Raw genomic sequence first — 288,358 nt, 5'->3', positions numbered from 1 at the left:
TGAGAGGGGTGGACGTTGTCTACCCATTTTTCCCCTCAATGGCGGCCTATGTCCGTCAAGGCCAGGTGGTCTCCCACATCATAGGCTGGACCTTCGGGGAAGAAGGCCAGGAGGAGAGAGGGCGTCTCCGCTACGACAGCCGGCCAATCTACGCCCGGAGGCGACGGTAGGGATTGTCGAGACCAGCCGCCGATCGTTTACCGTCCCTCCGGTGCTCCACGAGGTGGCAAATCCCGAGCGGCTCGTGGCAGGCGTCGCTAAGACCCAGTGACTTTTTCCCCCTGTGGTCCCCTGTTTCCCTTCCCGGCCCCACCATGATATGATTTTGTTCGAAAATAAAGAGTCCCCTCTAAAGGGGGACTGTATTTTTTGTTAACAAACTGTGTGTTTATTCACCAAACATATGATGGGGTTGCAACGTGTGAATCTTCACTAGTATGGGTTGATAGGAGGGTTACGTTCATGTTAGAGCTTAAGCAAGGCCTGCAGCCTGCACTCGGTTGAAAAAGGGTTTTTTCTGCCTCGGCCTGAATCTCCACATAAAGGTAGAGGCTAGTTGTGTGTTCTGTTGCTTACACAGTGATATTGAGCTACAACACTGTTGTGTTGGGTTTGCAGTAATGCTCGTATGAAAACGTACCACGGCTCAGCCGTTCTCTCTCTCTCTATCAGTGTTTTTTCTGTGTTACAACATGGATGCGGGTGTAGGATTCACACACACACGCGACTTGGTCTTGTTATAAACCCTGTTCACAGATTGTCTGTGGTTAGCGTGCATTGTATTAGCTTGCGCCATTCATTAGCATTGCTACTAAAGGTATCATATGGCTAAGTTGTTGTTGTATGCAAGGGTTGGGCTTGTGAGGGGGTACCGGATAAACCCCTCCTTCCCTCTTCTGATTGGTCAGGGGGTTTATTTCCTCTCTTGTTAGTCCAGTCAGGGCCAAGCTGTTAGGCGGCTTGGCAGGGGGGGGGGGTTTCCCAGACTCTGCACCTATTAACAGGCGTTGAGTCTTGGTTTCCCCCCATCATAGCACACGTCACTACGCACGTTGCTATTTGACGATGGCTTCCGTGAGTTAGACCCGTATGTAAGGTCTGTTATTGTCAAAGTGTCGGGATAGAGCGTAGGAATTACGGTTCCACTACGCTCGATATATGCGTAACTTGAGTCGGTTGGTCACATGACTCAAGGTTACCATGGCTTTTTCAATCTATGGCTCACGTGGGAAGTCTCTCTGGGGAGTTCCGTCTATCCTCTGTGGTAGGGATGACGGGATATAAAAATGTAAACAGTTTTTTATCCTCGGCTGCGTCAAGTGGGATTCATGTCAGTCGGTGTTTCTTTCTTTTTTAATAAAAGAGTGTGGAGTATATGAAGCACCACACCCTTCTTGTCGTTCTCCCAGGCGCCTTGAGGGATCAATGTGGGGTCTGGTTAGACTGTTCATTGATGTGTTTTGTGTCCCGACGCATGCATAGTGCTAGCTCGGGGTGTTTCTGATAAGAATCATGCGGGTGGCTAGTACGCCTTGGTTGCTTGTTATTAAAACAGCGTTTTTATAAAGCAACTGGGATGGGTTTTTTTTCCTCTTCCGAGGGCCTGTTACTGGGTCTCGACGGATTCTCGTTCATATCTGCGGGATGTTAACGGAATAGATCAGAACATAGGTGGAGGGGTCTCACGCCCTTGGGGTGGGCCACCGAGCACGGTTCAAACCGGCCCGTCTGGGTGGCGCCCTCTTTTCATGTTTTAGATCAACACGCATATCTGCCCCTTCTCCTGGAGTAGGCATGTCGGCGTGGTTAGGGCACGGGACTGGTTCTGGTCACGCTGGTCCAGGTCAGTTAACCCGTTGTCCGCCGGGGATGCAGATCTGCTGTTCTTCTGTTCGGCCCGGGTGTCACAGGGTTAGGCGTTTTGGAGACCCTTTGTTGGGTACTCTTTTGTACCTGGCACTATCATAAGGGGCTGGTTCTCCTTTCTTTCGCTCCTCTCTCATGCATGGCGAAGAGGGGGCTGTTGGGGTGGTCTTCTGGACCTCCTCTGGTAACCCTGTGTGCTTCCCGAGCCGCCGGGCCCGGTCCGAAGTAAAGTTTCGTTGATACCGTAGGCCTGGGATAACCCTTTTTTGGAAACACTTGTACTGCGGTATAGCTGGTGTATACCCGCAGGTGTGTTTTGGGTTTTTTTCTTGAGGGGTTATAGGAACAACCACCGTCTGTACCGAGAGGGTAGTTGATTCCCTGGTATGTTGGAGCAGTGTCAACTCCCGGGTTGCCCGGTTGAGTGTGCCCCTGCACGTTCATGACGTCTGCCAATCATGTCAGCCTTCTCTGCCTCGACCCCTCTGGGTGGTTTTTTTTTAATAGAGGCTTTGTCATGGTGATCAACAACGCCAGCATACGCCCCTTCCACCGGGGGGGCTGTTTTCAGCTGACTCCTTTGGCGCCTGTCTCGTCTGCAGTGCTCCAGGCTCAGTATACAGCCTGCTGCCTGGTTTCCCCGGTGCGCTGCCTGCTTCCGTTGGTTAACCTTTTGAGTGCTTATGGCCATGCTGACTGCCTGTTCTGCAGGGTCAGTGTGCCAGGCGGTGTGCTATTGGGGGGAAAGGGCCCGCTCTTGGAGGGGCCTTATCCGAATACGCTGGCGATGTGGGGGGCGGTGTCACTAAGTGACGGCCTGGTGGGGTCTTGATGCCTGGCGTCATTGACCTCTCCGGGCCCCCTTTTTCCAGGGGATCCAGTCCCTTCAGTGGGTCTGGGTCTTCCTTAGCGCTCCGCTGCTACAGCCTTGCCGCGGGGTTGGGTTTGCTCTTGACCCCGTGATTTTGGGGGCAGTAACGAGGTTGTTCCTTCCGTTCGTTCCCTGGTGGCATGCGGGTTGTGCGTGTGTGTAGTCGTGGGGTCAAGCCACAGTCTGCTCACCCTGTGCGTTGAGTTGCTTGAGTTCCTCTTCGCACGGTCGGATCCGTCTCCCTCCCGTAAGCCTCCAATAGGGGGGGTATCCTCCATTAGGGAGGGTCGGGGGGCTCGGTCCTCCCCGGTCTGATGGTTGTGGGGGGCCTCAGCGGGGTACATTTGTCGGGCTATGGCTCCCGCTCAGCCTCCCTTGTGCAAGATGATGCTGAGCGAAAGCCATAATGAAATAGAACGTAAGGTTATGTATATAACCAAGTTCGATGAATTATGGCGACGCTCAGCATCAGACGCCGCTGCGGCCCTTGATCTCGCCTTGTGGTGAACGTTTGGGAAGGAGGCGAGTAGGTGACCACACACCTGCTTATGAAGGTAAGCGGATGGGGGTGTGGCCAGACGAATGTTGGGATGTAAAGGTACATGGTGGAATTTCTTATTCAGTGCACATGCACGAAGTGAAGTACAGTGCAAGATGATGCTGAGCGTCGCCATAATTCATAGAACTTGGTTATATACATAACCTTACGTTAGACGTCGTTTTGTCTCGTCTACTATATACATGTAGTACAATGCCAAAGCAGTAGGTACATGAAGGCCATTTTCAACCAATCAGAAAGGTTGAATGAGACACTCCACATCCTGCTCAAAATCTCAAAAGCCACCATCTTTATACCTCGCATGAGCCATTTAGCCACATAGCATTTATTTTTCAGCAAGAAATAATGTGAAATAAACAAAAACGGATACATTCACTGTGTGTTCTGCCTCATTTGTTGATGATTTGTTGATTAAACAAAACTAACATCAACACAATTGACCACCAAGAGCGGAGTTTAGTCTCACAAAAATAGCTTACGTGCTAACGTGATTGGGATATGCCATTATAACAGTATAGCATTGTGGCTAGCAGCTTGGTAACGTTAATGCTAGCAGAATGAATGGATGTAAACTTTATTTAACAGATTGCAGAATGGGTACAATACAATACGGCTCAATACAAACAATTGTTAAGGGAATGCAGACTGTTGTAGCTTGGACTGGGCTCCTTATAACAATAACTTGACAACACATGGTAGCCGCAGCATACTTGGGACAGCTCTGCTGTAAACACTGGAAATAACCGTGCAGGTCTCTACTGCGCATGGGCATTGGGCAGAACGGCTCCGTATCGGGCTCGTGCAGATTACATGGCACCATTGTCGGCGAGTTTCCAAAACGAAAACACCCTTTCAGCGTTCCCGCTAGGGGAACGCGTTATCCTGCCAAAACGGCGTTTCTTTTTAACTTGGACATAACGTAATCATTCAGCAACAAAAACAAAAACCCCAGTGTAACCATGGCCTCAGTTGTGTTTCAGTTAGCTTGTCCAGACAGACGCTTGGCCCCTTTAATGTTGAAATAGTTTGTGGATAACTAGCCAGAGTTCCAATATGAAGAACAGCATAGACCGTGTTGAGAGAGGAAATAGGACTACAGTTAAAAAGAATTGTGAACTATGCCTTTAAAGCAGTGCTTCTCAAACTTTTTCTGTCGGGCCCCCCCTTTGGTGGACCAAAATATTTTGCCCCCCCCCCCCACCCCCCCCCCCCCCCTCGCCCCAACAAAATAGTCATGAAATGGGCCATGTTTAAATGTATTGAAATAACACCAATATCGTGACCTTTCAAATTGGCCCTATATTTTGTTTTCAGAGCTGTCATGGATGAAAAGCCAGCTTCACACAGATACTGTATGTGGTGCTGAATGGTATCAACACCTTAACTGCTGCATCATGAGATACTTGGTGGGCCATGAGATGAGATACTTGGTATTCAGGACCACACTCTGAAACTAGCTCTCTAGGTGGTATCAGATGAGATTGGAGTTTGGATGGAGATGCGTCAGGAAGATTTGTCTCAATGTTGTCTGTAAAGGTTTTTTTTATCCAGAGTAACTTGGTGATCCTTTTCTGTGTTTTATTAAATAATGATTTTCAGATTTTGAGAAATGGTATTTTCATGGAGAACAGTGCAGCTGCAACAGATAGCACTTTAGTGATAATTTTCTGTAATATTTTTTTTTTTTTTTTATAAATCTCAAGGCCCCCCCCTGTCATGCCTCTGCGCCCCCCCTGGGGGGCTCGCCCCCCACTTTGAGAAACACTGCTTTAAAGTAAGGTATTTAGTTACCTTACCAAAGTAATTCACGGTTACAGTATCTGTGGACCATTATCAGTCTATCACTGTCAAATATTGAGCATAAATAAAGTAAACAGCATGATCTCATTTAATAATAATAATTCATTACATTTATATAGCGCTTGATCTCATTGTAAACTGATGAATTCTGCAACACTGGACAGATGTTTCTTTGTAAGTGAGATTTTTTATTAAGTTTAATTTAAGCCGGTCACCTGTACAAACAATGAAGTAAGCGCCTGTGTGTGTGTACTTGTTTAGTTATACTTGTGTGTGTGTGGTCTGAGAGAGAGAAAGGGGGAGAAAGGGACCACAAGGAAGATACTGTAACAAGATTCCGTTTTTGCTATAATAGATACTCTAGTCTATACGATACTCTACAATATCTTACCTTAAAAGTCGATAAACCCCTTAAGTCGAATAAACCCTTTTGAATCTCTCGGATACTTTAAGCTCATGTATAACTCTGTGTGTGTGTGTGCGTGAGTGAGAGAGAGAGAGAGAGAGAGAGAGAGAGAGGAGAGAGAGAGAGAGAGAGAGAGAGAGAGAGAGAGAGAGAGAGAGAGAGAGAGAGAAATATTATAATATTATATTTTTTAATTTTTATTTCTGAGAAATAAATTTTAGTCTGAGAAAGGCGCTTCTCTCTTAAAATCCAATCTATTATTATTATTATTATTATATTAGAAAGACAGAGAGAAGACAGAGAGAGAGAGAGAAAGACAGAGAGTGAGAGAGAGAGAGAGAGAGAGAGAGAGAGAGAGAGAGAGAGAGAGAAAGACAGAGAGCGAGAGAGACAGGGAGAGAGAAAGACAGAGAGAGAGAGAGAGAGAGAAAGACAGAGAGTGAGAGAGAGAGAGAGAGAGAAAGACAGAGAGAGAGAGAGAGAGAGAAAGACAGAGAGTGAGAGAGAGAGAAAGACAGAGAGCGAGAGAGACAGGGAGAGAAAGACAGAGAGAGAGAGAGAGAGAGAGAGAGAGAGAGAGAGAGAGAGAGAGAGAGAGAGAGAGAAAGACAGAGAGAGAGTGAGAGAGAGAGAAAGACAGAGAGCGAGAGAGACAGGGAGAGAGAAAGACAGAGAGAGAGAGAGAGAGAGAGAGAGAGAGAGAGAGAGAGAGAGAGAGAGAGAGAGAGAGAGAGAGAGAGACAGAGAGCGAGAGAGACAGAGAGCGAGAGAGACAGGGAGAGAGAAAGACAGAGGGAGAGAGAGAGAGAGAGAGAGACCATGTCCGTCGACCCCCTCCAGGGTCCTGATGTTGCTCCTGGCCCGGTCCAGCATAGCGTGGGCGTTCCTCAGCTGGCTCCTCAGCCTCAGCACCACGCCCTCACGCTCCTCACTCTGACTGATGTGGAGCTCCTGACACTCCGTGTGCACCTCTGGAAAAACACACCCACAAAATGGTATCCACATACACAACGCAGCACAGACAGTGTGAGCACACACAGTCAAAAGGGCTTGGTTGACAATGAAAACATACTGTACATGCTTCATTATTTTCTCAACGGATCATTATTCTTCAAGTCAAGTCAAGTCAAGAGTTTTATTTGTCACGGCATACGGATATACAATGAAATGCGGGTGGTCTTGCCCGCAACGATGTGCAATTGGTACAACATATAATAGAATCCAATACAAAAAAAATTGTGCAATAAAATTGTGCAATAACAGGTAGCAGGTAACAATAAATTTGTGCAATAACGGGTAACAGTTAACAGTTAACAGTAGTAGTAATAGTAGTGCAATACACTGTTACTGTTGCTAATACTAATTTAAAGTGGCCTTTCCTTTTGGCAATAAGTGAGGGTGCGTGCGGCCTGAGTGTGTGCCCGCTCATGCTAAAGTGTTACAGTGGTACTCAATGTTCATTGTTCAGGCTCTGATGGCCTGGGGAAGAAGCTGAGCCTAAGCCGCTCTGTCCTAGTAGCTGGGGTTCGCAGGCGTCTGCCTGACCTCAGCAGCTGGAACAGGCTGTTATTGGGGTGGTGAGGGTCTTTCATTATCCTGCAGGCTCTGGATTTGCACCTCTTGTTGTATAGAACCTGCAGGGGAGGTAGTGCAATACCCGTGGTACGCTCGGCTGAGCGCACCACTCTCTGTAGGGCCTTCTTGTCTTGTGCCGTGCTGTTTCCATACCAGGCAGTGATGTTTCCGGTCAAGATGCTCTCTACAGCTCCTGAGTAGAAGGACTGGAGTATCTTCCCCGATACTCTGAACTTCCTTAACTGTCTCAGGTGGTAGAGGCGCTGTTTCGCCTTCTTTACTACTGTGTCTATGTGTGTTGACCATGTCAGATCCTCTGAGATGTGGACCCCCAGGTACTTAAAGCTGCTCACCCTGTCCACGGTAGCCCCGTTAATCATCAGTGGTGTGTGTGTCTCCTGCTGTCCTCTCCTATAATCCACGATCAGCTCCTTGGTTTTACCAATGTTCAGGAGCAGGCTGTTGTCCTGGCACCAGCGTTCCAGTACCTCAACCTCCTCCCGGTAGGCCTTCTCGTCGTTGTCCGAGATCAGCCCCACCACCACCATGTCGTCTGCGAACTTCACTATGGAGTTGGAGCTGAACTTGGCCACACAGTCGTGTGTGTAGAGTGAGTACAGCAGGGGGCTTAGAACACAGCCCTGGGGGACCCGATGCTCAGGGTGATGGTGTTGGAGGTCTGACCCCCCACCCTGACCGCCTGGGGTCTTTCACTTCTTTGCAAAAGCCATGAAAGACCTGCATGAAGGACATGGCCGACTAGCTGTAGGTTATATATCTAGTTATGGAAAAGCATTGCGCTGTTTATAGTGCTAGAAACCGGTTTGATTTCAGAATAATCCACACATGGACAAAATAGATAGAATTTCATTCATTAAATCTTTATTTTGACTCAAAATTTACATTGAGGGGCAACCCTCATTTACAGTGTCTGTAACTGAGGGGTACAATTCCCTGACTGTATTGATAAGTATGGTATCATTAAACCACTACCGTCTTATGTACATTCCTACTGGCCATACAGTACACAGGTATCTAATGATGAACACTTCCCACAATGACTCGGTTCCACACAAAACTGGATTTAAGTATTTATTAGCAGCAAATGGTACATAATATACTTTACTTTACTTTACTTTACTTTGGATGCGCTTATAAGGCAAAGGAATGTGCGTAGGCAAATCAATAACGAATGTCCATTCTCATATTACGCAGGAGATAATAATACAACCTGAATCTTAGGAATTATATCTATGGTACTCTGGTAATATAGCGGGAGATACTGGTAGGGTCCCCCCGGTTGTAAGCCAGCAAGGGTAGAGGATTTGTCGGTAGTAGAGTCTGGGTCAACGATGATAAGGAGACTCCAAGTACAGGAGACGGTGCAATAAGATCTTGATCCGCAGACGAATACAGCTGTTCTCCGTAGCATGCAGCTCCACATGGAAGAAAGCTAGCCGGCCTCAGGCTTCTGAGAGGCAGACTCGACGTGGCTCCTCACAGGGTAAATCCCACACAATTGTGGGTGTCGGCGATTCTCCGCTCCATTAATTACAGGACCAAAAGCAAATATAATCCAGCCGAAAAGGGCTATGCAGTCGTCGGTAGGTTATCCAGTGTACATAATCCACACGGTCCTCGTCTAGGGCCCCTCGGGTGAAAGCGCCATGGTAAGCAGCCCAGCCTGGATAAGCACTCTAGCTGGTACGAGGAAACGTTGGTGATGCTGGTCACTGTAGAACTTTAGCCGCACGATACACTATACACAAATAGACTATTACTGACTTAATAGAATAGGTCGAACTCGACGGTACAGCGTTAAACTCTGACACTTCAGTTATTAATTCGCACGCGGTCTCAATGCTCTATTTGGGGCCAAACAGGCCATACTTCACCGCACGTCGTATCGTGGGTGAGGCTTCAACTTTTAGTTACTAAGTGCTTCTGTATTCACCTGCGCCGTATTTATACGCTACGTGAACAAACTAGTACCAGCTTTATTCCTGTCTCATATCCTTGCGCAGAACCGTTCATGTCCAGGCAAGTCCCCGGCGGTGACTTTGAACCAGACCTTGAAGGTATGGCCATGGCGCCTGTGGACCGCTGTCCAATAGGAGAATGAAATATTATGGTCTGTACTAGGCTAAAGGGATATTCCGTGTATATGTACAAGGAATATACAAGGGATATCAAACGATATACAAATATTATGCAATATATATCAATCAATAAATATATATATTCGGTTTAATCTGATCCTTCGTAACAGTGTCATTGAGCATTACATAGTCATCATCATCAGTTCCGTGACTATTCTCTGGCTAACATGTTTGGATGATTGATTTGACATCTATAGACCTTTTATAAAAGAAATTACTGGAATGCAGCCCTCTTGGATTTCTGGGTCAAAATTATGTCATAAGGTGAAACTGATGTCAGAATTGGAATCCTCATGGTCGACTTGACACGAAAAGGTGTCTTCATGCATGATTCTAGATGCTCCGGTTTAAAAGATTTTTGGAAGGGGTGTGGGGGAATTTATTTTTCTTCTTTTAATTATTATAAATTTTTTTATATAAAAAATAACTATAGATTTAAAACAAATCATCAAAACATGTTAGCCAGAGAACGGTCATGTTATTGAGGATCTGGACCCTCAAGAAAGAGAAAAGAAAAGAATAGTAATAAAAATAAATAAAACTGTACTATAAGAATAGAAAAATAGATTCCTTTACAACATTATAATATAGACATTATAATATAGACTAATATAGGTGTCAAGAGAACAGCCTCTCCCTGAACGTCAGCAAAACAAAGGAGATGATTGTGGACTTTAGGAGGTCGGGGGTCAGGGACTACAGCCCCCTCAGCATCGACGGGGCACCGGTTGAGAGAGTGAACAGTTTTAAGTACCTCGGAGTCCACATATCCGAGGACTTGACATGAACCACACACATTGACAGTGTAGTCAAGAAGGCACGGCAACGCCTCTAATTCCTAAGGCGCCTAAGGAAGTTCAAAGTGAGTCAGAAGATCATTAAGAACTTCAACTCATGCACAATAGAGAGCATCCTGACTGGTAACATCACTTCCTGGTTTGGGAATAGCACCGCACAAGACCGTAGCAGACTACAGAGAGTGGCCCGTTCAGCCGAACGCACAATTGGAGGGGGGCTTCCCACTCTCCAGAACATTTACAACAAGCGGTGCATGGGTAAGGCTAAGATAATTATCAAAGACTCCGGCCACCCAAACAACTGCCTCTTTGAACTGCTGCGGTCAGGCAAGCGATACCGGAGTCTCATGGCAAGCACAGAAAGACTCAGAAGAAGGCCATCAGGATGCTCAACGAACAATAACACTATGTAACAACCATCAAATGCACTCACAGCACACACATCCACACGCACACACTCACTTTAAACAAACAACTCACTGCAGCACCCACTTACACACTTTAGAACACCTAAACACACTTTATATTTATTGGTAAAGAATTTGCACTACAACCCATACCTCATTACACCTTACTGTAAATTGTACCTAAATTGTACCTCATCCCATTTCTGCTTTGCACTATATAGTATATTGTATATTAGTATATTGTATAGTATTGTGGCGATAAGAAAGTAGCGAGCCAGAGACGTGGTTCGAGTTGAGGTACTTTACTTCTCACTCACATAGCATTTACAAATGACAACAAAGTTAACCCGGAACCGGAAGTGGTATTTAACCTGTCCCCTAAACAGTACAACCCACACTCTTAAAGGCACAAGCCCACCTTGGTGAATGTCTCTTAATATAGGTCACCACACAGGCCCCCCCAGAATTCACCAATACAAAAACTGCAACTAATTAATAGCCAGTGAACAGTCCATCAGTGAACAGATCACAGCATGAAATAGTCAACGTGGAGGGGGACGGATCAAGCGGCCGAACCGACTGCGCTTAACCAGAGGGGGACTAAGGGAGATAAGTGGAACCAGCGGCCGGGCCACGGAAGGGGCCAAGGCCGGAACAGAGGATAGGGCAGGGGTCTGAGCCGAAACCGGGGGGCGCCCCCGCCGCGGGGGTAGGGCCAACTTAACTGGTTCGTCCTTGTCCAAGTGAGCAGGCTTAAGACGGTCTATAGTGACCCGCTCTGGCCTGCCTCCCATGTCCACAACAAAGTTTTTAGTGCCTGCCTCCAAGACACGGAAAGGCCCGTCATAAGGGGGCTGCAGCGGGGTCCGATGGCTGTCGTGCCGGATGAAAACATATTTGGCCAATGGCAGGTCCCTGGGGACGTAGGACTGGGGAAGGCAGTGGCGGGATGTTGGAATGGGAATAAGGGCATCGGCAACACCCCGGGACACTGTTCGATGGGAGGCGACGGACCAGGACGCTGTGGCCCCCGGAAGAAACTCCCCAGGGACCCGCAGCGGCTGGCCGTACACCAGCTCGGCGGACGAGGCCTGGAGGTCCTCCTTGGGGGCAGAACGAAGACCAAGCAAGACCCACGGGAGGCGGTCAACCCAGGCGCCATCCGTAAGGGCAGCCCGAAGAGCGGCCTTCATGTCCCTATGGAACCGCTCGCAAAGTCCGTTGCCCTGCGGGTTGTATGCCGTAGTGCGGTGGATCTTCACCCCCAGGTGCTCCGCAACTGCAGTCCAGAGCTCCGAAGTGAACTGGGGGCCCCTGTCGCTTGTGATGTCCCCCGGTGTGCCAAAACGGGCCACCCAGCAGCCGATGAACGCCCGGGCCACCTCCGCTGCCGTAGTGGAGGACAGTGGAACAGCCTCCGGCCACCTGGTGGTCCTGTCCACCATGGTGAGGAGGTGAGTATATCCATGGGAGGGGGGCAGGGGGCCCACCAGGTCCACATTCACATGGTCGAACCGCCTCTCCGGCACTATAAACGGTGCCAAAGGGGCTTTGGTATGGCGGTGCACCTTGGCACGCTGGCACGCCACACATGAGCTAGCCCAGGTCCTAACATCCTTCCGGAGGCCAGGCCACACAAACTTGACCCCCACCAGCTTAGTCGAGGCCTTCACACCTGGGTGGGAAAGGCTGTGGATCATGTTAAAAACCCGGCGCCGCCAGGCTGTAGGCACCATAGGGCGCGGTTGGCCAGTTGAGACGTCGCAGAGGAGAGTGGCGTTAGCTGTGTCGAACACCACATCCTCCAGCTGCAGTGCGGTAGGACCCGTCCGATAGGCCTGAATGTCCGAGTCCGTGGCTTGGTCTGCCGCCATGGCGGCATAATCGAGTCCCAAGTGGACGGACCCGATGACCGCCCGAGAGAGGCAGTCGGCGACAAAGTTGTCCTTGCCCGCCACGTGCTGAATGTCCGTGGTTAACTCGGAGATCGCCGATAGCTGCCGCTGCTGACGTCCCGACCACGGCTCCGAGGTCTTGGCCATGGAGAACGTTAGCGGCTTGTGGTCCACAAAGGCAGTGAACTGGCGGCCTTCCAACAGGAATCTAAAGTGCCTGGTGGCGAGGAACAGACCCAGCAGTTCCCTGTCGAAAGTACTGTACTTACGCTCGTTGTCGCTGAGCTGTTTGCTAAAAAAGGCCAGTGGCTGCCAGGCACCGCCCACCCACTACTCGCACACCGCCCCCACTGCATAGTCAGAGGCGTCTGTCGTGAGGGCGACCGGGGCAGTGGGAGAGGGGTGCGCCAGCAGAGCAGCGTTGGCTAGCGCGTTCTTGGCAGCCCCAAAAGCGCTGTCCATCCCCGAGGACCAGTCTAACTCGTCCTTGGGCACTTTGCCCCGCAGGGCCTCATACAAGGGCCGCATGAGGTGGGCAGCATGGGGAAGGAACCGGTTGTAAAAGTTCACCATGCCCAGGAACTCCTGTAGAGCCCGTACGGTGCGGGGACGAGGAAAACTGGCCACGGCCTCCACCCTGGCGGGGAGTGGGGTGGCTCCCTGTGGAGCGACATGGTGTCCGAGGAAAGTGATGGAGGACTGCCCGAACTGGCACTTGGTTGGGTTTACGATGAGGCCGTGTTTACTGAGCCGCTCAAACAGCTGCTGGAGGTGTGTCATGTGCTCCTCTATGGACGTACTGGCTATAAGAATGTCATCCAAGTACACAAACAAAAATGGCATGTCCTGGAGCACAGAGTCCATCAGGCGCTGAAACGTCTGCGCCGCCCCCATGAGCCCGAAAGGCATTCTTAGGAATTCGAAAAGCCCAAAGGGTGTAATGACAGCTGTCTTTGGCACATCCCGTGGATGGACCGGCACCTGGTGGTAACCGCGCACCAGGTCCACCTTGGAGAAGATGACAGCCCCTGCCAGGTGGGTAGAGAAGTCCTGTATGTGCGGAACAGGGTACCGGTCGGGGGTTGTGGCGTTATTAAGGCGACGGAAATCGCCGCATGGGCGCCAACCTCCGCCAGCCTTTGTAACCATGTGTAATGGAGAAGCCCACGGGCTGTTCGAGCGGCGCACAATGCCAAGTCGCTCCATGGTGGAAAACTCCCCCCTGGCGATTGCCAGCTTGGCTGAGTCGAGGCGCCGGGCCCGGGCATAGACTGGGGGGCCCTCTGTGGTAATATGGTGTTCCACACCGTGTTTGGCCACTGCCGATGAGAACGTGGGTGTGGTGAGGTCAGGGAAACCGGCGAGCAGGCGTTCATACGGGTCCCCGGTGGCAAGTGTGTTCAACAGGCAGAGAGCTCCGCCCCCCCCAACCGCCCCAAGTGTGCAGGGGTAAGAGGAAAAAGAGAGGGCATCGATCAAGCGACAGTTTTTAACATCTACCAGTAAGCTGAAAGCACAGAGGAAGTCTGCTCCCAGGAGCGGCGTGGACACCGCAGCCATCACAAAACCCCAGCCGAAACGGCGCCCCCCAAAACACACCGTAGGTACGTATGGGCGTACCGTTCGCTGCGTCCATCTGGGGCCCGTGTCTGCCGTCCATGGTGTCCACGCCCTGTGCCGGCAGGATGCTGCGTTGCGCGCCCGAGTCCACCAGCAGCCGCCGGCCAGACAAGGAGTCGGTGATAAACAATAGCTTGCAGTCATGGCCGGCACCCACAGCCACTAATGAGCGCCGGCCCTGGCGTTTCCCTGCCCCTTGAAACTGCATGGCTTGCGACACTGCTTGGCCCTGTCCCCAAACCTGGCATGGTAATAGCAGAGCCCATCGTCGGGTTGGCGTCGGGCTGTCACCGCAGCCGCGGTGTCTGTATAGGCCTCCAGTGGTGGGGCAGAGGTGCCCTGGTGGGGCAGCAGCGCATGGACAAACTGCTGCTGCCTGTTGGCCAGGAAAACCCTGTCCGCTTCTGCAGCCAGGCCGCGATAGTCCTTGGTGGAGGAGAGGAGGGAACTCGCCAGTGCTGTGCGCACAGGCACTGGAAGCTGTCGCAAGAAAATGTGTGTAAATAGAAAAGAGGGATCAGCTGATCCCAGTACAGCCAGCATTTTTTCCATCAACTCCGACGGTTTGCCATCGCCGAGGCCGTTGAGGGACAGCAGGCGGTCCGCTTTCTCCAGTTCTGACAGTTCATATAGCTTCAGAAGGAATGTCTTTAGCGCATTGTACTTGTCAGCTGCCGGCGGATCCTCCAACAGCATCATCGCCCGTGCCGTCGTTGAAGCATCCAACGCCGCCACAACATGGAAGTACTTAGTTATATCCTGTGTTATTCCTCTCAGCTGGAATTGGGCTTCGATGTGTTGAAACCACGGCCGGGGATTATGCTGCCAAAAGTCGGGCAACTTGACGGTCGCAGCGTAAATGTTCGCTTGTAGCATGTTAGCATCGTTAGCATTCGGTGCGGGTGCTTGCGGTTGCGCGACGCCGTTGTCTTGCAACATAACGCTAAATGCTGTTAACGTTACAAATGTTCTTCACAGGGTCACCAATGTGGCGATAAGAAAGTAGCGAGCCAGAGACGTGGTTCGAGTTGAGGTACTTTACTTCTCACTCACATAGCATTTACAAATGACAACAAAGTTAACCCAGAACCGGAAGTGGTATTTAACCTGTCCCCTAAACAGTACAACCCACACTCTTAAAGGCACAAGCCCACCTTGGTGAATGTCTCTTAATATAGGTCACCACAGTATATTGTTTTTTTTTATCAAATTTTTTATTATTATTCACATAAAACAAGACAACACATTAACCACAATCACAGTACATAGAACTTCACAAGAAAATAACAAAACAATAATAATAATACAGACTAACAATTATACAGACAAGAGAAAAGAAAACAGAGTTCAACCTTCTAAATTTTAGTTCCAAGGGGTACTATCTAATAAATGGTCTTTCCCAGTGTTCAGCCCCGATTCTCGGCCGTGTGACCCTATATTAATAAAACGTACATCTCCAATCCACCACAAGGACCATTTTTTGAGAACACGACCCGAAAACAGAGCAATGAACCTTCATGAAAAAACAAAAACCTGTAGAGGTGTTCCATAGACTCACAGAGACCGTGTAAAAGTGGCCAAACAGTGAAGAAATAGTTAAATAGCTGCCCCCCCATAATATCCCCAGCTAAACTCAAGATGACAAGACAAAAGACAAGACAGACAAAGCATTTCCTCCTCCCCCTCCCAAGAGACCGCCGGACTCACCCGAACACGCACCTCAACCCCGCTCAGCCGCACACTGCGGTCTTTACCTTCTCAGCTGCTGCGAACCATAGGTCAATTCCAGCCTGCCCCACCCCAATCACCCGGGCTGTGGATATCTCAAGATAAATCACATCCAATAGAGTTAGGGACCAGTTAATCATTGTAAGCTTCTCAGGCTCCTTCCATCTCATTGCTATTAGCTTCTTCGCTGCTGTGACGCCCGCTAGGACAACCCTTTTCAGTTGTACGGACGCGGGTAGTGTCGTTATATCGTTCAGGAGTAGCGTAACAGCTGTGAATGGGATAGTTAAGCCACACAGATCTGAAAGTTTGTCCGTTATTGACCTCCAGAAGCGGGCCACTGGTGGGCAATCCCAATACATATGCATATAAGTGCCAGTGGCCTTTTGAGAGCACAAAGTGCACCGAGAGTCGGTTATCAGTCCCATAGCATATAGCTTCCTAGGTGTAAGATAGGTCCTATGAATATAATTAAAATTAATTTGCTGGTGATTGGGGTTGCGGGAAGATAATGCCACATTTGCCCAAACATCATCCCAGTCAAACTCGGGGTCCAACTCCGGGATATCCACACGCCAGATTGTATCCAATGATAATTTTTTATACGTGGATTGAATTAAGAGCGTATAAAAGTCGGAGACAAACCCTCTGGATGTCGTCCTGTCCACTATGAGCCTGAGGAAGGGGTGTGGGTGCAAGGCCTGAGCCCACGGTACGCCATGCGCCCTCAGTGCTGACCTTAGTTGAAGGTAAAGAAAGAAGGACTCGCCGGGAAGATCATAAAATTCTCTTAAGTCCTGAAACGCACAGAGGCCGTTCTTATCATAAATATCCTCCAGAGTATGCACTCCCCTCCTTTGCCATTGAGGAATATTAACCGGCTTGTGTCCAACAAGTAATTGCTGGTTATTAAAAATTGGAGAGTCCAGGTGCCAAGGGCATTTAACCCCACACGACCTCTGTACATTACGCCACGTTTGGATCACGTGAGTTATGATCGGTCCATACCTCAGCCGGCATTTCGAAATAGAGACAGTGGAGTACACTACATCCTGCAATCTTAGCGGAGATACCGCCGCTGCTTCTAAGGAGCGCCACGATACAGCCTCTACAGGGTCTAGCCAGCACATCAGAGGTCTCAGTGAAAAGGACCAGAAATAAAGTTTAAAATCAGGGATTGCGAGGCCCCCATCTTGTTTTCTACGTTGAGTAGTAGCCCTTTTGATTCTCTGGCGTTTGTTATTCCAGATAAACTTAGATACCATCGATTGTACCGCCTTGGCCAGTTCATTAAGAGGTAGGCAGGCTGATTTGTTCCAGTTAATCTTAAAACCTGACAATTTACCAAAGTCGTCGATTATCCTCAATAATTTTGTGGCCGACCGGGAGGGGTCGTCCATGAAAATCAGCAGGTCATCCGCATAGAGAGCAATTTTGTGTGGAGTATTGTTGACCATTATGGGGACGATGTCCTCCGATTGCCTAATAAATTGGGCCAAAGGTTCGAGGGAAAGCGCGAACAGTCCCGGGCTCAGAGGGCAACCCTGTCTAGAAGACCTGGAGACTGGAAAGAGTGTGGAACAGTTTTTGCCTGTCAGTATCATCGCAGACGGCGAGGCATACAGGACTTTAATCATATGAATAAAACTCTTTCCAAGACCCATGACCTCAAGTACCTTCCACAGGTATGACCACTCAAGTCTGTCAAACGCCTTCATGGCATCCAAAGACAGAACTGTGGATGGAGTTGTATTGTCTTTACTGTTATCGATTACATGCAACAGCCTCCTAAGATTATCTGCAGCCAGACGCCCCGGGATAAAACCAGTTTGATCGCAGTGTACCAATACAGACATAAATCTCTGCAGGCGACGGGCCAGCACCTTGGCAAACACCTTTAAATCGGCCCCGAGAAGACTCAAGGGTCTATAGCTACCACAATCATTGGGATCTTTGTCCTTCTTGAGAAGTAAAGAAATCAACGCCATATTGACATCTCTTGAGAACTCCCCTTGTTCGATAGCGTAATTGATCATATCGAGCATCAATGGACCCAGTTGGTCCCAGAAAGCTAAATACACTTCGGGTGGAATACCATCCCAGCCTGGTGCCTTACCCCTCTGCATTTCAACAATCGTCTCCCTCAATTCTACGAGAGTAATCGGTCTCCCCAATTCCTTGGCCTCTTCCTCAGAAATGTGGGGTATCTCAAGCCCGCCAATGAACGATTCAAATTTAGAGTCATCAAGATTACCCTCTGAGCTATATAACTGTGAGTAAAACTCTTTAAAAGTGTCATTGATCTTTTTCGAATCAGTAGTGACTGCACCCTGGCTCGTCCTAATCGAGGGGATATCCGAGAAATGATCATTTGAGCGTATTTTCATTGCCAATAGATGGCTAGGTCTGGAGCCGTGAAAATAGTAATTTTGTCTTGTCCTATGTATCAAGAACTCAGACTGTTGTTTAAGTATGGAGTTTATTTCTTTTTTGACTATCTTACGTTGTGTGTTTAGTCGTTCATTATAGTTAGTTTGCAAGGATGCGTATAGGTCCGCATATAATGATTCCAGTCCTTCTATCTTTTTTGACCGGGATTTTCGCAAATTGGAGGCAAATAGTGTGACATGACCCCTGATGAATCCTTTCAATGCGTTCCACAGGACCCTAGGGTCTTCTACTGTGCCAACGTTGATCTGCAAAAATTCAGCTAGTTTACTCCTGAACTCAGAACAGAAGTCATCGTTCTTTAGCAAGGTCGAATTAAAACGCCATCTGGGAGCTCTTGCGGAGAGCCTGCCAAAGGTTGCCGTAAGGAAAATCCCCTTGTGGTCTGAGAGAGCCAAGGGAACCAATGAGACATCGAAACTATCAAACATATTAGGGGACGCGAATGCATAGTCAATTCGAGAGAAGCTTTTGTGTCTGGCTGACAGGTGAGAGTAATCTTTGAGGGTGGGGTTGCATAAGCGCCAAAGGTCTGTGAGCCCTGTGTCTTTGGCCCACATCCTAAGGGCCTTAGAGGCCCGTTTTTGGTCGCTCGTTTCAGAGGGCCCGGACCTATCCATCTCCGCATCCCAGCACGCATTAAAATCGCCACCCACAATGAGAGCGTATCCATTAAGTTCCAACATATTCTTCGTGATTGTATTATAGAACGCTGAATCAAATGTGTTAGGAGCATACAATGCTATTATAGCTATCTTCCTATGCAAGAATTCAACTTTTGCTATAGTAATCCTTCCCTCCGTGTCCGACCATACATCCAAGATTTTGATATCAAGGTTACGTCTTGTAACTATGACTACTCCTTTCGTCTTATCATCGGCTGAGGATGAGGAGATAACGTGATATTGCCGATTTGCCAGTCTTGACACGTCACCTACCAATAAATGCGTCTCACTAAGGAGAGCAAGGTCAATATTTCTCCTCTTCAATAGCCAAAGGACACTGGCACGCTTGTGTGGGGCGTTAAGCCCTCCTGCGTTCCAAATTAAAATATTCAATTTAGCCATGGTCGAGCTTGTATAAATGCGTAGAGAACATACCAGTGCAGCCAGGCTGAGTACAGAGGTGCTGATCCCGGCGGGCCCGGACGGTCAATCCCAGGAGTTCAGAGGAGGAACAATTACACACATATAAGACAACAGTACATAAAACACATAAAAATACCACCCCAGCTACAACCCCCCCTCCTTCTACTCTAAACCCTAACCCCCCCGTCCTATTATAAGGCCCCCTATACCCACTCTCCAATCCCCACCTTATGCCCCATCCACTGAGGATGGTCATCTTCCTATCACTTCCCACTAGAGACATGGATCAATAAGACGCTCCCCACTCCAACCCCCCTCTAGATAAACCCCTGAGTAAACCCCCACTAGTCCAATAAACACAAATAATAATAAAAATAAAATTCAATAAAGATATCGGGCGAAACCCACCTGAGCCCTGGCCCCAACATGAGACAACCATAATGGTAAAAATAGCCATTATTAAATAATAACTCCACATCAACCTGCAGCCAACTATTTCCGAATCTGCGCTTCAACGTCGCATTGTTATAGCCTAAAAGGGTATAGGAAAATTCAAAACAAAATTAAATTAAAGCATCCCAGCCGATAGTCTAAGGCAGGATCGGGTCACAGGTTAATTGTGCAAAATTGTATGAACAATGTCAATTAAACAATGACAAAAAAAGGAAGGGGAAAAAAAAGGGTTATGGTCAAAGTGCACCCCTTTAGCTGTCTCTCTGATCAGGCACAACGGCTGAAATGACATAACCTATGTAAGAATAGAATTAAACACATTCATTAATTAATCAATCCGGGGATGGTAATAAGCAACACCTGACACCACCTGTTATCATACATTGTTTCAATAAAGATATCGGTCGGAGCAGTTAGTCCAAGGTAGGATCGAATCACAGTTAAATTGCTCACTCAAATGCCATTAAAACAGCGACAATAATTATTATATAATTACTCAGCATCAACCCTGTAACCATCTACCTTGGAGTCTGCATATTAATGTCGCAACGTTATAGCATAAATGGATCACGGAAAATTCAAAACAAAATTAAGGCAATTCAGCAGTTAGTCCAAGGTAGAATCGGATCACATTTAAATCGCGCATACAGATGACATAAAAACAGCGACAATAAGAAAGAAAAAAGAAAGGAAAAGAGGGTCATGGCTAAAGTGCAGGCCATATAACCATATAGCCATGAAGTGCAAGCCATACCCGACCCAACCTGTCATCATATATTGTATATGCATATTCAACCGACCTTGACTTCTATTATAGATCCCAAAGCTCAAAACAACCTGGATATAAAAATAAAAGCATACCAGAAGTTAGTTAGGGATTCGATCACTCTTGAATTGTGCAAACCAATGTCCCTTTGAACAGCCACAGCAACCAAAATACGTAACCATTAACGGGTCTCGAATGTCTCAGCGCAGACTATAGACGAAGCCCGCTTGCTAGCGCGTAAGCTAGTGATGAATCCGGATAGCACGTTAGCCTATTATGTACATTGTTCAGCTAGCTCGTTAGCTTCCAAAGAGGCGATACACAAGTGTGACCATGAGCCGAGGTCAGCTTTAGCAAGTAACAGAAGTCATTGGGAAGCCCCGCTAGTTGGATGGGCATTGGGCAGTTAGCATGTCTGGGCATGACAGCAAGTATTTGTGAATAGTCGGCCTAATCAATGTATATAGGCCCAAACCGCCAAGTCACTCACCCGCCATAGATATCAAGCAACAGACTCGGGTATCGCCGCGAGATATTCCTTCGCTTTAGCCAACGACCAAAACAAACACTGACCACCGACCTTCTCCAACACAGATAATTTCGCGGGAGCGAATAACGTGGGCCTCAGGCCTAGTTTCCATAGCTTAGTCAGGACCACCTTGTATTCGCCTCTCTGTGCTTGAACCTCCGGTGTAAAGTCTTCGAAAATGGCCACTTTGTGATCGCCAAGCCTCAGATTACCCCTTCTGGTACGAGCCGACCGCATGATGAGTTCTCTTTGCTGGAGTCTGTTCAGCTTGACTATGATGGGCCTCGGTTCTTTGTTCACGCCGGGAGAAAACCTGCCCGCTCTGTAGGCCGACTCACAGATAGGGGGCGAAGGGAGGACGTCCGTCCCTAGTATTTTCTGCAGCAGTTCGGGCACGGTCTCAGAGAGACGGCCTTCACCGCTGGTCTCCGGTACTCCAACAATCCTGACGTTGTGGCGTCTATCCCGGGACTGCATCTCCTCCATTGCCGACTGTAGTTTGTTGACTTCAGCCTGCCTAGCCAGCAGGGCGGATTCGAGACCCGCCATCTTCTCGCACTGTAATGATACCTCCGTCGTTAGCGTGGCTAGTTCGTTAGCATTAGCCGAGGAGACAGCGTGTATCGTCTCCATCTTGTCTGTCAGCGGTACTACCGCCAGCCGTATTTCTTCTGATATCTCACGACGGAGGCTGACACAAAAATCCGCCAACACTTTCTTCTGTGCTTCAGCGATGCGTGTCTCAGAGTCTGCGTGTAGCTTGGTCATGACCAAGAGCACCGCTTCGCTTAACTCCCCGACAACGGGCGACGGTGCTGCCAGGCCCGGCGGTGATGGTCTGCTGGTTGTGGCGCATGGTTTCATGGCTCTGGTTTCCACCCCCGTCATCGTAGAAAGTTGAAAAAAGTCGATGAATGTATACTAAACACGACGACCTAGCAAACAGATAAAAAACAAATAAAAATAAAATAACGGTAGAAGGGAGCTCATGTGAAACACGTCTACTCCATGATCGCTCAGCTCCGCCCCCCATTGTATAGTATATTGTATGGTAACTCAGTTACTTCTACTCTGCATTGAACATTGTACATATGTACATACTGAACACTTGTGCCTATGTACGTGACTTCTATTTAATACTTGCTATACTTATTTTATTTTATTTTATTTTATACTTATCTATCTTGTCTAGCACAGTCTCTGGAGCGTAACAGAAAGAAGCATTTTGTATAAAAGTATTCTGTACTTCTGTATGACAACTAATAAAGAAACTTGAAATTTGAAACTTGAAACTCAAACACAAGTTAAAAACAATTACAGATTGTGGTGACCTGCTTGGTCACCAGTGCTCTAAAGTGACCCATGCCATGGACATTAATGTACCTAATTTCAATGTCCCCTGCAGGGCGTTCTACCAGAACAGAAGGCAAAGACAGATCTACCAAGTTCAGTACAAACAACTAGGCACTTTAAGTGTGAGCCAGTTGACGGGGCACCAGTCGAGAGAGTGAACAGTTTTAAGTACCTTGGAGTTCACATATCCGAGGACTTGACATGGACCACACACATTGACAGTGTAGTCAAGAAGGCACGGCAACGCCTCTACTTCCTAAGGCGCCTAAGGAAGTTCAAAGTGAGTCAGAAGATCATTAAGAACTTCTACTCATGCACAATAGAGAGCATCCTGACTGGTTTGGGAATAGCACCGCACAAGACCGTAGCAGACTACAGAGAGTGGCCCTTTCAGCCGAATGCACAATTGGAGGTGGGCTTCCCACTCTCCAAGACATTTACAACAAGCGTTGCAGGGGTAAGGCTAAGAGAATAATCAAAGACTTTAGTCACCCAAACAACTGCCTCTTTGAACTGCTGCGGTCAGGCAAGCGATACCAGAGTCTCATGGCCAGTACAGAGAGACTCAGAAGGAGCTTCTATCCCCAGGCCATCAGGATGCTCAACGACAATAACACTATGTAACAAATCATCAAATACACTCACAGCACACACATCCACACGACACACGTACACACTCACTTTAAATAAATAACTCACTGTAGCACCCACTTTACTTTACTCACTTTAACACACTTTATATTTATTGGTAAAGAGATTTGCACTACAATCCATACCTCATTGCACCTTACCCTAAGTTGTACCTCATCCCATTTCTGCATTGTACTGTATACTGTATTGTATTGTAACTCAGTTAAAAAAAAATCCTACTCTGTATTGTATATATGTATATTGATGAACCCTTTTGTTTACACTTTGTTTACGTACTTTTAACTTTCTATTTTATACTTTATCTATTTTTATCTAGCACACTCTCAGGAGCAAAACAGAAAAAAGCATTTCATATAAAAGTATTCTGTATTTCTGTATGACAACTAATAAAGAAACTTGAAACTCATTAGTTTTTGTACCATAGGGCCCAGAGGCCTCATTGTTGGCCTAATTCCAACAATGAGGTAATGCAGTTTGGACAATCTCCAATTATGGCTTTATATAGACACAAATGCAAATTAGGGTGTGATAATGTGTCAACTTCGATGTGTTACTCTGTCAACAGTAATAGTAGTAATCAATTAAATTGTTTTAATTTGAGGTTTATTAAAAGAAAATATTATAACCTAATGTAATTGTGCCTTTGGAGAAACAACAGTTTTGTGAATGGTAACGTCTCCATCAGTTCACCGCCCAAAAACCTTCCTGTCCATCAAAACGGACACAATTCTGGTGGCGATTAACATGACATTAATTAACGCTGTTCAACAACTGGATAATAGTCATTGAAAAGGAATTAAAAACAGAATCTAGCTGCATGCTGTTATACAGAACACAACAGAGAATGAACATCCATCTAACAGAGAATGAACATCCATCTCTGAGCAATTGTGGCACTGAGAGGACAGCGCAGACATGTCTATTGGAATGGCAGTGATGGAAAAAACATATTCATATCTGATATGGGAAAATAAATAGGCCTATCTGGGAAAATAACCTCACATTGAGATACGTTTTGTGGTGAATTAAGTCATATAACATAGTGTGTTTTCCAAGTTGATAGGTCTAAGTCAGAATCTAAAAAAACACACAAAAACGAGATATACTGTATACCTCCGACACGTCACATCTCTACCCTAGTGCAAATCTCTGCCAAAGAGGACCACCCAACCTTATTGTACAGGACACAATGGTGAGTACTATAACCATCACCAGTGATACATCTAATGGCTGAATGATATACAGAATTTAAGGGCTTACGAGTGGAAATCGCTGCATGTCTATAAATCACATCTCCGTAATGCAACCCAGACAGGAAAACTGCTTCAACAACTCTTTGTCTGCTAATCATTGGAAAGCTAGCTCTATTTCTGTACAGAAATCCAATCTTTTGCCGCAATTTACTGACAAGAACGTTCACATGGCATTTAAATATAAATCTCTCATCAAGCCAAATACCAAGGTATTTGTATTCTGTGACTCAATGTCAGACCCATTCACAGTAGATAGACAGTAGGTCATTGTAAACTAACATAACATACATTTGGTTTTACTAGTCCTTCAGAGTTGAAACAATATTAATAATATAAATGGTAAATAAGATAAGGCCCAAAATGTATCCCTACAGGACACCTTTTGCAATGGATAGAAACGCTAACTGGGCATGTTTTGTACACATTGGAATCTCTCAGATAGGTAGCTCTGAAACCAAATGCAAACATTTGAATCAAAGCCAATACTGTGTCGTTTTTGAAGAAGAGAATGGTCAACCGTGTCAAATGCCTTTGACAAATCTACAAACAGGGCCGCACAATGTTCTCTTTTGTCAAGGGCGGACACTAGCCTATATAATTGGTAACACTTTACAATAACACTCTGTTATAAGACATTTATAAGGTATTTGTAGATAATGAACTACTAATCATGAACAGTCAAACATTCATAAATAACATTATTTAATGATGAACAAATCAAGTACAAACAATGTTGATAGAGTTATAAATAATGTATAAATAATTTGTAAATGTTATACAAATAGTTATAAATGATTTAATAATAATTTATGAATGTATATAAATGGTTTGTTCATGATTAGTTCATTATCTATAAATACCTTATAAATGTCTTATAACAGAGTGTTATTATAAAGTGTTACCATATAAGGTATAACTATGTGACTGAGATTGTGTCATGTTTTTCTCTAAAACCCGATTGGTGTGGGCTTAACGCAGAATGCCATTTTAAGAACTCACAAATGTTATTCCTGTGCCCCAGGACCGTTCAGTCAATGTGAGTGAACATGCACCATTCTCTTCTAAAGCAAGCAATCGGAGAGAATCCTCATATTTGCCATTTCACCTGGAGGTCAAATCTGGGACCACTCCCTACACAATGAATGAGACACAGACTGGCCCAGAAAATGTTAAAAAAAAAATGGAATATAGTTTTTGATGGCATTGTAATAAAAGCATTCAGCATTCCTTGGTGCTGAGCCAAACTGTAAAAACAGTAGTACATGAAACAAAGCGGCGCTCGCAACTCACTTTTGATGCTCCAAGGTGTTTTAATTGTGACAAATAATAGCAGCAGATACAACGTTTCGACCTTCCGGTCTTTTTCAAGTATGAACACAACACAAAATTACATCTTTTTTATACAGGAAATGAAATTAATAGATTAGCTATCAGCCCCACCTGGTGATCAGGGGCGGTACCAAGACTTGCATGATTTTCTTATACATAGAATACTTAACCACAACGAAATATTAACTTCAATAGATGCAGCACTATCGTCATCATCAGTATCATCAATTGTAAAAAAGCATACCATGGATCCATGATGGTATAAGGATAAGGTATACCTTCCAGTCCTACTGGCATGTAGTACATAAAGCTTATCTTTTTTTCTGTATTTTTCACCCATCCCAATTTAGCCGTTATGCCAATTCCCTTCCTGGTTGTTGCGCGCATTGCCCCACTGTCAGCCTGGGCAGGGTGTAGAACTACCACATGCCTCCTCCGATACATGTGGAGTCGCCAGCCGCTTCTTTTCACCCGACAGCGAGGACTCTCACTGGGGGAACGTAACGCGTGCGTTGGTTCACGCTATTTCCCCCCAGATCCCCTCCCTGCTGAACAGGCGCCCCGACCGACCAGGACACATACCCCACCGGCTTCCCACCCGCTAACACTGCCAATTGTGTTAGTAGGGACGACTGACCAAGCCGGGGGTACCGCTGACAGCTGGATTCGATCCCAGAGTCTCTGCGGTGTATGAGGCACAGATTGGGACAAAAGCCTGTCGAATACAAGACACCGCCTATCCAGTTGGTCCGTGCGCCGACAAGTTTTGGTCCACGAGAGAGGCCCAAGATGGGTCCGCGGGCCACCCAGACAGCAGACACCTGTGTCAATTCGTATACGTGACATGTGTCCAACTTCCTCCTCTACTGTTCTTGTAATGTTAGTTGATGCTACTGATGATGACGATAGTTAATATTTCGTTGTCAATCAAAGGAATATCTTATCTTATCCTTCACTTCCGCAATCAGATCAGTCAGCCTTTGCGCATGTTCAATGATTCTTTCCCGCCTTCCCACACAGACAGAATGTCGGGAAGAATAGTTGATAGAATTCTTAACAACAACAAAATATTAACTTCAATAGATGCAGCACTATCGTCATCATCAGTATCATCAACTAACATTACAAGAACAGTAGAGGAGGAAGTTGGACACATGTCAAGTATACAAGTGACACAGGTGTCTGCTGTCTGGGTGGCCCGCGGACCAAAACTGGGCGACCAACTGGATAGGCGGTGTCTTGTATTCGACAGGCTTTTGTCCCAATCGGCCCCTCATACGGTGGTGGGCGCATAGAGCTTATCTTACCGGTGAGTTGGAGCAGCTGTACGCTCTGCCGCTCCACCTAAGTGGCGAGCTGCTGCTTCTCCAGAGTCAGCTTGATTGATTGATTGATTGATTGAAAACTTTATTAACAGATTGCAGAATGGGTACAATACAGTACAGCTCAATACACACAATTGTTAAGGGGATGCAGACCAGAGAAAGACTTTCGTCTTGTTTACATCAGGGTCCCCCATTTTCAATTCATCAGGACATATATGACATACATGACATACAGATAGTCAGTACTGCTACATCTATACATTTATGACATACCAGATTTGCAAATACAGTACTGTTTGTGATACAGAAGGAGTCAGGAAAAGGGAGTATATACATTTGACGTAGAAACTGTACATTGGAGGAGGTTGGGTGGGGGGGGTTGGGTACACTGGGATATTGACAACCATACTGGGTAATCTACATTGGAGGTGGTTGGGGGGGGGGGGCACACTGTATAAACAAGCAAAACTGTACATTGAGGGGGGGGGGGGGGGGAGACACTGTACAAACAAACAAAATTGTACATTGGACTATTGACAAAACCATACTAGGTAAATGACTGTACATTGGAGGGGGTTGGACACCTGCAGCCTCTGCTTCTCCTTCTCCATAGATGTCAGGCCCACCTCCTGCTGGCCCACCTCCACCTGATCAGTCACGGCAAGCACGGAAGGGGAAGAGAGAAGATGCTTGTTGATGATGATGAAGTACAACAGCTGGGGACATGGGGGGTAAATATAAAGAGGTCAAAGGTCAAAGAAGAAGCAGAGGCTACAGTGCCAGACTTTTCCATTTTCAATATATCCCAGGGCAGTGGTTCTCCTTTTTCATGTCAAGGACCTCCAGATTGATGCACATCAGGCCGTGGATCCAAGCCCAGAAGTCCATCGCTGTCTCTATACTGTTGGTGGGCAGGTAACAGTGAAGAGACCGAAACCTATGATCAGAATAGTTATTCTTATACATGCTCTCATTGGGCTGACCCCTAGTCTGGGTCCAGGTCCCACGTTGAGAACCACTTTCCTGGGGTATTTATATTGACACAGAAGCAAGCAGAGGGGTAACTGTGTTCACTAACCCCACCTCAAAATGTATGCTCAAGAAATTACGTTGACCAACTGATCCAGGTGCTGGGATGTTGTTTCATTTACCAAGCAATCAGACCACCTAACTGGTGCCGTGTCAGCAAGACGACGTCACATCACAACAAATCGATCGATATTAAACATCCACGTGGCTGTACAGACCAGGAGATGGCGGAGCTGGTTGGTGAGGTGGTTGTTCCTCTGCTGGAGGGTGTCGATAGTGCAGCCGTGCTGCACGGTGTCCCGACTGCTGCTCTCCACCTGCCATGTCAGGACTTCCACCAGCTTCTCGCTCTCTCCCAATTTTACCCTCAGCTCCTCTGCCTCTGCCCACAGGGCCTGGCACCGGCCAAGCGCCTCCACCAGCCTGCCGTGGCCCTGGTCAAACTGAAAAGTCAAATGTAAATTGATCAACGGAGGGCAGAGGGGGACAATTTCCACTTGTATCGATATTAAAAAGGGGATGTCACCATTTGAAGAAGGCCGGATGGCTGAAAACGTTTTGTGCGTATACAACTTGTGCATATTAAAATAAAAACAACGACTTTCCTCAAGTGCGGTCCCTACTCCATTTTTTGTAACTTAATTAATGTTGGACTACGCACATGTCTGAGCGCAGTGGTTACCCCTTTTTCTACTTACAATTGACCATTTGAAGAATTCACATATGTTATCCCTGTGCCCCAGGACAGTTCAGTCAGTATTTGTGAACATGCATAAAGCTCATAAAGCCAAGAATCAAAGAGAGAATCGATGATGTAACTGAGATGTAAAATCTGGGGCAGCTCCATTGACAATGAACGGGGCTCTGGCTTTGTGAGACCATGTTTGTGTGAGTTTTAATTCAGATCTTCTAGCAATGGATTCAATATATACCTCACACAGACATTGTATGGCCTCACAAAGTCCGAGCCCCATTCATTGTAAGTAGAGACAGAGTGCAAAGAGTAATACTCTGAAAACCACACCCTCAGGAGGGGAAACAATGCTAACAAAATGCCTGTAGTTAGCTAAAAACATGAAATATCAGCATGTCAAAGGGTTATTGTAGCACCCTGTGTCTACCGGAGAGCAAGGTATATTGACAAACAATATACTGTCAATATATGCAGGTTAGGAGGGAGGAGGGAGGAAAGGTAGTGTTTATGGCAAAAATAGTTTGGAACTAAAATGAAGATGAGACAAGTTAGCGGTTAGAAAGTTTATGTGTTATATGTGTTAGCAAGCTAGTTAACTAAGAAACTTGCAAACATAATACTGTAAGCTACTGTATGGCTTTCTGGTTTATCTTTTAATGTTTACCATGACTTGCTGCACTGTGGCATAGACTATTGAGTGTCAAGGTCCCACTGTTTTCCTAGTCTTGCTGCTGACGCCTCACAACCTATTGCCTAGATCCACTAGGCTCAGTTTTTTGGTTTGGAAGCTCATGAAAACTTAGTTGGTAGTGTATCCCACCACACAGCAGATTCTAGGTATTTTACAAAGGCGAGCGACAGGATGTTTTCCCCTCTGTGTGAACAGGATGTTTTCCCTTTGCACTCGGTCTCTATGGAGCAGCCCCATATTTTACATCCCAGTGAGTGGAAATGACTGATTGGAGGGTTTTCTCTCCCTCTTCTGACGTCTAGCTTTAGGGGAGGGTGGTTAGTGTTCACAGATACTGGCTGCAGTGTCCCGGGGCACAGGAAGAACATCATGTGAATTCTTAAAATCGGCGAACTTCCCCTTTCAAAGTAGGGTCCTGAGACATCAACACGATTCTTGAGGAGGTTCTAGTTGTTCCCCGGCAAGAGATTTATAATCAGTCATTACTGCTGCACCTCTCTTTTTAAATGTTTTATTTTTTTAATATATTTGTTTATTGAATTTTCAGTGCGACCAACATTTACAAATTATATGTACTTGAAAGTTATCCATTAGGAACACAGAACGGAATACCAAGGATGACAAACATCAAAACAAAATGACAAGCACACAAACATTTTCCAAAATAAAAATAGACATAAAGATAAGGAAATACAAAAAGTGAATAGTTATTCCTGGGTCAACCAACTCTGGTATCAATTTCAGATGTCGTGCTCGTACCGAGCCTCTTACATTGGCAGGAGCTTCAAGGGAGAACGTTTAAAGGGGAGGAAGGAGTGAAGAATGTACCACAAATATTATGTGGGTAAATATCAGTCTGGGACTACGGGGAGATGGATCCTCTCAGCGTAGAAAAGAAAGGAAATGGCGGGGCAGATCAAGCATCACAGGGGGGCTTCACGCCCGATGGTGGGCCACCGTGAGCTGTTCTTTTACAGTCCATGCCGGTGGCGCCTCCTGTGGGTCTTTTGATCAAAACGTGTACCTCCCCCACCGGTAACTGGTTTTTTGAAGAGGCGCGGCAGCGTTGGGGACCCGAGACTCATCCTGGTTGCACGGGACCGGATCAGTTCAACCCGGTGTCCGCCGGGTCACAGGCGAGCGCTGCTCGTACAAAATATTCTGTTAACCCGAAGGGCCCTGTGCGTTTCCGGGGGGAAATGCCAGGGCGGACCGGACGCCGCGGCCATCGAGGTACTGTTTTTTAGCAGTCAGCCCCTCTAAGCGCCCCTGTATAGCTTATGGTCCTCCAGGCACAGGTCGAGCCATGCTCTTGCTACCTGTCGGCCTGGGTTAAGGGAGCAACCTTCTGTTTTGGGGTGGTTGTCTCCCCGGGTATGCCGGTGGCAGAGTCAACTCACTGGCAGAGTCCGGGTTCAACCCCGACCCCACGAGAGTATGCCCCAGCATGTTTTATGACGTCTGCCAATTGTGTCAAACTCTTTCTCTGAACCCCGACCCCGCGAGATACAGGTTTACTGGCAGGGTCAGGGTTCGTGGCAGAGTCAGTTCACCCCGACCGTGAGTTTGTGACCCCACGAGATTATGACATTGTACACAGCGTGCTGGATGCCCTCCCCTCCCCCCCCCCCGCTCAGCGGGTGGGCCGTCGGGGTACTGTTTTAGCAGTCAGCCCCTCTAAACGCTTATGTGTAGTTCACGGTCCTCCAGGCACGGGTCGAGCCATGCTCTTGCTAAGGAACCTGTCGGCCTGGGTTAAAGGATCAACCCCCTTTTTGGAGTGGTTGTCTCCCCGGGAATGCCAGCTGACCCCACAGGATTATGGGGGAGAGCCTCCTCAGAGAGCTTCAGAGCCTCCTCCTCAGGGAGTTTTGGGAGCCTCCCCCTCAGTGAGAGAGCCTCCTCAGGGAGTTTTTCAGAGCCTCCTCCTCAGAGAGTTTTCAGAGCCTCCTCCTCAGAGAGAGAGCCTCCTCACAGAGCCTCCTCCTCAGAGAGTTTTCAGAGCCTCCTCCTCAGGGGGTCCTCGTGGCATACCAGGCGGAGAAGGGCCTTCACCTGTTGGTCCTGTCCGTGCGCTGGCGGTGTAAAGGGTGGTGTCACGAGTAAACGCCTGAAGAGGTCTCGATGCCACAGCCTCGTTGACCTCACCAGGTCCCTTTGGTCAGGTCCTAGCTCCTGGACTCGGCGGCAGGCCTGCCTTTGAGTGGTCCATGGGGCTGGGACCTCCTCCACACTGCTAAGGCTTCGCTGGCGGAGTCAGGGTTCGGAACCCCGACCCCACGAGACGCCTCGCGGGCAGAGTCGGGGTTCAACGACCCCAACCCCACGAGGTGTGGGAGCGGTAACACAAGCTTATGCTTCGCGTATGTTTTTCCTAGTAGCGAGCGGGATGCGCGGTGGGGTAGACGCAGGTCCTTTTTTCCCGCGGTCTACTCACCTTGTGCATTTTTTGGGTGCGGTTACCTTTTTTCGCACAGTCGGTGTCCTGTCCCCCCCCCCAACCCGCACTAGGAAGGGTGGGGGGGCCCGGACCCTCCCCAGTGTTCTGATGGTTGTAAAGGGGACCTCAGCGGGTACATTTGTCGGGCTCCACGTCCTGCTCCGCTCATGTGTCCCAGCAGAGTAGAACGTAAGCAAAAACTAAATGTAACGAAGGTTATCCTATAACCCTAGTTACATGAGTTTTTGTGAGAGTTCTGCTCTCACTCACTGAGGATCCCTGACTGTCTTCCAAATGAAGGTCAAGACTTGGGAAGGAAGAAGTACGGTCACGCCCCTCGCTTATATTCATAACCGGAAATGGGCGTGGCCGGGCAAATGAAGGTGCATGTAGCGAAAGCTTTCAGTGTTACAATAAGTAACGATGAGATTATCCCAGCAGAGCAGAACGCTCACAAAAACTCATGTAACTAGGGTTATAGGATAACCTTAATTTTTATTACAGAATTCTACACTGTATCTGTACTGTAAATAGGGGAGATAACAGAGGAGAGAGTAAAACCTATGACCAGGTCATTGCGTTCCTTATGGATGACACTAACGCAGGAGATGCTGGGTTCGAGCCCAGCTCTCTGCGTTGCTACCGGTTTGGCCAGTCGTCATACTAACACAATTGGCAGTGTTAGAGGGTGGGAAAGCCGGTGGGTGGGGATTGGACGTTGTGGACAGCGACTCCTACCGGTCGGTTGGTGCGCCTGTACAGCAGAATCAGGAAGTATCGGGGGCAGCGTGAGCCTCCCACGCGTTACTCCTCGCCATTGAGAGATCGCACCGTTCAGGTGAAAAGATGCGACAGCTGCCTCCTCGTGTACCGGAGGGGACACGTGATGCAAGGCTTGGTCCTCACTGCAGCCGACCAGTGGGAGGCATAGTCTAGCAAAGTTCGAGACAGGGGAGGGGAGAATTGAGGGGAGAATTGGCGAGGCGAAATTGGGATGGGAGAAAAATAGAAAATAAGAAAAAGAAAAAAAATATATATATATATTTAGCTGTGGATCCTTGAAACCCATCGAGGAGCCCCGGGCCAACCACGTATATATAGCACCATAAATGTATATATTCGTTTTTAGATCGTTTTTTCTTTTATTCGATCTTAATATCAATATTACAGTCACTCACCTGCAGCTGGCTGTTCTGAGTCTTCTCCTGAGTCAGCTCCACCTGCAGCTGGCTGTTCTGAGTCTTCTCCTGAGTCAGCTCCACCTGCAGCTGCATGTTCTGAGTCTTCTCCTGAGTCAGCTCCACCTGCAGCTGCATGTTCTGAGTCTTCTCCTGAGTCTTCTCCTGAAGCTGCATGTTCTGAGTCTTCTCCTGAGTCAGCTCCACCTGCAGCTGCATGTTCTGAGTCTTCTCCTGAGTCTTCTCCTGAAGCTGCATGTTCTGAGCCTTCTCCTGAGTCAGCTTCACCTGTAGCTGCATGTTCTGAGTCTTCTCCTGAGCCAGCTCCATCTGATACATGAATAACACCCATCAATCACATTATCTCAACACAGCCAATTATCTATGTACATAACTCTGCTTATATCTGTAGATATCTGTCTATGTTGATACCTGTATATATAATGTAGTGAATATGTATGTGAATAGAAATATGCTGCTTGTGCGGTCTTGATGCACATAACTTCTGACATCTGAAGAGACATCTAGGTTATCGTGCGTGTTAACAGGGGAATTCCAATCTGTATTAATATTAGAATTAGAATGAGAATGTCTTTATCTTGCCAAGCACAATTTATTTTTCTTGTTGCATAGAACAGGAATTTCTATTTAGCAGCAGTGTGGGCGTCTATAGTCAGGTGCCCATGGACCAACTCCAGTTGTCATGAAAGGGCAATGGCAGGAATGCGTAGCATCATGCGTGTCTTTTAGGAGGACGCCCACGAGAACGCGGGGGGAGAACATAGCGCTGCTGGCGGGACAAAACCTCATAACTCCATTTTAATTATTTTTTTTATATAAATCAACTCCGTAGATCATCCTCCATATGTGTGTGTGGGTTTTACAAAGTTTAAACAATGGGAAAGCATTAAACCGATCATCTGTCTAAACCTCCTAACTCTATTCGCCCTCAAATCTGTGTTCGTTTTTTTCATCTGCTGAAAAGTTGGGTTTTTGGAGTTATGAGGTTTTGTCCCGCCAGCAGCGATAGGCATCACTCTGCACATCGACAGATAGACATTCTGGCGTGCAAAGGATTGGCTGTGTTACCATGAGCTGGCGGTACTGAGAGTCCAGCTCCTCTGCCTGCAGTAGAGATCTCCCTCTCTGGGCCTCGTCCACCTGAGACCGAAGGTTATCCTATAACCCTAGTTATACGAGTTCTGGCGAGCGTTCTGCTCGCTACTGGACAGCTCGTTCATACTCTAACGCAGCGGTTCTCAAACTATGGGTCGCGACCCAAATTGGGGTCGCAGGTAGGTGACAGTGACGTTGCGCAATTTGCAAAAAAAAAAGAAAAAGATCAAGCGAAAATCCGCGAGCCCAACTCAAATAGAGTTTTCCACCTGGCCGCTGTGTGTATTTGCCATGTCTCGCCCCTGCATCAACGGAGGCACAGTATTTCAATACACATCTCATACATCCTGGGCAGGTATAATCACTGAGGCCACGTCTGGTCTTTTGCGAGTCAGAGGAGTGCAAAGTTCTGCGACGTGCATGAGCGTGCATGACAGCCCTTTTGTGAGTCAATGTGTACTCAGATATTTGGGGGGGGGGGGGCTTTCCAGGCCAAGCATATGAAGCTGATTTGATTAATTTAACCTGGACACTCGCAATGGATAGGTTTGTTGTCAGAAGCGGTGCGATACCTGGGCCCTGTTCCTCGTACCTGGCTAACTGAGTTAGCCGGATAATTTTCAGCATAGCTTGACTTAAGCTAGACCTTTCCGTTCCCCGACGTCGGATTGTCTAAATCACTATGGCAACATATCAAAAAGTTTGAACCTGCTCCAGCGCAGGGTTTAGTTCATTTAGCTCGATAACCTGCATGGCCACGCCCTCGCAAAGAAATGCAGCTCGCTTCCTGAAATAATTCTCACAGTCTAGATCCCATTATACCATTCTGAATTATGTTTTTGTGCTTCGTTCTTCTAGAAGGGGCTTTTGAAATGTAAAATAATAGACCTAAAATGCTGATAATAAATCATATTCAGCCTATAGATTTACTTTGTCCTAAATAATGCACGTCATATTTATATTACGGATACGGCGGTCGCGCGTCGCGATACACACTGTGGTTATTTTAATAAGGGAGCATTGCAAATGTGAATCCCGCAGGGATATTTTTAATGAATGAAACCTATCGGGGGTTTGGCTCTGATTCGTTTCATATTCTCCGTGGTTTATGTATTTGCTTAACGGAATGCCCGGATTGTGTTTCATTCCAGCATAAATTGAAGCGTCTTTATGCGTGGACTGTGGATTATGAATTACGAGGAATCTGAATCTGTGGATTGTTGAATTGTATCACTGTCACTCACACGTTATTGTGATATTGTAACTGGGATTAAAATGTCTGATGAGATGCGCTGTTTGACGGATTTGAGAAATTGAACGAGCCGTTGACATGAGTGAATTTGAGAAAATGCATTTATCTGTTCAAGCACTGTTATCTGATGATGAACATGAGGTGTCACTGGTATAAACCAAAGGTTAATCAATTAAATGTATGTATGGATGATGTCCAAAACAGATTAAAACCTGATTAATAGTGAAACTGTATAGCCTCCCTCCAAGCCTCTCTGACACGTTATTTCGGGGGTTGCGCCTTGAAAACTTTGGGAACCATGTATTTATATATAAAGTACATGATACATAAGCCGAGCGCATACAGTACAGATATCCTCATAAGTATCTATTAATTCGTATCAATTAGATACTCTTTTGGCTTGTTTGTATCTAAAGAGTTGAACTAATTATTTTCGCTAGCAATAGATCTCATTCGATTATTCATTCCATTAAGCCTACTGCCAGCAGGCACATTTAAAGAAATATAATCTGATTGATTGGGGTAATGAGGGACTTAACATTAGCCTATAGATTATGCATTTAACTTGTCTGTGAGGCTATTGAGCCGTACTGTATTGTACCCATTCTGCAATCTGTTAATAAAGTTTTCAATCAATCAATCAATCAATGCGTTAGAAAATCAGGATTTCTGCGATCGACACCTGCTGTCTTTTCAGGTGAGGCGGCCGCGCGCAATTATCCTGAGTATCAAGTCTGGTTCAAATGAACAAGACTGAATCAGCGTTCGAGGAACAGGGAAAGCCTGGATTCAAACATCGGGTTAATTGAATCTGGATAATGGGACTTTTGATCGACTTAGTTTAACCAGGTACGGGGAATAGGGCCCAGCTGTCACGATCAGGGCTTGAGCCTGCCAGATGAGGAGCAATCAGCGCGGCTGCAAGGGATTACCTAATCAAGAGGCTCCTATATCAACTGGCAGATCCTGTCATCCGGTGTCGCAGTGTTAAACTGCCTTCCCAGGTACGACGTCTCGACCTGAAGCCCTGCTACCCGCTCTTGTTGTTATTCCCTGTTCTAACCTCCCTCTCTTGTGCCCAAGGACCTCCGTTCCAGCGTGCCCATCTGGACCCCTGGTGCTGGACTACGGAGTTCCTGTTCTCAACCCCGACACAGCCGGTGTCTACCTTCCTCCCGTACTGTACTAGGAGTGCACCTGCCCAAGGAACATTCTCTCGTACTGCACGAGGAGTGCACCTGCTCAAGGACCATTCTCTCGTACTGCACAAGGAGTACCCCTGTGCTACCCCCCCAAGAACATTCATCCCCATCTGTTGTACATTCCTGCATGTGATTCTTGTCTGCTTGGGGGGAAACAATTAAAACACCCTAAACCGCTCCATTCTCTCTACTCCTGTGTTCGCTATTGGGCTCCACAAGAACCCCTATCCTCACACCAGCACTACTATGAAACGGAGTAAAAGAAGTTATGATCCTAAATACATGGCATATGGATTTACTTGGACTGGCCAAGAAGATGACCCGAGACCACAGTGCATTTTGTGTCACGAGATCCTTGCTGAATTACAGCGACACTTGGAAACTAAGCATCCTGAATTTAAAACGGAACAGTTAGCTTTCTTTCAGAAAAAAACTACGGTTTTAGAGCAGAGAAAACTATGCTGAAAACTGCAACAACCTTCAACGAAAAAGGACTACATGCTTCGTTTATTGTTGCCAATTGGATCGCAAAGACTGAGAAACCCCACACACTTGCAGAGAGCTTTTGGTTGCCCTGTACCAAAGATTGGTGGTTTCTGTCCTTTTTGGACATATGCAGCCATGTATCATGGAACTATGTTTTCAAATGTACAAGCACACCCTTCCCATTAGGTCTCGTTTTTGTTTATTCTTGAAAAGCGCATGTGAATGCATAAAAAAAAATATTCTGCCAACATATTTTGGCTAAATATGCCTCGATCGTTTTCTAAATGTGCATACAGAAACAATTCCGTTTGATAATATTCATTAATTTCATTGTGCTGTACATTGTGCTGTAATTTCATTTGCTAATAAATATGCATGATCAAGTTCCAACAACATTTTATTTTGATATTCATTATTCATTATTATTTCCATGTTGAAATTACGCGATACACGTGTGGGGTCGCCAAGAAAATTCCTAAATAAAATGGGTTCGCGGTATGAAAAAGTTTTGAGTATTTTCCACATGCACCTTATCTAGCCGTGCTCATCCTCCCGAGTCTTGAACTTCATTCAAAAGACAGTCAGGGGTCCCGAAGCAGAACGCTTGCCAGAACTCATATAACTAGGGTTATAGGATAACCTTCGTTATATTTCATTCTGGCTTTACGTTCTGCTTGCAACTGGACAAAAGGAGCAGAGCAGGACGCGAAGGCCCGATAAATGTACCCGCTGAGGTCCCCTTTACAACCATCAGAACAATGGGGAGGGTCCTTACACCCGTCGTAGTGAGGGGCGGAGGGATAGAACACAGACTGTGTGAAAAAAAGGGTACAGCACCCAAAAAGATGCACAAGGTGAGTAGACCGTGGGAAAAAAGGCGTCTACCTCACCACGCATCCCGCTCGCTATAAGTGAAAACATACGCAAAGCATATGTTCGCTTTACCGCTTCCACATCTCGTGGGGTCGGGGCTTCGAACCCTGACTCTGCCAGCGAGGCATCTCGTGGGGTCGGGGTTTTGACGTCTGGTACGCTGTGCGATCACTGGCATACCGGGGAGACAACCACTCCTCAAAAGAGGGTTGCTCCTTTAACCCAGGCTGACTGGTTCCTTAGCAAGAGCATGGCTCGACCTGTGCCTGGAGGACCACAAACTACACAGGGGCGCTTAGAAAAAGAACAGTTACCTCGATGGCCCACCCACTGGGCTAAAAAGAACAGTACCTCGCAGAACGCGAACACGGAACTGGAAATCCGTTGGTAAAAGTATTGCCGCGTCCTGGGTCCCCCACGCTGCCGCCCGCTTTTAAAACCGGTTAACCGGGGGGTACACGTTTTGATCAAAAACCACAGGGGGCGCCACCGAGACTGACTGCCAAAAAAACAGCTCCACGATGGCCCACCCGCTGGGTGTGAAACCCTCCTGTGACGCTCGATCTGCCCCGTCATTTCCCCCCGGAAATGTAGGGAGCCTTCAAACTGACAGATACCTTGCACGAGCAGAGCTCGCCTGCCGCTCGGCAGAGATGAACTCCCTCCTGGCTGATCACATAAACGCTGTCATGCTGCTCGGACAGACCAGGGCGTGCCAGTCCCTAAGATAGCCAGTTCAAACCAGATAGTTTGAGACGCCCAGGACCAGGCGCTGATATCGAAGGATGCAGACTTTTACATTATGCCCATTCAATGGGCTGTAACTTTCCCGCTTCGAAAAAGAAAAAGAACGGACTGATTGGCCGGGGCTCGTAGCCGCGGCCCCGATAACAGTGTTGGGTGAATTTCAATAAGACAAGCCCCAACCCATCGTCTCTCCCCCCCATTCGGGTAAAAGGAGGGAGACCTGGTCCCCCGCAAGGGCCCTTGACACAGGATTTATACACAGAACCTGGGAAAAACCACCTGTCGTTACCTCCGCTCTCTTCGAGAGGGGGAAGACGCTAGTTTATCCCACAGAGACCTCTTTTGACAGCGTGAGTTGGGATCTTAACTACGCAGGCCCCAATTCACGGGCATACCCCTTGGGTCAATAAAAAAACTGGAACCCGGTGACGTCGTTATAGCAGGGACCCACCCCCAGCCCCACTCTTTTGAGTCTGCAGGCATGGGAACCCCCCCCCCCCCCCCCTGCGACGAGCAGGATATGTTAATATCTGCTATGATGCTGAGGACGTCAGTCCAACCTGACAGAGCGGAATCCCACGTACGTACGTCATTACGCTGGTGCGTACAGGGAGTCACCTTAGTGATGAGAGCGCCTGTCTCAGGCTATTGCCCCATTACACACACCTGTCAGAATTTCACCAATTTGATATAACACACCCAAAGAAAAAAAGGTTTATACCCCCCCCACAACCTCATGTAAAGTGAAAAACATACAAGGTGAAAAGGAGTAGCGTCTTTAGCCCCGTGTTGATTTATAAGTGAAAGCATACGCGAAGCATATGTTCGCTTCATCGCTTGAAAAGCCAAACACGACAGCCAGCCACCATCCGTGGGCTCTGGGTCTACGTTTGTTTAAAAAATGTGTCCACACAAGTCCCACGGCTCCATTTCATAAGACAAGAATTGCTGCCTGCTTACTTTTACTTATCAGAAAAAGGTAGCGGAGCCCTCATCGTCACTTTGTTTGAGGCATACACAAAACACATTAGTGAAATGACTGCACGTTGTTTCAACAAAAAGATGCCACTCTTAAAAATAGTTTTTGAATTTTTTTTACTAAACGTAGTTTGGGGGGAAAACAGGGGGAGGGTGAAAGGAGAAAGGGGAAGAGAGGGTGGAGGGAAGGGGAACCACAGCACCTAGGCTCGGTCCCACGCCAATCACCTCCTGCCGCGGCGGGCTTTTAAAACTCTGAGGAGGAGGCTCTGAAACTCTGAGGAGGAGGCTCCGAAACTCTCTGAGGAGGAGGCTCTGAAACTCTCTGAGGAGGAGGCTCTGAAACTCTCTGAGGAGGAGGCTCTGAAACTCTCTGAGGAGGAGGCTCTGAAACTCTCTGAGGAGGAGGCTCTGAAACTCTCTGAGGAGGAGGCTCCGAAACTCTCTGAGGAGGAGGTTCTGAAACTCTGAGGAGGAGTCTCTGAAACTCTCTGAGGGGGAGGCTCTGAAACTCTCTGAGGAGGCTCTCCATGCTCATAAGGCTAAGGCCGCAGCCGCCATCAGTCCGGGGGAGAGAGAGCGAAGCTGCCTCTCTCCCCAAATCTCGTGGGGTCGGGGTTTCGAACCCTGACTCTGCCAGCGAGGCATCAGAGAAGGAATTTGACATAATTGACACAAGCAGTGTTAGCCCCGTGTTGTTTACAATGCGATGCATATCCTTTTTTTATCGTTGTGAAAACCCCACACGAACCACCACGGCTCCACATCACAAGAGACAATCGCCGATCATTTACACTTCTTTATCAGAAAGGGTAACGTGGCCCACTTGTCATTCCGTTTCGGGCACACATTTAAACACTATTTGAGTGACATCACTGCACGTTTGTTTCAACCAAAAAACGCCGCTCTCTCCAAGAGTGGTCTCTTTATTGAACAAAAACATATGCAAACGGAGGTTTGAGGGGGAATCACCGGCGTTTTAGCTTGGTCCACAACCCCTACCTCGTGCGGGTCGGGGGTCGCGTGCCGCGCAACGCCTCGAACCACGCTGAGCCAAACAGTGTAATGTAACAAGACAAAAGCCTTTCTCCGGTCCGCCTTGCAACAACTGTGTGTACTGAGCCGCACTGCATTGTTACCGGTAATACAATAATTTCAGTCAATCAATCAAACAACTGCGAGAGGCAAGCAGTATTATCTTCATATTGACTGCCACGTACATGTTCCGCGAGGCTCTTCGTTTAACCCAAGCACGCCAAGCGAAACATAATACAGGCTTGTCCGGTGCTCACGCTTCCGATTAAACGGTACGACGGGCGACAGTGACAGCCTAAAAAACGCCGGTGCCACCGCGCCACTGGCCTCACCTGAGGGCGGCGCCGGCACGGCTCGCCAGCGCGCGACGCGCGTTGTCACTCTTCAGCCGGAGAAACTCTCTCATCGGGTCTGAGGAAAACTGTGACGTGCGGCAAGCACTAAGCGGCAAGCACCTTGCTTCTCTCTTAGTCCGCCTAGGGAAGAGAGAACGTTCTCTGGGCTGTCATCTCTCTTCCTCCAGTTGCATCTCGCGGCGTCGAGGTTGCTAGGCCCGACACGCCAGCGAGGAAACCGGATGCCGGTCCAGGGAGCCCCCGCGATGAGCGGTGGAAGCCAAAAGATGGAAGAGTTGGTGGCGTTGCCATCTCCAAACTAAATTCACACTAATAAGTTATAACTATCTTTATCTCTCAAGGGCTCGAACCCAGTATCTCCTGCGCAGCGTTAGTGGTGAGCGCCTTGCCCACTGCGCCACTTAGCCGCCGCATGTGGAAAATACTTTCAATGTATAACGGTTAGAGTATGAATGAGCTGTCCAGTAGCGAGCAGAACGCAAAGCCAGAACGAAATATAACGGGCCAGCTGCTGCTCCAGAGAACACACCTGCAACAGCACAAGACATGGAGACCCTGCCAGACGTGTCCTAGGTACGTAGGAATGCACTGATGCCCAAGTCTTGACTACTGAAATAGTTTCGGAGTATCAGCTAATACAGTGTGTCGATCCAATTCCATTTCTTTTACTGAACCATAGAGACTTAGAGTAGACCATTAATTCGGGGTCATTGGACGAGAATGAATGTGATACGAGATGCGGTATAATCTATTTTCTCCATTAGAGTGATCTAATATGGCATTATATGCCAGAAATGCATATAATCATGTGGCTTTGCTTTGCTTTGGTTTTTTTTTTTTTTTTTAATTTGTTGATCTTTTCCCCCCTCCTTTTTCCTCAGATTTTCTCCCATCCCAATGTTAGTCGTTATGCCAATTCCCAATCCCCTTCCTGGTCGCTGCGCACTTACCCCCCACAGTCGGTCTGGGAGAGTGGAGGCTATCACGTGCTTCCTCCGACACACGTCTAGCCAATCAACCGCTTCTTTTCACCTGGCAGTGCGGACTCTCACAGAGAGGGTGTAACGTGTGGAAGGATCACACTACCCCCCTTAGATCCTATCCGCGCTGAGCAGGCGCCCCGACCGAACTGTAGGAGTCGCTGTTTACAATGACCCGGACCCACCCCGCCAGCTTTCCCACCCTCTAATACTGCCAATTGTATTAGTGTGAACGGCCAGCCAAGCTGGTGACACGCCGGGAGCTGGATTCGAACAGGTGAATCCAGCGTCTCCGGCGTTGGTGACGAACGCAATCTCCGCTACGCCACCTGACCGCCCTTTGCTTTGGTTTTCTGACATGTCATGACAAGACTCTTGTATTGATACTGGTACCCTATATGCTGTTTTAGCCCAGCATCAGCCTGCTATCTTTACTTAAATATTTTATTTACTGTTTACATTAATTGTCTGGGTCATAATGTGTCAAATGCTAATTTTCATTTCTATGCCGATGACACAGTAATTTATTGTTGTGCGGCTAAACTTACTGAAGCATTTCAGAATTTACAACTTGCTTTTGATGTTGTACAAAACACACTTGTGCAACTGAAACTTGTTCTTAATTTTGAAAAACAAAACTTATATCAAGAACAAAGCCACTAATCCATCAACTATTGTCACTCCTCAGAGTAAGGAGATTGAGATTGTTCCTTCATATATACTTAAGTTCTAAGTGAGTTCTTGGTGAGTCTCTCTCTCTTTTAAACCACACATTCAGCATCTGGTAATAATAATAAATTGTATTTGTATTGCACTTTTCGTTCACTAGGATCCCAAAGTGCAGTTTCTTGTGAAGAAACTGAAGCTGAAATTGGCATTTTATTTTAGAAATGGAGCTCGTTTCTCATTTGAGGCTAAAAGAAGGCTTGTTATTGCTTTTATGCCTGTGCTTGATTACGGTGATGTTCTGTACATGCACACGTCGTCTCAGTGTCTGAGTATGAGGAGATTTTTTATCTCAATGTGACTTTCCTGGTTAAATAAAGGTTAAATAAAAATAAGAAAGATCTGATACCAGTGATACCAGTATCTATTTCAGCCCCGTGTCTCCCCGACATCTGATACCAGTACCTGTTTTTGCCCCATATCAGCCTGATATCTGATACCAGTACCTGTTTTTGCCCCATATCAGCCTGATATATCTGATACCAGTACCTGTATCAGCGCCTCCCTAATTTTAAGTACATTTGTGGTTATATGGAAGATTTTAAAGTAATCTAAATATGATTATACTCATAATATTACAGCATATTATTTGCCCTTACCTTATTTTTGTGGATACACAGCATTGACTCCAGATTGTTGACCTATGACTCAGCTACAGTAGACCTCTTTCTTATAGCCGCGGCGCTAACAGAAATAAAAACAACCCAGGCCTATGTTAAAGTGCAGATTGGCTTAGAGGACGATAATGTCTTGTATGAACTACCAGTAATATAAATCATATTAACAACAAAAATGTGTTCCATCTTCATGTCAGATGATTTTCAAAAAGGTGCATGAGTCAATGCAAAATAAGAACAAGCAAATATACTGCTGAAAGTTCAGAACGTTGAAGATTTTTCACTCTACTAAAACTAATGCTTTAAATCATTTCAGTTCATCTCCAAAGTTAAAGCATTAACTTTGACAGCCCTAGTAAATACTAAATACACACATGTGTAGATACAATATTCCTGCGAACATCACTTACTGTAGTAGGTCCAGCCTCCTGTAGGAGCTCAATTTGTCAGTCAACAGTGCCACCTCGTGGTCATGACTGGCAACGAGGTGCTTCATCCTAAAATAGAACAATGTAAGCCTTTACAGACTGTTCCTTGTCTTGTGCAAACTTGCAAACTTGCAAAGCACTAGTCATTAGTCAATGGCTTTGCCAGCTCTGTGGATCAAAATGAATGCAAGTACACTGCATATCAATAGCCCAAACAAACATGTTGCCTAAACTGAATTCCAATTAATGCTGTTCTAGTGTAATGCAATTTAATGAAATTGGTAATAGTAGAACTATTACTTATTTTTTGATAGATAATATACAATGGGGACGTGACCGAAAAAATACTAAAGAGAGTACATTTAACCCATGACATTACAAGTATGCGTCTTAGGTCACTGATCGACTGGAACACCTCAGCAATACTATCCTTGGTCTAATTCAAGAGAAGAGAGCACCTTGCACTGAGCCAGGACTCCAGCGTGTATCCTTTCCGCAACGGAATTCGGTTTCCGGGTTCCTCAGACTGCAAAGGCCTCAGGAGTCAGGACGGTGACTTGGTTACACAGCAGGCAGGTGAATAGCCTTGTTATCCTTTCTGATCCTTCACTGGAATGCGCCTAGCCCGATTTCTAATGGGCAGGAGTTTAAAAAGTTTCTGTTGGACGCACCTGAGCAGCCTTGGTAGAAGCCTCATCTGGATTTTGTACTGCCAGGTTATGTGTCAGTGAGGCGGGATAGAAAGGAGGGGCTTGGGGGTGGGGTGTGTGTGCTACCTTACAGAACACTGGGTGTTGGGAAAGAGTTGGAGTATGTGGTGTGGAGGTAAACAAGAATACCCTGAAGACTCTAGCAGGAGCACTCATTCAAGGGTACTACGACTATGCTTGCACCTCATGGTACCAAAGCACCTCAAAGGCGCTAAAAACAAAATTACAAACATCTCAAAACAAACTGGTCAGACTACTGCTTGACCTTACTCCTAGAACCCACCTCACCCCTGCCCACTTTGACAACCTAGGATGGCTTAGAGTAGACGACAGAGTACAGCAACTTGCAATGGGCCTGGTCTACAAGATACACTACACGACCAAGGTACCCATGTATATGACTAAATACTTCCCAAAGGTCAGTGAATACCACGATCACAACACCAGAGGGAGCTCCACAAATCATGTTAAACCCAGATTCGGCTCAAACAAGGGACTAAACACGTTTCGCAATTATGCCACATCAATGTGGAACGCCCTACCCAAAGCTGTAAAGGAATGTGAATCACTACCCACTTTCAAAAACACTCTCAAAAAACACCTAAGGGAGACTGCAACTCGAAACTGGCCCCTGTAAATGTCCGAACACAACCCCCGCCAATGTACAGTAAATTACCAAGTATGGTCTTGTCAATAATCCAATGTACAGTGTTGTTTGTACAGTTGTACAGTGTCCCCCACCCACCCCTCCTACCCACCCCCCCCCACCCACCCAACCACCTCCAATGTACAGTCCAATGTACAGTCCCATAATCCAATGTACAGTGTTGTTTGTACAGTTATACAGTGTCCCCCACCCACCCCTCCTACCCAACCCCCCCCCCCCCCCCACTCCTACCCCCCCCCCCCCCCCCCCCCCACCCCTCCTACCCCCCCCCCCCCCCCAACCACCTCCAATGTACAGTCCCACCCCCACCTACCCAATCCAATGTACAGTTTCTACGCCTAATGTATATACTCTTTTCTTTCTGGACTCTTTTTGTATCACAAATACAGTACTGTAATTGCAAATCTGGTATGTCATAAATGTATAGATGTAGCAGTACTGTCTATCTGTATGTCATGTATGTCATATATGTTACGATGAATTGGAAATGGGGGACCCTGGTGGAAACAAGACGAAAGTCTTTCTCTGGTCTGCATCCCCTTAACAATTGTATGTATTGAGCTGTACTGCACTGTACCCATTCTGCAATCTGTTAATAAAGTTTTCATTCATTCATTCATTCAAAGAAGGAATTAGTGGTTGTGAACTATTATAATCCTTGTAAGAGATTGGAACTGAGTAAACTTCTAGAAATAGAAGGGCAAAATAGAGGACATATTATTTGGTGTGGTGACTTTAATGCACATAACGCGTTATGGGGGAGTGAGAAGACAGAGGGTAATGGACAGGTAATAGAAGACCTGTTAGATGAGAGGAATTTAGTCTGCCTAAATGATGGGGGGAAAACAAGAATAGACATTAATACAGGAAAGGAGTCAATACTGGATCTTACATTGGCGTCATATAATATTGCTCACAGATGTGATTGGAAAGTGTATCACGAGGGAACCATAGGTAGTGACCATTACCCAGGCCAGTATTATGCTAAATAAGAATGAATGCAGCTGTGATTGAAGCAGATAGGGGAGGAAATGGGAAAGCTAACTGGGAAAAGTTTAAAGAAGAGAGTGATATATATCTAAGGCAGGTAAATGGAAATGAATTCATAGAAATGTTAGATAAGGAAATAAGATTAGGTATTAGTATAGCTGCAATGAGATACATCCCGAGGAGTAAAGGTAAAATAAAGAAGGCAGTACCATGGTGGGATGACAAGTGTAAAGAAGCTGTGAGTAAGAGAAATAAGTCTTTTAAAATATTGAAAAGGACTCGTAATTTTCAGCTACAAAAATGCGCAGGCGGTAGTGAGGAGGACAATAAGACAGGCAAAAAGGGCATGTTGGAGAACTTTTTGTGATTCAATTGGGAATAAAACCCCAGTAGGAGAGGTGTGGGGGATGCTAAAAAAAAGATGGGGGGAGACAGAAGGGAGTGGTGTTACCCAGTACTAAAAAGTGTAAATGAAATAGCAGTGACTAACAAAGAAAAAGCTGAATTATTGGCAAACAGTTTTGTTAAAGTTCAAATAATTTGTCGGAGGAGGCAAAAAGGGGTAGGGAGAAAACAAAATCTGAAAACATAGAGGCGTTGAGGAAGAAAGAAAATAATGGAGGTGTGCAGGAGGTTCCATTTACGATGGGAGAGTTAAAAAGGACATTGGATAAAGCTGGTAGGACTGCACCAGGGACGGATGACATTTGTTATGAGATGATAAAACACTTGGGGGCAGACGGGCTGAGTAAATGATTGGGACTATATAATAAGGTGTGGGAGGAAGGCAGATTACCAGTGAGTTGGAAGGAGGCGGTTATAATTCCCATAAGGAAACCAGGGAAGGATGCAAGTAACCCAACAAACTACAGGCCAATTGCATTAACGTCTAACATATGCAAACTTATGGAAAGAATGATAAATGAAAGACTGATATATTTTTTTGAGAAACAGGATTTAATGACAGGGTGTCAAAGTGGATTTAGGAAAGGGAGGGGTACTATGGATGCAGTGGTATGTTTAGAAGATGAAGTCAGGAAAGCGCAAGTTAATAAAGAAACGGTAGCTGCAGTATTCTTTGATGTTGAGGAAGCATATGATATGCTATGGAAGGAGGGGCTTTTAATAAGGTTACATGAAATGGGAATTAGAGGGACGTTTTTTAACTTTGTTATGGACTTTTTAGAAAAAAGAACCATCCAGGTAAAAATAGGAAATGAAATGTCTAATAGGTATGAGGTTGGGAATGGGACACCGCAAGGAAGTGTGATAAGTCCCACATTGTTTTCTATTATGATAAATGATATATTTGGAAGTACGCCAAGAGATTCAATTGGGAAGGTCATTATTTGCAGATAATGGGGCTCTGTGGAAAAGGGGCAGAAATGTGAATCACGTAGTAAAAAAAAAAGTGCAGGAAGGAATTAAGCCAGTTGAGATGTGGGGGAATAAGTGTGGTTTTAAGTTTAGAATCTAAGTCGAATCTTTTAGATTCTTGGGAGTGTGTTTTGACTCCAAATTAACGTGGAGGGAACATATTAAAAGCCTTGTGGATAAATGCAAGAAGGTAATAAATGTGATGAGATGTCTTGTAGGGTTGGACTGGGGAGCTGATATAGCATCGTTGAAATATATTTATGTAGCACTAATCAGATCAAGGCTGGATTATGAGTGTGGTGTATGGGTCGGCGGCAAAAACTAGGCTTGCGGAACTGGATGTGATCCAGGCCCGGGCCCTCGCCCTCGGGTTGTGCGTAGGGGCAGTGAGAACGTCACCTGTGTGTGCAATTCAGGTGGAGGCAGGGGAAATGCCACTGGATATACGAAGGAAGCAGATTAGCGTTAACTATTGGATCAACCTAGAAGGGCATAAAGACAACCACCCGACCAAGAAGGTGTTGCAGACTTGTTGGGAAAGGGAGGGAACAGTCTAATCAAGCTTTGGCTGGACAGCAGATGGGGCAGCAAGAGACCTGGGAGTGTATGGGAGAGACTTCTGCCCGATGGTGGAGTGGCCTATATCCCCTGTGTGGGTTGATTGATTGATTGAAAACTTTATTAACAGATTGCAGAATGGGTACAGTACAGTACAGCTCAATACATACAATTGTTAAGGGGATGCAGACCAGAGAAAGACTTTTGTCTTGTTTACATCAGGGTCCCCCATTTCCAATTCATCGTAACATATATGACATACAGATAGACAGTACTGCTACATCTATAAATTTATGACATACCAGATTTGCAAATACAGTACTGTTTGTGATACGAAAAGAGTCCAGAAAAGAAGTATATACATTTGACGTAGAAACTGTACATTGGAGGAGGTTGGGTAGGTGGGGGGGGGGGGGGGGGGTTGGGTAGGAGGGGTGGGTGGGTGGGGGACACTGTACAACTGTACAAGCAACACTGTACATTGGAATATTGACAAGACCATACTTGGTCATTTTTACTGTACATTGGAGGGGGTTGTGTTAGGACATTTACAGGGGCCAGTGTTTTTGAAAGTGGGTAGTGATTCACATTCCTTTACAGCTTTGGGTAGGGCGTTCCACATTGATGTGGCATAATTGCGAAACGTGTTTAGTCCCTTGTTTGAGTCGAATCTGGGTTTAACATGATTTGTGGAGCTCCCTCTGGTGTTGTGATCGTGGTATTCACTGACCTTTGGGAAGTATTTTGACATGTACATGGGTACCTTGGTTGTGTAGTGTATCTTGTAGACCAGGCCCATTGCAAGTTGCTGTACTCTGTCGTCTACTCTAAGCCATCCTAGGTTGTCAAAGTGGGCAGGGGTGAGGTGGGTTCTAGGAGTAAGGTCAAGCAGTAGTCTGACCAGTTTGTTTTGAGATGTTTGTAATTTTGTTTTTAGCGCCTTTGAGGTGCTTTGGTACCATGAGGTGCAAGCATAGTCGTAGTACCCTTGAATGAGTGCTCCTGCCAGAGTCTTCAGGGTATTCTTGTTTACCAGAGAGGAGATCCGGTACAAGAATCGAGTTTGTTGGTACAGGAGGTGGACTTAAAATGACTGCAGAGTAAGGCAAGGAAGGAAAGTGGTGATGTAGTGGATGCATTTTATAAGTATGTAGAAGGGAAATATGCAGGGTATGTACAGGTGTATACAAATGGATCGAAAGATCCAATAACAGAGAAGAATAGCTCTGCAGTGGTAGTCCCTAGCCTCGGAGTTCAGGTATGTAGAAGGAACCCAAACTGTCTAAGTGTATACAGTGGAGTTGTATGCCATTTGGATGGCGTTAGAATGGGCGGAGGAAGCCAAACCGAGCAAAGTACTAATATGCAGCGATTCTGCAAGTGGCCTGTACAGCATTAAGTGGGGTACATCTAGAAAGTGGCAAGATATGATAGGTGAGATAATGGAAATACATACAAGAGTAGTAAAGAAAGGAACTATGGTTGCATTCATATGGGTCCCTGCGCATATGGGCATTTTGGGGGATGAGAGGGTGGATAAGGTAGCTAAACTAGCTGTTAAGAAAGGAGAAATAGACACGGTAATTCAATTATCAAAAGCAGAGGGAAAGAGTATAGTGTGGAGGGAAGCTAATAATGAGTGGCAGCTGCAGTGGGATCAGGAGACTAGGGGAAGACAGTTACATATAGTGCAAAACAGAGTGGGAGGAAATAGGAAAGAGGAGGTGGTGATGACAGGGTTAAGAATAGGGCACAGTAAGTTGAAGGGGATGGGGAAGCATCCAACAGGGTTATGTGACTGTTGTCAGGTAGAGGAGTCAGTGGAGCATGTAGTGGTTAAGTGCAGGAAATATTCATCAGAAAGGGGGGACATGATGGAGGGAATGGAAAGAGCAGGTTTGACAGGAGCAGGTTTGAAGGGCATATTGGAGTGTGGAGGAAGTGGACAAGGCAGGGAGTGTTTGATTAGATTTCTGAACAGGACTGATGGGACAAATATGAAAAAGGACATTGTAGGAGGTAGGTGATTGGGGGTAGGATTTGAAATTTTATTTCTTTTCATCTTGTTTGTGTTTAGGTTTTAATTATATTTTTAGTAGGTTAGTATAGGGTGGTGAGGTTAGGGTTGGATATTTTGTTTAGTTTTTTCTGGGTTTGTTGTTTTCTTTATTATTTTCTTTTCTTTGCTGGGTTCTTGCCTTATCTGCTCCAGTTGCTGGGTTGTACAACTGGCGGTATGCGCCTTTCTGTGGTTGCGACCCGCCATTAACCTCATAGAAGAAGAACCTCTTCCTGAAGTCTCTGGGTCTCTTTGGTGCATCTGTCAAGCTCCTCGCTGTTAAGATGCACACATTGGGGGCGGTCAGGTGGCGTAGCGGAGATTGCGTTCGTCACCAACGCTGGAGACGCTGGGTTTGCGTGTTCGAATCCAGCTCCCGGCGTTGTCACCAGCTTGGCTGGCCGTTCACACTAATACAATTGGCAGTATTAGGGGGTGGGGAAGAGTCTATACTTTCCGTAGCCGCATTTCTGGCAAGACGCTCTCTGATTGGCCGACGCCTGTTTCTACACTGGTTCGAAGTTGGTTAAGGTTAGAGTTTGTCTTAGAGTGTGACGGCAAGTTCTTTCGACGGTTAAGCTTAGGCACTCTTTCGAAGTTGGTTAAGGTTAGAGTTTGTCTTAGAGCATGGCGATAGAACGCCAGGTAGTTTGCAGGCTGTTCGACGCGGAAATGGGCAAAGACACAGCTCGTCACACGATTGGGCAACAGTGGCCAATCAGAGAGCGTCTGCCAGAAATGCGGCTACGGAAAGTATAGACGCGGTGGGGAAAGCTGGCGGGTGGGTCCTGGGCGTTGTGGACAGCGACCCCTACAGTTCGGTCGGGGCGCCTGCTCAGCGAGGGTAGGATCTGGAGAGAGGTAGTGCGGCCTCCCACACGTTACACTCTCCCAGTGAGAATCTGCGCGGCCAGGCTGGCTGCCGGCTGGCTGCCGGCTGGCTGCACATGCGTCGGAGGAAAGCATGTGACAGTCTCCGGCCTCTCAGACCAACAGTAGGGGAAAGTGCGCAACAACCAGGAAGGGGGTTGGGAATTGGCATAACGACTAACAGTGGGATGGGAGACAAATCTGAAAAAGGAGGGGAAAAAAGATAAAAAAAAAAAAAAAAAAAAATGCAGATTGCAGAATGGGTACAATACAGTACAGCTCAATACACACAATTGTTAAGGGGATGCAGACCAGAGAAAGACTTTCGTCTTGTTTACATCAGGGTCCCCCATTTTCAATTCATCAGGACATATATGACATACCAGATTAGCAAATACAGTACTGTTTGTGATACAAAAAGAGAGTATATACATTTGACGTAAAAACTGTACATTGGGGAGGTTGGGTAGGTCGGGTGGGGCTGGGGGGCTGTACATTGGAAGTGGGTGGGTGGGTGGGGTGGGGGGGGGGGTAGGAGGGGTGGGTGGGGAACACTGTACAACTGTACAAGCAAAACTGTACATTGGAATATTGACAAAACCATACTTGGTCATTTACTGTACATTGGAGGGGGTTGGGTTAGGACATTTACAGGGGCCAGTTTCGAATTGCAGTCTCCCTTAGGTGTTCTTTGAGAGTGGTTTTGAAAGTGGGTAGTGATTCACATTCCTTTACGGCTTTGGGTAGGGCGTTCCACATTGATGTTGCATCAACACAGACTAAATATATAAGAGAACATAGCCTAACCTTGTTATTTATTAGCACCGTGGCTGACCATTTATTACTCTGTTAACATTGGTTTACCTCACATAATCCAGATTTAGACTGCTGAATCTCACAGGAGAGCCAATGGTAAAGTGATCTGTGTATAATGTAACATAGCATTGTAAATTATTAACTGAAACAAAGTTAAGGAACAAAATAAAAAATATCATCACAGAGCACAAGCCGTCAAGTTGCTAGCTAACGTTAGCTCAACAATGTAATACAATTATTTTAATGTCAAGAGACAACTACATAGCAGTTACTTACCTGTTTAGCTGGGATTGGATGGAAACTGCATACGCCGCCCCGCCCGGGGTTAAACGTCTTTTTCGAACTTGGCTAGCTAACGCCAACTAATGTGTATACATTAGCTGCTTTTACTATTGTATTGATCAAAAAGAAGATATGTCGATTCAGTCATTGTACGCTAAGGCAGCTGAAAACAAACACTATAGTGCACCTGTTTCTTACTGCGCCTGTGATACTGTGATACTTTTATGAATTTCATAAAAGTCAGTCAAAGCTTACCAAAAGCACGAGCAGTGAACTCCAAGCCCACGTGACTGAACTCAAACTAGAAAGAAACAGACTAAGAAATGACGTAAACTCCATGATAAAAACTGCAAAAAAAAATTTCATCAATGACAAAACTGAGGAAAACAAAAATAAACCACGTGAACTTTGGAAATTACTCAATAATCAACTAGGCTGCAGTAAAAAACTTAAAACCAGGTTCTCAAACATAAACATAAAGGCCCCGTTTAGACGGAAACGCTAGCAGGTGAATCCGCAAAAATATTTTTTCGGATGTGCCTTTCGTTTATACGGAAACAGCGTTTTTACGGGGTGAAACCGCAAAAAAGTGAGACTACCTTCCAGGGTGGAATTCCTAGAAACGCAAAAGCTTTGCGCTCTCGTCTAAACTGTTAAAACGTATAAATCTGATAAAACAATGACGAAAGGGTTGTCACGGCTCTGGTCGCGCGTACTGCTTACGTCACAGGTAGCAGGTATGCGCCAGTAGCCGAGACGTAAACAAAGCAAGTATGTCTGACTTATATCAACGGAGATCACCTGAAGGCTACATTGGCAGTACTTTTAACCCTTTCACTGCCACACGACAGAAGGTTAACCCTTTACTATCACACAACCGGCTGTCGTGTGGCAGTGAAAGGGTTAAATACACAAGAATCTGTCCCGCGGCGTGAGTGGACCCACTGTCTGTGAGTGACTCTGCTTTGGTGCAATCACATTCCCCATCCACAGTCTGCGAATCAGAGGCAGAGTAGGGCGGGTCTTCACAGCACGTCATGTGACATATGCGCCAATCGTGTGACAGTGGGGCTCCGTCGTCTCGAGTCGTTACAGCGTCGTCTGCAGGCAGAATTCCATCCCAAAACGCTCGTCTAAACGTAAAATTAAAAGTGAAACCGTAAGATGACTTTTGCGGTTTCTGTTCACAAAACGCTCGTCTAAACGGGGCCAAAGACGGACAACACGCTCATCACAGACAAACTGGATGTAGCCAATTACTTAAACACTTTCTTCACAAACATAGCCACAACACTGGTAAACAAACTACCCTCCCACTCAGGGCAGTATGGGGTAGAACACATAGTAGCATATACAAGAACCTAGGCGTCCACAAAGACGATTTCAAACTGGAAATGGTAACTACAGATGAGGTACTCAATAAACTGAGCGCCCTCCAACCGAACAAGGCCACTGGCCATGACAACATCCCCTCCAAATTCCTCAGAGACTCAGCAGCCGCCATCACCCCAGTCATCACACACATAATAAACCTCTCCATAAAACAGGGACACGTCCCCAAGGACTTCAAAATAGCGAGAGTAACACCCCTGCACAAAAAGGGCAGCAAATTAGACCCAGGCAACTACCGCCCTGTTTCTATCCTTACATCCATCTCGAAAGTCATGGAAAAAATAGTATACGAACAGGTCGAAAAGTACCTTACGGATAAAAATCTAATCTACGAATTCCAATCTGGCTTCAGAACATCCCACTCCACTGACACATGCCTTCTCTATTTGAACGACCACATCAAGCAAGAGGTGGACGCGGGCAAATACTGCGGCATGGTCATGCTAGACCTACAAAAGGCCTTCGACACTGTCAATCACACCATTCTGATTGACAAGCTAAAAGCAATTGGTTTTGATAGTTTATCAGTGAGCTGGATACAATCCTACCTGGAGGGGAGAGAACAGATGGTGGAGGTAAACGGTACCCTACCCCCCCCCCCCCTCACAGTGAACTGTGGTGTTCCACAAGGAAGCATACTAGGACCACTACTGCTCCTAATTTATGCAAATGACATGTCGTCAGCTTGTGACTGCAACTTGTTCCTGTTTGCGGACGACTCAGCCCTGCTGGTCTCTGACAAGAACAAGTTACAGGTTGAAAAAACCCTCAGCTCGGAACTAGGCAAAATCTGCATATGGCTCGCCGACAACAAACTATCATTACACATGGGCAAAACAGAGTCCATTCTCTTCGGTTCAAATAACAAACTCAGCAAAACAGACGGCTTCTCAGTTACAGTGGGTGACAATATTGTCACAAGGAAAGATGAAATTACCTACCTGGGTTCAATCCTAGAGGCTAATCTTTCCTGTGACAAAATGGCATCCAATGTAATAAAAAAAGTCAATCAACGAACTCGATTCTTGTACCGGATCTCCTCCCTGGTAAACAAGAATACCCTGAAGACTCTGGCAGGAGCACTCATTCAAGGGTACTACGACTATGCTTGCACCTCATGGTACCAAAGCACCTCAAAGGCACTAAAAACCAAATTACAAACATCTCAAAACAAACTAGTCAGACTACTGCTTGACCTGACTCCTAGAACCCACCTCACCCCTGCACACTTTGCCAACCTAGGATGGCTTAGAGTAGACGACAGAGTACAGCAACTTGCAATGGGCCTGGTCTACAAGATACACTACACGACCAAGGTACCCATGTACATGTCAAAATACTTCCCAAAGGTCAGTGAATACCACGATCACAACACCAGAGGGAGCTCCACAAATCATGTAAAACCCAGATTCGGCTCAAACAAGGGACTAAATACGTTTCGCAATTATGCCACAACAATGTGGAACGCCCTACCCAAAGCTGTAAAGGAATGTAAATCACTACCCACCTTCAAAAACACTCTCAAAGAACACCTACGGGAGACTGCAATTCAAAACTCGCCCCTACAAATGTCCTAACCCAGTTGTACAATAAAGACCAAGCATGGCTTTGTTAGTATTCCAATGTACAGCCCCACCCAACCCCACCCCACCTACCCAACCTCCTCCAATGTACAGTTTCCATGTCAAACGTATGTCAGTATTCCAATGTACAGTGCCCCCCCCCCCCCCCCCCCCACCTCCAATGTACAGCCCCACCCCACCTACCCAACCTCCCCCAATGCACAGTTTCTATGTCTACTCTTCTTCTGGATTTTTTTTGTATCACAAACAGTACTGTATTTGAAAATCTGGTATGTCATAAATGTATAGATGTAGCAGTACTGTCTATCTGTATGTCATGTATGTCATATGATGAATTGAAAATGGGGGACCCTGATGGAAACAAGACGAAAGTCTTTCTCAGGTCTGCATCCTCTTAACAATTGTATGTATTGAGCTGTACTGTACTGTACCCATTCTGCAATCTGTTAATAAACTTTTCAATCAATCAATCAATCAATCAATACTGTACATGAAGTTTGTGAGTGAGTGGTGCATGATGGTCCTTGTAGTTTAAAGCTAGTCAACAGTTTGTGAGTGAGTGGTGCATGATGGTCCTTGTAGTTTAAAGCTAGTCAACAGTTTGTGAGTGAGTGGTGCATCATGGTCCTTGTAGTTTAAAGCTAGTCAACAGTTTGTGAGTGAGTGGTGCATGATGGTCCTTGTAGTTTAAAGCTAGTCAACAGTTTGTGAGTGAGTGGTGCATGATGGTCCTTGTAGTTTAAAGCTAGTCAACAGTTTGTTTTTATTTGGTTGGTTTGGTCAAGCGAAGGCGGTTCCCCCCACCTGCTGTGCTCGTCTCAACACCAAATATATTGTATTCGTTGTATTGTGACAGTCTGAAAAGCATGGCGAGTTAAGTATTTAGTCTATATACGGCCATCGCATTATCGCCTTTTGGACAAGGTAAGAATAAAATAAAATAAAAAACGTTTCTGGCTTTCTAACGCTAACGTTAGCTTTTCTGCGAGCCCAGCCCATTCTTGTTTCGGGGCTGTTTGTTTGGTTGGTTGCTGGGTTTTGCTTATTTAATGAACGCTAGATCTACGAACTGAACAGTTGTAACGTGAAGTCGACATTGGATTTAATTTGTTTCCCGTCGTGATTGAGTAGCTGACCTAGTTTCTGTTTTTCAGTGGTAAATTAGGTAACAGTCCCAGTTTATCATCCCACTCTTTTCTGTGATAACTATAATATTACGTTAGTATTGGCTGCGTGTGACGCTATAATAAACAATTTCTTTGTTCACATTTGTGATATTGCTGCTTATAATTTGATTGCTTATCTAATGTACAATACAAACAACAAGAGTTTTGGGAGGGAGGGGCGGTTAGCCCACATGATACCTGACACCCAGTGGGCCGGGTTTAGGAGACAACTGTTGTAACATACATGTATAGTCCTCCTTTCCCTCTGTCTCGGAGGGAAAACACTTTACCATAGGAGCTAACCAGAAACCCTTCAATCGATGTTGTTTTTCAGGATGAGGGACCTGCAAGGCATTGACAGTTGGCTCTTGAAAGAGCTGAAGTCAAGCTGTGCCAAAGAGTCCAGCTTTCTGCCCAGGGAGATGGGCCTCAGGATTATTGAGTCTGCTGCTGCAGAAGTAGGTAGTCTAGTGACCTAATTTCCAATTTTGGCTGTGTCTGCACAGGCAGCAGCTGGATATGACTTAGACTGATGGTGTGCTATTTTCAGTGCTTTCTAACAGTTGATCAACCATTTTCAGAATCACAATGGAGTATCTTCAAAATGCAGAGACGCCAAAGTGGAGGACTTGTGGATCCTGGCCAGTTTTTTTGGCTACAGCACCCAGACTTTTGTTAAAGCTGTCAATCTTCTGGACAGGTTCCTCACCATTATGAAGGTGCATTTCTCTTGTCAACTATAGATAGACTTACTGGTGTTTGTTATTTTTCTTCCAACTGGCTGCCTGTAACCACTAACCATTGGTAACCACTTTAAAAAGAAAATGCCAAATTTCTGTGCAGTTAGATAAGGTAAAACGTTGGAAAAGCATGATATTACTGTTCTACTGTCAATTGTTTAAGCAACATGGAGGACAAATGGGCATTCTAAACATTCCGTGCAAGGCCTGTATTCTGATGACACTGAAGACATTACTTTAACATAACGGTACTACCATTTGGGGATGATGGGCAAAAAAAACCAAGACAAATTCTAGGGGCAGCTGGGTAGCCCAGTGGACTAAGAGCACTCGCCTACCACTGCAGAGACTCTGGGATCTAATCCAGCTGTCAGTGGTACCTCCGGCTTGGTCAGTCGTCCCTACTCCCTACTAACACAATTGGCAGTGTTAGCGGGTGGGAAGCCAGTGGGGTATGTGTAAACTGCGACTCCTACTGGTTGGTCAGGGCGCCTGTTCAGCAGGGAAGGGATCTGGGGGAAATGGCGTGAACCTCTATGCGTGTTACGTTCCCCCAGTGAAACTCCTCGCTGTCTGGTGAAAAGAAGCGGCGGGTGGAGGCATGTGGTAGTTCTACACCCTCCCCAGGCCGACAGTGCCCATACGCGTAACGACCAGAAAGGGAATTTGCATAACAACTAGATTGGGATGGGTGAAAAATACAGCTTATTTGTTTATTTTTGACTACCTGAATGTTCATTGTGAGTGATCTGTGGTGCTGAATTTCCTTCGGGATCAATAGTTATTCTATTCTATTAAACGGATGCTTCTGTGTGCCAAAGATGCAGATAAACAAGTCACTGTGCTTTGAGTTCTGACCACTTCTTTGGAGTCAGGCAGTTTGAAATGTTCAGATACCAATACCTTGCTTTAGCCTGGTATCGGCCCAATATCTGATAAACCAGTGTTGGTATCAGTGCATCCTGTGCATTTCATGTTATTATTTCATCAGTAAATAAACAATTATAGCAACCCCATCCTCGTGTGACATCCAGAAGACACTGAATCACTCGCAGGTTATATCACCGCTGTGCTATCTTCACAGGTGCAGCCCAAACACTTGCCTTGTATTGGAGTCTGCTGCCTCCACATTGCAGCCAAAATGGTCGAGGTCGAGCGCAATATCTCACCTACCCATGAACTCATCCGCATCAGCCAAAGCAAGTTCACCGTGTCTGACCTCGGTCGCATGGAAAAGGTCATCTCGGAGAAGCTCAGTCCGGAGCCCAACGCCGTCACGGCCTTGACCTTCCTACACCTGTACCACGCCGCCGTCCTGTCCCTGTCTGCCGGGAGGTAAGGGTTTCATATGGCTTCTTTCACCTGAATTTCCCCAAGGGGATCAATAAAAGGAATATCTTAACTTATCTCTATCTTATTATCCCAATGCATGGCACTAGTCAAACACATTTTGCTTTGTGATAAATATACCGGAGGGTCACATCAGGGTTCCCTCTATATTTCCAAGGGAGGAGATCCCAAGCATTGGGAGCCTGGAAGCCCAGCTAAAAGCCTGCTTATGCCGCCTTGTTTTCTCTAAGGCAAGAGTAAGGATCTGCTCTCTGGTGCAAATTTCACAACATAGCGCTGTTACATTCTGAGTCCCGGGTCTCATAAGTCTGTTGTGTTTTTCCTCCCATAGCCCTCGGTGCTGGCGCTGTCCCTCATTGCGCAAGAGTTTGAAATTCTCCAGTCCATCGCCCTGTTGAAGATTGTACAGCAACTCCAAAGGCACCTGAAGGTATTGTACTACAGAAGTTACATGCAATCTTTTCACACAATTCTTCATTGTGTATCATATAATCTTTACCTTTTTATGCGCTAACCTTTAACCATCAAGACCTTTTTTATCTACACAATATCTACACAAACTAGTCATAGAAGCCCTTTTCTAAGCATCTTGGGTTTCCTTGAGCGACCTCTCCAGCTTCAGCACTGGTCTCGCCTCTCTCGTTATTATTTATGTCTATATGTGAAGAGTGAATTAAAGTACACGCATGACATAATGGTGTTACTAGCTCGCCAGGCTCTGTGTTGATGCATGTAAACAAGCAGCTGCAGACACAGCAATGATGACAAGCACTTTCTGGTCACTCCTTCATACAGCTCTGACATCTCCCTGTTCCTTCACAGATCAGTGACGGTGAACTGCTCCACTGGAGGGAACTGGTGGCCCGGTGCATGGCAGAGTACCACTCCAGTGAATGTAACAAACCAGACAACAAAAAGCTGATTTGGATTGTGTCCCGCCGAACGGCGCAGAACCTTCAAGCCAATCACTTCAGTGTTCCTGGCCTGCCAACCATTCCAGAGGGGAGCTGGGATGAGACTGAGAGGTGACTGACCAGTTCAGTTGTGCTGCCTCACTCCTATTGCACTTATTTTGATTGAATATACTGTTGGGGGGGGGGGGGAGGATTATCTCTCAACCATTTTTGTTGAGTGATCCCAAACGAGTGCTCTGTCTATTGTTCAGTAAAAGTAATGAATCAGATCCTTTAGGGCTGGGCGATATAACGATAACGATAATTATCGCGATATATTTTAATAATCGATATCGAGAAAATGAGAATAAGTAGTAGGAGTTGTTGTGAACATTGAGCACTGACATGATTCCTGACTTAAACACTGATACAAACTATGTATACAATTCTGAGCTGTCCACTGGTACAATCACAGTTTTCTACTGTTGGGACAGGGACACACTGAGCAACTCCGCTGGAGCAGTTTGGTGTTGAGTGCCTTGCTCAAGGGTACTTCAACGGTAGTGTTACTCATCAGTAATCGGCTTTTGAAATAAGATAAGATGTTCCTTTATTCAGAGACAGTGGACAGACTTGTCTTCCTTGCCTGCAACTTAAAGTAATGGCTTTGCTTGTCCAAATGACAATACTGACCAAATTGAGATTTATTTTTCTCTTGTCCATTTATTTTGTTTGCTTTCTAATTTAAAATACAGTTTGAAACCGTCTGTACACAGTAGGCTATGTGTGCTAGCAGAGCTAGTCTCCAGTCACGGTGCACATGTGCGGTGGTTTGTCCACCAAAAAAAGCGCCAAAAGATGGAAAAGAAACTAGCAGAGCCAGAACTGTTCAACTCCCCTGGAGCCACAGCCAGCAGAGAAGCCGGTTTACTTTTGCTTTCAAACCAGCTGCAGCCTGAGAACTGGAGTGTGAGGGGATGTAACACTAAAGATGGCGGCAACAACAAAAAATTGCTGCAAAATAAACTGTTGTTTAATTAAAAAATATATATATATTAATACTAGATTTTTTTATTATCGAGTGATATGATATCGTTATCGCGATATCATTTTTGCCCATATCGCGATAGGAGCGATATGTGGAAAGACGGATTTAAATAGTTTTGTGTTGATTGATGGTAACATTTATCTTTTTTCTTCTTCTTCCGTATGTAGCGAGGACTCGTGTGAGGACATGAGCTGTGAGGAGGACAGCCTCTGTGGCTCCCCTGGCAGCGACGCGGAAGGGGCCTTCTTCCCCCACGCCTTCCATCACAGCAGGAAGTGATGCTCTCTGCTTATGTGGGGGGGGGGGGGGGGGGGGCTAGACTGCCCACTGACCTGTGGCACTGTATCTCAACTGTTAGGGTTTTAGTGTGGTCATCCTGTTGGAACAGACCTGTGTCTGTTTCTTGTACAGTATAGCACACCCTGGATCATTCAAGTGCCTGTGTGAGTTATGATGGATAGAAGCATATCTGCATTATTGTCAGTTGACTCAGTCATGAAGCGGATTTGTTCTTCCAGGTATTTATGCAGTGAACTATTGGAGAAATAATTCATCATAATTATACCGAATGGAATCAAAGCACAAGTTCACTGGTGATTCCCCACCCTTAGCTGTTTTATTAGTATTATTATTATCTTTTTTTATTTTTTATTTTGTGGTTAATCATCATGGAACTGAAAATGTAAATATCTTGGCAGCTTGATGGCAATACGTCTGAATGTCTTCTCTATTTTAAGAGGTTCTTTTGGAGTGTCAATTTACCACGTCCAGGCATGACACATTCCAGATAACAACTAAAAGCACAAGGGCAGAAGGATGTCAGTGGTGATTCAAGGGTTAACTATTCAGCAGAGTAACTGGTACATACTGGCATGTTTTACAATAAAAATTTGAATACATTCTTTAAAAAAAAATGTATACTCCATGATACAGTATTGTGTAAGTGTGTGTGTCATACTAATATGTAATTCCTACACTACCTTAATGTGATATGTGTGAAAAACTTTATGGAAGTGTGATTGTGAATGAAAGTAATTTTTCTTTGTTGAGATTCAATAGCCTACTGTAAAAAGAAAAAATATCAAACCAAAAAAATGTACATAATGGGTAAAAAGAAAAGATGGAAAGAAAGACTTTGTTTTGTGAATACTATATATATATGGCATATTGTATATCATCATATTGTTGCATAATGAAACATGTTGGAGTAACCCCTCCAAATAAAAATAACAGATTCAGATGTGTTGTGACTTAGTATTATGTTATCCTTTGCAATTGTATAGCCTAATGGTAAATGGCTGCATTTATATAGCGCTTTACAATTTGTTCCTCACATTTTGCCCATTCACTCACACATTCACACCGATAGCAGAGGCAACCATGCAAGGTGCCAACCTGCACATCGGGAGCAATTAGGGGTTAAGTATTGCTCAAGGACTGTGGGAACCTCCGGATTACCAGACGACTGCCCTACCTCCTGAGCCACTGGCGCCCCACTGTAGCCTAATCTACTGCATCATTACTGAACTAATGCAGCAACATTCAGTAGGTCGTTTGGTGGATTCTTGGAAATGTGGAGCTTGAAGCACATTGGGTGAAGGTCAAAATAAATAAATCTTGTGGTAGAATCTTTTTAAAATGCAATTAACTCCCTAGCATTTACGCATTCACATTAGAAATATGGTCAACATTTAGAATAATTTGGGTTACAAAGTGCACCCCTGATGCACCCTCATCATGATTTCCTCCCATTTAACCAATTACGAGAGAAATGGTCTCTTCCTTCCTCAAATGTCTTCCGCTGGGTCAAGATGGCCCCTTATCTGAAAAGCCATCATTCACCCCAGCAGAGCAGATATCTTTCAACAATCAGACACAGGTCCAAAGGGCTTTATCCCCTGGTTTCACTCACAACCTGTGGTGCAGTGGCGTCGTTAGCCCTGGGCTTCCGGGGCTTTAGCCCCGGATGTTTTTCTCCTAGCCCCGGATCTAAAAAAGAAAAAATTGTTTACATTTTTTTTTTTTTTTTTTTTTTATCTTTTTTTTTTTTTTTATGTCAGCATCCCCATTGTCTGTGCTGAATGTTTGTTAGTGTTTGGTATTTTTTGTTGGTTTTTAGTACTTTTAAACATTTTTAGTAAGTAGTTTTCATTTGATCCTATAATTCTTTCATTCACCGATTTGTGGACTATTTTTTTAGTGTCCTGAAAGGCGCCTTATAAATCAAATGCATTATTATTATTATTATCATCCAGGAGGAAAAAGACACTTTGGATAGTAGGGACTGCATCTCTGCGTGTCCTGACCAGGAAACACTTTGCAACTGTGATCTCCTCTGGCAATAGTTGGATATTGTAATGTGTGGCGAGGGGTTGCAGCAATTCCACTGAGAGAAACTGGTCTGAGGCTGGATAACATGCCTGTATGCCTCTCATAAATTGTTATCCAACTCATGAGAACCTGCTCTCAAGCTCTTGCAGCATTCTGTCGACGACTGGATAGAACAGTCTCTGTCTCAGCTGATCTCCTGAGCTGAGGTCTGAGCTTGTGCCACAAGATGACTCAACTACATACTCGTCCATCCTTTTCTGCTTCCTCCTTTGGCTGGTAGTATGTTCCTCAATCCAAAGGCCATTACATATGGCCTTTGTCCTGTCATACATGTCCACTGCCATCTCTGATGTGCGATAACCTTTGAGTGTGTCCTGCACTGTGCTTTTAAATAGTACAGATATTGAAGATGTGCACTTTAACGCAGCAGCACCTGGAGCCATCCATACCCATGTCCAGTGTCCTATAATAAGCTTTAATCGAACCTCGGATAGTCCGGTTGGTTTGGGGTGGTGTGAAAGCTCATTCACTCTTGCAAGTGAACCCTGCTGCGGTTCATTTGAGATGTGAATGCAAAGCGGACCAAAGGCAGGAAAAGACCCAAAAATCGAATCTTTTTTTAATGAGAAGACTGAAACATATGTATATAATGAAACACACAATAGTTTTTTTTCGATTGCCTAAGCATGATTTTGAAAACGGGGCCCGGTGTTTCAAAACACACAATTAGCACAACCACACACACAATTATCAGAACACCTCAGATCCTTTGCTAAATTAAACACTTGTCAAAACCATACACTAATTTTGTTACCATATGAAACACACGTTACATAATGACTTAATTCTGTTTGAACCAGTTACACACACTGCTGTGCTTAACCTAAAACACATTTAGCAATTCTACTTCTCAGTGATTAGAGTACTGTAAGTGAAGTACGCAGATAATGTGCAAATATACAATAAATTCACCAAACACTACACAAGACCAATGCTGTAGACTGATGAAAATATAATTTATTTATCTACATATACCCAAATCAATGATGCAGACTGATGAAAAAAATAACATTTTCTCTCCATATAACCAAATCAGTCAACATTTCAACATGGAGAATCACAACAATACATGTCCCAGTTTTCATGCTACTATGTGCATAACACTGTAAGCTCAGCAAATATCAGACAAACATAAAATACTGTATCCAGTACAGGTTAAAATTACAGTAACACAATTTTTTTTTTGAAAAAGTGTAAACAGAAAATACTAGACATTATCTCTTTGCCTAGCTGGATCTGGCAAGATAATTTTTTGTTGTGATTCTCCATGTTGACTGATTTGGGAAAATGGGAGAAAATGTATATTTTCATCAGTCTGCATCATTGGTTGTCTTGTGTAGTGTTTGGTGAATGTATTGTATATTTTCACGTTCTCTGTGTACAGTACTTCACTCTCCTTCCATTTTGGTTGAAGACAGGTGAACTCACCTGCTGCATTTTTATAGTGCTTAAACCTGATTGTGTATCTACAATTAACTGTGTTTTTATTTTGTTATTGGTGTATATGTGTATGTATGTACAGTATATGTATATATATTATATGTATATATATGTGTATATATGTATATTTGTACTCCTGTTGGGGCTTCTTGGACCAGATCAATGTTTTATCTGGCTAAATAAATAAATAAATAAGAAACTGATGATTTGGTCCTGTTAACTTTGAATTTTCTAGGGACTGCCCATATCCCTCTCATGGACCTGGACCTCACTTTGAGAACCTCTAATGATTCTAGTTATTCAGTATTCATCTCTAATTAATCTAAAATTGCGTATTTCTGTGCTTAAAAAAAAAATAAAAAAAAAAGGGGGGGGGGGGTGACCCCCCCCTCCACCCCCCTGGGCTGAAGCCCCCAATGTTTTCTAACCCTAAAAACGCCCCTGCTGTGGTGGCATTAAAACTTTATTTTTCATCGACTCTTAGGCAACAATCATTTGGTGCCAGGGAACTTGAGAACTGTTAGAACTGTTTCACTCTTTAACTACTGAACCCCGTACTCCCACACCCCTCATTCATTTACTAGCATCTCAAATCTTATTTGTTTATGCATACTTTATATTTATTGATAATCCATTTACTTACACCAGGGTAGACTAAGTATGGAGTATTGCGTAGACTTAGTTAGCCATATATATTTGCACAGGGGGTTGGCTCAGGATATAATCTGCATATGATGCCAAGGGGGGGTTGTACCTTATTGTTGTGTTATTATTATTGATTTGAATACCGGTATATATATGCCTCACCTATCGTGCTGATCAGACCCTCACTTATTTTTTTATTCATATTTGATCTTGTTCTTTAACTTTTACTCTTCTCATATACACATATTTTTATTCTCATATATTTGTATTGTCATTTCTATTACCCTGTCTGTAACTCCCCTCCCCTGTGCTGCTCGGACTCCTGAATTTCACCTAAGATAAGATAAGATATTCCTTTATTGATCCCCTTATTTCAAAAGCCGATTACTGATGAGTAACACTACCGTTGAAGTACCCTTAAGCAAGGCACTCAACACCAAACTGCGCCAGCGGAGTTGCTCAGTGTGTCCCAACAGTAGAAAACTGTGATTGTACCAGTGGACAGCTCAGAATTGTATACATAGTTTGTATCAGTGTTTAAGTCAGGAATCATGTCAGTGCTCAATGTTCACAACAACTCCTACTACTTATTCTCATTCTATTCAATATAACTAACTGGACACTTCACTTCCCTCTAATTGTGCCACCCTGCTAACATTGTATGTATTGAGAATGATATGTATAAGGTATACTGACCATATTCACATGAAGGTCACATGCTCAGGTTGGGATTCCTTTCCAAAATGGCCACAATGTGGTGTCCCTGTGTACTATGTGGTCTGGAGTATGTGGTCTTTTATGAACTGGTCTTACCATCTGTGCATGGTTTTCAGGCTGGGCCCCCTCTCAGCCCTTCTTCAGTCTGGGCTAAAGACCAGATCCCATCCATAGGACCTGGATGTGGGTCGTCACCTGTTGGTCCAGCAGCAAAGCCAAAGGCCATAGGTGACCAGGCCTTTGCCAACAAGGGGCCTAGGCTTTGGAATGCTCTACTGTTCAGGAGATCAGATCTGGCAAAACCAGTGTTTTTAGAAACAGGCTTTAAAACCATATCTAATGTTGACTGTCTGTGATCAGTGTTGAATGCTTTCGACAGGTCAAGAAATACACCCAATGCATATTCATTTTGATCTTGTGCTGATATGGTTTTGTCTATACTAGCTGTAGCAGGGCCTTGTAGGAGGAGTACTCTTTCCTGAAACCATACTGATGCTTGTATAGTCTGTTATTCAAACCCAGATGCTGAGAGATTATTTTATACTGTATTATAAGCCTTTCTAGGATTGTTGGAAAAACATGGTGATATTAATATAGGTCTATAATTTGTGAAAAGGCTTTAGATCACACAAACACACTTTACACTTTATATTTATTGATAAAGGATTTGCACTACAACTCGTACACCTACTGTGAATTGTACCTAAATTGCACCTCGTCCCATTTCTGCTTTGCACTATATAGTATTGTATATTAGTACACTGCACAGTATTGTATATTGTATGGTAACTCAGTTTTTTTTACGTCTATTCTGCATCGAACATTGTACATATGTCTAAACTGAACACTGTGACCTCATTTTTTTTACTTCTAATTTTACTATGTTATTTTATTTCATACTTATCTTGTCTTGCACAGTCTCTGGAGCGTAACAGTAAGAAGCATTTTGTATAAAAGTATTCTGTACTTCTGTATGACAACTATTAAAGAAACTTGAAACGTCAGACTTGTAAAGAGGAATGCCCTTTGCTAAGTGCTTGCTATTACCCTCTATGCTAGAGAGCTTTTTCGCAAGAGATACACCAACATTAACCAACAAATCATTACATTTACAGGCAATATTATAGGGATTTGAGGATGATTTTGCGCCATCAGAAAAAGGTTCAACTTTTTCTTTCTGCCAAGCGTGTTTGATGTTGTTTGATGATTCCTTGAATTGTTGAGAATAATGTTTTTTTTTTGCCAATTTCAGAAGACATTGTATCTGTTTTTATATTTTTTTATATTTAAAAAAAATTGTTTGCTATTCACTTGGTTACATTTAGGCCTAATATGTGACACATTGGAAAACATTTGTTAAATACTGCATTCAATGAGTCTAAAAAAGATTTCCATTTTTTTCCATTAACTCTGGTACTGTAGGTTTACTTAAAACTGGATAGCAGTATAGACACTAGGCTATCAGGAAGTTCTCAGTTTCAGATTGTGTTTCAGTCTTGATGAGAGTTATGTTAAATGCACCTGGTGAACAATCATTTCCATTGTTAATAGGATGATACAACAATAATTAGTTTGGCCTTCAACAAGCATTTCAATGAATATTGATTCATTCATAGTCGTGGTGAATAAAAAATTATACACCACCTCCAACTTTGTTTCCTTTATAAGAGTGAACTGAGCTCATTCGTAACAAAATATTATTCTCTGGTGTCTGTGATGGCAAGATATATAGTCTTTGATTTCAATAGCAAGATGAAGATACTCTTTGATTTCAATAGCAAGATCTTTGATTTCAATAGCAAGATAGTAGTTGGTGTCCAGGGTATGGAAAGAATACAGTTCACAATTATGTCCGACAAAACCAGTTTGACCATCGATCAGGGTTGTTGTGAATAACCTTCTGTAGTCTAGTATGTCGCCTATTATTCAGTCTATGCATAGTATGCAACACAAATCTTTGTGAATTAAGACATAGAGATGTGCAACATATTCATATTACTATTGGACAAGCATCCCTTTATGCTGAGAGTTGAATAGCTTGGTTGGGGGGGGGGGGGGGGGGTAGTCTTGCTGGCTATGTGTTGATGCGCACTCCGATTCCATCTCCTTGATTAAACTGGCTGCCGAGAGAGGAATTGCAGTTCAGCGTGAAACCAGGGGCTGGGCAGGGGAGAGATGCACGAAGACGCGGCATCAACATGCAGCTGACTACCATCTCAACCGCAGCGCACAGATCCCTGCCGTCCATTTTATACTATAGAAAAATATGAAATCTGCAACTAGCATATTGATATTTTGTAAACAGCAAATATTCCATCCAAGCAGTGAAGAATATAGCCTACTCATCGCTTAGTAAGGGAATGAAAGCGCTCGAAGATGGTCCGCATCGCAAATGCCCTGGGTTTGGTTATTCTAAGCGTCGCTCTTATAATATTATCTCTGATAAGTTATGTGTCAATACGAAAAGACAGTTTCTTCACCTCTTCAAAATATGACATGGGAGGCCCACGAATTATGTTCCACGCAGGATTTCGGTGAGTATAGGCCTATAGTTACCTGGGATTGTACATGCAGTGCCTTGTTTAAATTGAAGCACTATGGGCTATACATAAACAGAAATGTGCCATATTACGACAGAGGAGTCAGGCCTTATTCTGTACATAAAAAAACAACAATGTAGGCATAATCCATCGTATTTCTTTCATTTGGGCCTACTGTATACAGCTGCATAAGCATACATCTTGACTATAGGCTGCTACAATCTTGAATTTTCTCAAACGTCATTGTTTTCGCGCGCACATTGTGAACATTAATCAAAGACGGAGCTGTCCAGGGTCCTGAAGTGTGTTGGACCAGGGCGCTGTGACTATGTTGCTGTCATTGAGCATGATATTGGTCGATCCATATGATTTATGTAATTGGGATGAATTCTCATTCTTAGGTCTCAGTTTGCCATGAATTTCCTGGACCCATCCTTCATCCCATTAACTAATGCCCTGAATGAGGAGCTTCAAGGGAAACCCTCTAGATGGAAGTTCAACAGGACAGCTTTTTATCAGCAAAGGTAAGTCAATTTTCTTCTACATTTTCTGCTTTGATCCACAATCTGTCCAAATGTTTTTTGGACCGTGAACAGGCTCTAGAACAAGATGTGTCCAACAGAAGCTTGAACCTTTGGTCCTTTGCTCTGCCACTCACTTAGAACAGCACCGGATGTCCAATGTCCATGTAAAAAGATACACCACTTAAAGGTCCAATCCTCAATCAAAAGTGTAAACCAAAAAGTAATTTTTTTTTTTTTTTTTTTTTAATCTCTTGTAATGACTGACAGCATACAATAACTAAACCTGACATATTACTACATTTAATAGCTGTAAAAAGCTTTGTTTATAATAATGTTTGTAAGTGATGCACTAAGAAAAAGAAGGGTATCAAACAAACTCTTCAAGAACATACAGTATGCATACAGCAACATTTTGGATGGTCAAAATGTTCCCCCAAATGTCCCCAGATGACCCTAATCCTTGTAGCCTGGCCAGTCACGTTCAGGATGCGTTTGCTTTTCACTGGGTCTTTAGGTTTGCAGTGTTTCTCATGTGATCTATCTTTCAGGAAGGAGATCTTCAACTACATCGACATCGCCAACAACTTCTCCCTCACCAAGAGCGGCGTTCGCGTCGGCCAGCTGATGCACTTTGACTATTCCAGCCACAAGTACGTCTTTTCCATCAGCAACAACTTCAAGTCCCTGCTCCCGGACCGGTCGCCTATCGCCAACAGGCACTACAACGTGTGTGCCGTCGTGGGGAACAGTGGCATCCTGACGGGCAGCCATTGTGGCTCCGAAATCGACCAGGCCGACTTCGTCTTCCGCTGCAACTTCGCCCCCACCGAGGTCTACCAGAAGGACGTGGGGAGGAAGACCAACATGACCACCTTTAACCCCAGTATCCTGGAGAGGTACTACAACAACCTGCTGACCATACAGGACAGAAACAACTTCTTCCTCAACCTGAAGAAGCTGGAGGGAGCCATCCTCTGGATACCGGCGTTCTTCCTTCACACCTCGGCCACAGTGACCAGAACTCTGGTGGACTTCTTTGTGGAGCACAAGGGCCAGCTAAAGATTGAACTGGCCTGGCCTGGCAACATCATGCATGATGTCAACAAGTAAGTATACAGTTAGTCAACAATGACACACACAGTGTCATAGATGCAAAGCACTCTCACATTGATTGAACTGATTTGACACAAAGTGTCATGCCTGTGAGCTGCCAATAGGGGTGGCTGAGTGTGAGTGACTGAATTAAGCCTACTTACACTGCCAGTCATAGAGGTGCTTTGCATCTTAAAAAAGGCTGAAGTTGCCATTCAATTGATCAATCACAGAATATTACACATAGTGCCTTTTATATTTCACTGCAAGTGAAAATGCGTCTTTATTCACAGCTTTCACATAGGGGTCAGGTTCCGAATTGTACTTATTGTCCGTTCTCCCGCAGATACTGGAAGACTAAGAACCTGTCTCCCAAGCGGCTCAGCACGGGCATCCTGATGTACACCCTGGCCTCCGCCATGTGTGAGGAGATCCACCTCTATGGCTTCTGGCCGTTCGGCTGGGACCCCAACACGGGCAAAGACCTACCCTACCACTACTACGACAAGAAAGGGACCAAGTTCACCACCAAGTGGCAGGAGACCCACCAGCTGCCCAGTGAGTTCAAGCTGCTCTACAAGATGCACGGGGAGGGCATGACCAGGCTCAGTCTGTCACACTGCGCTTAGACATTCCAAGGGCGGCAGGCGTCAAGGCCAAGAGTTAAAAGGTGGCTCTATGGAGACTGTGACCTAGAAACGTCAACTCAAACTTATTATTATTTTTTCTCCTGACGCACACTTCATGCACGACAAACATCGACACATCTTATGACACCCTCATCCTAGAAGGGCACATTCAGGTTCACCACAACACCGCCTCTCGTGCCAGTCACGCCATCATTAACACTAAGACGATAGTGGTTGGTTGGGGGATACTGGGGGTCGTGACTTATTGACTTATCACATCTGTGTTGTAACTCCTTCTGTGATTCTGAGTTGAATACTACATGTTAAGACACACACCGTTCACTCTTTTCCCATTACTCTCTATTGCATGGCTACTGGTAGTGGCTTAACAGCTTGAATTGAGCAATCATCATCTATGTCAGCTAGAATCCACAAGTGACTCAGTTGAGGGAAACATAAAATGATCACACCTTCCCAACGATTTTGATAGAGACAGCTCCGTATTGAACGAGGCATAATGCCCCACTAAAGCCTTTTGGACAAAGGGAATTCTGATTCTGTAATTTAAGTAATCACTGCCTAATCTCAGGGAAGGAGTTAGATCAGTGTTTTTTTTTTCTTCTTCTAATCAGATTCCAATGACTCAGCAGCCCTTTTTACCCTCAGAGGGAGCAGACATTTGGGACTGCATGCTCTGGAAGTTAATATAAGAATATGTTTACAATAGCCCATAAGTGCACGTCTTTAATTGTCCTGAGACAATATGACTGTATAGACTACAATTCTGTGGAGATCTTCAGATTTTGGAACGAAGAGTCAACATTCCAACACTAAGCCATAGGACTAGTAGGGGGGGGGGGGGGGGGGGGGGTACAATGGCAGTACAGAGGGTTCTAAAATCTTTTAATTGTGACATAAATATGTAAACAATGTGATCTTGTTTTCCACCAGTTTTCATGTTTTTTTATTGAATTACAACAAATGGAATAATACAACCAAATATGTCAATACAACCCAAGTTATCGTACAGCTTTGGGTGACAAAAGGGAAACGTTATCAATTTATCACATAACCAAATTTACTTCCAATAGACATAAGCCCTGTTTGGTGACGTATTGCATCTTGTTTAAAGAGCATGAAACACTATTTGAATGACATTGCATGCAAGAGGCACTAACCAATGTTTAAGGCTAGTTTTGTATGACCTTCTACACCCGTGCGTAAAGCACAAGGGGGTATTGTAATCACTTGTGTCTGTCTGTCTGTCTGTCTGTAACCGTGATAACTCTCCGTTTTCTTATACGATTTGGCTCAAACTTGGTGGCTAGGTTTATCAGTCAGCCAAGGAGCTGCATTAAGATATTTTTCTTCAAATCACTCTAAGATTGACAACGCAGATAGAGATAAAGGTTTTAGCCACTGGTCTATGGTAACTAAGCACCAAGATGGCGACTGAGGGAAGCCACTGTACAAGAGTGAGGGTTGACACAAGGTCTACTCGGAATACACCCGATCAATATTATAACGAGTCTCCTCAGTCTCCTTGGTATTCTCCTTCCTGCTCATGACTGGAGGGCGGGTTCACACAGTGACACGGGTGTAGCATCTCTCTGAGTGCCATTGTAGTCGAAGATTATGTTTTGAGGTAAAAAAAAAAAAACGTAAGTTCTTTGTTATCATTTATATTCGGGGTGGGGGTGGGGTATTTTCCTTAGAATATTGCCGCCCGACTTTATACGAGATATTCTTCCGAGGCGAAAATTCAGGGGACCAAAACTATTCCTCATTTTATCTTTCTGACAAATAAAGAAGTAACTTTATTTTTATATCTGTAGAGTATCTTGACTCCTCTCTCAATATGAGATTCCATGAAAAAAAAACGGAACAGAAAAACAGGGTCATGTCGAGCTGAAGTGGATTGGATTGGTGGTCAGGAGACGACTGGGCACAAATACCGACAGCCACATGATCGCCTCATGACTTGCAGCACGTGCTCACATTAAAAAAATCAAGCTTAGACGGGGCGGGGGGGGGGGGGGGGGGTGATTGGAAATTAACTCGCACAACGCGGGGGTCATTCCAATGAAGGTTGGCCGAGTAGTAGTGCGCCAGTGTTGGGTTGCCTTTATAGCTTTATCACGGTAGACATAGACGTATCCTTCATTTGTCATATTCTCTTTCTTTTCATGTTTTTCTTTTTTTGTGTGTGATCTTTTCCCCCCTCCTTTTTCCTCAGTTTTTCTCCCATCCCAATGTTAGTCGTTATGCCAATTCCCAATCCCCTTCCTGGTCGCTGCGCACCTACCCCCCCTACGGTCGGTCTGGGAGAGTGGAGACTATCACATGCTTCCTCAGACACATGTGTAGCCAATCAACCGCTTCTTTTCACCTGGCAGCGCGGACTCTCACTGAGCGGGTGTAACGTGTGGAAGGATCACACTACCCCCCTTAGATCCTTTCCTCGCTGAGCAGGCGCCCCGACCGAACTGTAGGAGTCGCTGTTTAAAACGACCAGGACCCACCCACCAGCTTTCCCACCCCTAACACTGCCAATTGTGTTAGTATGAACGACCAGCCAAGCCGGTAGCAATGCAGAGAGCTGGGCTCGAACCCAGCATCTCCTGCACTAGTGGCGGGCGCCTTGCCCACTGCGCCACTTAGCCGCCCTCTTTTCATGTTTTTAATCATTTAACCTTAAGTCATACAGTAAATGTGTAGACTGGAGAGTGAATTTGAGTATTAGCATTTATAGAATGTTTTGTAAGTACCAAAGAGCACCTGTTGAAAGGAAAATGTGCTACAAGATCTGAATGTGCGGTGAGATGTACGACATAATGTACGTAGGGTAACCAATATATTAATTGTACAGGAATTGGAATTTGATTGTTATTTGCTTTTAAGTTATATAATGATATCAAACTATGTTGTGGCACAAAAGGGAATCACTATGTTGCTTTTTAAATGACCTAATTCAAGGTTTCTGTTGTGGAATCATACTGACAAGAGACTCCATGTTTCTCCTATGAACACTTGGATGTTTTTGTTCCCACACAGACACTAGCACTCACATGAACATTGCTCCCCCAACACAAATTATTTATTTTCTCTTCATATTCAGTGATTGGTGGTGTGCGTGATAAAGAATGGTACCAATAGAATCTGATCCTGTTGGAACTATAGTTCTGTTTCAGTAAAAACAGTAGAGTTTCTGTACATGATTCTTTAAATTGACGTCAAACATTATTCAAACAGACTAATTTCTTTTCAAATTGCAGCCAACATTAACCGACAGCATTTACTCAAAGGAGCTTTTAACACTCTATACTTTTTTCAATGTGCATGACTGTTCTGTTCCATAATTCATTGTAAAGCTTAGCAGCAAATATACAGTACATGCCATATATACAAATCATAAGTCAAGTAAAGGGACTTGCTATTTTGGTTGTTGTAACAAAAAGTTATCATTCATATAATAAGAAATGTAACCATGACATCAATGTTTCTGGATTATATTCCATGATATATAAGTATGTGCCTACATATTCCTTCCATCAATGCCTCAATGTGTCAAAATAAAAACAGTATTTTTCTCTGATGTGACTTTTTTTCAAACAATCATTTACTTTCTTCAATATCACAACCAACTGCTGTCATATTACAAACATTGTTTCCTTAACATGATGCACCAGATGGTTTGTTACACATAACCATCTGAGAAGTTGTTGTTGTTGGAAAAGGGCAGGCACTTTAAAAAAATGCTTGGCAGGTGATTGGATGAACCATCTGTCTATCATGGGCTAACTTGAGTTGAAGACGGCCAATTGGCCTGTAGATTGCACTGTGGTTAGAGGGAGCAGAAGTAGTGGAACATTTGGTGGAAATCATGAAATTTTATTTGGAATTTGTCTTTTGGGTTTTGTGAAGGATAAAGCAGAGGAGTTGCCCAAGTATTTTGGATAATGCTCAAGTTCTGTTTTGAGGATTGCCCATTTAGCAAAAGGTAAGTAATTTAACATTAGAAGCTAGTATTTATTTAGCATTATTAATGAGTTTTATAAAATGGCTTGGCCATACTATGCTTGTTGTGGTGAAGCCTGCTGTGAGAGCGGCAAGCAGCAAAAGGTTCCACTACTAGTTTTGCAGATAGTAAGTTCAAAATAGGCAAATAATGTTGTGATACTAAAGAAATACCTTGCATGCATAATTGGAAAACAGTATATTATACAGTATAGTATTTCATAACATTCAAGCCAAGGTGGAGATCACATGTTTTTTTTGTCCACATATATAATCTCCCATTTACCAATTCTTTAAATCTTTTTTATTAAGTTGTAGTATAGTGACATGAATAAAATCGTGCTTTGTATGAGGGATATGTGTTGCCACATTAGATTGAGAAACCGTTTTATACTCTTCATACACTAAGTAAAGACCACATAAATCTGTGGTGTTGCTCCAGTATTTGAGACCAGGATGTGGTGAAGAGGTTCAATAATCATTCATTGGATATTCAGTGAAATTTGTTTACAATGTTTAGTGCGCTTGGCAAAGTGCAGTGTGAAAGCTAACCAAATAAGATAACCAAATAAGATGCTGACAATGTCGGGTCTAGTTTCCATATCGCCCAGCCCTACACCTGTCTATTTCTATAGTTATTATTTACATGATAAAAAAAAAAGGATTATATTGTAGTGGACATTCATTAGAACATCGGAAAATGATGTAACATGAAACAAGTTGTGAATAAATAGCATTACAGTGGAGCATATATCAACACAGAGATACATACAGTATAAACAATATTCCTTGTGAGGATACCCATTCTGTAATACTAAAATCAGACAGCTTTCATAAGCTCTACTCTATGATATCTGGATCATACCTTGGTCAAAGTTAATATCTCTAATACTTTCAGTATCTGTTTTTGTTTGAGCTTGCATGCCAGGATATAACCAAAGCAGTGCTATACTGGTAATTACCCTATTTCGCTATTCCTTTGCTATGTCAACAGAATGTCGCATGGAGGGAGGTTAGCTCGTTAAAATGAAATGAGATTTAGCTATTTTAAGCTATCGCAATGGCTGTTTGGTACAGTACATTCATTAGATGTGGTGTTGTTCATCTATATGATTTTACAATCACTGCAATAGAGATTAAGAAAGATTGTCATACTCGCAATTATTATTTGAATATTATGCTCTTGTTTTCAGCGGGAACCAGTGGCACTTGCCCCCCTCTCACGTGACGGCAACACTCCCACCGTTTACTTAGTAACATCATAGTGGAATTAGGACCATTGGGGAGGTGCGCATAGCTCCGAGGAGGAGAGATGGGTATAACCCCACCGTCTGATACATGGAGGCCCATGGGTGGGTGTGCTCTAAATACCTAGAGAAGGAGGCGGGCAATACTTAGTAGTATACGCCTCCTATACACATGACTATACTACTGTACTGTAACAAAAAGGAAATCGACCAAAAATACAAACCACACACACCCTTCTCGCGGCCTCGGAAGACATAACCCTTTCACTACCACACTACAGAAGGTTAACCCTTTCACTACCACACTACAGATGGGCTAACCGTCTGTAGTGTGGTAGTGAAAGGGTTAACCTTCTGTAGTGTGGTAGTGAAAGGGTTAAACAAACGGTACCAGACTCTCGAGATAAAACTTGACACCAGGTTAAAATGTGTGTGTGTGTGTGTGTGTGTGTGTGTGTGTGTGTGTGTGTGTGTGTGTGTGTGTGTGAGGGGTGTGTGTGTGTGTGTGTGTGAGGGGGGTGTGTGTGTGTGTGTGTGTGTGTGTGTGTGAGGGGGGTGTGTGTGTGTGGTCTAACATGTTTACACATCAGCAGAAACATCTCCGTGAAGCCGGGGCCTCCTCCGCCTCGTGGCTGACCACCACGCTGCTGGTGGGCTCGGAGCCGGGCACGCCGTCCGAACTCTCCATGCGCTTCATCACCAGGTCCAGCAGGGTGATCACCGCCTTCTCCACGTCGTGACCCGTAGCAGCACTCGTCTCAAAGTAGGGGATCCTGCGGAGAGGCAAAAGAGGAGTTGTTTGGTTACAATACATTTTCTTAACTTGAATCCTATCATTGTGAGGGCGACGTGTGACAATGGGACATAAAGATTGGCCCGCTGAGAACCAGCCCCACTGAGAACCGGCCCACTGAGAACCAGCCCCACTGAGAACCGGCCCACTGAGAACCAGCCCCACTGAGAACCGGCCCACTGAGAACCAGCCCACTGAGAACCGGCCCACTGAGAACCAGCCCACTGAGAACCAGCCCACTGAGAACTGGCCCCACTGAGAACCGGCCCACTGAGAACCGGCCCGCTGAGAACCAGCCCCACTGAGAACCGGCCCGCTGAGAACCAGCCCCACTGAGAACCGGCCCGCTGAGAACCGGCCCGCTGAGAACCGGCCCGCTGAGAACCGGCCCGCTGAGAACCAGCCCGCTGAGAACCAGCCCGCTGAGAACCAGCACGCTGAGAACCAGCACGCTGAGAACCGGCCGGCTGAGAAACGGCCGGCTGAGAACCAGCCCACTGAGAACCAGCCCACTGAGAACCAGCCCACTGAGAACCAGCACGCTGAGAACCAGCCCACTGAGAACCAGCCCACTGAGAAACGGCCGGCTGAGAACCAGCCCACTGAGAACCAGCCCGCTGAGAACCAGCCCCACTGAGAACCAGCCCACTGAGAACCGGCCCACTGAGAACCAGCCCGCTGAGAACCAGCCCCACTGAGAACCAGCCCACTGAGAACCGGCCCACTGAGAACCAGCCCAATGAGAACCGGCCGGCTGAGAACCAGCCCCACTGAGAACCAGCCCACTGAGAACCGGCCGGCTGAGAACCAGCCCCACTGAGAACCAGCCCCACTGAGAACCAGCCCACTGAGAACCAGCCCGCTAGTGAACTGCAGATGAATGCTGTATGTGTATGACTGCTGTATGTGTATGACTGCTGTATGTGTATGACTGCTGTATGTGTATGACTGCTGTATGACCGTTGTATAACTACTGTATGTGTATAACTACTGTATGAGTGCTGTATGTGTATGACTGCTGTATGACTACTGTATGTGTATGACTGCTGTATGACTGCTGTATGTGTATGACTACTGTATGTGTATGAATGCTATATGTGTATAACTACTGTATGACAACTGTATGTGTATAACTACTGTATGACAACTGTATGTGTATAACTACTGTACTACTGTATGACAACTGTATGTGTATAACTACTGTATGACAACTGTATGTGTATAACTACTGTATGACAACTGTATGTGTATAACTACTGTATGACAACTGTATGTGTATAACTACTGCATGACTGCTGTATGTGTATGACTGCTGTATGTGTATGACTGCTGTATGTGTATAACTACTGTATGACTGCTGTATGTGTATGACTGCTGTATGTGTATAACTACTGCATGACTGCTGTATGTGTATGACTGCTGTATGTGTATGACTGCTGTATCATGACTATACTGTATGACTGCTGTATGTGTATGACTGCTGTATGACTGCTGTATGACTATACTGTATGACTGCTGTATGTGTATGACTGCTGTATGACTGTACTGTATGACTATACTGTATGACTGTACTGTATGACTGCTGTATGACTATACTGTATGACTGCGGTATGTCTGTTGAGGGGGATCTGTGACTCTGGAAGAAAGGAGGTGCAGCAGCGGCTCACTGTCACCATCTTCTGGCAAAGGAGGCAAAGTAGAAAAAAAGCCAAACTGTTTGCAACTAGGTCATTAGTACAGTGTGCACTAAGCAGAGTGCAGTATGTGCAGGTCACAGGCCAGTCTTTCCCAAACGTGGGGCCTGGAAACAATGTGGTGTCGTCTCATAAGCAAAATGGGATCCCAGAAATGCTTGAGGGACCTTAAGCACTTGAGGGAGTCAGATGGAGTCAGATGGGGTCGTTGCCGACACTCTGCTGTGGTGTTGCATGTCTCGGCGTAGGCCAAGGAGCTTGCAGAGCCTAACACGCACCTCTCCCAGAATGTAACTGCACATAGGCTGATGCAGCGCCACAAGCACTGTGATTGGCCCACTTGCCTTGAGCCGCGCAGTTCCACATTTACCTTGCGCTTGTGTGGAGGAGGGATTAGCAAAAAGGTTGCATGAAACTATAAGCGCTTGTTAATCTTAAATTGGTGCTTAAAGCAAGTAAAACAAAGTTCATGCTGTTAACTAGGGACAGAAATATTGAGTTTAGTGGTTTGCATAATTATATCCGCTGTGAGTGGTTCTAGCATTGAGAGTCATTGATTATAAATTAGGGGTGTAAAGTACTTGAGTAATTGTACTTTGTTACAATACTTAATGACATTTCAGAGAAGAAAAAACGTACTTTTTACTCCTTACATTTAAAATGCAGACCTACAAAGTACAAAGTACAAATCTCACAGGTCCAACCATTTTAATTAGTATATTTTAATTGTTTATCTGGTTGAACTAACGCTAACGTTATTAATCCTGCGACCGCAGGTAAACAGCCAATCAAATCCCCATCAATGGAAAATGAACCCGCCCATACCCATGCTGATTGGTCCTTGTGCAACACTAGAAAGCGGGGATCTTTGATTAAACACCTGCTATCAGAAGAATAGACAGTCAGATCCGCATTATGCTGTGGTTAATATTGTGATATTATTCAGGGTACTCCAGTATTCTGCCTTTAATATTGTGATATTATTCAGGGTACTCTAGTATTCTGCCTTTAATATTGTGATATTATTCAGGATAATCCAGTATGCTGTGGTTAATATTGTGATATTATTCAGGATACACCATTCTGTTTTTAATATTGTGATATTATTCATGCTGTGATGTGAATGCCGTCCATGTTAGTTTACCTTCAATGGAGAAGTGCATTAAATAATTTTAATGCAAAAAAAAGTGTCCTCTGTTCTTTCATTTCAGCATTGTCTATCACAGAACACATTCCATTGTGGGCAGAGTGTATGCTTGGTTTCATTCCAGCCTTGCCTAAACACCAGATGATGATTTCACTAATTGGCTCACCTCTTCAACTAACTCACCTGGTGCAATGTATAGTTAAAATGAAAACTTGGCTCATGATGGAATGAGTTTGAGACCCCTGGTCTATCCCTTTCAAAAAAAAATTTACTTTTACTTTTTAGTACTTTTAAAAGTAGGACTTTTTTTTTCTTTTACTCAAGTGTGTTTTTAGCCAGATACTTTGACTTTTACTTGAGTCAGATTTTGAGACGGTACCCATACTTTCACTTAAGTATAATTTCTGGGTACTTTTTACACCCCATATCTTGGCTTCTGGCTCAATGAGAAATTTACGTTTAAATACCATATAGACAACCTGGCCAGCAAGCTCCAACAGAAATAGTCTTCTTGGACAGAAACAGAACCAGCTTTCCTTTGATTAGGAGGAAGAGGATTGTTGAAGTCGTTTTCTTATCAGTTTTGGACCGTGGTGATGTAATTTTTTAGACATGCTGCTGCTTCCACTCTTAAACCACTTGGCTTTGTCCATCACTCTGCCCTCAGATTCATTACTAGTGACAGCTATGACACTCACCACTGTCTCCTGTATGATAAGGTTGGTTGGTCTTAATAATCATTGGTATTTGTTTATATACAAAGCCCTTGTTGGTAGCTACCCCCTTACATCACAATGTTGCTGGATTGGAACTTTGGATCGTATATCTGACTTGCTCAAATGACTGGCTTGTGCTTAAGGTTCCTGTTGTGAAGGATCAGATTAAACCGAATATATATATTTATTGATATATATATATTTAATTGTATTTGTATATCGTTTGATATCCCCTGTATATTCCTTGTACAATATGCATTGAATATCCCTTTAGTCTACTAAACAGCCCATAATAGTTTCATTCTACCATTGGACGAGAACCTGGCGCCAGGTTGCCATACCCCTAGGTCCAAGTTCAATCGTGCCGCCCAACATGTCGTGGCAAGCCCCGGTTCCGCGCAGGAATATGTCGGGCGAAATACGAATGGTACTATTTGTTCATAGCGCATATATATATGGCGCAAGTAAAGTAGAACTTTCTTTTAGTCCAGTTCTTTACCCTCCAACAGAGTGACAGACGCGAAGCCTCCCCACGACGCACGTGTGGTGTAGTAAGGCCTACTTGGCCCCAGAATAGGCATTGAGATATCGTGTAGATTAATAGTTGAATAGTCATAGTTTGGCACTATACCGTCGAGTTGGACGTATTCTATTAAGCTAATAATAGTCTATTTATGTATGGTGCATCGTTCGGTTAGAGTTCTAAAGTTATCAGTACCCCCATCGTTCCTGACGTTATCTGGACGCTTAACCAGGCTGGGCAGACCCCTAGTGGTGCTTGCATCCGAGGAGCTCCGGGCCAGGGCGACTGGACCTGTATATTGGATTACTCTACCTGGACGACGGCGAGCCTCCCACGGCTTGGATTATGCTTTGGGTGCTTTGATTATTCCATGGATAAAGGCCAACACTGCGGAGTGTTGGAACTACCCCCCGGAGAGGACTCCAGGTGAGACGGCGCTCTACACCAGTGAGGTCGCCTCACGTCTCTCCGTTGTGGACCGGCAGCTACCGTCCACAGAGGGTCCAGCTGTATTCGTCTGCGGACCGAGGTTCTGTGGGCACCGTGTTCAAGACTTTGAATTCTCCCAAGACACCGTCGGCCAGATGGGATACCGCCAGCGGCTTCTCTAACCCCCCCCTCCTACTGTCTTACAACCAGCGGGACCCCCCCCCCCCTTAGTGTATCCAGCTATAATCATTTAAGTACCATCGCTATCGTTTCCTAAATATTCCAGGTTGTATACTTACTCCCTGCGTAACCAGAGATTGGACATTCAATGTTGATTTACCTACGAATACTCATTTGCCATAAAAGTGCATATTTCAAATCATAAATGTAATTAAGTGAATGTTGTATATACCTTTTGCTATATTAAACCTTCGATTTGGTACATTTGTGTGGATTCGTTTCATCAGGTGGGAAAGTGTTCATCATACTTATATCATGTACTGGATGGCCAGAAGTTAAAGTACAAGAGGTAGTGGTATTAAATACCATATCTAACAATACAGTCAGGGAATTGTACCCCTCAGTTACAATTGGTCCTTCGAGCCGGAGGGTAACTAGTGTAATATTAATATAGTGTTATTAATATTGAAATGGCCTATGATGAACACTCCACGAAACGATCCTCCTAACCTAGAACGCCCGCGGCGCAGACGACAGACACCTCAGTACTTAGAGGCTTACACTGTCAGTCAACTACCCAGCCTTCGACAAACGGTAAACGCGGTAAAAGTAGAAAGTAAAATTATGTCTGACCTTAACGACCAGGTTTCCCCGACCACAGAGGCCCTAGTAGGTCCTAATGTAACTGACCAAGCTCACAGTGGGGACCAGGAGGGAGCGGACATGCCTTTACCCCCCGCCACTACCCAAGAAGTAGTCCCCGACCAGCCCCGGGAGGAAGACGACCCTACAGAGAGAGAACTCTGCACGGAAGAAGAGGAGGAGAGCGCCGAGGAAATAGAGCTCCAGGACTCCCCAACGAGTACCCCCAGGAGCGGCTCACGCAGGAGCGGCTCACCTCCACAACCGCCTTCCCCCAGCGAAGCGGAGAGGATGCTACAACAGGCGTTCCTCGTCAGCCTGACAGCCTCTACCGAACGCGATCGACTTCAGGGTGAACGCGACCGTCTCCAAGCACAACAACGGAGCGAAGAAGAGCGCACTCGCCTAGAGATGAGACGCCTTCAGACAGAAGAGAATATGGCAAGAGACCGGGCCGACGCCCAGCGCGCCGCTGCCGGTGCCCAAAGAGAAGCAGATCTCACCAAGCGCGAAGTCGAGCGCGACAAGTTACAAGCGCAGCTAATGGAGCAGCTGATCCGCAAGGCAACACCCTCCCCCTCCGCCAGGGGTTCAAGGAACTCGTCGAGACAACAGTCAAGGGCAGCGTCTCCTCAACGAGCAAGCGACCCTGAACTTGACCAACAGACCGAGCCTATACCCCCCGCAGACCCCCTTCACAGACCGGTCCAAGCGAGACCCAGCTACAAGGAAGGAGCGGCATACACTGCGGAGAAGCTAAATAAACGATTACAGGATCTGGAAGATCTGATAGAGGAAGAAGAGGGAGAGGAGGAGAACCAAGCCCGACGACAGCACAGTACTCCACCGGACCAGGAGGTCCCATACAGTCCAGGCTATACCCCCGCGGCGCTGCGCTACAGACCCCCGACTCTATTCACGGGTGAGCACGACGCACGACCAGCCCCGAGGAACAGCACCTGGACCAGCGGGCCATGGTACCCTGTCAGTACCAGCCCACAGCGAGGCGCAAGAGGGGACTCGCCCAGGAGGTCTCTCCCCCAACGCTCGCCGATGTATCAGCCATCCACGGCGTCATACATTGCCACGCCGTCATTTCCAGACTTCGCCTATGAGAGTCGAGCACAGTACACGGAGCTCCGGATGTGCTTAGAGACAATGATGGTGGATGTCGCTGATGAACGCCACAAGTATGCAATATTACTGAAGCACCTGAAAGTACCGCGAGCGCACAATATAGTGCTAGCCTATGCCACCTCTTCGACACCATACACAGCGGCCCTAGCGGCGCTGGACCAGAGATATGGACGTATATGGGATTACGTAATCCAAGAGATAAGGCATATTGATCGCCTACCCCCAGCCACAGACAATCGCTCACTAGACGACCTGTCAATCAAAGTGCAGTCCCTGGTAGGGATGCTGGGAGCGCAACGGGAGAAGGGCATGCATGAGCTATACGCCAACTCTAACGTCGAGAGGATTTTGGAGAAGCTGCCACCCGCAAGACAGGAGCGCTTTAGGCGGCAGAGAGATTACCGGGATCCCAACGGCCCCGAGCCATCCCTCCTTGATCTAGCCGACTTCCTGGCGAGAGAAGTCAGCAGCTTACGACTAGATACATTCGGGCGGAGCACGCCAAGCTCCAGAGAGGGACCCAGGAGAATAAATGATGGAAGAAGATCGGTGACTGTCATGCACCAATCAGAGTCAGTACCGAGCAGTAAGAGTCACAGCACCCCCTCAAGTTCAAGTTCTTTAATAGTTGTCATACAGAAGTACAGAATACTTTCATACAAAATGCTTCTTACTGTTACGCTCCAGAGACTGTGCTAGACAAGATAGTATCAAATAACATAATAACATAATATAGCATGAATTTAGAAGAAGAAAATGAGGTCACAGTGTTCGGTATAGACATATGTACAATGTTCTGAGTTACCATATAATATACAATACACAATACTATGCAGTGTACTAATGTACAGTACTATCTAGTGCAAAGCAGAAATGGGATGAGGTACAATTTTAGGTACAATTTACAGTAAGGTGTACGAGTTGTAGTGCAATCCTTCATCCATAAATATAAAGTGTGGGGAGTGGGTGCTACAGTGTGTTTGTTTAAAGTGGGTGTGTGCTATAAGTGTGTGGAGTGGGTGCTACAGTGTGTTTGTTTAAAGTGAGTGTGTGCGTGTGGATGTGTGTGCTATGTGCGTTTGGTGGTTGTTGTTGTGTAGTGTTCATTCATTGTTCGTTTAGCAGCCTGATGGCCTGGGGATAGAAGCTTCTTCTGAGTCTTTCTGTGCTCGCCTTGAGACTCCTGTATCGCTTGCCTGACCGCAGCAGTTCAAAGAGGCAGTTGTTCGGGTGACTGGAGTCTTTAATGATTCTCTTAGCCTTGCCCTTGCAACGCTTGTAGTAAATGTTCTGGAGGGTGGGGAGCCCCCCTCCAATTGTGCGTTCGGCTGAACGTGTCACTCTTTGTAGTCTGCTTTGGTCTTGTGCAGTGCTATTCCCAAACCAGGAGGTGATGTTGCCGGTCAAGATGCTCTCTATTGTACATGAGTAGAAGTTCTTAAGGATCTTCTGGCTGACTTGGAACTTCCTTAGGCGCCTGAGGAAGTAGAGGCGTTGTCGTGCCTTCTTCACAACACTGTTAATGTGTGTGGTCCATGTCAAGTCCTCGGATATGTAGGCTCCGAGGTACTTAAAGCTGTTGACTCTCTCAACCGGTGCCCCGTCGATGCTGAGGGGGCTGTAGTCCTTGACCCCCGACCTCCTGAAGTCCACAATCATCTCCTTTGTTTTGCTGACGTTCAGGGAGAGGCTGTTTTCCTGGCACCATCCCGCCAGGACCTTGACCTCTTCCAGGTAGGCCCTCTCGTCGTTGGCAGAGATCAGGCCCACCACCACTGTGTCGTCAGCAAATTTGACGACACTTCTCGAGAAAAGAGAAGTGGAAGATAGCGTGTCCCTACTGTGAGAAAGAACACTGGCTGTCACAATGTGACCTATTCACAAAGATGAATGCAGAAGAAGTGAGTCAATGGATAAAGTCCAACCGGCGCTGTTATCGATGTGCGCGGCCCCACATGGCAGCCGAATGCCGCCTAAAGAAAAGGTGCAGCCGGAGCCCATCTAGATATACTACACGAAAGTAACGGAAGACGGCCCCCACCTGCACCACGGAGCGGCACCAAGGCAAGTGTCATGTACATTGACCCCGCCAGCAGCAGCGGCGCCCAAGTGCTCTTAAAGGTAGTCCGTGTGACATTGAGCTACCAAGATAAAGTCATGGACACCTACGCCGTCCTTGACGACGGGTCAGAGAAGACCCTTCTGCTCGCGTCCGCTGCGGCCCAGCTGGGACTGCGGGGGAGCAAGAACGAAATGACGATTCGGACAATAAGAAGGGATTTAAAGACGATAAAGGGCGAGAATGTCTCCTTCACTATCGCAGCAAACGGGCAGCCAGAGCGACGGTACAAGATTACAAATGCTTTCACCAGCCAAGAAATAGGACTATCGCAGTACACCTACCCTGTCACCAAGTTGATGGATAAATATGTGCACCTGCGCCAATTACCTATCCCGCTCATAGACGGCGCTACTCCGACCCTGCTGATAGGCTCCGACCATGCAGAACTCATAGTCCCGATTGACCGGGTCCATACAGGCCCCCGAGGCTGTCCTGCAGCAGTCGAGACCCGCCTAGGGTGGACCCTACAAGGCCCCCTCGCTAAATCTCTCAACCGAACAGCAGCCACTAGCTGCCTCCACTCCAGAACGACAGAAGAAGACACCACTCTCCTGCAGCATGTCGAGAGGCTATGGACCCTAGAGACAATGCCCTTTAAGAACGAAAAGAAAGATATTCGCTCTAAAGAAGACATTTACGCCATCAACCTACTCGAGCAGGGGACAAAGAGAGTCACAGTCGGCGGAGTGATGAGATACGCAACTCCACTCCTGAGGCGAGAGGGAATGCCCACCTTTCACGCAAAGAAAGACGCCACGGAGCGCTATCTATTGAACACGGAGCGGCGCCTAGCCAAAGACCCCGCTCAAGAGAGTGTGTACCGCGCTGAGATTGAGAAGCTAATCACAGCGGGACACGTAACAAAGATTGACATTAAAGAGGCCGATCAGACGACCGAATCATGGTACATGCCGCATCACAAGGTCCATCACAACGGCAAGGATCGCATTGTGTTTAACTGCAGCTACCAGATCGGATCCCAAAATCTGAATAAAGAGCTCTTGCCCGGCCCCACACTCGGCCCCTCCCTACTAGGCGTGTTACTGCGCTTCCGCCAGGACAAGGTGGCTATCAGCGGGGATATCAAAGGGATGTTCTTGCAGGTGAGACTAGTAGAGGAGGACAAGCCTCTGCTGCGGTTCCTATGGAGAGAGAGGACCGGAGATGAGAACCCAGCCATCTACCAGTGGGAAGTACTCCCCTTCGGAACCACATGCAGCCCGTGCTGTGCTACATTTGCACTACAGAAACATGTCACAGAGGACCCAGCAGCAGATGAAGAGGTCCAACACAGTGTGAAGAACAGTTTCTACGTGGACAACTGTTTACAAAGCGTTTCGACTCAAGAAGAAGCCGAGGCTCTCCTAATCAAGTTACGCGCCTCCCTGATCAAAGGCGGCTTTGATCTCAGGCAGTGGGCCAGCAGTGACCCGCACGTATTGCGCAGCCTCTCCCCCGCGGACAAGGCTGCCAGCAGCGAGACCTGGATGGCGACAATCCCAGGAGAAGCCCAAGAAATGACACTAGGACTAGTCTGGCGCTTCAAAACAGACTCGCTCCACTATAGACACAAACCCTTGGCTCCAGAGCAGGGAAGGTCGACGGCGATACCGACCACCAGACGGAGTGTGTACAGAACACTCGCCAGACAATATGACCCGTTGGGATGTATTCTACCTTACACCACCAGGGCAAAGATGATTGTACGAGCACTATGGGACAAGGACCAGGGCTGGGACGACCCAATACCCGCACACCTTGCCTCAACATGGAGAGAGTGGGAGACGGAACTCCGCTCACTCCCAGGCGTCAATATACGCCGCAGCTACTTCCCATCCACAGTGAGGCCAGAGACATGCGAGATTGATCTACACGTCTTCAGCGACGCCTCCGAAGTAGCCTACGGATCGGTGGCCTACCTGCGTGCCCAAGAGAAGGGAGGAAAGATACACACTGCTTTCATCCTGGCCCGCTCAAGAATAGCCCCACGTAAGCAACAATCTATCCCACGTCTAGAGCTCTGCGCAGCCCTCGCAGGAGCGCATCTAGCCACGTTAATCCAACGTGAACTCACCATTCCGGTGCACAGAACAATCTTGTGGTCAGATTCCACGACAGTACTCACATGGATCAAGTCTGATTCATGCAGATACAAAGTCTTCATGGGAGTCAGAGTCACCGAGATTCAAGAGTTAACAGAAGAAGCGAGCTGGCGGTATGTGGACACCAAACACAACCCAGCTGACGTCATCACCCGGGGAATGTCTCTGGATGACCTAACCCGTCGCAACATCTACAGTGACGGACCAGAATTCCTCAAGCTCCCGGAAGGAGATTGGCCTACGCTCACCCCGCGGGAAGCAAGTAACGAGGAGGCTGAGAACAAGAAACCTATGTTCTGTGGACTGAGCACAGTCGCCTCCACAGACCCCAACATAGATGACTGCATTACCCTAGAGAGTGCGCAGCAAAGAACATTCCTGCGGCACCACCCAGAGATTCAGTCCACCACTGACATGTCAGCAGCTGACTACGAAGAAGCAGAACTTCTTCTACTACAACGAGCCCAGAGAGACTCGTTCCCCGATGAGCTAGACTGTCTACAGGGAGGAAACCCCGTCCCATCAGACAGCAGACTGATTCACCTGGCACCAGAGAGTGACGCCCATAATCTCATCAGAGTGGGTGGTCGCCTGCGGAGAGCCCCCGATCTACCAGATGACATTAAGTACCCGATCGTCTTGAACAGCCGACACAAGGTCACAGAGCTGATCATAAAGAAATACGACGAGGATGTACACCACGCAGGAGCAGAGAGAGTCTTCGCGGAGATCAGACGTCGTTATTGGATATTGCAAGGGAGAGAAGCAGTACGGCGCTTCCAGCGAACCTGTCTAGACTGCCGTAAGTGGCGCGCGCAGCCCAGCATACCACGGATGGCTGACTTACCCCCCTGTCGCCTCCGAATCGGCGACAAGCCATTCCACTCCACAGGCATGGACTGCTTTGGCCCGTTGTATATAAAGAGAGGAAGAGGCACCGAGAAGCGGTGGGGTATTGTATTCAAATGCATGAACACCAGAGCGATACATATCGAGCTCCTTCCGACCATGAGCACAGACTCATTCCTTATGGCCTTCCGAAGATTCACATCACGGAAAGGAAAACCGTCTACATTGTTGTCTGATCACGGGACCAACTTCAAAGGCGGAGAAAGAGAGCTGAGAGAGAGCTTCCAAGCTATGGGCCCAGAACTTAAGACCCACCTCGCTCCATCCCAGATTGACTTCCAGTTTAATCCCCCGAACGCACCCCACTTCGGTGGAACCTGGGAACGAGAAGTACGTTCTATAAAGACAGCCCTTGAACTCAAAGCCCCTCGGTTACGTCTCCAGTGATGTAGCAGATGTCGACCCAGTCACCCCCAACACACTCCTAATGGGGCGGCTGGACCCCGCGCTACCCCAGACAATGTACAGGCCTGAAGAAGCGAACGGCCGAAGAATGTGGAGGTACAGCCAAGTACTAGCTGACAAGTTTTGGAGCAGCTTCCTACTTCACTACCTACCGTCTCTACAGACCCGCCAGAAGTGGGTAAAAGAGAGAGACAATTTGACAGAAGGAACAGTCGTCATGATTATTGACCAGTCACTACCCAGAGCTATGTGGCCGGCTGGCCGCGTAAGCAAAGTGATCACCGGTGCCGATGGCAAGGTCCGAGCAGCTGAAGTACTCGTCCAAGGGCGCACTTACACACGTCCCGTGGCGAGGCTCATAGAACTGCCCCGACTCCCAGATACTATCGATGATGACCATGACCCCATGACTTTGTGAGTTGACTGACCCTTACAGCGGACCTTTAGTGGTAGACAGTGCGGTTAATCTGTCTCTGCTTAGCTAATTAGGTGGGACTAATTAGGGGGCGGCTGTTGTGAAGGATCAGATTAAACCGAATATATATATTTATTTATATATATATATTTAATTGTATTTGTATATCGTTTGATATCCCCTGTATATTCCTTGTACAATATGCATTGAATATCCCTTTAGTCTACTAAACAGCCCATAATAGTTTCATTCTACCATTGGACGAGAACCTGGCGCCAGGTTGCCATACCCCTAGGTCCAAGTTCAATCGTGCCGCCCAACATGTCGTGGCAAGCCCCGGTTCCGCGCAGGAATATGTCGGGCGAAATACGAATGGTACTATTTGTTCATAGCGCATATATATATGGCGCAAGTAAAGTAGAACTTTCTTTTAGTCCAGTTCTTTACCCTCCAACAGAGTGACAGACGCGAAGCCTCCCCACGACGCACGTGTGGTGTAGTAAGGCCTACTTGGCCCCAGAATAGGCATTGAGATATCGTGTAGATTAATAGTTGAATAGTCATAGTTTGGCACTATACCGTCGAGTTGGACGTATTCTATTAAGCTAATAATAGTCTATTTATGTATGGTGCATCGTTCGGTTAGAGTTCTAAAGTTATCAGTACCCCCATCGTTCCTGACGTTATCTGGACGCTTAACCAGGCTGGGCAGACCCCTAGTGGTGCTTGCATCCGAGGAGCTCCGGGCCAGGGCGACTGGACCTGTATATTGGATTACTCTACCCGGACGACGGCGAGCCTCCCACGGCTTGGATTATGCTTTGGGTGCTTTGATTATTCCATGGATAAAGGCCAACACTGCAGAGTGTTGGAACTACCCCCCGGAGAGGACTCCAGGTGAGACGGCGCTCTACACCAGTGAGGTCGCCTCACGTCTCTCCGTTGTGGACCGGCAGCTACCGTCCACAGAGGGTCCAGCTGTATTCGTCTGCGGACCGAGGTTCTGTGGGCACCGTGTTCAAGACTTTGAATTCTCCCAAGACACCGTCGGCCAGATGGGATACCGTCGGCCAGATGGGATACCGCCAGCGGCTTCTCTAACCCCCCCCTCCTACTGTCTTACAACCAGCGGGACCCCCCCCCCTTAGTGTATCCAGCTATAATCATTTAAGTACCATCGCTATCGTTTCCTAAATATTCCAGGTTGTATACTTACTCCCTGCGTAACCACAGATTGGACATTCAATGTTGATTTACCTACGAATACTCATTTGCCATAAAAGTGCATATTTCAAATCATAAATGTAATTAAGTGAATGTTGTATATACCTTTTGCTATATTAAACCTTCGATTTGGTACATTTGTGTGGATTCGTTTCATCAGGTGGGAAAGTGTTCATCATACTTATATCATGTACTGGATGGCCAGAAGTTAAAGTACAAGAGGTAGTGGTATTAAATACCATATCTAACAATACAGTCAGGGAATTGTACCCCTCAGTTACAGTTCCTGTTCTGAGCTCAGAAGGGCTGCCTTTTCTGTTGATGTTCCTGACTCCTGGAACATCCTTCAACGCACTTTAAAGATCAGTACTCTTACAACCAATGCACGGATCAAAGCCATGATCACTAACCACTGTGCATCAGTCTGTAACTGTTTTCTGCAGATTTTCTCATGAACTGCCCGTTTACTCGTTGTCATTGGAAATGATCTTACAAGTATTAAATAAAGGTTTGATTATAAATGCTGGAACCGCCGCAAACTACCGCAGCTAAAGAACCTACGTGAAAGTCTAATTCAGCCATCACTCACCCATATCGGTCTGCCAGGTCTCTTGCTTGTCTAGCAGGGACTTCTCTCAGGTCACGGAGGTCTGCCTTAGTACCCACCAACGCTATGTCTGGACTGTCACAGTATGCATTGGCCTGCAGCTGACCTGGTCCAACACAGAGACAATAATTGACTACCCTTTATAATGTAAATTAACATAGTGTAACAGAGCAGATTCTAACCTACACCAGCAATGCCAAAAGGGGAATCCCCCTGGCCAATGGAAATTAATATCAATGGTAGGCGAAGTAACCTCGGGGTTCCAAAACGATTTAATGTCAAGGACCCCCAAATAAGGGACCCCTCATTGGGGAAGTCATTTGATAAGATTTTGTCCAGGTGCCCCCCACATGAGAAGGTGTTTTTGGGATTTAGTACAGAGTTGTAGTCTGTACTGTAGATGGTGAGAACATTGAGGAGAATGAAACCTGTATGGAATAGTCACAGGACAAACTTCTGGTGCATGAAATAATGATACCATTCTTTATTCAGCTGAGGGACAACTTAGAACCGTTTCAAAAGACACTTTGGGAATCACTGGGCAACATCTACTGTACATATGGACGTTAGTATACTACCACCAAGAGAGACTATAGTATATGGTATATTTATAATGAACTAATGATAGATGGAGTCAGTCTGTGAAGCCAGACCATTGATTTAAAGGTGTTGGCAGTGCTGGTCTGCTGAGCTGACACATACTTATCCAGTTCCTGACGTTAAGGAAGCTTTGCTGATTGGTCAAGTCGAACATCAGCAGAAAGCCCATTGCATCTCTGAAGAAAGCTGTAGTGAGACTCCGGAACCTAAATGGGAATGCAAAGCAACAGATATATTATCGTATAGCTTACGCTCTGCTCTCTTGGAACTATCCCTTTATCCAATCTAATAATGAATAATCTTCTCCACATGCACACACCCATCCGCCTGGCCACACCCACATCCGCTCCTCTACATAAGTGCCTGTATACACCACTTTAAGTTTAGTGCCGAAATAGTTGTTGGAAAGGAGCTACGTTGACATTGTATCTTTGTTTTTTCTCTCTCGCAAATTTACGGAAAAACTAAGAGATAATGTCTTCACCGTCAGAGGGTCTAGACCAGGGGTCTCAAACTCGCGGCCCGAGGGATGCTATTTTGCGGCCCCCCTACTTGACATAAAAGTTTAGTGTTAATGCGGCCCGCGCGCAACTGTTTGCTGAGTCGTTGCGTGAGAGTTGGACGTTTTATTTATTTGATCACTTGTAGGCTACCATAGCGCAGGCTCATGACAGCAAAGTTACGTTAGTGACTTGGTTGAAACGTGATTCCGGAGTGATATCAAGTAAAGTGGAAAATGCATCCTCGCTATCTCCTCTGACTGCGAGCAGTGCTCTGCATGTCCGGCTGCACTGCCACTGTCTGTCTGTGTCTGTGTACGGGTCTGGTCCAATCACATTCAGCGTCCCGTCCGCATTTTTCCCCCTCACCCACAGTCTGCGAATCAGATGCAGAGTAGGGCGGGTCTTCACGGACTGCATGTCGTCGCTCTCTTTCAGTCAGAGTCAGAGCAGAGTTGACAGCGCATCTACAGTAGCCTCGCTCCCAGTTTTATCTCCGTGAGATAAATGTAGCTAGTACGTAGCCTAGTTTCGCCAGCAGAAAAATATGGCATGTTCAAAGTAAAAGACAAGTCGACTGCAAGTCAAAGGTGAACGGACTGAAAAATATGCGTTCATCCTGAGTCCCAGCACCAAACCAATGTGACTATATGCCAAGAAACGGTAGCTCTTGTGAAGGGTGGCAATTTGAAAATAATGTATGACTGAAGTGATGGAGACCATGTTTGAAGGTAAACAAAAGCAAATCCCCCTCAGATCGCACAGAAACCAGAATAACTGAAATACTGGCTGGTGATTTGATCAAACAGCTTTGTGGTAGAATAAAAAAAAATGCACAGTGCATTTCCATAGCTGTGGATGAGTCCACTGACACCACTGAGAAGCCTATGTTCTGAAGAACCATTCATGTTCTGAAGAACTGTTCATGTTCTGAAATGTTATTGCTAAAGATTGAGAAGATTGGATCAGTTGTACTTTTTTTTTTTAATACTTGAAACCCTTTTTTTGTGGAATATTTGATGCGGCCCAGCCTCACCCAGACTCTACCTCCAGCGGCCCCCAGGTAAATTGAGTTTGAGACCCCTGGTCTAGACGCTCACAACGTTACCCTCCACCAGCGTTTCACTATCGCAGCGTCCTCCGTGCGTCGTGGGCCGTCTCTGGCTCCGCGGTCGTGGCAGCCAGGTGCGCCTGGGTGGCGCCCGGTGGTGAGTTTGCCTCGCAGAGGGACGGTTGAGGCTCCATCTCCTGTGAGATGGCCGGGTACCGGCCCTGGTTCCCCCGCCAATGGACAGTCGGCCGACAGCACCTCTGGTGGCTGAGGATTTGCGTCGCAGACGCAGATGATGGCAGCCTGCAGGGAGATGGAGGAGGAGTGCTCCGTGCTCCAGCCACATTTCTCCCGACCCGATGTCACCGGTGATGTCCGGAAGAAGCAACACCGGCAGAGGACCGCGACCGTTGCCTCCGTCACCACTGCTGGCTGCTGGGCCTTCAGCGAAGAAGGCCAGGAGTGGAGGGAGTGCCGCGACCGCTGCAGCCAGTCGCCCCACACCTGGAGGGAACGGTAGGGATCGACGTGACCAGGCTCCCCAGCACCGTCCCTCCGGGCCAGCTCCCCGTGGGGGAAAACAGCGCTCTGCACGCGGCAGGAGCCGCTAGTGACTCCCCTGTTTACCCCCCCCCCCCCCCCCCCCCCAAAATATGTTTTTTGTTACAAAACGTGTTTATTCACTATATATTGGAGATACGATGTATAACCCTCACCTAGCTGTGGGGTTGTGTGTTTGCTTAGGGAGTAGGGCAGTTTTCTTTGAAAATAGTTTTCTGGTCGCTATATATATGTGTGCTTAGCAAGGCCTGTGGCTAGCACTCGGTCAAGAGACTTGTCTTCTCTCATCATGAAAAGACGGTGTTCTTCTTGCAGTAGTAAGAGTGAACTTTACCTTTTTTATCTAAGGGGGTTGTGTGTATTCTGTTACGTTTGGGAAAACATGGCATCGAGTCCACAACTAGGTTAAGTGTTAGCCTACAGGAGTAATCACATATGTAGCTTGTACCGAGGTCTTTGGACCCTCTCTTTAACGTCCGTTGTTTTTTTCTTTACTTGGTAAAGTATAAAAATGTGGGTGGCGAGTTCGCACATGAGCCTAAAGCCTTGTATAAAAACCAGTTTTTTACACAAGCAAGTTTATCGTCTGTGGCTGGCGTGCAACTGTTAAGCTTATCCTAGAGGATATACGCTTTTTCATGTAGCATGCTAGACAACTGGTATCATGCGCTGCTTGTTGTTTTCATCGTATCCGGGGTGTAGGGTCATAGGAGGTGAACTGATAAACCCCTCCCCCCTTTTACTGATTGGCCAGGGGGTTGGACCTGTTCTTCGGCCTTCCTGTCACGCTGTGGGGTCAGCGCGTCACGCCGTCACAGGGAGGGGAAAGGGGGGGGGGGGGAGGAGAGTTCCCTGGTCCCACGCCATATTTGGACAGGTGGGTCACGGGATTTCCCCGGCCATTAGAATACGTCACTGGGCGCGTTTCTATTGGTCATGAGACTTCCGTGAGTTCTTTCAGGCTCCATGCTATGGACCACTGTCATTGTCAAGATTGGGTGATGCAATGCGTTGGAAACTGTTCGTTTTCTGCTCTGCTCTCTATTTAAATATGTATTGAACTTTTGGTCACGTGGCTCAATGTTTACATATATCTTTTCAATTGTTACTCACGTGGAAGGTCTCTGGGGGTTCCCTGTCTTCCCTCTTATATACAGAGCGGTGTTGACAGGGTTTTTTCCCTCGAACGCGTCATATGGGACCCATATCTGTGTCTTGTTTGGCCGGCTTCCTGCCGCTCGTCCCAGACGGCATGGAGGGAACGTTGTCTGGTTTCTTATTAGAATTACCATTGATGTGTTTTTCGGTCTCGACGTGTACATAGCGCTGGCCCTGGGTGCTTTCGGTGTGGAACCACGTCATGGGCTGGCGCGCCTTGGTTGCTCATTCATAGAAACGGCGTTTTTTATGCAAGCGACTGGGAACAAGATTTTATCTCTTCCGAGCGCCAGTGTACTAGGTTAGACTCGACGACTCACGTTCATCTCCGGGGGGAGATGACGGAGTAGATCAAAGCATTGGTGGAGGGGTCTCATGCCCATGGGGTGGGCCACCAAGTGCAGTGCATTCACATACTGACCGTCTTGGTGGCGCCCTCTGTGATGTTTTGGATCGACACGCGTACCTACCCCCGTCATAGGATTGGGGATGGCGGCGTGACTAGGACACAGGACTGGTTCTGGTCGCGCCGGACCAGGTCAGTTAACCCGTTGTCCGCCGGGGCGCAGATCTGCTGTTCTGGTACTCTGAAGGACTTTGTCCTTTTCCGGGGGGAAAATGCCGGGTCGGCCCGGGCGTCGCAGGGATTGATATTATGAATGTGTGCGTCATAGGTATGACACTACGAGTTGTCCTTCACAGTGTGTGCTTGGTCCATATTGTGTTGTACCTTGCGCTGTGCTAAGGGGACTGGTCCTTCTCCATTCGTTTTCGCCCCTCCCTTCCCCTGCTGGGCAGGGATGGGAGGGGGCTGTCAAGGAGGTTTTCTATTGAACCCCTCTGGCATCCCTGTGTAGGTCCCGGTCCGCCGGGCCCAGGTCCGAACTCATTCTCGTCGACCTGTTGGCCTGGGTTAACCCCTTTGAAAATTGAAACACTTGTACTGCCTGTATAGCCGGTGTATATACGTGCAGTTATGTTTCTGAAATTTTTCTTGGTGGGTTAAAGGAACAACCGCCTCCTGTTAAACTAAACATAGGGGGGTGGTTGGTTCCCCGGTGTGTTCGTAGCAGAGTCGACTCTCGGGTTGAGGCCGGGCTTGACCCCGTCTGCCCGCGAGTGTGCCCCCGCACCTTTCATGACGTCTGCCAATTGTGTCAGCCTTCTCTTGAACCTCGATCTCTCTGGAGGGGTCAAGTTTGTGGAGGTTGCGACATGGTGCACAGCATACCGAACGCCCCTTCCGCCGGGGTGCTGTTTCACAGTAGACCCATTAGGCGCCTGTCTAGTCCGCAGTGCTCCGGGCACAGGTCGAGTTATGCTCTTGGGGCCTGTTGCCTGGATTGAGGGATCAACCTCTTTGGGGGATGTCTCCCCGGTGCGCCGACTGGCCCCATAGTGTTGTGGGGGTGTAGCCTCTTGTGGAGTGCTTCAGGGCGGCGTGCCGTAGGGGGGAAGGGCCTGCTCTTGGATTGGGCCCTGTCCGATACGCTGGCAATGTGGGGGGTGGTGTCACCAGTGACCGTCTGGTGGGGTCTCGATGCTATGGCATCGTTGGCCTCACCGGGCCCCCTTTTTCGGGGGGTCCTGGCCCTCAGGCTGTTCCTGGGGCTGGGTCCTCCTCCGTGCGCCGCTGCCAAGGCCTTGCCACAGGGTTGGTTTCTTGACCTTTGACCCTGTGATGTTGGGGGCTGTGACGGGGGTGTTGCGTTCCCTGGTGGCATGCGGGATGCGCGCCTGAGTGGTCGTGGGTCCTTCTGCGTGAAGTTAAGTCCCACGATCTGCTCACCCTGTGCGTTTGAGGTGCTAAACCCTCTTCACACAGTCGGATCCGATTCCCTCCCGTCCCCCTCTAGGGGGTCCAGGGGGCTCGGGTCCTCCCCGGTTCTGATGGTTGTGGGGAGCCTCAGCGGGTACATCTGTCGAGCTTCCGCTTTGCTCAGCTCCTGTGTTCCAAGAGAGCAGAGCGTACGCTATACGATAATATAACGTCAGGTTATTCTATAACCCTAGTTATATGAGTATAGCGCGCTCTGCTCTGACTCACTGAGGACCCCGTGGTCATCGCCTTCGGTGGTGAAAGACTTGGGACGTGGCCACGACCCCGCTTATGTAGAGGAGCGGATGTGGGTGTGGCCAGGCGGATGGGTGTGTGCATGTGGAGAAAATTATTCATTATTAGATTGGATAAAGGGATAGTTCCAAGAGAGCAGAGCACTCACTATACTCATATAACTAGGGTTATAGAATAACCTGACGTTATACTACCAAAATTGAGGTAGCATAAGATAGATAACTAGGTAATCTTTTTTCTTCTTCTTTCATTTATATGAAATAAAGATATATATAGTTTACACAATCTTGAGCTATATTAACTAATTCTGCGCCAAACCCGAGATTTCTCGCGTTTCAAATCCAAGCGTTGAGCGGCAGAAAACGAGATATCTCGTTTTTATATCCTTTTTTTCCCCCGATTTTATAATAATAATTCATTTAATTTATATAGCGCTTCTCAATGACCCGAAGTCGCTGACAGTAGTCGGGAGCAAAGTAAAAACAAAGAAACAAAAACAAAGAAACAAAAACAAAGAAACAAAAACAAAAGGAACATGAGACCATGGGGGGGAACAGGGAAGACAGCATGATAGCACAAAAAGACAGAGCGGCAGGAGGCAGACATGGTTATGGGTGGGGGGGGGTTGAAGGCAAGGGAGAACAGGTGGGTTTTGAGGTGAGCTTTGAAGGTGGAGAGTGTAGGGGAGTCTCTGATGGACTGAGGGAGGGAGTTCCAGAGTCGGGGTGCAGTGCGAGAGAAGGCCCGATCACCAACGTTTTTGAGTTATCATACTAGGCACTCACGCGGGCCTTGTGGGTGTGGATTGGACCTGCAATGACTATTGAATCCCGCCAGGTGGCAGTATCGCCTACCTTATGCACATGCATGGGCCCCACAGCCCCCAAGCAACCACAGCCCCCCAAACAACTAGGGAATCTACTAGTAGGTTGCGAGCAGCTGTGAGCAAGACGCGATCGCCTAGAGCGAACTATTGGATATTATGAAAAAGACTAAATGGATTATATGGATGATGATTATGGACGATAAGGTGCATTTCCACCAGACTATGTTGGACTATGTTGGACTCAGCACTACTGGTAAAACGTAAAAGAAACTATAATCAAACCGATCGATGAGGAAACCTATTCGGCTCCGTCTATAGTCTGGTCCGAGCAGATATAGTAGATGAAGAAGACAATGGATGAGGGCTACCTAACATTATATGTATTGATCCTGTTCTGTTCTCTAAAACAAAGGTAACGTCTATTTTACGTCTACTCTACCGAAACCCCATCCTAAAACATGAGTTTGTATGATCGCAGCGTCTGAAAAAGACCTCCCCCAATGCCTTTGTGAAGAAACATAATGGTAGTGTACCTTTTGACAAAGGTAACGTCTATTTTACGTCTATTTTACCGAACCCCCATCCTAAAACATGCGTTTGTATGATCGCAGTGTCGGAAAACGACCCCCCCCTCCCCTGTGAAGAAACATATGGTAGTGTTTACCTTTGACGTGGCAATAATATAGGTTTCAGGCAAGCAGCCGCGAGATTTGCGCATACGCTGCACAAAACACACTTTATCTCACAATCTAGAAAACCAGCCTGGATTATTGTGAAACGGACCGATGTTTAGCATGGAATATCGCACAAACAAAAGTATGTAGAAATGAACTGTTTCGTCCCTGTTGGACTATAAATAGTGCCCGTCAAATGAGCCATACTATTGTCTCCATAGCTATAATATAGAATATACGCAAACTGAAAACGGTCCAATAACGCTGGCGCCAGGGAGTAAAGATGGGAAAACAGCGTGGCAGTGAATGAGTTAATCATCAGCAATCATACACATCTGTACAACTCAGTCCAACCTTTCACACTACAGTATGCCCATTTAAAGCCTCAGATATAATATTCATGCTGTACAACATTCACAGTTTAAAGTAAGAACCTCAAACATTTTCTAAATAAGTGTCTATTTTATCACTCTCTTTCACCAATTTATATAATACAATAGTGATTCTACCTATACCCAGTTAATGAACGTTTTTATATTTGTGGTACTTGCATTTTCTAAGCAGTGGTGTCTGGTAGGACAGGAAAATCATCCCGCACACAGGAAGTGATACATTTTACATCCCCAGCAGCATGTTTGGAATGAAGTGAATTGAGTGAAAATAGCTGATTACCACTTTAACTCTTGCCAGTCATTCTACTTTATGGTACACTGACTGACTCACCACACCTTCCTCTGCAGCTGTAACCACAGGATTGCCATGCTGCATGTGAGGTCTTATTGTCCTTGGACAGTGTGTCGTAGTACATGTACGGGGAAACCCTGTAAATTGTTGTGTTTCTGCACTGATGTCACCAAGAGAAATGTATGTACTGAAGACCCTTGCACCGAAGAACCGTATAACTCTGTTTTGACAGCCCATGTATTTGCAGTTGTAAAGTCAATCCACATCACAATAAGGTACAGCTATCCAGCTAGCCTAGCTTAGCACAAATTAATGGAAGCGGATATGGACCAGCTAGCCTAGCTGTTGGCCAAAAACACCTCTCCTGGAGTTTTAAGCTAGGCTAGCTGTATCCGCTTCCATTCATTTGTGCTAAGCTAGGCTAGCTTGCAGCTGGATAGCTTTCTACTGAACGCACAGAGGAAATTGGTATCTATCTTTGTCCCATAATATTGGTGTGTTGTTCCTTTAACCCTTTCACTACCACACTACAGAAGGTTAACCTTTCATTAACCCTTTGTTGTGTGGCAGTGAAAGGGTTAACATTCTGTATTGTCGCAGTGAAAGGATTAACCTTCTGTATTGCCGCGGTGAAAGGGTTAACCCTTTGGTAGTGTGGTAGTGAAAGGGTTAACATTCTGTATTGTCGCAGTGAAAGGATTAACCTTCTGTATTGCCGCGGTGAAAGGGTTAACCCTTTGGTAGTGTGGTAGTGAAAGGGTTAACCTTCTGTATTGCCGCGGTGAAAGGGTTAACCCTTTGGTAGTGTGGCAGTGAAAGGGTTCAAATGTTCTACGGTCCGGGCGGCTAGGTGGTGCAGTGGGCAAGGCGCTCACCACCAATGCAGGAGACGCTGGGTTCGAGCCCAGCTCTCCGCATTGCTATCAGTTTGGCTGGTCGTTCATACTAATACAATTGGCAGTATTAGGGGGTGGGAAGCTGGTGGGTGGGGATCGGACGTTGTGGACAGCGACTCCTACAGGTCGGTTGGTGCGCCTGCGCAGCAAAATCAGGAAGCGACGGGGGCGGCGTGCCCTCCAAACGCAGACCCCCGACGCTGAGAGATCGCACTGTGCAGGTGAAAAGATGCGACTGCTGCTTCCTCGAGTACCGGAGGGGACACGTGATGCAAGGCTTGGTCCACATTGCAGCCGGCTTGTGGGAGGCATGGCCTAACAGCGTTCGAGACAGGGTAGGGTAGAATTGGACGAGACAAAATTGGGATGGGAGAAAAATAGAAAATGGGATAAAAAGTAGAAAAAAAAATAAAAATGTCTACGGTCCTTCGTCTGAGGCACTCGACTTGAATGAGTGAATGGTTTTCTGACAGTGATGTTGTTCATGGTGTAGTACCTCTCCTGTCCTGCGGTATCCCACAGCTGCAGGTGGACTTTGAAACACTTCTCCGTGGTTCCATCAGCACCTTTCCCCACGTACGTCTTGAGAACACAAGACACAAAACACCAGGTACCAATTAAGGCGACTGAATAATAGGTACCAAAAATAGGTGTGACTGACACACGCGAAAACAATGTGTTGAAACGGAGGGTATTTTTAGTCCACAGTACACCATCAGTAGGGGTATTGCACAAAGTAAGAATATGCAGTTATAGCCAGATCACATTCAAAAGAATAACTTCTGATATTTTTGTTTATAAAAGTATAATGCCATTGCTAAACCTAACATTCAAGTTTAATCCAAAACATCCAAGGTATACTGTAGTTTTCCTGCTTTGTGAAGTAATCAGCCTGTAAATCCTTGTAATTGGTACTATGAAAATAATTGCAGAGTAAACGTGTCTTGTCTTCATTAAGTCTCATGCAGGGAGACTCGTTCAGTATGAATGCCATGGTGGTTCATAAGATATACCATTTAGTCACAAGGCAGCTTTTTAAATTACATATAAAATGAATTTGCCATGGGGGTATATAGACTGCAGAAGTGATTTTCCAGGGTTCCCCCGGGCTGGGTATTGCCACTGATTTTCTGTTTCGATTAGATTCTGATTGATAAGGTCCCAATTCGATTTGATCTCCGATTCTATTCAATATCTATTTGGTTAGGGATATTTCGGTTACAATACCAGTTTTGCTTGGATATGAAAGACATTCTCAGAAAACTAATGCTGTAAATTGTACAAGGAACCTTCTAACCTGGTGCATTATTAAGAATTGACCACAAAGCAGTTACATCAATATACTTCTTATTCAGCATTAAAATATATACACTATATATATATATAACATTACATATTTAAGGTCGACTGGGATTTTATGAATTGATATCGGAATATGCAAATGAAGATAGATTTTTTTTCTTTTTTTTTAACCCAGCCCTAGTTCAAAAGCACTTGTATTTTACTAAGACTGTTTGATCTTAGTAAAGTACAAGTGGTTTTACACGTATTTCCAAGTGTTCAACGTGAACTAGGTGTCGATCTAAACCCCTCATGTTGTCATGAGGCTCCAAACCCTTTCACTGCCACACTACATAAGGTTAACCTTCTGTAGTGTGGCAGTGAAAGGGTTAACCGGCCATCGTGTGGCAGTGAAAGGGTTAACCTTCTGTGCATCGTCACAGTGAAAGGGTTAACCGTTTGGTAGTGCGGCGGGGGTGAAAGGGTTAACGCGGGGTCAGGACTCACCACCCTCTTCTCCCTGAAGTCGATCCCCACCGTGGTGGTGAACCTGCGGTTGAACTTCTTGTCGGTGTACCTGTAGAGGAAGGTCGTCTTGCCCACGCCAGAGTCCCCCAAGGCCAACAGCTTGATCAGATAATCATAGTCTCCATCGATCATCGTGCAGCTTGGTGCTCAGGACCTGCCCTGAGGCAGAGAAGAGGAGACTATACAATGTAAGGCGATAAGAAAATAAAAAGTCAAAATAGATAGATGAATAAATAAATTAACATCCGTCTGGACTTATTTTTTTCTCTCAATGCTGTGATTATCCGACATGAAATCACACGTCAGATAAACTGATGCCCATCATATTGGATTCGCATTGATAATGGGAAGTCTGTGATACTACATAATCAAAACGAAATTGTAATTTTCAATTGACATTCTTAATTGATAGTCTTTTTGTGACTAATTTGACACATTTGCTTATTTTTTGTATCATTAATTTAGACGATCACCAGTTATTTTTTTTATTTTTTTATTATTTTTTAAACAAACGATCACCAGTTCTTAACGTTTTTCCTGTCATGGACCTCCAAATGTATACACATTTGGTCAGAGTCCAACTTGATAAGAATTTGTCTGAGGAACCCCCATCTGAGAGGATTTAACTGTTAAATGTTGTTAATCCATCCTCCTACCCATGTAAAGCGTCTTTGAGCACCTGGAAAAGCACTATATAAAATAGATGTATTATTATTATTATTATTATTATTATTAATCCAAAATTCCATTGACCATATTCACATGGTGGCCATTTTGCTCAGGTTGTGTCCCTTTCCAGCCTGTTCCCACCTTAACAGAAAATAACCCAAAATGAGCATGACATAAGAACAAAATGTGAATGATATGGTCAATTGCCGTTTGTGGTGTAGTTGAGGCAGTGTTGTAGTCGAGTCACTAAATCTGGAGTCCGAGTCGAGTCTCGAGTCCCCAGTGTTCGAGTCCGAGTCCAAGTCACCAAAGAAGAGCTTGAGTCCGAGTCCAAGTCATCAAGGTTGAGTCCACTCCACTCTGGCAGTCAAAGAACTGACATACTGTACAAATAAAAAGAAGTCTACATTAAACATAAATGACACAGCGGTCACCATTTCAAAAGGGAGTTTATTTACTTTGTGACACAATAGCCAAACAAATGCACTAGCCATCAATATCTTATGCCAAATGATTAGGGCCTATTAGAAAAAAAATATATAATAATAACTGTATTTATCAATTAACAAGTCCGAGTCTGCACCTTCAAAGTCCGAATGCACTCAATGCTCGAGTCCAAGTCCGAGTCATCAGTGCTCAAGTCCAAGTCGAGTCACGAGTCCTGAAAATCAGTCCAGGACTCGAGTCCTACAACACTGAGTTGAGGGGAAAGTAGTGGGTAAAGTGAAACTGTACATCGGTTGAACACGCACTAAAACGTAGGCACACTAAACGGAGGTGAAAACAGCAAATAGTTGGGATTCTCAGTCGAGGGGGATCAGGATCATCACGGAGGCTTAGCAGGCCCGTCTTAACTCCCCAGTCACTCGGAGGGTTGATCAAGAGAGAAGGCCAGGCACATGACTGGACCTGGCTTCCACATGAGCGCTCCAATGCCTCCCCGGTGTTCTCCCCCAGCAGTTCTGCGAAGCCGCTGTTTACGGATGACCGAAACGTCAGCTGTTTCACAGACAGACCTCCTTTTCAATGATTGTAGGCTCTCCTCGAGACGGCCCAACACTATGTATACCAGCTAGTCTCACTGCCCTGCCTCTGTTACACATGTTGTGCCAGACAGTGCATTTATGAAGGGGTGACGAATTGCAAATTGCAGTTGAAGACCATGTAACTCTGTGGTTCTTCCATCACCCTCAAGGACTTGTTAGAAACGTCTTGTTATTCATGCCTTTTAAAAGTTCTACTTTTCTGTCTTGATTTGTGTATTTTATATGTCAAGAGTCAAGTCAAGAGTCAAGAGTTTTATTTGTCACGGCATACAAGTATACAATGAAATGCGGGTTGTATACTTGTATGCCGTGACAAATAAAACTCTTGACTATTGACTCTTGACTTGACTACTACTGTATATGGTCATGTTCAGGAGAATGGCAACTGTCATGCGACTCAAATTCCATGTTTAAAGCAATGAGAGGAAATTAGATGCCCTCGGTCAACTCGAGTCATTTCCCAAGTGCATGATCAAGTAGTTTTGGATTCTATATGATCAGCAGTGCTAGGGGACGGAGGATAATAGTGGAGCCAAAACACCCTGACAAAGTCCCTTGTACTAAATTACAGAGGTCATGTGTTTGAACAGACATGTTTGCGCTCAAGTAATATATACCTTTTTATGCCATTGTGTGACTTTCTTTTCTTTTTTTATAACTGCAAGTTACAGCACTGTAATTTAGTGATTTCCTACAAGCTGTCACATGGAGCAAATCATATGCATCTGGTAGGAATACAAAGTCAAACCAGTCATCATACAGAAGCACATTGTAATTTTACCCACAGAAAGATATATATACTATATAAATAATATACTATGACAGCAAAAAAAATAAAATCCAAACCCCACCAACGTTTGAGTTGAAAACATCTGATAAAAACCCACACATGATAAATTAGGAAAGCATAATTAATCAGTGCTCCTCACTCCCTAGATTAAAAAGAAATTATCATCCTTACCAATCTAACCCGAGGAGGTGCCAACTTCCATTCAGAGAGAGCTCAACCAGTCCTTGGGTAAATACAATAGTGAGCAAAGATGTGACATGTTATGGTCTGGACCCCCCCCCCCCCCACCTCCCGCCCCTCACACACACTTGCTTTTTTTCATCACATGTTATCCAGGGAGGAGCTTTCTCAACTAAAAAGAACCAAACAAGTGCTGTGTGCTTACTGGCCTTGTGCTCTCTGGTATTTGTCATGGGGACAGGGGCTCTCTGAGAACTGGGATTGTGGCTCTGGCGACAAATAGAGTGTGCTTCTGAGGATTGCAGTGGAAATCAGCCAATCAGCCAACCAAGGTGGTGGTGGGGGGGAGCAAGGCCCCTTGTTCTAAGGGATAAAGTAATGAGGGCGATGGGGAAACTGAGCATTTGTGGAGGACATTTCACAACCAGTGCTTGAGCAAAAACAAGCTAGTGTAAAGCAAACTGTCAAAATATATTGTCGATAATGCAATTATCACCAAAGCTTTACCTTATGTTATGTTCAATTAAGTTCAGTAAAACTAATTAATTTACAAATTAAGTACTAAGAATTAACAGTAATGATAAATTAAATTTTTATTTATAAAACATTTTCTCTCATACCCAAACTGCTAAAAGTAAACACGTATTGCATATCGACAGTTATAATCCACCAACAGAAATAACACTGGTGTTGATGAAACCAAACATTAAAACATTTCTTTGACAACGTACAAAAACACGTTTCAAGTTCACGTCACCTTCACATCGACGTGGCCAAAGTCAATTAGCAAAACACTAATTGGGTTTGAAATACCTGAGTAAGTTATTAACCTGATTGCCTTTGGCTGCAGCCTTTCTGTCTTTGGTCCCAGAGCTGTTCCTCCCCCATTTCTTAGAAGAAGGAGTCTTCAGCACAGGCCTCTGTTGCTTCCACTCAGACAGTAACTCCCTCTGGACATCCGGTGGAAGCTCCGAGAACACCTTAGGGTCCACATCTGCTGGGAACTCGAGGTTAAAAGTCTTGGGCGCCGGTGACATTTGGCCCGTAGGCCTCCCTCGTGCCACAGATGTTCCTCCCAGTACCTTCAGCGGACCCGGAGGAGCCTGAGGATTCACAACGGTCAGTTTGTCTGATGAAGCTAAATCCCTCACAGCCTCCTTCCTGTCTTCGAGGTCTGAGTTGGTGAGTTCACATGGCGTGGGAGCGGCAGCGGTGCACGGTCCAGGTGGTGGGTTGTTGCTCTTGGAAATATGGGCCGTATCAAAGGCTGGTGTGAGGGAGTCTGTGTAGCTGGAAGCAGGAGATAAGAGTTCCTTCTGGATGTCCTCGGGAAGGAGCCTGAACACGTCCTGGTCGACGTTGGGAGGCATTCTACTCTCCCACTCAAGACTGCTGTCGCACCGGTCATCAGTAATTGATCCCATTGCGGTGCATGTGACCATCCGAAGCTGTGGAGACACTACAGGAACAGGCCTCTGTCCTTTTAATGATCCATGCAGATTTATCTTAGCGTCGGGAGGGCTCTCTGGGCGTGTTGTTGAGTGGGGAATACCTTGCGTAATTATACCCTCAGCACTACTGCCATCTTTGTCACATCCCAACCCATGATCCAGGATGTTACTATTCCCACTTTGAGACAAATTATCCTATTGGGGAAAGAGGGAGAAGCATCGTTTATTTCTAGGATTCTCACAATACGGCAAATCTAATGAATAGGTCATGCTGTTCTTTATCGATCACTTAGATTCTAGATTCTTAGAAGGCAAATAAAGTAGTCATCACAGCAAAACACATGCATGAAGATGTCCTAAACAAAATCCAAGGAGTTCCACAGAGTATAGCTATGGTGTACATGAACACAAAATACACAAACATAAATCCAAAAGGCATACGACGAACTGTAAAATAATCTAAAATGTGATTAACCAGAGTGTGTTGACCTGCTTTCGTGAAGAGCTTTGCGTTTTCCCTGGGGATGTGTTGTGTGTGAAGAAGGAGGTGATGGAGCCCTTTGCGCTGGCTGCGGCCCCCCGGGACTGCAAGCTAGCAAAGCAGACGTTTATGAGGGTGAGGTGGAAGGACGCGCCGCTGTCCACCATCTTGTGGAAGAGCTTCATCGCCATGGTGACCAGTTGGGCCATGGCATCTCTGCTGCCTGATGAAGATAATACAGGGAATGAGGCAATTATTGGATTACAAATATTTGAGCACGGTTCAGTGACAGGACTCAGCAATAATTGCATAATTATATGCAATGACAATCTCACACCAAGTTGTTCGTTTAAAGCGAATTAATTAAAACACACCAAATTCTAATTTAATTATTTACTTCCCTGCCTGGCTAAGCTTTAAAACGGGACAGTACATTAGGTAGGCAGTGTTCCTGGCTCTAAAAAGCAGCTAATTGACATAAGTACACACAGCTTGTTTAGGCTTGTTAATCTGAAGACTTCAAACCCTGGACAAATGATGAGGAGTACCTATGTAATTTGTCCAGCGCCTAAATAACATTTCATTCTTTTTTAGTTTTTTTGAAAAACAGGGCATTTGAGGTGATGAAATCACTGCGCCCAGGCAGCAGTGGTTCGGCAAAAACTAATTCTGAGTATATATCTGCTTAGAAAACGAAAATGTCAAATACATTTTATTTTTTTATTTCTCCACATGGTAAATCCACAGGTCACAACATGTTTACAGGAACGTTTTGGAGTTGTATTTCGTGACAGTTGGGAACTACATTAGGCTACACTGGCACACCTACTTCCAGTGAATGACGCTAAGCTAGGCTAACGGTGCGGCTGTTCCCTAAGCCTAATGCATGCACAGAGAAGAAAAGGGTATGTATCTGCTTGGCAAATAAGCGAATTTCCCAAAAAGTTGGCGTGTTCCTTTAAATAAAACGCACATTAATTTCTATTCAAACATTTCAGATCAATCCTGTTCCATTTCCACATTCATATCAATTCATCGCAATGTATCGAGTAAACAGATGCGCAAACAATTTAAAGTGGTAACACAACAAGATAAAAACAAAGCAAAAAAAAAGGGGAATCACTTGAAATACAAGATAAAAAGCAGCTAAAACAGTTACAGACTGATACACAGTGGTTAGCAATCATGGCTTTGAACTGTGCAGACTGTAGGTTGGCAGACCTTCCAAGCTCAGAACAAGCTGGAGGAACCTTAAGCACTCGTTTGCACGAGTCAGATGGGGTCCAAAGTTCCAATCCAAGGGCTTTGTATATAAACAAATGGATCATTTGGAACCTGGTTTATTAAAATTGGCAGCATATTCCATAGCTGAACCTTTGACCAATCTATTTAATCGTACCTTGGTTATAAATGTAATCCCTTAGATCTGGAAGGCAGCTTATGTTTTACCACCAGCAAAAGGAGGGGATCGAACAGCGCTTAATAATTACAGACCAATCTCTAAACTTTCTATACTAGCCAAAGTGCTGGAATCCATAGTATTTATACACATTAGAAGTATTTATACACTCTACCAATACTATCCAAACATTGGTCAGGGTTCAGTAAACATCATAGCACTGTTACAAGTTGTAAATTGCATCATAGAAGCTTTAGATAATAACAAGCAACACTGTTGTGTCTCTTTCTAGATGTAAAGCACCTCTATAACCAGCAATGTCAGTAACTCACACATTAATGCATTTATTAATTAAGTAATTCACTCACACTTAGCCACTCTGCATGGCACTTTGTGTAAGTTCAATTTATTTGAGAATGCTTTGCATCTATGGTCTTGACTTAATAATAATAATAATATATTGGATTTATATAGCGACTTTTCCAAATGCTTGTCTACAGTCCTTTGATACCGTCGATCATGATATGTCATAAATGTCACTATGAATTGAAAATGGGGGACCCTGATGTAAACAAGACAAATGTCTTTCTCAGGTCTGCATCCCCTTAACAATTGTGTGTATTGAGCTGTACTGTATTGTACCCATTCTGCAATCTGTTAAATAAGGTTTTCATTCATTCATTCATTCATATACTGATACAGTGGCTTTTTAACAGTTTCTTCTGATCATGCTGTAGTTTGGTTTGTTAACTATCTCACAGATAGGACATAGGCTACTCTCAGTTATTTATTGTTGTGCATCTAGCCTCAATAAGGCTTTTGAGTATCTTTTTTTTTTATCCACTTTTTCTCCCATTTTCTATATTTTCTCCCATCCCAATTTCGTATAATCCAATTCAACCCTCCCCTGTCACGAACGCTGTTTCTTGCCTCCCACAAGCCGGCTGCAATGTGGACTAAGTCATACATAGCACAAGTCCCCTCCGGTACTTGAGGTAACAGCAGTCGCATCTTTTCACCTGCGCAGCTTGATCTCTCAGTGGCGAGGAGTAACGCGTGGGAGGCTCACGCTGCCCCCGACACTTCCTGATTCTACTGCGCAGGCGCACCAACCGACCTGTAGGAGTCTCTGTCCACAACGCCCGATCCCCACCCATCAGTTTCCCACCCCCTAATACGGCCAATGTGTATTAGTATGGACGGCCAGCTAAACTGAAAGCAATGTGGAGCGCTGGGCTCGAACAGGCAAGCCCAGCGTCTCCGTCATTCGTGGCGAGCGCCTTGCCCACTACGCCATGTAGCCGCCGGCTTTTGAGTATCTTAAAAAATATTTTGAGTGCAGGTTCAGCATTATCATCTGAAGCATTATATAATATACACACACATCCCTTTACAGATTGATTGATTGATTGATTGATTGATTGAAAAGTTTATTAACAGATTGCAGAATGGGTACAGTACAGTACAGCTCAATACATACAATTGTTAAGGGGATGCAGACCAGAGAAAGACTTTAGTCTTGTTTACATCAGGGTCCCCCATTTTCAATTCATCATAACATATATGACATACATGACATACAGATAGACAGTACTGCTACATCTATACATTTATGACATATCAGATTTGCAAATACAGTACTGTTTGTGATACAAAAGTGTCCAGAAAAAGAGTGTATATACATTTGGCGTAGAAACTGTACATTGGAGGAGGTTGGGTGGGTGGGGTGGGGTTGGGTGGGTGGGTGAGGGCTGTACATTGGAGGTGGGGGGGGGGGGGGGGGGGGGGGGTTGGGTAGGGGACACACACACATTTTACACTGTACATTGGAATACTGACAAAGCCTTACTTGGTAATTTACTGTACAACTAGGTTAGGACATTTGTAGGGGCCAGTTTCGAATTGCAGTCTCACGTAGGTGTTTTTTGAGAGTGTTTTTGAAAGTGGGTAGTGATTCACATTCCTTTACAGCTTTAGGCATGGCGTTCCACATTGATGTGGCATAATTGCGAAACGTGTTTAGTCCCTTGTTTGAGCCGAATCTGGGTTTTACATGATTTGTGGAGCTCCCTCTGGTGTTGTGATCGTGGTATTCACTGACCTTTGGGAAGTATTTTGACATGTACATGGGTACCTTGGTCGCGTAGTGTATCTTGTAGACCAGGCCCATTGCAAGTTGCTGTACTCTTGTCGTCTACTCTAAGCCATCCTAGGTTGTCAAAGTGGGCAGGGGTGAGGTGGGTTCTAGGAGTCAGGTCAAGCAGTAGTCTGACTAGCTTGTTTTGAGATGTTTGTAATTTGTTTTTTAGTGCCTTTGAGGTGCTTTGGTACCATGAGGTGCAAGCATAGTCGTAGTACCCTTGAATGAGTGCTCCTGCTAGAGTCTTCAGGGTATTCTTGTTTACCAGAGAGGAGATCCGGTACAAGAATCGCGTTCGTTGGTTGACTTTTTTTTATTACATTGGATGCCATTTTGTCACAGGAAAGATTAGCCTCTAGGATGGAACCCAGGTAGGTAATTTCATCTTTCCTTATGATAACATTGTCACCCACTGTAACCGAGAAGCTGTCGGTCTTGCTGAGTTTGTTATTTGAACCGAAGAGAATGGACTCTGTTTTGCCCATGTGTAATGATAGTTTGTTGTCGGCGAGCCTGTGCAGATTTTGCCTAGTTCCGAGCGGAGGGCTTTTTCAACCTGTAACTTGTTCTTGTCAGAGACCAGCAGGGCTGAGTCGTCCGCAAACAGGAACAAGTTGCAGTCACAAGCTGACGACATGTCATTTGCATAAATTAGGAATAGTAGCGGTCCTAGTATGCTTCCTTGTGGAACACCACAGCTCACTGTGAGGGGGGGGGGGGGTAGAGTACCGTTTACCTCCACCATCTGTTCCCTCCCCTCCAGGTAGGATTGTATCCAGCTCACTGATAAACTATCAAAACCAATTGCTTTTAGCTTGTCAATCAGAATGGTGTGATTGACAGTGTCGAAGGCCTTTTGTAGGTCCAGCATGACCATGCCGCAGTATTTGCCCGCGTCCACCTCTTGTTTGATGTGGTCGTTCAAGTAGAGAAGGCATGTGTCAGTGGAGTGGGATGTTCTGAAGCCAGATTGGAATTCGTAGATTAGATTTTTTTCCGCGCGGTACTTTTCGATCTGTTCGTATACTATTTTTTCCATGACTTTCGAGATGGATGTAAGGATAGAAACAGGGCGGTAGTTGCCCGGGTCTAATTTGCTGCCCTTTTTGTGCAGGGGTGTTACTCTCGCAATTTTGAAGTCCTTGGGGACGTGTCCCTGTTTTATGGAGAGGTTTATTATGTGTGTGATGACTGGGGTGATGGCTGCTGCTGAGTCTGAGGAATTTGGAGGGGATGTTGTCATGGCCAGTGGCCTTGTTTGGTTGGAGGGCGCTCAGTTTTTTGAGTACCTCATCTGTAGTTACCATTTCCAGTTTGAAGTCGTCTTTGTGAACGCCTAGGTTCTTGTAGTATGCTACTATGTGTTCTACCCCATACTGCCCTGAGTGGGAGGGTAGTTTGTTTACCAGTGTTGTGGCTATGTTTGTGAAGAAAGTGTTTAAGTAATTGGCTACATCCAGCTTGTCTGTGATGAGCGTGTTGTCCGTCTTTATGTTTATGTTTGAGAACCTGGTTTTAAGTTTTTTACTGCAGCCTAGTTGATTGTTGAGTAATTTCCAAAGTTATTTTTGTTTTCCTCGGTTTTGTCATTGATGACATTTTTTTTAGCAGTTTTGATCATGGAGTTTACGTCATTTCTTAGTCTGTTTCTTTCTAGTTTGAGTTCAGTCACGTGGTCTTGGAGTTCACTGCTCGTGCTTTTGGTAAGCTTTGACTGGCTTTTACGAAACTCAGAGCATTTTTTGTCTCTGGCTTTCATAGCGGTCAGTATTTCAGTGTGCATCCATGGCTCAGCGCAATTTTTTACCCTGGTGGTTCTTAGGGGGGCCATGTTGTTTAGTATTGATGAAAATTTGGTTTTGAAGCCAAGCCAAGTTTCTTCAACCAGTGTACCATTGAGTTCATCTGACCAGTCCAGACTCTCCAGTTCAAGGTTAAAGGCCTCGCTAGAGTAGGTTTTGAGGTCTCTAGATGTGACTGTTTTGTGACAGCCAGCCTTTAGTTTTAGCTTTTTGCGGGTACAGAATATCATATAATGATCACTTAACCCACATGCTATAACCCCTTTATTGGAGATCTCGGACTTGTCAGGTCAGTATGAGGTCAATGGTAGTCTGAGTTGATTCACATATCCTTGTGGGTTGGGTGATTAGCTGGCTGATGGCACTATAGTTTCCCGCGCGGTCCACCCGTATAGGGATTTATCATTGGGAAAATGTATTATCGGCTATTGTAATAATTCTGCTTCATGAACATTGGCAAGCTTTCCATTTTTGCACAAAATGAGTTCCCTTCTATCACTAACATTATTGTTTAAAGGGGAACTATCTTATAAATGGCCTTTTTCAGTGTTTAGCATTGTTTCCTAGCTATGTGGACTTATATTAATATGATCTATGTCTCTAATTCTCATATTGGCGCATTCTTCCAATTCTCCTCTCACAATATTCACCCTCACTGAACTGAGTCATCTGAAAATGTGCCGATTTGTGATGTCGGAGAGACTCAGCTGCATGATAATGTGGCAGATGCCGCCACACACTCCACACAGTTACCACAGTGGTTGGAGCCCAGGCTCAAAACGGAAAAATGCTGTTTTTGAGGACTTGATTAGAAATACAAAACAATGAATTAAAAAAAGAAAAATTACAGAGCTGTTCATAAACAGCTCCATAAACTCACAGGAATTGTGTAAAAGTGCCCAAATAGTGAAAGAAAGTCAAATAGTTCCCCTTTAAGCATTTTTGGTTGAAATAAAGTTAGTTATAAGGTTTTTTATTTGTCATCCAAAAATAACTACACTTACCAGTAGTGTCGTTCAGTGCTGTCGCCTGATACAGCCAGGAGTCTACTCTGTGGTGACATCAGTCAGCAGCGCCAAAGAACAGTTATTTTGCTACTTTTACGATTAATTGCGAATTTTTTCATGTTGAGCTATAGATTGTGGATGAATACACACAGAAAGGTACTCCATGCCAATGTTCATGCTTCATTTGTTTTAAACGAGACGATTTAGAAATGAGTCCATTGGAAATACATCGCCATTTCAAGGAGGGTGGACCGCGCGGGAAACAACAATGACGTAACCACTACACCTCTTTCTAGAATTCCCCGTGTGTGTATAAGCCTACCGGAAGTGATCTTATGTCCTATGTGGTTGGGTATGGGACACTGGCGGCTCTCTCGACTGAACCACTTGTTAGTCGCAGTGTATCTTCTGATGGTCAGTCGAAAAGTCAGGGGCTGCCTGCCGTCCGTCTGCATCCTGGTAGCAAAATGATTCAGAATCAGAATTAGAATAATTTTTATTCATAGTCTATATGCTTAGTGTGATAATAAGACAGTAGAATGCTGTACAATTCAAACAGATTGGACATGCCAGCTTCACTGGTTTTCCAGGATTTCAGGTTGTGTCACTGCCTCACCTCTCCACAAGACTGCTCAGTAGGTCTTCAACTTTTTGCAAAACTTCTTTAGTTGAGGCCATTTTCTTGAAGGAATCTTCAACACTGAGAGACTTAACATAATATGGTTTAAAATAAATATTTCATAAGACAGACAAAATGTCACATCATTGTCTTTCCAAGTGAGGTTATCTTCATACACCAATCTATGGACATTATTGTATCGTTGGGCTGACCTAACCTACCTGTGGGGCTCCAGTCAGGGTGACCGGTGAGTCATCGATGCCCATGGCCAGGTCGTGTAAACGCTGAGCGGTGGGGCCTCCCAACTCTCTTGCCAGGTCAGCTAACGGGAAGAGCTGCAGGTCCTGTACACTGACCAGTCCCAGCGCCTGGAGCCTCTTACCCGTCTGGTGTCCCACTCCTGACCAGTGAACAGGTTAAAGGAAGACGCCAACATTTTGGGAAATTAGCTTACCGTCTTCTCCAGAGAGACAAGAAGATAGATACCAGTTTCCTCTCTGTGCATTCAGTAGAAAGCTATCTGGCTGCATGTTAGCCTAGCTTAGCACAATGAATGGTTAGCCTTCGGGAGAGGTGTTAGTTGGACAATGCCTAGGCTAACCGGCACGGTCCGCTTCCATTCATTGTGCTAAGCTAGGCTAACGTGCAGCCAGATAGCTTTCTACTGAACGCACAGAGAGGAAACTGTATCTATCTTCTTGTATCTCTGGAGAAGACGGTAAGTTAAATGTTGGCGTGCTTATAAAATAGTTTATTATACATTTCATTTAAATTTTGTCATTTAGCTGACGCTTTTATCCAAAGCGACTTACAAGTTCTGTACGACAAGTCAGCAGGAAGGGCACGACTCTTACAACTGAGTAACAATGTTCATCAAACAAAGTGCTGAAACTTGGGTGTTGCAGTGTTGAGTGCATAGTAGTAAAGACATATTGGTATAGTAGGAATAGTGCATGATGGTATAAGACAGTAAGAAGGTATGACAAAATGCTAATTGCTAATTAAGACACACATTATTATACAATACAATAACAGTGCAGAGCACACACACAGTTCAGTTCATACAGTTTACAAAGTCTGCAACTTCAGAGTACACATTCTTGCTTAAGACTTCAGTTCACAAAGTCTGCAAAATCTCCAAGTCAACCTTAAGGTCAACACAAAAACATACTTCACACACCGTCACTTAGTAATCAAATCAAATCAAATGTATTTATAAGGCCCGACAACACACGTTAATGTCGCCATGGGCCGTACATGTCTTCTTTAAACAAGTCAAGAAGAAAACATAACAATAAGTCAAGAACAGAACAAGAACACCATAAGGTCCAACAAATTTAAAATAAATGCAAATAAATGAAATAATGCAAGCACTCCCAGACATAGTAGTCTCCACTCCTCACAGTTGAACCCCATCCAACCCTGTTGCTTGAACTTTAAGGTCACACACACATATTAAGAAATACAACCTACACAAAGTGCCCCAAAAATGCCCCCATACTAATAACTTACCCCATTAAATTGTCATGAACAGCGCCTGGCTATTGTCCCGAACCGATTACAAACGGGCACGTACTCCCCAATATGTCGCGTATTGATTTACTCTGGAAACTACACAACGCATCCATCCCTGTCCTTCTCCTCTTCCCTGCCCCCCCTCCTTCGACCTGTCGCATACTGATTTACTCCAACACCCCCGCGTCTCGAAACACGGCCCTTTTACACACAATCTCTCCAACAGGGTAAAAGGGTGGACTTTTCACTTCGACAGGACTTCTAATTCTACCTCTTGTTCAACTTCTTTGACTTCTGCTACTTCTTCGACTTCTCGCTTTCTTGTTTTCCTTTTTGCTTTGTCAGGCCTGTGCTAGTTTTTTCATTGTACTCTTGGCTATTCACTTTAATTAAATACCCAAAAAGTGTATCTTCTCTTTTCTTAAACTTTCCAGTTTTCTTAAACTATACCAGAAATGCACGACAAAGGTAAGTTTTGTTTTTGTTTGTTTGTTGTTGTTTGCTTGTTTGTTATGATGATGTAAATTCTGTGCTTCTGCACCTGGTACTTTGCGGAGACCGCTCAGACAGCCCATGATATCTCCAACGTCCTCTGGCAGCAGTGTGGTCTGCTGGTTGGGTTTGAAGGTGCCGGACACCAGTTTGGCCAGCGCCTTGTTGGTGGCGATGCCAGCACAGCCAGTCAGACCCAGTGTGCTGTGGATGGCTGCTCTCAGCTCCTCTGCAATATGTGAGCCTATAGCCAGTCTGGGATACTCCCTGGCTTTGGCCTCTACAACTGGGTTTAAAAAAAAAAAGAGAAAGAGAGAAAAAAGATGTGTTTGTTTACACAGAGCATTTATACCAGGTTAAAAGGCTGACCCAGGATCTGTTCTGTGTAAAGTGAAGTCAGACAACAATATATATATAGATTCTTGTGAAATCATTTGCACACACACACACACACACGCACACACACACACACACACACGCACACACACAGTATTACTCCGTCGAGACTGTGCTTTCTTTTGTTAATTTTTATAGTATTAAGAGTTTTATTTGCACCTACTGTTGGTGCATTATATGTGTATGACCGTCAGTCAATCATTGACATTGGATTAAGGAAAACTTACCGATTGGATTGCTCTCTGGATCGGATTGCTGAACAGCAGCAATGGCCTGCTGAGATCCATTGTTGTGGCCGTGGCCAAAGCCAGGAGAAGCCGAGACGACGTGGAAGAGCAGCCGGGGACCGGAACAGACTAGGGTCCAAACGACACAGAACCACATTGCCCAGCATATTGTTGGCCAATGTGCAATCGATAGGAAATAAACTGGACGACATCAGAGCACGGATCAAATTCCAGAGGGACATTCGGGACTGTAATGTCCTCTGTTTCACAGAAACTTGGCTGTCTCCAGATGTCCCGAATCATGCAATAGAACCGGCAGACCACTTCTTTGTCCTCCGCAAGGACCGGACGGCGGAGTCACTAAGGACGAAGGGAGGCGGCATTGCCTTCATGATAAACAAGGAGTGGTGCGATATAGGCAACGCAAAGGAATTGTCTAACCACTGCTCCCCAGACCTGGAGTTTATTGTGATCAAATGTCGACCCTTCTTTCTTCCGAGAGAGCTAACGTCCATCATCCTCATTGGAGTGTACATCCCACCACACGCGAACACTGGGACCGCACTTTCAAAACTTCACAACGAGGTAAACAAACAACAGATAGCTAACGTTGACGCTGCCATTGTGGTTCTGGGCGATTTCAACAGCGCGCGTCTTAAAAAGGTGTTGCCGAATTTCTATCAGCATGTGACCTGTCCCACCAGAGGCGAGAACATATTAGACCATGTATACTCGCAATTTAAGAATGGGTACAAGTCACAGGCTCTTAGTCCATTCGGTAAGTCCGATCACGCCGCCATCTTTCTTTTGCCAAAGTATAAACAAAGTCTCAAGCGAACGCCGGTGGTCTCGCGAGAGGTTAAGCGTTGGACCGTGACGTCAGAGGAGACACTCCAAGCTGCACTTGAATGCACAGACTGGAGTGTATTCCGTGATAACACAGCCAATATTAACGAATACACTGAAACGGTGCTTGACTTTGTCTGTACTCTGGTAGAAGAAACAATCCCCTCTACCACAATTAGAATCTACCCAAATCAAAAGCCCTGGGTAGATAAATCCGTCCGTGAGGCTCTGAAAGTGCGCACATCAGCATACAACACCGGGCTGGTGACAGGCAACATGGAAGAACACAAGACGGCAAGATACAACGTCAGGAGAGCAGTAATAGAGGCAAAACGGCGTTACAGGGATAAAGTTGAACTTCAGTTTGAACAGGCTGACTCTAGAGGCATGTGGCAGGGCCTCAGAATAATGACAGATTACAAAGGCACCTCCCTCAAACTGAACAGTGACATCTCCTTAGCAAATGATCTCAATTCCTTCTATGCGAGGTTTGAGGCTGTGAATAACAACACCAGCCTACAAACCACGGCAATGGGGGGGGGGGTGTCTGCTGATGGAGACTCAGTGTTCAGGGTAACAGAGCATGAGGTGAGACGGATCTTTAAAAAAGTGAATATCAGGAAGGCAGCAGGACCGGACGGCATCCCCGGCCGCGTCCTAAAAGTCTGTGCCGACCAACTGGCCCCGGTATTCACTGACATCTTCAACCTGTCCTTGGAACAGGCTGTCATCCCCACCTGTCTGAAGAAGTCCACCATCATCCCTGTACCCAAAAAATCTACGCCCGCTTGCCTCAACGACTACCGCCCTATAGCCCTCACCTCCATAGCCATGAAGTGCTTTGAGAAGCTAGTGAAGGGCTACATCTGTTCCTCCCTCCCCATCAACCTGGACCCCCTGCAATTTGCATATCGCCCCAACAGGTCCACGGAGGACGCCATAGCCCATGTGCTGCACACAGCAGCATCACACCTGGACAAGAGGCAGGGGAACTATGTGAGAATGCTGTTCATTGACTACAGCTCAGCATTCAATACCATAGTCCCCTCCAAACTCATAGCCAAGCTCAGGGACCTGGGCTTGAACTATGACCTCTGCCAGTGGGTCTTGGACTTCCTGACGGGCAGACCCCAGGTGGTAAGAGCAGGCAACTGCACCTCCTCATCCATCACGCTCAACATAGGGGCCCCCCAGGGCTGTGTTCTGAGCCCCCTCCTCTACTCCCTGTACACACATGACTGCGTAGCACAGCGGAACAACAACACAATCATCAAATTTGCTGATGACACAGTAGTGGTGGGCCTGATCTCTGCCAACGACGAGAGGGCCTACCTGGAAGAGGTAGAGAATCTGTCACAGTGGTGTCAGGAGAACTGCCGCTCCCTGAACGTCAGCAAAACAAAAGAGATGATTGTGGACTTCAGGAGGTCGGGGGTCAAGGACTACAGCCCCCTCAGCATCGACGGGGCACCGGTTGAGAGAGTGACCAGTTTCAAGTACCTCGGAGCCCACATATCCGAGGATTTGACATGGACCACACACATTGACAGTGTTGTGAAGAAGGCACGACAACGCCTCTACTTCCTCAGGCGCCTAAGGAAGTTCCAAGTCAGTCAGAAGATCCTTAGGAACTTCTACTCATGTACAATAGAGAGCATCCTGACTGGCAACATCACCTCCTGGTTTGGGAATAGCACTGCACAAGACCGTAGCAGACTACAAAGAGTGACACGTTCAGCCGAACGCACAATTGGAGGGGGGCTTCCCACCCTCCAGAACATTTACAACAAGCGGTGCAGGGGGAAGGCTAAGAGAATTATTAAGGACTCGAGCCACCCGAACAACTGCCTCTTTGAACTGCTGCGGTCAGGCAAGCGATACCGGAGTCTTAAGGCGAGCACAGAAAGACTCAGAAGAAGCTTCTATCCCCAGGCCATCAGGCTGCTAAATGAACAATAAACACTATGCAACAACCATCAAATGCACACAGCACACACACCCACATGCACACACTCACTTAAACAAACAACACACTGCAGCACCCACTCTCCACACTTTAGATCACACAAACACACTTTATATTTATTGATAAAGGATTTGCACTACAACTCGTACACCTACTGTAAATTGTACCTAAATTGCACCTCATCCCATTTCTGCCTTGCACTATATAGTATTGTATATTAGTACACTGCATAGTATTGTATATTATATGGTAACTCAGTTACGTCTATTCTGCATCGAACATTGTACATATGTCTATACTGAACACTGTGACCTCATTTTTTTACTTCTAATTTACATGCTATACTATGTTATTTTATTTCATACTTATCTTGTCTTGCACAGTCTCTGGAGCGTAACAGTAAGAAGCATTTTGTATAAAAGTATTCTGTACTTCTGTATGACAACTATTAAAGAAACTTGAACTTGAAACTTGACAATAAAATAAGAAAGGTGTTTCAATATTGTTATTGCTTTGTTTGTTTTCTGTTGATCTAATGTGCCTATTGTTAAAATAAATTATTATTTCAAATAAAAATACAATTATTTATTTCCTAATCATTTGAATGGTGTTTTTATGGCAATAACAACTATAGATGAACAGAGTAAAGATACGACATTTCGATTTTTGGGAGTTTAAATTCACTTTGGGACGGTTTAAAAAAAGAAAAATCGGGACGGTTGTGAAAAAAGTTTGTCTGGAGCCCTGCTTGGTTGCCTTACTGAAGAAGGGGGATACTACGGTATGAGAGAGGGTACATACAGGGACATGCGTCATCTCTCCTGAACTGGTGTAAAGACAGTTCCTTAGAGATGAATGTACTGTAAGTAAAACTAAGGAACTTGTCATACATATATATCTCAGTGCAGCCTCTCATGATAAACGACGGAGCAAGTGGATAGCGATCGTATCTTAAATAAAAATACCGACCACATTATTTAAATCATGCAATCAACGCCTCCACCTTTTAAGTAAGCTCAACAACTTTTGTGTGAGTAAGCCAATTCTGGAAACAGTTTATAAGAACCTAGTGGAGGGAATAATTTTTTTTTATATTATCTTTTTCCCCCTCCTTTTTTCCGATTTTTCTCCTATCCCACTGTTAGTCGTTATGCCAATTCCCAACCCCCTTCCTGGTTGTTGCGCCGGGAGGCCGGAGACTGTCACATGCTTTCCTCCGACACATGTGCAGCCAGCCGGCAGCCAGCCTGGCAGCGCAGATTCTCACCAGGAGAGTGTAACGTGTGGAAAGTCACACTACCTTTCTCCAGATCCTACCCTCGCTGTGCAGGCGCCCCGACCGAACTGTAGGGGTCGCTGTCCACAACGCCCAGGACCCACCCACGGCTTCCCTCCCCCTAACTCAGCCAAACGAGTTAGTATAGCGATCAGCCCAAGCCAAGGCAATGCTGACTCTCCGGGAGTCGAGACCGCAGCCTCTTGCATTGGTGACGAGCACAATCTCTGCTACACCACCTGACCGCAAGTGGAGGGAATCTTAACCTTTAACATGACCATATGGTACGGAAATCTGAACATAAAAGGCAAAAGGTGAATTTGGCCTCTAAAACCATAGGGAAGCCACAGCTAAGCTACATCTACAACAAAGTGCCATTGCTTGAGCGCCAATCACGAGTATAGTCGGGTTTTAATCGTTATTTCTTTTATTAGCGATATCCATTCATTTTCATCCATCCAGCCTGATGTTATCGTTGGGAATGGGTCTGAGCTCGCAAAAGGGCAAATACCGCCTTCCAGTTGGTATTGCACTCCACTGGGAATGGTGTAGTTTCTTTTCTGGGACGATCCAAGCCGTGCGGGCGTGGTTTAAATACTCAGGCGAGGTAACCTGTTTCAACGATACATCTGCGAGGCTGCCCCCCCCCCCCCCCCCCCCTCAATATGCAATGCTGTTGAACGTGGCACAGACCTCGGCACCCAGTACTTCAAATGGCAATCAGATAATTGGATTATTTCTTTTGCATTACATCAGATACAAGGTAAGAACACTATATATACATTTGATCGTTGATCTGATATGTCTTTCTACCGCGATCACGGCTGTGTGTGTGTGTGTGTGTGTGTGTGGCTGTGTGCCGTTGAGTGGGAGGAGGCGGCGGCGGAGCCCCGCGGTCCAATGCTCTTTTCATTTTTGCATGGGGAAGGATAATAATGATGATCTAGCGTTGATTTCAGGAAGATTCGATAATCAGGCGAAAAATTACAACGTGTTTAGTGTATTCCACTAAAGGGCTATTATCGCGTCTTTCTCTGGAATTACTCAGAAGCACCCAAAGTTATACTCATATTCAAAAGGCTATAAAACGGAAATGTACCGTTGAAAAAACAATCCGTTTTGTACATGTTGACTGGAAGCAACTCACTGATAATCGACGTGTGTATTAGACCCATAGCTATTAATTAAGATATATTTTAAGGACTCGCAAATCTCGCAGTTCCCCCATTGACTTACAACGGTGGCGTACTAGCGCCATCTCGTGGATTAAGCGATGGTGCTGAATGAGTTAAGTAATTAAATTAATCTTGCACTCGTTAGACCCGGTCCTTCTTGATGTATTGTATTCCTACATTCTCTGCACTTCTCCATTACAGATGTATGTACTTTGTACTGTATATGTATAATGTATGCTGTCATTGTTGTCATTTTATTTGTTTGTTCAATGGTGAGACCAAAGACAAATGTCCACATTGTGAACAATAAAGTGAAAATAAAATACTAAAATCTGATCAACTAAGTATAGAATTGTATACTTTTATTTTGATGTCCCTAGGGATCATATAAAACCTTGAATGATTACTATTACTGTATTACTGCGTAGACATCAAAATCGGCTTAGCAGCATCTAGAACAGATAGATAGTGACTGCGCTGCTTCAATCAACTGAACATGTACTGTAACTGATGTACTTTTAATACATTTCCATAAGGAGCTAAAGGTTGTGTGTTTTTCTTCACCCGTTTCTTGTTGTGTAGAAATTACCATGACAGCTATTAAAAAGTTACATAAAATAGATAATTTTTATTGAAATAGGACCATGACAATTGTATTACAAGATTACAAGATGAAGACATACAAAATATGTTATATCATATTGGAATTTGTACTGGAAAACTATACCGTCAAATACCGCTATACTGTCAAAACTGAGTGTAAGAAATCTATTTGGCAATGCCCATATATGTTGTTGTCATTGAGGTGACTTAGATCAGCACCTTGTCAAGTACTTTGAAACCATTGCGAACCGCTGTATTATTATCACCAGTTTTTGTACCTTTGCTTGATTTGTAATAAATTGTTTGCATCCAAGACATCTTTTTGTATCTGCTGTTATTTGTCTCCATTTTGGTCCTAGCCCGTGAGTTGGTTTCTAATCCTCACTAATGGTACTGTGCTTAGAGTGTAGGGGGTAATAATAATAATAATAATAATAATAATAATAATAATAATAATAATAATAATATTCATTTATATAGCACCTTTCATACACGGAATGCAACTCAAAGTGCTTAACAGAGACATGTCTTCTTTAAACAAGTCAAGAAGAAACAACACAATAAGTCAAGAAAAAACAAGAATACCATAAGGTCCAAAAAATTATAATAAATTCAAAATAAATAAATGCAACACTCCCAGACATACCCCACGCAAAGGTAAGGAAAAACTCACTAAAACCTAGCAATAGGAAAAAATGCACCACAGGCAATGTGGAGGAGAGAAACCTTAAGGCGCTCCCATAGTCCAGCAGACTGTACACAGAGCAGACTCCGTGGAGGTCCGCGCGGACTCTTGAGCTTTCATAGTCGAGCAGATCTCAGCGGACCAATTTCCTACATGTCACGCGCCAGTTTACACAATTGTCCCCACGCTGTTCAACTTCTGTCATGTCGTCGTCATCCGATGTCAAAATAAAGAGTATGTTATCTCCGTTTCCAATATTTCGATAATAAAACGGGCAGTTTTACACACTTGAATAACAGGTATATAGGCTTGAGGTGACAGCGCGTGGTGCTGAAATGACAAACACGCATTGCATGAAATAAAAGCACCAGTTTTATTTCAAAATATTGGAAACGGAGATAACATTCTATGTTATCTCCGTTTCCAATATTTCGATATAAAACTGGCAATTTTACACACTTCATTTAGAAAAGCCATTCAAACATCTCTCTTGGCACGAGCGAGTGGTCAGAGTAAAATGCAGATCGGCGTCACATTAAATGCAGTTCGATGTCAACCAATACGCCGAGCAGCGTTTTGTGTGACACCAAGTCAGCGGCGCGGATGTCCGCGCCTCAGAAAATCGGAGCTTCGCACCTGTGGGTCTGCTGTCCGCTGAGATCAAAGCTCAAGAGTCCGCGCGGACCTCCGCGGAGTCTGCTCTGTGTACAGTCTGCTGGACTATGGGAGCGCCTTTAGAAGGGCCTTTCAAGGCAATACATTTAGAAACCTTCTAATTCATTTAATAAGTATCTGAGATGAGTACCCATCTCAGGTTCTAAGAGTGTAGGGTAGTATATTTGGTCATTCTCATAAATGTGATTAAATACCTACTTTCTGCAACACTATGCAGTTGGAAATGGAAACTGAAAGGCCCAATGCAAATGTTAGCTCGTTTCACAAAACATTTCCTGGTTTCTATGTACTATGGCACTGGGGTCACTTACTGGCATGGTTGTAGACGTGGCCTTTAAATAAATAGTCATTAGACTCTGGTGGTGTTTCTCGCAGCTTTGTCTCAACCATCTCTGTGATGTCCATGAAGTTCTCGTCAAAGCCTAGTCTCTCCACCAGGGGACAGTAGGACATCAGCAGCTCTGGACGGATGACAAGACCGGTGCTGTAAGACACTCAGGGTGTGGCAGATCAGGGTATGATGTGGCTGACTAATATGTTAACCCTTTCACTACCACACTACAGAAGGTTAACCCTTTCACTACCACACTAACAAAGGGTTAACCCTTTCACCACCACACTGCAGAAGGTTAACCCTTTCACGACCACACTACAGAAGGTTAACCCTTTCACTACCACACTACAGATGGTTAACCCTTTCACTACCACACTACAGACGGTTAACCATCTGTAGTGTAGTAGTGAAAGGTTAACCGTCTGTAGTGTGGTAGTGAATGGTTAACCGTCTGTAGTGTGGTAGTGAAAGGTTAACCGTCTGTAATGTGGTAATGAAAGGTTAACCGTCTGTAGTGTGGGGGCGGAGCTGAGCGATCATGGAGTAGACGTGTTTCACATGAGCTCCCTTCTACCGTGCAGAATATACGTTTCTCCCCATTAGTCTTTATTTTATTTTTATTTGTTTTTTGTCTGCTTGCTAAGTCGTCGTGTTTCAAATACTGTCGTCGACTTTTGTCGACTTTCTGCGATGTCGGTGGTGGAAACCAGATCCATGAGCGCCCCAACCAGCAAACCACCACCGGGCCTGGCCGCACCATCGCCCGGTGTCGGTGAGATAAGCGAAGCTGTGCTCTTGGTCATGACCAAGCTACATGCAGAGTCTGAGACACGCTCCGCTGAAGCACAAAAGAAAGTGCTGGCGGATTTTTGTGTCAACCTTCATCGAGAGATATCAGAGGAAATAAGGCTGGCGGTCGTCCCGTTGATAGACAAGATGGAGTCGCTGCACGCCGTCTCCTCGGCTAATGCTATCGAGCTAGCTGCGCTAACGACGGAGGTATCATTACAGGGCGAGAAGATGGTGGATCTCGAGTCCTCCCTGCTGGCTAGGCAGGCTGAAGTTACCAAACTATAGTCGGAAATTGAGGAAATACAGTCCCGGGAGAGACGCTACAACATCAGGATTGTTGGAGTACCGGAGGGCAGCGGGGAAGGCCGTCTCTCTGAGACCATGCCGGAATTGCTGCAAAAAATACTGGGAAATGACGTCCTCCCCTCGCCTCCCGTTTGTGAGTCGGCCTACAGAGCGGGCAGGTCCACTCCTGGTGTGAACAAAGAGCCGAGGCCCATCATCGTCAAGCTGAACAGGCTTCAGCAGAGGGAACTCATCATGCGGTCGGCTCGTGCCAGAAGGGGTAATCTGAGGCTTGGCGATCACAAAGTGGCCATTTTCGAAGACTTTACACCTGAGGTTCAAGCACAGAGAGGCGAATACAAAGTGGTCTTGTCCAGGCTATGGAAACTAGGCCTGAGGCCCACGCTATTCGCTCCCGCAAAATTATCTGTGTTGGATAAGGTCGATGGTCGGCGTTCATTTTGGTCGTTGGATAAAGCGAAGGAATATCTCGAGGGGATACCCGAGAATGTAGCTTGATAACTATATCGGGTGAGTGACGTGGCGATGTGGGCCTGAATACATTGTTAGGGCCGGCTATTCACAAACACTTGCTGTCATGCCCAGACATGCTAACTGCCCACTGCCCATCCAACTAGCGGGGCTTCCCAATGACTTCTGTTACTTGCTAAAGCTGACCTCATGGTCGTACTTGTGTATCGCCTCTTTGGAAGCTAACGAGCTAGCTGAACAATGTACATAATAGACGAACGTGCTATCCGGATTCATCACTAGCTTACGCGCTAGCCTCGGGCTAGCTAGCGGGCTGCGTCTATCGTCTGCGCTGAGACATTCGAGACCCGTTAATATTTACGCACTTTGGTTGTTGTTGCTGTTTAAGTGTAATCGGCTCGCACAATTCAACGGTGATCGGGTCCTTAACTAACTTCTTGTATGCTGTTATTTTTATATCCAGGCTGTTTTGAGCTTTGGGCTCCGGTAGGAGAAGATCGGTTGAATATATATATAAACAAGATATGATAACAGGTTGTGTCAGGTATTGCTTTTTACCATCCCCGGGTTAATGAATGTGTTTAATTCTATTCTTACATAGGTTATGTCATTCCAGCCGTGGTGCCTGATCAGAGGGGAACTTACAGGTGTGCACTTTGACCATAACCCCCTTTTCCCCTTCCTCTTATTATCGTTGTTTAAATGACATTTGTTTGCACAATTTACCTGGAACCCGATCCTACCTTAGACTATATGCTGGTATGCTCTAATTTAATTTTGTTTTGAATTTTCCTTTATCCATTTGTACTATAACATTGCGACGTTGATGCGCAGACTCGGAAATAGATGGTTGCAGGGTTGATGTTGAGTTGTTATATAATAATGACTATTTTTTTTTTCCATTATAGTTATCTCATGTTAGGGCCAAGGCTCACGGTGGTTTTCGACCGATATCTTTATTGAAACAATATATGATAACAGGTTGTGTCAGGTATTGCCTATTACCATCCCCGGGTTAATGAATGTGTTTAATTCTATTCTTACATAGGTTATGTCATTTCAGCCGTTGTGCCTGATCAGAGGGGCTGTTACAGATGTGCACTTTGACCATAACCCCCTTTTCCCCTTCTTATTATTGTCGTTGTTTAAATGACATTTGTTTGCACAATTTACCTGGAACCCGATCCTACCTTAGACTATCTGCTGGTATGCTCTAATTTAATTTTGTTTTGAATTTTCCTTTATCCATTTGTGCTATAACATTGCGACGTTGATGCGCAGACTCCGAAATAGATGGTTGCAGGGTTGATGTTGAGTTGTTATATAATAATGACTTTTTTTTTCCATTATAGTTATCTCATGTTAGGGCCAAGGCTCACGGTGGTTTTCGACCGATATCTTTATTGAAACAATATATGATAACAGGTTGTGTCAGGTATTGCCTATTACCATCCCCGGATTAATGAATGTGTTTAATTCTATTCTTACATAGGTTATGTCATTTCAGCCGTTGTGCCTGATCAGAGGGACTGTTACAGGTGTGCACTTTGACCATAACCCCCCTTTTTCCCCTTCTTATTATTGTCGTTGTTTAAATGACATCTGTTTGCACAATTTTGCACAATTTACCTGTGACCCGATCCTGCCTTAGACTATCGGCTGGTATGCTTTAATTTAATTTTGTTTTGAATTTTCCTTTATCCATTTGTGCTATAACATTGCGACGTTGAAGCGCAGACTCGGAAATAGATGGTTGCAGGTGTGATGTTGAGTTATTATATAATAATGGCTATTTTTTCCATTATGGTTATCTCATGTTAGGGCCAAGGCTCAGGTGGTTTTCGACCGATATCTTTATTGAATTTTATTTTTATTATTATTTGTTTATTGGACTAGTGGGGGTTTAATCAGGGGTTTATCTAGAGGGGGGTCGGAGTGGGGAGCGTCTTATTGGATCCATGACTCTAGTGGGAAATGATAGGAAGATGACCATCCTTAGTGGATGGGGCATAGGGTGGGGATTGGAGAGTGGGTATAGGAGGGCTTATAATAGGACGGGTGGGTTAAGGTTTAGAGTAGAAGGAGGGGGGGTTGTAACTGGGGTGGTATTTTTATGTGTTTTATGTGCTGTTGTCTTATATGTGTGTAATTGTTCCTCCTCTGAACTCCTGGGATTGACCGTCTGGGCCCGCCTGGATCAGCGCCTCTGTACACAGCCTGGCTGCACTGGTATGTTCTCTACGCATTTAGACAAACTCGACCATGGCTAAACTGAATATCTTAATTTGGAACGCAGGAGGTCTTAACGCCCCACACAAGCGTGCCAGTGTCCTTTGGTTATTGAAGAGAAGAAATATTGACATTGCTCTCCTTAGTGAGACGCATTTATTGGTGGGTGATGTGTCAAGGCTAGCAAATCGACAATATCACGTTATCTCATCATCCTCAGCCGATGATAAGACGAAAGGAGTCGTCATAGTTACAAGACGTAACCTTGATATCAAAGTCCTGGATGTGTGGTCGGACACGGAGGGAAGGATTACTATAGCAAAAGTTGAGTTCTCTCATAGGAAGATGGCAATAATAGCATTGTATGCCCCTAACACATTTGATTCAGCGTTCTATAATACAATCACAAAGAATATGTTGGAACTTACTGGATACGCTCTCATTGTGGGTGGCGATTTTAATGCGTGCTGGGATGCGGAGATGGATAGGTCCGGATCCTCTGAAACAAGCGACCAAAAACGGTCCTCTAAGGCCCTCAGGATGTGGGCCCAGGACACTGGGCTCGCAGACCTATGGCGCTTATCCAATCCCACCCTCAAGGATTACTCTCACCTGTCTGCCAGACACAAAACCTTCTCTCGTATAGACTATGCATTCGCATCCCCTAATTTGTTTGATAGTTTCGACGTCTCATTGGTTCCCCTGGCTCTCTCGGACCACAAGGGGATTTTCCTTGTGGCAACCTTTGGCAGGCTCTCCACGAGAGCTCCCAGGTGGCGTTTTAACTCAACCTTATTAAAGAACGATGATTTCTGCTCTGAGTTCAGGAGTAAACTAGCTGAATTCTTGCAGATCAATGTTGGCACGGTCGATGACCCCAGGGTCCTATGGAACGCATTGAAAGGATTTATCAGGGTCATGTCACACTTTTCGCCTCCAACTTACGTAAATCCCGGTCAAAAAAACTAGAAGGACTGGAAACATTATATGCGGATCTATACGCATCTTTGCAAACTAACTATAGTGATCGACTAAACACACAACGTAAGATAGTCAAGAAGGAAATAAACTCCATACTTAAACAACAGTAGTTCTTGATACATAGGACAAGGCAAAATTACTACTTTCACGGCTCCAGGCCTAGCCATCTATTGGCAATGAAAATACGCTCGAATGATCATTTCTCGGATATCCCCTCGATCAAGACGCGACAGGGTACAATCACTACTGATTCGAAAAGGATCAACGACACTTTTAAAGAGTTTTACTCGCAGTTATATAGCTCAGAGGTTAATCTCGACGACTCTAAATTTGAATCGTTCTTTGGCGGGCTTGATACCCCACATTTCTGAGGAAGAGGCCAAGGAACTGGGGAAACCGATCACTCTTATGGAGTTGAGGGAGACGATTGCTGAAATGCAGAGGGGCAAGGCACCAGGCTGGGATGGTATTCCACCCGAGGTGTATTTAGCTTTTTGGGACCAACTGGGTCCATTGATGCTCGATATGATCAATTATGCTATCGAGCAAGGGGAGTTCTCAAGAGATGTCAACATGGCGTTGATTTCCTTACTTCTCAAGAAGGACAAAGATCCCAATGATTGTGGTAGCTATAGGCCCTTGAGTCTTCTCTGGGCCGATTTAAAAGTGTTTGCCAAGGTGCTGGCCCGCCGCCTGCAGAAATTTATGACGGTATTGGTACACTGCGATCAAACTGGTTTTATCCCGGGGCGTCTGGCTACAGATAATCTTAGGAGGCTGTTGCATGTAATCGATAACAGTAAAGACAATACAACTCCGTCCACAGTTCTGTCTTTGGATGCCATGAAGGCGTTTGACAGACTTGAGTGGTCATACCTGTGGAAGGTACTTGAGGTCATGGGTCTTGGGAAGAGTTTTATTCATATGATTAAAGTCCTGTATGCCTCGCCATCTGCGATGATACTGACAGGCAAAAACTGTTCCACACTCTTTCCAGTCTCCAGATCTTCTAGACAGGGTTGTCCTCTGAGCCCAGGACTGTTCGCGCTTTCCCTCGAACCTTTGGCCCAATTTATTAGGCAATCGGAGGACATCGTCCCCATAATGGTCAATAATACTCCACACAAAATTGCTCTCTATGCGGATGACCTGCTGATTTTCATGGACGACCCCTCCCGGTCGGCCACAAAATTATTGAGAATAATCGACGACTTTGGTAAAATGTCAGGCTTTAAGATTAACTGGAACAAATCAGCCTGCCTACCTCTTAATGAGCTGGCCAAGGCGGTACGACTACCAGCTGATATCCCCATAGTAGAACATTTTAAATAATTGGGCATAGAGATATTCACCACGCTGAACCAAACTACTAAGTACAACTTCACGGGTACTTATGATAAAATACGCCAGGATCTAGACAGGTGGTCGCCCCTTCCTAACTCCTTACAAGCCCGGGCTTCCATAATCAAAATGAACGTCCTGCCTAGGATACATTTTGTTAGCTCAATGCTCCCCCTGCCCCCTCCAATAGACCACTGGCGCAAGGTACAATCGATGGTATCTAAGTTTATCTGGAATAACAAACGCCCGAGAATCAAAAGGGCTACTACTCAACGTAGAAAACAAGATGGGGGCCTCGCAATCCCTGATTTTAAGCTTTATTTCTGGTCCTTTTCACTGAGACCTCTGATGTGCTGGCTAGACCCTGTAGAGGCTGTATCATGGCGCTCCTTAGAAGCGGCGGTGGTCTCACCGCTAAGATTGCAGGATGTAGTGTACTCCACTGTCTCTATTTCGAAATGCCGGCTGAGGTATAATAATAATAATGGATTGGATTTATATAGCGCTCTTCTCTGACTGACTGTTGCTCTGACTCAGAGCGCTTCACAGAGTCCATTATTCGTTCATACACAGTCATACCGGTGGTGGTAAGCTACAATTGCAGCCAGAGCTGCCCTGAGGCAGACTCACGGAAGCGTGGCGAATAATCAACGCCTACGGCCCCTCCGACCACCACCAACATTCATTCACATGCATACACATTCATACGAGGCAAGTAGGTTAAGTGTCTTGCCCAAGGACACAACGGCAATGGGATGGACATGGGCTTGAGCGGGATTCGAACCACCAACCCTTCGATCATTGGACGCCCCGCTCTACCCCTGAGCCACGCCGCCCCACAATATGGACCGATCATAACTCACGTGATCCAAACGTGGCGTAATGTACAGAGGTCGTGTGGGGTTAAATGCCCATGGCACCTGGACTCTCCAATTTTTAATAACCAGCAATTACTTGTTGGGCACAAGCCGGTTAATATTCCTCAATGGCAAAGGAGGGGAGTGCATACTCTGGAGGATATTTATGATAAGAACGGCCTCCGTGCGTTTCAGGACTTAAGAGAATTTTATGATCTTCCCGGAGTCCTTCTTTCTTTACCTTCAACTAAGGTCAGCACTGAGGGCGCATGGCGTGCCGTGGGCTCAAGCTTTGCACCCACACCCCTTCCTCAGGCTCATAGTGGACAGGACGACATCCAGAGGGTTTGTCTCAGACTTTTATACGCTCTTAATTCAATCCACGTATAAAAATGTATCATTGGATACAATCTGGCGTGTGGATATCCCGGAGTTGGACCCCGAGTTTGACTGGGATGATGTTTGGGCAAATGTGGCATTGTCTTCCCGCAACCCCAATCACCAGCAAATTAATTTTAATTATATTCATAGGACCTATCTTACACCTAGGAAGCCATTTGCTATGGGACTGATAACCGACTCTCGGTGCACTTTGTGCTCTCAAAAGGCCACTGGCACTTATATGCATATGTATTGGGATTGCCCACCAGTGGCCCGCTTCTGGAGGTCAATAACGGACAAACTTTCAGACCTGTGTGGCTTAACTATCCCATTCACAGCTGTTACGCTACTCCTGAACGATATAACGACACTACCTGCGTCCGTTCAACTAAAAAGGGTTGTCCTAGCGGGTGTCACAGCAGCGAAGAAGCTAATAGCAATGAGATGGAAGGAGCCTGAGAAGCTTACAGTGATTAATTGGTCCCTAACACTATTGGATGTGATTTATCTTGAGATATCCACGGCGCGGGTGATTGGGGTAGGACAGGCTGGCATTGACCTGTGGTTCGCAGCAGCTGAGAAGGTAAGGACCGCCGTGTGCGGCTGAGCGGGGTTGGGGTGCTTGATCGGAGGGGTCCGGCGGTCTCTTGGGAGGGGGAGGAGGAAATGTTTTGTCTGTCTTGTCTTTTGTCTTGTCCTCTTGAGTTTAGCTGGGGATTTAATGGGGGGGCAGCTATTTAACTATTTCTTCACTGTTTGGTCACTTTTACACGGTCTCTGTGAGTCTATGGAACACCTCTACAGGTTTTTGTTTTTTCATGAAGGTTCATTGCTCTGTTTTCGGGTCGTGTTCTCAAAAAGTGGTCCTTGTGGTGAATTGGAGATGTACGTTTTATTAATATAAGGTCACACGGCCAGGAATCGGGGCTGAACACTGGGAAAGACCATTTATTAGATAGTACCCCTTGGATTTAGAAATTAGAAGGTTGAACTCTGTTTTCTTTTCTCTTGTCTGTATAAATTGTTATTCTGTATTATTATTGTTTTTGTTATTTTCTTGTGGAGTTCTATGTATTGTGATTGTGTTTAATGTGTTTTGTTTCATGTGAATAATAATAAAAAAAATTGATAAAAAAAAAAACAGTCTGTAGTGTGGTAGTGAAAGGTTAACCGTCTGTAGTGTGGTAGTGAAAGGTTACTGTCTGTAGTGTGGTAGTGAAAGGTTAACTGTCTGTAGTGTGGTAGTGAAAGGTTAACTGTCTGTAGTGTGGTAGTGAAAGGTTAACCTTCTGTAGTGTGGTAGTGAAAGGGATAACATTGAGGGCTGGGGGGCTCTCTCTCTTTTCCTGCTATTCCTTTTGCCATCTTCTGCTGCCTTGCTTTAACTCTGAAGCCTATTTACGAACTGCTCCATGGACCAGCCCACCATAATTATGATTTTGATCCTTCTTTAAATACAATACATATTTTGGGCGGCTACGTGGCGTAGTGGGCAAGGCGCTCGCCACGAATGCGGAGACGCTGGGCTCGCCTGTTCGAGCCCAGAGCTCCACATTGCTTTCAGTTTAGCTGGTCGTTCATACTAATACACATTGGCCGTATTAGGGGGTGGGAAACTGATGGGTGGGGATCGGGCGTTGTGGACAGCGACTCCTACAGGTCGGTTGGTGCGCCTGCGCAGTAGAATCAGGAAGTGTCGGGGGCAGCGTGAGCCTCCCACGCGTTACTCCTCGCCACTGAGGGATCGAGCTGCACAGGTGAAAAGATGCGACTGCTGTTACCTCAAGTACCGGAGGGGACTTGTGCTATGTATGACTTAGTCCACATTGCAGCCGGCTTGTGGGAGGCAAGAAACAGCGTTCGTGACAGGGGAGGGTTGAATTGGATGATATGAAATTGGGATGGGAGAAAATATAGAAAAATGGGAGAAAAAGTGGATAAAAAAAAAATACAATACATATTTTGAACTTATTATTCTGTGTCTAATGTCTCCTATTATTCTGTTTTGACTCTGAATAACGGACCAGCTGAGGTGTATCCAAAAAAATCACTCACAACAGCTCATTGGCCACCATTATCATTTAATGCTAATCATCTGCTATTTTACCCGTTGTTTGGACCAAGATGTTTGCGATCGAATATTATGAATATGACAGTACTTTCGTGTTTATGATGATTGATTGAAAACGTTATTAACAGATTGCAGAATGGGTACAGTACAGCTCAATACATACAATTGTTAAAGGGGAACTCCAACATTTTGGGAAATTAGCTTATTTAACATCTTCCCTGGAGTTAGACAAGAAGATACATACCTTTTTTGTCTCTGTGCGTGCATTTTAGCTTTGGGAATAGACGCTCCGTTAGCATAGCTTAGCTTCATCACTGGAAGTGAGTAGGGGCCGGAGCCTTACAGTGCCTTACAGTGTATTGCAAGGTCTGACATTGACCAAACTTGATATGCATGACCTTGGTGGGCTCTAGGTCAACTCCTGAAAAGGGGGTCAATGTCAGACCTTGCAATCAAAAGTTAGGGGGCACACTGAAATTATGGCAAGGGTTATTAGCCCCCTAACTTTTGATTGCAAAGTCTGACATTGACCCCCTTTTCAGGAGTTGACCTAGAGCCCACCAAGGTCATGCATATCAAGTTTGGTCAATGTCAGACCTTGCAATACACTGTAAGGCACTGTAAGGCTCCGGCCCCTACTCACTTCCAGTGATGAAGCTAAGCTATGCTAACGGAGCGTCTATTCCCAAAGCTAAAATGCACGCACAGAGACAAAAAAGGTATGTATCTTCTTGTCTAACTCCAGGGAAGATGTTAAATAAGCTAATTTCCCAAAATGTTGGAGTTTTCCTTTAAGGGGATGCAGACCAGAGAAAGACTTTCGTCTTGTTTACATCAGGGTCCCCCATTTTCACACTGTACAAGCAAAACTGTACATTGGAATATTGACAAAGCCATACTTGGTCATTTACTGTACATTGGAGGGGGTTGGGTTAGGACATTTGCAGGGGCCAGTTTCGAATTGCAGTCTCCCGTAGGTGTTCTTTGAGAGTGTTTTTGAAAGTGGGTAGTGATTCACATTCCTTTACAGCTTTGGGTAGGGCGTTCCACATTGATGTGGCATAATTGCTAAACGTGTTTAGTCCCTTGTTTGAGCCGAATCTGGGTTTAACATGATTTGTGGAGCTCCCTCTGGTGTTGTGATCGTGGTATTCACTGACCTTTGGGAAGTATTTTGACATGTACATGGGTACCTTGGTCGTGTAGTGTATCTTGTAGACCAGGCCCATTGCAAGTTGCTGTACTCTGTCGTCTACTCTAAGCCATCCTAGGTTGTCAAAGTGGGCAGGGGTGAGGTGGGTTCTAGGAGTAAGGTCAAGCAGTAGTCTGACCAGTTTGTTTTGAGATGTTTGTAATTTTGTTTTTAGTGCCTTTGAGGTACTTTGGTACCATGAGGTGCACGCATAGTCGTAGTACCCTTGAATGAGTGCTCCTGCCAGAGTCTTCAGGGTATTCTTGTTTACCAGAGAGGAGATCCGGTACAAGAATCGAGTTCGTTGGTTGACTTTTTTTTATTACATTGGATGCCATTTTGTCACAGGAAAGATTTGCCTCTAGGATGGAACCCAGGTAGGTAATTTCATCTTTCCTTGTGACAATATTGTCACCCACTGTAACTGAGAAGCCGTCGGTCTTGCTGAGTTTGTTATTTGAACCGAAGAGAATGGACTCTGTTTTACCCAGGTCACGATAGTTTGTTATCAGCGAGCCAGATGCAGATTCTGCCGAGTTCAGAGCCGAGGGCTTTTTCAACCTGTAACTTGTTCTTGTCAGAGACCAGCAGGGCTGAGTCGTCCGCAAACAGGAACAAGTAGCAGTCACAAGCTGACGACATGTCATTTGCATATAAATTAGGAACAGTAGCGGTCCTAGTATGCTTCCTTGTGATGTTTGTCACGTTGATAGAATAGAATAGAGTTTAACTTTGCCCAAACAATACTGGAAACGTATCTTAATTTCCTTCCTTCCTAAATCATGACGGTATGATTTGCTCAGAGTGCCTACCAGTGACTTTGTAAGACGTCTGGCGGTAGTGTGTGAGGTTCTCTCCGTTCACCAGCACCATCTCAGGACACTTGTCTTTAGCGTCAGTCACTGACATCATCTTGGTGACACCGTGGTCTCTGGCAACATAGTTACAGGTCACTATGATGTACTTCTGCTGAATACCTACATTCATTCGAGAGAGGGTACAAAAAAACTGTTAGAAAAGGATGCTGGGCTTTAGAATATGATTCCAACACATCCAATAACAAGCTAAATAGATTATGTACCTAAAGGAACAATCCGCAGAGCTGGGTTTCTGATCATTTCAACCTGGGCATAGAAACAGTCCAGGTCAAAGTGTAGAATAACTCTTTGTGGAGGTATTGGTGGCACTTTATTGAAGCTGGTCACTGAAACAGAGAGCATCGTCATAAAGTAAGTCCACTGTCCTCCTCGGCGAAACTCCAAATGCAGCTGTAGCATAACTATAGCTGTAGTACTACTAATGATCTAAAATGATAAAATGTTATAGAACTGAATTAGACACGAAATTTCACAATTGTTGTTTACCAGAGGAAGCTGCAGGGGAGATTTGTACGTCGGTGCTGGTGCTCTTCCACTCAGTTTCATCCTCATCGATGTCATCCTCACTATTTTCCATTTTAAACACCTGGACAAATATTAATTTCGCATACGGTATGTTGCTTGTGTTTATAGAATGGCACTGACATAATGGTGAACGCCCCCCCCCCCGGCTTCTTCTAGTTTTGGAATTTCTTTTATTTTGTGGTCCACTCTGCCATCTACTGTTGTGGAGACAATACTACAACAAACGACTGACTACATTCTAATTACATCGACTTGCGTGCTGCAAACCAGTGTTATGCCGAGTTATTTACATCTAATTTTAAAGTAACCAATTTCAAAATCCCCATTGGGGGGGGGGGGGGGTGTACTTTCCTCACATCCTGGAAGGAAGGAGGCCGTCTGATCTCCGGCGGCGTGGCTGACGTCACGCCAGGTGCATCGGACGCGTCCACGCATCAATTAATTTGACCAAACGCACATTGTTGAGCTGAAAGTAAGTGGATCTCTTCTGATGTTGCCTTCGCTTGGTCTTTTTGCCCTAACAGGTTGTGCTTTTTTAAGAAGTGGACTTTGTGAGCGACCTCATTGTTTATACAAGCATGCCAAAGATGAGCGAGCTATGTTTGGTGCCTTGTGTAAATCACCTGTAGCTGATTTCGCAGGTCAGTGCAACGTAACTACTTGGGTGAACATTTGCAAGTTTGCCTTGTTAACCTACTGTAAGGTCACCACCACCATCATCATCATCCTAAAATAAAATTGTAATTTATTTAGCAAAACAAATGTCATGTTTCACTTGGATTCAATCGTGCTTATTCTTGTATCATCGTTGATAACGATACTTTTCCAATATGCCTTCTGTGTGAACAGGAGTCCAACATTACTACCCTTCTGCTGGTGGTGGAGGAACCCCCGTGAATGCAGAGCACAAAGATGACTGCCTTCTGGAGCTGGAGCGGCTGAACAAAGAGATAGAAACTGTGAAGAATGAAGTGGAGCAAGAGCAAAGGAGACTTTCACATTACCAAATAGCACAGGGGGATGGTGGGAGCACTGGCACTGTTTCCAAGTTATCTAAGTCTAAGTCTAAGACCATAGCTAAAGATGTAAATGATAATAGTTACAGACCATCCTCACACACACGCTCTATAATATCGTACTCCCCAGCAACGAAGTACGTGGTCGACAACTCCAAACCAAGGACTGATTTGGAATATGACCCCTTGTCCAACTTCTCCTCTAACTTGCGGTCTTATAAGGACCAGACGGCTAAAACTGGACAAGGTGTGAAAAGACCAAGAGACTCTGTATGTAGTGACAGAAGGAGATCACTTGCACACCAGTCCCAGCATGCCGTAGCACCCTCTCCAGAACTACTCGACTCCGATAAGGAGGGGGACCTCGTTATCGACATTCCACCCTCCCCAAACAGAAAGAGAAGTCGAGCCCAGAAGCCCACTAGTGTCGAACCTGAGGAGATGGTAGAGGAAAGGGTGGAGGTGAAAGCCGTTTCCATTGTACCTGACTTTCCACCGCATCTACCTTCAAAACCACAGGTGGTCAAAGTTCAGTCTCTACCTGTAATGTCAATTGAAGCCTATAGGCCTCAAATCGATGACAAACGCAGCGCTGAAAACACAGAGGATCCCTCTGTGATTCAGGAAGACATGATGAGCGAACAACAGAAGACTGCTTGTTCGTCAGATACCGAGTCCGTAGTGGAGAGCAGCTGTGATGTACCACCTGTAGAACCGGACGGAACACGTTGTGAAATGTTAGAATCCCCCCGAGATGGCCATCGGGAAGATCAGTTGGTCGAGGAGAATGTGTGCTCATTGTTTGATTTATTGCCTCGCCGTAAGCTGCCCCCCAGTGTCACGAAAATAAATCCGGCAGAACTGAATACAGTCCCACGAGAAGCTACTTTTCCTCTCAAGGACCCAGTTACAAACTCGTTATCTTCATGCCAGCAACTCGCCAGCCAAGCCCAACAAACTCATCAGCTAGCACAGTGCACACCCGCAGTTCCGAGTTACTGGTCTCCCATGCTGCAAAGTGTACCACCACCAGTGCCACTGTATGGCCAGACTGTGATGAGCCAAACACCAGGGAAAATGCAAGGATTAGCTTTTGCCTCCAACCACGCTCCCCCTGCCAACTACCTGGAGCAAGCAGCAGACATTTTTTGTCAGTCTCTGCCGTTGTCGATACCTGTCCAATCACATTTGATGAATGAAATAGAATTGCTGTCTGCCCCAACTGGGCAGATTTCAGTGACTGCACATAATCGAGAGGTAGTCATCGTTGCATCCAGCTCGGAGGAGGAGGAGGAAGAGCTAAACTTTTCTGATACGGACCTGTCTGACAGTGACCCAATGGAAGAATGCTACAGAATCTTCATGGAGGCAAACGAGGAGACGAGAGCAACGAAGCAGTCCAATGTATGTACTGTAAACTGTAGCACTCCAGTGCTGTTGAAGAATGGTCTTTGACTGGGGCACTATACAATAATATCTTTCTCTCTCTCCCCCATGTATTTTCAGGGGAGAAATGTTGACGGGGAGATGCCAGAAGTATCTTTGAAACCCAAACCGTTGGCAGGGAAGAGGAAGAGGGTGGCGCATACAGCTAAACATAATGAGGTACTGTAGCCCATGACTAATGTGACATAAGAACATTGACACATGATAACATGGCAATGTATTCATGCTGCGAATAGAGCTGTAAGGTATTCCATCCAAATTGTGAAATAATTCTCACTTATAAATGGTCAAATAAACCAGTCGGGCCTTCACTCAATTTGACTCGTATATCTGACTATATTCAATATCCAAATTGTCATGGTCAATCATATCCAATAATGAAAGGTAGAACATCTTTCAATGGTTTTATTCCAAGAAGTGAATCGGCATAAGTTACAGACAATATGTTGAATACAATATGTTGAAATGTGGTCATTTTCAACGGGCAGACATTCTAGGTTCTGCCAGGAGCAGAAAGTAACAAGTGACTTATATCTCGTCCATTAGCCAATGGAAATGCATCTTCAGAAATAGGATCAGAGAAACAAGACTGACACAAAACCAAATAGGGAACAGGTATTGGTCAGATGGGTATATATATTCAATTCACATAGAATCAGTTTTAACACAGTAGATACATTGTAGGCACGGTTTAAGTCATTTTCAATGGATGGAATTTATAAATAGATGGATAGATATGGTAGAATTTATAGATACTTTTATGGATAGTCTTATATTAGCATAAAACCTGCAATATTCTAACGGAGCACAGACCTGTTTTAATTGAGAACCTTCATCCAGGAGCCGGTGGCTAAGACCAGACAGCCCCAGGTGCTAGTGCCACTACAGGGGCCGTCGGGGCCCAGCTCGGCCCCCCAGATTTCCATCCCTTCCAAGGTCCTGCAGATGCAGCGGAGGACTTCCATGCCGACTCCTCCTGTGCGAGGGAGGCCAGCCTTTTTCTCTTCCACCACTCAGAGGAAGGTGATGACCATAGCTCCTCCTCCTCCTCCTCCCTTTCAAAACGCACCTGATCAGCGGGTCCCTGTGGAAAATGGTAAGCATGTGTTGGTTTAATGCAGTGGTATCGCTGTTGTTCACTAGAAGTTGGCGCAAATGGGGAATGTATTCCGATCATAGGCTTCACTCTCTCAACCGTTATCTCCCCACCTACAGTATTGATAAATGTAGCATTTGTTTTATTAAATCATATTTTAACAACACAAATCTTCCCAGATAGGAACCCCTGGGACAAAATCTTGTGGGGCCCTGACCTAATGTAATTTTATTCTATAGTGTACCTGCCTTGCAATGGCTTAAGACATATTGTACATTGGGATGTCCTTGATGCAATACATATATTGTCTTTTTATTATAAATAGGGGTAATTTTTTTAATTAAATTGATTATAATTAGTTGAGAATGGCAAATGCTGTGTACTGGTATCATTTGGTATTTGTACAAAAACATCTGAATGTCCTGGTGTGTTCTCTAATCCCCTAGCCTGTGTGAACTACTTACCCGTGGGCACTGCTCTGATCCAAGTGGGCAACGACCTTCATTTCATCCTGCCAGAGGGTTACTCTCTGCCCGTTACTTCAATTGCAGTCCCTACCCCTATGACTCCGACTCCCAGCCTATTCACCCCCGCACATGCATACCATCCAGCCACAGGTGCCCCAGCGCACCCATATTCATCAACCGCCGTCACCCCCACACACACGATCCGCACACGTACAACTGCAGTAGTTAACCCTATGCAAACGTTACGCATGCATACAACTGCAGTTAACCCTATGCAAAAGTTACGCACACATATGACTGAAGTTATACCTATGCAAACATTACGCATGCATACAACTGCAGTTAACCCTATGCAAAAGTTCCGCACGCATACAACTGCAGGTACTGCTATGCAAACGTTGCGCGCACATACAACTGCAGTTGCCCCTGCACATGCCTATTATTCAGTCCCTGCTGCCCCCATTCAAACTCCAGTCCAAACATCCTCCTTCGCTTCAGTCTCTGCATCGACACATGCAAACCCAGCTACACCCTCAACCCCTCAAGCTGCCGTCCAAGTCCCTGCAAAGGTAAGCAACAGACGGCACAGTAGTACTTTTGGATGATTATTGCTGAAAAGACTTAAGTTAAAAACAAGATTTTCTTTAATCTTCATTTTTACATTTTGTATCTATTTTGCCTGGGAAAAATTTTGGTGAATTGGTAAGATTTGATAAGTAAATGACAAATGTTCTTATTTCTGCTTGAGCCCATGCCTATTAAGCGTAAGGTGAAGCAGCGTCCACAGGTCAAGGACAAAGTACCGCATGATGTCCGGCAACGCTACGTCAACATGTTTGTGGAGGAGTTCCTCAAAACATCTGCCACTGTCGACGACGCTTTTGAAAAGGTCTGAATCGGAGCTACCGTTCACCTCAAACATCATCAGTCATGATGATGGTGGTGATTGTTGAATGTTTTTCCATTATCATGTTATTTCACATAGGCACTCGCTGAGGAGAAGAGTGTTTATGATCGCAGCGTCAACAAACTGAAATATCTGAGTGTTGCTGTGAACGCACTGAAGAAGCTGAGGAATCCAAGCACTGTTGCCACGAAAGGTGAGATTTTGTTGATGGATTGAAAGGGAAGCAATGACGAAACACATCACACACACACATCGATCAAAACGTGTGATGCTGACAAAGGACATCCTTCCAGTCAGTGTTGTAGTCGAGTCACTAAATCTCGAGGTAGAGTCTTGACTCCCCAGTGTTTGAGTCTTGAGTCCAAGTTCGAGTCACCAAACAACTCGAGTCCTAGTTGAGTCCCCATTACCCTAGTCAGAGTCCAAGTCATCAAGGTTGAGTCACCTCCACTCTGGCAGTCAAAGAGCTGACATGCAAATAAAAAAAGGTCTACATTAAACATAAATGACACAGCGGTCACTATTTCAAAGGGAGTTTATTTACTTTGTGACACAATAGCCAAACAAATGCACTAGCCATCAATATCATATGACCAATGATTAGGGCCTATTACAAAAAAATAACTATTTATTTATCAATGAACAAATCTGAGTCCTCGTCTGCACCTTCCGAGTCAATGCTAGAGTCCAAGTCCGAGTCGTCAGTGCTCAAGTCCATGTCGAGTCACAAGTCCCGAAAATCAGTCCTGGACTCCAGTCCTACAACACTGCTTCCAGTAGTTGACCCCATTCCAAACTTTCTTGCACAGATGAAAATGAAGCCAGTGGCCAGATGTCCAAAGGCAATATTCCGCTCAACATCAAAACACTTAAAGGAGGTGGTGAGTAGGAAGAGTTCCCTGCGTGCACACTTGACTTTCATTCAATATTACAAAAACCTCTTTACATTGAATTAATACATTATTTGTACCTCACATTTTGTGGGTTTCCTTGTCTTGTGTAGATGATGCTGCACTGTATGAGAGTCTGAAGGACTATGTATCGACTAAGGAGACGATGACTGAAAACAACTACCCCCTCCGGCACCCAGAGAGGCCTGGCAGCGCTGCTCTTTTTGCTGACTATAAGAAGGGCACCACAGATCGTAAGCAATGGCATTGACCAAAATGTCATGGATTCTGTTTGGACCGGCTGGGCAATATATACAGATGTTTTATTATTTTATCCGTTATTGCATGTTGTGCGGCTTCATTTTGATCCTCTTAGACACGATGTGTTGTCTAAAGTAACACTGAAAAGTACATATTAAGTCATATTTCTCACTAAATAATTGGGATAAAAGCGCTATATAAATGCAGTCCATTTGCGGGTTTATTAAGGTATACCATCGTGGATCCATGCAAAGGTATGGCTTTTTACTATACCGTAATCATACCGTAATCAAAATTTATAGCAATGTATTCTTTTCTTTAATCCAAAAATGGTTCCTTGCAGCAGTATTGTAAAGATTTTGGGATTCAAGAATTTGATTAAAATATATTCTTTGAAGAAAACACCATAATTGTATTACAAAAGACACCATTATTAACATGTCAATCACTGCAATTTGCACTAGAAAAAGATAAATGCTGTCAAATATCGTTATAAATATCAAATTCTTACCATAGCACCCAGTCCTTCTCTTGAGGGACTTGGTCACCTCTGCTCATTTTGAAAACCAAGTCTGAAAATTGGTACACACAAAGTAGACCCAAGTAAGATTATTTAATTATATGCCCACGGTTCTACTTGTTAACAAGTAATCTGCCTGTTTGCAATTTTTGATATCGAGAGCTGAATGCCAGTGGTGACGGCAAATACCCAGAAGCGCCTTCAAAGAAATTCATATCATGATAATATCATCTGTTCACATATGTGGGTCATTCTACGAAAGCTTGCCATTTTCACTTTTTAATGTTTGATTTTGAAAGTATTGTTTTAAAAGTTTTGGATAATTTTTTTTTATTAAGTGGATTCTTATCTCTCAGACAAATGTACCGTGCCATCTCAGGCTATTATATTTTTAATTGTTTTCACATTTAAACAACATGCATATTTGTTTTTCGTCAGCCCTGTTACTACATATCAATTACTGTTTGAAAAGGTTATAAATACATATTTAGAATAATTATGATATCATATGAAAGATAAAAGCCCCTTGTTACAATAGTGTGTTTGTAGAGTTAGAATATTGACGAGTTAACTTTTTTTCCCATGAATAAATATGCCCATTCACAATGGACCCTTTCACAGCATCTTTGATTTAAGAAAAGGTTATGAAAGCAAAATAATAATATCCCAATTTCTTTAAGGGAGCCACTGGTTTCTATTACTTAACATATAAAATGAGTTTGTTTTACATTTTTATTTTATTTTCTTAAATTACATCAGAATATTGTACAATTAACAGGGCTGACACCCTCCCTTTCTCCACTGCAGATAGTCATCCTAAGAAAATCATATAAAATACAAATACAAAAGTCACTTTAACATTGGCTGTAATCTTTTACTATTGGTAAGGGAACTATATTTTCATGTACACACAAAAGCATATACTTTTGTCAGCCCTGTTACCATTCAATCAACCCTGTTACCCATTGAAAAGTAACAGGGCTGATGGTATCAGGGCTGACGAAAAAGGCAACTAGCAGCCATTACTAGCCATATGCTAATGGCCTTGACACCACATGGTGTGCATTCATGAGCGGAAATAATGATGTTAAATATGTATATTCACAATTTCAAACATAACTTTTTAACATGCGCATTTATGGTAACAGTTCTGACGCAACAAGCTCGTCCCCCTCTGTTGGACATCACATAACTCGAAGAAAATGCATGAAAAGAGGAGCACACTTGTCTTTTCTCCACCATCTTTAGAAAAGGAAGATGATGTCAGTTCCTGGGCTATATGTAAATTTCAAAACAGTCTATTATCTCTGAAGGGGTGTAACAGGGTTGACAACAGGGTTGACAACAACATGGGGACACAACTAAAAAGAAGTTTTTTGTACACATTTGCAACATATTTTAAAAAAATGCATTCATGCGTAGTGAAACAACACTTGTGCCTTGATATAGGTTTAAGTTTTTTATGTTCTAGTTTGGATTTTTTGGCCTTAATAGCTAGTGGAAGTAGAACAATCTTACTGAGGGACAGGTCATTTTTAATTTTTTTGCAAGATGCTTCGCACAAGTGTTTAAAATTCTTTTAAAAACAAAAAGTAAAATACATTTTATTTGTTTTTATGTTACATGACACATTAGGAATCTAAATTATGAAATGTTTTATTGTTCATTATTTTTTTATTAAAATTGACAGGAGTTTTGTTCGAGGGACACAAAATGGCAAGCTTTCGTATAATGACCCATGTATATATGCACTGCTGTTCATCACATTCAATGGAATGATAATTGTGTGATATCAAACCAAAACTGTTATTTTCAAATAACATCCCGTCAAACATTTAAGATGTCATTATGTCACACTATCATAATTTCATCACAATATGATGGCGATACAATCGCCCAACCCAGGCTATCTGATGTTGGAGGTTGACTGCTTCTAGACCCAAGACGTACACCTGTGGTATAGGATCATGCCACTAGAGGGCACACTTACCCTGTGGTGCACTTGCAATGAGGGCTTCCCAATTATGCCAAATTCAATGGGGGCACTCATGTAATTAGGTTTTCTGTCTGTTGGGAAAAAGCCCTCAAGAGGATCTGCTGTCGATGCGGAGCCACATACTCTGTGAGCCAAACCGGGAAGCACACTCGCAAGGAGGAGTGTACATACCATTATGGGAAAGGAGTTGAGAAGAAGGGTGAGTAGCCTGTGTCATCATTTGACATCTTTTAAAAATATAAACATGTATATCTATGGGAAAGAGTTGAGAATCTTGGTGAGTATATCATAGTTTGACATTTTATAATGTAAAAAAAATATAAAATAATAAAACATCCACATGATTCAAACTGGCGGTATAAATCTTGAAGCTCTCATACTGTTCCAGTCCCAGGCGGAGTGGAGACGCGGTACAGCTGCTGCGAGGCCGTCGTCGGAGCACCTGGATGTCAGATCTTTCAGGTAACAAACATACATTAATAATGTGGTCTAGAGCAGGGGTCTCAAACTCAATTTACCTGGGGGCCGCTGGAGGTAGAGTCTGGGTGAGGCTGGGCTGCATCACATATTCCACAAAAAAAGGGTTTCAAGTATTCAAAAAAAAAGTACAACTGATCCAATCTTCTCAATCTTTAGCAATAACATTTCAGAACATGAACATTAATGGTTCTTCAGAACATAGGCTTCTCAGTGGTATCAGTGGACTCATCCATTTTTTTTTTATTCTATCACAAAGCTGTTTAATCAAATCACCAGCCAGTATTTCAGTTATTCTGGTTGCTGTGCTATCTGAGGGGGATTTGCTTTTGTTTGCCTTCAAACATGGTCTCCATCACTTCAGTCATACATTATTTTATTATGTATGCATCAGAGAATGGCTTCTTGTGTTTAGCCAACACCCATTCCACTGAGTGAGGACTTGGTTGCTTTTTCTCGTTGTGACATAGATCTAACAATAATTCTGCTTGCAGCTTGATATGATTTATTTTTGTGGTTCTTAGCACTGCATTTTGAGGAAAGGTTGCATCAAAATAACTTTTGTTTCGTAGTGGCGTTTCAAATTGCCACTCTTCACAAGAGCTACCGTTTCTTGGCATATTAGGCACATTGGTTTGGTGCTGGGAGGATGAACGCATATTTTTCAGTCCATTCACATTTGAATTGCAGCGATTTTCACTGTCGACTTTTCTTTTACTGGCCATCTTTGAACATGCCATATTTTTCTACTAGCTGCCTGCTGGCGAAACTAGGCTACTAGCTTCATTATTCTCACGGAGATAAAACTGGGAACGAGGTTACTAGCTACAGTACCTGCAGATGAAACTACCTGTAGATGCGCTGTCAACTCTCGCTCTGACTCGGACCCGCTGAAAGAGACGACACGCATTCCGTGAAGACCCGCCCTACTCTGCCTCTGATTCGCAGACTGTGGGTGGGGGGGAAAAAACGCTGACTGGACGCTGAATGTGATTGGACCAGAGTACACAGACACAGACAGTAGGAGCAGTGCAGCCGGACAGGCAGAGCACTGCTTGCAGAGGAGATGGCGGAGAATTTTGAGGATGCCTGCCATACGGTGACGGGATATATTTCCTTCCACTTGGTAGTTGGTATCACTCCGGAATCACGTTTCAACCAAGTCACTAACGTAACGTTGCTGTCATGAGCCTGCGCTATGGTAGCCTACAAGTCATAAAATAAATAAAACTCGCGCAACGACTCTGCAACAAGTTGCGCGCGGGCCACACTAACGCTAAACTTTGATGTCAAGTAGGGGGCCACAAAATATCATCCAGCGGGCCGTAATTGGCCCGTGGGCCGCGAGTTTGAGACCCCTGGTCTAGAGCTTTTATTTATTTTTCCTTATGCCCCCTGAAATGTACCAAAATGCCAAGTGTTGGGTGTGCGTTTGTCTGTCCTTCCCAGCTGCATGTCCACGATGCAGTCAGCCTGGATGGCTTTGTGTCGACCCTCACCAGGCCGGACTGGGATGAGAGCTGTCCTGGAGTCTACTCGCTGGATTGTGAAATGGTGAAGTCAAACCCACTAGTTTTGTTTGTAGTTTTCCCATTTCATGTGTTCACTTGTTTTCCTGTGCCGAGCCTCTGTAACCAGCCTCCGCTGGTTATTTGGATCAAGTCTTGGGGTCAGATGAGGGTCGCTGCCCCCCGGTGACCCATATTCAGGACTGTTCGGTATAGTCTGCTATGCGGCAGTCTGCTTATTCATTAACCCTTTCACTACCACACTACCAAATGGTTAACCCTTTCACTGCGACAATACAGAAGGTTAACCCTTTCACTGCCACACGACAAAGGATTTGAACCCTTTCACTACCACGCTACAGAAGGTTAACCCTTTCAATACTACACTACAGATGGTTAACCGTCTGTAGTGTGGTAGTGAACGGGTTAACCTTCTGTAGTGTGGTAGTGAAAGGGTTCAAATCCTTTTCCATGCTGAACACACTTAGGTCTGCCTGTTGTAATACAATGTTGTTGTTAGGATTCTGCTGCTGTATGACCCTTCATTTGCAAGATGTGACTTGATTTCAAATATCCGGGAAGCTTTTTAGGGCATTCTTTGCTCTTGCAAATTTTGGAGGCAGTATTTGATTAATGGGGGCAATTGCACATCTTGACTCCTGTGTATCTCCTACATCGGCTCTGCTGTGAAGACGTGTCCTTGTGTCCCCGTTTCTAGTGTTACACCACTCACGGTCTGGAGCTCTGCAGAGTAACGGTGGTCAGCTCCAGTCTGCGGGTCATCTACGACACCTTCATCAGACCGGACCATGACATCATAGACTATAACACAAGGTAACGCAGTTGTACAGGTGTCTCCGTATTAGTTAGGAGGACCTCATTAAGATCTACAGTCTTTTTCAGTGAACGTCAATTTCTCTAAGTGACTGAGTGCTAGAAAAGCGCTATATAAGTACCTTTTATTATTATCTATGACATGTGCGTCCCCCAGTGGGAATCAAACCCCTAACCCCGGCGTCACTTGTGCCAGGCTCTACCCATTGTGCTAAACAAGACCGCAATATGCCCAGGGCTGGGCGATATGGCCAAAAAGGATATCGCGATAACGATATGATAATGTTATCATATCACTCTATATCGATAATTATCGATATTGTTATAAGTATTTTTTTTTAACAAAACAGATTTATGTTTATTTTGCAGCAATTCTTTGTCATTGCCGCCATCTTTAGTGTTACAGCCCCTCACACTCCAGTTCTCAGGCTGCAGCTGGTTTGAAAGCGAAAGTAAACGGGCTTCTCTGCTGGCTGTGGCACCAGGGGAGTTGAACAGTTCTGGCTCTGCTAGTTTCTTTTCTATCTTTTGGTGCTTTTTTGGTGGACAAACCACTGCACATGTGCACCGTGACTCGTGACTGGAGACTAGCTCTGCTAGCACACATAGCCTACTGTCATGTGTACAGAAGTATTTTTTTTATTAGAAGGCAAACAAAATAAATGGAGAAAAATAAATCTCAATTTGGTCAGTATTGTCATTTGGACAAGCAACGCCATTACTTTAAGTTGCAGGCAAGAAAGACAAGTCTGTCCACTGTCTCTGGTTTTAAAGCTGCCCTGTTGCAAAAAAAAAAGAAATTATAAATTTTTTTTATGATCGATATCGATTATTAAAATATATCGCGATAATTATCGTTATCGTTTTATCGCCCAGCCCTAGGTCTGGGGTTGATTCCTGAAATGCTGAGGAATAGCCTTATAGCTGTATTATACTATAACCATTGCCGTTTCTTGCCTGGACCCGCTATTATTCTCAAATCAAATCTATATCATAGGTATTATGTCTCATCATGAAAGTGTGGGGGGGGGGGGTCGTTTTTTTATGCTTTGATCGCCACCAACGGCATACGTTGTGGAATAACGTTACACACACGTTCGGATCGAGTTGAAGACATGCTTGGATCAACACAAGATTGATATCATATAGCCCTTACCTTGACTAGGATGTACCCCAAAAAGAATATTCCAATTATCTGATCGCGATTCCAATGTCCATCGTGTCGCCAACATAATCTACCACACATCATGCATCAGCAGCATTTGATTCTTCTCAATCCGACCGTTATAACTGCTCAGCTTGAGCACAAAAAAAACGACCCGGACCCATTAGACGCACAGGCCAAGATACAAGGTTTCAAAGGGTGCTCGATACCGCCGTCTAGCTGGATACGGCCGGTATTGCACTTTGGCGACCGCAGACTCATTCCCTATGGTAACAACAGGCTCCCTGGATAAATAATGAATAAAAATATCGAAACGACTTAAGTCGTTTTTGGCACTCAGCGGCATGGGCCCAGAAACGACATAAGTCGTTTTTGGCACTGAAAGTGCTATTAGTGATGAGTTGCGTTTACCCCGTCTGTGCTGGCTAGGTTTTCAGGCATTAGTGAGGAGGATGTGAAAGGCACCAACACCTCCATTAGAGAGGTCCAGGAGGCGCTACTGAGCTTCATCAGCGCCGACACCATTCTGATCGGCCACAGCCTGGAAACAAACCTCTGTGCTCTCAAGGTGAGCTCGGTGGTCTGAGCATTCATTCAATCAAGTTCATTAGCAAACAATCCTGTTGCATGTTTGTCCCACAGATAGACTAATGATTATTTAGTTTGTTTACTTCCTTTTGGTCACTTTTTAGTTAAGTTTCACACTCACAAAATATAATTTTGATTTAACCTCTTAACACATGAGTGTCACGCCCCTTTGACCAGATAACCCCTCGAGTGCCAGCGCTTTAGTCAATGGGAGGTCGGGGATATTTGCGAACGCTTAAACTATATCCTAAATTATGGCTATGGGTCTAAAACACCCGTCGCTTATCAATGACTTGCTTGCAGTCAACATGTACGGAACGGATTGTTTTTTCATTGGTACATTTCCGTTTTATACCGTTTTGAATAAGAGTATAGTTTCGGAGAGTTCTAGTAATTTCAGAGAAATTCCGCGATAATATCCCTTTAGTGGAATACACAAAACGCGTTTTTCGGCTGATTTATGAATCGTTTTCAAATAAACGCTAGATTATCGATATATGTGTACTTATGCACACTAGAGAAGCGGGCTGAAAAATCTATTATCCATGACCTGGTCAGCGCTAACGTCATACACGCACACACACACACACACACGTTGTGATCGCTATGAAAAGAAACATCTGATTAACCCAATACTGGTAAAAATAGAGTCCTTACCTCACATCAGATGTTCTGCAAAAAGATTGATCCAATTCCTGATCGCCATTCCAAATATTGATCGCGTTTATTGATCCAACGGTATAGTCCAAAACACATAATCGACGCTGCTCTGAGGGTCCTCAGTCAATCTGGTAACACGATACTGCATGCCAGAGATGGGAAAACCCTGGACCGGACTTTTTTACTGATGCACATGGCCACCCAATCCAATCCAATGATGTGCATTACCATCCGGGAGACGATAGGATATGAATGGATATCGCTAATAAAAGAAATAACGAGAACTCGTCATTGGCACTCAACGCATGGCGAGTTAGGACGACTAATCTCGTCGTTGGCACTCAAAGTGTTAAGCCCGAGCGGTCCGGTACCGGTACGAGATTGATATCACGCCATAAATCCATCTCTACAGAATGTATGAATTAATGTTGCGTTTTTTTCTCTCTCAGATTTAGCCAAGAGTAAAGACCCTAACCCAGTCAAAAGTGTATATTTTGAAATATTGTGAACTATGAGTTTATAGAAATCTCAGGGCATCCAGTCGGAAAAAGGCGCTGATTTGGCACAGCCTAACTTGAGTGCAGTCTTTTGAGAGAAGAGACCCAGGGCTTTCGATGGGCTTTCGAATAAAAAAAACTACACTTCCCAGCTCACGCCAGCCCCTGTCAATCATCTGACTTCTAGTGACTTTTTTCTTAAGATTTTTCGGGATCATATCCCACAAACCTAAATGTTATTGCCATAAAACAGAATGCAGTTAGTTTCTCTACCTTTCTGTGAACGTCTAGTAAAAAACGGCATTGCAATCTGATGACAAATGGCGCAGAAATGTACATGTATACATTTATAAAAAAGTAACTGTACTTACAGTAGATTTCATTCACGGTTTTTGCTGCAGTGTCAGGGGGGCGCCTGGTGATACTAAATCCAGATTGAACTCTGCCATTGGAAAGGGGAGATTTGGCACGATCCATAGATGTGTGACTTGGCCAAAATAAGTAATTTATAGGCCTGATATTTTATATTCTATAATATTTCAAATTGCATGTGTCTGGATGGCAGAATTCAGTACTGTATCTACAAAACCTCCTGTTAATCATCTGCCCTTTTAATTTTGTTTCATGTCTGGTCAATTTTAGCATGGTGTTATTCACCGTCAAAGATGAAAAAAGAAAATTGATATTCTCCTTTTTGGTTCATTACAATTTACTCAAGCCTAGTAACGGACACAATATTTCTGACACTGGGAATACATTCCCTGAGATCCGTAGATGTCGTGTAGAAGTGGAGCAATCTTCCATTTACTTAGGTATGTATTTTTAGGCGGATTTTCAGAAAATATGGCTAGGGCTTAAGAGGTTAAATGTATTTATTTAAGTCAATGGGGGAACATTTCAAATTTCCCATGGCATTATTCCATCTCCTATTGGGTTTTATACAGTGATGACATCTCCTTGGACCTAGTGTTTCTGTGTGTGAGGGAAGCACGTCTGCCACTCTTCTCAATTTAGCATTATCTCATTTACTGTATATATGTTTACTTAAATTTGTAGTTTTTTTTTGTTTTTGTGATATATAGCATGGCTATTGTGTTTTTATGTATTGGTATGAATTTCAATATTATTGTTCAGCCCTACCTCACATCCACAGTCTTATCGGATTAGTGATTTGTGGTAAGTAAGAGTGAGCTTAAGTTGTCATCCCGGTGTATTGTAGCTGTTCCATGGGACCGTGGTGGACACGGCGCTGGTGTTCCCTCACCACCTGGGCCCCCCCCACAAGCTGACCCTGAACAACCTGACTGCAGACCACCTCACGAGGATCATCCAGGAGAGTGGTGGGTCACTGCTGCAGTCAGCATACAGTACCACCGGCACACAGTACAACCGGCACACGGTACAACCGGTGCACGGTACAACCAGCACACAGTACAGCCGGCACACAGTACAGCCGGCACACGGTACAACCGGCACACGGCACAACCGGTGCACAGTACAACCGGAACACGGTACAGAACGCTGGAATAAGTATTTGAAAAGCCATGAAATCAAAGGGTATCGGGACGTCCATTTTAAAAAGGGAGAAAAGGGTGTTATGATGATACCTGAATATCTCAAATAATAGAATAGATCAAACCAAAAAAAGGTGAGGAAACCAAGGCACTTGACTTAGTGAAAAGAACAAGATAAATTGCCTTTATTTAATTGGCAAGTATTTTTTTTTATAAATGACTTAATATATGTTTTAACCATGCTGTATATAAGAACTTGCCAATAAAATAAAGGCATTTAATCTTATTTTCAAGTGCCTTGGTTTCTTCATTCGTTCAATAATTATTTTGTCTACTTGAATGAACGATGGCAGTTGTATTGCCTATGTAAGGTGTATATATTGTGTGTCATCTTTATAGTGTGTTAATATGGCGCTGTTGTTATTTCCTAGTTTGTGGCCATGACACTGCAGAAGATGCTGCCGCTTGCTTGGAGCTCGTGTTATGGAAGGTCAAAGAAGACGGCAAAGGCAAACGATGGTGATGGAAATAAAATGGATAATGGTCTACTATGTTGACACATAAAACAACAGAGATATTGTTTTAATGCCATATTTGTGTGTATAAAGTTCCTTTTTGCCGGCTCTTGTTTTTTCAGTAATTGTGTTAGGCTTGTGATGTCTGGTTTTTCTTGGGTTACATTAATTGATCAATGAACCTTTTTCAGTTGAATATAGTTTTTGGTTTCTGTTGTGCAGTCTATATCTCACAGCGGTATGAACAGTTTGTGCTTAAATACCATATTTATTTTGTATACACTTCCTTTCTAGGGCTGGATCTTTGTTTCAATAATTGATTAATTGATCTTTTTTATTTGAATATTGTTTGCTTCTGGTTTGTTTTTGTTTTGCAGTCTATTCTCCAATGCCTGTATGAGTTGTTTGGGTTGCACCGTGTTACTGTATGTACTGGGGGACACTTGAGGGGCAATGGATATTTCCATAGTAAAAAAGCATCACAAAGAACCTGTGTACTTTTTATTTGAACCAGCCAATGAACCGTTGACTTTAATGGTAATTGAATTGGCACCAGGTATTTATAATTATGCAAATTGGGGCTTGTTGAGTTTACACCTGTTGGCAATTAGAATGGTTCCTGCATGAGGCAGTGAAATGCATCCTGGGGCCAAAACTCTTGAACTGAATATGAACATGGACAAGACAATAACATTGTCTTGAGACAATGCACATCCAAACCTATGACGCCTCAAATGGTCATACTGTCTATAACTTGAGTGACTTCACATCAGAGGTTAAAGAAATCTTTAAAAATACAATGTCTTTCAGTGCAGTGGACAAAAACTAGATATTTTCTGTCTTTCTGTTCAATAGGTTCTTTTGACGAGGAGTGTTCAGTATGCAGGACTTGGAACTAGTCACTCCGCCTTGCTCTTTGTCTTTCCCTTTCTACCGCAGCACTTCCGGACGCAGAAGGTACAGGTCTTGGCGAAGAGCAGGGTGATGAGCAGGACGATGGCCAGGAGGAAGGCCAGAACGTCCAGACTGTGGTATTGGTACCACGTGAGCTCGTGGGCCTGGACCCTCAGGTGCTTTGCTCCTTTGTTCCTCATGGTGAACTCGATCCAGAACACAGCCTCGTCTATAGGGCTGATGGGCCTGTCGTGGTGGATCCTGGACAGCCGCACAGCACTCTCCTTGTACCTGTCCAAATCAAAGCGGGAAATATTTTTTATCAAAAGGCCAACAATTATTTATTTATTTATACATTATTTACTGTATAAAGGAAGCTCCTCAAATTTCAAGTCTATGAGATATTGGCACTTTTAAAGCTGTGGGGAAACTCTAAAGCGTGCCCCCTGGGTGTGGAATGGTTCTCTCCAGTGATAATCAGCATCATTAAAAGAGAATGCCACCATTTTTTAAGAATTCACATTCTCCTTCCTCCTTTGCCCCAAGACGGTTCAGTCAGTATTTGTGAACATACAGTACACCACTCTCTTAAAGCTAGAGACCAGAGAGAGGCCCCTTCAGTCGGTGATGTCACTGGGATGTAAAGTCATGAAGTACACAAAAGAATGTGTAAATAAATAGTCAACAGGCCCATTCATTGTCGGCGGAGCCTCCCCATATTCTATATCCCAGTCAAATCACACATTGGAATTATCTCTGATTTCTAGCTTCAGGAGAAAGTAGTGGATGTTCACAAACACTGACTGAACTGTCCTGGGGCACAGGGAGAACATACTGACTGAACTGTCCTGGGGCACAGGGAGAACATACTGACTGAACTGTCCTGAGGCACGGAGAACATACTGAACTGTCCTGGGGCACAGGGAGAACATACTGACTGAACTGTCCTGAGGCACAGGAAGAACATACTGACTGAACTGTCCTGGGGCACAGGGAGAACATACTGACTGAACTGTCCTGAGGCACAGGGAGAAGATACTGACTGAACTGTCCTGGGGCACAGGGAGAACATACTGACTGAACTGTCCTGGGGCACAGGAAGAACATACTGACTGAACTGTCCTGGGGCACAGGGAGAACATACTGACTGAACTGTCCTGAGGCACGGAGAACATACTGAACTGTCCTGGGGCACAGGGAGAACATACTGACTGAACTGTCCTGAGGCACAGGAAGAACATACTGACTGAACTGTCCTGGGGCACAGGGAGAACATACTGACTGAACTGTCCTGGGGCACAGGGAGAACATACTGAACTGTCCTGGGGCACAGGGAGAACATACTGACTGAACTGTCCTGAGGCACAGGAAGAACATACTGACTGAACTGTCCTGAGGCACAGGGAGAACATACTGACTGAACTGTCCTGGGGCACAGGGAGAACATACTGACTGAACTGTCCTGGGGCACAGGAAGAACATACTGACTGAACTGTCCTGGGGCACAGGGAGAACATACTGACTGAACTGTCCTGGGGCACAGGGAGAACATACTGACTGAACTGTCCTGGGGCACAGGAAGAACATGTGTGGATTTTTTAAATGGGTGCCCCCAGCCAGGTTGAACATAGCTAATGGAGACAAGGCATTCGTCTTTGTTGCTGACAAAGCTGAGAACAGATGTCCCACCAATACATCATATTGACATGTTGACATTTTAGAGTGTAGCATGCTCAAGGACAGTATGGAACATGTGGTTGATTCATGGATAACATTCACATCCTGTCTTTGAAGTTTCAAAGAAAATGTATGTCGTCACCTACCCATCACTACCTGTATCCAGAAAGCAAAGGTGCAATTTCAGTTTCGCCTATATAATTTCTCTGTTGACTTCCACACTAGAATTAGACGGGGAAACGTCACAGAAATTGAACTTTTTGTATAGATCATTAAAGAAATACGACCTAAGCATTTCTAGTAGTGCTTCGATTTTTTTGTATCTCTCAAATAAGCTACATCCAGCCATCTTCTTATCTCTCACAGACCTACAGCGGACTCTTTACGGGACAAAACCTACGACGAGTCGTTGATGACGGCATTGAGCACGTCCAGAAGACCCTGGGTGTCCATGGAGTTGAAGTCCACGATGAGCGCAGCTCCCTTGGCCTTCATGTGGACCATGTTGTGCGGCTGGTCGAGGAACATGGGGATCCCCACCATGGGGACGGCGTGGTAGATGGCTTCATAGATCCCGTTTGCCCCACCGTGGGTGATGAAGGCTCTGGTCTTGGGGTGACCTGGTATAGCGCCAAGACGGATGAAACAACAGTGCTGTATTATTGTTCAACTTTGTTCTGACGGCACAAGAAATTAGTATCGGTAAAGTGCATGACAATCATCAGGATTAAGTGGTCTGGCGGAAGCGTTTGTGTACCCAGCAGATCATTTTGAGGGAGCCAGTCGTAGACTCTGGTGTTGGCTCCCAGGGTCTCTGGTTTCTCTCCACTGAACCTCCACAGAACCTGGTAACAATGGAGATCACTTATACACACAATACACAGCATGTGACTTCATTAGCTAATGAACTATTTAGAAATTACATATTTTTTTAAATCTTACTTTATTTTCATTAGCAGGATATCAGAATGGTCATTGTGGAACACCCTACCCACAGCCGTAAAATAATGTGAATCCCTACCCACCCATCAAAAACCGCCCTCAAAGAGCACCTACGAAACTGGCCCCCGTAAATGTCCAACCCCCTCCGAATGTACAGTTTACTCCCCCTCGAATATATAGTTTCTGTTAGGATCTCTGTTAAACAGTACTGTATATTTGTATATCTTGTATGTCATAAATGTAACAGTACTGTATGTTGTGTATGTCATAAATGTCATTATGAATTGAAAATGGGGGACCCTGATGTAAACAAGATGAAAGTATTTCTCTGGTCTGCATCCCCTTAACAATTGTGTGTATTGAGCCGTACTGTATTGTACCCATTCTGCAATCTGTTGATAAAAATGTCAATCAATCAATTACCATTGGCCTTTCTTTTGATAAAAAAAAAACATTACATTCTGGGCTAGTGACATTTTAACCAAGCTAGTAGAACCTTCAAGCCTGGCTAAGTAGTGCCCAAACAAGCCAAATAGCTCAGATGAGTAGTGCCCAAAACGTGTCTTTGAACTGCCGTTCAAGCTAATTCTTGAGGTAGTCTTTCAAGTAATTTCAAGATGGTGTGGGAAGGGTTGTGTCCTACCTTCTGTGGGATCTGAGCCAGTGCTGAGGCGATCGTGTTGGCCCTCTCTGCGCTCATGTTATTCAACATGGATCCCAGGGTAAAGACCACGATGCCAGCATCTCCAGAACTCTGCACAAACTCCTCTATAGCCTAATAGAATAGAGAACCTTAAACAAATCATTTCCCATACCGTTTGGCAAGGTATCCCAAGCCGGCCTGTCTTCATACACAATATAGAATATTATTGCTAATTTTAAGAATTCAAATATATTCTTCTTGTGCTCCAGGATAGTTCAGTCAGTATTTGACTGAATCTCGTCATTAAAGAACCCAGGACGCCTATCGCAAAGAGTAGGGGTTTCCCCTACGTTCCTGGCCAAATTCCCAATCAGGGACTCTGCCATCAAGGCCACCTAATCATCCCTTCCCCTTAATTGGCTGATATCAATCCCTGTCTCCTGAGCCGTTCAGCCATTGTGTAGTGTGATGTGTGCCTGGTGCCAGTGTATGGCAGCCATTGAGCCTGCGTAGCCCAAGGTTGGGTGCTACCAGTTCAGTTATTTTTTATTTCGGGCTTTGGACACATAACAACGGTCATTCCATAAATCGTCAAAGTTTTACCAGCTGCTACCAGTGGTGGTGAAGGAGGCAATTTCCACCCTACATTGTGGGTAGTGCTTTGAGTGTCTAGAAAAGCGCCATATAAATGTAATGAATTATTATTATTATTATTTGTAAACACACCACTCACTCTAAAGAAATCTGTCCAATCAGGGATTTATTGGGACGGGGCTCTGACTTTATTTATTCCGTTTTATTTACTCATTTGTTTGTGTATTTCATGACTTGACATCTCAGACTCAGTGACATCACGACCCTGACCCTGATCTGATGTGTGGCGTTCCCCTTTGAGGAGGAACATGCTTGTGTGTTAGTGTTGATGCTGCATTCGTTTATGGTTGGAAGTGGGAAACGCGTCATGTCCAACCTATCTGTGTTTAAAGAAATCAAGAATACAATCTTCATATCTCACCAAATATAATGTCGATGTTGAAATGACGTCTAATGATGCTATGGCTTGAACTGGGGGTTGAGAAATCGTACCAGAGTTCGTGATTTTTCCTAGTAGGAAGTCAGAATGTCCAACCTCAGAGTTATAATTGAACACAGAATGATTCAGATTCCTTTATTGTCACTTATTGCAGTACTTTACAGCAAGAAGAGTGGTCCCTCGAACATAGCAGCTTCCAATAATAAAAAATGCAAACAAATTTGCATAGAATAAAAAGATGATACAGTTCAAGCTCCTCCACCGTCTATATTGGTCAAAGACTAGACTGGCGAAGATAAATCCTGGCATGGATCCCACATGCGACCGGTGCCACCAAGCCCCTGGCTCACTTATTCATATGTTTTGGCATTGTCCAGTACTGGCCCCTTTTTGGACTTCCATTTTTAAATCTTATTCAGACATATTTTTTATGAATATTGACCCATGCCATCTTATTGCATTATTTGGTCTGACACCGGAGAACGCTGCAATATCTATTGGGCAATCCAATGCCATGGCCTTTGCCTCACTCATTGCCAGACGCCTCATCCTATTCAACTGGAAGGCAGCCACTCCCCCTTCACACTTACACTGGATGAGGGATGTCATGTCTCTTATACATATAGAGAAAATCAGATTTACAACACAAGGCCACACAGATACCTTCCACAAAACATGGCAGCCCTTCCTATCTCATTTCAAAACCCATATGACTCCTTCCAAACTTGGGACCCCATGACCCCCCTCCTCCCCCTATCTACCTTCCTGACACTGCTAGCCCACGTATGGCTGGGGAGATGGCATTGTGGTGGTCTGCTAAGGGTGTTAAACTTACTTTCCATTGTATTTGTTTTACCATCTGGAAATCACGCTACTAAAATGGAGAGCATTACTTATATTATATACTATTATTACGGTCTTTCCTATTTATATATATATATATATTTTTTTTTCTCTTTTGTTTTCTTTTAATTTTACTTCATTTCTTTTTGCGTAGCTTTGTCTGCCACATCTGTACTTATGTTTAATTATTTAAATTTCTTTATTTTTTATTTTTATTTTATTTCTTATTTTTACATGTATGTTTGTCGTCGCCCTCACTGGGTGGGATGGGGTGGGATTAGGGGATAGGAATGGGGAAGGAAATGGAAGTTGTATAATTTGGATAACTGAAATGTATAAATATGTACTAATTCTTCCAATAAAAAAAGATAAACCTAAAAAAAATAATAAAAAGATGACATGGAAAAAATAAAAAGATGACTAAAATAAAGATTACTATATACTGTACAGTTCTAAAAAGTGCAGTGCAGATCAGGATGTAGATATTATACTATATACAATTTTAATAACAAAATGGCTATGTACAGTTCCCCAAATGTGTGATGTGCAAATTTTAGCAGTGTAAAAAAGTGAGTGTACTGTTGAACTCATACCTCTGGCAGGGGCTGGGCAGGCCTGCAGTGGATCCCACCAATGAACTTGAAATTCGGGAGGAAAGGACGTGGGAAGTCAAAGTCCCAGTAGCTCCTGATCAGCCACATGTCTGCTGTACCCATCATCTCACAAGCAGACGTGGGTTTGCCTGTCTCCAAGAAAAACAGGAGCAAACATGAAGTAGGTCTATCAATGGGAGGGCTCTATTTCCAATGATGATGTTGATTGGAGTCTTTTCTCAGCAGAATTCATGCTGAATACTGAATACTTCATACTGAATACCCACAGCTAATGCAAAGTCAACAGGACCACGTTCCAGTCTGTACAAGTCCTTGAAATAAATGCTCAAACCTAATCCACAGTAAATCCTTTTACTACCACACTACCAAAGGGTTAACCCTTTCACTGCGACAATACAGAAGGTTAACCCTTTCACTGCCACAAGACAAATGGTTAACCCTTTCACAACCAGTACAGAAGGTTCTGTAGTGGTAGTGAAAGGTTAACCTTCTGTAGTGTGGTAGTGAAAGCGTTAACCTTATGTAGTGGTAGTGAAAGGTTAACCTGTAATGTGGTAGTGAAAGGGTTAAGAATTCACGTTATTCCTGTGGCCCCAGTTCAGTATTTGTTAACACGCACCACTTTATCATAAAGCTATAAATCAGAGAGAAACATTGGATTTGTGATGTCACTTACTGTATATGTAAAATCTGGGACAGAATGAATGACACTGGACAGGATGGCAGTACCACAGAAGTTATTTCACCCAAATGAGGTTTATATTCTAGTATTACAGGTTTGAACCAGAATGTACAGTAGGTGTAAGAACGTAAGGTTATCCTATAACCCTAGTTATATGAGTATAGCGAGCGCTCTGCTCTTAGTGGAACTATCTCTTTATCCACTCTAATAATGAATAATTGTCTCCACATGCACACACCCATCCGCCTGGCCACACCCACATCCGCTCCTCTATATAAGCGGGGTCGTGGCCACACCATCAGCTCCTTCCCAAGTCTTTCACCACCGAAGGCGAAGACCACGGGGTCCTCAGTGAGTCAGAGCGCTCGCTATACTCATATAACTAGGGTTATAGGATAACCTTACGTTATAGATCGTATAGCTTACGCACTGCCCTTAGTGGAACACAGGAGCAGAGCGGAAGCTCGACAGATGTACCCGCTGAGGCCCCCCACAACCATCAGAACTGGGGAGGACCCGAGCCCCCTGGACCCCCCTAGTGGAGGACAGGAGGGAATCGGATCCGACTGTGCAAAGAGGGTTTAGCACCTCAAAACGCACAGGGTGAGCAGACCGTGGGACTTACCTTCACTCAGAAGGACCCGCGACCAATCAGGCACGCATCCCACATGCCACCAGGGAACGGACGGGAAGCAAAAACACCTCCGTCACAGACCCCAATATCACGGGGTCGAAGGTCAAGAACCCAACCCTGTGGCAAGGCTGTAGCAGCGGAGCGCGGAGGAGGTCCCAGCCCTAGGACAACCTGAGGGCCAGGACCCCCCGAAAAAAGGGGGCCTGGTGAGGCCAACGATTATTCTGTAAAGTAATTCAGAACTGTTATGTAAAGTAATTCAGAAATGTTCTGTAAAGTAATTCAGAACTGTAATTGTTCTATAATTTACCTTGGAACTGAAACTTGTTGTTCGGTAAAGTAATTCAGAACTGTTCTGTAAAGTAATTCAGAACTGTTCTGTCAAGTAATTCAGAAATGTTCTGTAAAGTAATTCAGAACTGTAATTGTGAAACTATTTTTAAATTCAAAGTATCAAGAGCGAAGTACTGCTCTGGGCTTTGTTATTATTTACTGTGCCTTAAAACGAATGAAACTTTAAATAGACATAGCCTACTTATTGCTGTGTTTTGTAAAGTAATTCAGAACTGTTCTGTAATGTAATTAAGAACTGTCTGCTTTAAACTACTCACTAACCACGAGAGCAAGTGAAAGCAAGACCCCATCTGTAGAGATGCAGGGGAAAAGGTGAGCAAGACCTGTGGCTCTCACACTAAACATCTCAAATAAACACACTAAACATCTAACATACTTGTTACAAAGGATCAGATTAAACCGAATATATATATTTATTTATTGATATATATTGCATAGTATTTGTATATCGTTTGATATCCCCTGTATATTCCTTGTACATATACACGGAATATCCCTTTAGCCCAGACCATAATGGTTCATTCTCCTATTGGACAGCGGTCCACCGGCGCCAGGGACCGGCCTCCGGAGCCAGGTTCAAAGTCACCGTCAAGATGCGTCTGGACATGCCCGGCCTTGCCCAGGGATACGCGACAGAAATGAGAGTGGAACTAGTTTGTTCACCGTGCGTATAAATACGGCGCAGGTGAATGTAGAAGCCCCTTAGCCCCTTACCTCCGTACCCTTCGTCCATTTAGTATGTTACCGATAAGTTGAAGCCTCACCCACGATACAACGTGCGGTGAAGTATGGCCTGTTTGGCCTCAGAATAGAGCATCGAGACCGCGTGCGAATTAATAACTGAATTGTCAGAGTTTGGCGCTATACCGTCGAGTGCGACATATTTCTATTAAGTCTTTAATAGTCTATTTGTGTATAGTGTATTGTGCGGTTAGAATTCTACAGTGACCAGCATCTCCAACGCTTTCTCGTATTAGCTAGAGTTCTTATCCAGGCTGGGCCGACCGCATGGCGCTTTCACCCGAGGAGACCTAGACGAGAGCCGTATGGACATGTACACTGGATTAATCTACCCGACGACTACATAGCCCTTTGCGGCTGGAATATATTTGCTTTGGTCCTGTGATTTATGGAGCGGATAATCGCCGACGCCTGCACGTGTTGGATTTACCTCGAGAGGAGTCAAGTCGAGTCGGCGCCCAGAGAGCCTGAGGCCGACTAGCTTTCTTCCCTGTGGAGCTACAGTCTACAAGAGAACCAAGCTGTATTCGTCTGTGGATCAAGAGGCTACTGCACCGGCTTCTGTACCTGAAGTCTCCCTAGTCATCGTTGACCAGACGTCCTACTACCGACAGATCTTCTACCCCCCCTGCTGGCTTACAACCAGTGGGAACCCCTTCCAGTATCTCCGCTATATTACTAGTGTACCATAGATATAATTCCCTAAGATTCAGGTTGTATAATTACCTCCTGCGTAACCAGAGAATGGACATTCGTTATTGATTTGCCTACGCATACTCCTTTGCCTTACAAGTGCATTCAAAGAATAATGTAAAGTATCCTATGTACCTTTTGCTCCATTAAATACTTGATTAATACCTTTGACTGGAACCGATTTCATTGTGGGAAGTGTTCATCATATTCATATATCGTGTACTGTATGGCCAGTAATTAAAGTACATAAAGCGGTAGTGGTTTAATGATACCATACTTATCAATACAGTCAGGGAATTGTACCCCTCAGTTACAATACTGCTGTGAAGTATTGTGAGAAAGACCTGTGGCTCTCACACTAAACATCTCAAATACTGCTGTGGAGTATATGAGAAAGACCTGTGGCTCTCACACTAAACATCTAAAATACTGCTGTGGAGTATATGAGAAAGACCTGTGGCTCTCACACTAAACATCTAACATACTGCTGTGGAGTATATGAGAAAGACCTGTGGCTCTCACACTAAACATCTTGTCGTATATTTATCTAAATAAAACCTGTAAATTAAACAATAGAAATTATGCACATATATGAAATAGCAAAGAACTAGGTTATTTTCTCTTAGAAAAAATAGAGACTCACAGCCATGCCAAATCACCTGTTAGGTTAACCATACATTTGAGTCAACAAGAAGGCTGTTAACTGGCCTCAGTCTAAATGGTGACAGATGGCCAAAAGCTACCTTGAGATGTACGGAGGGGAAACACTGAATACAGGTCAGGGAAGGACAAATGTGGATAGCCTTCAAATAAACTGAGACCAGCAGAAAAACGTGTTTGTGTAAGGTTTAGAAGAGATTTTATGACTACACAGCCCCACAGTTCAAAGGAAGGGTGATCGTTTCATACAGATGTACTGAGACCACAGGATGAAACCTCTTTCCCCACACAACAAAGTGGGATGGAGGGCCCAATACTTAACTTTAAGTCAGGCCTGAAGGCCAGCACCAGAGTTCTGTTTACTTTAGCTAAGCAGTTCAAACAGGCCATTATTTCAATCGGTATGAGGGTCGCATTCAGGGACACTTGGGTAGATCATTCTAAGAGAAGACTAGTTCCTGTCCCCTCTGTAAGGTCACCTTATAACGCTGTTTCGCAAGACCCAAATTACTCACTTAGAGGGGAGACCTTCTAGCCAATAGAAAAGCAGGCTCTCTGGGGTGACGGCACTGGATGGGGCCAGGGTGGGGGGGGGATTCTCTCTTCTCTATAAAACCTACAGGTTGAATGATGGAGGAGACAGAGACACGGAGACACCGACACGCAGAGAGAACGGAGAAGCAGAGATGGAGAATCCACCCCACCACAGTTCGAGAATAAGAGACGCCACTAAGAAGCCCTCCGGGAAAAGCTGATTAGAGATAGAAAATAATTGATGCTGTGAACCAGATAATTTAAGCTGTTGGATATTCCAATAAAACAACGGTCAGACTGTTTACACCTGCTGCGCTGTCTCCGCCTCCACGTGATTTCCAAAGGACCACATTTGAATGAACTGTTACTTTAACGGGAAACACAACGAGCAGAGTAAGCTATTCCACTATACATTAGAGAAAGATCATATAGCTATAACATAGAATCATTGAGAAGATACATTAATCTGGCGCCGTGACTGCCGGTCTGTACATCCGGACGGAACCCAGGACAAGGACACAACAGAACTTCAAAAACTCTCAGAGCAGAGCAACGACGCCTGACTACACCATCCTCGAGCAACAACAACCAGCAGAGGTCAAACGGTGAGTTGAAGATGTGTCTGTATTGTCAGGGTTTGTTTGGGCAGATTTCGAACAGGGGTAGGGAATGGTTGCATTGGCGCGATCGAGTTAAACGATTGAGCGCACAGCCGTATCGGCACTAATGAAATGAAGGGGATTGGCGCGATCGAGTTAAACGATTGAGCGCACAGCCGTATCGGCACTAATGAAATTAAGGGGATTGGCGCGATCGAGTTAAACGATTGAGCGCACAGCCGTATCGGCACTAATGAAATTAAGGGGATTGGCGCGATCGAGTTAAACGATTGAGCGCACAGCCGTATCGGCACTAATGAAATTAAGGGGATTGGCGCGATCGAGTTAAACGATTGAGCGCACAGCCGTATCGGCACTAATGAAATGAAGGGGATTGGCGCGATCGGGTTAAACGATTGAGCGCACAGCCGTATCGGCACTAATGAAATGAAGGGGAGACAAATCGACGTGCTAAAGACAAATCGACGTCGTACGAATCCGTTTAATTCTTACGGAACAAGAGATCTGGAGCGCGTAAGGTAGTCCTCTTAAACCTCGGAAAAATTAGCACTTGTGCACTGGGGGGTTATAAAGAACTGCGCTTATGTTCGAACTAAAAAACTGCACTTAGAAGCGATGAGGCATTATATAAGGACTTTGGTATGTAACAATGTATATATGTTGTTTAGATGAAATAGGATGACACATGCATGGTATCGTAGCTATGATCAAACGTACGTCATCATAACGCTAAACGTTGCGGATTACTATATTGCTGCAGTATACGGAATAAAGCCGTTTTATACCCGGGAAGCTACTGCTATACAAAGCAGGGCTAATACATGCTAAGCTACGTTGCAAGCTAACGGGGAATGCTTGGGGCTAATAATGTTTAGTACGACTGATGTGTTGAGATGACGGAACTTATAGCTTCATCCATGGTGCTACATGATATATAAGGTTAACCAGTGCTGAGAATGATTATGTTGCTGAATGGGAGTATGAGTGTAACTGTGCGGATGAGAGAGAATGTGTGTGAATGAGTCTGCTAGAGGTTATGACTTATGAAGTGGATGCCAGTATTTTTTATATCCTTATGATAACTCTAGGGACGGAAACGGCCGCGGGGACACCATAACACTGTCACGCGAGAACGTCGTACATACCGTATGGACGCTGCGTTGCGATATCGAATGAATTGAGTGAATGGCGAGTGAGATGGAACCAAAAGGATGTGTCACGTACTTTGGAATTTTTTGAATCAGTGGTAATAAGGTCGTGGTTTAATGTGGTAAAGATCAAAGAAAGCAGGGTTCTTCTTCTGCTTCAATGATTTAATGGCAGATCGCGGCCACCACTGATGACGTCGCTAAGAGCATCTGCTTGGTGGGGGCCTAGAGGGGGTGCGTTAGATTTGAAATACGGGGCTGGATCGGGAGCGTTAGATTTAAAATACGGAGCCGGCCGGGGCCGGACGGGCGGGCAAACGAGAAAATGATACTGTAAGGTTTATAAACGAATGCTTAATAAAGTTAAAATTATGTTATAAAGTATGACTGGGTTGTGCAAAACGTCGCGATGTGTTGTGCCGCTCAAATCAACAGGGTAGTGGGCCGTATAGGAAACGCTATTGTAAGGGGCTAGGCTAAGCTAACTAGCCGTGCTAGGCTGATCGAGCGATAGCAACATTGAGCTAAGCTAATGGGGCTAACAGTATTAAGCTAATGGTGTTAGCAGTGGACAGCTAACTATGCTAAAAATGCTAAGCTTACTATGCTAACATGCTAAAGCTACCTGTGCTAACAATGTTGCATGCTGGGAGTCTCGGGGAATATCGCGTGATGCTATTTTGGCTGGCAGCGGGACCTTGTGTGTGTAAACGTGACGTAAGCCTGTGGCGACGTCTCGCGGGAAGCCATCCTTAATGCCGGACTACGATTCGGTACAGGGAATTCTGGGAATTGGGGTTCATGTTGTGTGAGCACGTCGGCTGACGTCATGGGAGGAGTGGCTGCGTGATGACGCACTGTGGGGCAATGGGGTTGATGTGCGAATAGAGACAGCAGGGGGCGGTGTTGTCTTTGAAATGGATACACCTCTGCTGTTGCTTGGCCCTCTCTCCCTAGGTTGCCCCCCTCCTTTCCTCCATCCCTCCCTCCCTCTCTCTCCCTCCCTCGCCCCCCCTCCCTCCCATACCCCCTCCCTCACCTCACTCCCTCCCTCCCTCCCTCCCTCCCTCTCTCTCTCTCTCTCTCTCTCTCTCTCTCTCTCTCTCTCTCTCTCTCTCTCTCTCTCTCTCTCTCTCTCTCTCTCTCTCTCTCTCTCTCTCTCTCTCTCTCTCTCTCTCTCCCTCCCTCCCTCCTCTCTCTCTCTCTCTCTCCCTCCCTCCTTCTCCTCTCCTCTCCTCTCTCTCTCTCTCCCTCCCTCACCTCCTTTTCTTCCTCCATCCCTCCCTCCCATTTCCACTCCCTCCCTCCTTTTTTCCCTTTTTTATGGCTGAAATGGTACGGTATATGAGAGGATACTAGAAGTTTCATCAGGGCCCCCCTCCCCACTGTAGCCTTCCCTATAGGGTGTGCCCCCTTCCCCTCCCCCCTTCCATCCATCCTGCACTATCATAGTGGGTACCACATTCTTCTATGGTGTGTGCCCCCCCCCCCCCCGCCCCACTGTAGAGATGAGATATCATCTCCCTCTATACCATAGTGTGTGCCCCCCCATGTGGATATAGTACTCTTTTCCCTCCCTCCCTCCCTCCCTCCCTCCCTCCCTCCCTCCCTCCCTCCCTCCCTCCCTCCCTCCCTCCCTCCCTCCCTCCCTCTCCTCTCTCTCCCTCCCTCCCTCCCTCCCTCTCCTCTCTTTCCCTCCCTCCCTCCCTCCGTCCCTCTCTCCCTCCCTCCCTGCCGCCCTCTCTCCCTCCCTTTCTCCCTCCCTCCCTCTCTCCCGTTCCTGTGTGCGTATGAGTCACGTGTCCGTTCTAATGTTTGCAAACAATGCACCTTTAGATGTAGTTGTGCTGCGCTCTGCTCACGAGGACAAGTTTGTAACATGAGACGCACATGAGGTCTTTTTTCGCATTTAATTTAACCAGATGTGTGGAGGCTTATTTCCTGATACGGGTTCGAAGATAACTTCACAGTTATTGGCAATTTGTTTCCTTATATCGCTTCCTCCAGGGTTCCAACTTGTGTTGACGGACGGCAACCCTGCTCAAATATGGAGCGTCAGCGCTCTCGCTGGACTAGAAGGGTGCACTTAGTAGAGCACAGATGTCCGCCAGGACGGCAGCCACACATGATAGTGATAATAATGGATTGGATTTGTGATGCGCTTTTTGTTCGATGGGATCCCAGAGTGCTACGCTACAGGTTTAAAACAGTTATAGGGGAGAAATAGAACATGGTAAATTAGAAACATAGAATAAACGGAGGATTTAAAAAACGAGGGCGATAAAGTTAAGATAGGAGGCCGACAGTCGAAGGCCTTTTTGAACAGGTGGGGTTTCGGCCTGCCTTCTCCCTCCCCCCGTCCCCCCCTCCTCCCTTCGTCTCGCCGTCTCTCTTTTTCTTTCCCTCTCTCCCCCTCTCTCTCCCTCCCTCCCTCTCTCCCTGCATCCCTCCCTCCCCCATTCCCTTCTCCCTCCCTCCGTCCCTTGGGGTATAGTGGTGGCTTTTAGGAACTCCATGCAAAGACCATTAGTTGTATTAAGCTGTGGGTTAACTGGACCAGGCTATACGGTGAAGTCTGCTGGTTGATTCTGGAAATAGAAAGAAAATAAATAAATCTCCCTTCATAGCATCCCCCCCTCCTTCCCTCTCTGTGCCCCCCCTCCCGTCATGGCTCCCCCCCTCCCTTCATCTGTCTGTGCCCCCCCTCCCGTCATAGCTCCCCCCCTCCCTTCATCTGTCTGTGCCCCCCCTCCCTTCATCTGTCCTCCCTCTCTCCCTCCCTGTCTTCCTCCCGCTCTCCCTCCCTCCCGGTATCTCCCCTTCCCTCTGTCTATCCCTCTCTCCCAGATGGACTCTGTTGATTGATTGGTTGATTGAGAACTTTATCAGAATGGGTGCAATACAGTACGGCTCAATACACACGATTGTTAAGGGGATGCAGACCAGGGAGAGACTTTCGTCTTGTTTACATCAGGGTCCCCCATTTTCGGTTCATCAGGACGTACATGACATGCAGTTAGTTAGAGTATTCGAGTTAGGTTGCCCTTATGGTGGGCTTGAGGCAGTGGTTGTATTAAAATAGTGTTTACTTTACGGAAGGATAAGTTAATATTCATGGTCGTTTGGGAACTCCTCTTCCGTATGTATGTCTCTCCCCCCCTATGTCTCTCCTTGTATTTCTCCCTGTGTCTCTCCTTCTCTCCCTCCCTTCATTTCTCCATGTGCGCCCCCCTCGATGCCTTGCCTTCAAATGGTTTGTGGGTACGTTACGGACCGTTTCTAGTTGGGGTCCCTCCAACCCCCAGACTGGCCCTCTTGAGTGTGGTGTGTGTGTTTGGGCTGGGGGCAAGGAGTTGGAGCATTTGTTATAAGGGAGATGGGTTTTGCATTAGGTTGGTTTTGGTTAGAGACGGTTGTGGCGTGTTTTTTGTTTTTCATTTTAGGGAAGGTGCCAGTCCCCTAGTGTCCCCCTTCGGTTGGGGTCCTTGGAGGCAGGGTTGGCTTTGCGTCTTGTTGTGTGTTATTGGTTGGGTGGTTGTTTTAAACTACGTAGCTGTTATGTATGTAAAATAGGTGCCGGTACAGGTGATGGTTGGACGAGTTGTGATATTCCTTGGAAGGGGGCTTGGGGTGTTTTCATTCAGGTTCGAAACTGAGGGAAGATGCTTTGGGCTGTGAAATGACGGGTCCCTGTGGATTCAGGGATCATGGGAAATGTTGCGGTAGGTATAGTACTGGGGTTCATGAATTTAATAACGTGGACAACTGGGCTATGTAACGGTCAGGGGTTTAGTGACCTAAGTTGCTAAAGATTAATTTTTTCCCGTGATAGTGGTTGGAAGCAGTGACGCCACCAAAAAGTTTTTTTGGTGGTGTGAGGGGGTATGTGTGGAAAAATAATGTAGAATGATGTTGTATGAAGAATGTGATGAAGGCGTGAGATGTAAATGTGGTGAGAAATGTAGGAAGAAGTATAGTTTTTGATTTTCATAGTAGAAAGCAAGTAGGGAAGTTAATATTATATTTATACATAGTTAATACGCGGAGCAGTCATTTAAAGTATAAATTATGACAATTTCAACAAGGCAAAAAGAAATTGGAACAGAGGGCTAACCAAGTTTACCATTTGTTAGAATTGATAGGTTGTGTGGAACTTAATGATTATGTTCCCCAGAGAACCAAAGGTGAAAGGAACACAAAAAGGATTGGAACCTCCAGTTTCCGGTTGGACAAACGGACAAAAACAAGTAAAGCCGTATCGTTATATTCAAGTAGATCACACCGAATCTCTCTAGAAGAATTAGTATAGGAATGCCCGACATTTCCAATGCATAAATATTGAGGAAATGACAAGGGAAATGCCACTGTATTAAGTGTATGTTTTTGCTTTCTTTCTGCACAGGCTCGGCGAGGACTGGGGCTCTGACGATTTCAATACCAATTGGGGAAACGGCTATATGAGCCTTGGTATAGTATGAATGATAAGAAAATTGTCAATCCCTGTCTGCACCGGTATAAATCTGATAGTGTGGGTGAATTTTAACTCAAGTAGCGAAAAATAGGTTTGGACACAGAGAAACTTGTTCTTCCAAACGGTGATTGCAGGTGTGTTTGGAAGTGGTGAGAATGTCGGGTACACAGGAAGTTCACCTTAGTGGAACATTGATAGAAACAACTGAAGGTTTAGAAGCAATAACAATAGCAAAAGTAGACAATCTGTCTATGTCAATGACTGGAAATATCACAATAGAAGTGAAGAAGCCATGGCCAAAGAGATTCAGGCCTTTACAAAACCTTGTATTTAAGTATAAAAAAGGAGGCCGTTATTGATTGTGAAACAAAAATAAAAAACAGAAAAAGAGAGCACGAAGAGCGATGAAAAGAAGTAATGCCGACAATAGCAATAGGCTGACAACCTTTGCAGACACTCCCGTAGAAAGATTGATATCTGAAGTTAATCTGATTGAGTGGGATGTGATGGAATTTCCTCAGGTGACCAGTATAACAGAGGGACTGGAAATAATGACTTTGATTCCAATACAGGAGGTCTTACAGGAGAGAGAACCAGAGACAACGGTTTTACTCCAACCAGAACCGAGCCACACTGGAGTGTCCATTGCTGGAGACTACGATTTAACCGAGGAACAAAGAAAGCGACGGAAGCGAGCGGCGTTGTTACAGCCGTCCCACGAAGTCCACTCTGGCCGTACGGCTGAAACAGGGACCGATAGCAGGTATGGAAATGTACACAAACAGTTTCCACAGCCCAGTCCAGTCGTCCCTCGAGACCAAAGCCAGGATGAGAGGCGTGGGCCAGTGACGAGGAGCCAGACAGCGGGGGCAAGGGTGGAGGTAGAGAGGATGACGTGCCTCTCTCCAGAAAGACAAAGAGCATTCACGGAAGCGTCCGAAAGACATGAGACAGTCCGTAGAAAACTGGTGGAGAAGCAGCTGGCGGTTGACCAAGTCACACGCGAGAGGGAGGTGCTAGAACAAGAGCTGGCGAAACAGACTGTGATCATGAGTGATGTAATTTTGGAAATCATGTTTCGTACTGCAGAACAAGGACTCAGTGAACAAGAGAAGTCACCTGCCCTGTTACCTGAACAGGGAGCGGAGCAGCGAGGGAATGATGACAGCCGCAGGGGGGGTGAGTTTCCAGGCCCCTCCCAACAACAAAAGGCCCAAGGTGCGGCGGCTGGGAAGAACAGGTATGTCCCTCTCTCATCCAGACAACAGAACTGGCAGCCCCAAGGAGGGAATGGACGACAAAGAGGGGGACCGCTTGGATGGCCGGCATCAACTGAGTGCTGGAAATGTGGAGAAATCGGCCATCTCGCTCGATCATGTGGCAAAGGGTGGCGGGCTCAGCAAGAGTCCAATAGACAGCAAGAGTCCATCAGAAAACAGAGTTGCTGGACATGTGGAATGTTGGGACATTTTCAGAAGAGGTGTAAAGAGGGTGTGTCTGCAAAGGCCATAGGTTGAATAAGAACGAGGCAGGAATGCACAAGCGAAGCTAATAGTGCTCGGGAAAATAGAGTTATAAATAAGTTAAAATGGGAAAAAGGACTGATTGGAATAAAAATAGAATAAAAAATATATAGAAGCGTTGGTACATTAGATTATGAGTGGAAGCGACTAAGATGGATGTGCAACTAACAGGGAGAGATGAAATGACTGACAGATGCATGAGCCAATCGTACTAACAGTTAATTAATAGACCAATCATGGGTTTTCCTTTTTGCTACAGTGTGTCTGATCAACTCTTGCTGTGGCAGTGAGGAAAACGTAAGGGAGAAGGGTATGGTGGACGATTTTTGGTATCTCCCACCTGTACGGCCTGGCCCGGCTGCACAGATTGGAGAGAGAGAGAAAAATGGTCACCGCAATGGCTCTTGTGGTCATGTGAACTCTGAACCAGACGGTGTCAGAGAAGGGTTAAACAGTTGATATTAGACATAATATTAAACAGAGTTAATAACAAAGGACTATTTTAGTAGTGATTATACATACTTGATCCAAGGGTGGTCAAGGAGACTTTAAAAAAAAAAAAAAAAAAAAAAAAAAAATCTTTACTTCATTTCTTTTTCATTTTTAATTTTTATTTCTTAGTGGTTATGCGGGGGTATTTATGCCTCTGGCTGATAGTTTAGTTCTGTTGATGGGTGTGTTGCATGAAGGCACTCACGAATTTTTGTTTATGTTTGTTTGCAATTTTATTTTTTTTGTTTGACACTCTATTTTTTTAGGAACTGACTGGCTGGGAGGGATCTCTCGCCGGTCAGGGATAGCGGGTGGTGGTGACACAGCGGGACTGGTAGGGATGTCTAATATAATGGGCTGGAAACTAAGGGTGGACGGGAGCTGGTTCATGATTTAGTTTTCCGCTCATTGAGAGTCCAGGAGTAGTATCTGGGGAGTTGTGTAACTTTTTTGGGTTTGGTAAGTGTTGGGCGAACGTGTTTCTCTGTTTATAGGTAAGCTCTGTGGATTTTGGTCACCATTGGCCAAATAGTTTACAAGTAGGGTGCAGACGTGTGAAATTGATAATTGGCTTATGGGAGACTCTGCACCGGCTTGTTGAAGGCTGGCGGAGTGTGTGGGATGTGTGTTTAAAGGGACTGTGGTTTGTTACCATGCACATAGGTTCTGTTGGTGGTTGGCCTCGTCTAGAGCTGGCTGTCCGGACCGAGGAGGCTGTCTGGGAACAAGGTATTGATAGTGTAATAAGTGGTTATTCCACTTTCAAGGGTGGAGTGGTGATTGTGTTGAACTTGAGCTATTTGATCTAGTAAGATAGTACAGCACAAAAATGAATGAGACAAAGGTGATTTGATTGAATATTAACAATTGAAGCTGTGGAATATATAGATAACGAATTTGGAAAAAAGAGTGTTGTCAAATACAGAACAGTAAAAATGTATCTGTGCGAAAATGAGACCTTCCAATCCATTGTGTGTTTGTAAATAACAATCCAAAATGCAAAAAAGGACAGAGGGAAAATCGTTTCCTTCTGTGGAAAATCGGAGCAGTACCAAAAACTGCATACAACAAAGAAGAGGCTGTGGTTAGCACAAAATACAACAAGAAGAAAACAGCCAAAACGAGGTAGCCGTAAAGACCTCAGGAGGTTTAAACAGGGATAACTGACAGGGATGAAAGCGAAGAATAATTGAGGCCTCAGTGGTCTTTTCAAGGAGAAGAGATGATTTATGTTTGCTTGTTTGAATCTCCCTAGAAGTTTAGAGTGTTAATCTTTTGGGTAGGATGTATTAATCTTTTCTTGCAGAGTCAATTACACAAAACAGACACATTGAAGCTAAGTAAACATGGATAAAATAGTCTAAACAAAAAAGCTGTTATTGAAAGAGTGTTTCCTTGTAAAAACAGGAACAGCTTTCTTAGTCTAAAGTCATAGTAATAACTGATATTGTGTGTGACTGGGGAAGAAGCCAACGGAAAGAGTGAATGATGATTTTGTAACTGTACAGACGGAAATGGGTTTGGTAGTTCGATTTGTGTAAATTTTGGATTTTTTGAATTTTTTGAAAATATTAGCAAAAATGATAATTATGGTTTAACATGTTTAATTTAGAACATATTGGTGCTATATAGTGGGTTATGAAACCCACTAAGGGTGGATTGTCGTATATTTATCTAAATAAAACCTGTAAATTAAACAATAGAAATTATGCACATATATGAAATAGCAAAGAACTAGGTTATTTTCTCTTAGAAAAAATAGAGACTCACAGCCATGCCAAATCACCTGTTAGGTTAACCATACATTTGAGTCAACAAGAAGGCTGTTAACTGGCCTCAGTCTAAATGGTGACAGATGGCCAAAAGCTACCTTGAGATGTACGGAGGGGAAACACTGAATACAGGTCAGGGAAGGACAAATGTGGATAGCCTTCAAATAAACTGAGACCAGCAGAAAAACGTGTTTGTGTAAGGTTTAGAAGAGATTTTATGACTACACAGCCCCACAGTTCAAAGGAAGGGTGATCGTTTCATACAGATGTACTGAGACCACAGGATGAAACCTCTTTCCCCACACAACAAAGTGGGATGGAGGGCCCAATACTTAACTTTAAGTCAGGCCTGAAGGCCAGCACCAGAGTTCTGTTTACTTTAGCTAAGCAGTTCAAACAGGCCATTATTTCAATCGGTATGAGGGTCGCATTCAGGGACACTTGGGTAGATCATTCTAAGAGAAGACTAGTTCCTGTCCCCTCTGTAAGGTCACCTTGTAACGCTGTTTCGCAAGACCCAAATGACTCACTTAGAGGGGAGACCTTCTAGCCAATAGAAAAGCAGGCTCTCTGGGGTGACGGCACTGGATGGGGCCAGGGTGGGGGGGGATTCTCTCTTCTCTATAAAACCTACAGGTTGAATGATGGAGGAGACAGAGACACGGAGACACCGACACGCAGAGAGAACGGAGAAGCAGAGATGGAGAATCCACCCCACCACAGTTCGAGAATAAGAGACGCCACTAAGAAGCCCTCCGGGAAAAGCTGATTAGAGATAGAAAATAATTGATGCTGTGAACCAGATAATTTAAGCTGTTGGATATTCCAATAAAACAACGGTCAGACTGTTTACACCTGCCGCGCTGTCTCCGCCTCCACGTGATTTCCAAAGGACCACATTTGAATGAACTGTTACTTTAACGGGAAACACAACGAGCAGAGTAAGCTATTCCACTATACATTAGAGAAAGATCATATAGCTATAACATAGAATCATTGAGAAGATACATTAATCTAAAATACTGCTGTGGAGTATATGAGAAAGACCTGTGGCTCTCACACTAAACATCTAACATACTGCTGTGGAGTATATGAGAAAGACCTGTGGCTCTCACACTAAACATCTCAAATACTGCTGTGGATAAATGTGGATTCCTACAAGGGGGATTGTTTTCACTGAATATGTTCAATTTCATGATTGTATGTCTATTTTATGTTTATCAGTGACAATCAAACCGTAAACAAAGAGGCCTGATGTTAAATCCTAATATGAAGAATTCTGTGATTCTATGGATTATTTTTATTTTGTCTATTTTGCTGCTGTCTATTTTATGCAAATGTTGTGCAGATTTTATACCTACAGTACTTTTATGTCTGCACTTTATGCATTGCTCTTGATCTGCCAATTATGTGCAAATGTTATGCCTATGTCTTTTTTTACTGCTGTGAAGCATTTAGAGCTGCACGTCTTGTATGAAAGGTGCTATGCAAATAAAGTGTATTATTATTATTATTATTATTATTATTATTATTGTCTAGTATGTACCATTAGCAGCCCCACATGTGACATCCAGGTGACATCAACATTTGAGGGTTCTCTCTTTGATTTTCAGCTGGTTGGCTGGTTGGTCGGCTGGGTCACAAAAATGCTCTACTCTCTAGTGGCCACAGGTTTTGCCCTAGGAGGCTTAGATTTTGCATGGAGGTCAAGTGTGTGTACGTGTGTTTGAAGGTGTGTGGGTTCATGCCAATTGGCTAAAAGGGGGCGTGAAATTCGCGATCATTTGAATTGTATAATTTAAGGCCACATTGATTCATCCAAAGTAACCTAACAATGAAGACATGGACATTCCATTGTAACTGACCCTTCCTACCCCAATACTATACTCATTTGAAGTGCCATGTCCCAAACGACTGAGCTGCTCACCTCTAATCTCAGTGTAGTACGTATCCATTACTTGCCACAAATGGTAAAATATCAGATCCTGAGAGGTATAGAATAAAAAGTTCCACACTCTTTCTGTGAAGCTCATTCTGTCGGTCAGTTTGACCATGATACCCGGGACATAGGAGGGTGGAGCAGGGAGTTGCCCGCACAGCCTCTCCCAGGTGTGGGCGATGGAGAAGCGCAGCGTGTAGACCAGGGGAATGTCCAGTAACTCCGCCACCATGTCACTGCCAGGGAAGATGGGGTCAGACAGCAACAGGTCATACTTGGCCTCCCTCAGCCTCCCCATGACGACGTCCGACTTCAGCACCCCGTCCATGTAGTGCATGCTGAACACCATGTCCCTCTTCATCAGCTCCAAGAACCGGACGTGGATCTGGAGCAGGTTCAGGCGGCCCATCTCGTAGATGCCGAAGTGAAACCACTCCTCGACGTACTCCTCCATGTCCTCCTTGGAGATGGACACGTTAAAGGGCTCGTAGTGGAAGTGGGACGGCTCGTTGGTGTCCATGAACATGGAGGCGCTGGGAACCAGCACGGTGACCCGGTGTCCCCTGTCGACCAGCGTGGCCAGCACCGGCTTCAGGTTGATCCAGTGGCTGCCCTCGGTGAACCACACCAGGATGTTGCCACCGTTTGCGTTGCCTGTGATGCACAGTAGCAGCAGCAGCACGCATGCCGGTACACCCTGCCTCGGCGGCATGGTGTTTCTGGGGGAAAAGCCGGGTGGGTCTGAACCTTTTGAAACAATGCTCGTGCACAGACAATTATTAACTCGGGGGAGACTGGACTCTGGTTCGTAGCTGTTGTTTAAGCCTATGACACTAGTCGCCAGATCAAAGGTCCACTAGGGTAAAACGTCTGTAGGGTAAGGTCTGTAGGGGTAAAAGGTAAGGGCTGTAAAGTCAAAAGACAGTATGAATATGGCAATATAGAGAATGTTTGTGTTACACCTTTATCCTGTTCTGGAGAGCTCACGGGGTGATCCACCAGATCTCTCTATGCTATAATTATTCACTTAAATGCATGCATAGTGTAGTTGGTGGTGAAAGGGTGACTGGTACAGTAGAATACACTGGTTAGCCAGTGACATGAGAAAATTGTGCACTTTGGCACAATTGCCTAACCTCAAGAAGTTGTGTGCATATGGGCATGCACACACACGTCACGTCACGTGTGTGTGTGAATGTGTGTATAGTTATTTTTAGCACACACATGTATTCTGCACCTGGCTGTTGGTTGTGATTTCTAAGTGAAAATGAGATGCTATTTGAAATTCATATCTTGAGAGTGTCAGTGTCCTGACGAATACATCTCAATTCTGCTTTTGGAGAGAGAGAGTGAGTATCCAGAATGAGGCAGCTGATTTCAGTGTGGGGCCATTGGGGTCAACGCTGTGTGAATGCATGGGGGTCTACCATCCTTTAAGACCCGTGTGGCATTGTGGCAGCCTTGCTCCTGGGAAATGTCACTTCTTACAATGAGGGCGTCTAAATCGGAGTCTTGGCACTTTACAAATCCACCTCCCTCCCTCTCATTAACATTGTAGATTCCAATTGACATCGGTTTCAGGAGCGTCTGGAAAAACAATACACATTTGAATATGTTGTTCAATGCCTCTGTAAGAAAGTCAGAGGCCATTCACGCAACATGAAGTGTGCAGTGTGTCCACACACAGACCTCCCCCGGTGGTGGAGGAAATGACAAGAGAAGCTGGAAACAAAGTGAACAAGTTAGTATGCAGGGCAGTATTAACAGGGTTACCACAGACATTGCAAAATGAAATTCAAGGACTTTCAAGTACTTTCCTAAGCACTATTTTTCATTTTAAAAGGGCATTTAAATGCTGTTTTTTATAGAAAAATATTTGGATTCAATATTTATGGCTTAAAAACCAATTTCCCACAATTAGCATACACTTAAAATAAAATAAAATTCTTGATGCAGAACAATTTTATCATGGATGAACAAAACTTTCAATGCGAATGGTTGATTTGAATTTCAATTACTGTTTAAGCACCTTGTTAAAAAATTGGCTGTTTTCAAGGCCTTGACTTTTCTTTGTCAAAGATCAAGCACTTTAAACACTTCAAGGAGCTTGTGCGAACCCTGTATTAACCACCGTGGAGGGATATATTACTAGGGATGGATGCACAGATTCCAATAACAAGCTAAAACAGGTGATTGGTAAAGATCCCTGTGTAATATATCAGAAGTTGAAGCAATTTTCATATTTCTTAATTTTTTTTTTATGGGAATGAATGTTTACATGATTCTCTAGCATGTGAGCCAGTTCCCTGATCCTAGGACCTATGAAGCACATTGCAAATCCAATGTATGACTTTAAAAATACATGGATGTCAATCTGAAAATCAGGCTGTTTTTCTGAATTTCTGAAAAGTTCAGACAGCAACACTATCCTGATCAGGCAATTCTTAAAGTGCTCAAAATGATAAAGAGTGGCATCAATGCATCCCTACTACCGTACTATGTCTCACCGGTCACAGGATCATTATGTGACTTGTTGCTGTATATGTATGTTGACAGGATGTCAAAGTTTATAGTATGGAGTGTCCAACTTTCTTTGGAACCCCATCTTCCTCCCCACTACTTCCCCACTCATCTCCTCCTCCATTCCTGGTGCCCTTCCTTCCCCTCTCTCTCTCTCTCTCTCTCTCTCTCTCTCTCTCTCTCTCTCTCTCTCTCTCTCTCTTCCACTGGGTAAGGGTTACAGCGTGTTGCTTTTTGAAGTAGACATTTGCATAATCAGATTAGAACGTGGGATTGTCGGTGGGCTCCCCCATCAGAGAGTGCTCCAGAGGAGAGAGGTTGCTGTCCAGCTCAACAATAGAGACGCCCCCTCCTCCCCCCCATCCAGCCAGCCTGCACCTGCATCCCACCCACCCGGGCTGTAGGTCAGGGCAGGGGGAAGACTGGAGCGATGGGGAGAGAGAGAGACAGAGAGAGAGAAGAGAGAGGAGAGGAGGAGGAGGAGGAGGGGTGGAGGACGGGAGTGGGACGGTAGGGGTTGAGCTGAAATATTTAAACATGCAGAGGCTGAATTGGCTTTAAGGGGATAAAGAGCTCAGGGCCTATCGGTTGGCACCCAGCTCCACAAATTCCTCTTTCATGGGCGCCTCAGCCGGGAGAGTGAGGGGCTGCCTGCACTGATCTGGCCCATTGTGATAACAATTCAGACAGTGTGCTAGACGCTGATAAGGAAATGTGCTCTCAATAGACGATTACCCGCGTACTTGTGAGAGAATAGTCAATCAGGCAAATATACTTGGTGTGGGAGATGAGCAGCATACAGATTTTGTTGTTATTATTTTTGGTGCGCCGGAGTTTCATAATCCTGGTGGTAGTTAAGGTCAAACAAATGTCTCCCGTGATTGAGGTGTGCGAGGTGTCGGACCAGCCTATGTTGCGTTTCGCAGGCTCATCTTCAAATGACAATTTCTTGGAACATTTGCGAGCTTAAATTATTACACTGTCACATTTTGTCCAAACACAGTGCTCTAGCCTTGTATCCATTTTTACCATAGACCACCAGTGTTGATTCTTGCAATTTAACATGACATTTGACAGAGGTACTAATACTAATTGTAGGAGAAAATGAATTGAGATGCATAATATGAATGTGTTTAGGGTGATTTACCTTTGTCTGATTTCATGGTAAATTGCAATAACCAACCAAAATAAAACATTTCATGGTACTGTAGGTAACTACCAGGAGTAATTGCATCTCTTGCAAGGGAGTTGAGTCAACTTGCTGTCAAAACCCAGGACAATTGGCTGAAAATAAATGAGGCAATGGAGAAACAACACAAAGCATTGAGAGAACTTACAAAAATGTGTGAAGGAAAATCAAATGCAATCCATTGTACAGATGAAAGCCCTGTCTGACCAATCGCATGCACATTACTGTAATCTCAAATCAGACATCACCACAAACAAAGAGAAGGTGGAAACTGAAATGTATAGTGAAAGCATAATATTATACTAACCGTTTTCCCTGTAGGCAGGGAAATAACAGGGGAGAGTGACACCTATGATCAGAGTGGTCACTCTTTCTATAAATCCTTTCACTACTAACTTTCTGAGAGATAACTCTGCTACACCATCCTCACCAATACGGTTCACATGGTGCCCCTGGCCCTGCTGGGTCCCAAGGAGTCACCTGTCCCGTTCCCACAGGCCATAAATGAGTGTGTCCAGCTGTCCTCCGCTCCGTTTACACACCATTAGGGTGTTTAATAGCAGGGTGAAAGACGCCAAAGCCCTAAAACCAACTCACTGTTGACTCTTCAGCTCAGTTAGTTGCAGCCTTTTTGGCAGAAAACGGGCCAGATTTCCACAATAGCACGATTAAGCGTGTAGATGTGTGACCTCAGCGTAAGCACCTCTTTGCTGATGACATCATAGCAAACAGGGAAATGAATACAAACAAAACAAGGTCTCTGTTTCCTTCCGTTGATCTTGGCACCATGGTTGATATTTATTTACTTGTTCCTAAAAGGCATTTCCTGTCATATATATATGTATTCATTTCAGACTATGCATGCCTTTAAATCTTTTAGCTTAATGGATGAGGAGAATGTAAAGGTATTAAATTATCTCCAGTATTGATTTCCTGTCATCAATGATAGGATCAATGACCACCACACACCATCTATGTACGTGGTAACAAAGTGACATTTTGGTACTGGCAAGGATTTCTGAAAGGTAAAATGATAGGATTTGATGACAGCACCAGTAGTATTATCACTTTTGGAGCTGGTCAGGATGTCTAAGATATGGGGTTAGATTGGGGACCCCCAAAATGTATACGTAATAGACCATGGAGCCCCATTTCAAAAGATTTGGTTGCAGGGACCCCCATCTAAGAGTACATCGGTTGTTACATAATGCTTTAGTTGAGAAATCACACTGTAGGCAGGGAATTAACGGCGGAGAGAAGTGGTCAGTGAAACCTATGATCAGAGTGGTCACTCTTCCTATAAATCCTTTCACTACTAACTTTCTGAGAGATAAATTGATAAGAAAATGTATTAAATGTAACTATTTAGCAGGGGACCCCCCTGGAACCCCCTCAAGGACCCCTGGGGCCGGGGTCTCCGGACAGACCCCACTTCTGAGCCACTGCTCAGAGATATTCATCAGCGCTTTGGCCCAGTGGCCAGTCAGTGTTTTGACTCCAGATTGACCTGCGATTGTGGGCCGGGGGCCAGAAGTTAAGCTGTCCTCTCTCCCTCTCTTCTCCCTGTCCTCTGGACGGAGAGCAGAGGTCACCCTTGTGTCCACACGGTCATCACAGGACTTGTAGTGGACAATTAGCACTAGGCCCATTGAGCAGAAACAGAGGTATAGTGTAAACACACGGGCAACAGCTGTTATCTTGACTTCACTTCAACCCTGTTTTTTCTATTCTATTCAATTATTGCATTTTCAAAAAAGAAGAGATTCCCGAAATGGTTTATTAACAAATAATTTATTAAATAAATAGTTCAAATAAATAAACATACTGTATATTCACAAGTAAGCAAACAAAATAATTTACAAAAGAGGTATTTTAAAAGGTAATTAACTACAATATCCTTGACAACAATCAATCAATAATAATAATAATAATAATAATAATCTTTGGCTATAGGACATGCGTATTGTAGAAAGAGAGCAGATGAATATACATGTAAATGGGGGTGTGGTCCTAATGAACCACGGGTTATTCAAAGTGGATTGTCAGTTTTGCCCAAATTTCATCAGCCCAATTCCTTTTATCCCACATGGATAATAAATAAATAAATAAATAAATAAATAAATAAATAAACAAAACACTGTTATAATGAAGGAGTGTGAAATAAATAAATAAAATAAAATAAATAACACTCATTCTCGAAGAAAAAAATGTCCCTTCTAAATGCGAGTCACCTGGGGTAAATACAGACGGGCATTAAAACGTCAGATTTAGTCTCTTCGTAAAATCAGCATGTCGACAGAAAAGTGCCCTCAGCTATTTCTAAATGATTGCAGTCCTCGGTGAATTGGGTGAGCCGTTATCTATTCAAAATGCCTCGGCCAAACTATTGCTTGAAATGAGAAAATTCCATAATCCCCTCCACTTTCCTCTGTGGCAAAAAAATGCCCCTCATTGCAAAACTAAATTAGTTCCAGCTTGGCCAACAGGAAGGAATATTAACAAGGACATGAAGGGAATACTGTACATCCAAGTTTTACATCCATGCAGAATACAGATTAATTTTCTCATGTGCTCCCTGTAGCCTAGTCACCTGCAAATCATATTTCAACACCCATCAGTGAGGCGGCTCCCATCCACACCTCCAGCCAGAAGGGCTACAGTAGCATCCACAAACATCACACAACATCACATCCTCTGCACTGGACACTGTATGACCCAGGTAACGGTGATCACGCAGACACAAAATGGAGGTCATAGGCAGGGACATGGGTCACAGTTTCACCCCAGGGGCATATGGCGTAAAGGGAGTTCATTCCAGAAAGCTTGTGTGGACGGACTACCAGGCCTCGGCGCTGCCGCAGCTGGACCCGGGGGACGGGGCCTCTGTGTCACTGGCCGTGCTCCAGGGCCGGGAGGAGGAGGAGTGCAGGCACTCCACGCTGCCCCTGAGGAAGGTGAGCAGGGCGGTGGGCGAGTGGGACGCCGGCTGGCCGCTCTGGCTCTCCAGCAGCTGCACCAGGAAGTTTATGTAGCGCATGGCCAGGCGCAGGATCTCGTTCTTGCTCAGCTTCTTCTCCGGGGGGTGGGTGGGGATGAGCTTGCGGAGCTCGGCGAAGGCGGTGTTGACGTTGTGCTGGCGCCAGCGCTCCCTGGTGTTGGTGAACACCTTCCTGGTCATGGTGCTGTGGCTGGCCGGCTGGAGGGAGAAGGAGAGGGAGGTTAGTGTCTATGATATGGAGGATTATATAGCTTCAATATGCCAGTGTGCAGCATCGGTGATGAACAACAAACAATACGAAACGTTTACTAAATAAAAATAAACTAAAACATGTTGTATTCTTATTACCGGTACATGCCTTTGATGGTAATTTTTTCTTACATTTTTTTTTAAATAAAATTTATTATAATAAATAAAACCAAAGTAAAAAAAATAAAAATAAATAAAGCAAAAAATAAAAATAAATAAAACCAAAGCAAAAAATATAGTCATGAGAAAACAAAGATAGAAATCTCACCAGGGAGTGTGGTACTGTGCAGAGGTTAGCAGTTAGTTCTAGTATCTATCTGCCTCTGTCATTTGACTGTCCACTGCTGCAATATAGTCCGGTGTATCTGTCCACTCAGTCCTGTCTTCTCATACTCTCTGAAGCCTCCTTGTGCAAGAGAGAGGGAGGGAGAGAGAGAGGGAGAGAGAGGGGGGAAGACTGGTGCATGCACGCATCTCACATTTTATAGCAGGGTGAGCTCTATTGTGTGACGTGTGCTGCTGTCGTCGAGCCTCTCCGGTCTGCAGCATTGTGTGTGAGGTGTTGAGTCTGTGGAGTGATTTGTTAGCGCCAGGCCGAGGTGTCTCCCACTGGGGGCATGTTTATCATTACACACACACAAGGCGTGACCCTGAGGGCGTCTCAAATGACCAGTGATTATTTGTGCATACGAGATTACTTTGAAATGAGTCGTCGTGGACCATTCTGTACAACTTCGGAGGTATTCAGTGGTCTTTACAACAACGTCAGCCTTTAAAGTGACTGCTCCTACGGCTTTTATGATTCATTGCTCATTAATCCCACAAGGTTAGACTTAAAGGTGACAAATAAATTCCTATTGAAGTGAAACTGAGACGTTTCCCCTCTGATCCTTTCTTTTACTTCTATACCTTCTTTCCTTTCTACACTTCAGACATTAGCTATGGTCCCCCCCCCCCCGGTAAAACACCTTGATATCATGACTCTGCTACCATTGAATTCAGTTAGATTGGACCACAAAAGGTAGAAATACCATATCCAGATTGACAGTCCAACAATATGGGTTTTGTTATGACTATGGTAATCTTGTTGAGCCATTCCAAGGGCCGCACATAAATTAGAGGGGAAAATGTGGGTCCTGGGCGCCCCTCTCTCTCTCCCCTCTCTCTCTCTCTCTCTCTCCCTCTCTCTAGATCAAAAAACCAACGTCTAGTTTAACCAACTGTCACTGTTCTTTTTACACTCTTCAAGTGTTGTTTCAAAGACACAGCCTTCCATAAAAGTCTCTCTCTGTGTGGAGTAGGAATTTACATAATCCGATTAGGGCCCGGGATTAGCCCCGGGGCCGGGGGAGGACAGGGCCGATGGGGGCCGCCTCTGAATCGGAGCCATTCATGGGCCTTGCTGCCCTTCCAAGGGGCTGCACCTGCAGGACAAACTCCATGGCTCTCAGCCTCCCTCCATCCCTCCACCAGCCTCCCTCCATCCCTCCAGCAGCCTCCCTCCGCTGCACGCTTCAGGGCTGCAGACACACTCCCTCCCAGCAGGCCTCCTCCACTCCACTCAGTCCTCAGCCCACTGCCTCTCGCCATTCAAACAAGCCCAGGTAAGAATGCAGCGGGTCAGTGTGACCTCTCTGACATGGAGAGTCTAGCAGCATGACCCACTCACCAGAACGACACGTAAAAGCTGCGTTTGGAAATGTATAATGAGGCAAAAGCGTTTGACTGTCGATCTTGGCAGGAATAAACATACATCCTTTTTTTTGGATCAAATATTTTTAGAATAAACATACATCCTGTGCGAGTCTGTATGCTAAAGACAGCAGCATATGTCAAACGAAAACATCCAACAATCACCTCAAGGGCAAAGTAGTCTCTCTTCGCCAGCCTCATCAAGTCTCCACAATCTAAAGTGTAAAGAGCAGCATGCAGTAAAAGAGAGCAGCACTGTGACCTTTAGAGCACTGGCCAGACCGAGCAGAATCCAGCTCTAAAGGCTACAGTAACTTGGGTTTAAACAGCCTGTTAATTCCCACTATATATCTCCTGTCCTATTCATGGCAGGGAGGGAGGGCAATTACTGCTCCATTACACTACTGTTTACCTAGCCTCCACGTCGGGGGGGGGGGGCTCATTTACTCATCCCACCCTCCAGCCATTGTTCATGTGCCATAAAGAAGCTGAAAAGCTGTTTTGGAAAATCTTTTTGTTAGAGGGCAGAGAGGGCATAGGCGCAGAGTGAAAGGCTAGGTGGTGGTTACTGGAGGTGGTGCAGAGTGAAAGGCTAGGTGGTGGTTACTGGAGGTGGTGCAGAGTGAAAGGCTAGGTGGTGGTTACTGGAGGTGGGGCAGAGTGAAAGGCTAGGTGGTGGTTACTGGAGGTGGTGCAGAGTGAAAGGCTAGGTGGTGGTTACTTGGAGGTGGGGCAGAGTGAAAGGCTAGGTGGTGGTTACTGGAGGTGGTGCAGAGTGAAAGGCTAGGTGGTGGTTACTGGAGGTGGGGCAGAGTGAAAGGCTAGGTGGTGGTTACTGGAGGTGGGGCAGAGTGAAAGGCTAGGTGGTGGTTACTGGAGGTGGCGCAGAGTGAAAGGCTAGGTGGTGGTTACTGGAGGTGGGGCAGAGTGAAAGGCTAGGTGGTGGTTACTGGAGGTGGGGCAGAGTGAAAGGCTAGGTGGTGGTTACTGGAGGTGGGGCAGAGTGAAAGGCTAGGTGGTGGTTACTGGAGGTGGGGCAGAGTGAAAGGCTAGGTGGTGGTTACTGGAGGTGGGGCAGAGTGAAAGGCTAGGTGGTGGTTACTGGAGGTGGTGCAGAGTGAAAGGCTAGGTGGTGGTTACTGGAGGCGGCTAGCCAGCATGTGGATGGCCGGAGGAAGGGAGACAAGGATGCTATATGTCCCAAGGGCCGTCTTTTGTCTGGGGATCATTCCTAAGGGAGCTGGCTGCACTCTGCTGGCTCGTGAAGATAAGCACTCTCTCCACACGCTGAGAGACACTGATAAGGGGATTGATGCGGTAATGAAAAAAAATAGAAAAGAGACTTGAGGGAGAGACTTTATCAGTTTTAGCTCCCAGTTTAGGCCTCCTCACCACCCATGCCCATAACTGGAATTTAGATTTCAATATTGAGCATGTTCTTTAGAAGGAAACACAGTAATCTATCTAGATGTTTAATCTAACATAAAACATGTATCTTTTGAATGTGTACTTTTGTCCCTGGTGGACATTAGTGCAGAATATATATGAAAGCATCTTTATTTCTGGAGTACAGTAAATTTTCACAAAAATGATTAAATTAAACCAATCAGAGAACAACAACTGATTCAGGAATGAATTCTTTTTCTGAAACATTTCCGTCAGTTTCTAGCACGGTGCAGCGACTGAGAGCCACATTGAGTGGTATTTACGGTACTATTTGAGCATGTATAATGACAATGTAAAGTCCTTTTCTGATTGTTGGTCATCAATGGTTTTATTTTACTAAGGCTGTCAAAGAGAGGGAGAGAGGGGTGTGAGAGAGATGAGGAAGGGGCAAGAGAGAAAGAGAGCTGGGAGAGTGTGTGTGTGAGAGAGAGAGAGAGAGAGAGAGAGAGAGAGAGAGAGAGAGAGAGAGAGAGAGAGAGAGAGAGAGAGAGAGAAGAGAGAGAGGGGCGTGGGTGTGAGTCCTCAGCCCTTGTGTGGGTGAATGTAACAAGTTCCTAACTTTTTCTTTCCCCTATTATTTCATGCACACTTTATTCATTGTTTTAAATTATTATTTTATTTTAAGTTATTTTGTGCATCACTTTGTTTTGAATTTTATGCAAATTGCAAATGCATGAGGGTCATCCTTTTGTGTTAAATGGCTGCTTAAACAAAAAAATGGGGATGAATAGTTCAAGGGTAAAGTTCAACACACTACTGTTAGTAGTTTGCACATCTTAGTTACTTGAAGATTCTGGACAGTATTTTTCATTGTGGCAATAAATAAACATGAATTTTTTTTGCATAAAGCAAGCATTTGTCTACTCTCATGTTGATAAGAGTATTAAAACTTGAAAAATATCCGTTTAAGGTAGATTTAGAACAGATAAAGAAATATGCGATTAATTTGCAAATAATCACGATTAACTATGGACAATCATGCGATTATTCAGATTAAATATTTTAATAGACTGACAGCCTTAGTTTTTACTACTGCTATCCCAGTATCCACCTGCTTCTGGACTTAGTGAACAACCACAGGGCTGGGACTAGATATCACACAGGACAAAGACACTGACAACCTTTACAACCAGGAGGCACGTTTAGCTAAAATGCTGTCCGTTAACAGGGAAAGGTTCATAGTACATGAATTATCAACATTTAAAAAGTCAAACCAGGATCACATTCTTGTTTGAGGTAAGTTCTTAAGTAAAAACAACAACAACAACTAACAAAATGTAAACCGTTTGAATGATGAAATTGAATAAATATACATTTCAATTAAATGCAATTAGGGGAAAGCTACAGTATCTGCCAGTATTTACAAATACGAGACATGCCAACAGACATCATGCCATGCGCATACTGCATCTAGAAGAACCGTAGCCTGGTCTGTCCGTCACGTCTGCCAGGCACCCGCTCATAGCTCAGCTTTCCCCTCTTCGGCGGCGACAAGGCTGTGAAGAGAATATGAATACTTATTACATGGCGTTTTCACATTCGCCGAAATGCTTGCTTGTGATTGGTCAATAGCGCTCGTCAGAGGTCCGATATTACTCGATAACGGACCTCTGTGGAACAATAATGACCGCTGTGCGCAGCTGTTCGCAATCAAGGCCACTGACACACTGCATCAGTGCAGCAAATCAGACACACCTGCTGGCTGCACTGACAGCGGAGTGTCTGTGACGATGACAGCGGAGCCAGAACAGAACTGCGTCTGCATTTGATCTCGTCTTGTCGATGTAAAATGAATTAGGTATATTGTTAGTAAGTTAGCCATGTAATAAGCGGGATAATGTATAGCTATACTCGATCATTGTCACAAAATAATTGACCTTCACTGACGTTTAAAACACCTCGGCGCTGCGCCTCGGTATTTTAAACTCTGTGTCGGTCAATTATTTTGCGACAATGACCTCGTAGCTATACATTATCCCTTACATATCACAATCGGAATCACTTTCACTACCACACTACCAAAGGGTTAACCCTTTCACTGCGACAAACAGAAGGTTAACCCTTTCACTGCCACACGTCAAAGAGTTAACCCTTTCACTACCACACCACAGAAGGTTAACCCTTTCACTACCACACTACAGACGGTTAACCGTCTGTAGTGTGGTAGTGAAAGGTTAGCCTTCTGTAGTGTGGTAGTGAAAGGTTAACCTTCTGTAGTGTGGTAGTGAAAGGACTAGGGATACACCAGAATTTGACTTGGTTATCTACACAAGAACAAATAACAATCAACGTTCTCACAAGAAAACACACAGGGTACATGACAGAGGACATTATCACATAATGTGAGGACAGCACACTGACAGACGATAGACTCGACGACAAGACTATAATCAACTTCTTCAGGGCTGTGGTTGATTGATCCATCATCAGGGCCGCAGTCTAAAACTTTAGTCCCAAGTTTCAAGTTCAAGTTTCAAGTTTCGTTTTATTTGTCACATTATAAAAAGGTAAATTTTTTGTATCCACTTTTTCTCCCATTTTAAATTTCTTCTCCCCCATCCCAATTTTCATATCATCCAATTCAACCCTCCCCTGTCTTTGAACGCTGTTTCATGCCTCCCACAAGCCGGCTGCAATGTGGACTAAGTCATACATAGCACGAGTCCCCTCCGATACTCGAGGTAACAGCAGTCGCATCTTTCTACCTGCGCGGCTCGATCTTTCAGCGTCAGGGGTCTGGGCTTTGGAGGGGCCCCGCCCCCGTCGCTTCCTGATTCTACTGCGCAGGCGCACCAACCGACCTGTAGGAGTCTCTGTCCACAACGCCCGATCCCCATCCATCAGTTTCCCTCCCCCTAATACTGCCAATGTGTATTAGTGCGGACGACCAGCTAAACTGAAACCAATGTGGAGCGCTGGGCTCGAACAGGGAGGCGAACCTGTTCGAGCCCAGTCTCCAGTATTCGTGGTGAGCGCCTTGCCCACTGCACCACGTAGGTACAGTAGGTACAAGGTATAAGGTACATTAAAGTGAAATGCTTGGTTCAGTATGACCCTCCCGAAACTGTGCAAATCTTTTTAGTAATAAATAGATAAATATGGTGTAGCGTTAAAACGTGATTAAAGTGAATATAAAGGTGAATGTCTAAAGTGAGTGTGTATAATGTGGATGTTGTGTGCAATGAGTGTAGAATGGATGAGTTAGTTGCATAGAGTCCACATTGAGCATCCTGATGGCCTGGGGATAGAAGCTCCTTCTGAGTCTCTCTGTACCGGCCATGAGACTCCGCAGCAGCAGTGCAAAGAGGCAGTTGTTTGGGTGGCTAGAGTCTTTGGTTATTCTCTTAGCCTTGGCCCTGCAACGCCTGGTGTAAATGTCCTGGAGAGTGGAAATCGATGGTGTGTTCGGCTGATCCAGCCACTCTCTGTAGTCTGCTGCGGTCGTGTGCGGTGCTATTCCCAAACCAGGAGGTGGTTACCAGTCAGGATGCTCTCTATTGTGCATGAGTACAAGTTCTTTAAGATCTTCTGACTCACTTTGAACTTCCTTAGACGCCTAAGGAAGTAGAGGCGCTGCCGTGCCTTGTGTCTATGTGTGTGGTCCATGTCAAGTCCTCGGATGTGTGAACTCCAAGGTACTTGAAATTGTTCACTCTCTCGACCGGTGCCCCATAGATGCTGAGGGGGCTGTAGTTCCTTGCCCCAGACCTCCTAAAATCTACAATCATCTCTTTAGTTTTGCTGACGTTCAGCACCACAGCGCCAGGTTCTCCACCTCTCCCAGGTAGGCTCCCGTTTGCAGAGATCAGGTCCACCACAGCTGTGTCGGCAGCAAACATGATGATTGTGTTGGTGTTATGCTTTGCCACACAGTCATGCGTGTAAAGAGAGTAGAGGAGGGGGCTCAGAATACAGCCCCCACCTGTGTAGAGAGTGATGGATGAGGAGGTGCAGTTACCTGCTCTCACCACTTGGGGTCTTCCTGTCAGGAAGTCCAAGACCCACTGGCAGAGGTCGTAGTTCAAGCCCAGGTCTCTGAGCTTGACGATTAGCTTTGAGGGGACTATGGTGTTGAATGCTGAGCTGTAGTCGATGAACAGCATTCACATAGTTCCCCTGCCTCTTGTCCAGGTGTGATGCTGCAGTGTGCAGCACATTGGCTATGGCGTCCTCCGTGGACCTGGGGTGTTATGCAAATTGCAGGGGGTCCAGGGTTTTAGGGAGGGAGGAACATATGTAGCCCTTCACTAGCTTCTCAAAGCACATGGCTATGGAGGTGAGAGCTACAGGTCGATTAGTCATTGAGGCAAGCGGTGTGGTGTTTTTTGGGAACAGGGACAAACAATCAAAAAAAAATCCACTTTTCTGCCTCCTTGTTAACACTTTCACTGCCACTCACGAGATATCTTGGAATTATTAATATCTCGTTGAAAGCCACTCACGAGATTTCTCGGAATTTTTTATAAAAATTTTTTTAGCGATCTGAAATCATATTGCATCACGCGAGCCTACCCTAGTATACCCGAGCGCCGCCGGCGATCAGATGTGGAAAAAAGCGCCCCCTATCGTCTCCCAGATGACATAAGGGATTTTGGAATGGACTCAATGAAAATGGATGGGGAAAAAAATCCTGTACTCCACATTTTCCAGTCCACCCATGCAGCCGGGGTTATCACAGTTCATTCTGGAGCCTCTGAGACCCGCGGAATCATGTACTGCACTGTACACACGTTGGATCCATACACTTATCGATTTTTTCGAATGGTGATCAGGAATTGGAATATACCAGTTGGATACCATCTGATGTCAGGTAAGGAATCTATGTTATCAGTGTTAGGATAATCAGACAAATTTTTATGAAGATATAAGCTGTTTTGTGAAATGGGCTCTTGCCCCAGACCTCCTAAAATCTACAATCATCTCTTTAGTTTTGCTGACGTTCAGCACCACAGCGCCAGGTTCTCCACCTCTCCCAGGTAGGCTCCCGTTTGCAGAGATCAGGTCCACCACAGCTGTGTCGGCAGCAAACATGATGATTGTGTTGGTGTTATGCTTTGCCACACAGTCATGCGTGTAAAGAGAGTAGAGGAGGGGGCTCAGAATACAGCCCCCACCTGTGTTGAGAGTGATGGATGAGGAGGTGCAGTTACCTGCTCTCACCACTTGGGGTCTTCCTGTCAGAAAGTCCAAGACCCACTGGCAGAGGTCGTAGTTCAAGCCCAGGTCTCTGAGCTTGACGATTAGCTTTGAGGGGACTATGGTGTTGAATGCTGAGCTGTAGTCGATGAACAGCATTCACATAGTTCCCCTGCCTCTTGTCCAGGTGTGATGCTGCAGTGTGCAGCACATTGGCTATGGCGTCCTACGTGGACCTGGGGTGTTATGCAAATTGCAGGGGGTCCAGGGTTTTAGGGAGGGAGGAACATATGTAGCCCTTCACTAGCTTCTCAAAGCACATGGCTATGGAGGTGAGAGCTACAGGTCGATTAGTCATTGAGGCAAGCGGTGTGGTGTTTTTTGGGAACAGGGACAAACAGTCAAAAAAATTGCCACTTTTCTGCCTCCCTGTTAACACTTTCACTGCCACTCACGAGATATCTCGGAATTATTAATATCTCGTTGAAAGCCACTCACGAGATTTCTCGGAATTTTATTTTTTAAGCGATCTGAAATCATATTGCATCACGCGAGCCTACCCTAGTATACCCGAGCGCCGCCGGCGATCAGATGTGGAAAAAAGCGCCCCCTATCGTCTCCCAGATGACATAAGGGATTTTGGAATGGACTCAATGAAAATGGATGGGGAAAAAAATCCTGTACTCCACATTTTCCAGTCCACCCATGCAGCCGGGGTTATCACAGTTCATTCTGGAGCCTCTGAGACCCGCGGAATCATGTACTGCACTGTACACACGTTGGATCCATACACTTATCGATTTTTTCGAATGGTGATCAGGAATTGGAATATACCAGTTGGATACCATCTGATGTCAGGTAAGGAATCTATGTTATCAGTGTTAGGATAATCAGACTAATTTTGATGAAGATATAAGCTGTTTTGTGAAATGGGCTCTTTCGGTTTCACTGTAAAAGTCCAAGAGGAAATGAACACGGCGATTATCCGTACGCGGCTCGAATGTGCTTGCGTGCACGTATAATATTGATCATCTAGCGTTTATTTGAAAACGATTCATAAATAGGCCGACAAATATCAACGTTCTGGAATATTCCAGTAAAAGACGATTATCATAGAATGGTCCAGAATGGACTGTTTTTTACCTCAAAACGGGTGCTTTTCAAAATGCTCTCAAACGGAAATGAAGCGATAAAAAAACAATCTGCCTTGACAGCACTGACTGGAAAAGGATTCTTTGATAAGCGACGGGCAGATTAGACACATAGCCATAATTTAAAACATAGATTAGGCGATATTAAGCGTAACATTGGCGCCGATGGTGGCATTGAAGCGCTAACTCTGGCGCCACCTTGTGGCACTGAAAGTGTTAAGAACATATTATTTACTATAAAAGTGAACAGTTATAGTATCTCTAATAGTAACAATTCTTTGTTTTAAAAAATGCTGTTTTCGTGTGACTTTGGTCATTGCGTGGGGGGCGGAATAAAATGTGCATGCAAATCAAGATGAGTGCTTTCGTTGGCGAGTTGCAGTTTCGAGCGATGCCCATAAATAACACACATGGCTCTGTTGATATTATTTTGTTGAGACGCTCCGAAACTTTCGGCTTCAGGAAACAACAGCAATTGATCCATTGGATTTAATGAACGAGGTATTTGACTTTGTTAATCGTGTCAATGACTCTGCCTCGGGTAGTTGATTTCCGTGGTCTGTAATGCGACGTTCTGCTTTGTTTATGGGCAAGTTGTTGACTAGTTGTTTATTTAGAATGTTTGTGTGTGGTACAGCCCTGTTGGACAGTGAAAAGTAGCATTCAAATAATGTTACTGTCACCGCATTTAAACGGCATCATAACCTCTTACAATTAATTCCGCAATGATTTTAAGTGTTATTAGCGAAATATTTAGCTTGTAAAGATTACTGGTGCATTGCACCGGAAACTGGACGAATTAGACGTGAGGAGAAGAAATCGTAGTCCTAAAACAGAGGAGACCCAGGGCTTTCGATTGGTGTCTAGATTTCATAAAACTACAATACCGAGCTCACACCAGCCACCGACAGCGGAAGTCCAACCATATCACGTTTTTCTGACGTGTTTCGTGTTTATATCTCACGGGTCGAACAAACCACAACGTTATTGGCATAAAATACAATGTATATTATTTATTTACCTTTCTGTGAACATCTAGAAAAAAGTCAGTTTTAACATTCTCAGAGACCAGTCTTGAACACACACATGCACCTTAAGATGCACATACACTTCTATTCTCTATTCTATTCTATTTTATTCTTCTACTTTAAGCTTGTATAACAGCAATCTTCACAGCCATGACTGACAGCCATGACTGAGAGCTTACAGTATGTTAATGCTATTCATCTGAGGGGAGTGGCTGGGTGGGTTGTAGGGGGCTATTGTTCACGCCCAGCAGAAACAGGCGGAGGTGTTAATTCTAGCCTTCTTCGAGAGGCGTTTTCACAGCTTAAAGCAAACAAAAAAAATTATGTTTTACAAGATTCAAATGAGCACATCTTCTTAAAACATTTTCAGATGTTAATGCATGACACATCATTTGAAATTATGTAAAAATCTGGAAAATGACAATGGAGACATGTGGCCACAATCGCTGGTCGCGGTCACATACTGTATTAACAGAATTAGCATATAAAAAACGAATGTAGTAGTCGTTGATGTTAGTCTTTTTTATGCGGAATGAGTTACCTGTATTTCCTGGTAAATAATATCCACACTTCTGGCTTAACTCATTGAGCGCCACACTGTTTTTTCATCTGTACTGCCTGGCGCCAGCGTTATTGACAATTTTCACGATGTTTGCGGACCCATCGTATATTCTATAATATTATAGCTATGGAGACAATAGTATGGCTCATTTGACAGGCACTATTTATAGTCCAACATTGACAAACCAGTTAATTTCTACATAATTTCCATGCTAAACAAAATAATCCAGTCTCGTTTTCTAGATAGTGAGATATGACGTGTTATATGCATATGCGCAATCGTTCGGGTTGCTCGCCTGAAACCTATATTTTTTCCAAACCAAAGGTATATACCATATATAGATGTTTCTTCACAAAATCATCAAGGGGGGGGGGGTTGTTTCACGAAGCTGTGATCGTTACCAAAAGTAATGTGAACATTGTACTGTGCACTCATATTGCCTTATCTTAATTACTGTGTGGAAGTATGGGGTAACACCTATAAGAGTAATATAAAACCACTGTATCTCCTACAGAAGAGAGCTATTAGGATTATTTGTAAAGCAGACTATCGAGAACACACCAACATATTATTTATTAATTCTGGATTATTGAAATTGCAAGAGCTAGTTAAGTTACAGACATTAGTAGTTATGCACAAGGCCAAAAGTAAAGCATTACCAGCCAATCTACAAAACAGGTTTGTCCTCATATCACAGAATGGAGAGCATAGAAGGGAAGGTCATTTTAAACATCAGTGTGCACCAGTGGCGGCTGCTGACCAAATTTCTTGGTGAAGCACAAATTATTATATTATATTATATATTAAATTATATTTTTAAAACATCCCCAAGGCTGCAACACCCCCATTCCTCCCAGGTGTCAGGCTCCTCATTCGCTTCCATTCATTTTGGGGATCATGTTTAAATATCATACTTCTGAAGTATAAACAAACTATACTGCTGTGACGATTTCAATAAAACAGACCATTCTGAGTCAATGGTACATGCTTGTACAACTGTACAAGCAAAACTGTATATTGGAATATCTAACATGTGCCACAGATGGGTTTTATGTAACACAAGGACAATTACGTGGGTTATTAATTGTTGTTATTATTATTACCGTTATTATTGTTATTATTAGGGGAGAACGGGGGACGTTGTCACACGGGTAGGTTGTCACATTCATTATATTTCACCACCAGAGGATCCTGTCTCCCATACTTTGGTATTTAAATGTCCAGAATTGGGGTCAGAGTTCACCTACATTGTCATATTTGGAGTGAAACAGCTGAATTTGAGGGGAGAGGACTTTTTGTGTTTTTCATGTCCATTTGTAAATATTCCACTCCTCAGTATTTTTCTTCTAGGCTTTTACACAATTGGTTTATAATGAAACAATTATTACCCTTAAAAAGTGTGAAGGGATAGCTATAGTTTAGATTGTTGTTAGCTAGCTAACTAGTTGTTAGATGGCTGTTAGCCTTGATGCTATCAAGACATTACAGTTGGGGTTGGTCATCACATTTTATTTGGGGTTGGTTCAGGTTGTCACATGTTGTGTAGGCTATTATTGTTAGGCCGATTTATTGTGTTCTTATTTTGTTATATACAGTAGGATGGCCTAAAGATGTGTTTCCTGTTTATGGTCATTAAGATGCATTAAGTTATGTATTTGTCAACTTGTCAATGCAATTAAACTTTCAAATTTAGTTCTGCCTTCTTGTCTATTCTCAGTCCTTGCCCCACAATGGTGGAATGAACTACCCACCCCAGTTAGGACAGCCGAAACCCGTCCAATCTTTCGCCGTCGACTAAAGACGCACTTCTTCAATCATTATCTGAAATCTAAATCTTGTCTTCTTTTTAAGATTTTCCCATTAAAAGTTTTAAAACACATGGTGACAACCAACCCCATAGTGTGTGACAACCATCCCCATGATGGGGTTGGTTGTCACAATGTGTCAGAGTGTCTTTGATAGGTGATTAACTCTTTGTTACAATACGTTGGAAAATGAGAGGGATACACATTTCAAGCCAACATCTTAAAGGCCCACTTGCAGGTTAAACCCTACTCTTCAATTATGGGTAGTTTACATAATTGGTATCTATTTTCATTATTTATTTTTTTCAGAAAGGGTTAAAAATGTCCACGCATGAATAACATGTATGGAGCCAATCAAAAAGCTTATCAGACGCTATCAGTGCCGTGACATCACAGCAGGTAACTTTCCCCTACTTCTGATCCACTACAATGTAGTTTGACGAGTGCAGAAAGCTATTTCCTTGATCCAAATGGACACCTTACAAGACGCAAATGGGTTTAATCGTCGGAGAGACTTTGATGGACCAGCTACAACTGCATTTTTGGTTGAAACAAGGTAGTTATAAGGTTTTTAATGTCGTAAAAAAAGAACTACATGTACCACTAGGCAGCCTGTTGTTCAGTACAGCAGCGCTATTGGTCTGTTAGGCTGTCGCCTGATCCCCGTCCGGGTCATAGTACCAACCTGGCTATATGGCTCTGGCTAACGTTAACGTTACCCCGCTAACGTTAGCATTATGTCTACTGTCGTGAACCATTTTAAATCGGGGCATGTAGAAGAGTTTGGGGAACGAGTAAAATGTGCAGGTCCTCTTCTCAGACCTGTGGGGCAAAGCACTGCACACGCATCATGCCGGCTAGCAAGCTACACGTCACGGCATGTTGATAGCACAATAGTAGCCCCTCGGATAGCACTCGGTGCATCACAGTCACGAAAGGGGCTACCACGATAGCTAACTAACGTTAACGTTACAAGCTCAAACACCTTATAACTACTACTACTGTCGTGTCTATAAGTTCCCTGGCAGAATACTTTGTTTGTGAGGACAAACATATACAAAGAGGAGAGAACCATTTTAAATCGGGGCATGTTAGAAGTTTCGGGATAGCCGGCTAGCAAGCTAGCTAACTTAGCTACTAACGTTATATACACAATATGTACAACGACACAATGATTTACATGAGTATTTACAAATATGGTAACGTGGTTGTGGCTTTTACAAATAGTGGTTAGCTTTAGAGATAAATGGCTATGATCACGGAGCAATAGTGTTAGGTGAAACAGATACTAGATCCTCGGCTAGTAGTAACAAGAAGGCTCCTTGCTTCCTGCCACTACCTGCGTGTGATTCTCAGAGCCCCTGCTGCCCTGTACGCCTGTATTCTTAACCCAACCGGTGCATGCTTCCGCGTTCCCGTTTTGCGCTCTGATTGGCCACTGATGTTTCTGGTCGCACCAATCGTGTGACGGCAAGTTCCTTCCCCGGTTGCGTGTACCTGTTCCGCAACAGTAAGTGACTTCCGGGGTAGGCCTGATTGGCCCCGACAGGCACGTGATGCGGCAAACTCAGGACGCGCAACGAGGCTGCTGAGAGCTGTTGCGCGGAAATAGGCTGTCTATTGCCATTCTCTAACACAAACTCTAACCTTAACCAGCTCCTTAACAGCGCCTAAACTTAACCGTTCTAACCTTAACCAACTCCGAAACAATGCCTAACCTTAACCTTAACCTTAACCATGCCTAACCTTAACCATAGAAAGAATATTGCCATTCTCTAAGACAAACTCTAACCTTAACCAGCTCCTTAACAGCGCCTAAACTTAACCGTTCTAACCTTAACCAACTCCGAAACAATGCCTAACCTTAACCTTAACCTTAACCATGCCTAACCTTAACCGGCGAAAGAATACACGTTAAAAAAAAAATCACGTTAAAAAAAAAAGATTTGATGGGTTTCGAACTCACCAACAACGGACCGCAGGATCGCAGGACCACTGCTCTGCCAGGTGAGCTATAGAGCCGAATGAAAGTTATGGCGTATTTGGACGATTACGTAATTCCGCAAGCTCTGCCGCTCGGCTCCGCGGAGCGTGCCGCGCGGCAGAGAAAGTTGCGCGTCACGTGCCTGTCGGGGCCAATCAGGCCTACCCCGGAAGTCACTTACTGTTGCGGAACAGTTACACGCTCCCCGGTTAAGCTTAGGCACTCTTTCGAAGTTGGTTAAGGTTAGAGTTTGTCTTAGAGCATGGCAATAGAACGGTTAGGGTTAGGGTTTGCTGCTGGTCGAGGCGGAAATGGGCGCGTCACACGATTGGGCGCACATGTCACATGACCAGAAACGTCAGTGGCCAATCAGATTCGCAAAACGCATAAACCGCTTGAGTTAAGAATAGACGCGCCCTGTACCTGCTGTGATGTCATCATTAAGATGACACGCGCACGTTATGAACCATGGATTCAAATATCCACGTGCGTGGTGGTTGTGGTTGGGCAGACAAAATGTTTGATAAAAACGCTAAAACTGGGTCAATTTCGATTTTTTTCCCCTCTTCATGAAAGTCACCGTTGGCCTAGTCACATTGTTTATTGAACAAAAATACAACATGCAAGTGGGCCTTTAAGCTTCAATTTAATGTAGGAATGACTATTGAAAGATGTATTGATTATGAGCAATTTACACTAGAGTAAAAAGTGTGACAACGTCCCCCGTTCTCCCCTATTCATGGTCATATTATCACTATTATTATTATTGTTATCATAATTATGGTAATGATTATTATTATATTATTATTATTATTATTATTATATATATATATATTTTTTTTTAATATTTTTCCCCCTCCTTTTTCCTCAGTTTTTTCTCCCATCCCAATGTTAGTCGTTATGCCAATTCCCAATCCCCTTCCTGGTTGCTGCGCACCTACCCCCTACAGTCGGTCTGGGAGAGTGGAGGCTATCACATGCTTCCTCTGACACATGTGTAGCCAATCAACCGCTTCTTTTCACCTGGCAGCGTGGACTCTCACTGAGAGGGTGTAACGTGTGGAAGGATCACACTACCCCCCTTAGATCCTTTCCTCGCTGAGCAGGCGCCCCGACCGAACTGTAGGAGTTGCTGTTTACAACGACCAGGACCCACCCACCAGCTTTCCCACCCCAAACACTGCCAATTGTGTTAGTATGAACGACCAGCCAAGCTGGTAGCAACGCCGAGAGCTGGGCTCGAACCCAGCGTCTCCTGCGTTGGTGGCGAGCGCCTTGCCCACTACACCACCTAGCCGCCCTGATTATTATTATATGGTATGAAGCTGTAAGGTGCACTTGAGCTGACCATTATGTTAAAATAAATATGAAGTTTGGAAGGGGGCAGGAAACATACGTTTTCTTCATCCTGCTCCTTTTCGGCCATGGGTGCATCATGTTAAAAAAAAGATGTTGGTAATATTGTGCAAAGATGAACTGTACCCCCATGTACGAAACAAAATAAAATGAATGAATGAATGAATGAAAAGCATGTTTTAGGTTCGGTAAAATACGACGCTGTGATCAATACAAAAGCATGTTTTAGGTTCGGTAAAATACAACGCTGTGATCAATACAAAAGCATGTTTTAGGTTCGGTAAAATAGACCTAAAATAGACCTTACCTTAGTCAGAAGGTACTCCAAAATGAATAATCCATGTAGTTCCATCGCGATCGCAATTACTCGTGTGCATTGGGTCTGGCTATAATACAGGAAACAATAGGTTTTAGGCGAGCAAATCTCAAGACAGATGGCTGTGTGCTGATTCACTTTGAGGTAGGGATGCTCGATATTGGCTTTTTTACCGATACCGATATACCGATATTGTCCAACTCTTAATTTCCGATACCGATATCAACCGATATCAACCGATACCGATATATGCAGGGTTCCCCCCCCCCAAAAAATTTATAATTTCAGGTAATTAACATTACATATCTCTTGTTGTGGAATTAACACAACATTATGCATACTTTTGACAATAAATCAAATCAGAATTTGTTCTTACTTGCTTGCCTGGGTAAATAAAGGTTATAGAAATGTAAAAAAAAATTTAATAAAAAATTTGAAAACCGATACCGATATTTTCTGATATCACATTTTAATGCCGATATCAGTCGATAATATCGGTACGCCGATAATATCGGACATCCCTAAAGGGATTCCTGCAGCCGGAGGTACCAGGCACTGAAAGACACATTAGAGACCCAGTTCAAAAGGTAGGCGATACTGTCACCTGTCGGGATTCGATCGTCATTGCAATTATAACGTAGGCAGCGGTGCCAGGGAGACACAGGCAGGTCCGCGCGAGTGTTTAGAATGGGAAAATCAGGTGGCGTAGCGGAGATTGCGCTCGTCACCAATGCAAGAGGCTGCGGTCTCGACTCCCGGAGTCAGCATTGCCTTGGCTTGGGCTGATCGCTATACTAACTCGTTTGGCTGGGTTAGGGGGAGGGAAGCCGTGGGTGGGAAACTGGCGTTGTGGACAGCGACACCTACAGGTCAGGTCTGGGCGCTTGCTCAGCGGAGGCAGGACTTGAGGAAGGCAGCGTGACCTCCCACGCGTTACACTTCACCAATGAGAGCCCTCGCTGCCAGGTGAGAAGAGAGCCACTGGCTGTCGCTGCACGTGTCGGAGGAAGCGTGCGGATACTTCAGGGTTCACTTGTACCAACCAGTAGGAGAACATGCGCACAACAACCAGGTAGGGGAGGGGGGGGAATTGGCACAACGACTAAATTGGGACGGGGAGAAAACAGAGAAAAAAATTGGAGAAAGAGAGATAAAAAAAATAAAAAAAAAATAAATAATGGGAAAATCAAAAAAAGATCTAAAAACTGTTGGATTTGAAACACGAGAATACTTGTTTTTGGCGCAGTAAGAGTTAAAGAATCCATATTATGCCCATTTCTCAGTTTAATATTAAAATCTTCGTGGTCTATTTATAAACATTTGTGTGCTTTTATGGTAAAAAGGCATGAAATGGACAGTTTTGGCTCCTGTCTCTTTAAATGCAAATGAGCTGCTGCTCCCCTGTGTTTTGACACTTCCTGGTTCACAAAATTCAGATCAAACTGTAAAACCAGGCGTTGCACATCAAATATGAATTAAGATCCAGCAATTGCAAATCCTATTTCTCGCCTAAAATGTTGTCCAAAACATATTTTTGTGAAAAAGAAAAGAAAGTTTACGAGTGAGGTGCCATTTTGAAAAACTGAGATACACAAGTGTTACATGGTGACGTAGACGTGTAAAAATGCCTACAAACGAGGAATTTCAGGCAGTTCAGGAGCAGTGGTTTCTGTCGGAGAAGGACTCACTTTGGGCTTTGTAACTGGATGATGTTTTACATGCACCTCCAGCTATAGAAAACCTCCAAAAGCACTATGTTCTCTTTAAAAGATTCATTGATATGCTTTGGTCTGTTAAGTCTCATCAGATTTAACCCTTTCACTACCACACTACCAAAGGGTTAACCCTTTCACTGCGACAATACAGAAGGTTAACCCTTTCACTGCCACATGACAAAGGGTTAACCCCTTTCACTACCAGACTACAGAAGGTTAACCGTCTGTAGTGTGGTAGTGAAAGGGTTAACCTTCTGTAGTGTGTTAGTGAAAGGGTTAAAAAGCACCTTATCTGCTTTTATTTGAGACATTTTACAGGTCAATAAAACTATTTGATTAGACCACAAAATCCTATCACTCTTAAGACGACTACGAATTTATTTAGCTGGGGACAGCTTATCACATATTAATTTCATTCACCTGGGCCGACCATGCCTGCCGCCTCTCCACTCCTCTTCGCCTCTCGTCCCATCCAGCAGTTAGAACCATAATCAGGGGAAATTCTGGTATTGTTACCGATGCTTTCTCCCCACGTTACGGCCCCTCCGGAGCAGCTCAGGGTGAAGTAGTCGCTGTCAGGACACTTGCGGTCACTGTGGGCTCCAGTGTAGGAAATCATTTGACTGCTGATGGAGTGGGCTGCCGGCTGTGGGCTGGCACTGTAACAGAACGAGGAATCCAACTCAAAGGAATTGTCGGCGGGGGAATGTGGATGCTGGCTAGATGTGCCTCTAGGGCCACTGTAGGGTTTGTGGTGTGCGAATGCCCTCTGTATCCAGTCTTCTCCTCCTCCTCCTCTCTCTATACCTTGCCCCTCCCCTCCCTGCCAGCCAGCAGACTTCACCTCCTTCCTCTCTCCTTCCTCCTCTTTCCATGGACTGTTATTGGTCCAGCTGTTCGGAAAATGTACCCCTGGGCTTCTAAGAGTCTGACTCAGGTCCACTTGGAAGTCTGCATTATCATCCTGTAGGGTTAAACCGGGCCTTGTTTCATAGAAGCTCTCAGGGGAACCAGAGAGGAAGCTGGTGGCGTGGTTGGTACCAAACGGTTCTAGTTGGGGGTCGGTGGTCCAGGTGATGTCTGATGGACTGTGGTCTTTCTGGGTGGACCCTGTGTGTGGATCTGGAGAGGGGGGGTTTGGCGTCAGCTGGTACAGGGATGTGGTGTCACTGAAGAGCTGAAACCAGGAAGCAGAGAGAGAGACTTAAACACTGACCAGCCCCTTATAAAATAACTAGACATTATGAATCCATAGCAGCTGTAAAAGAATCATTTGATTATTTTTGATCATTTAAAGTTTCAACAGCGTCAAAATACTTTGTTATTTTATTAAAAAATATATATTTTATAAAGAATTTTCCATGTTCTGTCATCAAATATATTATATTCCATTACATTCTAGGTTTTTCCGGTGGTATCGCTCTAGAACCGACTTATGCTGGTATGGGTGGTGTAGCAGAGTGGCCTATTGGTACTGCCCCTTTAAGACAAGCAGTCTTAAATTGCCATGTACGCCCTTAGCTGAGATGATTGAGAGCAGAGCAAGAGAGAAGTGGGGGGTGAGAGCAAGAGAGAAGTGGGGGGTGAGAGCAAGAGAGAAGTGGGGGGTGAGAGCAAGAGAGAAGTGGGGAGTGAGAGGAAGAGAGAAGTGGAGAGTGAGAGGAAGAGAGAAGTGGAGAGTGAGAGCAAGAGAGAAGTGGGGGGTGAGAGCAAGAGAGAAGTGGGGGGTGAGAGCAAGAGAGAAGTGGGGGGTGAGAGCAAGAGAGAAGTGGGGGGTGAGAGCAAGAGAGAAGTGGGGGGTGAGAGCAAGAGAGAAGTGGGGGGTGAGAGCAAGAGAGAAGTGGGGGGTGAGAGCAAGAGAGAAGTGGGGAGTGAGAGCAAGAGAGAAGTGGAGAGTGAGAGGAAGAGAGAAGTGGAGAGTGAGAGGAAGAGAGAAGTGTGGGGTGAGAGGAAGAGAGAAGTGGAGAGTGAGAGGAAGAGAGAAGTGGAGAGTGAGAGCAAGAGAGAAGTGGAGAGTGAGAGCAAGAGAGAAGTGGAGAGTGAGAGGAAGAGAGAAGTGGGGGGTGAGAGGAAGAGAGAAGTGGAGAGTGAGAGGAAGAGAGAAGTGGAGAGTGAGAGGAAGAGAGAAGTGGGGGGTGAGAGGAAGAGAGAAGTGGAGAGTGAGAGCAAGAGAGAAGTGGGGGGTGAGAGCAAGAGAGAAGTGGGGGGTGAGAGCAAGAGAGAAGTGGGGGGTGAGAGGAAGAGAGAAGTGGGGGGTGAGAGCAAGAGAGAAGTGGGGGGTGAGAGGAAGAGAGAAGTGGGGGGTGAGAGGAAGAGAGAAGTGGAGAGTGAGAGGAAGAGAGAAGTGGGGGGTGAGAGGAAGAGAGAAGTGGGGAGTGAGAGGAAGAGAGAAGTGGAGGGTGAGAGGAAGAGAGAAGTGGGGGGTGAGAGCAAGAGAGAAGTGGGGGGTGAGAGCAAGAGAGAAGTGGGGGGTGAGAGGAAGAGAGAAGTGGGGAGTGAGAGGAAGAGAGAAGTGGAGGGTGAGAGGAAGAGAGAAGTGGAGAGTGAGAGGAAGAGAGAAGTGGGGGGTGAGAGGAAGAGAGAAGTGGAGAGTGAGAGGAAGAGAGAAGTGGGGGGTGAGAGCAAGAGAGAAGTGGAGAGTGAGAGCAAGAGAGAAGTGGGGGGTGAGAGGAAGAGAGAAGTGGAGAGTGAGAGGAAGAGAGAAGTGGAGAGTGAGAGGAAGAGAGAAGTGGAGAGTGAGAGGAAGAGAGAAGTGGAGAGTGAGAGGAAGAGAGAAGTGGAGAGTGAGAGGAAGAGAGAAGTGGAGAGTGAGAGCAAGAGAGAAGTGGAGAGTGAGAGCAAGAGAGAAGTGGAGAGTGAGAGGAAGAGAGAAGTGGGGGGTGAGAGGAAGAGAGAAGTGGGGGGTGAGAGGAAGAGAGAAGTGGGTGGTGAGAGGAAGAGAGAAGTGGGGGGTGAGAGGAAGAGAGAAGTGGGGGGTGAGATCAAGAGAGAAGTGTGGAGTGAGAGCAATTTATTATTATTATTATTATTATTATTATTATTATATTATTCATTATTGATCTGTTTTGCTGTGTTTTGTTTAATTGATTTATGCCTCTAAGTCTAATTGACTGATTAAACCGTGATTTATTTAGCTTGAGTTGAATACAGTATACACTAGTACGGAAGCGTATTGCTGCCACCAGAAAGGAAAAAAAATCCGTATCACGTTATAACATAAAGGTTTCATGTTATAACGTGATAACTTCTTGTTTTAACATAAAACGTTTCACGTTATAACGTGATAACTTCTTGTTTTAACATAAAACGTTTCACGTTATAACGTGATAACTTATAACAAGAAGTTATCACGTTATAACGTGAAACCTTTATGTTATAACGTGAAACATTTTGTTAAAACAAGAAGTTATCACGTTATAACGTGAAACCTTTATGTTATAACGTGATAAGAAGTTATCACGTTATAACGTGAAACGTTTTATGTTAAAACAAGAAGTTATCACGTTATAACGTGAAACCTTTATGTTATAACAAGAAGTTATCACGTTAACGTGAAACGTTTTATGTTAAAACAAGAAGTTATCGCGTTATAACGTGAAACCTTTATGTTATAACGTGATACAGATATATATTTTTTTCTGGTGTGGCAGCAATACGCTTCCGTACACTAGGGATGGGCATTTTAAAGAAAAATCCAGATCGATTGATCGCATGCTATACTCGATTGATCGTGTATTACTCGAAAAGGGGGAAAAAAACAAAAAAATAAAATATTATAATTATTATTATTATTTTTTTACTTATTTTTGTTCATTCACATATATATGTTTAAGGAAACCAACAAACAGTTATAATCTTACACATACATGTGAAAAGATATGTAAAAATAAAAATCGATTTTAGGTTACCCCTTTCACTACCCCACTACAGAAGGTTAACCCTTTCACTACCACACTACAGACGGTGTTAAAGATTACACTTGAAACCGTGCATGGATGAGGCATGTGTTTTGATGCACACTAGAGCAGCACCTTGATGACTTTGTGAGGGACCTCGGGCAGCAGCTCCTCCAGCGCAGAACAAGAGGCCCCGAGGAGCCACTGGAGGGACGGGGCCCGGGCGAGCATCAGCTGAGCCACCAGGGGGTTCACACAGGGGAACTCCAACAGACACTTCTCCTCCTAGTGGGAGAGAGCAGAAATACAATCACTCACTCACACACACAGCGAGACGGAGAGCGAGAGAGAGAGAGAGAAACTCATGTAAACACACACACATGATATTAACCCTTTCACTACCACACTACAGAACTACTGTAGTGTGGTAGTGAAAGGGTTAACCTTCTGTGGTGTGGTTGTGAAAGGGTTAACCCTTTGTCATGTGGCAGTGAAAGGGTTAATGGCACATGTGACAAAGCAGGACAAGAAAAGGCTCTATATAAATCCAAGTTATTATTATTATTATTATTATTATTATTATTATTATTATTATTATTATTATTATTATTATTATTATTATTATTATTATTATTATTATTATTATTGTGAGACTATATTGATATGGTGTACAATGTCCTTGTACCCTTACATTAACCCTTTCACTGCCGCACTACCAAACGGTTAACCCTTTCACTGCGACAATACACATAAGGTTAACCCTTTCACTGCCACATGACAGCCGGTTAACCCTTTCACCGTAACGGTAACCGTCTGTAATGTGATAGTAAAGGGTTAACCTTCTGTAGTGTGGCAGTGAAAGGGTTAACAGTGTGTTGTGGTTTACCTCTGAGGGCGTCACTGCCAGCCAGCTTCTGTCCAGGAAGCTGAGAGGATCCCTGTCACTGCCTATCAGAGTGTGGAAACAGATGTGACTGACCCACTTGGCTATATCCACCTCCTCCGACACTATCAGCACCTGACAATGTAGAGAGGAAGACAATCAGGAAAGATAAAACAGCAGTTCACAGTACTTAAAGTTGTTGTTCTTAGCTCTATTCTATTTAAATCTTTCAAAAATGTTCTTATGTACCCCGGTTGCTATTGCATGTACATTATGTGTTTTATTACACGTATATGTACATGCATACCAACTATTCGCCTGTTTTATTCTCCACCCATCAATCATCCATAGCAACACTATATTATCACCGACATCCAAGTTGGGGGATCCCTCTTTGAACGGCCCTTCTAAGGGTTCTCTCCTCCACATCGCCTGTGGTGCTTTTTTACTATTGCTAGGTTTTTAGTGAGTTTTTCCTTACCTTCGCTGGGGTATGTCTGGGAGTGTTGCATTTATTTTGGATTTTATAATGATTTTTGTTCTTGATTTATTGTGATGTTTCTTCTTGACTTGTTTAAAGAAGACTTGTCCAGCCCATGGGGGCATTACCTTGCGATTTCGGGTTTTACAAATACATTTGATTTGAAAAAAATATTGAATCCCATTGTTTTGTTGTGAGGAGGACATGTAATAACCGGACATAAAACATAGGAACATGCTCCGTGTCTCGAAAGCTCGACACCCCGGAATATTCCACCATGTCGTCAGATCTCTAGTGAAACACCTGCGCGGTGATTGATTGAAAATTGTATTAACAGATTGCAGAATGGGTACAATACAGTATGGCTCAATACACACAATTGTTAAGGGGATGCAGAAGACCAGAGAAAGACTTTCGTCTTATTTACACCAGGGTCCCCCATTTTCAATTCATAATGAATTGTAAGTAAGGGTGCAATTAGCACCGTGCAATCCATTCTTTGTGGATCCCGCCCTATGTCCTCAACTCACCTCGAGCTGGGCTACTACAACCAAACATAGTAGAGGAGAAAGCATCTACAGTTTAACTCTAGCTGGGCTACTACAACCAAACATAGTAGAGGAGAAAGCATCTACAGTTTAACTCGAGTTTCTCTGGGGGGCTGATGCGACCAAACTCTCGAGACACTGAACAACATCACTGTGCCTCACTGCATCACTGAGCACAGGGTGACAGTACAGCCTGGCGAAATCTTCCTGGACACTTTAAAAATGTTTACACTTCTCACAATCTTCCTGGACACTTTTCACATTACATTTTCACACTTATTATTACTGTACATTTCACTGTATATTTATGTATATTTTTGGCTGGATAGTTGTATATTTAAGATTTTAGAATATATATAATGTACATACCAGAATGTATATCCCGGACCGTATTTTATTCTTTATTCTATTTTATTCTTATTTTTAATACTATTCTATTCTATTCTACCTATTTTAGTCCTATGTAGTGTGTGATACATTCTATTCAATGTACAGGGTGTTATATAGACCCCCTGGAACCCCCTCACAGACCCTGAGAACCACTGCCCTAGTGAGTGGAACCCCCTCACAGACCCCACCTGGAGAGCCACTGCCCTAGTGAGTTCTCCAGGTGGAGAACGTCTCGCTCTGACCTATTGACATAACTCTTATCTCCTAGCACTTAATGTGCTCACGAAACAATCAAATGCACTCACATGCACGTGACCAGGCCACGCCCCTGCGTCCCCCTATATGACGCCGGACATGGTCACACTCCACCTTCCTCAGAAAGATTTCCAACACGGAAAAACCATCGAAGGGACCTCAGGGCGCTAAGAGCGAGACGCTCAGCCAGTATTCATATAACTAGGTTATAGGATAACCTTTCGTTATATTATCATACTGGCAATCGCGTCTCGCTCTGCCCTATTGAGATAAGAGGCAGAGCGGACGCGTGGCCCGACAAGTGTACCCCCTGAGGGCCCGTAAGCCCCAGCCAGGGAGGAGGGGAGTCCCGTCCACCCGCCCGTCCTAACGAAGGGGGGGAGGCAGTCAACTCCACCAAAGTGCGAAAAAGGGGGAACCAGACACCCCTGAAAACGCACAGCACAGGCAGGACCACGTGTGACACAGCACCCCGTGGCACACACCCACACACCCCTGCTAGCCCACCAATGGTGGGATGCAGGAGAGGTCCCAGACCTCAGAACCACCTGGGAGACAGAACCCCCAGTCATGTCCACGAGGTAAAACTTAACGAAGGGACCCAACGTGTAGCAAAGGGCAACGCCCTCGCACAACCAATGTGACAGGTGCTGCTTGGACAGCGCCTCACCCGACAGTTGAACGGAAGCCCTGAGATCCCGAGTCCGACTGAAGGTAAACCCCCAGTGCACGGACAGGACACGACAGGTGAAGGCCCGCCTCCAACTCACTAGCATGAGGAGGCGGATGAAAACGCCTGAACCACAATATCCCTGGAGCGAAAAGAGCTCCGGATATTCTTTGGCATGAAGTAGGGCTGACCCCTATTAATCGATTAGTCGACTAATCGGTCGAAAGGAGCCGTAGTCGACTGGCCAACCTCTTAGTCGAATATAATAATTTTTATTTTTATTTTTTTATCATTCTTTCCAAAAGAAAAGAGGCCTACTGTAGAAGCGTGGCTAACGCTAATGGCACGCATACCAGAGGCTAACTGCCTACGAAAACAGGCACAGAGGCACTGAAAGAGGATTTCACCCATCTAATGAACACACTAGACAAATATCAAGATGTATCCATCAGTGGACCAATTGCATGCTTTTGCAGAGCACAAGAAGCCTTCAGTCGACTCCTTCAGACATTAAGCACCCCCACAGCCCAAATGGAATGATAAAAAAGTAAAAAAAAAAAAAAAAAAAAAAAGTTTAAAAATATAATTTTTTTTAAGTCGACCAATAGTCGACCAATGGCAAATTTTGGCCAATCCTAGTCGACCATCCAAATCCTTAGTCGGGGACAGCCCTAGCATGAAGACTGGATTAGGCCTCAGAGCAGTAGCGGCTCGTGGATGCTTCGCCACTAGGGGCGCTATACCAAACATTTTGCAAACATGTACAAGGCACGCATTGGCGAATATTATCACCATTGCCATCGATCAATATATGATCACAGTCAGTCAAATGCAACCACGTTTCCAATAGCCCAACACAAACACGCACAGCTCTCTCTCTCTCTCTCGCTCTCGCTCTCTCTCTCGCTCTCTCTCTCTCTCTCTCAGATGATGTCAGATCCATTCAATAATAAACACATTTGTATATCTCGTCATTTTAAACAAGTTACCATTCATTGTCTGAGTGGTTATGCCCCACACACGGCGAAATTAGAGAGAGAGAGAGAGAGAGAGAGAGAGCGAGAGAGAGAGAGAGAGAGAGAGAGAGAGAGAGAGCGAGAGAGAGAGCGAGAGCGAGGGAGAGAGCGAGGGAGAGAGAGAGGGAGGGAGAGAGAGAGAGCGAGAGAGAGAGAGAGAGAGAGAGAGGGAGAGAGAGAGAGAGAGAGCGAGAGCGAGAGAGAGAGAGAGAGAGAGAGAGAGAGAGAAAGATCGCGACTCACCAGCTTGTTGTTGTTAAATTGACAGCAGATCAGGCAGCAGGGCTTGATAAAGTATAATCCACTGCATTGTCCATTGTGCATGTCCCTCCAACTCACTTTGTTTAATTGAAACGTGGTGGGCTTGATAAAGTGTATAATCCGCTGTTGATGATGTATATCCAGAAGTTGAACACTGTCCACTGTCCACCAGACTGCATCCGCCATATAGCTTGTTAGCTGTTAGCACCACAACAAGACAGTTTGTCCATTTCCGCGTCGAACAGACTGCAAACTACCTGGCGTTCTATCGCCATGCTCTAAGACAAACTCTAACCTTAACCAACTTTGAAAGAGTGCCTAAGCTTAACCGTCGAAAGAACTTGCAGTCACGCTCTAAATAGCTGCATCTCAGTCACAACAACACAACTCTCTCCTGAATAAGCTAGAATTGGAACATTAGAAAGTGGATTCGGCCAATCAAAGATCGTCTCCGCGAAATGCTGCTACGGAAAAAAAAACTGACGTTGGCCAATCAGAGAGCGTCTCCGCGAAATGCGGCTACAGAAATTCTTGAAGCTGCTGCCTAGACCGCTTCAAATCGCGCCCGGATTCCAACATAATAGTCATATTTCAACGCACACCGCGTTACGCACTGATTGGCTGCGACGGATACAGCGATCGAACAGTGACGCGCACTCAGAGCGCTATCGCGTCTAGCCCGGGCCGAGAAAAAAAAAAAAAAAAAAAAAAAGTGAGTCACTTCCTGTTCAGGAAAACGAGTATTTTTATTTTATATAGTAACGTTATATTGTGCATTGGAAACACAAACATACTTAAAATGAGTAAATATTATTCATTTTAAACATGTTTATATTATTTATAGGGCTATAAAACAAAAAACAAAAAAATTATTGTTCTTGTTCTCTCATATAACCAGGGCAGGGCCTGAGGGGGGGCGGCGCCCTAGCGCCCCCCAGTGGCGGCCGCCACTGCCTCAGAGTCACACCGCTATCGGCCGAATAGACAGGCACTCGGGCCGCACCGAAAGAGCACACAGCTCACCCACGCACTTAGCGGAGGTGATGGCCAAAAAGAATGCGGTCATAAAGACAGCTGATCCAATGGCGCCTGCTCAAGAGGCTCAACCGGAACCTCCGACAACCGGCCCAGGACCAGTTGGAGGTCCCAACTCGGAGACAGAGAACGTTCCACAGGCTTGAGACGCAGAACGCCAAGCAGGAACGTTTCACGAGAGGGTGGCTGAACAATGTTCTGCCCCCACACTCGACCATACGCCACTTCCCAGCGTAAGCCACGGTAGTGGACGGTGCGCGCGCGTTCCGGATAGTGTTAACCACAGAAGAGTCAAGACTCGATATTGGCTTTTTTACCGATACCAATATACCGATATTGTCCAACTCTTAATTTCCGATACCGATATCAACCGATACCGATATATGCAGGGTTTCCCCCCCAAAAAAACTGAATAATTTCAGGTAATTAACATTACATATCTCTTGTTGTGGAATTAACACAACATTTTGCATACTATTGACAATAAAAAAATAAATAAAAATTGAAAACCGATACCGATATTTTCCGATATCACATTTTAATGCCAATATCGGTAGGCCGATAATATCGGTAGGCCGATAATATCGGACATCCCTAGTCAAGACGCATCCCCACCGGATTCACACTTTCAGCAGCCAAGCCTAGAGGCTGCCCCAGAACAGGAGGCAGAACAGAGTTCCGCGTGCCTGAGAGAGGGCCCGTGGTGACCACGGAACAGGCCACGGCGGGGCCACCAAGAGCTGAATCAGGGCCGGGGACCACACAGCTGAGCCCCGGCCCGGCGTGACCAGGATCAAGTCTCGCGCTCCCGAAGTACCCGCCCCAACAGCTGAGCTATCAGGTGTATGAGGGGGAAATGCATAAAGAATCCCGGGCGGCCACGGAACCGGTCCCAGACCTGTCCGACTATGTCTGGACATAGTCCCCACTCGTCAGGGTGAGGACCACCCCGCGACATCACATCTGCACCCACATTCTCCCTGCCGGGGATGTGGAGAGCCCTCAGGCTGCGCAGATGGAGAACGCCCATAGTCAGAGCGCACTCCTCCCTGTCTGTCAATATACAACGCTGACGTCGTGTTGTCCGTCCTGATCAAAACATGCTTGCCCACCACAAGGTGGCCGAGCCGTTTGAGGACCAGAAGGACTGCCTTCAATTCCAACACATTGAATGTAGCGCAGACCGGGCAGCATGGTCTTGCCAGCTGCCCCCTACTGCGTTGGCCCGACACGTCCCCCCCCCATCCCATGAGGGAGGCGTCGGTGAAGACCGTGACGTGTGACAGCCTGCCGCCCACGGGGACCCCGCTGGTGTCAGGGCGTCTCGCGGAGCCGGGATATCGCACCCTGACACTACCAACGAGGCAATCGCACCCAAGGGGGGACCCCGACAGAAAGGGCCGGTCTGATACGGGGAGAGCGGCCATCACACTTGGTGACAGAAGCTCCCCCACTGAACATCTTCCCGGCATGGACTGCTGAGGATAGCCTGCTCTGCAGCTGGACATGCAAGACGTGTGGTCCCCACACTGCCCGATAGGGTGGGTTCCTAGTATACACCATAGCCCTGTAGTGATATTACTACCACCCAAACCACGCGTGCCTGACTGACCACCGCCGGTCTTCCGGTCGGGGGAGGCACTAACGTGATACCCGGGCTGGCGAGGGCGGGGCTGGGGGAACTCACGCTGCGACCTCCTGGGCCTCGAGTTCCCCCGCTGACAACCTTTTCCGTCGACAGACACAACACCAGGCTCACCAAACACAGACGCAGAACGTGTGGCGTGGGAGCCGCTTGACAGCACAGCATTCTCACAGGCAGTCCCAGGCCTAGCTAGCAACTGGGTGTCAGCCCCTGTCCCCATGAGAAGCGAAACGTGGGGCCGATTGCGCTTCACTGAAGGCACGCGGCCCGCAGCCAAAGGGAACAAATCAGAGGCCGTATCCCGCTGGTGTTGGGTTGGGGAGTGACCGGACAGTGTGCTAGACACAGCTAGACGGCGACGGTTTTTTAGGGCGTGCTCATCTAATGTAGCCGATCCCTCGGCCGCCAAGGCTGTCGGCCTTGTGATCACCTGTTGTCTTTGTGCCCAGGGTACCTCAGGCGGGGGAAACATGGCCGCTGGTCGGGGGCCTCGCCGCAGCCGCTGGCGAGGCCGCGCCCTCACCTCTGGCTTGAGGCGGTGTGGGGCCTAGGTCAAATACCGCCCGCGCTCCTGCGGAAAGACCAAAAAGTCCCTCTGCGGAGAGGGGAGCCCTGAGGAGGGGAAGCCTTCTCTCCTCCTCAAGGGGAGACTGCTCCAACCAAAGATGTCTGTGAACAAGCGTTGACAGCATCCTAGCCCTCCCTGCGGTTATAGCTTGCGGCTAGGTCAAAAGCTGAATAACCTCAAAAGCTCGCACAATGTTTTGACGTCGGCTGGCCCTAAGGCCCCACCACCCGACACCATTTTTGACAGAAGAAACAGCAAATTGAACAATGTTGCCAGTCGCTGCTAATTCTATACCGCGGTGGTATAGGCTTACCAGCCCACCAGCCACCTGCCGGGCCGACTCGCCTCATGGCGTCGGCCGGGCGGGACACCGTTCCACCATGTCAGAGGCAAAGGACTGATGCCACCTGCTTCACTAAGCACGGAACACCAGTGGTGGCTGCAAACCAAAGTCTACTACTAGTGAAGCACTGCCTCACTAGTAGGCATGCAGCAAACTCCACTGTGGTGTGCACCCATGAAGGGATAATGAATAAATGAACGAAAACTCTATTAACATATTGCAGAATGGGCTAGCCCATACACACAATTGTTAAGGGGATGCAGACCAGAGAAAAAACGCCAGTCCTGTCCACACCAGGGACCCCCATTTTCAATTCATAGATTCACAAAAAGCACACCTGCCCTGAGCCTCAGCCCATCCACCCATGTAAATGGTAAACAAGCCCCCGTTAAACCCCCAACATTAGACACCGATTGACCGTCAGCATGAATGGTTAAGAGGAGGGAAGACCTTTTAGTAAAGACAGCCCTCGGCGGGGAACAAGGGAACGGCATCCCAGCATTGTAGCATTAGCTGCGCGCTCTCGGATATTTGGAAAAACACCCAAAAAAGAGTCATGACGACCATGTTTTCCCAAATATCCTGCCCCTCGCGCCAATACATCACTCGGTTGTCTCGCGGGACAACGAGCAGTATTACTCATGCTAGTATCAATGCCTGATAGCGCATGCCTTACCTGTGCACGACTTAGCTCGACTGCTAACCGTCGTGCGACGTCCCTCGGCCCACTGTCACGAGATGAGGAAAACCCAGGACAGGCCCGTTGCGCTGTTTAGGATGTGCCGAGAAGATTCCAGGGGCTGGTGAACTTCTGGCGAATACCCAACATTGTGTAATTTCTCCCTACGTTTCATAACAACTAGTTCACGGAGTGCACTGCTACTTCCGTGTTGGAAACAAAAAGAGGAAGGTAGAGTGTGACCATGTCCGGCGTCATATAGGGGGACGCAGGGGCGTGGCCTGGTCACGTGCATGTGAGTGCATTTGTTTGTTTCGTGAGCACATTAAGTGCTAGAAGATAAGAGTTATCTCAATAGGGCAGAGCGAGACGCGATTGCCAGTATGATAATATAACCACTGCCCTAGTGAGTGGAACCCCCTCACAGACCCCACCTGGAGAACCACTGCCCTAGTGAGTGGAACCCCCTCACAGACCCTGAGAACCACTACCCTAGTGAGTGGAACCCCCTCACAGACCCTGAGAACCACTGCCCTGGTGAGTGGAACCCCCTCACAGACCCTGAGAACCACTGCCCTGGTGAGTGGAACCCCCTCACAGACCCTGAGAACCACTGCACTGGTGAGTGGAACCCCCTCACAGACCCTGAGAACCACTGCCCTAGCGAGTGCTAAACCAGGTATTATAGGATGTTTGGTACCTTGACGTCTAGGTTCTCTGACTTCTTGCTGAACAGAACTAGGGAGGAGTAGACCAGCACCAAGTTGTTGAAGCCTTCGCTGGTCAACCTGCAAGTACAGACACAGGCTTGTGATGGTGAGAGTGTAGGTGCATATCACACACACACACACACACACACACACACACACACACACACACACACACACACACACACACACACACACACACACACACACACACACACACACACACACACACACACACACACACACACACACACACACACACACACACACACACACACACACACACACACACACACACACACACACACACACACACACACACACACACACACACACACACACACACACACACACACACACACACACACACACACACACACACACACACACACACACACACACACACACACACACACACACACACACACACACACACACACACACACACACACACACACACACACACACACACACACACACACACACACACACACACACACACACACACACACACACACACACACACACACACACACACACACACACACACACACACACACACACACACACACACACACACACACACACACACACACACACACACACACACACACACACACACACACACACACACACACACACACACACACACACACACACACACACACACACACACACACACACACACACACACACACACACACACACACACACACACACACACACACACACACACACACACACACACACACACACACACACACACACACACACACACACACACACACACACACACACACACACACACACACACACACACACACACACACACACACACACACACACACACACACACAGTATATGACCACCAATGTGTGTGTGTGAGTGAATGAGAAAGAATTAATGTGTGTGAGAGTGTGTGTGAAAGAGAATGTGTGAGTGAGAGAGAGAAAATGTGTGTGTGTGTGTGTGTGTGTGTGTGTGTGTGTGTGTGTGTGTGTGTGTGTGTGTGTGTGTGTGTGTGTGTGTGTGTGTGTGTGAGATATATACCCTCCTCCTCCGTGGCTCGCTGGGCAGTGTAGAATGAGCCAGCAGCAGCTGTATTGCAGAGAGAGAGCAGTCAGCCTCATCACCATGCGCTCACAGACCCGGTCCTGGCTCAGCTCCTCCTGTCCCTGGACACAAACAGCATTACATACAGTATCCCCTTGGCGAGGTACAGATTGTGTTCAGTGTTTGTATGCAATACCAATAATGCTCAGGAGGGGAAGACAAAAGGAAAAATAAAAAACTAGAGGAGTGAATGGAGCAGACGGGTGTCACTCTACCACAGGGGTTCTCAAAATTTTTTATACCACAACCCCATTTTATTTAGGATTTTTTTTGGCAACCCCACACAATGTATTGCATAATTTCAATGTGGAATTAAGGAATAATATCAAAATAAAAGCAGACGTTGTTGAACTTGATCATGCATATTTATTAGAAAATGTAATTACAGCACTATGTTATCAATACACATTTATAAAACGAGGCATATTTATATATATATTTTTTTTTACTTGCCCATGCGAGACCCCACTGTCACCTACCCACGACCACACTTTGGGTCACAACCCGTAGTTTGAGAACAGCTGCTCTACCTGAATAATGACAGCAGTGCTCTCGTCCACGGTCACCACAGCGTAGTGATGGGTCCCTCCCAGCATCTGCAGGGACTGACAGTGGCTCCTTGCCAACAGGGTCATATTGTACCTACAATAGAATACAGTGCTTTCTGTGTGTAGACTTGCAGCACAGCGAGAACATTGGACCTCATTCTCGAACATTCTCAAATAACCTTGTAAGCAGTGGTGCAGTCGTGGTCACACCCGGTTACACGCCGTGTTACGAGATCACTGAGGCAGAAGTATGCGCGATCGCGCACGGATGTGTACTCGCGTGTACGCGCTCACAAAAATGCACTGTATCCATTCGTTGTGACTAAGTACCCGGCCACCGTTTTACATAACAAAAAGCGCAGGTAGACTAAGTGTCTGGGTGTTGGCTATCTGAATGCATCTCCCCCTTCATTCTGTGTGACACAGGCAGTGGAGGTGAATACTAATGTGGCTCGGAATTCGTGATCAGGCGTCTGTGCTGCGCGCCAGCTTTCCACACGCACATTCACACAAATAGAGAGCAAGAAGAGCTTGTATGATAGAAAGATTGCACTTGCGTATATGCGCTTGTGTGTGTGTGTGTGCGTGCGTGTGTGTGTGTATAAATCAGTTCTGTGCGCATGCACGTACCCGTGCACGTGGCGTGGCGTGTTACCAGTTCCCATATTACGACTGCACCACTGCTTGTAAGAAGTTCGTAAGAGGAAACTTATGAAAGTCCTCCTCCGGATACCTGAACGTGTGAAAATGTGCTCGTAAATGGCCAAAATTATCGCAGTTGCGATCCCCTGAATGAAAAACGTCACTCATTATTCCACTCTCGTAAATCCTGCTCTTAGCTACGAACTAATCCCAGAAAAGGAACCGTTCAAGAATGCCAAAATCGATGAGTTACGATGAAATTTGCTCGTAACCTTTCTCGTAAGTCCATTTGAGAATGAGGACCGCTACTAGAGAAAATATAGAATTCATCAAAACCTGGACAAAGTTTGTAAAATCTTTCCCAACTAAAATGGGTCCATTCATTTGTAAGAACAGCCTTAGTGCTACAATATGCACTAGAACAAAACAGGGTCCAAAACAGAGATGCAAACAGAACCAAAACAAATTACCCCCAACCACAATTGCTACAAAACGACAGATGAAACCCTGCAATATATACAATATTACCTACCCCTACCTAAGATAGTCGACTTCCAGTTTGTCATATTTACTTCAGCATAACTTTCCCACAATGCAAAGCATCTAAAACAGCATTATCCAACCCGACCAGGTCAGACTAGATTAGATTTGTTTCTTTAATGACCACCCAGCCACGCTGGTGGAATTTGTTTTCAGTGCAGTTACAGCATTGTTCCAACATAGAACATATAACATCACTTACAATACATACATACTACATGCAGTTAAATACATAGATACATAATTACAAAGACAATATCACAGTTTATGTCCATAACAGCAGAGGTAGGGGAGTTCAATGTCCCTATGGCAGTGGGGAAGAAGCTGTTTTTAAAGCGGGATGTTTTGGTGGTCAGGGATCTGTAGCGCCTCCCGGAGGGCAGCAGCTGGAAGATATGGTGTGCTGGGTGAGTGGGGTCAGAGATAATTTTTCTTGCTCTTCTTATTGTACTTTGACGGTGGAGTGATTCGAGTGATGGGAGGGGGGTGTGGATTATTTTGGAGGATTTATTGATTATTCTTTGCAGTTTGTTTTTGGAGTGACACATTGAGTACATGTTACCCTGTGGGACAGGCTGAGACAGTAGGGTTGTCCTTAAGTACATGTTGTCCTGTGGGACAGGCTGAGACAGTAGGGTTGTCCTTAAGTACATGTTGTCCTGTGGGACAGACTGAGACAGTAGGGTTGTCCTTAAGTACATGTTGTCCTGTGGGACAGACTGAGACAGTAGGGTTGTCCTTAAGTACATGTTGTCCTGTGGGACAGGCTGAGACAGTAGGGTTGTCCTTAAGTACATGTTGTCCTGTGGGACAGACTGAGACAGTAGGGTTGTCCTTAAGTACATGTTGTCCTGTGGGACAGACTGAGACAGTAGGGTTGTCCTTAAGTACATGTTACCCTGTGGGACAGACTGAGACAGTAGGGTTGTCCTTAAGTACATGTTGTCCTGTGGGACAGACTGAGACAGTAGGGTTGTCCTTAAGTACATGTTGTCCTGTGGGACAGACTGAGACAGTAGGGTTGTCCTTAAGTACATGTTACCCTGTGGGACAGACTGAGACAGTAGGGTTGTCCTTAAGTACATGTTGTCCTGTGGGACAGACTGAGACAGTAGGGTTGTCCTTAAGTACATGTTGTCATGTGGGACAGACTGAGACAGTAGGGTTGTCCTTAAGTACATGTTGTCCTGTGGGACAGACTGAGACAGTAGGGTTGTCCTTAAGTACATGTTGTCATGTGGGACAGGCTGAGACAGTAGGTGTAACTGAGGGGTACAATTCCCTGACTGTATTGTTAGATATGATATTTAATACCACTACCTCATGTACTTTAACTTCTGGCCACCCAGTACAAGATATAAGTATGATGAACACTTTCCCACCTGATGAAACGAACCAACACAAATGTACCAAATCGAATATTTAATACAGCAAAAGGTGTATACAACATTCACTTAATTACATTTATGATTTGAAATATTGAATATGCACTTTTATGGCAAATGAGTATTCGTAGGTAAATCAACATTGAATGTCCAATCTCTGGTTGCGCAGGGAGTAAGTATACAACCTGGAATATTTAGGAAACGATAGCGATGGTACTTAAATGATTATAGCTGGATACACTAAGGGGGGGGGGGGGGGTCCCGCTGGTTGTAAGACAGTAGGAGGGGGGGGGTTAGAGAAGCCGCTGGCGGTATCCCATCTGGCCGACGGTGTCTTGGGAGAATCCAAAGTCTTGGACACGGTGCCCACAGAACCTCGGGCCGCAGACGAATACAGCTGGACCCTCTGTGGAACGGTATCTGCCGGTCCACAACGGAGAGACGTGGTGCGACCTCACGTGTAGAGCGCCGCCTCACCTGGAGTCCTCTCCGGGGGGTAATTCCAACACTCGGCAGTGTTGGCCTTTATCCATGGAATAATCAAAGCACACAAAGCATAATCCAAGAGCCGTGGAAGGCTCGCCGTCGTCTGGGTAGAGTAATCCAATATACAGGTCCAGTCGCTCTTGGCCCGGAGCTCCTCGGATGCAATCACCACTAGGGGTCTGACCAGCCTGGTTAAGCGTCCAGATAACGTCAGGAACGATGGGGGTGCTGATAACTGTAGGACTCTAACCGAACGATGCACCATACATAAATAGACTATTATTAGCTTAATAGAATACGTCCAACTCGACGGTATGGTGCCAAACTATGACCATTCAACTATTAATCTACACGATATCTCAATGCCTATTCTGGGCCAAGTAGGCCTTACTACACCGCACGTGCGTCGTGGGGAGGCTTTTGCGTCTGTCACTCTGTTGGAGGGTAAAGAAGTGGACTAAAAGGAAAGTTCTACTTTACGAGCGCCATATATATATGCGCTATGAACAAATAGTACCATTCGTATTTCGCCCGGCATATTACTGCGCGGAACCGGGGGTTGCCTCGACATGTTAGGCGGCACGATTGAACTTGGACCTAGGGGTATGGCAACCTGGCGCCAGGTTCTCGTCCAATGGTAGAATGAAACTATTATGGGCTGTTTAGTAGAAACGGGGATATTCAATGCATATTGTACAAGGAATATACAGGGGATATCAAACGATATACAAATACAATTAAATATATATATATAAATAAATATACATATTCGGTTTAATCTGATCCTTCACAACAGCCGCCCCCTAATTAGCTAAGCAGAGACAGATTAACCGCACTGTCTTCCACTCAAGGTCCGCTGTAAGGGTCAGTCAACTCACAAAGTCATAGGGTCATGGTCATCATCGATAGTATCTGGGAGTCGGGGCAGTTCTATGAGCCTCGCCACGGGACGTGTGTAAGTGCGCCCTTGGACGAGTACTTCAGCTGCTCGGACCTTGCCATCGGCACCGGTGATCACTTTGCTTACGCGGCCAGCCGGCCACATAGCTCTGGGGAGTGACTGGTCAATAATCATGACGACTGTTCCTTCTGTCAAATTGTCTCTCTCTTTTACCCACTTCTGGCGGGTCTGTAGAGACGGTAGGTAGTGAAGTAGGAAGCTGCTCCAAAACTTGTCAGCTAGTACTTGGCTGTACCTCCACATTCTTCGGCCGTTCGCTTCTTCGGGCCTGTACATTGTCTGGGGTAGCGCGGGGTCCAGCCGCCCCATTAGGAGTGTGTTGGGGGTGACTGGGTCGACGTCTGCTACATCACTGGAGACGTAACCGAGGGGCTTTGAGTTCAATACTCCCTCGATCTCCGTGAGGACTGTCATTAGGACTTCCTCTGCCACAGTCTGGGCTCCGAGTACGGCATACATGGCTGTCTTTATAGAACGTACTTCTCGTTCCCAGGTTCCACCGAAGTGGGGTGCGTTCGGGGGATTAAACTGGAAGTCAATCTGGGCTGGAGCGAGGTGGGTCTTAAGTTCTGGGCCCATAGCTTGGAAGCTCTCTCTCAGCTCTCTTTCTCCGCCTTTGAAGTTGGTCCCGTGATCAGACAACAATGTAGACGGTTTTCCTTTCCGTGATATGAATCTCCGGAAGGCCATAAGGAATGAGTCTGTGCTCATGGTCGGAAGGAGCTCGATATGTATCGCTCTGGTGGTCATGCATTTGAATACAATACCCCACCGCTTCTCGGTGCCTCTTCCTCTCTTTATATACAACGGGCCAAAACAGTCCATGCCTGTGGAGTGGAATGGCTTGTCGCCGATTCGGAGGCGACAGGGGGGTAGGTCAGCCATCCGTGGTATGCTGGGCTGCGCGCGCCACTTACGGCAGTCTAGACAGGTTCGCTGGAAGCGCCGTACTGCTTCTCTCCCTTGCAATATCCAATAACGACGTCTGATCTCCGCGAAGACTCTCTCTGCTCCTGCGTGGTGTACATCCTCGTCGTATTTCTTTATGATCAGCTCTGTGACCTTGTGTCGGCTGTTCAAGACGATCGGGTGCTTAATGTCATCTGGTAGATCGGGGGCTCTCCGCAGGCGACCACCCACTCTGATGAGATTATGTGCGTCACTCTCTGGTGCCAGGTGAATCAGTCTGCTGTCTGATGGGACGGGGTTTCCTCCCTGTAGACAGTCTAGCTCATCGGGGAACGAGTCTCTCTGGGCTCGTTGTAGTAGAAGAAGTTCTGCTTCTTCGTAGTCAGCTGCTGACATGTCAGTGGTGGACTGAATCTCTGGGTGGTGCCGCAGGAATGTTCTTTGTTGCGCATTCTCTAGGGTAATGCAATCATCTATGTTGGGGTCTGTGGAGGCGACAGTGCTCAGTCCACAGAACATAGGCTTCTTGTTCTCAGCCTCCTCGTTACTTGCTTCCCTCGGGGTGGGCGTAGGCCAATCTCCTTCCGGGAGCTGGAGGAATGCTGGTCCGTCACTGTAGATGTTGCGACGGGTTAGGTCATCCAGGGACATTCCCCGGGTGATGACGTCAGCTGGGTTGTGTTTGGTATCCACATACCTCCAGCTTGCTTCTTCTGTTAATTCTTGAATCTCGGTGACTCTGACTCCCACGAAGACTTTGTATCTGCATGAATCAGACTTAATCCATGTGAGTACTGTCGTGGAATCTGACCACAAGATTGTTCTATGCACCGGAATGGTGAGTTCACGTTGGATTAACGTGGCTAGATGCGCTCCTGCGAGGGCTGCGCAGAGCTCTAGACGTGGGATAGATTGTTGCTTACGTGGGGCTATTCTTGAGCGGGCCAGTATGAAAGCAGTGTGTATCTCTCCTCCCATCTCTTGGGCACGCAAATAGGCAACCGATCCGTAGGCTACTTCGGAGGCGTCGCTGAAGACGTGTAGCTCAATCTCGCATGTCTCTGGCCTCACTGTGGATGGGAAGTAGCTGCGGCGTATATTGACACCTGGGAGTGAGCGGAGTTCCGTCTCCCACTCTCTCCATGTTGAGGCAAGGTGTGCGGGTATTGGGTCGTCCCAGCCCTGGTCCTTGTCCCATAGTGCTCGTACAATCATCTTTGCCCTGGTGGTGTAAGGTAGAATACATCCCAACGGGTCATATTGTCTGGCGAGTGTTCTGTACACACTCCGTCTGGTGGTCGGTATCGCCGCCGACCTTCCTTGCTCTGGAGCCAAGGGTTTGTGTCTATAGTGGAGCGAGTCTGTTTTGAAGCGCCAGACTAATCCTAGTGTCATTTCTTGGGCTTCTCCTGGGATTGTCGCCATCCAGGTCTCGCTGCTGGCAGCCTTGTCTGCGGAGGAGAGGCTGCGCAATACGTGCGGGTCGCTGCTGGCCCACTGCCTGAGATCAAAGCCTCCTTTGATTAGGGAGGCGCGTAACTTGATTAGGAGAGCCTCGGCTTCTTCTTGAATCGAGACGCTTTGTAGACAGTTGTCCACGTAGAAACTGTTCTTCACACTGTGTTGGACCTCTTCATCTGCTGCTGGGTCCTCTTGGTCTCTCTGTGGGCTGGTACCGGCAGGGCACCATAGCCAGCTGGTCCAGGTGCTATTCCTCGGGGCTGGTCGTGCGTCGTGCTCACCCGTGAATAGAGTCGGGGGTCTGTAGCGCAGCGCCGCGGGGTTATAGCCTGGACTGTATGGGACCTCCTGGTCCGGTGGAGTACTGTGCTGTCGTCGGGCTTGGTTCTCCTCCTCTCCCTCTTCTTCCTCTATCAGATCTTCTAGATCCTGTAATCGTTTATCTTGCTTCTCCGCAGTGTATGCCGCTCCTTCCTTGTAGCTGGGTCTCGCTTGGACCGGTCTGGGAAGGGGGTCTGCGGGGGGTATAGGCTTTGTCTGTTGGTCAAGTTCAGGGTCGCTTGCTCGTTTAGGAGGCGCTGCTCTTGACTGTTGTCTCGACGAGTTCCTTGAACCCCTGGTGGAGGGAGAGGGTGTTGCCCTGGGGATCATCAGCCGCTTCATTAGCTGCGCTTGTAGCTTGTCGCGCTCTGCCTGTAGTCTGTCGCGCTCGGCTTGGCGCTGGATGAGAGCGAGTTCGCGCTCTGCGTCTCTTTGGGCATAGTCAGCGGCGCGCTGGGCTTCGGCGGCGGCGCGCTCTGCTTCTCTTCGGGCATAGTCAGCGACGCGCTGGGCTTCGGCGGCGGCGCGCTCTGCTTCTCTTCGGGCATAGTCAGCGACGCGCTGGGCTCCGGCGGCGGCGCGCTCTGCTGCGGCGGAGGCGCGCTCTGCTGCGGCCCGGTCTCTTACCATATTAATTTCCGTCTGAAGGCGTCTTATCTCCCGGCGTTTCATCTCCCGGCGTATGCGCTCTTCTTCGCTCCGTCGCTGCGCTTGGAGGCGTTCTCTTTCAATAGTAAAATGTTCGTGCTCGCTGAGCGCCTGTGCTTGGAGACGGTCGCGTTCACCCTGAAGTCGATCGCGTTCGGTAGAGGCTGTCAGGCGGGCGAGGAACGCCTGTTGTAGCATCCTCGCCGCTTCTCTGGGGGAAGGCGGTTGTGGAGGTGAGCCGCTCCTGCGTGAGCCGCTCCTGGGGGTACTCGTTGGGGAGTCCTGGAGCTCTAGTTCCTCGGCGCTCTCCTCCTCTTCTTCCGTGCAGAGTTCTCTCTCTGTAGGGTTGTCTTCCTCCCGGGGCTTGTCGGGGACTACTTCTTGAGTAGTGGCGGGGGGTAAAGGCATGTCAATTCCCTCCTGGTCCCCACCGTGGGCTTGGTCAGTTACATTAGGACCTACTAGGGCCTCTGTGGTCGGGGAAACCTGGTCGTTAAGGTCAGACATAATTTTACTTTCTACTTTTACCACGTTTACCGTTTGTCGAAGGCTAGGTAGTTGACTGACAGTGTAAGCCTCTAAGTACTGAGGTGTCTGTCGTCTGCGCCGCGGGCGTTCTAGGTTAGGAGGATCGTTTCGTGGAGTGTTCATCATAGGCCATTTCGATATTAATAACACTATATTAATATTACACTAGTTACCATCCGGCTCGAAGGACCAATTGTAACTGAGGGGTACAATTCCCTGACTGTATTGTTAGATATGATATTTAATACCACTACCTCATGTACTTTAACTTCTGGCCACCCAGTACAAGATATAAGTATGATGAACACTTTCCCACCTGATGAAACGAACCAACACAAATGTACCAAATCGAATATTTAATACAGCAAAAGGTGTATACAACATTCACTTAATTACATTTATGATTTGAAATATTGAATATGCACTTTTATGGCAAATGAGTATTCGTAGGTAAATCAACATTGAATGTCCAATCTCTGGTTGCGCAGGGAGTAAGTATACAACCTGGAATATTTAGGAAACGATAGCGATGGTACTTAAATGATTATAGCTGGATACACTAAGGGGGGGGGGGGGGGGTCCCGCTGGTTGTAAGACAGTAGGAGGGGGGGGGGTTAGAGAAGCCGCTGGCGGTATCCCATCTGGCCGACGGTGTCTTGGGAGAATCCAAAGTCTTGGACACGGTGCCCACAGAACCTCGGGCCGCAGACGAATACAGCTGGACCCTCTGTGGAATGGTATCTGCCGGTCCACAACGGAGAGACGTGGTGCGACCTCACGTGTAGAGCGCCGCCTCACCTGGAGTCCTCTCCGGGGGGTAATTCCAACACTCGGCAGTGTTGGCCTTTATCCATGGAATAATCAAAGCACACAAAGCATAATCCAAGAGCCGTGGAAGGCTCGCCGTCGTCTGGGTAGAGTAATCCAATATACAGGTCCAGTCGCTCTTGGCCTGGAGCTCCTCGGATGCAATCACCACTAGGGGTCTGACCAGCCTGGTTAAGCGTCCAGATAACGTCAGGAACGATGGGGGTGCTGATAACTGTAGGACTCTAACCGAACGATGCACCATACATAAATAGACTATTATTAGCTTAATAGAATACGTCCAACTCGACGGTATGGTGCCAAACTATGACCATTCAACTATTAATCTACACGATATCTCAATGCCTATTCTGGGCCAAGTAGGCCTTACTACACCGCACGTGCGTCGTGGGGAGGCTTTTGCGTCTGTCACTCTGTTGGAGGGTAAAGAAGTGGACTAAAAGGAAAGTTCTACTTTACGAGCGCCATATATATATGCGCTATGAACAAATAGTACCATTCGTATTTCGCCCGGCATATTACTGCGCGGAACCGGGGGTTGCCTCGACATGTTAGGCGGCACGATTGAACTTGGACCTAGGGGTATGGCAACCTGGCGCCAGGTTCTCGTCCAATGGTAGAATGAAACTATTATGGGCTGTTTAGTAGAAACGGGGATATTCAATGCATATTGTACAAGGAATATACAGGGGATATCAAACGATATACAAATACAATTAAATATATATATATAAATAAATATACATATTCGGTTTAATCTGATCCTTCACAACAGTAGGGTTGTCCTTAAGTACATGTTGTCCTGTGGGACAGACTGAGACATCAGCAGGGCTGTCCTCCTCCGCTAAAGAAACTCTTAGTCATCTAATAGAAATAGGATTTGTCGACTAATTGATTAGTTAATTTAATCAACAAATCTGTTGACAAATTAGAGTTTCCCCCATACAGAAGGACCTCTTTAAATCTGGTGTTTATAATTTTTCAGGAAAGAACTCGGCATGGAAAAAAGCATGAAAATCGACAAACAAAAAGTCTCCGTTGACTAACTGACTGTTGATTACAGCAATGGACTATGAGAGGGCAGCTCTAGACATCGGTCTTGGAGACAGATTGCTCTTTACATGCCTGTATCAGTGTCTCAGTCACATTAAGTTGACTTAACCCTTTCACTGCCGCACTACCAAACGGTTAACCCTTTCACTGCGACAGTACACAGACGGTTAAACCTTTCACTGCCACACAACAGCAGGTTAACCTTTTCACTGCCACACTACAGAAGGTTAACCCTTTACTATCACACTACCGATGGGTAATGAACTTACATTGACTCCAGTATCTGCAGCAACAGTGGACAGGTGAGGTGGAGGAGCCCCTCCGTCACGATCAGCATGTAGGGAACGTTGTTCTCCAGGGACCAGTGGTCTGTCTCGCCCTCTAGAGGAGCACACACACACACACACACACACACACACACACACACACACACACACATATAACAGTCTGTCTCACCCTCTAGAGGAACACACACAAACACACACACACACACACACATATAACAGTCTGTCTCACCCTCTAGAGGAACACACACACACACACACAACACACACACACACACACACACACACACACACACACACACACACACACACACACACACACACACACACACACACACATATAACAGTCTGTCTCACCCTCTAGAGCAGGGGTCAGGAACCTTTTTGACTGGGAGAGCCATAAAAGCCAAATATTTCTAAATATATTTCATTGAGAGCCATATAGTATTTTTAACGTATAATAAATTAAATATGTCTTACTTTTAATGCGACTTCTGGTGCTGCATGGTTTTGCTGATGGCCTTGTAATCTGGTTCATACGTGCTGAGGTTGAGCTTCATGCAGGCGTTGAGGCTTCCATCAGTTAAACGTGAGCGTAGGTTGGTCTTAATGTTCCTCATATGCGAGAATGACTGCCCATATGCATATGTAGAGCCAAACATGGTCAATACGGCAATACTCACGCTGCATTGTGTGGTATGTCACAGGAAGCTCGTTCCAAGTTTTAAGAATCAGCTGGTCTTCAGGTTGAAGATTTTTAATTTCTGTCCACTTGTGTTCCCTTGCCAGCTCTGCTCGCTATATCTTCAGCTACAGATACTATTAGCTGTATCTTCAAAACTAATTTCTGTTTACTTTAAAATGACACAGTATTATTAAGAAATATCACAAGTATTAAAAAAAACGAAAAAAAAAAAGATTTTTATTTATTTTTTTTGCTCAAAAAATTCTGGGAGCCATATGCTGTCACCAGAAGAGCCATATATGGCTCGCGAGCCATAGGTTCCCGACCCCTGCTCTAGAGGAACACACACACACACACACACACACACACACACACACACACACACACACACACACACACACACACACACACACACACACACACACACACACACACACACACACACACACACACACACACATATATATAACAGTCTGTCTCACTCTCTAGATTAGAGGAACACACACACACACACAATTTCCATGACCAAGATTTGTCTTTGTTAATCTTCAAATAAAATATTTTGTTGGGACAGCTTATTTGAATGACAGCTTATTTGAATGTCTCAGATATTGTTTTGAAAAGCTACCACTATACAGTAAGTAGACTTGAAAGAAAATGCTATTTGGGTTATTTGGGTTGTTATTCCATCAACTCTACAGTATGTATCTGCAGCCAAACCTGAGATCTTAGAGTTTACAAGCTGGAAAATATTTGAGACTTTTTTATTTTTTATCCACTTTTTCTCCCCATTTTCTATTTTTCTCCCATCCCAATTTCGTATTATCCAATTCTTCCCTCCCCTGTCTTGAACGTTGCTAGACTATGCCTCCCACTGGTCGGTTGTAGTGAGGACAGAAGCCTTGCATCACGTGTCCCATCCGCCTAAATTCGTATCCCAACGCATGTTTGCTTCCGCGTTCGCGTTTTGCGCTCTGATTGGCCACTGACGTTTCTGGTCGCGCCAATGGTGTGACGGCAAGTTCTTTCGCCGGTTAAGCTTAGGCACTCTTTCGAAGTTGGTTAAGGTTAGAGTTTGTCTTAGAGCAGGGCGATATCGTGTGATGGCAAGTTCTTTCGCCGGTTAAGCTTAGGCACTCTTTTGAAGTTGGTTAAGGTTAGAGTGTGGATCGTAGGCGTTAGGTAGTTTGCTGCTGGTCGAGGCGGAAATGGGCGCGTCACGCGATTGGGCGCACATGTCACATGACCAGAAACGTCAGTGGCCAATCAGATCGCACCAGAAACGGCAGTGGCCAATCAGATTCGCAAAACACGACCGCGGAAGCAAACATGCGTTGGGTTAAGAATAGACGCGTCTCCTCCGGTACACGAGGAGGCAGCCTGTCGCATCTTTTCACCGCGGCAGCTCGAACTCTCAGTGGCGAGGAGTAACGCGTGGGAGGCTCACGCTGCCCCTGCTACTTCCTGCTTCCGCCGCACCGGCGTCACCAAACCGACCTGTAGGAGTCGCTGTCCACAAACGTCCAATCCCCACCCACCGGCTTTCCCACCCTCTAACACTTTGCCAATTGTGTTAGTATGAACGACCGGCCAGCCGGTAGCAACGCCGAGAGCTGGGCTCGAACCCAGCGTCTCCTGCGTTAGTGGCGAGCGCCTTGCCCACTGCGCCAATCAGCCGCCATATTTTGAGACTTTTGAACAAATGTCCATGACATGTATAACGGAGATGTATAATAATAATTTCCCATAACTTTTCCAGGCCCGGGAAAACAACCATTTTCAAATCCCATGACCAGCCTATTCCAGGCTTTTTCCACGGCCATGTGAGCTGACCTGCGTTGGGAAGGACGGTGAGGAGGCTGAGGTGGCTGATGCTCCTCTCTCTACAGACGGCGGCCCAGGGAGAGTGGACCGAGCGGCTGTACTCCACCACCAGAGAGAAGCTGTGCCAGGGGAAGTCAGCTCCCATGTGCCGGCCGCACACGACCACACACACACCGTCACGCACCCTGGAGGAGGGGAGACGGAGGGCTGATCATACAAACATACACGCAATATTGCCTACTGTACATGACATACCCATAGGTTTTTAAGAGCAGTCACCATACAGTGTTAATTGTTCGTGTCAATTAGTCCTGTGTATTGTCATGTCAAGAGTTTTGTTGTACATTTGTTTATGTTTTTGTTGTTTATTTTGTCCAGCATGTGGTCATTGTACTGCATGATTATGTACATTGTTTATTGTTCATTGTCTTTGTATTCTTTATGTTCTTTGCATGTTTTGTGTTCACATCAACCTGCAAAGGGTACTACAGATGGAAACGAGCTTATAGCTACAATCTGGCATGTTTACATATAAATGTTCATTAATGTGATGAACAATGTGTATTTAAATAAATACATTGAAATTGAAATCTGAGAGTGGATACAATGTGATGCTGAATATGGTGTCATCAAAATTACTTCAAAATAAATAAAGGGGGAACTACTGTATAGGTCTGAATATAAGACGACCCTGATTATAAGATGACCCCTCTTTTTCAAGACTCCTTTTTGACATTTTTAAAAATGTTATACCAAATCTTGTTTTTATAAAGAAAATATTTGTATTTGAAAATAATGAGAATAAAAACACTTTAGGGCGGCTAAGTAGCGCAGTGGGCAAGGCACTCGCCACTAACGCAGGAGATGCTGGGTTCGAGCCCAGCTCTCGGCGTTGCTTCCGGCTTGGCTGGTCGTTCATACTAATACAATTGGCAGTATTAGGGGGTGGGAAAGCCGGTGGGTGGGGATCGGACGTTGTGGACAGCGACTCCTACAGGTCAGTTGGTGCGCCTGTACAGCAGAATCAGGAAGTATCGGGGGCAGCGTGAGCCTCCCACGCGTTACTCCTCGCCACTGAGAGATCGCGCTGTGCAGGTGAAAAGATGCGACGGCTGCCTCCTCGTGTACCGGAGGGGACACGTGATGCAAGGCTTTGTCCACATTGCAGCCGACCAGTGGGAGGCATGGTCTAGCAACGTTCGAGACAGGGGAGGGAAGAATTGGACAATACGAAATTGGGATGGGAGAAAAATTGAAAAATGGGGAGAAAAAGTAGATAAAAAAAAATTAAATAAATAAAAACACTTTGTTTTCATCCTTTCCATGCACGTTTAATTCTGCACACTAAGCCATATTCGGACTTTGAGGATGCCTGTGGTAGTGCGGTAGGCTATGCATTCAGTGGTGCTGATGTGAGGAGCTGGATTCTACTCATACGGTAGGCTATGCATTCTGCAGTAAGCTTTTCTCTGACTGTTTGCATTTTTAAGGCGTTTTTTGGGCTCGCCACCTTCTAACATTACGCTCTATAACATATTTATTGGCTGCTCGACAGTTGTTTGATGACTCCGCTTCTTTGAATTGCTTCTTTCTTCTCTCTCCCGAATCCCAAATCTAGAGTGCTAAAACTCTCATTTGTGTAGTCATCAGGTAAAGTCTGAAGCTGCTCCATAGACAATGAACTGGGACAGATGGTAAAGGTGACACTGAGAGCAACCAGTGTAATGTTCTGAGTAGTATGGGTACATTTTCTGTTTTTCAATTGGGTATAAAAACTCAAAGAAAGTCTGTGGGGCCAAAAAATCTGTCTGGCATTCTTTGCCAACTTCGGAACGGGTCAATTGCTTGGCTCCCAGTATATACGCTTGCAAAGTTTGTCTGAGGGAAGCAACAGTTGTGATTGGAGGATCAAGAAAAGAGGGCGGAGCTTGAAATAAGTCAATTAAAAACACACCTATTGAGAAGTCGGGCACCATTCAGCTTACTATTCCCTTCCTCAGGACACACTGCAATTACAGCCTCCCCTGAGACGGATGGATGGACACAGACAGACAAACAGACAGACACAAAATCATAGTATGACTATTGAGTAGGGAGTTTCACTTAAAGAGCACATATTATGTTTATTTACATGTTTTTATAGTCAAAAAGCACCTAGTTACAGCTGTACAGGCTGTGTTATTCAACAGTAAGGCTCAGTCTGTTGTAATCACGGCGAGAGCCTTCCTCACCCCTCCTCCTTCCTCACCATCACCATCACGACGGAAGCCTTCCTCACCCCTCATCCTCTCACACCCTTATATGGGCAGCATCCGATCCCCGGATTCCCACGCTGCCAGTATACTAATTGACACGGCTGAGAGGGATCCCCTCATCAGCGAGATGGTATTTCAGCCCACGGATCCTGCTCTACCCTCGTGTTAACCTTACTTCCTAGGTACGACAACTAACCCTAGCCTTGCTACTCAAGCCTTGTTGAATTACCTTGTCCTAATCCTGTTCTCTCTGTGCCCCAGGACCACCGCTCCGGTACTCCGCTCACCCGGACGCGTGAATATTAAAGGCAACCAACTTGTGTTCAGCTTTTCTCTGATTGGCCACGACCCCACGCCGCTAGCCCGCCCCCTTTTACCGCGAGCACAAGCGGCAGGAACTTTCAAATTCCCTGGTGCAAAATAAATCTGGTAGTTGGTTTATGACGTTAATTAATAATAAACACTGTTAGGACTCTTAATAATAAACACTGTTAGGACTATCTGACTCATAATAATAAACACTGTTAGGACTATCTGACTCTTACTAATAAACACTGTTAGGATTATAAACACTGTGCGGACTATCTCGATTGACGCGTCACTACTGTAACTAGAAACTCTGGGTGTCACTGTACATCAGTGTGGAACTGTATGCTGTAACGTTATATGTTATTTCGCCCGTGGAGGCTGCTGAAGCGCCAGCGGGGCCACGCGGTGGTTTGTCCCCGGCTTCCGTGCGCCGCCGCCGGCTTGACGCAGCAGCGGCCGTGCTCCGTTGTAGAAGCCCTTCAATGACAGCGCTCTCATATTTTGCGAATGCATAAACTATATCTTAAATTATGGCTATGTGTCTAATATGGCTGTCGCTTATCAATGACTTCGCGACAGCCATATTAGACACATCGCCATAATTTAAGATATAGTTTATGCATTCGCAAAATATGAGAGCGCTGTCATTGAAGGGCTTCTACAACGGAGCACGGCTGCTGCTGCGTCAAGCCGGCGGTGGCGCACGGAAGCCGGGGACAAACCACCGCGTTGCCCCGCTGGCGCTTCAGCAGCCTCCACGGCGAAATAACATATAACCAATTACATAATCCCAACATAGATAGGAGGTGTACTGTATGTCAAATGTCGGTCATGTGGTGGAAGAGTTTAGCACAGTCACACAACAGAACACCAGTGTTTCTAGTAGATATGTTTATTAATATAAATAAACACCTCTGTCTGAACTGGTTCGACCACCAAATGATCCCAGCTCACTCTCTGCCGCGTCTGCCGCGTCTCTCAACGGATAAGGGCGTGTGCTAGGGCGGTCACGTGGCCGTGTGGCCAATCAGAGAAACGCTGAACGAAAAGCTGAACACAAGTTGGTTGCCTTTAATATTCACGCCACCCGGACGCCCCGTGCGGCACATGGAACGCACCATTCCTCATCTCAAGAACATTCTTGTACCTGTCGCACATTCCTAACTTGTAAAACTGTCTGCTTGGGAGGTCATAATTAAAACCAACCTAAACCGCTCCATTCTCTCTCCTCCTGTGTTCTGCAATTGGGCTCCACCAACCCCTATCCTAAAACACAGTCAGCCTCAACGGAGCCTTATTAATCTAGTTTATTTTCTTAAACCTTTTAAATACTTTCAATACATTTCTCATTCTGTGCGAGACCTTTGTTTATGTAAATAAACTATCCTTTCTGATACACAATGGACGATTCAACGTACGTTTGTTCTGAATGCACTGTGGGAGTACAAAATTCCACGGAACAATTGCCTCCATGAAACAAAACAATACACAACGCAGAGATGGTCAGGAGAGGCAATGAAGGCCGATAACGACAACCAGGCTGAGACACCGAAATCTAACGTCCGCCATTGGATGAAGTTGGTTAAAAAGCTTTTCCTTACCCGTCACGTGGCCCAGACCATTGATGAGCGTGCTTCTGAAATTATCAGAGTCCCCAGCTGTTATCACTAGAACCTATAACAAACATACCAGTGTCACGTACGTTTGGATAAAATAGGAAAACATCAGAAGCTGAGATGCTAGGTAAGCAGCGTTCCTTGCCTTCGGTTCCTTCCAGCTGTGCATACATGTGGTCAACTGGTCCTGCAGCTCCAGCAGTTTGGGGTTGGGCTCCTGGTTGTGGTGGTTGAGGTAGAGGAGGATCCGCAGCCTCTTCACCAGCTGCTCCAGACTCTGTTCTGCATGTGCCTCAGCTTCTCTGCCCAGGTATTCTGAAGAACACCACCAAACACAGACACAGGAGAGGGTAGTGAACGTCACATTGTAGCTTCACTACTCTGAAGAACACCACCAAACACAGACACAGGAGAGGGTAGTGAACGTCACATTGTAGCTTCACTACTCTGAAGAACACCACCAAACACAGACACAGGAGAGGGTAGTGAACGTCACATTGTAACTTCATTACTCTGAAGAACACCACCAAACACAGACACAGGAGAGGGTAGTGAACGTCACATTGTAACTTCACTACTCTGAAGAACACCACCAAACACAGACACAGGAGAGGGTAGTGAACGTCACATTGTAACTTCACTACTCTGAAGAACACCACCAAACATAGAGACAGGAGAGGGTAGTGAACGTCACATTGTAGCTTCACTACTCTGAAGAACACCACCAAACACAGACACAGGAGAGGGTAGTGAACGTCACATTGTAGCTTCACTACTCTGAAGAACACCACCAAACACAGACACAGGAGAGGGTAGTGAACGTCACATTGTAGCTTCACTACTCTGAAGAACACCACCAAACACAGACACAGGAGAGGGTAGTGAACGTCACATTGTAGCTTCACTACTCTGAAGAACACCACCAAACACAGACACAGGAGAGGGTGGTGAACGTCACATTGTAGCTTCACTACTCTGAAGAACACCACCAAACACAGACACAGGAGAGGGTAGTGAACGTCACATTGTAGCTTCACTACTCTGAAGAACACCACCAAACACAGACACAGGAGAGGGTAGTGAACGTCACATTGTAGCTTCACTACTCTGAAGAACACCAAACATAGAGACAGGAGAGGCTAGTGAACGTCACATTGTAGCTTCACTACTCTGAAGAACACCACCAAACATAGAGACAGGAGAGGGTAGTGAACGTCACATTGTAGCTTCACTACTCTGAAGAACACCACCAAACATAGAGACAGGAGAGGGTAGTGAACGTCACATTGTAGCTTCACTACTCTGAAGAACACCACCAAACACAGACACAGGAGAGGGTAGTGAACGTCACATTGTAGCTTCACTACTCTGAAGAACACCACCAAACACAGACACAGGAGAGGGTAGTGAACGTCACATTGTAACTTCACTACTCTGAAGAACACCACCAAACACAGAGACAGGAGAAGGTAGTGAACACCACCAAACATAGAGACAGGAGAAGGTAGTGAACACCACCAAACATAGAGACAGGAGAAGGTAGTGAACACCACCAAACATAGAGACAGGAGAAGGTAACACCACCAAACACAGACACACTGTTAAATCAAACGGTACAGTCAACATAATGTGCTGACCCACAGCGGTCTTGAGGTCACATCTGAGAAGCAGGTCCTTGACGGTCACCAGCACATGGATCTGCACCACCTGGTTGAACAGCTGCTCTTGGTCTGCAACAGGACAACAGTACAGGGTGATTTAAGACCCTTTCAATTATCCATATTACTGTATCAATGTTCTGGTTCTTATGTATTGGTCACATTTATGTCACCATTGAATATTGCATCAATATATCAGTTGACTATACTATATAAATATAGTCAATGTGGACACTGAGCAGAATGCCCAGGACTGTGGCTACAGTAACTTAGAAATTGGGAGTTTAATTGCCAGCAATAGAGCATTCATTCACAATATGTTCCCAGCCTTCCCAGAGACAGTCGCATTTCTCTCCTCTCCCCAGGCTCCTCAAGGCCATTCATACCGCCGCCTCTACTGCCTCCATGGAGCCTGACGCTGCTGTGCTCTGTGCCTTGTGCCGGTTGTCGGACTATACTCAAATCAACTCGAAATGGATCTAATCAGTGGATTGCATATTTTCGTCAAGGAAGCAGAATATGGCTAACCCTCTCTGCCTCTGCGACATTTCAATCAGGCTACCAACTTGAAGTCGTGGACATTTGGATTATCGAAGCTTTTGGGATTGCAATAAGAAGATTTTGGATCTGTTTACCGCGCACAGGACGTACCAAAATGAACTGATTAAGACACTTGGACACTTGGACTAATTAATGCATTCAGTCATTTGGACGGAGTTGTTAAAACTCACTCCACTCAAACCAATAGAGTTATAATTCACTCTACTCAAAATCAAATTTAAATCGACGTGACTGGGGAAATGTTGCCAGTCAGTCAGCCAAAACAAATTCCTGGACGACTCCAAGGTCGAACTTTGAGCTGCTGGAGTCGAAGGCTCTCTTGGAGATAAGAGTGGCATGCGGCCCCCCCACCCCCAGCCCCCTCCCCCCACCCCCCCTCCTACGTGTATGGCCCAGCGCCTGTATGGCAGCTAACTCGTATGCGTGCTGGAGGGGGGAGCCAAGGCTGTCTCGTCAACCCCCACCCCGCAGCCCCCCCCCCCCCCCCCCCGGGTGCTCCGCGCCAAACATGGCAGCGGTAATACGCATACGTCTGTCTCAAAGAGTCCTGCATGTATAACAAATGCGCATGTTGGTGAATTTATGACTGTGTGCCATTATTACTATCAATGTAATAATTGTGGAATATTACTATAATGAGCTGTATGTGTATGAACCAAGCATCCTTTGTGAAGCACTTTGGTTGACAAGTGTCATGTTTAAATGTGCTATATAAATAAATTTGATTGATTGATTGATTGAATAAATGTTTTGTTGATAGGCGTTACTCATGTTTTTCTGTAGTAGTTGCAATATCCAAAAATAGTATATCCAAAAAGGTATAAGCTGGAAAACACCCTGGGTCAATAGCCTTATGTAGTACATGTCCAAATTTCATAATAATCTGTTCATAAATTAGTGATTAGGAGCGATTTTGGTCAACTGTGTACAAAATAAAAAGCTCTGCCGGTTTCCATTTCCTCATTGACTTCAATTCATTCTGTGGTTTTTTCTCCCTGGTTTGCACATCCCCACCTGGGGTATCGTTGGAAAGCCACACTCATTGGCTACAACCCTGTGCAATCATTTTCGAGATCGCCAAATGATTGACGGAGCTAGAGCCCCGGGAGTCAGGGGTGGTAATCTGACTCTGCCATGTACTTTGGCGCGCTCCTCACATATCGGCATGTAACTCGAGAACCGCTGAAAGGCATCCACATGTTGGGGGATATCTTCGATAACTCTGGTCTGGACTTTTATCGCCATTTACTTATGTCCTCGTATAAAGACCTCCCCCTGGATACGATTTGGAGAAAGGATGTCCCGGAGTTGGATGTAGATTTTGATTGGGATGCAGTCTGGGAAAATGTTCGGCTATCCTCACGCAACCCAGATCACCAACAGATTCATCTAAGTTTTGTTCACAGGACTTATTTGACCCCTAGGCGATTGAATCTAATGGGTCTCAAACCTGACTCTCGACCTGACCTTGTGTCCAAACGGTACCACTGGAAAATGTTACCTCTCAGCTCTCAGATATTTTCTCTCTGACCATACCTGTTCTTCCTTCTGTATTGTTATTGAACGATGTCTCTCAATTACCGACCTCTACACATGTGAAAAGACTCATTTTAGCCGGCCTCACAGCCGCCAAAAAGCTGATTGCCTCACGTTGGATTCACCCAGACAAACTCTGCCCAAAGGTATGGATTCTCACCTATCTTGATGTGATATATCTGGAGATATCCACTGCACGTGTTATAGGTGAATCCAATATTGCGATTTGGTTGGCTGCAGTGGCAAAGTTAAAAGAACGCATATAAATCTGGAAATATTGATTATTGAATAAGGTATTATATGTGTGACACACGTTGAGGTCATGGGGTGGGGGGGGGGGGGGGAACGAGCGAGTGTCCATGAATGATGAATGGTTCGGGGCCTCGGCGGGTCGTGGTGTTAAAGAGGCTGATGCTCTGACTCGCTGGGGCGCCGGACTCGGGGTCCTCGAGGGTTGGGGTATGGTGTATGGTGATGGAGGGGGCTCGGGATAATCACTGTACAGTCTGTCTCAATTATTGTCTTGTCATGTTGTGTTAAGTTAACACTTTGATCGCCATGGGTTAAATTCATAATTTACCATCCCTCGCCATCTCTATTTGTCTATATATGGAGAAGTTCCCCTTCTTTGCAGGGCTATAACTTTTTTAATTCTATTGCTAAATTGCCATTATTATGGCCCATTCGATGTCCTATATGTATTGTTCAGGGTGTAGCAACGTTAAACTTTTTCATTCACATATTCATACTAAAATATGGTCTAAAGTATAAGTATGTTTTTATCGTTTTCTGCAGCTTTCTTCAGAACGTGATTTATAGCCCTAAATGCATTATATTGATGATCAAATACAGTTTGGTAGGAATCTGTGCGAGATAAAAAATTTCAACTGGATGTGCTTCTAGGAGTTACTACATATCATCTGATGATGACCGGATGGGCGGGGTATCGTTTATAATTCCGTGGGCAGCGTTAGATGATTCATCCAGAGTGGGTCATATGTTCATCATAGCAGTTTATATGGAACACGTTAGAATATAACGCTGAATCTTACCGTGGCTTCCTCGCGCCGCTGGCAGATGAGCGTGGAACAGAATTTTTTCTATTATGGGATGGAGAAATGCCCGATCCATTTCCAGGTTGTATAATAGTATATACGTCCAAATCATGTTTTTTTTCGAGTTATTTGCACCGATCGATGTTCACTGTGTCAAGACAGAGTCTCTCTAACGATAGCGAGTGCCCGGACCACATATGGATGAGCACTACCGGTTCAAAGGCTCATTTCCGGTTGGCGATCTGCCGATCGGCCACCAGATGGCGCTCTTGAACCGCTAGAGAGTTGAGTGGAGCTTTGCAGTGTGTCTCAGGGCTCGGGAGGGGAAATATGATTTCGATTACAGATTTTTGAAATATTGACATCAAAGACGAGTTACGGCGTCTTCGGCAGAATGAGCATGGCTAGGAATGACGTCTAAACTCGTCCACGGCGATCATAGTGTTAATGTCTTGGGATGTCTTTTTATGTATTATTATTATTGTACTGTGATATGTTTTTGTTTCATGTTTGAAAAATTAAATAAAAAGATTTGATAAAAAAAAAGAGAACTGTTGAACGGATTTTGTCGCCTGAAACGACAATCGACAGGCAACATTCTAATTCTATATATATATTGTATTAAAAATAATGCACACCCGAGCCGCTAGAGGTCGGCAAAGTGGCGTTGCACGTTAAGAGGTTAAAGTCAGCCCTGGTGATTATGCTCTGACTGATCCTCACCTTGTCCCTGCTTCCTGCGAAGCTCCTGCTCCTGTTGTTTGACAAGGAAGTGTGTCTGGTCTGGGTCCAGGCAGCTGAAGTCTGCCCAGGTTGCAGAGTTGAGGCCAAGCTTCTTGGCCCTGGACAGACAAGGCTGCGCAAAGGCCAGCAGCTCGCAGTAGGCACGCCACTGGCTCTCTACATGAAACAAGTGGAAAAGAGACGACAAATCTGCTATTGCACAGGACCTTACGTTCATGAACTCACTGCTTGGACCTTTCTGGTCAAAGGAGTGCATCGATTTCTTTGACAAGAGGCTACCAATTTGTTGCGATCCGGGAGATATATTTAACGTAGGTTTATCAATATGCCAGTATGGTTCTCAGGGTTCCCACAGACATTGCAAAGTGAAATTCAAGGACTTTCAAAGGGCATTTAAAAAGGATACAATTCACTTTTAAATGCTGTTTTTTATAGAAAGAAAATCGGATCCAATATTTATGGCTTAAAACTAGGGATGTCCGATATTATCGGCCGACCGATATTATCGGCCGATATCGGCAGTAAAATGTGATATCGGAAAATATCGGTATCGGGAAAAGAAAAAAAGAAAAAAACAATTTTTTTTTTTTTTTTTACATTTATTTAACCTTTATTTACCCAGGCAAGCAAGTAAGAACCAATTCTTATTTTATTTATTGTCAAAAGTATGCATGTTGGTTTAATTCAACAACAAGATATATGTAATGTTAATTTTTACTTTTTTAATTATCATATTTTGCACAGATAATGCTTACATTTAGAAAGCCTTTTGAATGCATCCAGTGAAATTATTAATTACCTGAAATTATTCAGTTTTTTTGGGGGGAAACCCTGCATATATCGGTATCGGTTGGTATCGGTATCGGTATCGAAATTAAGAGTTGGACAATATCGGAATATCGGTATCGGTAAAAAAGCCAATATCGAGCATCCCTACTTAAAACCAATTTCCGACAATTAGTTACACTTTAAATTAAAAAAGATTATTTCCTGATTCAGAACCATTTTATCATGGATGAACAAAACTTTCAATGTGAATGGTTGATTTGAATTTCAAGGACTTTTTAAGCACCTTGTTAAAAAATTGGCTGTTTTCAAGGAATTCCAGGTCTTGCCTTTTTTTTATCAAGCACTTTAAGTACTGTATTTCAAGGACCTTGTGCAACCCCTGGGTTATTTAATGTCACAACGAAGCTTCGCACCTGCCAACACTTTGTGTCCTTGTATCAACTATCAGTTTTATTTTTAGTTTAGTTTAGAGGCCTCTGCCAAGAATCTTTGCAAACTGCATGCTACCATGTCCTCCCTCCTCACTCCCCCCCCACCCCCCCCTCCCTCATCTTTCTCTGCCGAAGACTTTGCGATCTTCTTTGAGGAAAAAGTGGAGAACATCCGCAGCTCCTTCTCCCAACCCCCACCCATTCCAAATGCTGAATCGAGAACCTCATCCTTCACTCTGTCATCTTTCTCTCCCATTACAGAAGCAGAGACCCTGACACTGGTAACGTCGAACCGTCCGACTACTTGCCAGCTGGACCAGCTACCCTCCCCACTCCTCCAGACCATAGCACCAGACATCCTCCCATTCCTAACTGCAACCATCAACTCCTCACTCAACTCGGGGGTGGTCCCCACCTCCCTAAAACAAGCCAGAGTCACGCCGCTCATAAAAAAACCAACCCTGAACCCTACCGTCATAGGCAACTACCGTCCTGTCTCTCTTCTCTCCTTCCTTTCTAAAACACTTGAACGTGCTGTATCCAACCAACTTACTGCTTATCTCTTACAGAATGACCTCCTAGACCCTAATCAGTCAGGCTTCAGGACTGGTCACTCCACAGAGACAGCCCTCATTGCGGTCACAGAGGCACTTCACTTAGCAAAAGCGAAAGGCCTCTCCTCTGTCCTGATTCTCCTAGATCTATCTGCAGCCTTCGACACAGTCAACCACCAGATCCTCCTTGCGGCCCTCGCAGGAATGGGAGTGGCTGGCTCTGCGCTGACATGGCTGTCATCATACCTCAATGACCGCTCCTACCAAGTGTCATGGAGAGGGACCCTGTCGGCCACCCGCCCCCTGCGGACGGGTGTCCCCCAGGGCTCGGTTTTAGGACCCCTTCTCTTCTCCCTCTACACTAAATCACTGGGTAACATTATCACGTCTCATGGCTTCTCCTACCATTGTTATGCCGACGATACTCAACTCTTCCTCTCCTTCCCTCCCTCAGATATCCACGTCTCTGAGCGGATCTCGGCCTGTCTGTCCGACATCTCAGCCTGGATGACGTCCAACCACCTCAAACTGAACCTAAGCAAAACAGAATTGCTCCACCTGCCGGCCAAATCTTCCCCCCTAACCGACCTTTCAATCACAGTCGAGAATGCAGCTGTGACTGCGTCCCCGACCGCCAAGAACCTTGGTGTTGTCCTCGACGACCAGTTGAACTTCTCTGCTCACATCGCAGCGACGACCAGAACCTGCCGATTCCTCCTGAGCAACGTCAGAAGGATCCGCCCCTTCCTGACAAAAGAAGCCACCCAACTCCTCGTCCAATCAACAGTCATCTCCTGCCTCGACTACTGCAATGCACTGCTCGCTGGCCTCCCGGCCACTGCCACTAAGCCTCTTCAACTCATTCAGAACGCAGCGGCCCGCCTGATCTCAAACCTACCGAAGTCGGCCCATGTCACCCCACTTCTTAGGGACCTGCACTGGCTCCCCATTGCTGCACGAATCCGCTTCAAGGCCCTCGACCTAGCATACCGTGCGGCAAAGGGAACCGCTCCCGCCTACCTCCGGTCAATGGTCTCTAACTACACACCCTCAAGACCCCTACGCTCTGCATCTTCTGGCCGCCTCAGACCTACTCCTATCCAAGCTCCGGGAGGGTCATCAAAGAGAAGTCGCCTATTCTCAGTCCTTGCCCCACAATGGTGGAATGAACTACCCACCCCAGTTAGGACAGCCGAATCACGTCCAATCTTTCGCCGTCGACTAAAGACGCACTTCTTCAACCATTATCTGAATAAAAAAAAAAAAAAAAAAAAAATCGAACCCTAACTAACCGTACTGTCATGCACTTGTCCTAATAAACTAACCTACACTGTAGCACTCAACACTTTGATGAACATTGTTGCTCAGCTGATAGAGTTGTGCCCTTCCTGATGGCTTGTCGTACAGAACTTGTAAGTCGCTTTGGATAAAAGCGTCAGCTAAATGACTAAATGTAAATGTAAATGTAGTTTACCCTGCCGATGAATATACCATCAAAGCCACCTTCATTTGTGCTGTGGGAGATTTTAGGCTTGTGTGAATGTATCATACCTGTGGCTTGAACTTGTACTACTTTGCCATCATGTCTGTCCTGCGGAGTGGCAGCCTGACCGGCTGATTCCAGGGCTCTGGCAGCATTCCCAGTGACCACACAACTCATAGACACAGGCTTCCCATCCAGCACCAGATTCTGCTCTACACCAGATGTTGAATCGGTCTGTGGTGTCTGTTGCTCTATCTCTAGTACTTATAAAACACAAGGTAAGCTGAGGTTAAAGATATGCAACAACAGAGATCTTCAGACCTTTTAGACTACCTACCGGTTAATACTAATCCATCAACATGTCAATGCAAACAGGTTTGAATTGGGATGATATTACTGTTGGTAATACAAAGCTCTAGTGGCGTAGTGGTAGTTGATGACAAGGGTAGGGACACTGATCAGGGAGGCACCAGCATTAGAATAAATAAACTAATAAAGTATAAAATTCTATGTGCACCAGTACCACTTTTTTACTGATTCTGAGTGGCTCAATGCTAATCTGAACCATTACTTTTATTGAACAGTATAGACTTAAGACGAAAACTGGGCAATAATTACTGAGATAGAAAGATGGTGAAAATGTATACGATGTATACATTTTTTTATATATAGAATCCATTTTCACCATCTTTCTATGTATCAAAAATGCATACGCCCCTTGGTATTGGTAATATCAATATCAATACCCTATTTTAGCCTGGTATATCGGCCCGATATCCAATACCAGCATCGATACCAGTGCATCCCTAACTGCAATGCCCACAATTACCCACAACTGTACTCCTATAAATGGTACCAAAACCATTATCAAGTTTGCAGACGACGTGGTGGGCGGGATGAGTTGGCCTATAGGGAGGAGGTCCAGCACCTGGCTAAAACCACCCAACGCCGGTACATCACTCCCTGCAATTGAGTCTATCCATCACAAACGGTGCCTGAGGAAGGCACACATCATTACTCATCATCAAGGAGACCTCTCAACCCAATCATGGACTGTTAGCCCTCCGCCTGTACTGTACGGCTCTGAACTCGTTGCCTATACTAAATGTATACCTACCTACTGCTTTCACCATCTACAACTGCCCTGAACAGTAATCATAATAATCTTAACTACCCACCTCATACTAGTCTACCCATATACTCTGTATGATAGCATGTACAATAGTGCTGTTCTGTATATACCACATATAGTGTATACATTTATATATTTACAGCATACATATATCCATATCTGTCTGAATATACCTATATCATTTTACATATCTATAGATACTATATCTATACATATCCCTTACCTACTCTTAGTTACGCTGCTGGCCAGTATGACTACTGCTATACTGTCTTTATACCTGTATACCTGTACGTACATCTGATTAGCACTATAAGTACCAATTTCTATTTATTTATTTTAATCAAATCTATTAAGAACAAATTCTTATTTTATTTACAATGACGGCTCTTGAAGGGAGGGGGGGGGGGGGCTGAAAAAGAATATATTTTATACCCAGTTGAATCACCTGTACATTGTATATTACTATTGCATTTTACTGTTACATTTGCACAGCAAACTTATTTTCGTTGTACTGTACTCATGCTGTATAATGACAATAAATCGTAATCTAATTTAATCAATACCCTTGACTACACACCGCTAGACCAGGCCCCATACGCGCAAACAAAGCAACCATGACACCACGGTGTACTTACCTGGAGTGCTGGTGTAGTTGATCTGAGGTGTCACAAGAACAGGGGCCCCCTGCCGGGACCTCAGCGCCATGAAGGTGGACAGAGGGTCCAGGTCCTTCTGTGGCGGAGGCGTGGCCACAGAGACGCCCCTGTGATTGGCTCTCACACCGGGTCGGGAGGGAATCGTCTGTTCAGGAACGGAGGCACTCTGCTCTGGTTTGCTCTTGTCTTTCATCCGCACAGGTCTGGCTGTGTGGCCGAAGCTCTCCTCAAGCGGGGTGGAGCAGGTCGAGGAGGTGGTGGTCTGAGCGTCTACAGAAAACATCTCATCGATTCTATCCTGCTCAGCATTGGTAGTAGCAGCAGATGGTGAAAAGACTGACGTTTCAGCCTTTTCTTCCCCCGAGGTTTTGGAGGCAGGGTGTGCGGGGACGTGTTGGGTATTGCCCGTTGCCTCCTTTCTACAAGTGGCGGTGTACGCAGGACCTTCTGCGACGCTCGGATCTTCCCTCGATTTCTCCTCCTGCGGGTGTGATGTCACAGCTGGTCGTTTGGGATTCTTCAGGGTGGATCTGGCTCTGACCTCACTTGTTGGGAGAGAAGGATCTGGGGACAGAATGACGGGAATGCTCTGAAGGAAATTTGCGGTGACAGTTTTTTGTAAACTGACTGATGTTGTTGTTGTCGTAAATCATTTGAATCACGGGAACGGCACTTACTCTCCTCCGCTTCACATACTCTCAAAATATCTGAGGAATAGAAAAGGAAATACAGAGAACATTCTGTTCATTTAACCGTTATCACAAAGATCTGATCAGAGAAAATTGTTCTTCCATGTTCTGGTGAGACACTGGGATGTCTAGACCTTCTTCATACGTCAGTGGAATAATTTGCCTCATCTTCGCAATCTTTAGACCGCGGTGGAAACACAACAACAATGGGCTGAAGGAACTTGAAATGTAGTCCCCGGGACTAAAAGTTCTGTGTAATTTGGGGCGAAATTGTGCTTCTGTTTCATTCCGTACAATTCCCACAGTTAAGTTAAATACAATACAAAACAGCAAACATGATGAGAAATTAAAGAAACAGTACAAATTAGATGATTTGTGATTCAATAATAAATTGCTTATTGTGGGATGTTAACACCATGCATAACTTCTATTTCAGCTTCAGATTTAGATTTGACCCTTTCGGGGCACTGCCAACTCTCAGTAGGCCGAGGGGGTGTGGCCTTCTGTTTGCTACGCTTGATTGGACTACTCATTGTGTCCTTACGCCACTCAGCTAGATGTGGCTGATCGGCCAATCAGAATAACCACAGTACATTATGCAATATTGGATTGGATATCTGAAATGGTTTGATTCTGTTGATATCCAGGGGGATAGACATCAAAGGTATTTAGCCATCATTTTCACAACAACAGTTCTAGCCTTTTGGGTAATGTTATATCAACATACCCTTTATAAAAAAAAAACACAATTTTCTGTACTGAAACTTTGTGGCCAATCCCACAAATAATTTCCTTCGCATACTCATAGTATTATTATAGCAAACACCTGTGGACAAGGTTAGAGAACACCTACAGTACTATATAAGTGTATACCTGGTGGATTCATAACTCATTACTCTACTTGCCAAACTGAACGTGTGTGTGATTATTTACCTGCGTGTGTGATTATTTACCTGTGTGTGATTATTTACCTGCATGTGTGATTATTTACCTGTGTGTGTGTATTTACCTGCTGCATGTGTGTTTATTTACCTGCGTGTGTGTGTATTTACCTGCATGTGTGATTATTTACCTGTGTGTGTGTGTGTATTTACCTGCATGAGTGTTTATTTACCTGCGTGTGTGTGTGTATTTACCTGCATGTGTGTTTATTTACCTGTGTGTGTGTGTATTTACCTGCATGTGTGTTTATTTACCTGTGTGTGTGTTTATTTACCTGTGTGTGTGATTATTTACCTGCATGTGTGTGTGTATTTACCTGCAATGTGTGATTATTTACCTGCATGTGTGATTATTTACCTGCGTGTGTGTGTGTGTGTATTTACCTGCATGTGTGTTTATTTACCTGTGTGTGTTTATTTACCTGTGTGTGTGATTATTTACCTGTGTGTGTGATTATTTACCTGCATGTGTGTGTGTATTTACCTGCATGTGTGTTTATTTACCTGTGTGTGTGATTATTTACCTGCATGTGTGATTATTTACCTGTGTGATTATTTACCTGCATGTGTGATTATTTACCTGCATGTGTGATTATTTACCTGCGTGTGTGTGTGTGTATTTACCTGCATGTGTGTTTATTTACCTGTGTGTGTGATTATTTACCTGTGTGTGATTATTTACCTGCATGTGTGATTATTTACCTGCGTGTGTGTGTGTATTTACCTGCATGTGTGTTTATTTACCTGTGTGTGTGTTTATTTACCTGCGTGTGTGATTATTTACCTGCATGTGTGATTATTTACCTGTGTGTGTGTTTATTTACCTGTGTGTGTGATTATTTACCGGCATGTGTGATTATTTACCTGTGTGTGATTATTTACCTGTGTGTGTGATTATTTACCTGTGTGTGTGATTATTTACCTGCATGTGTGTTTATTTACCTGTGTGTGTTTATTTACCTGTGTGTGTGTGTATATTTACCTGTGTGTGATTATTTACCTGCATGTGTGATTATTTACCTGCATGTGTGTTTATTTACCTGCATGTGTGATTATTTACCTGCATGTGTGTTTATTTACCTGTGTGTGTGTTTATTTATCTGTGTGTGTGATTATTTACCTGTGTGTGATTATTTACCTGTGTGTGATTATTTACCTGCGTGTGATTATTTACCTGTGTGTGTGATTATTTACCTGTGTGTGATTATTTACCTGTGTGTGATTATTTACCTGCCAAACTGTCTAGTAGAGTAGACAAACTTATCTAACTTACAGATACAATTTACCAGCATTTGGCTTGTGTAATTTCCTACCCTGTTTGCAATGCTTGTAAGTGTTTATTTGTAGTTTGCCTACTATATAAACTGTAAACTTGGGGAAAGACTTGGTTACCTTATAATAAAGTGAGAGAATCAACTCTACTCACATTCTATCTGGTGGGTGGACAGGATTGTGAAGTCTTCTATAGTGTCCTCCTTGACGTGGGGACACTCGCAGGCACCGGTCGAATACGCCTCTGGCACCCCTGTCAAAACCTGTTGCTGCAGTACGACTTTGCCACTGATATTGACAGAGATCTCTGGACTGATCCACAGCAGTCTGAAGGCTTCCGTCAGAGGCTGGAAGTCAACAGCTGGTTCACGAAGTTGGGGCTCTGTTGGCAAAAAAAAAAAAAACACAGCTGGCTTTTCACAGTTAAAATATATAGTTTTGCGTACTGCCAACTGATCAAGTGTGCTGCTAGCAGTAATAAAGTAATGTAGAGCAAGATTATTGTTTATTCATACTGTGCCTAAAGCGATTACCTGCCAACAGAAAGCCCAGCACAATGGTTGGGTGCTTCTCTGCTTTCCAAAGTGCCAGCTCCTTCTCTTCTTGATCACTCTCTGTCACTAAAAAACTATATGATAACCAGTGATATCACAAGAACTATTAATTTCATGGTTACACAAGATCACATTAGCACATTGTTCTATTATCAACATTATAACATGCTGCATTAACCCCTTAAGCCTGAGCAGTCCGGTACCGGTACGAGATTGATATCACGCCATAAATAGATGAATACAGAATGTATTAATTAATGTTACTTTTCTTTTTCAAATGTAGTCAAGAGTAAAGACCCTAACCCTGTCAAAATAGCAGTCAAAGTGTATATTTTCAGCACTACGCTTGTTTACCAATGATTTTATGTGTTATATGAATACATATGAGTTTATAGAAATCTCAGCGCATTGAGACGGAAACCGGTGTATATTGACGCGAGGACTTAGCGCAACCTAACTTGAGTGTAGTCTTTTGAAAGAAGAGACTCAGGGCTTTCAATGGGCTTTCGAATTTCAAACTACACTTCCCAGCTCACGCCAGCCCCTGTCAATCATCTGACTTCCAGCATGAACCTTTTTTGGGGGGGGGGGGGGGGGGGGCATATCTCACGGGTCAAACAAACCTGAATGTTATTGCCATAAATAGAACATAGTTAGTTTCTTTACCTTTCTGTGAACATCTAGCAAAGAACCGTGTTGCAATCTGATAAAAATGGCGGAGATATTTACATTATAAAAAAGTATTTTGCTGCCCTATCGGGAGTGCCTGGTGGTACTAAATCCAGATTGAACTCTGCCATTGGAAAGGGGAGATTTGGACCGATCCATAGATCTGTGACTTGGCCATAATAAGGTAATTTATATGCCTGACATTCTATATTCTATATTCATATTTCAAATTGCATGGATAGCAAAATTCAGTACTGTATCTACACAACTCCCTGTAAATCATCTGCCCTTTATTCATTTGCTTAGATTTTTTGTACACCTGATCTCAAGAAGGTGCTGAATGAGCTCAATGCCTGGCCAATGTTAGCATGGTGTTATTCACTGGCAAATATGAAGAAATAAAAATTTTTTTTAAGAAAATGTATATTCTCCTTTGGCTCATTACAATTTACTCAAGCCTAGTAACAGACACAATATTTCTGACACTGCGAATACAAGAATATGCAAATAGCCCTGTAGAAGTGGAGCAATCATCCATTTACTTACAGTAGGTATGTATTTTAGGCGAATTTTCTGAAAATATGGCAGGCTCCTGCCATTTTAGCAGCATAATGCTTTTAAAGGTGTTATGCTTTTTAGAAAGTCACAAAATAAGTGCATACAGTATGCAACTTGAAATTAAAAAAAGAATAAATATATATATATATAAATATATATATTGCATGCTCCTAAATGTCTTTACTGTGTACCCATAAATGTTTCAGTTGAGCTTCTTCGAAGAATGTCACCGTAGAGCCATGTTGGGTATTTTGCTTTGCCGTTTAGTCTATCTGCAATCTATAGGAGAGTCGAGACCACAGGATAGGTCGGTATTATAACTTACTGTTTGTAAACTGGAGACAGCTGTTCCACAAGGAGCTGAGAGAGGGGGAGCCAGGGCCGTGTTGTGCTGACCTTGGGAGGGATGGTCAGGATTAGATCCACCTCCATTTCAGTAGGAAGCATCAAGCGACCTAAGAGGGACATGAGATCACACATCATGATACAGCGTGGCTCGCTGGGGTTAACCGCCATGCAAAGGCCAACAACAGGGTTTGGATGCAGAGAAGCGTGACTCAACACAACATTAACCCTTTCCCTACCACACTACCTGCGGCAATACAAAAGGTTAACCCTTTCACTGCCACACGACAAAGGGTTAACCCTTTCACTACCACACTAGAGAAGGTTAACCGTCTGTAGTGTGGTAGTGAAAGGGTTAACACAACACAAGAATTCAATGTCCCCACTGGTGGCCATTTGCAGACTAATTTACTCTCAATAACTGTCAAAATAAATGAATGTGTGCAAAACTGAGTTTTTGGATGTGTATGAGATTATGTGCAAAATAAATCAGCATTGTTTTTTGATGAAGTGCCCATTTAACATGTCTAATTTTGGAATGTAAGTTTTCTTATACTGAATAACACAATTAAGAAGTTACATTAACTCCATACGGACATCATTGCCCGGCAGCGTGGCTACATCAGTAGAGCTCCGGACTCATGATCAGAAGATCACCGGTTTGAGCCCCGGTCAAGGCTGTTGTCGGAAAGTGGTGTTGTTGTCCCGCAGGGGGCACTCTGTCCTCTGGACTAGTCAGGAACAGTGCCCCTGTTACGGTGATGGGGACACCGTATAGCTGCGAGTGCCGTCCTTCGGATGAGACGCTAAACTGAGGTCCTGACTGAATCTTGATCGTTAAAGAACCCAGGACGTCTATCGTAAAGAGTAGGGGGCTCCCCGACGTTCCTGGCCAAATTCCCAATCGGGTCTCTGACATCAAGGCCACCTAATCATCCCTTCCCCTTAATTGGCTGATATCAATCCCTGTCTCCTGAGCCGTTCAGCCATTGTGTAGTGTGATGTGTGCCTGGTGCCAGTGTATGGCAGCCATTGAGCCTGCGTAGCCCAAGGTTGGGTGCTACCAGTGGTGGTGAAGGAGGCAATTTTTCCACCCTACATTGTGGGGAGAGCTTTGAGTGTCTAGAAAAGTGCTATATAAATGTAATGAATTATTATTATTATTATTATTATTATTATTATTATTATTATTATTATTATTATTATTATTATTATTATTATTATTATTATTATTATTATTATTATTATTATTATCATCATCTCATACCTGCTGGTTCGGGATCTAAAAGGCCTTTGTGTAGATCAGTGGGGGTGAGTCCCTCTGGTGCTTCAAACTGGGAAATATCCACTGCTGCTGAAGCGTCTGAAAGAGAAACATATTTGTTATTAATGTGCATTAACTGACTTTGTAATTTTCTCTTGAAATGTCCCGTCCTGTCCCCACCTGTATGAAGCGGACCGAGGCCTGAAACGTGTTCTTCCATCATTTCTGGAGAAACATTCAAAACATCCCGAATGGTTCGAAAGTGGCTGAAGTCTTCTCTGCCGAGTGTGAAGCCGTCCAGTATAACAGGTAACAGCAGAGACTACAGAGAGAATGGTCGACAAGTGAGGGAAAATGATTTCACACAGAACCAAATCATTTGGTCTATTTCTATTCCGTCTTGATTACCTCGTCATTGATAAGTCGCTCAAACTCCTCCATGTAAGCATTGGAACAGCTCCTGGAGTTGTCGATGTCTACACCAGGAGGCGTCTCATAAGGTGCACAGTGTCTGAGAGTGTGATAAGACCATTTATAATAAAACACAAGATACTTGGGCTGCTCGATTAATCAAATAAAAATGTTGGCTTGCCATGATCATGAAAACAAGATAATCAACAAAAGAAACAATTATTTTACCACATGCCATGTTGCTCTCATTTTGTCCTGTGTAAATGTAGTATTAACGGATGGCAAAAACTAGGCCTAGTTACAGCAGGTTAAGTGAAAAAGATACCTTTGTGTCATGGTTCAAAATGTACTGACTATAGCCTAAATCTGCCAAGAATGAAAGGTAGAATAGTTTCAGTTCTTGATATTAAATGTTCTCCTCCACCACAAATATTAGAATTGGAACAGGGATTAGAGCTGGATTCGATAAACAGAACCAGAACCAAAACCGATAAACTGAAGAAAAAAAAGATTAAAAAAAAATATGTTTTCATTTACTTGTTTAATTTAGGAGTGGGCCATGTGCTCCTTGGGGGAAAAGATATATTACGTGGCTGATAACAGCCCCCAAACAAAATCAAGCGACTCAAGCTCCAGGTATTGACAATTCCAATGATACGATACCCTATACCACATGGCCCGTAATGGCCACCACAATCCAATGGTTAGACAGATAGGCAGTGAGAGCCAGCGTATATATCACCAGAGTCAGCATTATGACAGTTTAACTCATTCAGACGAAGAAATGAACAGAATTATATTACAGGCCAGTTGACCTGAGTATGGCGTCTTGGAATAGGGTGCCTTCTACGGAGCTGAGAAGAGGATCGGTCACCGAAGGTAGGTTCCTCAGCCTGGACAGCTTAGCCTCCAGTGTGGGCAGATGTCTCCTGAACTGTGGCAGGTAATCCACCACAATAACCTCTTCTGGCATCAGGAGATCTTGGGTGGAAAGGATCATAGTGAAATAACTCAACCTTTGCACTGAAGAACCATACGTCTGGATTTTCTTTGACAGCCCATACTATTTGCAGTTGTAAAGTCAATCCATATCAAATGGGATATGTCACAAGAGAGTAAGTACACAGTTTCTACCGTCTTTAATTATGAACGAACACAAAACGTACCATCTTCAGGTAATAAAGTTTGAAAACTGTTCCTCTGAAAACTTTAAACTGAAGTTATGTATCTTTGTCTGAGGTATTCAACTGAAAAGATATTTGTCATTTATTTTGCTCACAACTGATCTCACTACTTTTTCTATTCAGCATATACCTGATGCTAGTGCATCATTAGATTAAATTCAAATGTATTATACAGCAAAGTACAGTACGATGAAAAGAGGTTTGGCATCCAACCAGAGTGCAAATGTAACAGTAAAGTGCAATAGTAATATACAATGTACAGGTCATTAAACTGGATATAAAATATATAAATTAGTACTACTGAGTCATAGTGCTAATCAGATGTATGTACATAATTGTCGATTGTCAATGTATCTGGCACACAGTGGAACATTTTAACCCTTTGGTAATGTGGTAGTGAAAGGGTTAAGTTAGTGATATATCTGCACTGTTGCCATCCAGACAAATTCCTGAACGTTCGTATTTTGGCGAATAAAGTGTTTCTGATTCTACGGACTGAAGTGTCTTAACAACTTACCCCTGTGCTGGTTTATAGAGCAGAATTGTTCAGCTATGCTCTTGCTAAAGGACTCCTGGCAGAGATCAGTCTTCTGTGACTCTGGAAAGAGCCAAAGGGCCTCGTCCCCGTCCAGATCCACCTGAGAGGCGGGGTTAGAGCTGGGTATCACCTCCACTGGATCTCCGCTCCCACGGACACTCAATCTGGATTAAATGTAAAAATGACCATAGAATCTAGAATCTGCCTTGAACTGGTAATTTTACCCTATTGAAGGAGATGGTGCAAGCAAGGTATCTCAAAAATTATTCTGGTCTCTGTTGTGTCTGTTGTGTGTTTGATGTGAAAATACTAGGGGTGTAACAGTACACAAAAACCACGGTACGGTACGTACCTCGGTTTTGAAGTCAAGGTTCGGTACGAGTTTTCGGTACAGTGGGGGAAAGTTTGGCTTTCCATGTTCCACTCAGGGGTGATGTAGTATGCAGTAACTAATTGTACTTGTAGGGCTGTCAACGAATATTCTATATTGAAATTAATAATCGACTTGTAACATTTAAAAAAATAAATATATTATATTAGATTGTGAAAAAAACAGCCCCTGTGGGCGGTCGTTAGTGGTTAACATACCGTTGTATTCGTTCAGTACACTACACAGCCGTTCGGTACGGTACGGTACACACTGAAACGGTTCAGTTCGGTACGGATATGTGTACCTTTACACCCCTAGAAAATACCTTTCTAGTAAAATGATTGGTTGCCCAAGTCCTCCCAAGTCCTCTAGCATGGATCCATCGACAGAGAGTTTGCAGGCGGAGACCACATTTCCTATCAAATAGAGCACATGTCATAAATATTGCAATGGGTGAATAATAATAGAAATGAAGATCCATACAGAATCACTCACACCATAAATGTAACCATTTATTTCAGTTAAATGGTAAAACTGTTATTTTAGGGTGTTCCTTCCCTACTACACAAGTAAAGCATAGACCTTGTCTAACTTGACAACATAAACATTTTAAATTGGCTCAAGTTTATTTGCCGTTACAGTGTTTGCTAATACAACAGTGGACAGGAAATACACTGGGGCCCAAGCCGTTTCCCCGGGCAACAGAATTCTTCTAAAAAGGTCTACTGTATAAGAGGGGTACATACAGTAGCAGTATTCCTGTGGAGCTGAATGGGGAGAGCAGGGCACTAACACAGGGTTAGGGGTTCCAAAACCACTAGGTCCACCCATATTAAAAATGTATGCGTCATGGTAAACGTGGGGAAATGGTGAATGTGCACATTAACCGATTAATGTGTAGCTACTGTACATTCCCCGCCGGGTCTGTAAATGTGAGAGGAAAAGGTGCCACAGCTATACGACGAGGATCCTTGAATTCCCTCCTGTGTCTATGGTATGGTTGAGTGCGCATTTCATTTTTGATGAATAATTGAAACCGTTTGTTGTATTTTAGCAAGTGATCTTTATTTTAGGTTAGGCGTGACGTCTCCAGTGAGGGTAAAGTTCACTGTCAAAGTAAAAAAAAATATTAACAGTAACGGTTACATTTATAAACAAACATGTTTATTCATGTTATGTTAATTTTTGTTTGGAGAACTGACGTGTGTTCACTGTAGTACGTGACTAACATCTGAAGCAGTCTATTGTATCATGCAGTCAGCGAATCATGGCTGCTTTGGCAGCAAGACTGAGCTAGTGAGAGTGTTTTAGGGCCACAGCAGGCTTTCCAATACACTGACCTGAATTCACAGACACTTTGACATGGTGGGTGTAGCCATAGATATCTATGGGTGTAGCAGCCAGAGTAGACTTGAGTTTGAGTTTGTGCATTCATTTGAGAGCCATAACAGAAGTATATTTTATTACCTTTTTTATATTCTATCTATTTAATCTTTTATATTTCTATTTCATGTATTATCGCCGATCTTATTTATTTTAAATACCGTCTTTTGATGATTATAAAGCACACTGCATTGGAACTTGGAACATTTCTTTTTTTCTTTTTTCCCCTCCTTTTTCCTCAGTTTTTCTCCGATCCCAATGTTAGTCGTTATGCCAATTCCCCATCCCCTTCCTGGTCGCTGCGCACCTACCCCCTACAGTCGGTCTGGGAGAGGGAAGGCTATCACATGTTTCCTCCGACACATGTGTAGCCAATCAACCGCTTCTTTTCACCTGGCAGCGCGGACTCTCACTGAGAGGGTGTAACGTGTGGAAGGATCACACTACCCCCCTTAGATCCTTTCCTCGCTGAGCAGGTGCCCCGACCGAACTGTAGGAGTCGCTGTTTACAACGACCAGGACCCACCCACCAGCTAGCCGCCGGAACTTGGAACATTTTGAATAATTATGAAAAAGCTATAAAGCTTAATTGAATGTCTCAATTACATATTACATAGAGTCTCTGTCCATAACACACCTACTCAAAAACACAACTCTGGAACTCTGCATCACATCCCATCCTCCCGATGAGCAGGTTGGCTGGCACCTTGCATGCCGCCGCCATCGGTGTGTGAATGGGTCGGGTGAATGCGAGGAACAGAAAATGTGTAAAGCGCTTTGGACAAAAGCGCTATATAAATGCACCATTTACTGTCTTTATTAATAGAGTTGAGAAAAACATCTAGCTTATGTTATGTGGGGCTTATGTTTGCCAAACTGCCTATGAAGCTAATTTGAGAAATGATTCAATATCCCATGAGTACTTTTATAAATTAGCCTAACTTCAACCTAACGCATCTCATTCATGTATGAGCGTTTTTTTTAATGGTTAATTTGCATGAATGATGTGTATGGTGCTTCAAAACCATCCAACCCAAAAAGTAGCAGTGTCGTTAACTGTGTTGTGAAGCTAGACTAATCAATATGGATGGGCGTGAGTAATCGATTACTGAAGTACTCGCTGTTTCATCAGTGTTCGAGTGTTTTTTGAGGGTGCTCGATAAAAAAAATTCAAAAAAGAATATATATATAATATATTATATTTACATTTTTTATTTGGTTACCACCAAATACGCCCAAAAAAAATGCTTGTTTGTGCCAATAAAATAGAAAGGTTGCTCTGTAATCCCACAAGGTGGGAGTTGTTGCAGGAAGCTGGAAGTTGGAAGCTGTGGAGCATGGATAGTAGTACACTTAACCTTACCACAAAATGTTTCTTAGCTTAGCGTTATCTAAAAGATAATAACAGCGGTTTGTGTTTGTTTCAACAACATGTTGCCCACTTTAATCGCCCATTTTGTGTAGCATTCATATACTATTGATATACGGACATGCCGTTCCATGAGCGGAGAGACCTGCTGCAGTGCAGACTGAGTGGAGGTAATGTAATTCTTACAAATGGTAACTGACTGTTTTGACTGACAATATGCATTAAGCATAGAGTATATTGCTGTGCATTGTTGTCTGCGGAGCAAGTAAGGGATAATGTATAGCTACGAGGTCATTGTCGCAAAATAATTGACCGACACAGAGTTTAGAAGACCGAGGCGCCTCGCCGAGGTGTTCTTTAAACGTAGTGAAGGTCAATTATTTTGCGACAATGACAGAGTATAGCTATACATTATCCCGCTTATTACATGGCTAACTTACTAACAATATACCTAATTCATTTTACACCATCGACAAGACGAGATCAAATGCAGACGCAGTTCTGCTCTGTCGCTCCGCTGTCATCGCCGGCAGCTTCGCCAGCAGCCGGCAGGTGTGTCTGATTGGCTGCACTGATGCAGTGTGTGTCAGTGGGCTTGATTGCTACAGCTGCGCACAGCGGTCATTATTGCTCGGCAGAGGTCCGTTATCGAGTAATAACGGACCTCTGACGAGCGCTATTGACCAATCACAATCAAGCATTTCGGCGAATGTTAAAACGCCATGTAATAAGACATAATAAAATCGGTAGTGTGTGTGACTCCATGCAATATCTAGTTTTTGCTACTGCATTTTAAAAATAGATAAACAATTACTCAAGCACTACTTTCATGTAGTAATTCATGCAAGTACTCGATCTGGGAAAACATTACTCATGCCAATCCCTAGTTCAGAAAGCTTTGTTTCCCTGTCACTACCTGTACCTCTGATCCATGGTTTCCTGTAGGTGACCTCAGGGAATATACCCGAGTACAGGTCACTGTCACCAGGGTGGTAGGGCATTGGCAGCGCCAAGCAGTTCATTATCACCTTGAGACCAGTTATGACCTGGACACAAATACAATTAAGTATAAAAGAGGCAAATCGAATAAAATTTTAAACTTTGAGGCTAAATTCCTACTAGTCTCCAGACTCACCCCACAGTCATAGTCAATAGCTTTAAATCTGATGACAGAGAACCTGTGATGATTTGAGACAGAATACTCCTCAGACCTAGAGGATAAATTAAAGGTTAAACAAACAAACAATGGCATGGTATGCTGGAACTAAAAGATTGAGTTAGCTTTTTTTTAATGACATTAACTAACATTAGTTAGCTATAGGTTATGTTAAGGTTTAATGCTGACGTTACTAACTAAAGTAAACAGGTTTAGAACAAACACAAGACAACATAACATCAACAAAAATAACCATTATTAACCATTTAACTTACATAATGGCATTATCTTTAAAAAAAAAAATTGGTTTGACAGAAGTAGCATCAGCTATTAGTTAACGTTAGCTAGCTTAGGTCAGGGGTACATCGACAGCTCCACAGTCCACACAGTATTGGCGCGTGAGTGATCTGAAGAGTCAACGTCATAGTAGCATAGGCGATTTTATAGGGGGGCACGCGGGCCGTCACGCACTCGCGGAGTAGGGTATATCTGCAGAGCCGCAAGCCCAACGGGGCTTGTACAAGCCCCGAAGCCCCGCCCAGACGTTGGGCTTGCGGCTCTGCAGATATACCCTATTGCGCTCGCGCGCACGTCGCAGCGTTTTCGCCGATCAACCAATATATTAACCCTTTCACCGCCACACTACCAGACTGTTAAGCCTTTCACTGCGACAACAATACACAGACGGTTAACCCTTTCCCTGCCACACGACAGCAGGTTAACCTTCGGGTCTCGAGTTACAAGACTCAAACATCCGGCGAGCGTCGAGGGACCACGTCCGCTTGTGAACGATCCTGAACTGACCAGTTTTGATTGATTGAATGAATGAATGAATGAATGAATGAATGAATGAATGAATGAATGAATGAATGAATGAAAACTTTATTTAACAGATTGCAGAATGGGTACAATACAGTACGGCTCAATACATACAATTGTTAAGGGGATGCAGACCTGAGAAAGACGTTTGTCTTGTTTCCATCAGGGTCCCCCATTTTCAATTCATATAGACATTTATGACATACATAACATACATGACATTTATGGCATAGGGACATATAGGTATTTAGTACTGATACATTTGTGACATAGGCGGTATTCAAATATACAGTACTGTTACCCCTAGATCCTGACAGAGTATATACATATGATGGGGAGGGGACTGTACATTAGGAGGGGGTGGGTGGGTGGGAGGGGAATATACATACGGCGGGGAGGGAATATATACATGCGGTGGGGAGGAGACTGTCTATTAGGAGGTGGTGGGGGTTTTGGGCATATGGCAGGGGTACATTGATTGAAAAGTTTATTAACAGATTGCAGAATGGGTACAGTACAGTACAGCTCAATACATACAATTGTTAAGGGGATGCAGACCAGAGAAAGACTTTCGTCTTGTTTACATCAGGGTCCCCCATTTTCAATTCATCATAACATATATGACATACATGACATACAGATAGACAGTACTGCTACATCTATACATTTATGACATATCAGATTTGCAAATACAGTACTGTTTGTGATACAAAAGTGTCCAGAAAAGGAGTGTATATACATTTGGCGTAGAAACTGTACATTGGAGGATGTTGGTTGGGTGGGGTGGGGTTGGGTGGGTTGGGTGAGGGCTGTACATTGGAGGTGGGGGGGGGGGGGGGGGGGGTTGGGTAGGGGACACACACACATTTTACACTGTACATTGGAATATTGACAAAGCCTTACTTGGTCATTTACTGTACAACTATGTTAGGACATTTGTAGGGGCCAGTTTCTAATTGCAGTCTCACGTAGGTGTTTTTTTAGAGTGTTTTTGAAAGTGGGTAGTGATTCACATTCCTTTACAGCTTTAGGCAGGGCGTTCCACATTGATGTGGCATAATTGCGAAACGTGTTTAGTCCCTTGTTTGAGCCGAATCTGGGTTTTACATGATTTGTGGAGCTCCCTCTGGTGTTGTGATCGTGGTATTCACTGACCTTTGGGAAGTATTTTGACATGTACATCATGGGTACCTTGGTCGCGTAGTGTATCTTGTAGACCAGGCCCATTGCAAGTTGCTGTACTCTGTCGTCTACTCTAAGCCATCCTAGGTTGTCAAAGTGGGCAGGGGTGAGGTGGGTTCTAGGAGTCAGGTCAAGTAGTAGTCTGACTAGCTTGTTTTGAGATGTTTGTAATTTGTTTTTTAGTGCCTTTGAGGTGCTTTGGTACCATGAGGTGCAAGCATAGTCGTAGTACCCTTGAATGAGTGCTCCTGCTAGAGTCTTCAGGGTATTCTTGTTTACCAGAGAGGAGATCCGGTACAAGAATCGCGTTCGTTGGTTGACTTTTTTTATTACATTGGATGCCATTTTGTCACAGGAAAGATTAGCCTCTAGGATGGAACCCAGGTAGGTAATTTCATCTTTCCTTGTGATAATATTGTCACCCACTGTAACCGAGAAGCCGTCGGTCTTGCTGAGTTTGTTATTTGAACCGAAGAGAATGGACTCTGTTTTGCCCATGTGTAATGATAGTTTGTTGTCGGCGAGCCATATGCAGATTTTGCCTAGTTCCGAGCTGAGGGCTTTTTCAACCTGTAACTTGTTCTTGTCAGAGACCAGCAGGGCTGAGTCGTCCGCAAACAGGAACAAGTTGCAGTCACAAGCTGACGACATGTCATTTGCATAAATTAGGAATAGTAGCGGTCCTAGTATGCTTCCTTGTGGAACACCACAGCTCACTGTGAGGGGGGGGGATAGGGTACCGTTTACTTCCACCATCTGTTCCCTCCCCTCCAGGTAGGATTGTATCCAGCTCACTGATAAACTATCAAAACCAATTGCTTTTAGCTTGTCAATCAGAATGGTGTGATTGACAGTGTCGAAGGCCTTTTGTAGGTCCAGCATGACCATGCCGCAGTATTTGCCCGCGTCCACCTCTTGTTTGATGTGGTCGTTCAAGTAGAGAAGGCATGTGTCAGTGGAGTGGGATGTTCTGAAGCCAGATTGGAATTCGTAGATTAGATTTTTTTCCGCGAGGTACTTTTCGCTGATGCCGAACTGTTCTGATACAGAATATGTTGAGAATGAAAACTGACTGATATAGACTATAGAGTAGTATATTATGTTGAGAATGGAACCTGACTGATGCTCCTACTCCTACAGACTATTATGTTGAGAATGAAAACTGACTGATATTGATTGATTGATTGACTGATTGATTGCAAACTTTACAGATTGCAGAATGGGTACAGTAGCACAGCTCAATACACACAATTGTTAAGGGGATGCAGACCAGACTTTCGTCTTGTTTACATCAGGGTCCCCCATTTTCAATTCATCATAATGTAGCAGTCTGGAAAATATGGTATATTATTCAGAACTGCTGACTGTGTTTTATATCCCTTTTGTACACAAAGACATTCTAACTAGTGTCATTGATATTCACACGAACAATGACACAAGCGTCTCCTTCCGAAGAGCACTGGAATATGGATTATAAATGACAGTACTGAATCATATTCTACAATGCGTCTCCCCTTGTGACTGGCAGGCGGGACCAGCAGGGGGCGGTAGCAGGCAGAGAGTGGCGGAGAGAGTTGGGAGGTGATATATGGAAGAGACCAGCGGAAGCCGTTCTCTTCGGCAGTGAACTTGGACAACGAGTAGTCGCAGCTAACAGGGGCTCTGGATAGCCCTGTTGCTGACGTTATGCCAGAGGGTCCCGTGAGAGGACAACGGGTGATAACCAGTACTGGCTAGTGGACACGATATCCTAGCAGTACCAGCGGTAGTATATGAACAATAAGTGCAGAGCCAGGCACTAGCAATCAGTGATGCCACAGATTACTTGTAAAAGTAATCTGATTACTGATTACTGATTACTCCTTTAAAAAGTAATCTAAGTTACTTTACTGATTACTTGATTATCAGAGTAACTTAGTTACTTTGAAAGTAACTAGGTTACGAAGTCGTCGTCGTTCCCCCAACAGTTTTTTTTTAAACGCTTTATTGAAAGTGCATAAATTGTTTTTAACTTGTTTCTCTGCACATAATGTAAATTGTTAAACTAGTGCTTCAGCTTCTGTACCATCAAGTATGGTAAAGCAACAGTCTATGATGCTCACAGCATTAGAGCAGCCAGCCAGTGGTTTTACAAAACCAGTGTATCACATCTAACAAATGCAGGCTGAACTATTCAATTATATCAACTGTAACTATTAAATTGTTTTTATAAATGTCTCTCTATAAACATACAATCAGTCTCTCTTTAACATGTAAATTAACTGTAAATCTGGCAAATAAGAGCTTTTGCTCTGCCACCATCAACCCTCCTGTACCTAGTCGAAGCGTCGGCTAGTGTTGTGATTCCAGATGCTTTCAATGCAATTGGATGTGCTGTTTTTAGCGGTAGACAGTATTTTGTTTCCTCCGCCGTGAAGTAGTGACTGAGGCTACGTTTAGACGAGCGTTTTGGGGTGGAATTCTGAACAGAAACCGCAAAAGTCATCTTGCGGTTTCACTTTTAATTTTGCCAAGCGTTTTGTGGTGGAATTCTCCGACGACGGAGCCCTGCTGTCACACGATTGGCGCATATGTCACATGACGTGCTGTGAAGACCCGCCCTACTCTGCCTCTGATTCGCAGACTGTGTATGGGGAATGTGATTGGACCAAAGCAGAGTCACTCACAGACAGAGGGACCAGTCACGCCGCGGGACACATTCTTGTATTTAACCCTTTCACTGCCACACCACGTCACTCCCAAAAAGAAAAACAGCTCAAAATGTATTTTTGACTGTTGAAAACGAAATAAAATACTGCATTCCGCCTGCATTATGAATTTATGATGAGATAGTAACGAAATAGTAATGCACAGCCACTTGGACAAGTAACTGCAATCAGATTACTGGCTTTTAAAGATTAACGCGTTAGATTACTATTTTCGGGGAAAAGTAATCAGATTACAATAACGCGTTACTTAGTAACGCGTTACTGGCATCACTGCTAGCAATCGGGTTATGATAGTTACTGTGTGCGGTATAAGTAACGTGCGGTTAAACAAGTATCCAAGTCTTTAACTACCGAGTTATAGTAGTTACAGTGTGCGGTATAGAGTGCGCGCACCAGGACGAGCGTGGGCCAACAACCATTCTGCTCCGGCTGACTTCGACCAGACCTGCAACCGGCTGCCTGCATTCAGCCTGCTCCGGAGGACTTCACTCAGACCTGCACCAGGCTGCCTGCGGCCGACGGGAGTTCCGCCCATCCAGCAGGGGTCGTCATCGCTCAGTACACGCTCTCAGCCGGCGCTGCCTCTCTGCCTAGCTCCGCCTGCTAACATCCTCGCCGAGAGCGTTCGACGCCATCTTGCTTCCCGGACAACAGTGGAGTGGCGAGGCGGCCATTTCGGAAGAGTACAAATGAGCATTGATGCTCCCGATTCCTTATACAATACACAGTGTGGTGCAGCCCGCGGGCGAAAGTAACGTTGCTACTACCACTTCATAGGGGTACCCCGAACAATATATGCCGGCATTAAGATAGGACTTTACCGGTATTTTGTGGGCTCACTCTTTTATTTCATTCCTTTTCTTTGAGCGTGATAAGGTGTGTGTTTCATAATATTTCCCGTTCAGTGAATCCCTTTTATTCTCCTTCCCTATGCTCCCCCTTCCTTCCCCATATTACCAACCGGGAACAGTGTATGTGTAATTCCTTAGAGAAGGTAAATACTGTGTTCCGCCCAGACGTGGGCAGCACTTAGTCTGGGTACTGTAAGAGCACTTGGTGCCTGGGTGTAATACTATAATTGATTTATGCCAGTATAATCATTGTGTTGATACCCATGGTGCAGTAATCACCAGACGTAGCATTGTTGTAACTAGGCTGAGTTATAATAACATCCATCCAGAACGGGAGCACTGTGTGCGTGTCTTTTATTGAACCTAACCCTAATCCTAACCCTTTGATGCGGGTAATATATATATCATTAACCCCTTCCTATTCTACCTTCCATTTCCACTGTAAGGTTTCTGGTGTTACTGAGGGAGGGTACTGCTTGCGGGGGGAACCAAGTTATTTCTTTACCATCCAGTCATTAGGTGTGGGAGGGCTAAGGAGACAATTGTGGAGGGTGAGGGTGTGTTGGGGAGTACTGCTGACTGCCCCAGAGAGAGGGAGGAAGACCAGAGTACCGGACCAGGTTTGTAAATCCTGGGCCTCATACACTCCCACTGCCAGTCTCCAGTTGACGCTCCGGACCCCAAAGACGGAGGTGCAGCTGGCCAGAGTGCTACTGTGTCTCGCTACCTAGTGACCGCGCACCACAGTTCCCACGAAGCAGGGATAATCCACCCTGCTACAATAACATAATATGACATACACGACATACAGATAGACAGTACTCCTGCTACATCTATACATTTATGACATACCAGATTTGCAAATACAGTACTGTTTGTGATACAAAAAGTGTCTAAAAAAGAGAGTATCTACATTTGACGTAGAAACTGTACATTGGAGGGGGTTGGGTAGGTGGGGGGGGGACTGTACATTGGACATACTTATCAGTACGTGGTCTGGTCGGGAACTGTACATTGGAGGTGGTTGGGTGGGGGGGGGGGGGGTTGGGTAGGCGGGTGGGGGGGGGAAACTGTACAACTGTACAAGCAAAACTGTACATTAGAATATCGACAAAACCATACTTGTTTCCAAGAGGAGGGTCTTGTGTATTCTTGGGTTAGGTAATTTACTGTACATTGGAGGGGGTTGGGTTAGGACATTTACAGGGGCCAGTTTCGAATTGCAGTCTCCCGTAGATGTTCTTTGAGAGTGGTTTTGAAAGTGGGTAGTGATTCACATTCCTTTACAGCTTTGGGTAGGGCGTTCCACATTGATATGGCATAATTGCGAAACGTGTTTTGTCCCTTAGTGGTTAAGTTTCAAACAATGTTAATTATGTTTAGGGCAAGAAATAATACACTGCCAGAAAAACTACAAAATCTTTTTCATTTAGAAAGTGAGTTTAGTAGGAGAAAATACAATTTTAAACATCAGTTTGCACGTACCACACTTAAACAGATGTGTCCTTCAGTTATTGGTGTAAAGTTGTGGAATTCTCTCCATAGTGAGCTTAAGGGATGTAATAGTGTTTATCAATTCAAAGAAATTTATAAAAAAAAAAAAATTGGTCAGTATGAAAATCAAATGTGATCTGAATAGTGAGATATTTTCTTTTTTTCTTCTCTTTCTTTTATTCTTTATTCTTTGTCATTATTATTATTATTATTTAATTTTTTCTTGTTTAACTGTGGATTGTGTGTTTCTTTTATAATGGTATAAATTATTATTTGTGTAAATTAGGTTGTACGCCGACCATTAAGTAAATACTTGTTAGTTTAGGAATAAGGGGCAGGTAACTATAAGATTTATTCTTCTTCCTGCTCCTTTTGTCCATGGAATGACTATTTATGATTGTGTAATGAAGAAACTATGATTGTATGATTCCATGTGGCAAATAAAAACTCTGAACTGAACTGAACTGAACCTTGTTTGAGCCGAATCTGGGTTTAACATGATTTGTGGAGCTCCCTCTGGTGTTGTGGTCGTGGTATTCACTGACCTTTGGGAAGTATTTTGACATGTACATGGGTATCTTAGTCGTGGGCCTCAACCCCAACCTGTGCAGCTGGATCCTGGACTCCCTGTCGGATCGGCGCCAGGTGGTGAGTATGGGCTCCAACATCTCTGACCCCCTGAGCCCTGACCCTCAACACAGGAGCCCCTCAGGGCTGCGTCCTGAGCCCCCTCCTCTCCCTGTACACCCACGACTGTGTAGCCACACACAGCTCCAACCTGGTGATCAAGTTTGCAGACGATACGACGGTCGTTGGCTTGATCACCAACAGCGATGAGACAGCCTACATGAGTGAGTTTGTAAACCTGGAAAAGTGGTGCCAGGAAAACAACCTCACTCTCAACGTCGACAAGACCAAGGAGCTGATCATCGACTACAGGTGGGGAGGAGAGGAACACAACCCCATCCACATCAACGGGGTCGCAGTGGAAAGGGTCGCCAGCTTCAAATTCCTCGGGGTCCACATCACTGAGAAGCTGGACTGGGGAGAGCACACTGGCCATGTGGTGAAGAAGGCCCAACAACGCCTCTACATCCTCAGGCGTGGCATGGGGCCACAGATCCTCAGGGCCTTCTACAGAGGCACCACGGAGAGCGTACTGACAGGATGCACCACCGCATGGTTTGGTAATGCCCACCAAAGCGACCGCAGAGCACTGGAGAGAGTAGTGCGAACGGCCGACAAGATCTGTGGAAGCAAGCTACCCACCATAGTCAGTATCTTCACCGAGCGGTGCGTCAGCAAGGCACACAGGATTCTGAAAGACCCCAGCCATCACAACCATAAACTGTTCGAGCTCATGCCGTCTGGCAGACGGTACCGGAGTCTCAGATCCACCTCCAAAAGAACTTTGAACAGCTACTTCCACCGGGCCAACAGGCTACTGACTGAGAGACTCTGAACCATCATGGTCCTACAAAATGTCTTGTTAAAGTAATATTGTATAGTATAGGATTATTTTAAGTATATTTGTTGTATTGCAATATTGTATTTGTATATATATAATGTATTTTATGTATATAATGTATATTATTTATATGTGCACACTACTACGGTTGAGGAGCCTAGGAAAACAAGAATCTCACGTTTTGGGAATGTATATATACATTCTAAAAAGCTGTGACAATAAACCTATCTATCTAGTGTATCTTGTAGACCAGGCCCATTGCAAGTTGCTGTACTCTGTCTTCTACTCTAAGCCATCCTAGGTAGTCAAAGTGGGCATGGGTGAGGTGGGTTCTAGGAGTACGGTCAAGTAGTAGTCTGACCAGTTTGTTTTAGGATGTTTGTAATCTTGTTTTTAGCGCCTTTGAGGTACTTTGGTACCATGAGGTGCAACTTCAAGCATAGTTGTAGTACCCTTGAATGAGTGCTCCTGCCAGAGTCTTCAGGCTATTCTTGTTTACCAGCGAGGAGATCCGGTACAAGAATCTAGTTCGTTGGTTGACTTTTTTGATTACATTGGATGCCATTTTGTCACAGGAAAGATTTGCCTCTAGGATGGAACCTAGGTATGTAATTTCATCTTTCCTTGTGACAATATTGTCACCCACTGTAACTGAGAAGCCGTCGGTCTTGCTGAGTTTGTTATTTGATCCGAAGAGAATGGACTCTGTTTTACCCAGGTGTAATGATAGTTTGTTATCAGCGAGCCAGGTGCAGATTCTGCCGAGTTCTGAGCTGAGGGTTTTTTCAACCTGTAACTTGTTCTTGTCAGAGACCAGCAGGGCTGAGTCGTCCGCGAACAAGTTGCAGTCACAAGCTGACGATATGTCATTTGCATAAATTAGGAACAGTAGCGGTCCTAGTATGCTTCCTTGTGGAACACCACAGCTCACTGTGGGGGGGGGGGGGAGTTGGTTAAGGTTAGAGTTTGTCTTAGAGCAGGGCGATAGAACACCAGCCCTGGTTCCAAACTCTAACCTTAACCAACTTCGAAAGAGTCGCCTAAGTGTGACGGATCATACTGGGTCTGCGTTGTGTTTGATGTTAAATGTTAAATGAGAATGTCCCGAGGGGGAGTCGAACAGGGGGCTCCCGCTTCCGCGGGTGACGACACAGACCGCTGCACTAAGAAGTGGATCCACTCCTAACTACCGTACCTATGCGTCTATTAACCCTGTTATGGGGAAGTGAGTTTAATTTACCAGCCCGCACTGCCACAGTCACCCGTCAACACACCTGTTTCAGTGACTGTGGACCCCACGGACTTCCCCGTTACACTCACCTCCCTAAACTCACGCCCCTCAGGACATCCGGGTCACTGGGCACCACTGTGACGGATCATACTGGGTCTGCGTTGTGTTTGATGTTAAATGTTAAATGAGAATGTCCCGAGGGGGAGTCGAACAGGGGGCTCCCACGTCCGTGGGCGACGACACAGACCGCTGCACTAAGAAGTGGATCCACTCCTAACTACCGTACCTGTTCTGAAGGGCCAGATTAACACTGAGAATCTACGTTTTATTGTTTTATATAACTTGTATATTATTTATATATATAAGCTATATCCCTTTAAGCCTCCGTTTGAATCATAGCATTATTCGCTTTCTTCATTGGATAACGCCCTTGACACTGGCGGCGCCAAGAATCGCGCCCCTCAGACAAGTTCAAAGACTAGTCTGGACAAGTTGAGACATGCCCTTGGCCAGCGCATTGATTCCGGACAAGAGATTCGGTTGCGCCCTAGAAAGCACTCTAAGTATATATATTGTGGAAGGCGCAAACAGCAGCAGTTCGTCCAAAGTAAAGTACAGTAGCAGCAGTTCGACCTAACCTAACGTGAAGTGAAGAGTTCGTCATTTAGTGTGAATCTAACGTTAACGCAGTTCGTTCGGTGTGCAGCAGTAACAAGCAGTTCGTTCGTTTAGTAACTAGCGTGAACCTTAGCAAGTGTGTGTGGACTTAACGTAATTAGTATCAGAACACGAGGTGAACCTAGCAGCAGAACTATTGGACATGTGAGCATTGGAACCTACCGCGGCGTATCGTTACGGATAACTAGTAGCTCCTTAGATACTACTTTGATATTGGAGAACCATTGTTTTGTGGATTATAGTGACTTGTGGAAACGTAGCGCCGTGGAGAAGAGCATCGTTAATACCATTGTCGTTTGGATTTAACTACCCTGAAGATCTACATCGGGCTAGCTTCGGGGACGAAGCTGGCTGGCTATCATCATTGCTATCGGGCATTGGATTACAGCTATTACCCTGCTACCGAGCACTTGGATTATAAGGACCGGATCCGTATGAGAACCCCTTTCTTCAAGTGACCAGCCTGAGTATCCGTCTATTCTTCATTCCTCTGGAGCTTACAACTCTGTGGGAGGAAATCACCAGTCTCCAGCTATACCCTCGTTTTTGCCCCCCTATATTGCCATCTCACGCCATGCAGCGTCCGGTCTAGTATACTTAGCCTAGGAATTATTCATTCCCACTGACTTTGCTACTCTGACATTCTAAAATCATTCGCCATAAAAGAGCGACCCAGTAATTATCAGTTGTATCTCTGCCTAATAATAAAATACTGTAAATGATATCTCTTTGTCACCGTGCCGTCTATTGAGTGTCTGCCATAATAACTGTACTGTCTGGCAAGTAATAATAATAATATGTAGTAGTGGTTTAATCTATCACAATCTTTAATACAGTCAGGGTTTTGTAACCCCTCAGTTACAATTGGTCCTTCGAGCCGGAGGGTATCAGTAATACTAATCATATTAATAGTAATATGGCCAGCGACGGACACTCTCCAAACGGCTCTCCCAAACTAGAGCGCCCTAGGCGCCAACGTCAGCCCCCTCCACACTTGGAGGACTACGCTGTCGTTCTACCTCCTAGCTTATCTAAAAAGACGTTAAGCACGGATAAAACTAATAGCTTAAGTATGCCCAACCTTATCGACTTGTCGGCCCCACTAGTAGAGACCCAAGCTGGTTTAAGCGAAACTGACTTAGCTCACGGGGGGGGACAAGCGGGACATGACTTGACTATGCCCAACGACCACAGCGCCACCGAGATGGACCTCTGAGCGCCAGAAGATAAAGACCGCGCATCAGAGATGGACCTCGGAGCGCAAGAAGGTACAGAACGCGCACCCGAGATGGACCTCGGAGCGCAAGAGGATAAAGAGCGCGGCCCCGAGATGGACCTCGGCGCGCACCAAAGAAAAGAGTACCGCGTCTCCGAGACGGACCTCGGAGCGCGGGAGAAGATAAGAAACAGCGCCCTCGAGATGGACCTCGGAGCGCGTAAAGAGAACAGGTCAACGCCAAGCCCTGTCAACTCCAGATCACCATCATCAGCGTCATCCCCAAGCGAGGCCGACCAGAGGCTAGCGCAAGTCTTGATCGCCACGCTGACAGCTTCAACCGAAAGAGACCGCCTCCAGGGTGAGCGTGACCGCCTCCAGGCGCAACAAGAGAGTGAGCGTAACCGCCTCCAGAGCGAGCGCGAACACCTCAGACTGGAAGAGAGTCGCCTCCAGGCTGACGCCGCAATGACCATCAGACTGGAAGAGAGGTGCCTCCAGGCTGAAGAAGCCATGGAGCGAGACCGCGCCAATGCACAGCGCGAGGCGGAGCGAGACCGCGCCAATGCACAGCGCGAGGCGGAACGAGACCGTCTGCAGGCGCAGATGATGGAGCAAGCGCTCCAGAGGGCGACTCCCCACTCCTCCACCCGGAGCTCCCGGAGATCATCACGACAAGGGTCGAGGGCACCCCTCCCCGACCAATCTACACGGGACCCAGCCAACGGGAAGAACCTGCCTACGTTGCCGAGAAACTAACCAAGCGACTACAAAGCCTAGTGGAGGAAGAGGGAGGACATAAAGCCCACACCCACAAACCCATCTCGGACCAGGAGGAACAGTACAGCCCCGACCTCAGCCCCGAGACGCTGCGTTACGAACCCCCAACCCGTCCCAGGGGTGAGTTTAATCAACAATCAGCACCGAGGAGCAGTACCTGGGGGCCCGGCCTCTGGTTCCCATCCAGCACGAACCCACGACCCCACGTACGGGGAGACTCGCCAAGGAGGCCTCTCCCCCTACGCGCATCAGTATCATAGCCATCTATGGCATCTTACATTGGGACACCCACATTCCCAGACTTTACGCGTGAAGACAGAGCGCAGTATACCGAACTGCGCATGTGTTTAGAGACCATTATGTCCGGAGTACAGGACGAGTCCTACAAATATGCCATCCTCCTCAAGCACCTTAAAGTACCCAGAGCGCACAACATAGCGCTGGCATACTCTAACTCAAGGACTCCCTACTCTGATGCCCTGGTGGCCCTCGACACGCGTTATGGACGTACATGGGACTATGTAATTCAAGAGATACAGGAGATTGAACGTCTCCCCCCAGCTAAAGACAATAGAGCTCTGGATGACCTAGCCATTAAAGTACAATCCCTGGTAGGGATGCTCGGATCACAAAAGGAAAAGGGGATGTACGAGTTGTACGCCAACTCCAACGTGGAGCGGATATTAGAGAAGCTCCCCCCATCCCGCCAAGAACGTTTTCGGCGGCAAAGAGATCACCGTGACCCCCACGGCCCAGAACAATCACTCCTAGACCTTGCTGACTTCCTAGCCAGAGAGGTCAGCAGCCTACGGATCGACACCTTCGCGTGGGGCGGCTCTAACCCTAAAGATGGACCGTGAAGGTTTAAAGACAACGGCAGGCCCGTCACCGTGATGCACCAGGCCGAGGCGGTGTCACGGCAGACGAGTCACAACCCCCACGCCAAGGAGAAATGGAAGGCTGCCTGTCAGTACTGCGACAGTGAACACTGGCTGTCACAGTGCGACGCCTTCAAAGGACTGACTACAGCCGAAATATGTCAGTGGCTTAAGGATAACCGACGCTGCTTCCGCTGCGCTCGCGGCCACATGGCAGCAGAGTGCCGCCTCAAGAAAAGGTGCGGCAAGTGTGACGGCGCCCACCTAGAAGTACTACACGAGAGCAACAAGCGCCCACCAGGAGACCAAAGTAGGCCCATCACGGTGATGTACCAGGCCGAGTCGGTGTCACCACAGACCAGCCTCAACCCCCCCGCCAAAGAGGAATGGAAGATCACATGTTTTTACTGCCACGGCGGACACTGGCTGTCACAGTGCGACGACCACAAGACACTGACCCCCGCCGAAATGGATCAGCGGCTTAAGGCTAACACGCATGACTCCGCTTACTGCAAATCACTGCGCAAGGTCCACAAGCAAAGACTAGCTCTACAAGGCAACTCACCAACAGAAGTGCTCGACATCGACCCCGCGTATAGTGGGAGCCCCAGAGTGCTCATCAAGGTGGTACGAGTACTCCTCAGCCACGGAGACAAGGTACTCGACACCTACGCCGTCCTCGACGACGGGTCGGAGAAGACACTCCTCCTCGCCTCCGCCGCGACCCAGTTGGACCTGCGGGGCCCAGAGGAGACGATGACCCTCCGTACCATTAGTCGAGACTTAAAGACAATAAAAGGTGAAAACGTCTCGTTCACCATAGCAGCGATCGAGCAGCCCGAGAAGCGGTATAGCATCACCAAGGCGTTCACAAGCGACGACATAGGTCTGTCAAGCTACGACTACCCCATCCCACAGCTGATGGAGAAGTACGACCACCTACGCCTACTGCCCATACCGCTCATCAGCGGAGCTACACCGACCCTACTCATCGGCTCCGACCACGCGGACCTCATTGTCCCAACCAAGGCGGCCCACATCGGACCCAAAGGATGCCCAGCCGCGGTTAAGACCCGACTGGGCTGGACGCTCCAAGGCCCTCTCTCCGGGCCTTCCAACCGACCAACGTCCACACGCTGCCTTTACACGAAGGTGAGCGGCCAAGACACTACCCTCTTGCAGCACGTCGAGAGACTATGGACATTAGACTCGCTGCCATTCAAGAACGAACGTAAACTAGTTCGCTCCAAGGAGGACAAGTACGCCATAGCTCTTCTCGAGCAGAAGACCAAGAGGGTCAAGGTCGACGGAGTGTTCAGACACGCAACCCCACTCTTGAAGCGGACGAAGATGCCCGTGAGAGAACCGTGGGCTCAAGAAGAGGGAGTTCCAAACTCCACCCCCCTCAGTTACGCTCCAAGCGACGTAGCTGACCTCGAACCCATCACCCCAAACTACCTCTGGATGGGGCGGCCGGACCCGGCCCCTCCTCAGACGGTGTACAGACAGGAACGGACGGAGGATGTGGAGACACAACCAAGTACAGATCGACCAGTCTTGGGCCCGCTTCCTCCTACGCTATCTACCATCCCTCCAAGCCCGTCAGAAGTGGGTAAAGGACAGGGACAACCTGAAGGTGGACACAGTCGTCATGATAATAGACCAGTCACTACCCCACACGGACAAGTTAAACTAACCTAAATGCGCGCGCTCGGCCAATCAGAGCAATGCGGAAGGGAAGGTTGCTTGCCGAAAGGATACAAGCTTCCCACCCGCGTGTTCGTGTCCATGTCCATGCCCATGTCCATCCCATTGCCGTTGTGTCCTTGGGCAAGACACTTAACCTACTTGCCTCGTATGAATGTGTATGCATGTGAATGAATGTTGGTGGTGGTCGGAGGGGCCGTAGGCGATGATTATTCGCCACGCTTCCGTGAGTCTGCCTCAGGGCAGCTCTGGCTGCAATTGTAGCTTACCACCACCGGTATGACTGTGTATGAACGAATAATGGACTCTGTGAAGCGCTCTGGGTCAGTGAAGAGCGCTATATAAATCCAATCCATTATTATTATTATTATTATTATTATTATTATTATTATTATTATTATTATTATTATTATTATTATTATTATTATTATTATTATTATTATTATTATTATTATTATTATTATTATTATTATTATTATTATTATTATTATTATTATTCGTAGGGACGACTGACCAAGCCGGAGGTACTTAGACCTGTACGCTACCCAGCTGCCCATATGGTATATTTTCATAACTGAATAAACTAAATTGGCACCCCGGAACACTTCTGTTTGAAGCTAGAAATTCACTGCAGTTGTTTTCAATGGCAGGGCCTACAATTTTGTTAACAACATTCAAAGAAGGCTTACATTTGGTTCTGTATCATTAAGGGGTTCCGCTTGGCATCACTCATGCACTCCCTCGCGTACGTGCACGCGCACTGAATAAATTCCACAAATGTACCTTTAATACCAGTATTAGTCTGACCACACCCCTCATCAGCTTACCTTCATAAGCAGGTGTGTGGTCACCTGCTCTCCTCCTTCTCGCTTTCACCACAAGGAAGTGCCTCGGTAGTACCCCACTTGACGTGTTGATTAGTTGAAAAGAGTTGTGACAAGTCTACATTGTGCTTAATTTTTTCTTCTCTCATATCTGTTGTAAAGAAAAAGTTTGGGTCATAATGTATTCTGCGGAGAGTAGACCCGCTAGACCTACTCTTCACCAGCGGTTCTCCATTCCCGCCTCCGTCGTGCGTTCTGGTGCTGGGCTGTTGCCACTTTCGTGGTTGCCGACCCAGCCCAGGAGACAGCCGATGGATAGTTTGCCTCTCCGAAGAGCCGAGGAGTCGGTGCCGTCGCTCCGGCGATGGCCTGATCTCGACTCTGGTTCTTCTGGTTCCAGGGAATCGTCCGTTGGTGAACGGTCGGTTGTTTTGGAGCCGGAGGATTTGCGACGGCGTGCCGCTGCCATTGCCTGCACCTGTCCCTGATGATCTCATAGGTCATCGCTGGCAGCGTCGCCCAGTGAGAGGGGTGGACGTTGTCTACCCATTTTTCCCCTCAATGGGGGCCTATGTTCGTCAGGGTCAGGCGGTTTCCAACATCATGGGACTAACCCCCACCTACGTACCAGTTACGCGGGTGTCGGGGTTAGTCAAAGGTATGGGGGAGGGCGTGCCTCGGCTTGACAGTCCGATGGCCGCTCTCCTCTGTCCGGATATGGTGTGGGAACCCTTATGCAAGCCGGTCCTCCAGGGGAAATCGGCTAGGCGATTGGCTTATTGGGGTGACCAGTCATTCATCGCTGGTACACAATCGCTGGCTGCGGCGTCTAACATCGCCCACCTGGCTAGATTTTGTATTGGGGATTATGACGGGCGGCACGGATCTGAACGAGGTAAAATGCGATCAGATCACCCAGGCGGCAGGAGCTGTCCTGCACCTTTCCCAGGTGCTGGCCATAGCCATGGGGAAAGTGCGCGCCCTGGCTACCCTGGGCCAGCGTCATCTTTGGCTGGAGCAGGCCCGTGTGCCGGAACGGAAGAGAGCCCCTCTTCTGACGGCCGCCCTCTCCGACGCTGGTCTGTTCGGGAAGGCCCTGCGGTTGATGACCTCAACATGCAGAGAGATGGCAGAGGAGAAATCCATCCTCCAACCCCATTTTCCGCCTCCCGTCCTTGCCGGTGGAGTCAGAAGGCTTCCGCGACGTCGAGCTGTCTCCGTCGCCCCTACCACTGCCTCCGCCGCCGCTGCTGGCCCTTCCAAGAAGGCCAGGAGAAGAGACGGCGCTTCTGCTACCGCCGGCCCATCCACGACCGGAGGAGACGGTAGGGAACGTCGTGACCAGCAGACAGTAACCTACCGTCCCTCCGGGGCTCCTCGGGGTGGCAAGACTCGAGCGGCGCGAGGTGGCAGACGCCGCTGAGAGTGACTTTTCCCCTCTGTGTCCCCTCTCCTTTACACCCTCCCCGGCCCCTCTATGATTTTGTGCCTTAAAACATTATGATAAATAAAGAAGTTCCCCGACATAAGGGGGACTATGTTTTGGCCGAACAAACTGTGTGTTTCTTCAACAATTCATATGGTGGGGTTGTGTAAATATGAATCTGCACTTTTACGTTGTGAGATGAGTCGTGTTGTGTTACGAGGTTAAGCAAGGTCTGCAACATACACTCAGTAATAGGTTCTATTAGCTTGATGCTCCACATGCAGGTAGAAACTGGTGTTATTCCATTGCTTGAACTAAGTATATGTGTCTCACAATGCTGTGTTGTTAAGTTGCAGTAATATTCGTACACGCACGTTCCACGGCCTAGCCGTTACTCTCGGTCAGCGTTTTTTGCTATGTACGACATAGTCAACGGGTGTAGGATTCACACACATGCGACTTGTTTTTGTTGTAAATCCTGTTCACATTTTGTGGGTAGCGGGCATTGTATTAGCTTACACTATACATTAGCATTCTACCGGAGGTTTTCAAAATGGCTACGGTTGTTTTCTGTGTGTAGGGAACGAAGGGTTTTTTGTGAGGGGGTGTCGAATAAACCCCTCCTTCCCACTTGATTGGTTTAGGGGATTTTTATCTCTTCTGCTGAGCCAGTCAGGGCCGAGCCGGTGAGACGTCTTGGCAGGGGGGGGGGGGTTATCCTGCCAACTCCTATTACAGAGAGGAGTCAAAAAGGCAGCATTTCCCCCCGTCATAGCGGTGTTGCTATGGCGACGCCTTCCATGAGTTGCGGTGTCTTAAGGTGTCGAGTTAGAGCGTAGGGCTCACGGGTCTGCTGCGCTCGATTTATGTAAACCTGAGTCAGTTGGTCACGTGACTCACGGTTTGCATGTCTTTCTCATGACTACCACTCGTGTGGGAAGGTTTTCTGGGAGGGTCTAGTCTTTACTCTCTGATTAAAGAAGAGTGACTGGATGTAAAATCATGTGAAAACGGGTTTTTTACTCCCAGCTGTGCAGTTGGGTTCATACGGGTGATGCTTCTTCTTTATTATTATAAAGAGTTGGATGTGTCTAGATCAGGGGTGGCCAACCAGTCAGAGACTAAGAGCCACAAAAATTACTGTGGTACCACAAAGAGCCACACCATATACCAGCGTTTCTCAACCTTTTATTTCAGTCACGGCACCCTTCATGTGTTTATAGGTCTCACCCTGGCCTCTGAAGTTGCTAATGTCTTTTTTATTTGGGCCTCACAGGGTTAAAAGTACCCTGTGTGAGACCCACGGTTGCAAAATTACAAAATCACTTTTAGCCATTTAAAAAAAATAATGTTTATTTAAAAAATGTTAAAGGGGAACTGTTTTACTATTTCTTTCACTATTTGGGCACTTTTACACAATTCCTGTGAGTCTATGGAACACCTAGGTTTAAAAAAAAAAAAATGCATTGTTTTGTATTTCTAATCAAGTACTAAAAACCGCATTTTTCTAACTCAAGATCTTAAGCCGTTTTGAGGCTGGGCTCCAACCACTGTGTGGCCTGGTGCCAACTGCCACATCAACTGCCACATTATTATGCAGCTGAGAAATCTCTGACATCACAGCACATTTTCAGATGACTCAGTTCAGTGAGGGTGAATATTGTGAGAGGAGAATTGGAAGAATGCGCCAATATGAGAATTAGAGACATAGATCCTATTAATATAAGTCCACATAGCTAAGAAACAATGGTAAACACTGAAAAAGGCCATTTATAAGATAGTTCCCCTTTAAGCACATGTATAGTCAATTGGTCCTGTTGTTCAGCCTCACAATGCTATTTGATAGTAAATGTGTTTATATGTCCCACCCTCTGGCCTCTGAAGTTGCTAATGTCTTTTTAATTTGGGCCTCACAGGGTTAACCTCTTAAGCCCGAGATATACAGTAAAAGTGTATATTTTCAGCATTACGTTTGTTTACCAATTATTTTAACTGTTATTAGTGAAATATAAGATTATAGAAATCTCAGGGCATTGAGTCGGAAACCGGCGCATATTGACAGGAGGAAGTGGCACATTCAAAAGTGAGTGTAGTCTTTTGAAGGAAGAGACTCAGGGCTTTCAAATTTAGAAAAACTACCCTACCCAGCTCACACCAGCCCCTGTCAATCATCTGACTTCTGAATTTACTTTTTAATTTCTCTTATTTTTTGGGATTATCTCCCACAAACCTGAACGTTATTGTCATAAAACGGAACGCAGTTAGTTTCTCTACCTTTCTGTGAACGTCTTGTAAAAAAACGGTGTTGCAATATGATGAAAAATGGTGGAGAAATTTACATTATAAAAAAGATGGCAGAATTCAGTACTGTATCTACAAAACCTTCTGTTTAATCATCTTCCCTTTATTCATTTGCTTAGATTTTTCAGGTCTGGTCAATTTTAGCATGGTGTTATTCACAGTCAAAGATAATTCTTTTTTAAATAGAATTGATATTCTCCTTTGGTTCATTACAATTTACTCAAGCCTAGTAACAGACACACTATTTCTGACACTGATCCATATATGTCCCTAGATTCAGATACCAAGAACATGCAAATGGACCATTACATTTTTTTTAAATGTTTATTCTACGTCCTTATGGAATGAGTGACATAAAAAAAAAAAGGTTATTTTTTTTTATGGATGGAAGAGCCGCACATTGATGGGCAAAGAGCCGCATGCGGCTCGCGAGCCGCGGGTTGGCCACCCCTGGTCTAGATGAATTGGAAATGGGGGCCCCTGATGGAAACTAGACTAACGTCTTTCTCAGGTCTGCCTCCCCTTACCGATTGTGTGTTTTGAGCCGTACTATGTTGTACCCTTTCTGCAATCTGTTGGTTAAAGTTTTTATTCATTCATTCATGGAGTTGGTTGCATCCCGCCCTCTTGTCGTTCCCCTGGGCGTCTTGGGGATTCAATAAGATGGTCTAAATAGCCTATTATTGATGTGGATATGCCCAACGCACACATAGTGCTAACTCAGGATGTTCTGTTGGACATTAGGTAACTGACTGGCGCGCCTTGATTGCTTGGGGTTAAAACAGCGTTTTTATAAAGCAATCGGGATGGGGGTTTTTCCTCTTCCGACGCCCTGTGTGGTTGTCGACGGGTTCTCGTTCATATCAGGGGATGATGACGGAATGGATCTGAACATATGTGGAAGGGTCTCACGCCCTGGGGGTGAGCTGCCGGGCGCGGTTCGCACCGGAACGTCTGAGTGGCGCCTTCTTTTTATGTTTAACCCTTGTGTACCCCTGGTCCCTTTTTCTACTTTTTTGAAATATTTTGAGTGTGTGTGTGAGCACAGCGGTGTCTGTGTTTATTATTATTTCATGAAATTGGGTAAATATCTTAATTTTACATATATGTTCATTGTGTGAAAAGCTTATAACATGAAACACTCTAGAAGAATAGTTACAGTATTTACTGCCTTCTTTACCCTTGGTCCCTTTTTCTACTCTCCGTCCGCTACCATGTTAAAACGGCATTTTTAACCATTTTTAAATATGCTCTTATTCGTTCAATTCTCGATATATCTTCCAAACCTTTGCATATTCCACGAGCTAAGGACCCTGTCTAGGCCGGGATGTGCTGTTACCGATGTAAAACGCATGGTGGCGTAATCGCTCCACAGATAACTTTGCCACAATTCAAGGGAGGTGAGATATGCTGTACCGGGCTGATAGTGATTGAAACGCCGGAGACATCGTTTGGGGTGGTGGTGGGGGGGGGGGCGAGTGGATTTTCTGAGACAGAACCAGATACGAACTGGACCGCGCAGTCGACAGCGCGCCATACGCCGAAATACAAGCCCCCCATCGCCGGCGCGCGCCAACGAGGAAGTGGCATGCACGGAGCAAGTCTGGTTCTCATCCCAACAGCGAGGCGTGTCCAATATTTCTGCCGCATAACAACATGGAACAGCCCGCAACAGATTTGGGTAAGTTGAGCGCTTAGTAACGTTTCGCCTCAACGCCGTTTCTGGCCGAACTAGTCATCGAATCTTTAATATTTTTTTTGATTCGTATTCAGAGGTAATTCGCCGAGATATTTCTAAATGTAATTTATCAAAAAAAATATGAGAAATATGGTCAAAAACAACATTTATCCGTTTTTTCCGATGAAAAAACACGTTGTATCAAACAAACACAGGTTTGAGTGGTTATAATTCATAAATATGAGTAATCTGTTGAGAGATATATTGAGATTATGCTATTACTGTTAATCATGGGTAGAAAAATGTTTAAAAAATAGTAAACAGTTAAAATTATATGGCTTTAAACATGATGTATCATTTCATCTCCTAAGCCCAGCGAGTTCCACCATTGCTAGGGATGATCAACACGCATATCTGCCCCTTCTCCTGGAGTTGGCATGTCGGCGTGGTTAGGGCACGGGACTGGTTCTGGTCGCGCTGGTCCGGATCAGTTGAACCCGTTGTCCGCCGGGGATGCAGATCTGCTGTTCTGGTACCCTGAGGGACTTGGGTTTTTTCAGGGGGAAAAATGCTAGGTCGGTCCGGGTGTCACAGGGTTGGGCGCTATGGAACCCTTGTTGGGTACATTGTATTCTACTCTGTCGTAATGGCTTACGGCTGTGCCAGCCTGTACGCGTCCGATCTCGTCGGATCTCGGCCACCATACAGGTTGGTCTTGGTTAGTACTTGGTTGGGTGACCTCCTGGGAATACCAAGTACGGTGCTGGGGCTGGTTTTCCATTCTTACGCTCTTCTCTTACGCATGGCGAAGAGGGGCCTGTTGGGGTGGTCTTGACCTCCTCGGGGGACCCTGTGCTCCCCGTATCACCGGGCCCGGTCCGAGGTAATGTTTCGTTGACCTGTAGGCCCGGGATAACCCTGTTGGAAACTGGAACACGGGCTGCGGCAGCGCAGGTGTGTTTTGGGTTTTTTTCCTGAGGGGTTATGGGACCAACCACCGCATGGGGTAACACCTGGGTGGTTGGTTCTCTGGTGTATTGCTGCGGTGTCAACTCCCGGGTTAACCGGTTTGAGGGTGCCCCTGCACGTTCATGACGTCTGCCAATCGTGTCAGCCTTCTCTGCCTCGACCCCTCTGGGTGGTTTTTTTTTAGATGGAGCCTTGGTCATGCAACTACGCCAGCATACGCCCCTTCCACCGGGGCGGCTGTGTTCAGCTGTCCTTTCTGGCGCCTGTCTCGTCCGCAGTCTCCGGGCTAGGGTTCACAGCCTGTTGCCTGGTTTTCCTCGGTGCGCTGCCTGCTTCCGTTGATTAACCTTTTTGTGTGCTTACGGCCATGCTGACTGCCTGTTGCAGGGTCAGTGTGCCAGGCAGTGTACTATCGGGGAGGACGGGGCCCGCTCGGCTGAGGGGCCTTTGTCCGAATACGCTGGCGATGTGGGGGGCGGGGCACTGCGTGCCCACCTGGTGGGGGCTTGATGCTGGCATCATGGACTTCTCCGGGCCCCCGTTCCAGCGGGTCCAGTCCCTTTGGTGGGTCTGGGTCTTCCTTCGCGCTCCGCTGCTACGGCCTTGCCACGGGGTTGGGTTTGCCCTTGACCCTGTGATTCTGGGGGCAGTAACGAGGTTGTTTCCTCCGTTCGTTCCCGGGTGGCATGCGGGTTGTGCGTGTGTGTAGTCGTGGGGTCAAGCCACGGTCTGCTCACCCTGTGCGTTGAGTTGCTTGAGTGCCTCTTCGCACGGTCGGGTCCGTCGCCCTCCCGGTAAACCTCTAATAGGGGGGGTGCCCTCCATTAGGGGGGGTCGGGGGGGCTCGGCCCTCCCTGTTCTGTTGGTTGTGGGGGGCCTTCAGCGGGGTGTATTTGTCGGCCAGTGGCTCCGCTTGGCCTCCCTTTGTGCATGAGTGATGCCAAGCGGAACCCCTTAATGATACAGAACGATAGGTTATGACTATAACCAAGTTCTGTTAATTAGGGGTGACGCTTGGCATCCGACGCCGCTGCAGCCCTTGACCTCACCTTGTGGTGAAAGCTTGGGTAGGAGGAGAGCAGGTGACCACACACCTGCTTATGAAGGTAAGCTGATGAGGGGTGTGGTCAGACTAATACTGGTATTAAAGGTACATTTGTGGAATTTATTCAGTGCGTGTGCACGTACGCGAGGGAGTGCATGAGTGATGCCAAGCGTCACCCCTAATTAACAGAACTTGGTTATAGTCATAACCTATCGTTCATGGTGCATCAGCATTATTTGGATTTATGATGACATGAGATACAATAATTCTAATGATTACATGTATAGCAAATAAACTAAATATATATATGTACACTAATTGCAGTTTATGCAAATAGATACGAAATCCAGCTTCCCCTAAACAGCATAGTGCACCTTTTGAACTGGATTGCTGAGTTGCATTTAGCGTCACTCCAGGCTGTAAGTGTTCTTCATGGACACAGCATTTAGCGTCACTCCAATCTGTAAGTGTTCTTCATGGACACAGCATTTAGCGTCACTCCAGGCTGTAAGTGTTCTTCATGGACACAGCATTTAGCGTCACTCCAATCTGTAAGTGTTCTTCATGGACACAGCATTTAGCGTCACTCCAGGCTGTAAGTGTTCTTCATGGACACAGCATTTAGCGTCACTCCAATCTGTAAGTGTTCTTCATGGACACAGCATTTAGCGTCACTCCAGGCTGTAAGTGTTCTTCATGGACACAGCATTTAGCGTCACTCCAATCTGTAAGTGTTCTTCATGGACACAGCATTTAGCGTCACACCGTCACTCCAATCTGTAAGTGTTCTTCATGGACACAGCATTTAGCGTCACTCCAATCTGTAAGTGTTCTTCATGGACACAGCATTTAGCGTCACTCCAATCTGTAAGTGTTCTTCATGGACACAGCATTTAGCGTCACTCCAGTCTGTAAGTGTTCTTCATGGACACAGCATTTAGCGTCACTCCAGGCTGTAAGTGTTCTTCATGGACACAGCATTTAGCATCACTCCAATCTGTAAGTGTTCTTCATGGACACAGCATTTAGCGTCACTCCAATCTGTAAGTGTTCTTCATGGACACAGCATTTAGCGTCACTCCAATCTGTAAGTGTTCTTCATGGACACAGCATTTAGCGTCACTCCAATCTGTAAGTGTTCTTCATGGACACAGCATTTAGCGTCACTCCAGGCTGTAAGTGTTCTTCATGGACACAGCATTTAGTGTCACTCCAATCTGTAAGTGTTCTTCATGGACACAGCATTTAGCGTCACTCCAATCTGTAAGTGTTCTCATGGACACAGCATTTAGCGTCACTCCAATCTGTAAGTGTTCTTCATGGACACAGCATTTAGCATCACTCCAATCTGTAAGTGTTCTTCATGGACACAGCATTTAGCGTCACTCCAATCTGTAAGTGTTCTTCATGGACACAGCATTTAGCGTCACTCCAATCTGTAAGTGTTCTTCATGGACACAGCATTTAGCGTCACTCCAATCTGTAAGTGTTCTTCATGGACACAGCATTTAGCGTCACTCCAATCTGTAAGTGTTCTTCATGGACACAGCATTTAGCGTCACTCCAATCTGTAAGTGTTCTTCATGGACACAGCATTTAGCGTCACTCCAATCTGTAAGTGTTCTTCATGGACACAGCATTTAGCATCACTCCAATCTGTAAGTGTTCTTCATGGACACAGCATTTAGCGTCACTCCAATCTGTAAGTGTTCTTCATGGACACAGCATTTAGCGTCACTCCAATCTGTAAGTGTTCTTCATGGACACAGCATTTAGCGTCACTCCAATCTGTAAGTGTTCTTCATGGACACAGCATTTAGCGTCACTCCAGTCTGTAAGTGTTCTTCATGGACACAGCATTTAGCGTCACTCCAGGCTGTAAGTGTTCTTCATGGACACAGCATTTAGCATCACTCCAATCTGTAAGTGTTCTTCATGGACACAGCATTTAGCGTCACTCCAATCTGTAAGTGTTCTTCATGGACACAGCATTTAGCGTCACTCCAATCTGTAAGTGTTCTTCATGGACACAGCATTTAGCGTCACTCCAATCTGTAAGTGTTCTTCATGGACACAGCATTTAGCGTCACTCCAGGCTGTAAGTGTTCTTCATGGACACAGCATTTAGTGTCACTCCAATCTGTAAGTGTTCTTCATGGACACAGCATTTAGCGTCACTCCAATCTGTAAGTGTTCTCATGGACACAGCATTTAGCGTCACTCCAATCTGTAAGTGTTCTTCATGGACACAGCATTTAGCGTCACTCCAATCTGTAAGTGTTCTTCATGGACACAGCATTTAGCGTCACTCCAATCTGTAAGTGTTCTTCATGGACACAGCATTTAGCGTCACTCCAATCTGTAAGTGTTCTTCATGGACACAGCATTTAGCGTCACTCCAATCTGTAAGTGTTCTCATGGACACAGCATTTAGCGTCACTCCAATCTGTAAGTGTTCTTCATGGACACAGCATTTAGCATCACTCCAATCTGTAAGTGTTCTTCATGGACACAGCATTTAGCGTCACTCCAATCTGTAAGTGTTCTTCATGGACACAGCATTTAGCGTCACTCCAATCTGTAAGTGTTCTTCATGGACACAGCATTTAGCGTCACTCCAATCTGTAAGTGTTCTTCATGGACACAGCATTTAGCGTCACTCCAATCTGTAAGTGTTCTTCATGGACACAGCATTTAGCGTCACTCCAATCTGTAAGTGTTCTTCATGGACACAGCATTTAGCGTCACTCCAATCTGTAAGTGTTCTTCATGGACACAGCATTTAGCATCACTCCAATCTGTAAGTGTTCTTCATGGACACAGCATTTAGCGTCACTCCAATCTGTAAGTGTTCTTCATGGACACAGCATTTAGCGTCACTCCAATCTGTAAGTGTTCTTCATGGACACAGCATTTAGCGTCACTCCAATCTGTAAGTGTTCTTCATGGACACTTCCAGACCCCAGAAGCACTGTCAGCCACGCCTGCTTCTGCCCCTTTTTCAAATCCCCAAGATGATTCTGAGATCAGGCCATCAGGAGGCTCAATGACTCTATGCTACACCCATTCTATATTCATTGCACACCTTTAACATTCACTTTAGACACTTTAAACACTACACCATATTTTATCTATTTATTACTAAAATATTTGCACTACATCTCTACCAAATCTTTGCATTTTGTTGCATTTTGTACTGTAGTTTAGTATATTTTGTATAGTGTTTGGTCTTTATTCTTTTAACTTTTACTGTATAAAGCACAATCTTAGGGGGCTCATACAGAACCAAGCATTTCACTGTAATGTACATGTACCTTTTATATGTGACAAATAAAATGAAAACTTCTAACTAGAAACTTGAAAATCAAATCACTTTCAATTCAATTTGGGGGAAAAGGACAGTAGAGGGCGCTGCAGACCACATTTTATACATTAATTAAGGTTCTTCATCCAGAAAACAGCATGTATTCATGATGATTTTTTTAAGACGCTCGGAGTACTTATGAGCCGTGTGTTAACACACTCCATCTCATTTGAATTTTGACACCAATATTAAACACACATGAGGCAAACCGTAAAACAATCTCTTTCCATTTCTCTAAAAATGACCCTTGACCTTTTGGTGCATCACGAGGCCCATGTGGACCAGGACGCGTGTTACTGTTCCGCAACAGTAAGTGACTTCCGGGGTAGGCCTGATTGGCCCCGACAGGCACGTGACGCGCAACTTTCTCTGCCGCGCGGCAGAGCTTGCGGAATGATGTAACCGCGTGTATTCTTTCGCCGGTTAAGGTTAGGCATGGTTAAGGTTAAGGTTAGGCATTGTTTCGGAGTTGGTTAAGGTTAGAACGGTTAAGTTTAGGCGCTGTTAAGGAGCTGGTTAAGGTTAGAGTTTGTGTTAGAGAATGGCAATATTCTTTCTATGGTTAAGGTTAGGCATGGTTAAGGTTAAGGTTAAGGTTAGGCATTGTTTCGGAGTTGGTTAAGGTTAGAACGGTTAAGTTTAGGCGCTGTTAAGGAGCTGGTTAAGGTTAGAGTTTGTGTTAGAGAATGGCAATAGACAGCCTATTTCCGCGCGACAGCTCTCACAGCAGCCTCGTTGCGCGTCCTGAGTTTGCCGCGTCACGTGCCTGTCGGGGCCAATCAGGCCTACCCGGAAGTCACTTACTGTTGCGGAACCGGTACACGCGACCAGGACCCAGCACAACAAGGTGGTGACCGTCTCCAGCCTTCATGTGTGAAACCCAGCTGCACCTGATCTTCGACGGCATCGGGAACATGGTCAGCAACGTGCTGAAGCTCACCGGCAAGTGAGACGCAAACCAGACCCGTCCTGCAGCTTAACCCTTTCACACTTTCAATGTAACATTTACATTTTGTCATTTAGCTGAACGCTTTTATCCATAGCAACTTCTGTACGACAGGTCAGCAGGAAGGGTACAACTCTTGAGTAACAATGTTCATCAAACAGTTTAGTTTAGTTTATTTGGATCCCCATTAGCCATTGCCACAGGCATAGGCTACTATTACTGGGGTCCACACAAATCAATACAATACAATAAAATCAATACAATACAATTAATACAATACAATAAAACAATACAATACACCTCAATAACACATACAAATATTATATAATAAAATATCTAAGTTCACCAATCACACATACCCATCTACTCAATCATGTTTCAAGGCATATATGTTCACGTAAAGCATAACAATACATCTCAATACAATATACAAATATATTATAGTGTTGAAACTTGGGTGCTGCAGTGTTGAGTGCATAGTAGTAGTAGAGACATATTAGTATAGTAGGTAGTAATATACATGTAGGCAAGGAAGATTAATTAGTGGAAGAGTGCATGATAGTAGAAGACAGTAAAACCGTAACACAGCTGTCCTCAGGTACTAGTATGTTAATTTGAAGCTCTCTACAGCCTCTCATAGGTTTAGGCGAATGTACTTTAATATGTCTGTGTGTAATAGAGGGTGTATATATGTATATGTATATATAGCACTTATCCTATGCTTTGCTGTGAAAAAACAAATCTGGTCAGAGTGGATAACATTTTGACTGTGAAATAGGCATCGGATGGAAACAAGAGAAGCAACTGCCATCTCAAGTCAAGTCAAGTCAAGCGTTTGTCACGGCATACAAGTATACATCTCCTTCCAGTAGAGGGCGCCCATAGACTTTGACTCCTTTACAGAATGTCAACCAATGCAAACTGTACACACTTTAACTTTTTGAAATGTATGATCACAACCAGTGTGATTTAGAATTATAGAGAAGTGAACATAATCGAATGATCGTGTAAACAATTTTTATTTTATTTGTGAAATTCCAAAAACGGAATTCTAAGGAAGCATTTATTTACACACTGTTCACACCTCCAAAGCACAGTCATCAGGCACGGGTGTTAGTATTAGTAATGCTGGGTTGTTTTGTTACACAACTGTGTTGTGTGTCGGCGCCAGGGGCGGGATGGTTTGGTGAACGTTCACTGCAGTGAACGGGTTCCAAACGGTCCTGAAAGCGTGCTGTTAAACAACTAATGCTAATGCTACATGCTAATACTAATGCTACATGCTAACACTACTGCTACGCTGTTCTAATGTATCCGCCGTGAGATGTTGTCACTTCTCCCTCCTCTTGCCCGGTTCATCAATGAAGGTCAGTCGGTAGCTGTTGTGGGGGTTTTGCTGAGTCCTATTTTCCTTTTTACGGGTAAATGGGTTGACAACAGGGTAGGCCGTGGCTAGGTAGCCTAGCCAGGTACGTTACCTCTGTGTTCCGGCGGGGTCTGTTGAACGGTGTCCCCATCTGGGAGCCGATGCTTGAGCTCGGCGGTGTAGCAGTAGAGCTATACTACTGCAGGATGGGACTTAACGGCGGCCAGTGTTATGGCTCAGCTGGCTAGTTCCTATCCACATTGACGTTGGGTAGTGGGGCTATGGGTCCAGCCGACATTGTAAATGTTGCGTGTTTGTGCGCAGGCGGTTGTTGATCTGGGTCCCACATCGCCTCACGCTAGGCTATAGTAGTGTAGTGGGCTACTGTTTTGTTCTGTCACTCTGCTATGAGAAGGTCTGTCTATACTACAGCTTTCTCTCCTCTCAACCATTTCATGCTGACGGTCAATCGGTGTCTATTGGGGGAGTATGCGGGGGGGGGCTTTGTTTACCTTTTTGGTAAATGGGCTAAGCTAGGGCTGGTGTGCTGTTGTGAATATTTTGAATGAATGCGGGACTAGTTCGCTCTGGTCCGCCTCCCCTTAACGTTGTGTATATGGGCTTGCTCATTCTACAGTATTTTGTGGTTTAGTTCTTTTATTCATTTAACCCCTTCATGGTGCACACCACAGTGGAGGTTGCTGTTTGCAACCACCAATGGTGCTCCGTGTTAACATCAGTCCTTTGCTTTTGACATGTTGAAACAGTGCCCCGCCCGGCCGACGCCATGGGTGGGTCGGCCTGGCGAGTGGCTGGTGGGCTGCTAAAGCCTGTACCACCACGGTATGGAATTGGCTGCGATTAGAACTGTGTTCGAATTGCTGTTTTTTCTATCAAAAAAATGGTGTCTGGTGGCGGGGCCTTGAGGGCCAGCCGGCGTCGACACATCGCGCAAGGTTGTTGACGTTATTAGCTTTGACCTAGCCGCAAGCTATAACCGTTCAGGGTTCCCCTCTCTGCAGGGGATTTTTGGTCTTCTGCTGGAGCGCGGGCGGTATTGTCCTAGGCCCCACACCGCCTCACACCGCGCAGCCAGAAGAAGAGAGAGCACGGCCTCGTCAGCGGCGATGACGAGGCCCTCGACAGGCGGCCATGATTTTCCCCCGCCAGAGGTATCCTGGGCGTTGAGTCGACAGGTGTCCACAAGGCCGACAGCCTTGGCGGCCGAGGGATCGGCCATGTTGGATGGGCTCGGCTTGAACAACAAGCCGTCACCGTCCTGCCGCGAGCAGCCTGCTCTCCGATCACTCCCTCCCCCAACACCAGCGGAAAAAGGGGGCTCTGATTCGCTTCTCATGGGGACAGGGGCTGACACCCAGGTGATGGCTGAGCCTGGGTCTGTCCGTGAGAATGTTGTGCTGTCAAGCGGCTCCCACACCATAAGCTGTGTTGGTTGAGCCTGGTGTTACGTCTGTCAACTCTAAGTGTTGTCAGCAGGGGGGCTCGAAACCTTTTGAGGCACACAGTGCGGGCTTCCCCGGCCTCGCCTTCGCTAGGCCAGGTATCATGTTGGTGCCTCCCACTCCTGAAAGATTGGCAGTGGTCTCGCAGGCACGCATGATTTGGGTGGTAGTAATATCACTGCAGGGCTACGGTGTGTAGGAACCCATGGGGTCCTCACACCTTGCATGTCCGGCTGCAGAACAACTCCTCAGCATGTTCTGGAGGGGTGTTCAGTGGGGGGGCTTTTTTCACCTAGAAAGTCCCCTGTATCAAACCGGCCCTTTCTGTCGGGGTCCCCCCTTGGGTGCGATTGCCTCGTGGGTAGTGTCAGGGTCAGATGTCCCGACACGGAACGCTCTGCTCGCGCGGGTCCAGGGTTGGCTACGCACAGCGGGTGGGACCGGACCAACTATCTACAGTTCCTGGCGGACCTGCGCCACATGGCGGCGGGTGCGTTGGGAGTGTCATCACATATGTCTACGGCAGTACCATATGTCGAGGTGGATGGAGAGAACGCTGAGGCGGGGACTTGTGTTTACACAACCCCACCCGTTTTCGGGTTTGGTAAAGACCCTATTGTCAGGGTCTCCAGCAGTGACAGCTCTGGTCAACGAGATCCAATCTCTGTGGACGAAGCAAGCCATCGTCTTGGCGTTCTCCTCCCGGTGTTCTCTGGTGCCTGAGAAATCGGGAGGGGGGGTGTCAGACCCAGGCTGGACCTGTCCCATGGGAAGGTTCAGCATTTTTTGGATCGTCTCCTACCTGTTGAACACTGTCAGGTGGGGGTCTGGTTCTCCTCAATAGACATGTAGGATGCGTATGCGCATCTCCGATCTTCCATCCTAGAGCTTACCTACGCTTCCTTTGCAGGGTTAGCGTATGAGTACCAGAGGCTGCCGTTCGGTTTTTCTCTGGCTCCCCGCATCTTCACCAAGTGCGTGGAGGCCGCACTGGCGCCTCTGCGTCGTCAGGGGTTACGGAGTGTATTCTGCCCTGACGACGTTCTGGTCCTTCGCGGTCAAGGTGGATCGTCAGGTCTCGTACCAGGCAGGTCCCTACCAGCCTGGGGTTTGCTGTAGACTGGAAGTAGAGTACTCCTCTTCCCAGTCAACGGTTGGAGGGCTATGGGCATCCCTCTCAGAGCGTGTTGTCAACCGTAGGACGGTTACGACTGTCTCACGTCACGTTTTTCACCGACGCCTCCCTTGCTGGTGACGCGTCGGGCCAACGCAGTAGGGGGCAGCTGGCAAACCATGCTGCCCGGTCTGCGCTACGTTCAATGTGTTGGTATTGAAAGCGGTCCTTCTGGTCCTCACACGGTGTTGATCAGGACGGACAATACGACGTCAGTGTCGTATATCGATAGACAGGGAGGAGTACGCTCCCCCTGTCTGCACCAGGCGGCGGGCGGCTGGCTATGGGCGTCCTCCATCTGCGCGGCCTGAGGGCTCCCCACATCCCCGGCAGGGTGACTGTGGGTACAGGTGTACTGTCGCAGGGCGGTCCTCATCCTGACGGGTGGGGATTACGTCCGGACATAGCCAGGCAGGTCTGGGACCAATGCCGTGCCGCCTGGGATTCTTCCCCATACATCTGTTAGGTCAGTTGTTGGGACGGGTACGTTGAGGGGCACAGGTTCTTGATCCTGATGGTGATACCATCCGGAATGCGCATGCTCCCTCCACTGTCGCGCTTTACGCGGGCAGATGACGTATGTTCCAAGTGTGGTGTAAGGCGGGGGGCCGGGACCCAGTCTCCTGCCCCCTGGATGCTGTCCTTAGTTACCTCCAGTCTCTCCTTGATAGACTGTCGGCTTCGACGGTGAGGGTATATGCAGCAGCTATATCCTCCTATCATGAGGGATTTGAGGGGATGTCTTGTTCAGCCACCCTCTTGTGAAGCGTTTCCTGCTTGGCGCTCGACGCGTTAAGCCGGTGCAACGCTCCTTGGCTCCGACTTGGGATCTTCAATTGGTTCTCGTCGGTTGTCCTTGGCCCCGTTTGAGCCGCTCGAGCAGGCGCCGTTGGAACAGCTGTCTTTCAAGACCGCGTTCCTGCTGGCTGTCACTTCCGCTAAACGCGTGAGTGAGCTCTGTGCTCTTTCGGTACATCCAGAGTGCCTGTCTTTTCGGGCCGATTGCGGTGCCACTCTGCGACCTAATCCTGCTTTCATGCCTAAGAATATCCGGAGTTCCTTCCGCTCCCGGGATATTGTGGTTCAGGCGTTTCGTCCTCCTCCTCACGCTAGTGAGTTAGATGTGGGCCTTCACCTGTCATGTCCGGTCCGTGCTTTGGGAATTGACCTCAGCCGTACTCAGGACCTCAGGGTTACCGATCAGCTTTTTGTCTGTTACGGTGGTTCTCGTGCCGGTAAGGCACTGTTGAAACAGCGCCTGTCCCATTGGTTGTGCGAGGGCATTGCCCTCTGCTACACATTGGCTGGGCAGGATCCCCCTGGGGGCATCAGGGCGCACTCCACTCGTGGGGTGGCTGCCTCTGCCGCTCTCCTGGATGGGGCCTCGGTGGAGGACATCTGTGCTGCAGCTTCATGGTCCTCCCCGGGCCCCTTTGTAAGGTTTTACCTCATGGACATGACCGGTGGTTCTGTCTCCCAGGCGGTTCTGGGGTCTGTGGCCTTTCCTGCTTCCCGTCCTTTGGTAGGGTAGCAGGAGTGTGTGGCTATGGGCCACAGTGTGTTAGGTCACACTTGGTTCCGCCTGTGCTGTGTGTTCAAGGGGTTCTAGTTCCCTCTTGCTCGCACTCAGGTGGAGTTGACTGCGCCCCCCCTTCATTAGGAAGGATGGGGTGACAGGGCTCCCCAAACCCCTTGATGTGGGCTTACGGGTCCTCAGGGGGTAAATCTGTCGGGCCTTGCGTCCGCTCTAACCCATATCTCGATAGGGCTTAAGAGCGGGACGCGATAAGCCAAGTACAAATATATAACGATAGGTTATGTATATAACCTAGTTATATGAGTACTGGCTGAGCGCCCCGCTCTTAAGCGGCCCTGAGTTCCCTTTTGAGGGATCTTTTACTGGAACGGGATTTTGGCGAGGAAGGGTGTATTGGTGACCATGGTTACGGTCTTATAGACTGCGCCTCCATAGAGGCGGAACCCGGTCAGGTGTGGGTGTATGTGTTTTTTCCGTGATGGAGTACAATAGGTACATGAGATAAGGGGTATCTCGATAGGGCTTAAGAGCGGGACGCTCAGCCAGTACTCATATAACTAGGTTATGTATATATATATATATATATATATATATATATATATATATATATATATATATATATATATATATTATATATATA

At 45.4% G+C, this 288,358-nt stretch overlaps 7 protein-coding genes across 10 annotated transcripts; 3 read left to right on the top strand and 4 right to left on the bottom strand.

Annotated features, from left to right (window-relative positions):
* Positions 1-55,794: 55,794 nt before the first annotated feature.
* LOC311222691 (cyclin-G2-like) lies at positions 55,795-60,516 on the top strand (the record flags this gene model as incomplete). Of its 2 annotated transcripts, XM_084307297.1 has the most annotated exons (8): positions 55,795-55,934; positions 56,511-56,634; positions 56,758-56,895; positions 58,001-58,251; positions 58,424-58,496; positions 58,598-58,696; positions 59,089-59,291; positions 60,375-60,516. In XM_084307297.1, the coding sequence occupies 7 exons, from the start codon at positions 56,512-56,514 to the stop codon at positions 60,484-60,486; spliced, it is 999 nt and encodes a 332-aa protein (XP_084163423.1). In that variant the 3' UTR covers positions 60,487-60,516. The 2 variants fall into 2 exon arrangements, with proteins under 2 accessions (XP_084163423.1, XP_084163422.1); XM_084307296.1 differs by lacking the exon at positions 55,795-55,934 and having other exon boundaries at positions 56,497-56,634; positions 58,424-58,502.
* A 7,054-nt stretch (positions 60,517-67,570) lies between these two features.
* Positions 67,571-71,002, top strand: LOC311222827 (alpha-N-acetylneuraminate alpha-2,8-sialyltransferase ST8SIA3-like). The gene is made up of 4 exons (XM_084307459.1): positions 67,571-67,934; positions 68,342-68,464; positions 69,013-69,570; positions 69,903-71,002. The coding sequence occupies exons 1-4, from the start codon at positions 67,777-67,779 to the stop codon at positions 70,183-70,185; spliced, it is 1,122 nt and encodes a 373-aa protein (XP_084163585.1). The 5' UTR covers positions 67,571-67,776; the 3' UTR covers positions 70,186-71,002.
* Positions 71,003-75,958: 4,956 nt separating this feature from the next.
* Positions 75,959-104,054, bottom strand: LOC311248941 (ras-related protein Rab-27B-like). 2 transcript variants are annotated; one of them, XM_084338185.1, is made up of 6 exons: positions 104,004-104,054; positions 101,307-101,486; positions 100,015-100,100; positions 91,197-91,300; positions 90,477-90,600; positions 75,959-76,222 (listed from the first exon to the last, which is right to left on the bottom strand). In XM_084338185.1, exons 2-6 carry the CDS (start codon positions 101,457-101,459, stop codon positions 76,036-76,038), a joined length of 654 nt encoding a protein of 217 aa, XP_084194311.1. In that variant the 5' UTR covers positions 101,460-101,486; positions 104,004-104,054; the 3' UTR covers positions 75,959-76,035. The 2 variants fall into 2 exon arrangements, with proteins under 2 accessions (XP_084194311.1, XP_084194312.1); XM_084338186.1 differs by having other exon boundaries at positions 101,307-101,506; positions 104,004-104,043.
* Positions 104,055-104,658: 604 nt separating this feature from the next.
* poli (polymerase (DNA directed) iota) lies at positions 104,659-135,211 on the bottom strand. 2 transcript variants are annotated; one of them, XM_084338197.1, is made up of 11 exons: positions 135,087-135,211; positions 134,804-134,926; positions 134,535-134,699; positions 123,079-123,228; positions 115,542-115,670; positions 114,968-115,204; positions 113,133-113,311; positions 112,909-113,000; positions 112,615-112,748; positions 105,953-106,167; positions 104,659-105,658 (listed from the first exon to the last, which is right to left on the bottom strand). In XM_084338197.1, exons 1-11 carry the CDS (start codon positions 135,175-135,177, stop codon positions 104,807-104,809), a joined length of 2,367 nt encoding a protein of 788 aa, XP_084194323.1. In that variant the 5' UTR covers positions 135,178-135,211; the 3' UTR covers positions 104,659-104,806. The 2 variants fall into 2 exon arrangements, with proteins under 2 accessions (XP_084194323.1, XP_084194324.1); XM_084338198.1 differs by lacking the exon at positions 115,542-115,670.
* Positions 135,212-135,723: 512 nt separating this feature from the next.
* Positions 135,724-151,490, top strand: LOC311223319 (uncharacterized protein; the record flags this gene model as incomplete). The annotated part of the gene is made up of 16 exons (XM_084308111.1): positions 135,724-135,766; positions 135,975-136,585; positions 137,372-137,554; positions 137,648-137,746; positions 138,428-138,683; positions 139,130-139,218; positions 139,899-140,039; positions 140,136-140,250; positions 141,061-141,201; positions 143,810-143,923; positions 144,113-144,186; positions 145,651-145,755; positions 146,428-146,543; positions 148,138-148,276; positions 150,673-150,793; positions 151,399-151,490. The coding sequence occupies 16 exons, from the start codon at positions 135,724-135,726 to the stop codon at positions 151,488-151,490; spliced, it is 2,439 nt and encodes an 812-aa protein (XP_084164237.1).
* An 891-nt stretch (positions 151,491-152,381) lies between these two features.
* Positions 152,382-175,103, bottom strand: LOC311223318 (UDP-glucuronosyltransferase 2A1-like; the record flags this gene model as incomplete). Its single annotated transcript, XM_084308110.1, has 6 exons — positions 152,382-152,667; positions 154,454-154,673; positions 154,811-154,898; positions 155,639-155,770; positions 158,108-158,256; positions 174,380-175,103. 6 exons carry the CDS (start codon positions 175,101-175,103, stop codon positions 152,382-152,384), a joined length of 1,599 nt encoding a protein of 532 aa, XP_084164236.1.
* A 5,833-nt stretch (positions 175,104-180,936) lies between these two features.
* On the bottom strand, positions 180,937-181,278 carry tal2 (T-cell acute lymphocytic leukemia 2; the record flags this gene model as incomplete). The annotated part of the gene is made up of 1 exon (XM_084308840.1): positions 180,937-181,278. The coding sequence occupies one exon, from the start codon at positions 181,276-181,278 to the stop codon at positions 180,937-180,939; it is 342 nt and encodes a 113-aa protein (XP_084164966.1).
* Between the last annotated feature and the right edge of the window lie 107,080 nt (positions 181,279-288,358).

The sequence above is a fragment of the Notolepis coatsorum genome, assembly GCF_963971535.1.
Source record: "Notolepis coatsorum genome assembly, chromosome: 2".
Classification (NCBI taxonomy): domain Eukaryota; kingdom Metazoa; phylum Chordata; class Actinopteri; order Aulopiformes; family Paralepididae; genus Notolepis; species Notolepis coatsorum.
This window is presented reverse-complemented; position numbering and strand designations above follow the sequence as displayed.

Excerpts from the sequence above, each read along its gene's own strand:
- poli (XM_084338197.1), bottom strand. The coding sequence starts at position 135,177 with ATGGAAAATAGTGAGGATGACATCGATGAGGATGAAACTGAGTGGAAG. Across the intron at positions 123,229-134,534 it reads GACGTCTTACAAAGTCACTG|AGCTGCTGATGTCCTACTGT; the intron begins GTAGGCACTCTG and ends TCATCCGTCCAG. Across the intron at positions 115,205-115,541 it reads TCCAGAGAGCAATCCAATCG|TTGTAGAGGCCAAAGCCAGG; the intron begins GTAAGTTTTCCT and ends TTTTAAACCCAG.
- LOC311222827 (XM_084307459.1), top strand. The coding sequence starts at position 67,777 with ATGGTCCGCATCGCAAATGCCCTGGGTTTGGTTATTCTAAGCGTCGCT. Across the intron at positions 67,935-68,341 it reads ATGTTCCACGCAGGATTTCG|GTCTCAGTTTGCCATGAATT; the intron begins GTGAGTATAGGC and ends TCTCATTCTTAG. Across the intron at positions 68,465-69,012 it reads ACAGCTTTTTATCAGCAAAG|GAAGGAGATCTTCAACTACA; the intron begins GTAAGTCAATTT and ends TCTATCTTTCAG.
- LOC311248941 (XM_084338185.1), bottom strand. The coding sequence starts at position 101,459 with ATGATCGATGGAGACTATGATTATCTGATCAAGCTGTTGGCCTTGGGG. Across the intron at positions 100,101-101,306 it reads ACTTCAGGGAGAAGAGGGTG|ACGTACGTGGGGAAAGGTGC; the intron begins GTGAGTCCTGAC and ends TGTGTTCTCAAG. Across the intron at positions 90,601-91,196 it reads TAACGTCAGGAACTGGATAA|GTCAGCTGCAGGCCAATGCA; the intron begins GTATGTGTCAGC and ends GTGTTGGACCAG.